This window comes from Tauraco erythrolophus, chromosome 13, assembly GCF_009769465.1.
Source record: "Tauraco erythrolophus isolate bTauEry1 chromosome 13, bTauEry1.pri, whole genome shotgun sequence".
Lineage (NCBI taxonomy): Eukaryota > Metazoa > Chordata > Aves > Musophagiformes > Musophagidae > Tauraco > Tauraco erythrolophus.
This window is the reverse complement of record NC_141477.1, coordinates 15,433,717-15,722,074: the sequence shown is the minus strand read 5'-3', so window position 1 is coordinate 15,722,074 and position 288,358 is coordinate 15,433,717. Positions and strand designations below refer to the sequence as shown.

At 45.0% G+C, this 288,358-nt stretch overlaps 5 protein-coding genes and 1 long non-coding RNA gene across 13 annotated transcripts; 1 reads left to right on the top strand and 5 right to left on the bottom strand.

Moving 5' to 3' along the window:
- Positions 1-17,455: 17,455 nt before the first annotated feature.
- Positions 17,456-23,894, bottom strand: HMGB3 (high mobility group box 3). Its single transcript, XM_086619537.1, has 5 exons — positions 23,746-23,894; positions 20,796-20,952; positions 20,143-20,282; positions 19,419-19,593; positions 17,456-18,844 (listed from the first exon to the last, which is right to left on the bottom strand). The coding sequence occupies exons 1-5, from the start codon at positions 23,892-23,894 to the stop codon at positions 18,701-18,703; spliced, it is 765 nt and encodes a 254-aa protein (XP_086475663.1). The 3' UTR covers positions 17,456-18,700.
- A 33,411-nt stretch (positions 23,895-57,305) lies between these two features.
- Positions 57,306-60,949, bottom strand: LOC147527924 (uncharacterized). The gene is made up of 3 exons (XR_015222506.1): positions 60,697-60,949; positions 59,192-59,283; positions 57,306-58,397 (listed from the first exon to the last, which is right to left on the bottom strand). It is a non-coding gene; the product is annotated as an uncharacterized LOC147527924 (long non-coding RNA).
- A 2,431-nt stretch (positions 60,950-63,380) lies between these two features.
- Positions 63,381-97,036, top strand: CD99L2 (CD99 molecule like 2). The gene is made up of 11 exons (XM_086619784.1): positions 63,381-63,438; positions 82,042-82,107; positions 83,720-83,758; positions 85,200-85,295; positions 85,680-85,760; positions 87,259-87,351; positions 88,848-88,910; positions 89,988-90,023; positions 90,154-90,273; positions 92,708-92,773; positions 93,207-97,036. The coding sequence occupies exons 1-11, from the start codon at positions 63,381-63,383 to the stop codon at positions 93,269-93,271; spliced, it is 783 nt and encodes a 260-aa protein (XP_086475910.1). The 3' UTR covers positions 93,272-97,036.
- Positions 97,037-99,615: 2,579 nt separating this feature from the next.
- MTMR1 (myotubularin related protein 1) lies at positions 99,616-138,925 on the bottom strand. Of its 6 annotated transcripts, none has more exons than XM_086619529.1 (17): positions 138,798-138,925; positions 135,892-135,997; positions 133,176-133,199; positions 130,922-130,975; positions 129,481-129,556; positions 128,500-128,594; positions 128,179-128,286; positions 127,672-127,773; positions 126,877-126,960; positions 126,081-126,230; positions 125,155-125,343; positions 124,484-124,669; positions 121,368-121,574; positions 120,456-120,548; positions 115,391-115,504; positions 113,813-113,989; positions 99,616-100,836 (listed from the first exon to the last, which is right to left on the bottom strand). In XM_086619529.1, exons 1-17 carry the CDS (start codon positions 138,923-138,925, stop codon positions 100,672-100,674), a joined length of 2,058 nt encoding a protein of 685 aa, XP_086475655.1. In that variant the 3' UTR covers positions 99,616-100,671. The 6 variants fall into 6 exon arrangements, with proteins under 6 accessions (XP_086475655.1, XP_086475654.1, XP_086475657.1 ...); XM_086619528.1 differs by having other exon boundaries at positions 130,925-130,975; XM_086619531.1 differs by lacking the exon at positions 130,922-130,975.
- A 388-nt stretch (positions 138,926-139,313) lies between these two features.
- MTM1 (myotubularin 1) lies at positions 139,314-188,256 on the bottom strand. Of its 3 annotated transcripts, none has more exons than XM_086619534.1 (16): positions 188,139-188,256; positions 187,398-187,530; positions 177,324-177,395; positions 176,282-176,354; positions 174,675-174,769; positions 173,514-173,624; positions 172,513-172,614; positions 160,452-160,535; positions 159,032-159,181; positions 156,973-157,161; positions 153,106-153,291; positions 149,642-149,848; positions 146,200-146,292; positions 145,242-145,355; positions 144,731-144,907; positions 139,314-142,340 (listed from the first exon to the last, which is right to left on the bottom strand). In XM_086619534.1, the coding sequence occupies exons 3-16, from the start codon at positions 177,384-177,386 to the stop codon at positions 142,173-142,175; spliced, it is 1,812 nt and encodes a 603-aa protein (XP_086475660.1). In that variant the 5' UTR covers positions 177,387-177,395; positions 187,398-187,530; positions 188,139-188,256; the 3' UTR covers positions 139,314-142,172. The 3 variants fall into 3 exon arrangements, with proteins under 3 accessions (XP_086475660.1, XP_086475661.1, XP_086475662.1); XM_086619535.1 differs by having other exon boundaries at positions 139,314-142,337; XM_086619536.1 differs by lacking the exon at positions 160,452-160,535.
- Positions 188,257-204,701: 16,445 nt separating this feature from the next.
- MAMLD1 (mastermind like domain containing 1) lies at positions 204,702-287,730 on the bottom strand. Its single transcript, XM_086619807.1, has 5 exons — positions 287,677-287,730; positions 236,498-238,201; positions 207,584-207,730; positions 206,016-206,097; positions 204,702-205,723 (listed from the first exon to the last, which is right to left on the bottom strand). The coding sequence occupies exons 1-5, from the start codon at positions 287,728-287,730 to the stop codon at positions 204,702-204,704; spliced, it is 3,009 nt and encodes a 1,002-aa protein (XP_086475933.1).
- Between the last annotated feature and the right edge of the window lie 628 nt (positions 287,731-288,358).

Genomic DNA, 288,358 nt, shown 5'->3' with positions numbered 1-288,358 from the left:
GCAGCAGGGGTTACCAGAGGGGCTGCAGCCAGTTGACTCCAAAGCCACATTTTTTTCCCCCAATGCAGAGATTCCCTTTTCTCAGGCCATCCCTTTTGTACTGTTCTGGTTTCAGCTGGGACAGAGTTAGTTTCTCTTTTAAGCATCTAGAAGAGCTCTGTGGTTTGGATTTAGTCTGGGACTTGTTATGAGAAGAATGTCAACAGTGCATTGATGTTTATAGTTGGTGCTGAGACATCAAGGACTTTTCAGCTTCCCGTGTTTCGCCAGCGTGCAGGAACGCAACAGGCTCGGGGGGGAGCATGGCCGGGACAAAGGGCCCCCAACTCCCTTGTGACTTGAGCTTAGATTTAGGATTGAGGAATAAATTGGTCCATGGAGTAGTCCATATCATGCAACATCATGGCTGGTATATGGGTGAGGGTTGACCATATACATGTTGACCATGACAGAGGAAGAAACTCTCTGTCTCTTCCAAGGGCCCTCTTGGAGTGATCTCTCTGTCTCTCCCACTCTCTTTCAGGCCTCTCACTTGTCTGGGATTGTGGTGTTGGGACTCACCTGTTCTGGGATCACTTGCCAGGACAGGCGTTGGTCACTGAGTGATGAGCAATTACACTGTGCATCACTTGCTTGTATATACTTTTTTTCATATAATATTATTATTTTATCATTATTACTTTTAATTTTATATGAATATTATTATTATTAAATTGTTCTTATCCCAACCCATGAGTCTCCCTCAATTCTCTTCCCTATTCCCCAGGGGTGGGGGAGGCTGAGTGAGCAGCTGTGTGCCATTTAGTTGCCAGCTGGGCTAAACCACAACAGGTAGGTGTGAGCATTGTGCATCCCACAGCTGGAAACTCGGCACCCCTTGGAGAAAGGGAAATGATTCCCTCCTCTCGCCGTACACCTACCAAAAGCCCCGATTTCCGCAGATGCTCCGGTGCACCTGCAAAGCCCTGCGGGATTTCTAAGTGACCAGGTGTACAGGCTGAGGTTGCACACCAAACCTTTACCCAGCCCATGGCACCACTGCTCACGCTGCCCACAGCAACTGCCCTTACCTGGGGAAATCCAGGGTGGCTAAATTTCAGCTGAGCATCATAAACAGACCCATGTCCTGATGGGTTTCTGCTCCAGAGAAAAAGATGAGGAAGTGTGTTTGCCTTTTAACCAACAGTCTCACGGTGGCTCCTGCAGACCTTGCTTGCTCCTCCCGGGCCAGGATCACAGCCCCCCTGCCCCCTACAGCCTCCCTTTGCTCCATCCTTTGGGGAAGGAGGTAGCAACGTCTCTTCTGCCTGTACGTTGGCCCTGGTTTGGGGCTGGTTCAGCGCAGGAGTAGCTTTCTTGCCTGGAGCTGGCAGTGAACAAGCTGAGTGCCCGTCTTACAGCGCTCGCTTTGCTCTGCCCTCTAATACGTTGCTGCTCATGAACTTCCACTGGTTTACAACCCACTCCCCATTGCCTGGTCTGATCTTCAGCTGTCTCCAGACCTTCAGCCCGTCACTGTAAGGTCCACACCAACGCCTGATGTACATGTGGAGCGTCACTCATGCTTGCTTCCCATCCTGTCCATCTCTTCCATAGCTCCATCCAGAAAGCTCCTACTCGTCATCAGCTCTGCACACTCATGCCCGTCAGCGTTTTCACAGGCTTCGCAGGAGGATATTGATTCCTGCTCACAGAGCAGTTCTGTCTGAAGAAACACCATTGCGTTTGCCTGGGTGGGCTTCGAAAGCTGGCCCCTCTCTGCCATGCAGATCCCTTCTTGGCCTTTCCACTTCTGCTTCCACACAGATGCCCTGGGAGTGGGGTTTGCTCACCCGCCTCACCCCAGCCCCCTCACTTTCCTTCTAGACCCTGCAGGCAGAGCTGCCCATGATTTATTTCCTTGTGCTTAGTACTGCTAAGTCAGAGGCATCTGAAATCTGCAGCTGGCAACTTCAGGCTGCTTTCCAGCTCCTCCATCCCCACCTGCCAGCAGACGTTTTCAGTTTGGGTTCTCAGATCTCCGTTACAGCCTAGTCTCAAAACAGCAAATCCGCCAGCCCTCCAACTGTGCATGTTCAACTCCACAGCCTCAAAGCTGCTACAAACGAGCTGTGAGTTCCTCCCACTTCTCACGAGAAACGGGCATCCCTCCGGCGCGTCTTTCTTTGGCGGAGAGCGATACCCTTCAGAGCTCTGTAGCACAGTTTGGTGCCTGGTTTTCCCCTCCTACCCCATTGTAGGCTGGTAAGCAAAGGCAGCTCCTCAGAGCTGGCAATGTTAAAACTCTTCTTTATCAGTAACTCCACTTACCTCTGCGACAAGGAGAAAATCGTGCTTGAATTTCTGCTGCTTTTTCCTGGAGAATTTAAGCAACACTGAACTGTAGGTGCATCCGTCCTGCTGCCGCCTTCCCTCAGCTCCTGGGAGGGGTCTGCCCTTCCCACAGGGATTTGCAGGCCCAGGTTTTATTCAATTATGGAGAAGAAGTAGGACCTGTGGTCCAGAACTCCTATGAAATTTCACTTAAAGTTGCACTAATAATTTGAGAGAAGAGCGATGGGAAGAGAAAAGAAGGATTTGCATGTCTGGAGTTCATCCCACTCTCCTAAAATCTGACTGAAGAAAGCAAATTTGGAGATAGTAAGTCAGTTACGAAGTCAAACAGGGTTGTATACATTTAAAAAAAACCAAACAACAACATAGACAGAATGAACCCCCCAGTCAGGGTTTGCCCCTGCTCCTGGCCGGGGGCTGAGGGCTCTCCCCAGGTGGAAGGGGCTTGAGGCTGGCCCACGGCACATGCAGAAGAGCCCAAAGGAGGAGGCAAGGCTTGCTGTAGGAAAGCTGGACTCGAATCTTAAGGAGCAATACAGAGAGCTTGAAATTAAATATAAATTCAACAATGGAAAAAGCTGCCAGAGATATTTAGGGTTTGTATATATATGGTGCATATATATACACACACACACACACAAATATATAAAGACCAACCAGTCCTATCTGTATGCAATGTGAGCAAGATGTTGCTATAGTAATCTTAATTTTACATTCCTTACATTGGGAAGATGACTGTAAGTTGTTTGGCACCCAGACTGTCTTTTCGTTATAGCATGTGCTGCATTTAACCCAGTGGGACTCTGTTCTCTGCCTCTTAGAGCTATGGAAATAGAAACAACTACTAACAATAATATCATCATCACTACACAGCAGCCTTGGATTCAGTTTCCTTTAAAAAAAGAGTAGAAAAACAGAGAGGCAGACAGAAAAAGAAACTGCCGGTGCATATTAGTGTTGAGTTTAGGCTTGAACATGGACATGTGTCCCCGAGGATGGGCAGGGACCCAGGGAGCAGAGGTGGGAGCTGGCAGGGGAGTGGGACAGAGCAGGGTGTCCTGGGTGGGAGTGGGTGAGCTGGGGGCAGGAGGGGTGGCACCTGCTTTGGATTCCATGTGACACCAGCTGTAAATCAGAAGTGACTCTGCCAAAGCCACCAAAGGCACCAGGGTACCAAAGCAGATGGGCAGCAAAGTGAGGCTTCCGCGCCGCAGTGGGAGGCTTCTCCAAAACCTGACAGTGTGGGACGGGGGCTTCCTGCCCACACTGAGGGTCTCTGCCTGCAAGATGGGGAACTAAAGCTAAAATTCAAACACTTCTTTCAAAACAGCCCCCCTCTCCCTGGCTGTGCTGCTTTTGGATGCTCATCCACCCAGCGCTCTCACACAAGACATCTTGAAGAATCTGGAGCTCTCCATCCCCTCGGCAGAACCTGAATGGCTTCATGGTGGTGGTGAAAATCCCCAGCAGAAAGCACCCAGGAGCTGCACCTAACACCAAAATAGGAACATCCTTCTTCCATCTCCCTCAAAGAGCAAACGCAAGTGGTGCATGAAGGCCACCCCGCGCATCCTCTGCTCCACACCCCCTACCAGGGTCACCCCTTCGAGAGGGGCTGGGGGCTGCACAAGGGGCTACCAGCCTCCAAAAGCCAGAGACCTGAGCCATCCCAAGGAAAAGGAGAGGCAGCACTTTGCCTCCCTGGGTTTGATGGAGCTTTGGGTGGCGACAGACCCAGGGAAGGTCCGAGGTTGGGGACCGAGGCAGCTCGGGGACGCGTCCCACGCGCTGCAGAGGCGAGCGCTGCTTTCCAACATCCTCACCCGACATCGGCTCCTGGGCACGTTTGTCTCCTCCAGATTGATGGTGTTTACAACTCCAGGCGCCTTCTCAGTCATCTATGATGTCTGGCCGCGAGCGGGTCTCTTTGGGACGGTGAGTGACAAGTATTGTTACGGTGCCAAGGAGATGGGGCTCTCAACTGCCCGTGGCAGGCAGATCGCTGTGAAATCATGATTTATCTGGAGTTAAATGAAGTTATGTCTCTCTTCCCTGCCTGCCCTGGCAGGGGCTGCACACAGGTGTGCTGTATTTCTTCCTCTAAAGAGGAGAACATGGGGCCCTTTGCCAAGAGCTAGAGATCAGAAGGTGGCCAAAGGTAAACTCCAGGACAAAGCTCATCCGAGCGTGTTTGAGGGAGGGAGCTGACAAGTGACAAACAGCCGGAGCTGAGTTCGCTCGATTTCGGCTTACGCCATTGCTTGTGGAATCATGGGAAGGGAAAACAGGTGAATTATTGTCACCTCCAGACTTAAACAAATGGAGGCTTCAAATAAAATTGCATTGCTTAGACATTCAGAGGGGGAAATATTTACCTCGCGTGCAGAAATAAATGTTGTAGTTTATGACTCATATAAAGCCTTTTATGCTGAAAATCCCCCTCTGGATGACGACAGGGATATTTCTCATCGTGGTCTTGATCCATCCAATTTATTTGCAGAGCAAAAGGATCAGTCAGGGCATTATTCTCCAGGAGATGTGGCAACAGGAAAAATTCTTCTAGTGGGGGCTGGATGCCCACCTGCACCTCCCCATCCCAGCTTGTACAGGTCCCTTCTCCCAACCGGGCAGCTCCCATCACCCCTGGCAGAAGAGGCTCCAGGTAGCTCTTTGCACGGAGGGTCCTGGAGTCCACAGAGTGCCCAGCTGCAATAATGGGGTTGCTCTGCCGCACGGCTGCTCCCCGAGACCAGGGGATGGAGCAGGGCTGCAGCACCTGAGGCTCCTCCAAAATCCCCTGTTCACAGGCAAAAGCTGCCTTTGAGGGGGACACGGAGCTGGGTTCAGGGTGCATGAGGAGCAGAGCAGGTAGAGCCCAGGGACGGGCAGGGTGGGGTGCTCTCTCTTTCTGCAGTCCTGAGTGCCCCATCTCGCCAGGACATGGGATCTCAAACACTGGCACACAATCCTGCCTCGAGCCCGTCACCGAGACGTGCATGCACACCGATACGTGCGTTAATGAACGAGCAGAAGATGGGTGACCCTGGCCCTTGCGGTGCAGTGCACCCCTGGGAGGCAGCCAGCAGCTGATCCTGGGAGCAGCAAAGGCAGGAAAAACTCATTTGTGTCCAAGGGGGTTGGGTCTCAGGGCTATGGGCAGCGAGTCCAGGCAGCTCAGCCGTGGACAACGAGCCTGCCCGATCCCTCTGTCTTTGGGGAAAGACGTTGCTATTGCCGGAGCCTCACGCCTTCTGGAAAAGCACCATTCCCTCTATTGCTGCTGATTTATTTGGGAAGAAGCTTCATTTTTCACTGATCGTATTAGAAGCACAAGAATGGATTGCAGCATGGAGTAACCTTGATAGCGGAGAAATTCAGTGTATGCAAATGCAAGCCTTAAATGGCTCTTTCTGTGAGAGATTGCCTGGAGGGGGGACATCTTTGTGATACAGCACCAGCGACTAGGCTGGTATTTAAACACAGGGACGTCACCACAAGCCACAACACACGGTCCACTGACACCTACAAACAGCAGCTTTCCCCTGCGAGCACAACTTGCACCTCTGCTCTGCAAATCTGCTCATTTGGCTGCACAGTGATGACCGCTACACCAGCACACGTGCACCAAAAGATGCCAGGCTGCTAAAAGAAAACCCCTAAGCCACCTGCAGCACCCACAAGCACCCAGACCCACCCATACCGTTCCCTCACACCCAAACTGCAGCCTGAGGAAGGGCCAGGAGGGAGCACCGAGGGCCTGGGGCTGTTTCATTCTCTCCCACCTCCTCCAGCCCTTCAGAGCTCGGGTGTTAGAGGGGGGCAAGCACAGGGATGAAGAGGGATGAGGTGGAAATCATGTTTTCCCTGGATTGATGCTGCCCATTGCTTGGGTCACCTGGTGCCAGGCTGTGGCGAGCATCCCTTGGGGTACCCAGGCTGGACCCACCACCCAACCAGGGCGGGGATGGAGAGGGATGCACAGGGATGCTGTGCAGTGCGTGGCAGCTGCCTGAAGATGGCAAGCCAACACTGCACTTCATAATACATGCAAATAACCCCGCTGGAGGAAGAAGGGGGCTCCCTACAAATAAGAGGGCTATATTTTCTTTGCAGCCCATGTAATGCCAGAGCAGAATTTAAATTGAGGCGTTTATCAAAGAGGTCGAGCCTTTTTTCTTTCCTCCTCTTTGTTAAACACCGCCCCGTCTCGCAGAATTCCAAGCGATGCTCATGGTATTGCACCAGTCCTCAAGCCCAAACGCCAAGTCTGAGGAAGAAATTGCAATGCATCCTTTGGCACCAGGGAGCCATAGAGCTGGTGTGTGCATGCAATAATTTATCCTAAGCCTTCTAGTGGCATTTTATGTCTTTTTGCTGTAGTGCTATTACAGCTTTGATTACTCCATTTTTATGTTTGTCAGCACAGCATATGGGCAAGATAATTTGTATTCAAAGTATTAAACTGGTAATGTAAATTATTAAAGACCCAATTCATAAAAGCATTACACACCATATGCAGATTACTTCCTCTAAACTCTCCCCTCCTCCTCCTCATTTCGCAGGCCCAGCTCCACGCAGGTTGAGCGGGACCAGGACCACTGCCAGCTCCCACCCCATGGGCACCAGGTTCGTCCGAGCGGACATCAGGTGAGGACTCAGCACCTCACTCTTCCTGCTGGCCCCAGAACAACTCATTCATCCCCAGGTACCTGTCACCCACCAGCTCAGCCTGTTTTGGCACCTCTGAAAATACGATAGGGAAGAAACCGCTTTCCCCTTTTTATCCCTGACCCCCGTTTGCTGCACAGCACCCTCCAACGTACGTACATCTCCGAGCGCGGCTGTTGCAGCGAGGCGTTGGAGGGAGCACGGGAGGAGGAGGTGAGGACAACCGCCGTGGTGGGCCTGTCTCGGGCTCCGCGCACGCAGGATGATGGCAGCTTGCCACTGGTTTCGCGGTGGGGGCCACTGTGCCTGTGGGCAAGGACCCACCCTCGTGGGCAACGGGTCACGTCTCCCCGTACTCAGCCTCAACGGGAGCCCAGCAGCCACTCTGAAGGGCTGGGGGCAGCGAAACCTGCTGACCCTGCAGGGAAATTGGGCTTTTCAGCCATAACCCCTGCAATAACGGGCAACTCATTCCGGTGGCTGTTTACCAGACCATACACAGAACCATCGTGTTGAGCAGATGCTGTCTTCTGTTTTCCTCATTACCAAGATTTACTGTCTTATAAGCTTATTATTGACCGAGGCTTTAGGCTTTCTGCAGGGCCGAGGCCGAGGGGCACACAAGCTCCCAGAGGCTCCTGTTTGCAGGAGCAGCTCCTGCCAAAGCCAGCGGGACCGACCTGCTGCTCGGGGCTGCCTCCCCCAAACCCGGACCCCTCTGCCTTGCAGCAAAGGCTTTGGCAGCCCAGAAGGGTAGTGGGGAGCTGCAGCATGCCCTGTCCCTGCCATGGGGTCTCCCAAAGCTCCCAGGTCCCCAGCGCAGCCCTTTGGGCTCTCCTCCCACCCCGGCACGGGGAAGTTCCAATGCATCGCGCTGCCAGCGCTTCTGAAAAATAACATTAAAATGGAGCAAGAATCGGGGTTGAAATGCTTAACTGAACTTAGTCTGCGTAAAATCAGGCAAGTCTCCTAACCTGGAGTCCCCTCACAGCACACAAAGGCTTTTCTGGCCCCACTTTTCAGGAGAAAAGCACTTCTCCTCCCATTCTGGGGGGAAAAAGGAGGATTTTGTACCCGGCTTCCAGAAATTTGGTGTCCAGGGGCCCACAGGTGACCCCAGGGGAGTTGTACCACTTCTCCAGACCTCCTTCTCTCCAGTCCAGAACTGCTGCTAACACGGACCAAGGCGCAGGCTCTCTGGCATGCTGGCACCGAGCGAAGGAGCCAGTTTATCTGTGCGTCCATGCACCGCCCAGCACTCGCGGATCGCTCAGCAGCAGCTCCCTAAGCTCACATGGAGAAAACCTAAGGACGTCATGTTTCAACCCCAGCAGGACACAAAGGCATTCAAAAAGTGAAAACGCTGCCAGTACCCACTCTGCTCCTCCATCAGGTCTCCCCGCCGCCAAAAAAAAGGCAGTTTTGGCAAAAATAGATGATAAAACAAGGTATCTCAACAGAAGCTGCCAGCCATCGATGCCGTGGAGAGGCCCACGGTCCAGGTTAGCGTGTGCGCAGCTAACAAGAACATCCCCCACAAAACGCAAAGAACGGAAAGTTGGTGCTTTCCTTCTCTCCCTAAATTTTGCACGTCTTCAACACGGGCACGTTTCACTGAGTCAGCACTTTCAGCGGACGCTGCTGCATGGCTGCATCGAGCTCACTCCTCACTCCCGCTTCTAAATCCCTGGGACATCGCGTCCGGCAGCGACTGGCACATGTCCTCCTACCATGCTTTATTAACGCCCTACCCGGGTCCCTGCTGCCCTGGTACATGCCTCTCTTCTGCAGCCTTGATTATTTTTTTAATTAAAAATCCCCTTGTTTTCTCATCCTAAGCATGACCCAAAGCACCGCCAAACTCTTGCATCTGCTTCAGGGCAACACATTTGTGCCTGGAGGTCTCCTCTTTACCTTCTCCTAAATCACTTCACTTTGGCTTTGCCAGAGATGGAGCAGGGTGGGAATTACACTTCCCACCTGAACAAGGCACCTATCCTAAACCTCTCGGTGGTGCCTCGCTCAACACCATGATTCCCACCTGGGTGTGCTGCGGTCCCGGCAGCGGTGGGTATTTGGTGGGAGCACTGCAGGGCTCCAGCTGTGCACAGCCAGGTTTTGGCACGTTACAGCCGTGGCCAAAATTGAAGCTGCCAAGACAGGTTGTCCAGAAAGGGGATGGAAACACGAGCAAAGCAAAGAGCTGGAGATGGAGGAGGAGAAATGGAGCACACGCCAAGAGGCTGGTAAAGAAATGACTTTTGGGGGAGAAAAAACAAAAGCAAAACAAACCGCTATTTAGCTATTTCTGTTCACAACATATTTGGAATTCCTTCTCCAATGTTGTGATTTCAAAACGGCAAACGCATTTTTTCAACTCATATTTCATCAAAAGAGAAAAAAAAAACGCTCACACATCTGTCCCCGCTCCACCCACAGCTGTGTGCCCCGAGCAACGTCCTCATGCCCACAGCAGGACAGGGCGAGGGGCTGGGGGGGGACAGAGAGACGGGGCAGCTGGAGCCAACCCTGGACAGACAGTGCTGCCCACGGCAGATGCTGGCAGCGGCAGAAGCAGCCCTGCGCTGTCATGACGGGCTCGACTTTGGGACAACTGGGCTCAGAAGCCCCGAGTTTGGTTTCTCTCCTTCTCTCCCACGCGTTTGTTTTTCTGTTGGGCTCTGCAGAGCTGTACCTGCCCAAAAACACAGGGAGCACCATGCGAGGGAGGGCCCGAGCATCCGCCCACTGCGTAATGCCAGCGGTGGGTGACGTTGCTCCCCGAAACCTCAGAGCAGCAGCAGGCAGCCGCCGTGTCTGCAAACAGAGCCCGAAAACCCCGGCGCGTCCCTCCCATCTGAGGGTGACCTTCTCCTGGTCATTGGGTTTGAGTTGAACACACCCAGCTCTGCTGGGGAGGGCAGAGTGCTCTGTAAATAACAACAGAAGTCCATATTTCGGAATATATCCGCAGCGAGCGACCGCGATCCCAGCATGCTGCTCCTCTTGGGCGCGTGTAACCCGTATAACGAAGATGGAGCCCACCCCAGCAGACGAGCTCAACAGCAGGCTTCCAGATGTCCAACCCGCTCGCCCATCTCAGACTCCTAATCCCCTACTTTGTCTGAGCTCTAGCTGATTTCTGATGCGTTCAGATTATCCAGCAAGCGTAACTGCTGGTGAACATCTGAATATTTGTGTGTGTGTCCCCCTCCATCTCACATTTCACCTGGGAAGAGAAGCACTTCACACAGTCCTGGCCCTTCTTCATCAAGCTAATTAGTGTAACACAGAAACAGTGAATAGGACCAGGCAAAGCTCAATGGCCTGTAAAATCCCCAATATTTTGAGACAGGCTGAGGCCAAATATGACTGGTTTTTTTTAAAAAAAAAACACACACACACAAAAAAAAAAGGAAAAGCCAAGGGCGAGTAACTGGAGCGCTGGCCTTTCCAGCTGCATTAAACCCAGCGAAGTCATCTGACATAGAAGCCAGTTCATGTATCCTAAAGGAAAGTTTACAGAGCGGCTGTAATTCCTTCTATAACATCGGAGGACCAAAGTTTGCGAGGAACAAAAGGAAATGATTAACAGGGGAAATATGCATGGTACAAAAAAGACTTTTTAGTCCAAAAAGGGATGTCCATATTTAGAAACACTTGATTCCTGTTGTCAGGGCCCTGCTTTTTCCTGAATGCGTTTCTCCCCCGTGAAAGAACAGAAGTCACAAAGGGAGTTTGTGCGCAGCCATGTCACATGCGTGCAGGGCACTGCTGATTTTCCTCCAGGATTAAGGGAAAACACAAAAATTCCAGAACAAGCAAATAAATAAAAACCATCATGTCCGTATTTAGGAGACTGCTTCTAGCAAACCAGCAGTTCCTCCAGCAGGATCCCCGCTCCCGCCATGGGCACCAAAAGCCCTTGATGGGGTGGGCTGTCCCCACGGGACCCTCCCCACAGGGCTGCCCGAGTACCCACAGCCGCGGGGCCAGAGGCAATCCCGCTCCGGCTCACTGGGGTTTGCAGCTCTGTTCCGGGAGAGGGTCACCTGGCAGCTCTGCCAGCGGCTCGGCACGGCCTGGGAGAGGGGGAACGGGGAACAGACCCTACCAGAGCACCTCCGAAGGGAAGGAACCGCATGTTTAGCGGGATGAGAGTATATATGAAGGCACTTCCTGTCCACACGTTAACTAATAACACCTTGGCTCACCCCACGGCAGCCTGTTGCTGTTCCCTGCCGTGGGAAGGGCAGCCAGCCCAACAAGCACAGAATGAAACCCAGCACGGCCACGGTACAGCCTAACGTATTTCATCGGCCATAATCATTTCCACGAGCGGCCCGAGCACCAGCAAACCTTTTCAAGACCACCCGTTCCCTTTCATCCACACCAGCTGCTGAACCTTATCTCACAGGGACGGCTGTGAAATACAGCACCATATGGTCCCCGACACAGAGAGAGACCCTGCGAGCCGGGCTGCCACGCCGCACGCCGTCTGCCCGAGATCCGGAGACTCCCATCCCTCAGCCACTGCCTCCTGCTCCCATTTGCCACCTCCATCATGAACTCTCGGCTCCACATGCCCTGGCTGGTCCGGCACGCTCCCGGCCAGCGGCGAGCGGCTCACGCACCGCGACAGCTTCCACCCTCGCCTCAACGCTGCCCCAAGCACAAAATGTCAGGGGAGCAGCACCCATGGGTGCTCTGAGCCGGCACAGGGCAACAGCCCGCACCAAAGATCTTCCCTAAAGCATCTCACCAGCAGGAAGATGAAGGCCAGCCTGCTTCCAAAATTTGGGAGGTAAGTTACATCACCTCAAAGAAGCTATCAGGTCCCCTTTGCTGACTGGGGCGTCCCCTCCAGGACACAAAACAGGTGAAGAAATCGGTCTTTACAAAGCTGAGAGACCTGGGAAACAGGACCTGGAAATAAGTGTTGTGGTGGCATTTATTTGGAGGGTTTGGGAGGGACAGAGAGAAAAGAGGTTTGGAGGCTTCTTTTCATTTCACAGCCTGAACTGCTGTTGGAGAGTTGGCTTTTTTAAGATGTCACTTTCCAGCAAACAACAAGCTTCAAGGGTGGTCTTCCCTGGGTCTGCAGGAGTATTTCTTGGTGCTCCCCATGTCAATGGCAAAGGCGAAGGGCTGAGCCCGTAAGGGGGGCACCTTCGCCTCCTCCCCAGGCAAAGTGCTAAGAGGGGAACAGGAGAAAACAACCAAGGCCAAGTCCTCCAATGTTCAAAACCATCGAAGCCCTTCGCAAGTCGCCCTCAAGGTTCAAAATGCCAGGTCTGGTCTAGCAGATTTTTTTGCTGGACAACTCTCTCTGGTGGGGAATCGTCAACGAATGAAACAGGAGCAAGAGATCTTTGATTAGACAGTTTAATGCTATTTGGTCACATTTTATTTCACTTCCAGACAAGCCCTTGGAAGTAAGAGTTCCCTTTAAGATGTTTACGGACACCTGGATCTTTGAGCTGGGTCTGAAAAACCTCCCAGCAGCTTGAAAAAATTACGTTACTATAGAAAGCAACAAAATAAAGCTATGGCAGACCCAGCACGAGCTTCCTTTTGCTCTCCCTGCTACGAGGGAGCGACCTTCCCCAGGAGCTGCAGGCAGCGATACCTTGAACATCTGCAGAAGCCAAGCACAGGGAAGGTGCCCAGCCTGAGCTCTGAAGCTAAGGGAGCAAAACTTGACCAATGTATTTTTGAAGAAAACCGGAGCCCAGAGTGCCCCTGCTCCCACCTTTCTTGAGCATCTTTTGCAAGACCGTGAATTACTGCTGGTGCATCCCAGGTAACACACAGAAAAAGAGCGATCGCAAAGTAATTAGCAGCGGGCAAGAGGCATTTGTCTCGAGCAATCCCTCAAACCACGTCACCCTTCTACACGTATTAATTTTCTAAACTAACATAAAGCAGTTAAACTTCACAAAGAAGCAGTTAAAAAACACTTACAAGTAAAAATCTTTTACAACAACAAAGCCAGGCTGTGTTTGATTAACATTTTTTTTAAAAGAGCCTTTTTCTGACTTGAAATACCTGAGGGAGCTTTACAAGGGGAGGGGATGGAGGAAATAAAGCAACTCTCTCGGTTGCAGCAACCCCCCTGCCTCTCTCCTTCCCAGGCCGGGCCACAGCGGCGTGCACGGCCGTGCGACGCGCGTGGAGCAGCAGCTCCTGCCCTCGGGTGTCTCAGTGGGGAATGTCCAGCCAGAAGCAAGACGAGGTGATGAGCACATGGGCTGAGTGCTCTGAGCTTCAGGGGCTCAAAAGCCAACAGCAAACCCCATGGAATGGCCCAGTCCCACAGTGGGGCTCAGCCCCCAGCGGGGATTTCCCTGGCTGCTGGATTCAGCCGGGGACATGAATTCACCCGTGTTGGGGGACGTGGTTACAGGACAGGCATCCCCTTACCACAGTTAACGCACTTCCATCTCTCAACATCAACAAGACAAGGATTTGCTTTCATATATCTCAGCCTCCAAAGACCTCAGCCCCCCCCAGCCCCAGGACTGCTGCTCCACACGGAGTCCAGGGTGCCCGGTCCCGGGCAGGTAACTTGCCATCTCTGCCCTGGCTTAGCAGATTAACTCTGGTTTAATTACTCCATAGGTATTTCTGTAAGGCCATGACACATCCAGTAACAAGAGAAGGAGGTACTCACCACCCAGGAGATGTGGCCATCAGTTCTAGCAGGGCTGTGGCTGCTTCCTCCTGCCTGATTTAGGGATCCAGGTGCCGGAGGGGGCTCAGGGAAGAGCTCTTAGCAGCAGACAACTCCAGTCAAGATCATTAGCACAGGCAAGGAGCCACCCCTCATCCACATCCCACTTTAGCATGTAGGTATGAGACCTATCAGAAGGACGAGATGTTTGCAGAGCGCTTTGAACACAGGTTGCCAAGCATTGCCCAAGCAGGGACGGGCACACACCACGCTCCCAGCCTGCTGGAAAGCGATGAAGACACCTCACAGGGCATGTAAAACCCCGTCAGACACACTGGTTATTCGGTTCCTTCTCCACTGCAAGCTGAAACACGCTTAGAGAAGAACCGTTTGGTAACAGGGTCTCCAACCCACTGTTTTGAAGCGCAGCTGCGATTTGCAATTCAGTTTATTGCATTAAAATCCAGCACAGCTCTAGCAGAAAGAAATAAATATGTCACTTGTCACAGCTCCCCTGATATCTTGAGGAGAGCTTGGGCTCACACTCATGGAGGGGTGCGTGGGGCTTGCCAGAAAGCGAACGGCAGAGCAAACCTGGGGCCATAAACGCACCGTCCTGCTCTCAGCCCTGCCAAGCCAGCGGGCAGGTCCCATCCTGGCCCCTTCTCCTGCTCCAAGCCCTGCTTCCCGAAACCCTCCACAGGAGAGGGCTTACTTGGAGTGGGGGTTTCTCCACCCACGGAACAACAGCCTGAGCAAGCAGAGGGAAAATATAAACTTGAGCCAGTATTGTGCTAGAGGCTGGAAGCAAAAAGCAGTTCACCTGCCGCCGCCTGAGCCAGAGCCAAGAGAAGCCCTCGCACCTCCCCGCTGCTCCTGCTAGGTTTATCAGGAGTGAATAAAACTCCATAAAAATCAGTCGTTCAAAGGGAGTGGGAGAGAGGTGTTTTGACTCTGCCTGTATCCCCAGCATGATCCCCAAAGCAAGCTCTCACCTTCCTATGGACCTCCGTTAGAGCTGCAGCCGTTCACTGCTAATTGATTCAATATGCATTTGGACTAGGATTTTTAATTAATTTTATTACAGAAAAATTAATGCACTGCCTCCCCACAGATGCATTAGGACACCAACACAAGCAGTCGGAAATCATCCTGCAGCGCAGTTTTCGTCGTGACTGCTTGGGGGAAGCTAACCCCACAGCAGCAGTGGGGCTTTCCCAAGGCAGTCTCGCCCCTGGAGCCCCCCCATCCTAGTCTAAGGGCTCACTTTCTGCTCACACCAAATATTTACTAAGTTTCAATTGAATTTAGAAATGAATAGGCTACAGAGCAGCAGGAGAGCATTGCTCCTCTGCCTCCCTGGGTCCCGCTGATAGAGCACGGGCAGGCTCTGACCTGCATGGAGCAGCTCAGCAGCCCTGTTCATCTCATCAGCCCCTAGCTGGTTTGATTTCAGAGGGACGGGATGCATTTTGGTAGCAACTGCGTTCTCAAGACTAAGTATAGTCCCCAGCGTGAATCAAACAGTACCAACCATGGGAAAGGACCTGCACGATGTAGGTCAGCAGATGTTTTCTCTCAAGCAGAAGTTCTCACATCTCTACCACTGGTTTAGGCACCCCGAGGGACCGCACCACCCAGCCAAGCCATCCTCTGCCTCCCTGGAGCAGCAAGCAGGCTTCAACAGCTGCACCGATGGCACCATCGCTTCTTAACGGAGCCCCTCATCCTCACAGTCCACCCCAGCAGGCACAGAGGGATGCAACACATCACATTTTGGGAATGAAAGCAGTCCCACAGCCAGGTATCAGATTCACGCAAAGGAGAGTCTCTCTTCATCCCTTTCCTCCCAGATCTATTTTATCATTACCCTTCTCTACATATAACAGAGTTAATGAGATGTATTTACCCTGCTTAGCTCAGGACTAAAGTTGAACTAGAAGTTTTAGCTGTACAGCTGCCCAAAGCAGAAGCATCTGCTCTGAAAGCAGAGAGAGAGCATTTGGAGGGTGTTCTATGGAAGGAGAAAAAAAAAAAAAACAAAACAAAAAACTGGGTGAAATTAAGCCGTTCCAAGTATTTGAGATGGCATCTCAACACACAAAAAACAGTGGTGGGGAAGGAAATAATGTTATTTAAGTACATTCACACCATGGTATTTATCAATGTCAAGAGCATCGGGGGAAGAAACATCATCACTACATCTGCAATATCCAAATTTGAGTCCCCGGAGCCCTGCACTAGCATTGTATCGAACAGCATCCCCCAGACACGCCATATTTCAGGAATTTGCAGAGCAGGAATAGGTAGTGCACCGTATGGTCCAAGACCTTAATCAAGCCCTGCAACTCGATAGATTTCCAATATAACGAAGACAAAGAGGTGTCAGCTCCAGTTCTTATTTGCTAATACTATCAACAGGGGCTCAGCTCACTAGCAGTTAATTCAAAGCCAAGCTCGATTTGCACAGCAGTGATCTACACTAATTCCCATATGTGGCTAAGGGGAGATTTTGCCAACTAGACAATAGAAACAGTATTACAGCTCCTGAACTGATGCCATCACTTTTCTCTTCTGCTCCACCACTTCCCTATGAAACTTCCACGTGCTGGAATCTCCAGTCGTCTTCTCCCTCGCCTCAGAGGATGTGCGGGAAGGGCAGCAAATACAAAGGTACCTATTTCTTTTCCAGATGCACCTTTATTGAGGCTTTTAAGATGCAACTTCCCACAAAACAGGAGCCAGTTTCACACTCGGGGGTTCTTGTGCATTAAAGATACTAAGAATTGCTGTAATTTAACAATTATAGAAGTATTTCTACATGATCCAACTGTAACTTAGCCTTAAAAAAAAGTTGCCACATGTTGCTACATTTCATTAAAGTTCATTAGCTTGCTTCATCCCGTATCAAGTTTTGTTCAGTTTTGCTTTCAGGTTCTAGTCCATCACCTTGACACTAGATCAGGCTTTTCTGCCAAGGTACTATGGCTGTTGAGAAGTCACAGGAAGCCAGACGTGCTGCCCAGTTCAGCAACGAAGCAGTTTTATCCACATTACAAGCAGTTATGAGCTGCAAGCCTGGCTCTCGTTAATCTGCAGTTTGGGTCAATGGAAGCAGCAGCAGCCCATACTCACAGCTTACACTAATGAGTTACCCTGTCCTCTGAAGTCAGCTGCAGCCCGCATCTTTGACCTGCTATTAATGCAAGGATCCTCACACCCCCCGTCTCCTCCTCGCTGCCAAGCAAACAGCAACTGCTCACTACAGCCAGCACGAGGAAGGAACCCAAGGGTAGGGAGGGGGCTGCTGTAGTTTTCCCAGTTCGTGCAGTTTCTGCGCTAAGGAAAAAGGAGGTTAGAGTCATCAGCTAGAGAGCAGGTATTACCTCTCCCTTCCAAGGGCTGCAAAACATCCCCAGCTTGGATTTGGAAAGACAGCAAGACTGTGACGCAGTCAGGCAACCACCAAAAGGGGAAGAGAGACCTGCGTGGCTCCCCCAACCCACCTGCCAGCACCCAATTCATAGGAAAACTTGTGTCATTAGAGGAAGGAGACGGACTAAGTACCTGCGCCACGCTCCTGCTTCAGCAGGAAGTTAGACTAGGCGCCTGGCTCCTGCCATGAATAAAGATGCTAGAAAAAACCACAAGTCTGAAACAGTTTAACACAGGACAAAAAGGCACATTTTAATATGTACAGCAATGCATTTGGGCTATAAATTTACCCAACACAACTGAAAAAAAAATGCAAACTATGCTTTTATACTTATTCCATGGTGTCAGCCTCATTCCTAGCCACCTACCTTTCTCTGCATCTCTGAATGCTGCTATATACACACACAAACAAACAATTACGTCATGAATGTTCATTTAGGCTCCCAAGTTCAAGTAATAAAGTTCAAACTTGCATAGCATCTTATGCCACTCAGCCATAAACAGTTACGATTGCATATTAGCTGGAGCAGCCATCTCTTTCAATTCAGCCAGTTTTGGCTGGCCACCATTTATTTTTTTATTATTTTTTTTAATTATTATTTATTTTAAATCCTTGAGTCAGAATGTTTCCTAAGTCACCAGCCCTGAGGGATGCCACAGACTTCAAAATGAACCTCTTGCTGTTGTTAAGATCCTTTTAAACCAGAAATGTAGAGTGTTGTCAAGAACAGTTTTAAAAATGTAATACTGTTTATTTTGCTTCAAAAACATTTCAGCATTCTAAACATACAAAAAAAACAGAACGTTGCAAATTCGTTTAAGTACAGAGTGTTTTTGAACTTCAGTTGCTGCACTGGCTCTTCACTTAGTTGACGATGAAGAGATGTCTACAGTTTCAGTTTAAAAACTACCGCACTTAACTAAAAAAATCCATACACTTCTCATGCCAGCTGAACCCCCTTCCACAACTAAGAATGGCAGCAGAATGCTATTTCACTATATACAGAAAGACAACTTTAAGCTAAATGGACGCCCACTGTAGTGTAAATAGATCTACCCTCACAGTGCATGCTTTGGGCCATGGCACCCCGGGGAACGTACAGCCTTTCCAAGTAATCACTGCTCCTCTAAGGCATCATAACTCTAAGCATGTACCACAAGAATCTGTCTAGTTTTTACAAACTATAGATATGTACAGTTTATAACCCAGGATTTTCTAGCCAATAACCATATAGTAACACCACCTTACAAATTAAAAAAATGCTTGAAACATTTTTAAATGCTTTGTTACACCAACAGCAAAGTGCACAGAGTTAGGAGAACACTAGAGCGCCTTTTCATTTTAAAAATGTTTGGAAATATGTACAACTTTGATACAGTTTCAGGGTGCTCACTACACCCATGGCCACTTCATGTAAACCAGTTACAATTTCTAGAGCACTTTTAGAAACTACAACGCGATCGGAATCCAAATTCTTTTTTTAATTAAGCCTAATAAGGGCAAGAGACACCATCTCGAATAAGAGGTGCTTCATTTATGGTGTTTCCCCTACTCTATGGTATTCACATGGAGACAAGTATTGTACAGTTTTATTCATCATCATCATCTTCATCCTCCTCTTCTTCATCCTCCTCCTCCTCTTCGTCTTCTTCCTCTACCTTTTTCCGAGCAGCTTTGGTTGCTGCTCCCTTTGCGCCATCAAACTTTCCTTTAGACTTGTAGTCTGCAACATCCTGCAAAGTCAAGGGGATGTCTTAATTTGCTCTACGTGGCAAACATACAGCATTTGTACAGCACCGGGCGTTCACGTAAAGGGACCGGCTTTCCACAGCCGCATCCACGGAAAGGGGAGACGGACAACATCATCGCACACAGGAATGCAGACACCTAAACTACCTGACTGCCTCCGGATGACAGAAACCTCGAATGGTTGGCTATTTCTCGAACCTCAAACCTTTATGGTTATTTCTTTGAGGAGGAGAAGAGAACCCAGCCTCTCTTAGTAAAAGCTTCCTGCTAATGGGACAAAGCTCCTGTACCACCACCACAAACCCTTCACCGGAGCAACACAAGCAGCTGCTGCTGCACATCACTGGGCGAAGCTCTCCCTCCTCGCTGGAATCTGCCTGCTGCTCTCTGACCTACTCCGTCCCAACGGACACAAAGTTCGGCTACGTAGCTCAATGAGAACAGGTCTGCATGCTGGAGATGCTCACTATGCTGGGGCCACCTTAGCTGAGTCTACGTTCCAGAAACATGTCAACACAAGAGCCGGAACGAATAGGCACAAGTGAAAACTAGCCTTACCTTCTCGTACTTCTCCTTCAGTTTAGCTGCCTTATTATTATAAGGCTGCTTTTCACCATCACTGAGGTTGTTCCACATTTCGCCCAGCTTCTTTGCTACGTCCCCAATGGATATGCCAGGGTTTGTGGACTTGATCTTGGGGCGGAACTCTGAACAGAAGAGGAAGAAGCCAGACCTTGGGGAGAAGCATCAGAGGACAGTCAGCACCACAGCAGCAAGCACAGGGAGCATCCCCTTCCTCCATCCCTCACCCACAATCATGCATGCGAGAACTCACATGCTGAGTAGAAAACACTTTTTTAAAAAACGTAAAGAAAAAAGAAAACACAAAAACTGAAAAGTACCCAACAAAACACAAACCCAAACATGTTTTGATTTTACTGAGGCCCATACCTGCAGCCTTCACCCAATGCTGTTTTTAATCAAGCATTGTCTATCCCCCCACCCAATTTCATCTTAGATACGCAAGTCCCACTGTGACCCGGTCATTTCCATGTCTTCCATCACCACGAGGTTTAAGGGTACCAAGCACTGACAGTTCCTGTTCAAGATTACAAGCTGCTTACAAGATTTACAAGCCAGTATCAGTAAGCTATGAATATACCAATGCTGCTACACCAACAGGATGCCCCATCTACTTCCTTTATGGAAACCTATCAGCTGTGCTACAGGGCATGAAAATAAAACTAAATACTTGTGCATCGAATGCCTCACAGATACTTACGGTGGTCGTTTTGGGGCATTGGGGTCCTTCTTCTTCTTGCCACCCTTAGCTGGTCCATAGTCCTTCATTTCTCTATCATATCGTACCTTGTCAGCCTTTGCCATTTCATCAAATTTAGCCTTCTCCTTGCTTGACATGGTCTAAAAAACCAAAAAACAAGACACCGAACCTGTGATTACACAACTGTTCAATAGCTGGCAAACTTTAAGTAAACAAGCCAACACACACCAACTCGATAGGGGAGTTTCAGAATTTGTTTGTTTTCTAACTGGACCACCTTGGGGACGAAGGTCCTGTACCAGGGACCGCAGCCACAGCTGGCATACTCAGCCAGAGGGAAGCAATGGGAAGGGGACAAACACAGCCAGAGTCTTCCTTGAGGACACAGGCCTGGAGGGAGGTGGAGTGCTCAAGGGCACTGCTTAGGAACAGGAAAAGAGTTCGTGCTGTGGTGGAAGCACCTAAACGGGCAGATACACCAGGCTGGAGCCTTCACGACCATTACAGAAGTCAGCAGCACCAGATAAATGGCCAGGACACTTTGCCAAGGACGGCACACAGACCACCAGCTCCCTTCACGTTCAGGCACACGTACATCATCCTAGCAGGCAGCATACGAAGTTATCCCTTCAGGAAGTCACAAATTAAGGTACCTTCCACCTCTCCGAGCACTTCTTGGAAAACTCTGCAAAGTTGACTGGAACCTCTGGGTTCTTTTTCTTGTGTTCCTCACGGCACGTCTGCACAAAGAAGGCATAGGCAGACATCTTGCCCTTGGGCTTCTTCGGATCACCTTTAGCCATCTTGACTCTGTGGGGAAGAGGGAAAATGGGGAAAAAAAAAATGTGAATGTATATATGGATGAATGCATATACGTGTGTGTATACATGTATATATAAATATATGCACGCCACATATTTATATATACATATATATACACACACCACTATCCCCTGAAGTCATGTCCCATCAGTAACACATTCCTTTCTTCCCCCCAACACCTCTTACCATCCCCAACAGAGAGACTTAAATTATTCCTCCTTGACACTCGGGTTGCAGACTTGAGCCAAACGAAACCGGTCACTGGATTTAAGTTTACATCATGTCCAAAGACTGGAGACAGGCTATTAAATACACACACTCCTTCCCATTAAGAGTAATATATGAACTAATATAAAAATACTTGTTTTAGTTGGCTACCACACTGGGGCTTGAGTGGCACGCACAGTGCCAGGCTATGACTTATCCCTTTAGTAGCTGGAGTTGGCATGTTAGCAGCTGCTGTCCAGATAGAAAGGCAGGACAGATTACTCCCCCTTGTAAAAGTGCAATAACCTTTCAGATATAAGAAAGTGTGCAAATAAAGGCTAGTTTTAAACACAACAGGACCCACGGAGCTCTGTGAGGTGAGCAGCTTGCTCTTGCTCCACCAAGTGACACGTTCGGAGGCGTAGTGGTCAGCGCACAGATGCGATTAGCAAGTCACTGAGAGGACGATGCTAACTTTTGGGCAGCATTTCTTTCCCCTTCTTACGTTTTATTTTTTTTTTTAACCTCGGGAAAAAACCACCAAACCCGCAGCAACATTTTCTATTTACAGCTTCTCAAGCGTCTGAAAATTTAATTTTTATTGGCGCGACGTTAATATTTAATTGCGCCTATTAACCCCCTCCCAAGTACAGCAAAAGTGGCTTTAAGCCGCCCTCTCCCGCCCCGGCCGCTCCCGGGGCTCGGCGGGATTCCCGCTCCCGCCCCGAAAGCCCTCCGCAGGGGAGAGGAAAACCCGCGGAAATTGGGGATAAAGCGGCGAGGCAGGAGCGCGGAGCGCGGCCGCCGCCTGCTCCCAAAGTTGGGGGCGAGCGGCCCGCCGCGGCCGGCCCGGCCTCCGCTCCGCTCCCCTCCCGCCATCTTCTCCCCCCCAAGGTCACCGCGGCGGCCGGGCTCCGCGGCGCGGGGCGCGGGCACCTGCGGCGGGGCCGGGGCCGGCGGGCGGAGGGGGCAGCGGCGGCTCCGCCAGACGCCAATAATTCATCTTCCATTTTGTGAAATGCCTCCTGATGAAAGAAAGTGCCCCTGAAATGCGGCGGGGCGGCGGGCAGGGGCCGCCGGGGGGCCGGGCGGCGGCCGGGGGCGCCGGCCCGGCCCCGGGCGGCCGGTGCGAGCGGCAGCGGGAGCAGGCGGCGGCGGCCGCGCTCCGCGCCCAGGGCCGGCCCCGCTCGCTAAGATGGCTTCTCCCAGCGCCGCCGCCGCGCCGCCGAACAAAGCCGCGCTCCCCCTCCGCCGCGCTCGGCCCCCCGCGCCCGCCGCCCCCGGCCGCCGGCCCCGCCAAAACGCCGCCCCCGCCGTGAAGGGGCTCCCCGCTCGGCCCCCCGCCGGGCGGCGGGGGCGGCGGGGCCGGGGCGCGGGCGGGAGGCGGCCCCCCCCCCCCCCCCCCCCCTCCCGGCCCCTGCCTAGCGCAGCGCTCTCTAACAAAGGCTCCCGTGCAGCCATTATCGCCGCCGCTACGCTCCTCCGCGCCGCCAGAAAAAAGAGTGCGGAGAGCCCCGGGGCGGCCCCCCGGCGCCCGGCTGAGGGCGCGGGGCGGTGGGGAGAGAGGAGCCGGGGCGAAAGCGAAAGGTTTGAGCCCCCTGCGGGGCGCCGGGAAGGAGATTTCCCCCGCCGCGACCCCCCTCCCCATCCCTATGCCGCTTACACGTCTTTCTTCCCTTCGCCGGGGCTCTCCAGCGCCAGCCATATTAATGCCCACAGCACGGGCGGCGCGGCGCGGGGAAGAGGCGATGCGGGGCTCCGCCGCGGGCGCAGCCCCGCCAAAGACACCTTCCCGGGCGGGGGAAGAGCGGCGGAGGCAGAGGCGAAGGGATCGGGGGAGTTGGGAGGCGGCGGCGGCGAGAAAAAAACTGCTTCGCCGGGACAGACGGGCGCAGCGCGCAGGGTTTATCCCTGTCAGATGCTAAAGCGACAGCCATATTAATGCAGAATAAACAGCGGGCACGGCATTGCGCACGGCCAACAACTTTCCCACCGCCGCCAACACCACCGGGGGAAGGGGGCAAATAAAAGCCGAGGGCGCCGCGCGTTTTGCCGTGCGACATTAGGAGGCGGCAGAGAAAAATCCCTGCCCATGCGGGGGAGAAGAGGAGTTAGTCCCGGTGTAGTTGCCGCACCAGCCATATTACTCTCGGCGGCACGGGAGCCCGGCGGGGAGAAGCCGGGCTGCACCGGGGACAGGTTGCCCCACCGCGCCGGGAGAAACTCCCGGCGGGGCAGGGGAAGAGGACAGGGGGCAAACGCTGCGCCTCGCCCGCTGCCCGCCGCCCCGCCAGCTGTGCGCAGCATCTGCCCCGGAACCGCCGATCCCCTTGCGAAGGGGGAAGAAAGTTTTGGGTGATTTTTCCGTTTTTTTTTTTTTTTTTTAATTAAAAAAAAAAAAAAAAACAACTCGGAGAAAGGAAGGAACGGAAAACAAAAAAAAATAATAATTAAAAAAAAAAAAGCCCAGGGCAGGCAGAGCAGAGGGACGAAGGCGCGGGGGCAGGGCGGGGCGGCGGCGGGGCGGGCAGGGGGCAGCCGCCCCCCGAAAAGTTGCGGCGGGGCTGCACGTACCTGTATTGTTCGCGGTAGTGTGGACAGGAGCTGGAGCGCAGGGCACGACGCGGGGCTCGGCGCGACTCAGCCTCGCGTTGGCTGCCTACGAGAGCGGCCTGATTGGCTGCGGGGCTCTGCCGTTTAAAACAACCTCCTCGCCCGCTCATTGGCGCGGCGCCTCATGAATATTAAGCGCGGCCGCGCGGCGGTTGGCCGGCGTGGGTGAGGTCATTCATTCAAAACGAGCGCCCGCCGGGAAAAGGGGAGCTCGGCGGCGCCCGCCGCGGGGGGAAAAAGTTGGCGCGGGGCGGGGGGGCCTGTGCCGCTGCGCGCCCCGCGGAGCCTCCGGCCCGGGAAGGAGCGAGCGAACGCTCCGGTTGCCAGCCGGGAAGCCGTCTGCGCCACGTGGTTGCGGCTGGTTGGGGGAAGCCGGTTGCCCCGTTCACCGGCGGGACGGAGCGGGGCTGTGCGCGGAGTCGCTGTGCGGTGCGCAGCCTTCCCCCCGCGCCCCGCTGCCCAGCGGAGAGCGGAGCCGCGGTGATGGGCCCCGCGCGGTCCGGCAGCAAAGGTGCCCGCCTTGGTGCCCTGTGGATGAGATCCGCGGCGAGAGCGGGGGCGCGAGCGGAGACCGGAGCCAAGGGGCAGCTGGGGCAGCGTCCCGGGGGAGAGGGTGGGGGCCGGCGGCCCACAATTGCCCTTTATTGCTGATTTCTGCCCTAAGGGCCCGGTTCCGATTTCAACGGCACTGTTCGCAGAGCTGGTTACTACTGTGCATAACAGGGAGGGAACCGAGCCCAAAATAAACTCTGCTGACAGTCGCAACACGATGGATGGGAGTGGAACTACAGAGAGCAAGAAACTGCGTGTTTGTTGGGGGGATGAGAGAGTTTTACCCACTCATTCATCAAATAAAATACCAAAACAATCAACTTGAATTACTCTTTCTAGCTTACTTCCACAATATGTTTGGGATTTACTTTCTAGGACTCAGTCGTTATTGTAGAGGCTGGTTGTATACAAGGAAACCTGTAAACATGCTCTGGCTGAAACCAGCCCAGCGTGGCTCTGGGACCAAAGGCTGCTCCAGCTCTCTTGAAAGAGCTCCTTGCCATAGGGTAGCTGGTATTAGTGGCTGACCACAATTGTTGGTTGGCTCAGAAAAAAGAGCTGTTATTTTAAGGCTGGAGTGGTAAGACTCAGAAACCACCATGTACTGTTATGGGCTGGGTGTAACTGCCACTCTTTTAAGATTGCCAGAAGAAACAGTTACGCTCTTTAAGGAACAGATAGTGAAAAGAAGCCTCCACCCTGGGCTGAGGTGATGACAGGCAGCGGGGTTTACCAGATACTGCATTGTGAAAGCAGTTACGGCTGTAGCAACGTACGGTCACAGGTTGCCTTTGCTGGAAGGGATCAAAACAAAACGACCGATGAGACACAGAGGAGTGCCAACCTCCTGCTGACAAATCCACTGGGAAGCGTGCAGAATTTCACCCAGGACTTTCACCCAAAGTCCTGCCTGGATTTCTCCGTTAGGGTGCACCTTCTCAGCTGGTCTAGCGAGTGCCCAAATCCAATTATCATCCATATGCAGAACCGCTGAGGCTTATAGAGACCTTACACCCGTGTCCTTGGGCTTTCCAAGGCATATATGGTAAACCCAGTCTTTTTAGCCTCTCGCCCTATTTCTGCCTTCTAAAACCAAAAGCATAAAACAAGGGATTCATTCATAAACATTAATGAGGTTACCTGAGGGACTGTATTCTGTAGCATCATCATAAAATTAAAGACAAGCAATACTACTGCTGGATAATCTCTTTGTAGCTGACAAACATCCCTCTCACCTATTTTTAGGGATACTTTAAAGTGTTCCAAACTAGTTGAATAATTAAGGCTTTTTTTTTCTTGGCTCTGGAGTCACACATTTTTTTGATCTGAAGCACTTTTTTCCTTGAACCACAATCCCATCCTACAGAACACACCAGGCTGGGAGCATTACAAAGGCAAGGGGTGGCAGCCGCGATGGACAGGCTGGCTTAGTACAGGCACCTGGCATCAAATGCACTCCATCCCTCCCATTTCTCATAGGCCAAGGGAAACATTCCCCAAGACGCTTGTTCTAGGAAGGCCAGGGAAGTTTTGACAGCTGGTCAAGGGGCAAAGGAGATATTTTGGTAGCTGAGAGACAGCTGGGTTGAAGTTTTTGTCCTAGCACTCCCAGCATGGTTTTGAAAGCAGCGGAGGGATGAGTAGCAAACGGGTGACCATAACCCCCACAGGAAAGCTTCTACTCACCCCTAGAACTGCCACTGCTGAAAGAGATTCTCCTGCAGTGCCCTCTGCCCTGCACGTTGTGCCTGGCCCCGCATCTGAGCGCTGTCCTGCTGTGCACCAAGAAAACAGCCTAGAAAGTTGGCTGAGCAAATCGAACCTTTTGCTGCAACCTCTTCCAGGCCGTGCAATCCCACTTCCTCCTGCACCCCAGCTCTGGCCTTCACCTGACCCCTCTGGGAGCGAGGCAGCTCCCTAACCCAACAAAAAATAAACAAACAAAGCCCAAAATTCAACCTCCTTTTTTGTTGGGTTAGTCTTCTGCTGGATTAGCAGACTGAACCAGCATGCCAAGGAGTCAGGTGAGTCCTAGAGCCGAGGCAAAGGAGGGTGCAAAGGGGTACAGCCAGGAGCAGGGACACGCTCCTAAGAAGTGTGGGTTTGGCAAATTTTAGGGGCTTTGTTTGTTTGTTTTTAATATTGAGTTTAGTGTTTATTTATGCTATAAGAGGCATGAGAAGAAAACCAAAACTAAAAGAAATTTCAGGATGCCTGGCTCTTGGCACGGAAGGCAGCGAGATTTGCAATGATGCTAGGAGAGCTCAATGCATAGTCTTGTACCTTCCATTCCTAAAGTTCTGACCTGACCCAACCGTGATTGCCACAGGTTGGATTTATTTTCCAAACACATGCTATGTTTTTAGGCAACCGTCAGCAGCCATACCTTGCATCCCACAGTAAGACCCAGGCCAAGCAATATCCTGAATATAAGGACCAAGGCATAGAATTTGGTTCAAAGTCCCATAGCAAGCAGAGAGCTTCCAATACTCGCAATAACTTGTTGCTGAGAAGGCTGACCACAAAGTCCTGTCCCAGCTGGAGTCGCCAAACACTGAAGGCTTCTGGTTCATGTAGGTCATGTTGTTGCTCTCCAGGAAACAACAGAGACACAAACAGCTGAGGTGATGTCATTACCTGCCAAGATAGAGTGACATCTCTTCAGCTAGAGATGATTAAAACAGGGAGGCTACTGTGAAAAAATCTGGAGTCCCCAAGGAGTCCTCCAACAAATCAACAGATTACATAAACAGACTTTAAATTCAGGAAAGCCATCCACAGTTACAGATGAAATGCTTTCTTCTGCTCCCTAGAATTGCCTGAGGTCTAGAGTCAGTTCACCTATTTTTCAGCCAGCAGCCAGATCTCATCTGAATGCTAGCCACCGCTTGGTGGGGTTGGCCTTCTCACAGCTCTGTCCTGCCCTAGTTGTGTCAGACAGCTGGCAAAATAAGGCCCACCATGTATTTAAGCTGTTCGGAAATCAGAAGTGCTGAAAAGGACCAGAGCGATAACTGATCTTTGTTGAACACTGTACGATGGGTGTAGTGAGGAAACTGCATCCTCACCACTGCTGAGAAGCTCCACAGCTCATCCAGCCATTGTCACAACGTACCTCAACCATCTCCTTCCCATCATTGAGACCACAAATGCCTCAGAGCGATCCCGGCAGACAAAAACTGCGTGTAAAAGATTAGTCCTCAAGACCTTCAACGAGCTTCCCAGTCTGAATCCAGATTGTCTTGATGTAGAAAGTTAGCCTGACGTTAACTTGGACTTAACCTCTCTCTAGTTTCACTGGGCATTTGCTCAGCACTTGGAATGGTTTCAGCCAAACAGTTGATTTGAATTGGTGTCATGTCCTTACTGGGTTTGTCCAACGCTGGTCAGAGCACATTGCGCTTGTTGTGTTGGCTATCTTGACCATGGGTCACATTATCTACTAATAGCTACAAAGAGGCTGGTATGAATTCACACGTTGACATTTCAAAGCATCTCAGTGAATTAGAAACACACCAGTCACAGAAAAATGACTAGGGCTCTTGATGCGACGATTTCCTCAAAATGAGCTACTGTGTCTGAAAAGCTTCCCAAACATATTTATTCCAGAAGGAATAAAACAGTTACCTGGTTCCCATTTCGGAAGAGCAGCTCAAATGCACAGCATGTTGCCAAAGCAGTTTCCTTATTGAGGAGCATCTTGGGCTCAGATTCAGCAGCACCGCTGGGAATAGCCACCAAAGTTCTTCTGTCTGCAGCATAGATCCTTGGAGTTGTGCTATGTCACCCCATCAGCCTTTGTTTTCCAGTGCTGATACGAGTTTCCACCTTTCTATCTGCCAGCTGATACAGGTATCAGAGAGCTGAGAAAGTCTGCGGGGGCAAATAACTGCAATGAGGTATTGGATGCTATCCACCATTCCACCAGCCCCAGCCCTTCCCTGAGGCTGGCACCACACTGGGCTCAGATGGTTCGCAGGCAGCTGAACTCCAGCTCAGCAGCTCTGCGAAACGGTCCTGGTGTAGACACGACAATCCCCTCACATTGTCACATGTTCCTTACAACGGCACGGCAAACCATCCTGCCGTTGGCAAAGCCACTTGTTCCATCGTGGTGGGTACCGTGCAGTCGAAGCAGGATAATTACAACTCCTGCCTGGATCGCACCTCTTCACAACCCTTACCCACTGGCACAATTCTCTAGTGAAGACTCGACCCGAATGAAAAGGCTGATATAAATACATCCGTAGGGTTCTGCCAGCAATTAGGAATAAGGGCGGAGGGAAATCCCTGCTAGGAATCTAACAAAGCCAGGAAACCTTTTTAAGCAGAACCAGCCTATCAGAGTGACAGAGTTGACATTTAAGGTTGGATGGACAATAGCGACATGAGAAGTGCTAAATGACCTGTTCATCTCAACAGCATATTCATTAGGCTGGTTAGGGGGCTGCTTCAAAAGCCTCGGGTTTAGACCTAGCTTCTCCCATCCTGACCTTCTGTGTTAACATGCAATAGAGACGAAGAGGCTCAATTAACCCTTCTCTAACTGGTACAATCAAAAGCTGTTTGCAGAGGTTTGATTTACAAGTGCAAGAGCTTTTTTTTTTAAAAAAAAAAAAAAAAAAAAATCCAGAGTTTGACTTCAGTAAAGACAAGGACGAATCCCTCCATACAAAGCCCTCCTGCTCTTACAACACGTGGGATTTGGGATTTCCACACATGGATTTTCTGGTGCCCACAGCCTAAGGCTGAATTCCAAGTGCTGTAACTACAGTAAAATATTTGTAATCGCTCACTGGGACCTCAGCCAATAGAGAATATTTCCTCTTTAACCTATTAAACAAAAAGAGTTATCTTAAATACATGCTGAAAGTAGAAAATAAAATTAGCAATGGTGTTTTAAGGAGCTTGCCAGCGTGCAAGTTCAGAGAGACAGAGGTTAATCTGATCCCAATTCAACTATGGGAAACTTAATGTTCCGACAATTAAAATATTAGTCCAGATGAACAGGTGATCCCCCCACCCAAATCCCCTAATGGGGTGGGCCCGTTATCCTCTGTAGCCATATCCCATTAAGCTGACACCTCGGCAGGCGCAGGGTACACTCCCAGTTGCATACACAAAATTAATTATTGTCAAATGCGCTTCACCGGGACTGAGGTGAGAAATACAAGTTAAAATAATTGACAGTCATATTAGGCAGCAGTTCAAAACCTCCTTGCAGAGTAACCACAGGCAAGATAAACAGAAACTCACGGTTACCTTCACAGGTGGGCGTCCCCCCACTTCTCGTCCCGTTGTCCCTACTCCTCGGGGCTTTTTCTTCTTTTTTCTCCCTTCTCCCCCTCCTGTCTTTGCTTCCCTTCACGCCTCAGCCCTGGCTCTCCCCCAGCACACTGCCAAGCTGCCCGGGGGGGGTAGGCGGACCCTTTGGCCCTGCACACCTGCTCCAAGAGCTTTGCCACCGCAGTACGGCACCTCCTACGCTACCCGGCTCCTGGAAATCGCATGCCCCCTCCGTACTGCCTCTGTGTATTCCCGGCTCATCTCTGCTGCCTCATCTAACACGTCCCTCCTGCCACAACACACTTTCTTCAGGCATCTCTTTCCGTGCTCAGCTACCACAGGACCATCTGCTTCCACGTGGCTTCTTTTTAAAGAGGCGCTATCCCAAACCTCGTGAACCCCAAGCGACCTGACGTATGAGCAACCAGCGGAATTCAGCTTCAGGAGGGCGTTTCTGCTTCCATTTGGCAGGCAAAGCAGCACACTCAAAAAGATTAAAGGCACTTAAAAATAAATAAATTTTAAAAAAGACATTTATCTACCTGCCCCACCAAGCCAAGTACTACAAGTAAGAAGACAGGACAACTGGAAACAGTCTCTGCAAGTTTCCCATAGCCTTCAGAGGAGATGGAATCTAGATGTAATTTTAAAGGAGAAGTTTGTGAGTGTTTTCCTTGCACTTTAATTGGCAAGTAATCAAGACCACATTCAATGCAACACAAGTTCTTGCAATCACGCTGTGACAGCGGACCAAGAAACTCTATTAGGAATCCAATGCAATTACAACCCAACAGCAGTCCAGCAAAGGACTAGACATAAAGGGAGTCATGACCCCACATTAGAAAGAAGCTGGTGATGATAGGGCTGAGGTGTAGTTCAGACACCACTGAAGTGACACTAACGGAAGCAATCAGAAGGGCTGGCACTGGGACAAGAAAGCTGCCAGTGGATACTTAATTCACAGTCCTGAAATGTTGCTGTAGTCAGAGTTGCTTTCAGATCATCAAATATCTGTTTCCAAAACCATGAATACCCCCCGCACTTGGCAGTATCTAAACACAAGCGTGTGACCTTTTCTCTTTGGCCATCCTGCCGCTGTCCACATTTCAGAACAGAACTAGGGCAGCACAGGGCATATAGACAAGATGATACATTAAAACCACACAGGTTCGAATGAATGAAAGAGGAGAACGTTCTGCCAGAAGCACAGTCTCGGTGCTACACTATCTCACAACACGTTTCTGAACGAAGCTTTGGGTCTGGCCATGGTCTGTAACTTTTAAAGACTGGCTGCCTGTCTCCAGATGTCCATGTCACTGCTGAGATGGGGAGTGACACAGAGAGACGAGAGAGATGGAACAAGTTTTCTCCGCAGGAACTGTGAACCGAGCGCTCAAGTCTCTTCCCTGCCTGGTCAGGCTGCGGGGGTGATCAGATGCTGGGTGCATTGGGCAGACCAGTGTTCCTGCTGGCATCTTAAGAAGGTTGAAGGTCTGGGTGTAAGAAAACAAGGAGAACATTGAGTGATTCCAGCCCAGTGGGAAAACAAGCTGCTAGCACAACTGGGCTTAAAGAAGGCTTAAAAATCTGTCAGAAAAGACAGAAATAACATAGGTCCTGCAAAGGCAGAGACTCAAGCAGGTTTTGTTGACCTGTGACCTGCACTACACTGCTGGGACATAAGATCTGCAAAAGCGATTGTAAAGCTAGGAAATTAATACATTGCCCATGTGTACGTAGCCTCCCAAAAAAACAAGGGAAAACATGCAATTTGAAATTACAAGTATTTACAGTTTAGGAGAACATTTAACTGGTTGTAAAAAACCTCACCAAGGTGACACTGTACAAGATGATTCGTGGATCATCTTCAGAGAGTTAGATGGACCTTCAATTAAAAAGGGAATGAGAAACTGGCTCAGGAAAGCCCTTGAAGTCCCTTAAGCTTCTCCCCCTCCCCCTCCCATGACCTCTCCATCCCCTATATGTTTTTTCTTCTCATAAATCTGTTCAGAAAATATCATCTCCTTTTTGGTACCAGTTTGGGGCTATCGCTTCACCATAGCAACAGACAGCAAACAGCAGCTCCGGCGACTGGAAGTTGTTGGCTGGCTCAGGTAAGGCCTCCTGCAGCAGCAGGCTCGAGTGACTCTCTGCTTTGGAAAAAATGATCAGTTGTATCATTCTAGATTTAATTCCACTAAAAGAGAATATACACAATTAACTAAATGCCACCAATTAAACTATCAAGAAGGCAGGAATATTTTCAGTCCCTGCACTTCATGTGCAGCTACACTGTAATCAAGGTATGACAGCAGCTCCTGTAGACACACTGAGCTGCTTTTAAAGTGACTACCTCAAGTTCTGGAGACAGACATGGACCACAAACCCCACCGGGGCAGCTAGGTCCATCCCAGACCCTTCCGCTGCACACATCTCTGTGCTGGCACAGGCCAAACTGCCAGCAGTGCCCAAGTTACCAGGGCCTGGAGGCAAGATTTTGTGAAAGACCAAAAGTCCAGGTCACTCCCAAGCAATGCCCAGCGGTGAGGATGGATCTGAGCTAAGACACCAGAGCATGAACTGTAGCAGATGAGGCTCGATCCTGCGGTAGACCATGGAGGTACCGTGTTCAGCAGGACAGCAGGGAGACAGAGAAGTCAAGAGGACGATGAAGCAACGAGGGAGAGGAAGGTGACTGCTGCAATGCATGGTTGGGACTTACACGGGTATCTTTACGTTACTGAAAAGCAGAGGAGAGTCGTAGACTGCGATAAGGTACCTAACTCAGGTTGCCATCACCAAGTCCTTACATCTGTTCTTGATGACATGAAAGGAACAATTTATTTTGGGGGAAATTTAATAATAAAGGGTGTAGAATTCTACCTAGTGCTCCTGAATTATTCTTCTTGCTTTACATTTGTTGGACATCTGCTTTGTTAACATATTTAATCTCTGTTTTGCATAGGAGTGTAGGAACATTACAACGAGTGTATAGCAAATATATTTACAGTGAGTTTTTTTAAAAATTGTATAAATTATGTGTGCACATATTATTTATAGAAGAATTGCTTTACAGTTAAAGGAACGTGAACTTCCTCCCCAAAATATGCAACTATTTCAATTTTCTTTTAGGTTTCTTAACTCATTTCAGGTTTAAAATACATTGTCTATTGAGATCGGAGTGTGTATTGTATACCTATCATCAAAGATTCCACTGAAGTTGATTAATATTTTTTTTTAATTACGACTTCTTGTATCAAGACAAAAGCGTTTGATAAAATTCTTCCAAAACGTCTCAGCTTTGTGCTTTTCCCCAACTGAAAGTAGACACCTTTCAAAGAGAAACAGCTTCAATCACAAAAGAGAGACAAACATACTGAAAAGATTAAAACAAAACAAAAATCAAAAACCTGCCAAACTTCCTCCCTTATATCATCAGAGACAGCACGTTTTCAGGACAGCAGCAGCAGCCCAGCGTATCTGGCATTTAAAACTATCCAAATAGCTTAGATCCTGCACAGACCTTGCTCTTCTTTCATTTATGAGCTAGTGTCCAAATCCTGACCTCCAGTTACAAAACCCCACTGAATTCACTGAAATTTAATTGATGAAATTCAGGATGGACTTCAACTTTGTGTTGCTTAAGTATAATTCCCCCATAGTAGATTGGTTGGTGGGAGACATTTTTTTCCCACCACTGCATAAACTGGTGAGATAAAAACTTAGTAACTAAAAATGTTTTTCAGAATCCTGTTTTCCTGGGGGGGAAAAAAAAGTATAATTATATAGAAATGTCAAAATTACTTGGTCTTACCGTGAGCGTGGTAACTGTGGTCTCTGGGTCGTCTTGTGCTCTGTCTGTCCTTCCATCAGCTCATTCGTTTCCCATGTGGCTGCTTGTATATATACAATTGTGCCTGGTTATCAGATGCTGAACATGATTGTTATGTGCTCAGATTTATTTCCAGCATGAAAATTATTTGAAAACAGGTGGAACAAGGGGGAGAAACCCAGCCATCAGTTGAGGAACTCACACAGTAGAGTGCTCAAGAGCTTCCTTTCAGATTTGCCTTTCCTGCCAAGAAAAGGCATTGTTAGAGCGACAGCCAAGAGGCGTGTGTTACAACAGGAAAATCATACGGGATGCAAAATTAAAATCTCAATCACAGGTGGAAAATCAAGGCAGCAGAGGAGCCTGTATACAGCATTGCTCTTTTCTGCCTGCCCGCTCGAAAAAGTTGCAAATGTCTCGTCCGTAGTGAGACAATGCTGCCAGATGGCCTGTGCCTAAAGCAGGGCAGGTAAGCACCATCCCAGCACCACATCATTTCCCAGCACGGTTGGGCTCTGGGTAGAGCAGGAGAGCAGGGACTCTCCCCTGTTGGTGCTCCGAGCCCTGCTTGGGCTCCACCAGCCTGAGTCCCTGCTCCTGCTGGGTCTGCAGCTCTGGACCAGCTACAGCTGACCGCTTGTCTCCCAGCTCCTCCGCACCGCTCAGAAGGAGCCGGGACGGGATCTGCGGCAAGGGCAGCGAGCAGGAGAGACCACCCTGTCTACCGGGGCAGCAGCCGATGGAGTTTCCAGCCCCAAGCTCACAGAAGACCTCCTCTGCCAGCACAGCCGGACCTACGGCAGGTCCTTACTGGTCGATCCCATCAAAGGAAAAGCGTGACTTTCCGATGGTCCATGCCAGTGTGGCCACACTGGCAGCATGACTTGTGATGGTTTCAACGGAGAAGCATGGGGGTTAACACCTTCGCTTGGCTGAGGATTCGAATTGCGCCCGATGACAATGTAAGACCAACTTGTCGAGCCAGTGCAGATCCAGAGAGAAATCAGGTGGGATTTCTCCATGCGCAGGCCACTGTATTTCTGAATGGCAGATTACGCTCCTCAGCGTCCTCCACTCCCAGCTACTCAGCATTTCTCCCCTGTTACAGTAATTCTGGCCGACAACGCTCACTGCTGCTTACCCTCTTTGGATAATCACACCCTTACAGTACCTCTCACAGCCTAATGTTTTACAACGAAATCCGAGAAGGTCTGAATAATCCTAATAGCGGTTCGGCAGCAGCACTTGCACGATTATTATATAAAAGATAAGTGTGCCCCTACCAGCTCTCCATTTAAATTTATAGTGATTGGTTCCATACAGTAACACAGTAAACGAAAAAATCCCCCAGACTTCATTTAAGAGGTTTATAGTAAATAAAAAAAACGCCGAGGATTGTGTGGTGGCCCCCAGTCCGTCAGCTCTCCATGCCGGAAGGGGATTCAGGCTCCCTTTCCCAGGCACGCATAAAATGCCGGGTGATATACAGCTCTGCTCCACGAGCAGCACGACTGCAATGAAAGCCAGAGGAACTCAGGCTGCTGGTCCTAAGGAAACCTTCTCTGCAAATCCAGGCTGGAAAGGCTGAGGCAGAGATCACTCGTGCTCTCCGGCATCCTCTTTCCAGTGTCTTTTCAGGGTTTGGTGAGGTGCCGTTTCCCAGGTACAAGGCAGCACAGAGTTGAATCCCTGATTAATTCAGTAGACAGAGCCCTTCTGTATTGAATAAAGGTTGGCAACTCCCTCAGATGTGGTAAGTATCGTCTGAATTATTTTTTTCACAAGGAGCACAGACCTGGAGAAGGTTTTTAAATGATCTCCAGAGACCAGAGGCTGCTCTGTTGTTCTGAATTTATACTGCAGGGAAGACAGGTCTTCACTCGTGAGATTTTCATTTCAGTAGCTGCACAAGTAACTAGAAAATACACCTTGGGTTTGATCCTGACTCTCACTGAAGTCAAGAGCCAAGGTCCTGTGCAAGTTGATGGGAAGAAAGGTGTGATTTTGCTACGCAAAGCCAAATGTCTGGGGGATGCTCAGCACTACCATCGTTCCTGGGTGGAAACACCAAGGTACCTGCTCCTCCGTGCTCCTCCCAGCTGAAGCCAGCCTGACAACCCCTCACCACGAGACTCCACATCACTGTCTCAGGAGGAAGAACGGCCAGTAGAAGCCACCCTATCTCGAATTCATCACATACATGGAAGGCTTTGGAAGTACTGATCAGTGAGAAGCGCCCATGACTGCTCACCCCAGACCAACTCCGGGAAGGCTCCTGAAGCTGAGTCGATCCGCACAGGCACCAGAAAGGTCCACATCACCATTGCTCTCCCTACATCACCTTTACATTGCCTGCATCTCCTTTACGCTGCCCAGACCTTCCTCCCTTGCTGTGAGCCTGCAATCTCTGCTTCTGGAGAGGAAGGAAGGGCAGATCCTTCAGTTTTTCACACCTTCATCAAGTTGTCTCTCCAATGGCTCTCAACAGATCCTTGCAGTGATACGGTGTCTTGACCAAGGACACTTCCCAACAGACTCCATCACCTGGACTGGCTGCGGCTGCTGGACAAGATGTCTCAGAAACTGTCCCCACACGCAGCCTGGCCACCAGAACCCACTCAGCACAGCCCCCAGCCCACATTGGAGCTCAGGAGCACGAGAGCAGATGGTAGGATCAGCTAAAGGGAACTTGCTCATTGTCATCAAGGAAGACGATTCTCTCCCCTGAGACATCTTGTGCTGTCGCAGAGTGCACGCGGGCCAATAAGGACTGGCTCAGTGACAAGAAGCTGGAGACGAGTTGAGGAGTCCATAAGTACCAGATGGGAGAGAGAACCAGCATGTCTGACCCCAGGGAGCTCAGTTTTTCTACTAGTTTAGCAACTGCAGTAGTTCCCAAACCCCTTGGTTTTGTCTGAGGCTGCTCCTGACCAGGGCAGGTTGGGGTTGATGCTGGCCTCTCCTGCCTCCCTTCACCACAGCTCTGAGACGGTGCAACAAAGAGGACTAAGAGCCTTCATCCACCCTGGGACCACTCTCTCCAGAGCAGCAGGGTTACCGGAGCACCCTCCAGGCTCTGCCGCAGCCCTCCCACGATGGCTGGCACAACGAGCGCACACCACTCGATGCCATTGCGTTGATGCGAGAGGAATCATCCCAGCCAAGAGTATGCACCCTAACAAGGAGGGAAGAGTCTCCCGTTTTCCCTTCACATTCCTCCTCCTTAAAATAAAGAAATGAACACGTTGCTGGCTGAACCTTGACCCTGCACAGCCCACACCACTCACAGGTCCCTGCTGCTCCTTTCCCCTCGCACACCCATGCAGGGGATATTGCCTGTCCCCTAATTTGTTGGGATTTCGCGGCGAGAAACGAACGCCAACATTCCCGTGGAAGGGATGAGAGTCACCAGCCGGGCAACACCCAGTGACAGGTTGCAGCCCCGGAGTATCCAGCTGTGGCTGGTGTCACCCTCACAATCGCTTGGTTAATATGTTTCGAGACTCGCCCCGTACTTGGAAAACTTCTCCCCTCCCTGGAAGGAGGCACAGAGCAGTTTGTGCCCCTCAAGGCACATGGGGGTCCGCGGTGAATGCGGGAAGGGGTCTGCAAAACTGCGCTTGTAAATCCCTCCTGGGAGAAGTCACAGTCCCCCCTCCCCCGCTTACAGGATCCCTGGCGTCAGGGGCTTTACACTGGTGTAGGACACGCTCCCAGTGTGCCTTGCACATCTGCTGAACTAAGGTAAAACCAGACACTGCAGAGCCGTGATTTATGTCGCCAGGGCAAGGCGCTGCTGGAGACGTCCCTCCCCGCTGCAGGAGAAGGGAACACGCACTCGCTTCGCGTTCTCTCCTCACGCGTCCTGCCTTTGCGAGCGATGCACGGTTGCAGAGGCGGTTGCCGCTCCTCCTCCTCCTTTTGCAGAGTCCAGAAGCCCCGAGGTGTGGGGGTACTGTGCCGCCCTGCAAAGGCACCGGGCAGAAGAAGGGCCCAGGCATCCTGTGCTACAGCCCCTGCCCCGTGGTACCCCTGGACCTCATGCTTCGGAGCAGCACAGGCAGCTTTACCCTTCACAGGTGCTAACTTGAGGAGTTTCACCAGCCAGGTAGGTTGGCTGCAGGAAGAATTAACTCAGCGGAAGAAAGCGGAGGAATAAAAGGCTTTCCCTTCTCCATTTGTCAGGCAACAGGTCACACATGCTTGCAGACAGATCCCAAAGCCTGTCTCTACTCTTGCCTCTCCTTTCCCTGACGCTTTCCTGACACATCTTCTTGTGCACTTTGCTCAGCTTTCGAAGTAACACTCCTCCCTGCTTGTTCTCCTTCCCACTCCTTGTCACTGGAGTCCTGCTGCTGTCATCACGCTCCCATCAGACTTCTCCTTTCGACTGCGCGTTTCCACGCTGTCTCTCCCAACTGTCACATATGCTTCTGGTTCAAACATCTGTTCCTCCCCCTCCCAGGGAAGTTACTCCAAAACATGCTGCTTTCTGTCTGAACGGCAGGAAGGATAGATCTGGTCGTACACGTGGCACTACGCAACCATCCATGTTGCCGAGGGAAAGGCTCCTCTGTTGTGACTTGGTCGCATCAATTCCCGAGGCTACAGGCTCAGTCCCTCCTTGTCCTGCCAGGATGAGGAGCAAGAAGCCTGTTTCTGGCATCCTACAGCCCGGACCCCACAGAGAAGGAAGGTCTGCACCATCATTGTCTGTAACAGGGTAAACGGGTGTCTCTGCAAGAACGGTTCGACTCAGCGGTGGTTCAGGGAGGCCACGCGTTGCACAGTGCCAGCAAGGGACTCGCCGTTTACAGGAGCAACGGGACTACCCAGTGCCTAATAGCTGGTGTTGCCCGATGGTCTCAAAGGGCTTGTGCCGTTGCATGGTGAGACTGGGGCCATCGCTGACTGTAGATGTAGGGGTTAACCCAGGCAGCATGCCCAGCAAGATGTCCTGCGTGGTCTGCAAGCATCTCAGGGCTCAGAGGTGGAGCATATTTCCAGGTCCCCGCTGCCTGCATGCCCAGCTCTGCTAGCAGCCCTTGTCCTGCCCGGCCCCACCGATGCCATAGGGAGGCAGGGAAGCAATCATGGGGGGAAGAATAACAGGTCTCTGGCCTCCTCTTTGCTCTGAGCTGTGCACTGGCTGGAGGCAAGGCCCTTGTGCAGGAGCAGCGTGTCTCAGCAGCATTACTTTGTCTTTATGCTTGGACAGACTGAAACCCAAAATCTAGTTCTGCGTAAAACCGCAGGCTAGAAAACAACATTCCAGCCCTTGGGTCCTTCCATCTTTCTCCGAATCATTTGGTGTCACTGAGCAGAGACAGCGACTGGAGCTGTGGAGGGTTGCTGGTCACGCTTCACCTAGTGACCTTGTGCTTCCAGGCAGAGGGAGGACCTCAAGCCCACACTATGCATCCACCATCACACCAGCAATGGCTCCCTCCACACTGTGGCTCAGCCATCCCCACCAGCTCAGTATCAGTTGCCAGGACATTCCCGTTCACCAGGCACACGCACACAGCCACGCAGGCTGCTCCGTATCCCCGGCAAGCCTGGGAACAACAGTGCCGCTGGTCGCGAACCGCTTGAGTTAGCGCAGGGGAAGCGGTGGGTTCCTCTATTAGTGCAGTCACTGCGTCCCTCCTTTCCGAGAGAAAATTGGTCTTTCATGGGCTTCAGGCAAATCCCCAAACCAGGTGCCAGAACCTTGAGAAGAAGGTTCAGAGGGTTTTTGTTACTGGTGGTAAGTTCTGCCCGTAGCTGCAACCTCAGTGAAGAGACTGAAATGTAGTTTCTATTCTATTCCCTTTTCGGCTGCTTCTAAGTTTCTCAAACAGATTCCTACTCAGGGTGAAATGTTCAGTGCTTGGTCTCAGCTCAGAGATGATTTCTTTTATTTCCCCCTGCAGGAACTGTGAGCAAAATACTAAATGCAGTAGATGGGGAGTTTGGGGAGTGCGAGCAATCAGATATTTCCCCCTTGTTCCCTCTGATACCATATGTTCCAATTGGAAATTTTACACTTGCATACTGGTAAGTCGTAAACGGTGGAGATGATAGACTTCAAATGCTCTCATTGAGAGGCAGAAAACAAACCCAGATTTAACAAAATAATTGGTTCAATACTGTTAAGATGAGTTTAAAGAATTCTGATAATGCTTTTCCCTTCCCTGGTGTCCCAGGAGAGACAAGTACACAAGTTTTATTTTAATCTGTGTGCTATAATTTTAAGGATAGCTGACACAAGGTGGTCTTTGTTAAGATGTGTCTATTTGCTTTGAAATCCAAAGAAGTTCAGTGCTTACAGGCTGCCAGAAATCACAGACCTATTATTCAAGGAACTTTTGAGCTCTGCTGTCAAAACCATCAGAAGTCTGTAAGCTGCACAGCTCCCATTCAATGCATTTTCCTGCTCATTTGGAAACTCCAAGGTTGGATCGCTTGGAGCTTTATTCCCCTCAACCCCAAACTCACTCACCACTAAAGGCAGAGAAAACCCCAGTGTTCTTGTGAGAGCATGTTTGGAAACCCAGCCTTCCAGAAGCACCAGCACCCTAATCATCCTCACCCACAAGATCAACTGGGTCACCTTACATGTCACACGCTTGGACTTCTTTACTTCAAAGTCAGGCCTGCAAACCCCATGCAAGTCTTGGATAACCTATTCGTACTTTATGTGTTGGTACAAATACAGAGGTTATAAGACAAAGTCAATCTACTTTAAGCACAGGTACTTCCCAATCACAAGTCTTCAATCATTAAATTCACGTAGGCATGAAGATGGTTACATACATTATCTTTTCCAGGGATAAGTTTACCAAGGGGATGTAGGGAGGCGATATCCCTCCGTCCCTTCTCCCCTTACCACTGCATGGCATGGATGTCCTTTTATGTGTGGCTGGGGAGTCGCTGAACAGCTGCCCAGCCCATCTTGCTTCCCCCACTCCATCCGTGGTCCTGTTTACAGCCAAGAGAGCCACTACTGACAGCTCGCATGCGTTTAACAACTTGGGCAGCAGATCACTACCAAAACAGACGAGCGCATCGTGACACGAGAGAACAGCATACAAAATCACCCTGTTCAGGCAAGGAAGTCTCATGACCTGAAACTCACCAAACACAAGGGCTGGCAGACCATCGAGGCAGCAGACGATGGCTCTCTCCCACTCCCGCTGTCCAAAGTGACCCAGCAGCCACCTGGAACTCAGCAAGAGATGAAACCTCTTTGGCAAGCAGCTCCCAGCCTGCTCTCCGCCTCCGCGGCACCTGGCACCAACGAGTTTCACATCTAGAGCTCCTGAGGACTTTGATCTCTCAGATAGTTACGTACCTTAATGATTCATGATTGTTACTCAAGTCCCACCTGCAAGCAAGGAAGCCTCCACACTGGCCTGCGAATGCTACAGGACAGCTGTGGGCTCGCTTCCCCCACCTCCTGGGAGCTGCTTCCTTACACCAGCCTCACAGGATGGAGACTCCAGAGAGTACTATGGAATTAATCTTGATTTATGCCAGTGGGGGGAAGAGAATAATCGAGTCCTGTGTCCTCACCTTCTGAGCTGCTGCTCTGATCTTCTTCATACTTTGAAGTGCTTTATTCCGGTCAGGTCGGTAGAATTACTTTGCTTCTGTATCCTTAAGCTCCGGTCATTCTTTGCTGTAATTCCTTGCAGCGGCTTCTGGAAAGGTGTTTTTCTCCTTCCACTCCCCACAATAAATGAGTTTGTCACTTGAAATATACTGCCAATGTGTTACATGTCCCACAGTGTTTGTGGTTATATCAGAAGTGTTTGTTTATAGCACCATAATTCAGCAATATCTTGATTACAGGAGAGAGGGTGTTGTAACTCACTGTGGCTAGAGAGAATATTATTTTTCTTTTCCTTTAATATAAAATGTTGATTTTCAGTCAATACACTGGGAGAAAAAAGTGTGGTAGTTTCCCTAGTAACCAGCTGCCTTGTAAACCATAAGATGTCAGGAGCACAAGGTGTTAATTGTTCCAAGTGCTGCTTGTGGTCAGGGAGACAAGCTAGGATGGGAGCGATCATGAGAAACATCTGGGAAGATGAAGTCAGCTGGTCCCTGCTTGGAGAAAGCTTAGACAAGAGCAAGGAAAGACAAGGCGAGGAGAAGTAATGCCGTTACTGGAGGAGGAGAATGAACTGAATCGTGGCCACATGTCAAAGCATCCCTGAGCGAAGCCTCCAAGAGCACAACACGCTTCTGGGAGCCTGACAGGTTTTACCAGACACACTCAGATTTTGGCACATCCACCACCAGATACAGCAGCTTTTCCTGCCACTGCTCTTTCTCTCCTCCTGACCAGACCTGTGTCCCTTTCCCCTCTGCTCCATGTCCCTGAGGTCTCAGTGTGCTGCGCTCCAAGACCCTCCTTCCCAGGTGCTTTTCAGCACGAATTAAGGAGGCCTGTCCTTCAGAAGTGCCACCACCTCTCCGCAGAGCCTTTTCTCCACCGGAGCAGGCCAGGACAGACCACCCTCCCTGTCACCCACGTACCTGTGCTCCAACACAGCTTCACCGCCGTGCTGAGCCGCTCTTGCTTTCGGGCTCTTGCATGGCACGGCGCAGCACGCAACATCTTCTTGGCTGCTCCTGCCGCATGCTCGTCCCAGCCGCGCTGTCTGCAGAGAAACGGGGACCAGTTGATGGCCTGGTGGGACGGCTGAACTCCACAAAGCATCTGTATTTCTGTCCCAGCCTCCTATGAGATAGAGCCCCTCAACGCCAACACGCTGCGTGCCGGGGCTAGGAAAGCAGCAGCAGAAGGTCTCTTTCTGTGAGAGGTCTCTAAGGGAGAAAGACTGCGTGAGGGCTCCTCTCCCATGTCTCTCCTCTCTGCGAGATGAACACAAGCTGGTGAGGCAGCAGCCTCATGTCTGCAACATCTGCCACCTCTCCCTTCCTCCCCACTCCCAGCCCCTGCAGACTGGAGAGCAAACACCAACACTGCTAGATCTGGAAGAAAGTTTTCTACTGCAGCCCCTTTTCAGCCATTTACCTGCTCTGGATGTCCACTGAACCGGCCAGTATCTGCATTCCCTTAGGAAATAAAGGCAAGGAGCACAGAAAAAGCAGCATATTTATAAGCTAAGCTCCTCCCAGGGGCAGGGTTATGGTAATTAGGGAGCCTCTGTCCCAGCGTGGTGCCTGGATTAGGTGTACAGGGTAGTGACACATGGAGAGGAGGGCTCATGTTCAGCACCTGCTGCCCTTCCTGGCATATGTGGCTGGAGGGTTTTGTGCCACACGTTAGCCACAGGCACTCAGGAGCAGAGGAGCAAGGCCAAGCTCCTGCTTTGAGCTGAAGAAGAAAAGGATGGGACACCAGGGATGGTGTCCCCTTGATCTCCAGTTTCCAGGAATATTTTCCTGATGTCTCATGAACTTCTGGGGAGAGCTTTTTCCCCCTGTTGTTTTTTTTTTACTAACTTCTGGTGTTCATACTTGGTAATAAAGCCATATATAACAGTAAGCCACACCACAAAGCCCTGTATGCAGTCTAACAACCCTTCGTCACGATGTTGATGAAGACTACATCTTGCTACACGACCTTCACATCAAATTAGAGGTTTATTTTCTTTCTCTTGCTCCCCCTGGCACAGTTGCCTGTGTTAACGCAGCTGCCTCCGTCTCAGCACAGACCTCTGCCTCTGACTGGCACTGCGATTTCTGCCGTACCTCCTTTACACTCAGAAGACACAGTTTCAGTGAATAAAGCCAAGAAATCATGACTTTTTCCAAGTGGAGAGCGCCTGGGCAGCACTTCACATAGCAGAGCTGCATTTAAATGGGAGTCTGTGGGCAAGACCGAAAAATAGAGATGAATGGGTTTGGTTGGGTAATGAGATAATAAAATTAAAGGCTCTGGAGTTTAGCCCAGGAATATAACCCAGTATATGTGACTGGACAGCCCACTCCCTCTCCTTCTGTTAGCAGCACCATCCTAACCTAGCAAGGTTCTTCACATAGAGTTCAAAGATGGAAACGCGTTTGGGCAGAAGAGCCCACATAGTAGCACAGGAACGGAGGCGCAGGATCAGCCATGAAGATGATCATCCGAGGGCTAGAGCACCTCTCCTATGAAGACAGGCTGAGAGAGTTGGGGTTGTTCAGCCTTAAAAAGAGAAGGCTCTGGGGAGACCTTCTAGAAGCCTTCCAGTACCTAAAGGGGCCTACAAGAAAGTGAGAGAGGGGCTTTTAACAAGGGCGTGTAGCGATAGGACAAGGGGCAATGGCTTTAAACTGAAAGAGGGGAGATTTAGATTAGATCTAAGGAAGAAATTTTTCACTCTGAGGGTGATGAAACACTGGAACAGGTTGCCCAGAGAAGCTGTAGATGCCCCATCCCTGGAGGTGTTCAAGGGATGGATGGAGGCTTTGAGCAACCTGGTCTAGTGGAAGGTGTCCCTGCCCATGGCAGGGGGGTTGGAACTAGATGACCCTTAAGGTCTCTTCCAACCCAAACCATTCCATGATTCTGTGTGTTTGGACGCAGCTAGAGTTAACTCTCATACATACCTCATTGTGCCAGTCAGTACTAATGTTGCTATGCAGAGGGTGGTGTCTAAGGGCGTAAAGGGCAGCACAGCCAATCTGAAAGGAAAACCGTGGTTGGTTTTGCTTTCCAGAGCAACTGCTTTCCTACATTCAGCTTTCAGATTGCTGCAGGACTGAAAAGCAAAGCAGAGGCAAGTTCTCATCGACTTGGGAAATCCTTCAAAAATGAAGCAAACCTGTTTTGAAAGGCAGACTTTGTCAGCTGCCCTATTTTTGGGATTGACTCCTACAGGTCCTTCCTTCAATGATAGCAGTTTTGCCTGAGCAATGACTAGGGACTGCAGGATTTAGGCTTTTAATAAAGCAATTGTGTAATTAAAAATAAATGGGTCTCTAGTGTCACTATTTAAAAAAAAAAAGAAAACTTAGATCAAATAAGGCATTCCTTTCTTTTTGGTTTAGCCTGCTTGGATCATGCAGAGCTTTAATGACGCAGTCACAAATGTTGTATTTAAAAGGCCTCTTAGTTGCTGAGAGGAGCCCCAGGAGAGGACTATTAACTGGCCAAATTAGGCTATTTATTTTTGTGAGTTTTGCAAGTTTGAGAAAGAGAGGCACATTTTCACTTAGGAGAGTGATATTTCAAATAGGTCACAGGAAACTCTGGCAGGCTGGGAGCAAAGCGGAGCGTCAGGAGGAAAACATTAACCAGAGACATTTTGCAAGTGCAAGTCGACATTTGCGTTCCTAATGGCTTCTGAAGTCCACTCAAAAATCTTTCAGTGGATGTAAAATAGGGGCAAGACGTCACAGCTGTGCAGGAACCCTAGCCTAATCCTGAAAGCCTTTAAAAGGGCAGAGCTGTGGCTGCGAGTGCTGCTGAGAGAGGACTGGGTGCTGTCAGCACAGCCAACAAGCTCAGCAGTAAGTGTTTGAAGGAGATGGACTCTGCCTGTTGGACAGGAGATGGCTGGTGCTTGCACAGACAGCCCATCAGTCTTGAAATTTCATTGCACCTTCCCTTCCTCCAGCTTGGATTTTGATTCTTCAGACAATCAATGAACTTCATTTTCCTCTCACACAGAATCATAGGATGGTTTGGGTTGGAAGGGACCTCTTAAGGGTCATTTGGTTCCAATCCCCCTGCCATGGGCAGGGACATCTTCCACTAGATCAGGTTGCTCAAAGCCTCTTCCAACCTGGCCTTGAACACCTCCAGGGATGAGGCATCCACAACTTCTCTGGGCAACCTGGTCCAGTGCCTCACCACCCTCAGAGGGAAGAATTTCTTCTTTAGATCTAATCTAAATCTCCCCTCTTTCAGTTTAAAGCCATTGCCCCTTGTCCTATCACTACACACTCTTGGTAAAAAGTCCCTCTCCAGGTTTCTTGTAGCCCCTTTAGGTACTGGAAGGCTTCTAGAAGGTCTCCCCGGAGCCTTCTCTTCTCCAGGCTGAACAACCTCAACTCTCTCAGTCTATCTTGATAGGAGAGGTGCTCCAGCTCTTGGATCATCTTCGTGGCCATCCTCTGGACCCACTCCAGCAGCTCCATGTCCTTTTTCTTATGTTAGGAACCCCAGAGTTGAATGCAGTACTCCAAGTGAGGTCTCCCAAGAGCAGAGTAGAGGGGCAGAATCACCTTCCTTGACCTGCCGGCCACACTTCTTTGGATGCAGCCCAGCATACAGTCGGCTTTCTGGGCTGGAAGTGCACATTGCTGGGTTGTGTTGAGCTCTTGAACATAATCACAGCCTGGAGCAAATCAGGAGCAACTTCAGTAAATCCCGCAAAGCAAGCTGCATGCACACCTTAAGAATCAGGCCCAATACTTTTTACACACAGGAGGCTGGTTAGAAAAGGTCCTTCCACACCACCTCATTGGGCATGGCACATGCTGGCCAACAGCACACCACGTCCTCTTCTTCACATTCACAAATAGAATCAATTAACTTAAAGCTTACTCAGGAATGATTCACATGAAGATACTTTGAAGGACTGGGTCATCTCCCGTTGACTTCAGCAGCTCAGGATGAAGCTGCTCAGTAGCTAAAGAAGTCTCTGGGGCAGCCTCGGGCTGTCTGGAGTCCCTCAAGCTGCCACCACACAAGCTACAGGAGCACCTACACATGATGGGAAGGCTTTGCAGGATCAGGAGCAAGACGAGAAAATAAATGATAAAATAAGATAATAAAAAGCAGTGTTCCTAGAAAGTGATGTGTAATGGGTTCCTCTTGATGGTTTGTAAATCCACCAGTCATAAACCAAAACCAAAGTTAAAGAAAAAGTAACCACACACCTATTAGATCAATCTTCCTCTTCCTCAAGTTTTTTCCTATATAAACTAGTTAATTGAGGACTCAGAGGACTGATGTGTATGAGACTGTGACTGTCAGCCTTTTTACGGCACAGACGAACCAGTGTTTTACTGGATCGGAATGAGGGAGCTGGCCCTGAAGCGAAGGGAGCTGAAAGAGAAATACAGAGCATGCAACTTCACCAAAAACCTTGTTGGTTGATACCCAAAACGTCAAATGGACCTGATCCTCAGCTTTATTCTTCCCGTAATTGTTGTGCTCTGCCCTACTAATGTAAAACAACCCATCCCACCCCATGCAAATCCCAGCCAAAACCAGGAGGGATTTCTGGCATGGCAAGGCCATGGGTTGGACTGTGAACATTGCTGTGTGCTCAGCAGGAGAAAACCAGGGGTAGACAGAGTCTCTCCAGCCATGCCACAGCAGAAACCTCTAATCCAACCTGTGTCCCTGTTGTCCATGACAGGGCAGGCGTTAAAGCACACACTGTTTTGCAGAAGCAGGGAGAGAATTTATAGGGACCTGGAAAGGACAAACAGGTTGCTTGTCCACTTGGCGTGAAAGGAGCTATAAATATCATGATACTTGTCTCCAGGAACCCAGGACAACCTCTGCCCTGACTCACAACCACTGTCCCTTTGGACTTTACTGAGACTATTCAGGTGGCCCAATTGTCTGTTATTCTCATTAAAAATACCCTAGCAAAAGCAGCCCTTTCTCCTTTCCAAGGAGACACAAAGGCTGGTTCTCTGTCTCAAACAAACCTACTGAAGCTCCAGTTTCACTCATCGCCCAGTGGTATAGTGCTGTTCCCCAGCTGGACCTCATGTCTCCTCCAGTGTGGTAATGCTTCCAAATCTACTCTGCCTGTTAGCTTAGTCCAGCAATATGTATTTAGCAGATAAAACTTTAATGCTGCTCCTGTAGAAATAGTTTGCAATATATTAACGAGGCCATAATATTATTCACCAGCATTTCTCATGTGCCCTCAAAGGTTTGTTATAAAAAAAGCAGCAGATACCAAAGGTCACAAAGAAAATTGAGTCCTTATGAGAAGTTAACCATCAGATAAAGAAAAAGGATGAAGATGATCTGGGGGTACCATAAACCACTCTTTCCTCCAGGACCTTGCATCTCACAACATGCTATGTATAATATGTGCAAAGTTACCACTTAAAACAACCAAATATGGGTCCAAGTTTGTCAAAACACAAAGAAATAATTCATCCTTTTCCCTTGGGTGGCCACAAAACAAATCGTGCCATAGTGCAGTCCTGGGACAAATCATAGAATCGTGGAATGGTTTGGGTTGGAAAGGACCTTAAAGATCACCTAGTTCCAACTCCCCCTGCCATGGGCAAGGACACCTTCCCCTAGATAAGGTTGCTCAAAGCCTCATCCAACCTGGCCTTGAACAATTCCAGGGATGGGGCAGCCACAGCTTCTCTGGGCAACCTATGCCAGTGTCTCACCACCCTCAGAGGGAAGAATTTCTTCCTTAGATCTAATCTGAATCTCCCCTCTTTCAGTTTAAAGCCATTGCCCCTTGTCCTATCACTACATGCCCTTGTAAAAAGTCCCTCTCCAGATTTCTTGTAGCCCCTTTAGGTACTGGAAGGCTGCTAGAAGGTATCCCTGGAGCCTTCTCTTCTCCAGGCTGAATAACCCCAAGTGTTTCTTGATCACTGTGCCTGCAGAAACAACCCACTGCCCGCCTGGCCAAGGCGCGGCTTTCAGGAAGACCTCCAGGAATTTGCTTTCCCTAAACCACCAGCTCCCTACCAAGGCACTGAAGCACCTCATCCCACCACTCCACTCCCAGGCACAGCCATGGGCCGCAGCCTGTGGTCAACACCTGTCACAAATGGCACCTCCCAGCCCCACCACCATGCCGGGGGGCAAGTGGGGAAGCCCTGCCAGCAGCCGAGTTACCTTTCCCAGGGAAGGGCCACAACATTCCTCATGGCGGTGTGGGGCTGGCAGTGCCCACCGCAGAAACCTCTCCTTGGCCTGTTTTCTTTTTGTCTCTGTTTCCCCATTCAGGAAAAAGCTTCTGTCACAACAGCTGCTGATTCATTTTCTGACTTGGTGCCGAGCGTGCCAGACATAACATTCATTTGCTGCCAAAGTGGTAAAAACAATGACTTACCAGCTTATTTTTCTTCAGTTGATTATGTTGGGGGGGGGGCAGGGGGAAGCAGCTTTAATTAAAATTAGATAAGGAGGAGAATAAATCCACTGAGATGCGAAGAGCAATGCTCTGCAAGGCAGGAAAGGAGAGAGCATCTGAGGTGGTGCAGGAATACCCATCACCCAACAAAGGAACACAAAAGGGTCCACGGTCAGTGGTGAGGGACTCCGTGGTTGCTTGCTGCCCTTCACCAACTTCTCCTTCTGTCTACACTTTCCACCTTTCAGGTGTCAACAGCTTCCCAGAACAGTAACTCTCAGATCTGACATGATGCCTTCCAGACTGAGAGGAGAGAAACTGCTCAAAGATGTTTCTGATGAGGGCAGACAAGTATATTGGTCTTTGATCCTTCCCATCTTTCTTTCCTGACTTCTCCCTGGGATGAAGGAGTCCCACCATCCACATTTATTTGCTTCTTAAAACATTGACTAACGATTTGCCCAGTAGACAGAATCCACATCCAACCCATGTTTTGGAGGTGCTGAGGACAGCAGTGATTGGACTGAGATTTTGGCTTGCCTGTTATGCATTAGAGAGAAAAGAGTCAAGTCTGGACTTGATGAGCAAAGTCTGGCCTGTTAGACTTTCCAATATTTTTCTCAGTATTTGACAGGGTGCTTTGGGCACTTGGGAATTAAGCTGATCCATATTCCCTGACTTCAGTCATATACCATAGGTTGTACTTGGAAGTAGCTCACCAGGTCACTTTCAGGGCAAACATCTAAATGAAGCTTAGATGCCAAGAAAACAATGGCACATGTAGACCGATCAGAGTATTGTCCTACTGATGTTTAGCAACAAATTAATTTCCCAACAGACTGGCCCAGCTGCAACCAACACAGAAGAAACAGCACCCTGGCCCAGTTCTGCTGGCCAAAATGGACAGAGAACCTTATTAACTCACATATTGAATTTCTCTAATTTTTCTGTTATGAGTTAGTGTAGAACATAGTACAGTGAAGTGCTGATCCCCATCTGAAGGCTTTCACTCCTCTGTTTTTGGATAACAGCCAAACCAAGCTGCTATCCTCCTCCAAGGGATTAATTCCCATGGGTTTGTTTCAGTTCTTATATGGAAAGAAATGGGAGTCAATCAGGACAAGGAGATGCAGAAGAGTCACAGTAACCAGCACCAGGGTGAGGACCAGCTATGGAAGAACCATCCAAAGCCATTATCCCAATACTACCATTATCATCAAGTCCGATGATAAAGAAGAGGCCAAGTTGTTCAGAACACCAGAGGCTACAAGAGAGATTTTGAAGGCAGCAGAAGAACAGTCATTCCAGAGGTCTCTGGATAACTCTGTAGTGAGATGACATGATTCAAACCATGGACTCACCAAGGACTGCTTATCTATCGCCCAGTAACCACTCCAAACATATGAGGAGAAAAAGCCTTGCCTTTATACTTAGGAAACTCTTGCGTTCTTTGCTTTAAATCGTTGTTTGCTCTCTTTACTTGAGGGGAACACGAAGAATGGCTATTTGGGAATGCAAAGTCCAAGATCAAGAAGCCATTTGTGTTCACCAGAGAAAATGAAATAGACTCTAGAGAACCTCTCAAACAGGAATGAAGGATTTTCAAGAATACCAAATGAGGCACCTAGTTATCTCCAACAAGCCACCAAAAAAGTTGTCCACCTTCGTGGAATATTTTTGAAAATCCACCTCATTATGTCAACTTCTATTCAGAACCTGAAGGGAATATTCTCACCACCATCCTCTAACAGAACGGGGAAGAGGGGATTTAAGATATCCCTTATGTTCTCCACTCTTCCCTCTGCTACACAATGAAACTGCTTTTTGCTTGACTTGATCTACCTGCGTCATTTCATGAAGGCTTGTACACCTGTCCCTTGGATGACATTGCTAAATTACTTTGCTAAAGAAAAATACAAGTATTTAAGAAAATCTCCAACTCAACCAACCACGTTATGAGAAGACCCATCAAGAAAGATTTCTCCCTCTCACTACCTTTTGCTGATTCAGATCCTACCGAATGCAATGCTGCACTCCAGAGAAATGCTCATGCTGTGGATCAACACATCTGACTGTCCAGAGACACCCTGCTCTTCTTGGCTCCAGTTGGACCTGTAGTTTCTCAGCACCTTCGCGAATTAAGCCTAGAAACCAACACATTAAATTGTATTGCTGCATGAGGACCTTCATTTCCAGGCTTTTATCTGCAGGAATGATATTGCCATTCCATACACTAGACCTGTTTTTGTAATACTATGGTTCATCAGAAGTTTTTATGCTAATACCGAATCAGAAATAATACACATGTGATTCATAATAATCTGACTGAATGGCTGCACTGAACGTATTGTAAGAAATTCTGGTTAGCAAAGAAACTCATTAAAGAAATAGTGACTACTATTATCCCACTGCATATTTGTTCTACTGGAAAGTTTCCTTGAGTAGTTTCTTTAATTAGCAATTTGATATTTTGAAATAGTGTGATCTCCGCCGCACACAATTTGTAGAGCAGACTTGGCTGGCGATACAGAGGAAAACAAGCAATCTTTTCAGGGTTTGCATCTCTAGGGCATATCTTGTCATTTTCTAGCTATTCAGCTGCTGTATATATGTGTATAACACGGTGACACTGTTCTTGTGGGATTTTGATTCTTAAAAGTTACGTAGATAAAGCGCTTTTTTATTGGAACAGAATGTATTGTCTTTTTTTTTTTTTTTTCTGAGAAAATCCACTTAAAAATATTTGCATAACTTTGGGCTATTCCAATAGAAGCTGTTGACCCCAGCTGTGTTCTAGTGAATGAATCATTTATGTAGGAGCTCATTGCACAGAACGTATGGTATTTTATCTCTGCTGGTTTTCTGCCAAATACAGTCTGTAACAATTTTTCCCCTTTGCCACATTTGCTGCTTGATATCCTTTAAAATACACCGGCTCCGAGTGTGAGAAAGCAAAACAGCTTCTGGGCCCCCAGATTCTCTGGCTGAGAGCTCTTTGTACGGATACTCCTGTGCTGGCACCGAGGCACCTTTGCTTTTGGAGAACACTGATTCCGGATCCAGGACCTCCTTGCGCTGAACTTTGAATTAACGTCGATTTAAACTTCACTGACATCTGCGGGGAACTGCAAAAGGCCAGGAGCAGCACAGAAACAGGGATCCTCTTTGTATGCAAAAATAGGAGCTGCCCCGAAGCAGAGGGACAATCTTCTACCACCTCGAACATCCCAAGCTCTGCACCTGCAGGGAAAGCCTGGAGGAAGGGGAGATGTTTCTGCCATGGCTCTACTTTGCTACGACTATCCTCCAGGTATCACTCAAGCGGCATTTTGGCTTCCACCCGCGAGGGCAGCGAACAAGATTATTTCATGACGTGACTGAGGCACCACATGGCCAAAGCCACCGTTACACTGGGTTTGATTTGAGACGGGAAGCGAGAGGTCAAACGCTCTCAGCACTGATCTCCCGGGAGAGAAGAGATAAGGTGGAGTGCTAAGATTTCCACGCTCCCACGTGAGTAGATAAGATCTGAATGAGCAGCCTCATCCACAGGCTGCTTCCCTAAGCGTTTTTTATAGTTTATGCTGGAAACTCTCATACCTCTCTGCGCTGAATCACATAATTACGGTTTCCACAAGAAATTCAGAGCGGGATCTCCTCCCACAAAATTCCTTCTCACCTGCACTCCTTTCATCACCGAAAATGACTGTTTGTCAGTGCTACCTCTACGGCTGAGAGTTCACACACAGCTCAATTTAGCAGCTGAGGGAGGCGAGAATATTCCCCCCACATGCAAGCTTCTAAAATGCTCGCCCACGATTGTGTGTGGCATGTGTATGGCATCTCCACAAGCCACCATCCATTCAGGACACACTTCCAGCCTTGATGTGTTCTCCCTGCTAAGCAAGGAACTGCTTTTACAACCAACAACCTCCTTCATCAGGAGGTTACCTTCCAGTTTCCCAGGAAAGCCTTGCTCAGATGGAGATATCACAGGCGGGATACAGCCCCAATAATCTCTGCCATCCCAGATTCCTCATGCCTGAGTTGTTCTCCATCATAGGAGGCTCCGTCTTCATTACGCCCTTCCTCCCACGTGCAACAGAAATGTAACAGCCCAGCTGAACCTGACCCTGGGTACACACCAAACACAGACAAGACACTGCTCTGAATGGCACCAGTTCGTTTGTCTTTTAGAAGCAGATTATTTTTGATGGGAAATGCTTGCTCCTATCCCCTCAAATCAGCATGCCAGGGTTTATATCCAGCTCCGCAAGAAGGGTCTTCCTGGGAGAGTCCCCCAAGAACTTACATTGACACATGTGCCAATGTTGGAGGCAGAGCTGAAAGCACCACTGTAATTACAGTTGACTATTGTATAACTCTGGGTTTAGTTGCTCATAACTTCATGTATAATTAATTGTTTGGGCTGAAAATTTCTCCAGCTGGGTTTGGCCTCAGGCTAAACTTTTTCATTTCAGCTGAAATGGCTCAAGTCTTTCCCAAGAACATGTTTAAGGAAAAAGACTCTCTTTTGCTCCTGTTAAAAGGTTCTTTTTGTCATTTACTGAAATGCTCTCACATTTCCGTGCTTCTAAAAGCAGTAACTTGAAACACTGGCAAACTCGACTGCTGTGAAATACATGTCTTTTCATATTCTCAGGGGGAAAAAAGATCATAATTTGGCTGTTTCAGCCTCAGACTTTATACATATATATATATATTTATATATGTATTTGCTATTTACACATGTGCAGCAGAGATCCAGCAGCTACTTTGCCTGCCCCCGTGCTGAGCAAGCTCGGTGCCCCACCATGCCAGATGCACGGGTGAGACAACACATGTGGCACGCAACCATGACCAAGCATGCTTCTGCAGCTGCAGGGCTTGGTAGGACTTTCACTGCAAACGTGCCCTTCGGTTTCAGGACTTCTGTGGTACCAGGCCAGAAGAGAGCTGGAAGACAGTTTCGGCTGAGCGAGGATACGGACGCTATGTACAGACTCTACGTCTCAGTGAACACCAGGGAAATCGCTACTAAAAAGAGCCTGTGACCAGCCTACCTCCAGAGCAAGGTCTGACCCCTAAACAATGAAGATGACCCCTGGATGCACACAGAGAAGCAAAGACAAGGCAAAATATTCAAGAGTTGTTCAGTAAACAGCTGCTCTCTACTCTGGTTACCCAAAGAGATGGAGGGGGAGAAAACAAGTACGGGACCACTCATTAAAAAGAGCACAGCACAACTCAACGGGCCTGAACGCGATCTGCGTGAACAGCCTTAACCCAACGTCTCCTTCTTCTGGAATATCTGAACTCGAAACCTTACGACGGACTACAAACATTGTACCCGCTTTCAGAGTGGGCACGTACCCAGTGACTTCTGGCCACGCAGAAAACAGTAGAAAGCACATCTCACTACAGAAAACAAACCCCAGAAACACAGGAAGGAAAGTCTAGAAAAATCTGAACAAAAAATGCAAACTACTTCATTAAAACCTGTAACAACCCAATAGAGTCCAGAGATGTCATTAAGAAAAAAGAAAATCCAGCATTCGACTGCCGATGAGTTAACTGGAAAGGAAAACGGGCCCGTTCCACAGCAGAAATTAAAACAGAGACGGCTCTTACTACTCTGTGAACATGAGTCAGTACAAGTGAAAATGGTGCACAGATGGGCCAGCACAGAAGCAACAGAAGTGCCGTGATATTTACAAGGAGGGGGGGAAATCTTCCCTTACAAGTGTAAATATACCAGCGAAATCATCCGCTCGCGGTACAAACCAGGGCTTTGATGTAGCAAACACTCCCACGAGGGACAGCGCTGGCTCTGCTGGGAGGAGTAGGGATGGCAGACGTCGCATCTGGAAGACAGTAGGTTCTCAGCACCGAGCCTTCCTACGGAGGCACAACACGTGCAAACACGCCAGAAGACATGGACCATTTTACAGTCTTTACACAATCAGCAGCGAGGGCCCAAGCACCGTCTCAGGCCATGGAGACACGCTAAGAAGGGAAGAGCCACGGTGAGCATTGGCTCTAACACCTGGCCACAGCAGCCTGAGAGCCCCAACAGCCTGGGCTCCAGATGCACGTGGCCTCAGCTCGAGGCAGACCACAGGCACCAGCAATGCAACTGCTTAAAGATACGTGAATCAAAGCTGGTGTTGTTCCACACAGAGCCAAGCAGGTGGCATTTTGAGGTCCCTCGGCCCCTCCCAAAGAAGCGGTAACACATGGGGTCTCTTTTTTCAGCCTCTCTCCTGGCCTGCATCCAAAGAAGCATGGCAAGCAGGTCAAAGGAGGTGATTCTGCCCCTCTCCTCTGCTCTCAGGAGACCTCACCTAGAGTACTGCATTCAGCTCTGAGGTCCCCAACACAAGAAGGACATGGAGCTGCTGGAGCGAGTCCAGAGGAGGACCACAAAGATGATCCAAGGACTGGAGCACCTCTCTGATGAAGACAGGCTGAGAGAGTTGGAGTTGTTCAGCCTGAAGAAGAGAAGGCTCCGAGGTGATCTTATCGCAGCCTTCCAGTACCTAAAGGGGCCTGCAAAAAGCTGGAGAGGGACTTTTTACAAGGTAGTGATAGGACAAGGGGCAATGGCTTTAGACTGAAAGAGGGCAGATTTAGATTAGATATAAGGAAGAAATTTTTCACTCAGAGGGTGGTGAGGTGCTGGCACAGGTTGCCTAGACATGTTGTGGATGTCTTATCCCTGGAGGTGTTCAAGGCCAGGTTGGATGAGGCTTTAAGCAATCTGGTCAAGTGGAAGATGTCCCTGTCCATGGCAGGGGGGTTGGAACTAGATGATCTTTAAGGTCCCTTCCAATCCAAAGCATTCCATGATTCCATGATTCTCTCCCAGGTCGCTCTATCAGTGGAAGCTGCTCAGTTCACAGCCTGGTCACAGGGCTGAGCTCCCTGGGCAAATCACGATTCTCCCCACCCGTCTTCCCCTCACCTGTAGAACAGCAGTAACAATATTTACACTTCTACAGTTGGCCCAGATGGGGGAATGAAAACTTAATTATCATCAGCGCTATTGGCCGAGGAACAGCTCACGGCCTGACCGTGACAGGAACGGCAACCGAGTCCAAAGAGCAGGCTGAGCTGCAGGAGATAGCACAAACCTCACCCCAGCGGTAAATAGGTCTGACAGCTATGAATGAAAAAAAAACAGCTTCCCCATCACTTAGGAACTTGCTCACAGTGAATTATCACAGAATTTCGTAACGAGTTTTCAAGCAGGTCAACCAAAATCCTTCCTGTTCAGCTGCTCCGACCGCTGACTCTGCAGTGGCAGACACGCTTGTGTTCTACAGGAAAACCAGTTTTAAACAATAAAACCAACTTTCAGAACCTCTCACCTCCCCCGGGTCCCTCTAAAAACTTTTGTGGGTTCACACTACATTGTCTCACTCTGGAAGACTTTTTATTTTTCCTGGTGTTGTGTGAAAGACCGGAGCACAGCAGGAGAAATTAATTAACTGAGCGGACAGCAATTCTGCCATCAAATGAACAAAATGAAAGAGTAACAGAGACTTACACTTATAGTCACCCCTAAGAGTTTCACATGACAACAGCAGGGAAAACACAGTCCAGACTGTTGTTTTAATGTTGATAATATTCCAAAATCTGCAGTGCTTACTAATTTCTCAGTGGAAATCAAACCTTTGACATCAGCAGGAATTCTGTCTGGGCATGGAAGTTGGTTGTTACATTACAGTCTAGCAGTAAGAGTCTATTTTGATGGTAAGATCTTTAGCACAAAGATGTCCAGAGCACCTGGACCAACAAGCAGAGGACAAAACTTCAGTCAAATTGAGTTATACCTGAGTACTTCCATGCACACACACGTTCTTTCTGCCAACGCCCGGGCTAGAGGAGAGTCTATTCTGTCTTCTCCATGGACAGGGTTTATACTTTGCAATCACCTGCCAGCAGCCAGACAAATTCCTCTTTGCATCTGAGCGGGCAAGTTACAGCTGCGCACATCCCGCTCGGCTGCAGACCGCGACTGGACATAACGAGGCTGTTAAATTCCCCCCAGATCAGGAAGATGTTAAAGAATATAGGAGGAGAGGAAGGGAAGTGTTACGATCACGGCAACAGTAAGAGGGAAAGGAAAAGAGTTAAAATGAAGGCAGGAAAAATAATTCAAAGCATAAAACGAAATCACTTCAGGCATATGTCAAAACAGTGTCAGATCTTTTTCCGTTCATTAAGTCAGCAGTTAAACACCCACCAGCTCCACTTTTTGCTAGCCCTGGAGTTTTCCTACACCTGGAGATCCTCTCCATGGCAGCAGCAGTAGAAACAACCGAGTTTGTAGGCAAATAACCTCATTGATGTGCACATTGGGTGAACTCTTCCATGCTGACTCCTACTACTGTGAGTCCCATGAGGAGAGGTCAGGTCACACACTCTGTATGGTGGAGAGCAGCCCAAGGGCTGGGACTAGAGCACAACAAAAAATATGGAAGAAGGACCTGAATTTCATAGATTTTGTCTCATAAAAATAGGGCAAAATTGTCCTATTGTGTGTCCTATTGTGTGACAAAACGTCACACGTAATAGCACTTTATATATATTCCCGGGTTTGATAAAAAGAAAATTACCCCCATAATACTAAGTTAAAACTATCAAATTCCTATCTATCCAGCTAACATGGTAGAGGTTACCAGCTTGTAGCGAGCCTGAACAGTCCCAACCAGGGAACAACTGTGCGCTGGTCTGAGAAGAACTCATCCGTCTCCGACGCTTCAGGTTTTTAACTCTCTCTCCTATTCACAGGTGAGTCATGGAGAAAGTACCAGACACACAAGCACTTTTCAATAGGGTTTTGAACCTGTTACAAAATTTAATATAAAATCAGTTCCCGATTACAAAATTGTATGGCACGGGTAAAATAAAAAAAAAATAACCCACAAAACTTAAGAACAATCCTAAACTCCTTGGATTTTATAAGTGGTTTCCTTTTTTGTATATAACTTCTGTTAACTCAATGGAACTTTTCCTTTACAGGTAGAACGATGAGTAAACAAGCAAACTCTTATTTACAGAAGAGGGCTAATGTCATACAAGACAGAGTGCGTATCAGATTGAGACCACGGTAATTTCCTAGGACTGTATTTAGATTAAAGAGTCTGGGTTTTTTAGTGGTTTTGGCCTCAAAATCCTTCCTAAGGGACATGTACAACTTAGCTGTGCTTAAAAGTCTCCTTTAGGTTCAGGAGCCAAAAAGATAACAGTCATCTCTTATCAGCAAGGGCCAGCATCCAGGATTTGGCAACAAACCTGCTTTCGTCCCAAGTAGTATCAGCCCTGAGTCATAGCTGCTCTTCACCCACCATATAACCCAGCCACAGAGATCACGCCTGCCCAGTGCGAGGGAAAAAACCCCAAGCAGACATCCCGATTGCCTGACACTATCTGTTCCCCACTCAAATTCTCAAATTTCCACATTTCTCAGCCTGAATAAGGCTGCTTTATGCACTATTTTATTGCTGCAGGTAATACTGCACACTCTCAGCAACAGGAACAAAGATTTTGGTGAAAGCAAGTTTGTTTGTTTGAGGGTTTGTGGGTTTTTTTTCCCTTAAAAAAAAAAATACATTTTCCCCATTTGTAACTATGAACATTCCTCGCCAGTCCTCGGGCAGCCAAAGTACACACGAGGTCTTTCCGAAAAGCTAAATTCTGTGCAACAAAGTTATTAACTTCTGGGAAAGGCAGGAAAGTTCTTTTACAGCTGTTCGTTGATCCACTGAACGTCACCTTATGCTCTGTAGCCCCTTTTGGATTCTGCAGACTTCTGGAGTAGGCTGAGAAAAAAATAAAAACCTTGGCCAGAGCAGTTACACTGTTTCTTGAGGCATGTTTTCTTTGGGTTCAGGCCTCAGATTCTCAGCCAGCAATTTCTGTCCCTGGTGGCAAATGAAAAAAAAAAAAAAAAGGAAAAAAAAAGAAAACACCAGGTTTTTCTGCTTTTCAGGAATCTAGAGAACAAACACGAGTTTCTAATGTGTTTGCAAAAGATGTGAATTGACCCCAATGCTTCAGCGTCCTTCCATTTCAGATCACAGTTATTCTGAGAATACAAAGTCCAGAATGTCCCGAACGTCTCTGCCCACAAGTCCTGCCAGCAGAACTGCAGCGTGGCGGCATGGCACCGGGAAGCTGGAGAGGAGGCAGCCTGGGTGCACCAGCTCCCGTTCAGCACTGGGAACCTCCAGGCACCCTGCAAGGCACATCCCTGTGCACGCTCCGGTCACGCTTCTATGGAAGGGGAGAGCCTGGTCCACTTGATGCCCAAGTCGCCATCAGTGACATTGAGCGTGTCCACACAACAGTTTTAACGACTCTCTGAAACCTTTTACGTAGGCACCATGGCTTGTGTCAGTTACTCCAGTTTCAAACAGGTGCATGCAAACCTTGTTTTGAGCAATTGGCTATCGTCCCAGAGTAGACAAGGTCAGAATTAATTTTCTCTATTGAATTTATGATTCGACATTTTTATTCTAAAACTGTACACTGATGCTAGGGGACGGGCAGGTGCCTTGAATCAGTACATAAACCATACCCAAGCAATCCTGTTTCTTCTTGTTCCTGTGCTCTCTAGCACGAGCACGCTGTTCCTCACGCCCGACCTGCTGCTCAGCTTTCTTCCCTCTTTCCCTTTCGAACGGCACAGACGGCTGATGAAGAGCCAGCCACTCACCTTGACCCAGACTCCAAGCTCCATCAGACTTTCTCAGCAGGAACAGTCAGGCTTGAAATGAGAGGTAATGCTTGGCAGGTGCTCCCAGGAGACTGGCCAAAAATAAATGCACTCTCCAGTTAATTTCCAGCCAAGTACTACGAACATTTCTCCTTTAAGAGTGCAGCTAAAGCATTTGATTCATGCGAGGTGAGGAGGTTCTGTATTTGTTTGCAGTAACGCTGGCAGACCCAGCACACAACAGGGAATTCAGACCCATTTTAAGCACCTCCGTAAGGTGCCCGGACTCCCTATACAGACAAGGGATCTTTTAGGGCATGATTCAGAGCAATGTAATTAGGAACCTGCCTCTCACCTTTGATTATAGCAGGAGTCTAGACATCTAATTTAGGCAGAGAAATGACATGCTTAAAATTAGCTTGTACAAATATCCCCCAATGCATCAGTTCTGCAAGGAACCAGACTGGAGGCTCCCGGGGATGGTGGTTACAGTGAGTAGTACTCGGCACTTGGCAGGTGGTGAGAAGTGGAGTAAGTCTGTTTACGGGGAGCTCTACTCAGCCGTGACTTCCACCAGGGGAGCCACTGCAGAACCGAGCCCCAAAGACCCCCAAGCAGCTTCCCTCAGCTCAGCTGCTGAAGTTGAAGGAGGAAAATCTGTTGGATCCTAGCTCTGGCAGAGGACCAAAGCCACGGCGACCTGCCAGCCCATTGCCCGGGGAAACCTAGTCGTTCCTTCTTGACGGTGATGCAGCGGTGACAGAAGAGACTGGGAATATCCTGGAGTCCTTTAACCACAGGGCTGCTGAGGTGGTGCAGGCTAAGGGCTGTTTGTAGCGTTACGATCTCATAGTAATATTTGCTTTTTTTTTCCTTCTTTTTAAAGGAACCACTTGGATCACAACTTTAACCAAGACCTTAGAAAACAAGGCGTTTAGATAATTTGACCCGATGTGTTCCAGCTTCACAAGGGAATTTAAAAGACCTCCAAATTAGTCAATCTTTTACTTAAAAAAGAATTGTTGTATTTGGAAACAGGGCCATAAACCAACAATACCTCAGGCAGGAGATGGACACAAGTGGAAATGTAATTCAGCCTCTGAAACCACTCATTTTAAATTGTGTATTTTCATTTTCCATCACAGACAACTGTGCGGCAAGGCTACGCATTGCTACATGACAGCTCATTCAGCTTTTAAAACAGCAGCACTTCGGTAGCAGCCAAATTGATGCTTTTTATGTGTCCATCACTTATCAAGGGTAATTGATTAGTGCCCGCGAGGGGCTCTGAAATCTAACGGATTACGCGTTCCGAGCCTGCTAAATTATTTGAATAGATTCAGGAAGAAAAAGATTCTAAATCAGATTTTTGTCTGACCCAGCATTACCTTTCCTGATCAGCATTTCCCCTTCCCTTTAAACATATTTTTGCTCGGATAGACAAAAGCACGCCAAGCCCAGGGAGCAGATTTTTCAAAGGCAGCAAGAAGAGTTAAGCATGATACCTGTTAAAACATAACCGGGAAGCAAGTATATTTCCCCAGTGCCAGTTTCTCCGACGGCTGTTTATCCCGCTATTTAAAGCTCCCAGCTTTGATCTAGCTCAAGAGAAGAAAAGGAGAAGGTCGTAGTCCCCTCGAACTGGGAGGAAAGCGATCCAACGGGAAGACAGCACCGCACTCCAGGACAGCACAACGTGTGCGAGGCTCCAGCCTCGGCACCGCCGCATCCTCCGCGGAGCGACCGGCCGCGTTGGAGCCTTTGGCCGCCCGCCCCAAACACACCGGGAATAGCCGGGGCTCCCGGGCACGGGTCAGGCGGTGCTGAGTCACTTGCTGGCCGGTCCCCAGGATCTCCAGCTGCCTCGGGCTCGGCCTCCCTTCAAGGCACAGCTTGTGCCCGCCGCACACAGCCCCAGCTCTGCCCCGGGACCGGACCCTCGGATGGCGGCGGCGGGGAAGGGAGGGGGTTAGCCGGGTTAGTGGGTCCACCATGAATTCCCGGTTCGTACCACCCCGTTTTCCTTCCAGCTTCGGAGCACAGCACCGCTGCTGCCTTCCTGCCAATGAAACGCTACATTCGGACGTTTCTTTGTAATTACGAATCAACTCAGAGGCGCCGGTGTGCACCGCGGGCTCGCCCCGAACGGAAAACAATGTGCTGTCACGGGTTGCATCAGCTGCGGCGGGGCTCTCGCATGCCTTCGGGCTCGCTAAAGCTGATCTGACTCTCATATAATAGCCTTTTTACTCGCCTCCTCCCCCAACAATTACCAGAGGCTCGGAAAGCCATTGACATGCAAATAGCTGATGGGGAGGTTATTGGGGAAGCAGACCGGGAAGGTACAAACGTTCTCCACCGAGTTTTCTTTAGTTTGACTTCAACGGGACTGTAATCCTGGATTTCTCTTTATAGAAATAGGAAAAGAGGCGATATCGTGAATGCGCGGACGGCCTTGTATGGCAGCTCAACTGCATCGCCCCCAGTTTAGCTTTCGTGGGAACCGGACCCCCGTTACTCCTCTCAGTCGCTGCAGCAGCAGCGAGAACTGCACAGAGAAGCATCCGCCGCTCCCACGGCACGATCCGAGCGCGCTGAACTGCGCGGCTTTACCGAAACCCGCCCTGGTGCAGGTTTTAGGGACCTTCCCCCCAACCCACTCCCCGCCCCGAGGGGTCTGTGGAAGACAAGGCACCGGGAGCTCTGGAGCCTGCGATCTTCTGGGTGGCCATAGCTGAAAATCAGCAGCAGAGCATCCCTCCACCTGCTACCCCACCGCATCCTTCAACCCGGGCGCTCCGAGAGAGGGCTGTAGCTCCTCCACGGTGTGGTTGCTCACTCTGTGTTCAAGTGACGCTCCCACCGGGGACAAAAGCACCGTGCGGACCCCAGGCAGGCCCGACACTCGGCTGGAGCAGCCGGGGCACAGCAGTATGTCCCAACTACTGTAAGATGGCGTGGGACTAGGACAACCCAGACACTTCAGGCTTTCAGTCCCCGCTAAGGCTTTCGGAGTTTCCTCTAAATATAGGCTGCATCCTCACCCCCTAGTGAAACAATCCGTAAGTATCAGCAAAGAATATATTTACTGTATTATCAGCCATTCCCTCCTCCCATTTAAAAGAGATGTAGAGAAGAGGGTCCAGCACCTGGGGCACATGAACTACAGGGGGCAGCTTGTTTGCTTTGGCAAGGAGGCGGTTGAGGGCAGATCTAATGACAGTTACTTAAGGGCTGATATTAAAATGACTCTTCTTGGCAGCGGCAGGCAACACAACAGGGGATGGTGGCCAAAGAAGTGGTTTGGGAGGGTCGGACTGGACCCAGGAGAACCTCCTTCACTGGACAGCGGGGCAGCGCTGCCGTAGGTTACTCAGAGAGGTGGGAGGCGCCTCCATCCCTGGAGGTTTTCAACTACCCACCAGACAAAGCCATGGCTGATGTGACCTGCTGTCCCTGGGTCCCGCTCCGAGGGGGTGTTTGGGCTTAGAGACCTCCAGAGGTCGCTTCCAGCCAACATTTCTGTGGCTCCATAAACTCCACGTTAAAACTTGGCATTCAAGGGTGAAATGGCAGCATCTCCATCCCCCGCGCTTCTGCGGAGCCCCTTCCTGGGAGCGGGGCAGAGCACCTACGCCCGGCACCATCGCCCCATTCCGGCACCACTGCTGTCCTCCAACCGGCACACGCGGCTCCCGCAGCCCCCGGGGGTCCTGCCCCGCCGCCCCCCCACCCCCCCATCCCCCCATCCGCCGCTACAGCGCATCACGTCCAGGCAGCAGCAACCCAAAAACCCCCGCACAGGTTTCCTGCCCATCTCCGCATCGCTATTTGCGGGGCGGATTCTCCTCATTCCGGTGAGCAACTCCAGGGCACACCGTATTATCAGCCGTTCCCTCCGGGGCCGAGCCGGCACGGGCGCGTTTTGGCCGCGATGGGTAGAGGCGGGCAGGGCACGGAGCCGCCCAGCGCGGCAGCCTCCAGTGCCGGGGCTCCCGGCGGGTAGGGACCCTGCCGGGGCTCCGCCGCCTGCCGGACGCGCCCCCTCCCCACCGGGGGGGCCGGGCGCGAGCGCAGCCCGACGGGAGCGGGGGCGGGGGACGGCGGCGCCGTGCACCCGCCCCGTCGCGCCCCGCCCCGCCGGAGCCTGGCGGCCGAGCCCGCGGCAGACGCGCAGCCCCGCCGCGACATGGCCGGCCGCCGCCTCCTGGGGCTCCTGCTCGCCTTCGCCGCGCTGCTGGGCGCAGGTAGGGCGGCCCGGCCGCTGGCTCCGCGGGGCCGCAGCGGGAGGGGGCGGCCCGGGGGTGGGGGGGGGGTGTCCCGGGGGGCGCGGCGCGGTTTGCGCATGATCGCGGCGCCGGGCCTGGCGCAGGCACGGCGGAAGCCCCCGTCCCTGTCCGGCCGGGGTCACCCCGCAGATGCACCCCCGACGGGAAATCCCGCCGATGTCGCAGCCCCCCCGCTGTAGGAGCTCTCCGGGTTGGATGCATCCCTCGGTAGCATACAGGTGTCCCCGGGGCGGGGGGGGGGCTCACGGGGCCGAGGAGATGCGCCCCCGAGGAAGGTCCCTAGCAGGGTCCCCAGGAGGATGCACCGCCCGAGGGATCGCCCCTGGGGGAGAGCTGCACCCCGCGGGGCCCCACCCTGCGCAGAGCACCCCGACACTGCAGCGGATGGCGGGACGCCAGCCTGTGCGCCAGGGCCCGGCGCGCCCAAAGCCATTCCCCGGTCACCCCCCGGGCCCCGCACCCCGGCTCTTACCGTGCCCCGGTAGCGCATGTCCCTTCTGCCCGCGCCCGGCGGCTGGGATTGCTCCTGCACAGGTGTCTGACGGATACGATGGCTCTAAACCCGTCATTAGATGACGGTACTGGTGATCGGAGCATCTCCGAATGCAGCGTGTGCCTCTCGGTGGGGAAGTGTCACACCGATGTTTGAACAAAAGGTGCGATGCTGCAGGTATAAAGCTCTGTAGCAGCTCTGTGTCTCGGATAATCCAAACCAGGGGGAGTCACGGACTCGTCACGAAAGGAGTTTGGTTTTGTCTCTCTGCTTACTGAGCTGTTGGATTAGCAGATTCTCTGTATGACCCAAATTTCTCGGGCTGCTGGTTGTATTCTCACTCTTTTTTTTTCAGTCCCACTGCTGTTTCTGCAGATCAGAATAGTCTAACCCAGAAATCGGTCCCACGTGGACAGCAACTAGAAAGACGGGAAAAAACACAATTTTTTTGCGGGGGGAGGGAGGGAATTAAAATCAATTCAAAGCTTACCACAACTCTTTGTGTGTTTCCTTTTTAAAAAAAAAAGCTGTTTGTTTGAATAGAAAAAAAGACCTCTTAAGGTTTGTGCCGAGAAAACAAACAGCACTTGTGTGGCCTTGGGAAAGTTTTTCTGAAAAAAATCTGCTGTTAGCTAGGAGGCACCCATCAAACGCAGACTGGGTAGAGGATATGAGCATCAAAAGGAGGAGTGAACTGAGCCACGAGCAGCTTTTGCTGTTGGAAGGGATTAGGTTTACCAAGAGTCAGCCTGGAATTAGTCTCCGTTTGCGTTTGGTTTGTGTTAGGTACTTACCTGCTCCTGCACCTGGAAGGGTAGTGGCGTGGTACAGAGTTGCTTATGCTCAACCAGTTTAGCGGCTACATTTTTAATTGGTGGATATAAGTTTGGCAGACTGAGCTAAGAGACTGTGCATAAAGTCCAGATTTTGGATTAAGATTGAAAAAAAATCAAAATTTGATTAGTCAGCAGTAAAGCTATTTGTATTCTGTGTTGTTTGCAACGTGGGCAAAGAAAAATGCAGTTCTGTTGCATTTTGGAGCGCTGGGCTGCAGGGTCCAGCTCTTAAATATCCCTGGCTGTGTTTGTATCAAAACGAATTTCACTGAAACGTTCATAAATCATTCCTGCCAGCACGAGGCTTCACAGGTAATTGAACAACATTAAGTTCAGCTCCTGTCTGAGCTGCTTTAAAATGCCTTTCCCTGGAAATAACTATATAAGGGTAAGTGGGCTCTGTGCTTGCCGCCTCTTCTGCACAGAGCCCTGCCGACACCGAGCGGGTAGGTAAGGTGGTGGTGCCCAGCTTCAGCCCTTCCACGTGGCCTCTGGTTCCTCCCCCGGTATTTCGTTAGTGGCTCTCCCGACCTACGGGTGAGTGCCTGCTCCTCCTTCTCTCTCTCTCCCCCAAACGTTTTGGAGCAGGTTTGCAACTCCCTGATGGTTTCAGGTACCAGGGTAAAAAAACATCAGGTGGTGGTGAGGAAGTGGGTTTGTAGGCAGGGCTTTCTGCCCCAGCTCCTCGGTACAGCGGCAACAGAAAACAAATTTCTTCATTACCTCTATTGGCTGGCTTTTTTTTGGCTTTTTGTACTGAAACAGTCTTTCCAGCACTGCCAAGAGTGGTTTGCAGACAGTCCAGTCTTTTGCAAGCTCGAAGGTTTACAGATTATCAAGAACCAAGGAGAGCAAACTAGGCAACAAAATTGGTGCTTAGCATGGCTCCTGCAGGATCCACCGCTGGCACAAAAGTAACGTGCATCTTGTCTGTGGCTGTCCAGCGAAGCAGGAACAAACCCCCACTTTTTAATTACAAAAATATGGTAGGTTTTGGATTTCTCCATGATTAAATTCCGCTGTTTCCTTTCATACGTGACTGTGCGCTTCAGTGCCCGGTGAGCCATTGGACACAGCCATGCCGCATCCGTCGGAGCTGCCGTGCTCCCTCTGCCCTCGCCACCGTCTGGCTGTGGGCACGATGCTGGATGTAGGAATTGCTCGTAGGGCACAGTGCCGTTTTCTAGTGCTGCTGAACTCCAGTGTATTCCCACAGTGCAGCGCAAGGCAGAAGCATTACAGTATTTTGAGGCAGTGGAGGAAACCAAATGCTCTGCAAAGCCTTTCCTCTGCAGCCAGAGGCGAACGTTCCCTGTGCTAGCGCGTTGCATGGTGTTTTAAATGCACAGATCTGTGGGTTGGAGTCATCCAAGGTTAGCCACGTGTTTGTGCAAAATGATAAACAGTCAAACAAGGAACTTTCCAGTCGTTTTTTTCCCCTCTCCCGTTCTCACTCCGTGGTAAGCCAGGACAGAAATGCACTGATGTGTTTTCATGGAAAGATGGCAAATTTGACCCACGAGATCAGTGTTCTTGCAGGGAGTGCAAGGTTACCCCTTACAGGCCAGGCAGAAGGGCCATGTCCAGATTCCACGCTTTATGTTGTGTAAGAAAAGCTCGAAGAAAAAAAACTTCATGGTTCCAAACCGGCGATAAGAATAGTTGGGCATGTCCTCCGAAGTTGCAGTATCAGCAGTGACGGGCGACAAGTTGTGTTGTCATCCTGTGTCTTAATAGACAGCATCTCACAGATCACCTCTCCTCTCAAGTGTGACTACGGTATCCCACCAGCAATTACAATAATTACTTAAATGTGAAAGTAGTATTAGACAGTATAATTAGCTATTTATAACTGTTGCACAGATGGCTGCAGTCACTGCAGGCAGCTCCTCTGCACAGGCTCCACACAACGGTGCCCAACCGAGAGCGCAGGGAAAGCAGAAAGGAGCCGACTCTTTTCCAGATGTTTTTTCAGGTGTCTGGGCTTTGCTTTGCCGCGGGCAGCAGTGGACGCAGCTGGCAGAAAAGGGGGTGCCGGTGCCAGGTGACCCTCTGGCTCTGCACCCGTCGCTTGCCGGGGTCACTCGCCACGGTTGTGCTGGGAGAGTCACAGGGAAAAATTATTTGGAGTGGAAACAGAAGCCTTGGTTTGGCATCGCTGTCGAAACTGAAGGAGATAGCAATGTTGTGTAAAGCGTTTACCTGTGCTAAAAATCTTTGTTATAGTACGTTATTATGTTATTAAATTATGATTACTAGGTATCATCAGCGAGTCAAACTAATGCATTTGAAGAATAATTTTTGCTTTGATAGTGTCTTTAGTGCATATGACAAAGCAGGAGAAGCTGAATTGTTTTTCTTACAAATTATCTCAGGTCTTTGAACAAATATACGTTGATTAAATGTGCCATACCCAGATATTTAAGTACAGGGCTTTGGAAATAATTAATTTCCATACTTCTGCCTGTATTTTGGAACTTTTTGTTCTACCAGCCTAGTGATATATATGCTTGGAAATGGCCATTTAACTCTTGGTTTTTTTTCCCCCCTCTACAAAGATGTGATTTTTTTCCTTACATCTGTTGCAACCATTTCAGCTCTTAAAGCACATAAAACAGAAGAGTCTATTGATCTCTAGTGTTGACTAGAATAAACTTTTAGGACTGCTCAGTTTAAAACCAAATTTGTTTCTCCTTGGAAAAATACCTCCTGGAGGTTTAAGGCATTGACTTTACAATTAACTAGAGGAAAAACTGGAGTTTTATTAGACAGTGCTTCTGAAGCCACTCTAATAACAAAACATATGTTTAATAAACTACATAGCAAAGAGAAAACCTTTGTAATCTGACTGATACATTTCACAACTGGTGGAAGAACTTGAATAGAGGAAAATGGGAGAAGATGAACGTGGCATATCAAAACGCAGAACATGACAGGACTTTTTTTTTGAAAAGGAAACTTTAAAGTTGGGGATCCAGACGCTGGAGTCACTAGCTGTGATTTGGGGCACGAGCACCAGAATGTGTTTGCTGAGCAAATGATGGGTTTGAGAAGAAAACAGAGAGCCCCAGTGCAAGCCCATTAGCCATCGCAAGGCGAGAGGCGAACGCTTTCGGTACGCTCGCAGGGATTTCAGTGGAGCCGTGGAGGGTCAGGTTTGGTTTAGATCTTCTGAAAGCTCAGCCTATGGGTGCAACGTGGATAAAGTTAATGCCAATCCATATTTACGAAACTGTCTCGTAGTCACTCCAAAAGCCTTTTTCATTGCTTTCCAAACTTGTCTGGGGAACACAGAAAACTATTGAACTATTGCTGTAGGAGTACCGGGGCCACAGGAAAAAAGCTGATGCTGAGCGCAAACTCCTCTTCCCTGAGATACCCAACCGTCCTGCCTTCAGGGAAGGAGCGGGCCAGGTCCCCTGTAGGGATTCAGTGCTGGCACGGCATGTACATGTAGAATAGCCAAAGAAAGTAAAACCAGAGGCATTGGCAAGATTTTGGAGGCTCGGACAGGGTGGAGGGATGCTGCAAACGGCATCATTCCACAGTTGGAAGGCTCTGCAGGCGAGGGGCGGCATGGCCGGCACCAAGTTGTCTCCAGCAAACAAGGTGTTGGGAAAAGAGAATAGCTCAGCATTTTGCATGCCCTTTGAAATGCTCTTTTTGCCCACACACAAAAAAATCTGGGTAGAAAGAACTCATCAAAGTTGGAAGAATCTTACAAAGATCGCACTTCAGAAGGACGTGCTCCTGGTTGGGTGTTTTGGGGTGACAGCAGCACAGGTCTGGGAGGGTGGCAGGCAACAGCTAAACAAGCAGAAGAGGTTTCCAGCCGCAGCCCTGGGTGACAAAGGAGGTGCTTGTGCTGTAGAAGGACATTAGATGTGTGATAAGACCTTGAACAGCACATTAGTCTGTGACCGTAAAGCATTATCTGCTGACAAATGTGCTTTTAGGCATAGGAGCTTAGGGAAAAGTCTCTATCTCTACGTCAGATCTCTATATGACCTCATGGGATGAAAGCAAGTAGCTTGGTGGAGCATACGTCTCCGTGATGTCCAGACGCCTCCATTCAGATGTCCCTGCTGCTGCAGGACTTGGGTTGTCTTTCAGACAACACGATCTGAGTGAAGCTAATGCCAGACTCCGTCTACGTCATTTGGAGTAAAAAATCCCTGGGTCCCATCCTGCCATCCGGTACATAGCGTTCCTTTCAGCGAGTTGCAGAATTTCCACTACAGAGCCCGAGCGTACCCCAGGGCACACTCTCGTGCCACAAAGAGGTAGAAAGACCAAGAATTGGTGAAACTTCCCCGTTACCCAGCACGTTTTCTCACCCTGGAAGTTCTTTTGGCCAGAGGAATCCTCATGAAACCTGAACCCAATGCGATGCTGGGCTGAAGAGGCTGCAGCCCCCCAAAGCTGAACCATCCAAGGTGATGCTTCCAGCTGGTGCAAGCCTGCCTTGGGCATCCCCCTGGCTCCCAGGCAAAGCCCTGCTTTCTGACCCAGAAAGGGGCTGGTTTCTCAGCCGGGTGCTTCAGCTGGGGTGGGCATTCAGCCTGGCCCTGCTCACCGGGCACCAGCTACTGCTGCTGGTGACAGACTGTCTCACACACTGTCAGAGACACTGAGCGGGTGCCATGCAGTTTGTCTGTAATTATCTGCCAGGAAACCAGAATTTGTTATTTCCAAAAATCCATAGGGCAGCACTGAGCTTTGAGCCCACGTGTGTTTTTACAAAAGCACACAGATCCCAGTACCTGTCTTTGGCCTCACGCAGAAAATAGAGCATTTTTCAGTGAGGTTATAGCATATGTTTGGAAAAAAGGTATAAAGGTGTATTGGAAAAAAAGGTATTAAGGTGTATTCCTACTTTCTCTTTTGCAATGATGATTTTAACTGATTTAGATACTTTTGCAGAGGAAATCTCAGAGTCGTAACACTGGAATTAGAATAGAATAACAGTTTACAAGCCACTGGTTTTGTAAACATTGGTGCTCTTTCCTCCCCAAGTAGGGTCAGAGAAAGCAAAAGAGCAGTTGGTGGATTTTTGAACTGGATTTTGAACTGGACCTTTGAACTCAGTGAGCTCCTACTTTTATGTTTAAATTATTTCATGCCACATCAATAGCAAACAGTGCTCTGGTTATAAGGCACCTGTTCCCCTGGTTATGGGAGGCAAGAACCAGGTAACTGCACACCTCCTTCATCAGAGAAGTGTTTTATCTCAGGATTAAACAGCTGTCTTTCATGACTTAAAAAATGAGATTTTAAATTACAGTCATTAAATATATTTTTTTAAAAGAACCCATGAAATCCTGTAACAAAAGCTTTTAAAATTTGTCCTAATAAGTTGTCATTGACTTAACAGAAACACTTTTTCCCTTCCTTGGCAGAAGTATTTCAGCAGACCTTCCCCCCTGCATCATGGGACGCTGCCATTCCCTCCTAGCAGCACATTTGGGAGGTGATGGGAACATGGCAGGTGCTCCCCAGGCGGGTGGGTGCAGCGGGCTCTGGGTGCAGCGGGCCCTACTACCCCAGTTGCAGACGCAGCCCACGGGAAGCAGCAGGGAGGGGATGCACACCCTGAACTCCACTTCCCAGGGAACTTCTCCAAACTCCTGTACAAAAGCAAAGAGCCAAACCCACCTTATTGAAGACGAGCCAGTGCAAAAGGCCGAGGGATGTAGCACAACTTCCCACTGAAGGCTTGGCCAGCAGCTTCCCTTACCCAGGCGAGCCAAGAGGGGTGGTCTTGTGGCTGCTGGGCTGGGAGGGGGTGGCCAGGCTCAGCTGGCCATGGCCATTGGTTAAAAACCACCACCTGTTCCTGCACCACCTGCTCAAAATTACCTCCAGCAGATCTCCACTGCTGCTTCCTACTGGGGGGAGAGTGCAGCCCCTCTACCCTGGTGTCTCTCCATGCTGGAAGCCCCTTCCTGTGGCAGGACGGTGCGGTCCCTTCGTGGCGCTGCCTGGGTGTGCCACGCTCCAGGGAGCGGGAGAGGCTGAATCCTAAACAACTCCTCACCCCAATCCCAACACCCGATGTTTGCAAGGAGAGGCAAGGAAAGGCAAGGAGCCTTCGGGCAGAGGAGGGGGCTGTAACCCCCCGTGCTCTCCCAGGGCCTCACTCCGGCAGCAATGCCCAGGTCTTCATTTCCACTACCACTCCGCTTCCGATTTTACATAGCGCAGTACGACCAGAGCAGCGCATCCCAAGCGATGAACCAGCATTTTTACTGTGTAATTCCCTATTTACCTAATTTTAACCACAGCATCTTCTCTTGATCTGTATCTGATAAGAGCAATCTCTTTCCATCGGGAAGCAGGTGATAAGCGTTTAATCTCCTGCTTCGGTTTTCTTTGGGCTCCTGCATCACTGGCTTTGCCATCAGTTGTTCAATGCTTTCATGCCACACTTTGTTGTCTGGTTGATAAACGGGCGTCTTTAGCCCCAGGCAAATTCAGAGTCATTACTGAACTGTAAGCAGAAATCAAGCGGCTAATGTGAACGTACCTCGTAATGTTTCTGGAGGGACAGCATGCAGGAAAACATGAAAGCACCCCAATTTTCAGTCCTTCACCCACAGTCATAGGAGCAAAAGGAACTTGTTGTGTTTTCTGACTTTCACTAGGGATCACGAACCGAGTGAGTCGGGGTCCGTGTTTCCCCTTGGTGAGGCTCCCAAAGCGGTTTCAGCTCAGGTCCTGCCTCATGCTTCCAGCCTGCCTTTCCCTGGCAGGGCTGGCTCTCGGCATCACCACACCGGGCTGTGGCTGTCTGCCCTCCGCTGCCAGGAAAGCAGGCTGGCAGCTGCTCAGGAGCGGAGTCACAGCACCCCACATCTCCCCTTCCCTTGCTGTAGCAGCAACATGGTTGTCCAGCGGAACACCTGCACACTGCGTCTGGAGTCATTGATGACACTGTTGGGTCTTCCATGAGCTGAGAAAGTCACCTTTAACCTTTCCCTAACCTATGCAGTGGGGTCAGGGCTCATTCCCCACTGCCGCTTGCAAAGGGCATGGGGCCCGGGAATAAAAAAAACCGACGCCATGCACATCCTTTCCCCTTTTAGATGTATTAAATTGTTGTTCCTTAAAAAACAAGCCAACCAACCAAAGAGCAAAAGAGTGAAAAGAAGAAGCAACTCCCTTTCCCATCAGATGCACCTTTGAATTATTGAGGGTTACCTGGGGCATTTTTCCAGGGCCAGAGAGGGTCAGAGATTTGCTGCTCAGCAGCAGAGGTCCTGGGAGGGGCTGAGCTCCCCCTGCCCTCAGCAGCCCTCAGCCACAATGTCCCTGTACCTAACCCATGCATGGAAGGCTGGACATCATCCCATCCTGATCATGAGTCCAGCTGGGCTCAGGGACTCCCCAGAAAGGGAGGAACCTTAAATACTTGTGCTCAAAACCTTCCAGCCTTTTGCTCCTGCTGCAGTTGATCTGGGACTAATTGAAAGCAGGTTTTGACAATGCCACGGCAGAGACCTCTTCGACACAGGCCTCAAAGAGCGATGATCTTATTAAAGTCGCTTAGAAAATGTCACCTGCTCTACGCGCAGATGTCAGAGCGCTGTGGAAACCTGGAAAGCTTTGAGTGCTGATACTGAAGAAAACCATTTTGATAGGCGTCGTGTATTGCCAGCACAGGGCTACCTTTTTTCTGACCGTGCTGAGGTGGAAGAAGACCTGGTGAAATGTTTGTTGCACATGGGGTCAGAGGGAGGATGGTGCTACGGAGATGGGGCAGACCCGCTTAGTGGCTGCTGGTCCAAGGCATCCCTTGGGAAACCCCGATGTGACACCTTTGGTGGCTTCAGCAGCACTGTCATAGAATCATAGAATCATAGAATGGTTAGGGCTGGAAGGGACCTTCAAAGGTCATCTAGTCCAACCCCCCTGCAAGGAACAGGGATATCTCCAACTAGATCAGGTTGCTCAGGGCCTTGTCCAACCTGGCCTTGAACGTCTCCAGGGATGGAGCATCCACCACCTCTCTGGGCAACCTGTTCCAGTGTTCTACCACTCTCATAGTAAAAAATTTTTTCCTAATATCCAACCTGAACCTACCTCCCTCTATTTTAAAACCATTACCCCTTGTCCTATCATAACTGGCCCTCCTGAACAGCCTCTCCCCATCTTTCCTGTAGGCCCCCTTGAGGTACTGGAAGACCGCTATAAGGTCACCCCGGAGCCTCCTCTTCTCCAGGCTGAACAGCCCCAACTCTTTCAGCCTGTCCTCATAGGAAAGGTGCTCCAGCCCTCTTATCATCTTCGTGGCCCTCCTCTGGACCCTCTCCAACTGGTCCATGTCCTTCTTATGTTGGGGACTCCAGAACTGGACGCAGTACTCCAAGTGAGGTCTCACGAGGGCAGAGTAGAGGGGGAGAATCACCTCCCTCGACCTGCTGGCCACGCTCCTCTTGATGCAGCCCAGGACGCGGTTGGCCTTCTGGGCCGCAAGAGCACATTGCCGGCTCATATTGAGCTTCTCGTCCACCAGTACTCCCAAGTCCTTCTCCTCAGGGCTGCTCTCGATCCAATCACCACCCAGTCTGTGTTTATGCCTGGGATTGCCACGACCCAGATGTAGGACCTTGCATTTGGCCTGGTTAAACTTCATGAGGTTGGTACGGGCCCACCTCTCCAGCCTGTCAAGGTCCCTCTGGATGGCATCCCTCCCTTCCAGCGTGTCGACGGCACCACACAGCTTGGTGTCATCGGCGAACTTGCTGAGGGTGCACTCCATGCCACTGTCCACGTCACCGACAAAGATGTTGAAGAGGGCCAGGCCCAACACGGACCCCTGAGGGACGCCACTCGTGACCGGTCTCCACTTGGACATCGAGCCGTTGACCACTACTCTCTGAGTGCGGCCATTGAGCCAATTCCTTATCCACCGAGTGGTCCATCCATCAAACCCATGACTCTCTAATTTAGAGAGAAGAATGTCGTGCGGGACAGTGTCAAAAGCTTTGCACAAGTCCAGGTAGATGACATCCATTGGTCGACCCTTGTCCACCGATGCTGTCACCCCATCGTAAAAGGCCACCAAGTTGGTCAGGCACAATCTGCCTTTGGTGAAGCCATGTTGGCTGTCACCCACCACCTCCTTGCTCTCCATGTGCCTTAGCATGGTTCCCAGGAGAATCTGCTCCATGACCTTGCCAGGCACAGAGGTGAGGCTGACCGGTCTGTAGTTGCCCGGGTCCTCCTTGTTCCCCTTTTTAAAAATGGGGGTTATGTTCCCTCTCTTCCAGTCATCGGGGACCTCGCCAGACCGCCACGACTGTCCTTGACGGAGCTTTGCTTTTCGCTCCGAGCTGTTGAAGGTTGCTGCGGCACCTGGAGCTCATCTATCCGAGCGGGGTGGGAATAGCGTTAGAGGACACGCAGGGGCCCTTTGCTGTGCGGTACAGACTGGGGCTGCGTCTGGTGCCCTGCCAGCCTGCGGGGATGGAGCGGTGCCCCAGGCACCAGGGCTCCTCCGTGGCCTCGCCTCTCTGACACCGACACCTGTCACATTGCAAGGCAGCGGCTGATGGAAGGTGGTGTGTGACATGGCCCCTTGCTCTGCCCCCCAGCCCTCCTGCAGCCTCTGAGCTGGCAGCCCCACGCAGTTTCGGAAGGCAAAATCAATGGGCAGCAACCAAGCCGTCCCGCTCATAGCCTTTCTCATCTCATTTTTTTAGTAAAACATGGAAATACAGTAATCACCACTAGTTTGAGTTGGTGAGACTGAGAGCAGGTGAAAGAGAAATGTTGGGGAGAAGGAGAAAGTTGGGATGAGTTTAGCATTAAGAAACGCCTCTGGATTTGAGGGTGCCTTCTGCCCCTTTGGGAGTTGGCTTGGGGGGTCGTGGAGGCTGGTGGCTTTGATGATGAAGGCTGGGTGGGTTTGGCGATGGAGGCTGGGTGGGTTTGGTGGTGGAGGCTGGTGGGTTTGGCAGTGATGGAGGCTGGGTGCGTTTGGCCATGGAGGCTGGGTGTGTTTGGCTATGGAGGCTGGGTGGGTTTGGCGATGGAGGCTGGTGAGCTTGGTGGTGGAGGCAGGGTGGTGGCGGAGGCTGGTAGGTTTGGTGATGGAGCTGCCATTGCTCCAAGAAGGACAGCACTGGGGGTAGGGCAGCCTGGAGACAAAGCTCATCCTCCTGCAGACAGGTCTGGAGCAGGAGCTCTTCTCATATGCCAGAATTCAGGAGGAAGAGGCCAGCACCTGTCCTTAGCCCTCAGATTTCGAGGTTTCTGTAGAGCCTCCATGCAGGCGCACCTGGTAAATACCGCAGGCTTTCGGCGAGCCGGTTCCCAGATGTGGCTGTTGGGAGAGAGGAGATGAGGTTCCTTCCCTCTGGGGTTTTAAATCTTGTTGTGGAGGAGTGAGAGGGCTGCACGAGATGGCAGCAGATGAGAAACTCTTCCCTGATGTGTTTTTCATCTGGTCTCTGCAAAGTGACCTGCTGGCAGCTCCCGGTGCGGCTGCGGCGGCAGAGGCTGCTCCCCAGGGCTGTGGGACACCACAGGGTGTGTGGAGCAGTGCTGCTTCTTCGGGTGCTGTGGGAGCAACCTGGAGGTCTGTCCTTCCATCCGAGGTGGGGACAAGATACGTTTGGACCTTCAGACAGCCCTCGTCATGGCGGAGGGCAGATGGGCACTGCCATCCCTCGAGTGTTCAGCCCCTGGTGGGGCAGCTCCGGCGAGGACTTGCCTTCTGCTGCTCACCCGGACAGTGGCCTTTGCAGCCCAGCCTCACATCCTGCTGCTGATGGCATCTGCTGAGGAGGAGCCTGGAGCCCACTAGCCGCAGGCTGGTTTTGCTGGTCACATTTTCCCTGCCACCTCCACCGCTCTTACTGAGTGCCAAGTGTATGGGCTGCTGCCGCCAAATAATTGACATTATTCCTAGTAAGCCTTGAAATCAAATTGCACCAGACATCTGCTTCTCGGCCGGTGCACAAAAACACGGAATTGTCCCGTGGATTAGAAACCCACACCGGGTGCGTTGCCCTGAGCTGCAGACGGCGCTGCTCGCGCCCCGTCCATGCCTGCCCAGCCCGGCTCACCCTGCTGCACGGGTGGCCCAAGGAGGGGGCAGAACTGGGGATGTCATGGACCTGACATTCCTGGCAGGGACCTGGCAGTGGCAGCAGAGCTGGGGGCAGTGGGGGTGACGGAGCCTGCGCGGGTCACGGTGTCAGCGTGCTGACTTCAGCGGAGGCTTTTAGGCGTTTCCGTTAATAGGTTTCAAACATATCCACCATTAGTCCCTCCACAAAGAGAAAGTCTTCATTATGCAAATTCTCATCTTGAAGCTTTATTCATGTGCTTCCTGGCAGGCTTTCCTTTAATCTCAAGAGCAAGATTGCTTGAAATTACCATATACCCTTGTTAATTGCATAAAAAAAAAAAAATTCAGCAGAGGTTGTTTTTGCCATAATCAAGAACGGTTTTGATTAGTACTTGTGAAAATCAAAATGTTTTGCTGGGAATGGGAAAGAAGGACAGCAGCATTGCCTCGTCCCCCACAAGGAGCCGGGAGGCTGCATCCCACCGCTCTCGCCTGGCTGTGCCGCGGACTAGGGTGATGTACCCCCATGTCAGCCGTTGGTCCTGCTGCCGCGGCAGGTGCAGGGGCTGATTTTCTCCCCCAGGTTGCTCCCCGGCAGAGCCGCGGTTCCCCTCGCCCGGGGGCTGCTGGCAGGACCGGTTGTGCAGGGCTGTGTCCCTGGGCAGTCTGTCTTCCCTCGCACCGGCTGAGGAGCCAGAGGAAGTTGAGATTCTGCTTTTCAAGGCAGAGATAACTTCAAGAGGAGGTCTTGGTTCAGGGGACAGCCTGGCCGTGTCTCTGGAGAGAAGTGCAGCTGCTCCAAGGCTGTCCTTACCTGCCAGTGCTGCTCCCACAGAGCGTCCGTAACACCCAGCTCCAAGGAGCTCTGCTCTTCCTACGCATCCAGGACTGTGCTTTAGTCTTAGTAGTCAGCAAGAACTCAAGATTTACTGGCACCTGGGCACTTGCAAGTAAATTTGCCATGTGCTTGGCAGGCGGCTGGGGCCAGTGCCCAGGCCCCAGGTGGTGGAGAGCACAGAATCATAGAATGGTTTGGATTGGAAGAGATCTTACAGATCATCTAGTTCCAACCTCCCTGCCATGGGCAGGGACACTCTCCACTATACCAGGTTGCCCAAAGCCGCATCCAACCTGGCCTTGAACACTTCCAGGGATCGGACATCCACAGCTCCTCTGGGCAATCTGTGCCAGTGCCTCACCACCCTCAATGTAAAGAATTTCTTCCTTGTATCTAATCTAAATCTCCCCTCTTTTATTTTAAAGCCATTGCCCCTTGTCCTATCACTACATGTCCTTGGAATAAGTCCCTCTCCAGCTTTCTTGTAGCCCCTTTAGGTACTGGAAGGCCGCTGGAAGTTCTCCCCAGAGCCTTCTCTTCTCCAGGCTGAACAAGCCCAACTCTCTCAGCCTGTTTTTGTAGGAGAGGTGCTCCAGCCCTTGGATCATCTTTGTGGCCCTCCTCTGGACCCACTCCAACAGCTCCATGTCCTTCTTCTGTTGGAAACCCGAGAGCTGAATGCAGCACTGCAGGTGGGGTCTCATGAGAGCAGCGCAGAGGGGAAGAATCCCCTCCCTGGACCTGCTGGCCATGCTTCTTTGGATGCAGCCCAGGATACGGTTGGCTTTCTGGGCTGCAAGCACACATTGCTGGGTTGTGTTGAGCAGCAAGCCTGAAGCTCTGGTCTGTGCTGACCAGGATCACTGTTTTGGCCAGCGGCATAGTGCCGTCATCTGCTCCAGGAGAGGTCCATTGGAATCCCCAGTGTTACCAGGGACACCCCAGCTGCTGCAGAGCAGAGCTGCACCCGTGGAGGAGCAGCCGTTCGCTCCCTGCAGACCTTTGGGGCTGCGTCTTTGCTGAGACAGCAGGAAACGCCGCTGCAAGGGTGCAGTCCAGCAGCCCTGCACCCAAAACCCCTGCGTCCCCAGCACTCTGCCCGGAGGTGCTGGTCCAGCCGTGGGTGCCCGCACAGGGAACCACCTCTGTGTGCCGACGCCATCCCTCAGAGCCAAAAAGACGAGGTTGGTCGCTGGGGAGACCCCGATGCTTTCGATTACCTTGGCATGCGCTTTCCTCCTGCTCTCCCACCCGCCACCCCAAGGTAGACGTATAGAAGTCGGGCAGTTTGAGTTACTTTCCGCTGCCCTTGTACCTCCTTTGCATTCTCCCATAATCTCCCGGTCTGTCAATCTCGTACCGTCGCGGGCTCTCAATTCCCAGGGAAGCCAAACACGTATATGTTGCACAAAGAGATCTGTGGGCTGGCACTAAAAATGGAACACACCTCGCTCCGAGTGCTGCAGACGGCCTGGCGATGTGCTGGGTGTGAATTACGATACTGTAATTCAAGCTTTGTCAAACAGTGGGGCTTAATTAGAATATATATATAATTGTAAAAACTAAAAAGCTGACGAGTACAATTGCACGTCTGAGCTGCCTGCTACAGAAAATAATGAGGAGAGAATACATTAAGGCACAAAACCCTTCTACCTTCAAAGAGCAGCTAGCTCTGATTAAAAATACCCCCGGCAAGGCGAGGGGACGCGGCAAGAGGCGGGGGAGCCTTCGGCACCGGCTCGGCCATTAACTCTCACCTCTGTTTTACAGCCTCCGCCTGGCACAGCTGCAGCCTTGGGGTGCCCCCCAGCTCCCTGCTCTGGCCTTGGGGGGTTTGGATCAGGTACCATGAGGTGTCACAGCTTGGTTTCTTTTGATTGTTGTATTAAAGAAAAATGTGGAAAAAACATCTCGTTTGCCCGTTTTCCCCCCTACCGTAGATGTACAGTCCTGCAGGCGCTCTCGTGCCCTTGGCCAGCTGCACGCAGGGCTTGAACCACCTCCCAGTTGTCATTGGGGATGTGCCTTTGCTCCCAGCAGCCGGAGACAAGAGTTCTGCAAGGACCCAGTGCAAGGATGGGGAAAAAAACAACCCAGAGTAGCCTGGTTGTCAACCCCGCTGAAGATCCCATATCGCTCCCCAGCACTGAGCAGCCAGCGGAGGATGATTTTGCCCATCAGTGGTTTTATATTCCTGTGCCAGGTTGCAGCCAGCGTGGGCACGTTGTACAGGGGGGGTGAAACGTAAGGGCAGGCACGACCCTGACTGCTGAGCATCCATTATGGACAAGCACCTCTGCAGCTCCGAGCAGGCTGCTTGTCAGCTCTAGCGTGAAGGAACGTGCCCCAGCTCCTCCTGGGGAGTACAAACCCTTAACATAGTCGGTGCTGCATGTGGGTTCCCGTCAGAGGATGGGCTTTGGGACCACTGGAGACCCACTCCTCCAGTGATTGTGGAGTGCGACCGGAGCCCCGGGAGCAAAGGGATTTGCATGAGGCAGCGCAGGGAGCAGCAGTGCTGCCTCCCAAAAAACTGCATTTGGAAGGTAAATGCGCGTAGCGGGTGCTGGTTGGGTTTTAGGTATCTGGCTGTGAAGTGCCGGGTTTGTTACCGCTTAATAACTGAATAAAAGAATAAGGAGGCGAACGTTCAGCTCTTATCCACCGGAGCGAGCGGGCAGGTTTGCGTGCCTTTGACGGCGGCGTGCGGTTATTGATCCATAAAAGGTGTAATATGCCTCCGTAACACCCTTTGCATGAAATAAAGATGTTGTCAGCTTCAATTAACTGGCAATCTACTGTTAATCCTTGCCAATGCCTGGGGGATTCCTGGCGTTAAATTGCGCCCTGGAAAAGGATCCCGCTTTGCTGTGGGCAGCGGTGGGGAAGCCCTGGGAAATGGGCTGTGCCAAGCACTGCAGCTCCTTGGGAAGGTTTTCCCTGGGTGATTCAGCACGTCAACGGTTTTCCCAACCTTCCCAGGGGCTGTGTGCAGGGATTCCCCCGGGATGCAGCTGCAGCCCAGGACACGGTAGTGGTTGCTGTTTTACATCAGCCCTGGGAGGATCTAGGGCCCTGGGCACCTTCCATCCCCCTGGACCTACTCATGTGCCAGCTGGCGCTTCCAAGAGTGACTTCGGAGCCCGTCTTCCGGGGCACTCGCGTTCCTGGCGGGGCCACGGGCATCTCCGTGCAGCTCCACAACCCCCGTAGCCCTTCGGCAGAAGAAGGGGTGAGCTGCACCCCCGCAGCCACCCCCTCCCACCCCCTTTGTTTTTGGGAGGACGTGCCAAGGGCAAGGCTGGGTGTGCAGCAAATTGGCACCCTTAGAATTTACTTAATCACAGAGAGGAGAGGGAAGGGAGGGCTCCTGGCATACCAACGCGACTCTTGGTGCCACCACCGTACCCCTCCTGCCAGCTCGCCCTGCCCGTCAGAGGCAGGAGGAAGTGAATGAAACACAGGGACAGCGTGTTCCCCCCAGCCAGATGTGTAATGCTTCTCGTCCCGCCAGAGACATGCTGTGGTTTTCCCCTTCCACCTTTTTTTAACTACAGTTTAAAATAGGACAATGAGAACGACGGGGACCCACCAGTTCCTGAAAATCCAGTAAAGGCTGGGGAGAAAACCACACTGGGTAAGCGTGCTGGCATGAAATTGCCAGAATAGCAAGCCTGGGACAGTCAGCCACAGCAGTAATGAGCTTGTGGGGTCTCAGCAGGGCCATGCTGGTGGTTCGGCAGCACCCTATGCAAGCGCTGGAGCTGGGCAGGTGTTTTTTTCGGTGCTGTGGACTGTCTTGCCTGTTCTTTATTTTGCTCCTCTGACAGACCACTTGATAACTGCAGCATCATCCGGGCTGCTGGGGTGGGAGAGCATCGCCTGTCTCGTGGTGCCAGTATTTCGCCAGCAGTAAGGCCCAGGAGGCGAATGTTTTGGGGTTGGGGAGCCTGGAGTGAGGGGCTCGTCCCCACACGTTTCACACCATGGTCCCTGGGCTCCACCTGCAATGGGGCATCACCCGGTCCTCCGGGCTCACAGCGGAAGCGGTGGCATTGTTCGCCTTGATGCGGAACGCGGCCCTGGGCTGGGACGTGTGTTACTTGCACCCCGCCAGCAGTAGCCTGATGCCAAGCGCTTTGCCAAGGGAAGAGAAGCCCCCAGCAACTTTCCAGCCGTAGGCCCTGCATTTAACTCACCCTCAGGTTTACCGAGCGTACATTTAAATAGACGGCCAACGAAACGAGATGTGACGTGTGAGCAAGTGAAACCGGAGCTGGAGGTGTTGCAGTACTTAGCGACTGCTCTCGGTAGAAGTTTTTCACCGAAACGTTGATATGTGCGTTCTGATGGACTGGTGCCTGCTCGTTGTTATTGTCCTTGTCAGTAAAGCTTTAAATTTATTCATGGAGCACGCTGGAGCTCCGGTGGCAATAGCTAAATCCATTTAGCAGTAGGAATAAGAGGAAAGCCATTTTAATGTTCTCTTGCAGTGCTGCAGTACTTAGCAAACCCAAAGGATATTAATTACTCAGCATGCTCTGAGATGTAAAAGCGTGAATTTATCAAGACAAATACATTCGGAACTAGGGTAAGTCAACAGTAATTAACGCGGCGCGAAAAAAAGATGGAGGAAGGAAGGATTAGCTGGTCCTATCGCAGGAGAACGCGGTGTCGCGCCGAGTTGTCCGCGGGATATTACAGAGTGACCGGAGTTGTGGTGAGGCATCTCCAATAAAAAAATCTGCTGATGCCTCTCAGGTGTATCCCTGGAATGAGGGTTGGTCCTGGTTTGCGTTACTGAGGCGGAACGATGCAGGCGGTCTCTGAAACGCTAAGTTGTGCTTGGCAGCCAGCAGCAGCGTTTTCATACGAAGCCTTTGATGTTGGAAGGCACTCGGGAAGAAGAGGTGCATAGGGCTTTTTTGCTTGTCCCCGAATTTGTCTACGCCATCCCAGTGTTTCCGTGGTGTTTGGCAAACGTGATCACGAGCACAGCCACTGGTGAGTGGCAGCGGGAGAGGTGGAGTGGTAGGCTCTCCTTGACAAATTTAAGCGTAGCGTGTGTTTTTATATCACATCCATTAGGGCAGACAAATGGAAAATCCAGAGATGACTGCTCTGCAATTTAACAGTCACAGTGTTTGGAGAAGGCTGATGTTTTCCTCATCACTGAGGATGGGTCAGATTCAGAAAAAAGCAGAAAGCCCTCTAAAAACTACAGCAATTTTGAGCAAACAAGTCCAGCCATGCCGTATTTACAGGCGGTTCACTTTGTGCAGAGTGAATACAACCAGTGCTGATTCTTTGTCTCCAGGTCATGGGGACGACCCAGGTGAATTCAACCTAGAAGATGCCCTGTATGACCTCAGCACCAAGCGACGTAAGTCACCTTCTTTTATTCTTTTAAAGAGGAGAAAACAAATAGATGTTAATAGGTGCAATTTGTTCTTTGGGACCTGGTGCCGGAGGCTATGGGCAAGCTCATCGTCTGCCCAGGGAGACGCAGTGTCCAGGTTTGCCAACAGGTGGGACTGGGGATGGTCCTGGAGAAGCCGGTTGCTGACCTGGTGCCCTTCGCTTTCTGATTCCCGTGAGCAAACCGCAGAGGCTTTGACACAGCAGCAGCACCAACCACATCTTCTTGGCTTCCTTGCCTGCGTTGGTAACACCTGCCATCAAACATGCCCCTGTTTGCCTGGCAGGTAACACATTAACTGCTCTCCTTCTCTGGCTGGTGAGGGCATCCCGCTGAGCCTGGCCGGGCCGCAGCAGCGCCGGGTCCTTCCCTGGTCTCGCTGAAACGCGGTGCTCGGGGAAAGCAAATGGCACGTTGGGTTGTTGCTTTGCTTTGCTTAGTTTCAAACACAACCTGCCAGTTAAAGAAAACTCAATTCTGAAGGGGGTGCATGCTGATATTTTATATTTGACTTTGGAATGTATAATTTTTGTGTAAGTTGGAGCACCGCAGCTGGCGGGAGGGGGCTTGCCTCCCTCCCAGGGGCACACCACACGCCTGCCCCCAGCGCCGAGGGCTGAGCCCAAGCCAGGTCTGCACCTGGACACGTCTCCATCTCCCCTTCACTGCCCGGGTGCGGAGGTGCCACGGCAGAGCTGCGAACGCCAGCTCCCAGGACCCCTCACTGCCCATCCATCCCCATGCGGTTCATGGTGACTGTCCCCAGACACAGCACCCGGCTGGGCAGTAGTGAGGAGTGATGCCAGCCCCTCTGATCACACCAAATACACCTCCAAGTATTTAAGTGAAAGCTATAAGAGGCTTTGAAACCGCCTACTTTATCATCAAACTGTACTGGCACGTGGGAAATGCAGCCCAGCAGAAGCACTCCGGTATTCAGAGGCGCAAATGGAAGTTAATGGGAATAGAGCAGCCACAACTCTTGCTCATCATTTATTCATATACTTGGTAACGCTAGCCACTATTCATAGCTAGTGGTTTATGGGGGTGAAAAAAATACATAATCGACCCCCCCTGAAGACTGGCTGCGGCTTGTTTAGCCCAGGAGCAGACGGTGGAGCTAAAATCTGAGCATTGAGGAGTCACTAAAATTCCTCCGGTTGATGGGAAACTTCCCATACGTTACACAGCCCTGGAAATGATCTGTTGTTTAACGAACCGACTGGGCAGGGGACAAGAAAACATTGGCAGCTTACTCTTGTTTTCCATGCTGGTCTGTACAGTCCTTGCTCTGTTTGCTGCCGTCTCCAGGAGTCTCAGTCTGGAGCGGTTTATTACGGGGCTCTGTTCTCCTCATGGCGGGATGCGCTCGGAGGCAGCGTTCAGCCCCGGAGCCAGCCGTGCCCTGCGGAGCGTTGCGGGTTTCATGGCTCTGGGCTCCGCGTTTACAAACGCAGACCAGCGATGGGCAGCTGGAAAGCTGGTGGTGAGATCGTGGCTGCTTATTCTCCAAACCAGAAGTGAGGCGTTTTCAGTGATGCCTGGGACTGACATTTTCCTCCCTGTTTTGCCACAGCCACTCCCAAGGGACCCAGAAAGCCGGCAGGTGGGACAGGTGAGACCTTCTTGGGCGCGTGTTGTTTAAGCACAGCACAGGGTTTGTGTCCCGCGGGGGTTTGAACCGCCCGAGCCCCCCACGGGTGCAGGGGTGCAGGGGGGTGCCTCTGCTTTCGCAGAGCCTTCGGGACACCCTCGCGTGCCCGTGGGAAAGCTGGTGCCGGCGTGCGTACGTGCGCTCCTCCCCTATGGCCGGAGTAAACGCAATATTGATGTTCCTGTCCGTGCTGAAGGCAAGTGACATCGGAGCATTTATGGCCGAGGCTGAATTCCATGCACTTTGCAGTATCCTAATGAAATAGACACAAATCCCCGCTCGGCTACACAAGGGCTTTTGTTTGTGGCTAGCGTGGCACCTGCTAGCATTCCTTCCAGGAGGGAGCCCAGAGGATATTTTCCTTCCTTTTTTTACACCAAGATATCTCAGCCTCCATGGAAAGACTCAGCCTGGAGACATTTCCCCATCTAGTCTCTCTGACTGTCTGTGCCCACCAGATGTGCTGACTGGTCAGCTCCACAGCATCTGCCGTGGTTGAGGACGCTCCGTTAAATTCACCCGAGTTCCATTGCCGTCAGCTCCTCTGGCTGCGTTCTGGCCAAACATACCTGCTTAAATATAGCGCAGTCACAAGAGCCGGGGGTTGCTCAACCCTGCGAGAGGAGCCCAAAATAAACTGCGGCAGGGCAGCGCTCGGAAGGGAACCGCTCGCTCTTGCTTGAGGATCTTGGCACAAATTTTAATCAAATCCAACTGTCCAGCTCCTTGGCCACCGTGGTCTTTGCTAGCGACGAGAAAAGCTGAGCGCCAGCAGCACGTGCAGGGCTTCGGCGTTTGGATCGCGGCCTGAACGAGAGGCTGTTTGATCCAATAAACAACCCTCGGGAAACAGATACATGCCGAGGCTGAGGCTTCATCCCGGCGAGTTTCTTCTTCCCTGGAGAGTGCTTTCTGGATGAGTGATGGCACCAAGGGGCTCCTGCGGCAGGTTCCTCCATCCCGACCCGTCTCCTGTGTGTACCCAGCTCAGCCCAGGGTTGCTCACGGGTGGCTGCGCAGGGAGCAGAGTGGGTCCCAGCCACCGCCTCCATCCCCACAGCACCTTGCCCTCTGCACCATCTCTCGGGAGATGCCGCAGGACACCAGCAGGTCTCCCCCAAAACTCACTGTTTTAGGGTCACTCGGCTTAGGGGTGGGCAGCAGCCGCAGCTCGAATGGGGAGAGTTGAACGATGGCCAGGGTAGTCTGAAGGCTCTGCCATACGGTTGTGACTGAACAGCGGAGTGGCTGGACGCCCCGTTCATGTGGCGCAGGCACCGGTGACCTCTGGCCACGGTTGCGACCACGCTTGCATCGGCCCCCGCAGGGAATGTGTGCCAAAAGCCTCGCGCCATCCCCGCAAACGACGAGGGGTTTAACGATCCCTTCTCTCCTGCAACAGGTTTTGATTTGGCTGATTACTTTGACACCCCTCTGGAGACTACCACCAAGCCAGCCAAGCCGACTCCGAAGCCCTTCCCCAGGCCGGGGAAGCCAGGTACCGCGGAGCTCCCGCACTGGGACAGGGTGTACCTGTGCTCATCTTCAGGGCTCTGCATGGGGTAAAATGCTCCCCATGATACCCAGGAGCCATTCCAGTAGCCGAGGCTGGGATCTGGCATTGACAGATGAGCTCCAGCAAGTTTTGGTGGCCACCAACGGGTGACTTTAAAAGGTGACCACGTCGTCCCGCTCTGCTGTCATTGACTAAGCAGCACATCCTTAAGTATCTTTCTCCCGTGAGCGGGAGTCCCGCCAGCAGCATGTTTGGGGGGGTTCTCCTGGCAGCCCTACTTGTCCCTTTCCCCTCCTGGTGCTCGTCCGAATGCACATTTGAGAGGGTAACGTCATTTTGGGCTCTTTGTTTTTTTCCTCCGTTCAGACAATGGCTTTTGGGATGTCATCCGAACCACCACGACCAAGCAGCCAAAAACTACGAGGGGCCCCCCCAAGCATAACCCAGGTGAGGGTAAGCTTCTCAACCCCCGGGGCTTCACCCCAGCTCCACTGCTGCCACAGGCAGAGGCTTCGGGACGGGATGCGATGGCAGCGCTGCCCCTCGCCTGTGAATTTCCAGCCTCTAGTTTGTTTGTTCACATGAGACATCTAGGAAAAAAACCCCAAAAATAGAAAACTACGCAATGGACAGGGTATCTTGGCATCACCCAGCACTTCCCTGGGGGTCTCGGTGGCTCCTGGACCATTTTGCCTTCCTCTGCCTGTTTGAAGGCTGCGGGCTTGCTGTCCTCCCTGGTGCAGCACGGCATGGCATGGCACGGCGTGGCACGGACACTCTGGGACTTCCAGGCACGGGGCAGCCTATCGGCCGGGCCCTTTGCTGCCTGTTCGGATAGAGTTTTGGCAAAAAGCAGTCTGACGCTTAAAAAAAATAATAAAACCAATCAATTTTGGATGGGAATAAAGGAAGGTGCGAGCTGGCAGGAGGACTGGGGAGCTCATGTTGACCCTGTGCCGTGGTTTCAGCTACTGTTTAGCAGACGGAACCGGCAGGGCTCGGGCAGAGCTGGGCTGCTTGGGGCACCGTCTGCGTTTGCGGAGGACAATAACACCAAAGAACAGGACGTTTCTCACCGCAGTGGCACGAGGGCACGAAACGAGATGGGTTTGGGAGATCCACCACGGCGCTGCATAGCAAAACCAGGAGAGCCTGTGTGAGCACAAGTACAGGCTGGGTGGGGAACGGGCTGAGAGCAGCCCTGAGGAGAAGGACTTGGGGTGTTGGTTGATAAGAAGCTCAACATAAGCTGGCAACGTGCAGCCCAGAAAGCCAGCTGTATCCTGGGCTGCATCCAAAGCAGTGTGGCCAGCAGGTCCAGGGAGGTGATTCTGCCCCTCTACTCTGCTCTCGTGAGACCCCACCTGGAATACTGCCCCACCTGGAGCACCTCTCCTATGAAGACAGGCTCAGAGAGTTTGGGTTGTTCAGACTGGAGAAGAGAAGGCTCTGGGGAGACCTTTGAGCAGCCTTCCAGTACCTAAAGGGGCCTACAAGAAAGCTGGAGAGGGACTTTTTACAAGGGTATATTGCGATAGGACAAGAGGCAATGGCTTTAAACTGAAAGAGGGGAGATTGAGGTTAGATATTAGGGAGAAGTTCTTCACTCTGAGGGTGGTGAAACACAACCACGTTGCCCAGAGGAGCTGTGGCTGCCCCATCCCTGGAAGTGTTCAAGGCCGGGTTGGATGAAGCTTTGAGCAACCTGATCTAGTGGAAGGTGTCCCTGCCTGTGGCAGGGCGGTTGGAATTAGATGATCTTTAAGGTCCCTTCCAACCTAAACCATTCCAAGATCAATTCTTTGATTCTGTGCTTGTGCCAGAGGCTTCATCTCTTTCACCAGCACTTCTTCCTGGAAAAACTGAGCATTTCCTTCATTCATTAATTAATTGCAGAGTTTTCCAGCCTGTGGCCAGCACTACTAACCCCTATATTGTTTTCTAGCAAAGAATCCTCTGGATTTTGACTTGGCTGATGCCCTTGATGATAAGAACGATGGGAAAGATGCTGGGGGGCCGGACATAAGACCAGGTGAAGGTACGTTGACTTTCCCTTCTCTGTCCTTCTTGCCACCAGCCGGACGCCGTCCCCGCCAAGCGACAGGGTGAGGAGAAACAGAGGCACTGTCCTGCCCGAGGCTCCTGCCCTGCCCGTGCAGAGGAGAGGGGATGTCTCTGCCAGGGTCTCTCCTGACCCACTAAATAGCAGTGATTGTGTTAAATTCCCCCTTGTCCCCGTACCTGGCAGCTGTTTAACCAAGGGCACGTGCTGTTGGGATGTGCGGTCATTGCCAAGACATAAATCTAGAGCAGCCTTAGCTCCTGCCATAACACACGCTATGAGCTGGGAGGGTTGGGTGGGTTGTTTTTTTTTTTCCATCTCTAAAACACTTTGGTGAATGAATCATTTGTCTACGAGGATTGTTCCCTGGAGCACTTGAGCTAGAAAGCAGACTTTGCATGGCTAGTTTATTGATGTCGAGATGGCTGTATACCCTGCTTGCACATGTAATTAACAGTCAGATATTTTATTAGATTGTATTAACCAGGTGACTTGTCTGCGCTTTGATACTCTGGGCTTGTTGAGGTTGAGGTGTTGAACTGCTGGAACGTGACACCGGTCACAAACCGGCACACGTGTTGCCCCGGCGTTGCTGCACCCTGGGCTGCCTGGGACCTCTCCTGGTTCTGGCATAGTCAGAGTTGGTTTTTTTTTTTTTTTTCCTTTTTACCATCATTACTAAGCCCATAAATCTGGGTTTTTTTTTGTGGTAAGCTGGTGAATAAGGCAGTCTCTTCCAGGTTGTTGAGGCAAAGGTAGCCCTTCCCACAGCGCGGCATTGGAGAAGGAGCCTTTTGCTGCCTCGTCCTTGGGTCTCTGCACCCATCACCCACTTTGCTGCGCCCCGAGGCTCCTTCTGAGACCAGAGCTGAGGGGTTCAACAGCTCCGCTCATTCAGCTGCTGGTTGCCAGACCACGTTTTTCTGCACCCATCCTGCATGAGTTAAACATTCCCACTACAACCATGTCCAAGATAGCTTTTTCACCCGTGCCAAGATGTGCTGGTGCTTGGTTCATCCACTGGAGCTGCTCTGTCCCTGCAGGGAGGACAGTCGGCTCCCAGCCTGTGGGACCCCAGGCCAGGCTGGCACTGCCAGGGGCTCACCGGAGACAGGACACGGGCACACCGGTCCCAGCAGCGCAGCCACTGCACACACAAACCACTTCCTCCTCCTCCTCCTCCTCCACCAGCTGAGGCTGAGCAGCCAAAGCATTTCATGAACTCATAAATACAGTGGTTGCTTCAGTTAAAAAAAAGGCAATACAGTAGTATTTAAACTTTGGTTCAGGGGTATTTCTTTCAAGCTAGACTTGAAGTCAGTTATTACCACTTTTATGAGCTTTAAATAATTTGGGGTGGATTTGGCTTTACGCAGTCGAGCGGTGACTCCCCCGCCACAGAGCACACGCCAAGCCCTTGGCCACATCTCCCTTTGGGTGCCAACCACCATTTATTCCTGTTATTTTTAAAGTGTTTTCAGACGACGACCTGGCCAGCATCGTGGACGGCGGCTACAGCCCAGACAAGAAGAAAGGTAAGCGGTCACCTACGTACGCTCGTTTGCTTTAGCCGTTCCAGCTGGGGCAAAAATCACTGCTTCAGCCAAACTCCTACAAACCACCTTGCCTTCGACGGGGGCACGCATGTGGGGAAAGGGGGTCTCAGCTGCGAGGCCAGGGGAATGCCTAGTTTTTGGCTTCTATGGTCACACATCGTGCCAGTGGTTGGAGGTGCCTGTTTCTGATGCCGTGGAGGCTCTGTGGCTCCAGCTGCCATGAGGACAGACAAGACCCACGTCTACCCATCCGCCTCGAAAGCAGATGCTGCCCCGTGCCGTGAGAAGGCACGAGCCTTCATTTGCCTTCCACCACACTACCACTGACGGTTGGAACAAGGACAACAACCAGCAATGATCGGATAAGCCTACGCCTTTGCGAGGATCCACAGCATTAAATATTAAAAGCAGTCGAGGAAAAAGATATGAACGCCACGAGCCCAATCAACATTTAATGAGTCCCTGTGCCAAGGACAAACCGCATCAGAGACGTTAATACAGCGTTGACCTGCTTCCATAAATTCAGGGAGTAAGTGGCTGGTTAAGGGCTGCAGCTTCCAGCAGGAGCAGCTTCTCCTCCCACCCCAGTTTCTCTGGGGAAGGTGATTTTAAAATAGATTTCAAGCCAAGCACACATTCCCTGACGTTACAGACCTCAGCCACTCACCTTCCTGCGACGGCACAAGAACCCCGCGTGACCCTCTGACCACGTTTCGTTATCCGCTCTTTGCGCCGAGGGGTGGGGGCGAGGATCGCTGCCGTGCAGGTGGAGGTGTCTCCCACGAAGGCTGCTCCCAAGCATGCACCGGGGGGACAGGAGCAGCTTTGGACCCCTCTGAGCAGTGGCAATGAGCCACCCCAGGCAGCAGGGTGGAGGTGTGGGGCAGCAGAGATGCTGCACCCCACTGGGGCATACGCTTACCCCCAGCCCAGGGGTGCTCCTGGGGCCATACCGCTGCCACCCCACTGCATGCCTGTTCCCTCCCAGGCTGCCCAGCATGGTGGCAGGGAGAGCAGAAGGATACGGGGTGGCTGACAGGCTCGTGTCTCTTGCAGGTGCCAGTGGCAGCACCGACAGCGACAACAGTGGAGGTAAGTACCGCCGTGGCTGTGGAGGCAGTGGCGGGTGGCGGGATGGGGCAGGAGGGGTGGTAGGATGGGGCAGGAGGGGTGGTGCACATGCCCCCATCGCAGAGCACCCTGCTCTCTCTGCACCCTGCAGGCAGCGTGGCGGAGACGGGGACCATCGCTGGCGTTGCCAGCGCCCTGGCCATGGCGCTAATTGGGGCCGTCTCCAGCTACATCTCTTACCAGCAAAAGAAGTTCTGCTTCAGCATCCAACGTAAGTCGTGTCTCCCACCTCGCTCTGAACACTTGCATGGACCAAGCACCCACCTATTTGTGCCCTGAACCCCTTTGCCATTTTCCAGTCTGGAGACAGGAGGGAGGTATTGGGCATCTGTTGGTGCGGAACTGGCAGATCAAAGCCCCAACCATGGGTCATTGAGCTCCCCCTCTCCATCAGGCATCACACAGGCAGGACCCCACCGGCAGCGATAGCCCTGGGACCCGCTGCCACCCCCAAGGCTGCCCACAGCCCCTCACATGCACCTACAGACTGTCACAGCCAGAGACCAAACCACCAACACCAAACAGCACAAACATGGAAAAAAAACGCAACCCCACCCCAAAACAAGCCAAAAAAACCCCAAAAAACCTTAGCAGGAGGTGAAAACTCACCAGGCAGCAGCAGAGATGGAAGCACAATGAGGATCTGCAGCTATGGGTGCTGACGCCCATCTCAGCCCACCCCACCCCACCCTCCTGCAGGTGTGCAGCAATTGCTGCAATTAAGTGCAAATTAAGCAGCACAGCTTCCTGTTCCCAGAAAGCACCTTTTTCCACCAGCTGCCCCAAAAAGCTGCTCGGTGTGAGGATTGTGGAAGGTGTCCCCCCACAGCCTCACCCCAGCCCATTACGGGGCAGTTGCAAACAGCTGGAAAGAGGCTTTTTTTAAAAAAAAAATTAATCAAATGAAATCTGAGTCTCTTTTGAGTCTCTTTTGCTCTTAGGGGAAAGTGTTTGGGCTTGGAAATTTCTGCTGGAATCGTGCTATTTTCCCTGTCGTGCCTGAAACAAACAGGAGCGTTTTGGTAAATTAGATCAGCAGGAAAAGTCAAATGAATGTGATGGAATGAAACACCCGTATATATTCCCCCCACTTAAATGATATTTTGGCAAGAATAAATAATTAAAAAAAAATAAAAAAAGAGTAAAGGCTTTGATGAGGGGGAAGCTGAGAGACACAAAGCCCCAGAAAGGCGGCAGGAAATTAAAGTTAATTATAAAGGAGGATTAATTTAAGCCATCAGACATGGCATGCTGGGCTAATGTCAGGCCTTAGATGCATTGCAATGCACAACAGAAATCTAGGAGCCGTCAGCCACTGCAAAAGTGCCTTTTTATTGAAAAACATAAATTGCAGCTGGTGTTATCCCAGCAAAACACATATCTTGGGAGAGGCAGCGGTGGTATGTAACGACCGCTGGCGAGCGGCACGGAGGAAGGGGCTCGGCGCTTTGCCTTGCCCAGTCCTCCTGCCGCGACGAGGCTGCGGCTCCGTCTCTGGTTTCTGAGTCTCTTTTCACGAGCGGTGCCACCCCTGTCTGCTTGGGCACCCTCCAGCTGCCCCTTCGCAGCCACCCGCCAGCCCACCCTGCCCCTCTGCCCAGGCTGCGCTTGCAGACATTGCAGACTTCTTCGCGTGTAAATAAGGGACTTACTCGGGATGTGACCCCCCTCTGGGATCACCAGCACAGCCCTGCTCTGAACTGCTCCTCGCAGCTCTCGTAACGCAATGAGAACGATCCCATCTGGCTACGCTCCGACGTGGCCCCACTGCACAGCAGCCCCGTCCGGAAGACGTACCTGCTCTGTGCACTTCTCCCAGCTCTGTAGCACAGCAGTTAGCTCTGGACTCCCCAATACAAGAAGGACATGGAGCTGCTGAAGCGAGTCCAGAGAAGGGCCACAAAGATCATCCGAGGGCTGGAGCACCTCTGCTATGAAGACAGGCTGAGAGAATTGGAGTTGCTCAGCCTGGAGAAGAGAAGGCTCTGGGAAGACCTTCTAGCAGTATTCCAGTACCTAAAGGGGCTACAAGAAAGCTGGAGAGGGACTTTTTACAAGGGTGTGTAGTGATAGGACAAGGGGCAATGGCTTTAAACTGATAGAGGGGAGATTCCGATTAGATACAGGGAAGAAATTCTTCCCTGTGAGGGTGGTGAGGCACTGGAACAGGTTGCTCAGAAAAGTTGTGGATGCTCCATCCCTGGAATTGTTCAAGGCCAGCTTGGATGAGGCTTTGAGCAACCTGGTGTAGTGGAAGGTGTCCTTGCCCATGGCAGGGGGATTGCAACTAGATGATCTTTGAGGTCCCTTCCAACCCAAACCATTCTGTGATTCCATGATTCTATGATTAGCCGTGCTGCTTCACCTGATAAAGATGAAGCAAGAGACTCAGAAAAAAGGGGTTGCTGCTAGAAGCTGCACCTTCTAGGCCAGCCTCTGTGGTCACTTTAAAACCCGTCAACACTGTCTCAGCACTGTTACGGTTTACTGGTGTTTCTGAGCTGCTGTTAATGCAGAGGAGGTTGCAAAAAGGCATCTTGGCTTTTACAGCAGATGGGCCCATTACCAGAGTTTTTTAAGGCATCAAGACAAACCATTTTTACTTTCTGCCCTCCCACCTCACTGTCTTTATTGTTGCTTCTCAGAGGGGCTTAACGCGGAATACGTGAAAGGAGAAAACATGGAAGCTGTCGTAAGCGAGGAACCCCAAGGTGAGAACCTTTTATTCCTTACCCCGTCTGCGGCTGGCCACAAAGGCTGCTTCACTGAAGGACCTTTAAAGTCCCTCGTGCTGTACTGAGCTGCCACGTCTTTTTGATGAAGACATCACTTAGGTGATGCTACAGGTTTTTGTGAAACACCCACCACAGTGTTTTTCCCCCTTTAGTGCACACAACAGAAAGCCATGGTAAGAGACACCAAGGAGCTCGTGCTGCAGACGGTGACATTTATTATTTAGCTTTTATGTTTTTAGCCATCCAGAGTGTCTTACACAAGAAAAGCTTGATCCTTCTTTCAGTGACGGATAACCAAGGCTTCTGCAAAGCCTTTTCCAATGTCACATACAACTGGGCACCCGTTGCTTGCGCTCCGGTTCCATCATGTGCTTTTGTACTCACGATTTATTTTTTTCTTTCTCCCTAGTTAAATATTCAGTCCTGGAAACACAGTCAGCAGAACCACCAAAACAAGAGAGTGCGAAGATGTAAAACACGACCCGGGGCTAGAAAAGAATCAGTCAGCAGCAAACGGAGATCTTACACGCTTGTAATTTAGCTTTTTATTTAATTTGACTCCAAAGCTATTTAATATATACTTAGGCTTGAGCTGGCTTCTTATTGCTCTAGGCTTTAGGGTTAGAGTGGTAGTATGTGTTCGTTTTTTGTAAAGAGGTATATGTTTACATTGAAGTAATATTGTAGGTTTGATGTCTCGTATGCAAACCAACAGAAGGTGCTTCACTAGCGGTCAATTTTCAGTTTTAAGGGACAAGATCTTTTTCAAGGAGCAGAAGAGCTTACAGGCGTGCGAGGACAGTGAAGTGCCTGTAAATAGTGATCCAAAGTGAACCATTCAAAGCCCTTTGTAAATCACCTCCGGCCAACTTCTGCTGTGAGCCACGGCCCATCGCCTCCAACGGCAGTGATGAGAGCCGCACGTTTCCCGAGGGTAGGTTGCGGTCCTTAGTGTAGCTACACCTAAAAATGAAGTGCCTATGGGTAGGTCCTCGGTGGGGCCTCAGGCTGAGGTGGGTGACCCCCTGCTCCAAAGCCAGGAGTTGAGGTTGCTTCACCACCACACCGCACTGGGCTTCGACCACATAAAAGGACCCGATTTTCACACCAAGTCATAAATACAGGTAACAGCAGTGTGTGGGGTGGTCATAAATACAGGTAACAGCAGTGTGTAGGGTGTTCACTTCGAGCAAACACCCTTTGAACACTCGGCTGTGCTAGAGATGAGAACAGAGCCGACGCTGCCAAGCAATAGTGTGTGTGACAGGAGATACCTACGTTGTCACCGAAATGAAAACTCTGTGCGTTCGGGTGCTTTCAAGGACAGGTTCAGATCTCATTCACACTTCAACAAATTACAGATTTAACCTGAAAGGAAAGAAACCAAGTATGTATCCGTTAAGACCTGTAACACTGACTACTGCAAGAGAAGTCAAGCTTAGCAGGTCCCCCCACCTTCTCCTTTTGTCATTAACGCCACTATCGAGAGCGCTCCCTGGCACCCGAGGCAGAAAAGGGATATAAAGCTTCGTCCTTTGTGCCACCAACTAACCTTCACCAAAGCCAGAATCTCCCGAGAGGATGGGTCCTCCGGCACTGTCCTGCCTGGGGTTCCTGCAGCTTTCCGGGAAGTATCGGGCCGCGAGCGGAGCTCGGCAGCGCACTGAGCTGCTGCCACGACAGCGCCCGGATCCCACGCAACCCTCTTCAACATTGTGCTACCGATAGCAACACCTGACCTTCGTTATCTTGCGAGAACTTTGTTCGTATTTCTAATCCCTCCCCAACCCTTTTCTATCACTGCGAAAATGTGGATGCTGCCACTTGGCGATACCTTTATCCAAAGCCATGATTGCTTAAAAAGCACGCTGTGGAGTGAAGGGGAATTCACTTTACGTGGTGTAAGAGGTACTCACTGTACATAAACCTGAAATGTGTGCGGTCTGTACTGTTTTGCAAATCCCACATTTTGTGAATGTGTATGAAAAAAAAAAAAAGCCTTTCAGTTTGATGTGAAAATTCACAGCTTTCAGGTGGACGCGACTTCCAGAAGGCCTTGCTGGGAGGTGGATCAGCCCAGGAGCAGTGCTGCCTAACAGCTCCATTTGAACAGAAATTGCCTAGTAACGTGGTTAAGTATTTTGCAATAGCTGCACAATTCTTTATGCTCTTTTTAACACTTGCATTTTTAAAGCCTTACACTAGCTCTAGCAGAACAGCTACAGTGTTTTGTGAGGGAGATGAGTTCTAGGGATATATGGTGCCTCACGTGGATTCAGAATACTTACGCTACAACAACGCTGCTACAAACTACTGCTGCTTTATGAATGTGTTTGGATTAGAAAACAAAATATTTAATTGTTGGCTGCTTGGAGACTGGAAGCAGAGGAAATAGATGGGATGCACTCTGTGTTTGCTTCGAGAAGGATTTTCGTGGAGGAGTCGTGGTCTGCAGGATTCAGATCATCACATGCAGCTGCTCAGATGCCAACGGAGCCACGCAGCTGCCTTTGTGTATCTCCATTCCTGAGCACCGTTGCCTGTTTTTCCTTCTCAGTCAAACAAATTTGAAAGCTGTAGCATGAAAAATCTTTTTAGGAAGTTATTGTAGATGAAGTGTTCCAGCATGGCATTGACGAACACTAGGAGCCGTTTTCCCAGCTTAGATGAAGTGACCGTAATTCCATTTCTCCTTTTGCCAATGACCGTGCTTTCTGTAGACGCACATCATCGGTTTTATCGTGCCATCCCTGTTTGTCCAGTGGACAGTGCACTGGAGTGTCTGGCGTTGCTTAAGGAATATAGCCCCTACCCCTCCTGAGGGAAACTCTTAATGCTAGAACATAAGAGAAACACGTGTCTAATTCACAAATACTGCAGTTTTAAAAAAAAATAAATAAAAAGGCAAAAATAAAAAGCTGTTTCACTGAAAAAAAACACCTGGGTTTAAAAACTTAGAACTTGCTTCTTTCCCCAAGGCCTTTTCTGTGACTGGTGAACACTTACACCTTAGTGTAATTTCTAGGTACATGGAAAACCATAAATGCCCAGTGAAAGGGAGCACTGTTTCAAAAATTTACAGGAACAGAATTCAAGATCTCTAGGATTTCAAATAGGAAGATATTGACAAATACCGCAGTAAAGAAATTAAACTTGGTCTTCTCTTCAGAACTGGACAAAAGTCAAAGTCTTAATGTGCTAAATGTCTGTAAAGGCTCAAATTGCTTTTTTATTGCAGTCCGTCTCCTTCTCCATCTGAACTCTCAGACCAGTCTCTAAGAAAAGGGAGTTTATACGTCATATATATTTTAGGCATTATAGCAACTGAGAGGTTTCCTGTGTGTTTTCCTAGTAGTGCTCCAAGTTCTGAAACAGCTGACCCAGCACTGACCTCTCTAACTCCCTTCATTTAATTGGTATCTGTTCTCTTTAGATCTGGATATGGGATTTTTTAAAAATCCTACACTTAGGTTCTGTATACATGGTATGAATTTTCTCACGCTTCATAAAAAAAGGCCATGAACTGGTGGAAGACTCAGCTGCCCTGAGAGTTTATGTGCTACCTGTGCTGTGAGCCCTTTTTCTTGAAACACTTCACTTCTTCAGCTTAACTAAAGCTATTTTTAATAAAATAATTCAGAAAAGGTTTTTCTCAATTACAGAGAAAACCGAGAAAGGAAAGAATTTAACTAGCTCTTTTCCTGTTGTTTATCCTGTCAGTTACTTGCATTTTCCTTTGGCAATACCGTAGTAGTTTCTTCACTTCAGATTCTTCAGTTGAGAATACTATGACATGAATTTTGGGTATTTTGGCACTACGAATTCAGTCATTTTCATGCAACCCCACTAAGGAACCCTTACAAGTGCTATATTGTCATTCGTAACTATTCATTTGTTGTGATAAAAATGGAATTGGTCCATAATACCATTTCAAATTCTGATAAAGTAAGATGAGTCGACAGGCTAAGGCTTTAAAAATTTGCTTCTGCAACAAAAGAGGTTCAGGAACAAATGAAGTTCAGAAGCAATGGTATGGTGAAATCAGAGAATCCTTTCGAGTGAAGTCCTTACTTAAAGCGAGGCGTATTGTTTGTTGATCCCAAAGCGATCACTACCAAATGAAGGTTGAATGTTATGCTATGAAAAGATTCATTTTGCTAATGTGCATGTAAGGATCATGGGGTTAAAAAAATCAGAATTTGACTACCATTGGAAAACACTGAATAAAACAAGTTGACTAGTAAGGTTTTAGACTTGATTTTTTGTGGGTTTTTTCATGTTGGAGGTAAACTGCAAAAGGTGGGCTATATCCTTATTGTACATAACCTCTTCTATAACTACACTAAAGGCTTTACTTAAAAAAAAACCACACAAAAAAATGGACTTTGTGAGAAAACAAGTATCATTATGAAAACTTTAATGGTAAAAATGAAGTATTTGCGCGCACACGCCTGCACACGCACACTCTCCTCGGGTCACCCAGCCACTAGACTCCAGGTAGTGCCGTGTCCCGGGCTGCACTCAGCAGGGCTGGTTTTTCGTCCTTTTCGCTGCCCTGGGTTTCCTGCAGTTTTCTTTGGAATTTCACATCCCATAGATGAATCTCCCGTGTAGTGCAAGCTAAGCTTTTGACCTTTGCACAATGATCCCACAGTCAAAAAAGGTGGTTTATATTTCAAACTAGCTAATTCTGACTCAAACTTCTTGTAGAAATAAAATTCTTCTTCCCCACTGCACAAAATCTGGCACTAAGGAGATCTCTAATGTGATACCCACCTAGTTCAGCAGATGTGATCTCTCAGCAAATGGCCGTTCCTTTTGGCTTTTTAACATAAATGTTTCACGTGGGGAATACTCTAAATTGCCCATTTTACTTTGTCCTCTGCAGTGGGGCTCCATGAGTGGGAGTTGTTGATCCCTTATTTCCAGCTTTTGGAGGACCAGATATTCTCAGTGTTACTACAAACAGTATGTGAATTAGTACAGCTTTTCTCAGAAAATAAGAGAAAAATCAAACAGTTCATTTTTAAAGCTTTAACTCCTTGAGAGGAAGGCTGCCTATGCAAGGAACAAAACCAGGCAGATAGGAGTGTTTACCAGCTTTAAAAGCCTTCTTCCATTTTGATGAAACAACAAAAAAGTTACTTTTATCTACAAAGGAGGAAAAAGTGTAATTCAGCTCTGAAACAGGACTAAAATGGCGAAGTGTCCGATGCTGATGATTCACTTACTTCGCAATCAAACAATGTTTCAGTTTGTTACCAAGGCTTCAGCCCATTCTGGGACAATAGGAAAATCCTACAGGTCAAATCTAACCACTTGCTGTCTTTGCACGTTCTCTTTATACTCAGCAGAGTCAAAAATCGAAAACCAAAGCAAAAGAATATCCAGCTTTTGAATCAGAAGTTAATAGCTCTGTCCAAGGTGCATCAGACAGGGCACAGGGTTCTGCTTTTTCCTGAACCAGTTCAATTCTGCCTTATTAAAAAATAAAAAATAATGACACAATTAGTTGTTAAATCGATAGGGAAAAAATGTGATTATCAGGGATCAGATCGAGTACAAAAAGAGTCATCTCTTCAATATAAAACTATGCTTTAAGTAGCATATAGGAGCTGTATAATACCTTTGAAAATTTCCATGCTAAGTACATACAAAAACATCCATTGTGCTTACACAGATTAGAGCAGGATCCCTCCCCCAGTGCTCTCCCTTCAGATCAGAGAAGACTCATTGAGCTATGTTGAAACTTGTGGATAAACAGCCAGTCAGTTGAAATCACTGGTATTCTTCCATGCAAAACCCAAATTCTCAGATCTTAGCTCTAGGAATCTAAGCTTCAAAAATCTCAGAATGCTCGAGCTAATCCAGTCATCGCTTTTACAATAATTGTAGAGAAAATGTTGTGATTATTAGCAGCAATAAAGAGGAAAACTTCAAAAGATTTTCTTTAGCACTGCATTTTAGAGATAATGTGCTTTAATATACAGTTAAAACGTCAAGGAAATCCGAAGTACGGAAGAGTTTAATTCAATACCAGCTCAACATATTTTGGTAATGTAAAATTTACTGCTGGCATACTGTTCAGCAGAACCATTTTTACAGGAAAACATCTTTCATCTATTTATAAAAAGCCTGAGGTTGCTTAAGAGATGCAACATCGCAAGCCTTCCTAAACTTTGCTCTTGTAGGTATCTATTATAAAAAGCATTCACTGTAATAAAAAGGACATGTTGAAATACCCTGCACTGCACAGAAAACTTGTAAGACTGGAAACAGCGCATTAGCCTTTCCAGTTGAAGTTGCAAAAGTGCTCAGCAGCTCACCTTACCCATTAACTATGTGCTACGTACACAAATGCAGAGAAACAGGAAAGTGCCATCGCACTCTGAGAACAAACACGCAGTGATAAACGAATTCTCGCAGACAGAAAAACCACCAGCAGCACAGAAAGTCCACTGGCTCTTAAGAACGCTGGCTGAATTCCCACCAGCACGAGTCAAAAAGCAGAGCTGCAGTATTGAAGTATATACTAAGGAGAAGAACCAGATTCTCATGAAACACAGCACGGAAAACAATCCAGGGAAAATTTTCAGCATCCATCATTTCTGGGCCTTCCAAGGCCACTGAATAATTTTTTAAAAGGTTGGACGTTATAGTAATCAAATCTCTCTGATACAAATATTTTCGGGGGGAGATGAAAGAAAGTTGAGAAAGAATACTTTATATGAAAACACCATTAAATTATTCACTTTACAGAAAAAAAAAATTCTAGTAGCAATTTAAAAAACAAAAAGCCAAGAGGCTTTATTTAAAGTAAACCAATTAAGATCATATTATTCAAAAACTTTGTCAAACAAAGTCATTACAAGTTAAAGTCTTCAAAAGAGTTTGGACAGGCAGGATCCATCTTCTGAACTTACAGCTTAAATCCACGGGAATATGCATATGTTTAACATCACATACACATGTAAATAAATGGACACAGCTTTGCATTTTGTGTGTAGACTTTAAAACAAAACACGCTTAGCAAAATGTGGAGCTATACAGACTATACAATTTACACAGCTGGGTGTCATTCCAACCCCAAATATTACCATTTGCTACAAAACAAACTTTTGCTTTGTACAAGACTTGGACATGAGTAAGTTTACCCCTCACTCAGGAGGCTGAAACTGAACAATAAGCTAAACAGTCAAAAGACTTTATTTCAACTTGTACAAAAGGCATTAAAAACCCTAAAATACATGCTTTACCAAATATATTACATCGTACAAGTCAGTGTGGTACACTTGATAAATCCAGCTTAACTTCATCCACTTTTAATGGCATAGTCAAAATGTAAAACTGACTACACTGGAAAACATTTATTTAAAAATAAATTTCCAAGTGCATTACTTACCTAAAAAAAATAAATTGCTCTAGCTGACAAAAAATACATATTACTGAGTGAAATAAGGAGTTCCCATTCAGCAAAACGTTCCATGTTCTGTGTAAGCATCATGTGGCATTTAATCGCATTCTCTCAGCCAGGCATGGTACCCTCGGCAGTGAGAGAGGCATTTCTCTGTCTGCTTGCCAGATGGATTCCTTTTTAGGATGGTTAAATTGTTAGTTGCTCAAAACAAAGTTTAATTTCACAATTGGTGATTTAGCTAGAGATGTCAAAACACATGTGGGAACTGCCAACAAGAAAATACATCACATCTATTGAAGCTCTTTTTGGCCTCATCACGATAATATCAGACACAGAGTAAGGCATGTAGATCACAGCAATTACAAGTCACTCACAGTTCTTTTGTGATGGGAAAAGCGTTTCACCCTCCTCTCTGTATTACCTGACACAAATTTTTTCGCATGGCTTTTGTTACACATCACACAGAGGTGTGCACCGGCGTGGCGGAATGGGAAGGAGATGAACCTCTATCGGAGGAGGAAGAAATGGATCGTGTAGCAGCTTCCCGCTGCAAATCTTCAACCTTCTTCTGAAGCTCCGTCCGGATAGCGAGGAGCTCTTTAAGATTTTGATGGATTGGAACCTGCCGGGTGAAGAAAGAAAAGGCTTACTTTGACTCTCAGAGTGAGTTCTCTTTCAAGCAACACAGCCACTGTTTCCTTCAATGAATCCAACACCTATCAATTTCAATATATCAATATTTAGGCAAAGTGTTTCTTTTGTCGTTTGAAATGAAACATTCCACAACTGTTTCTTTGTTGGCAGGAAACCTATTCAAAAGACTGTTCGCGAATGGTCTTGATGGGATACCAAACATATTCCAATAAATGTATCCCTGTCCCTTATCAATACCACTTCCAGTAGAACTTAAAATGGTTTTCCTGGGAACTATTTCCCCTGCCTGTTGAGACAGAACTTATTTTGTAAAGAGAGTAGAGTTCACAAAGTTGGCTCCGTATGGAGCGTCTTGTTACTCTTCTAACCAGGCATCATTCCAAGAGTCTGACCCCTTCCAGCCTGTCAGGGAGAAAAGTGCAGCAGCCAAGTGAATTGTGCTTGTGGTGGACCTCCCAGAGTCCCACTCTGATAAACCTTTCGTAGAAGTGGATCAGGTTTCTGCCTCTACTTCTGACAGCGCCCGAAAACCACCAGGGATGCACCTCCCTGCATCAGACTTCTGGGCATTTTTCATGCTCACCTGGAACTCTGAACTATATCATGGCCAAAGGAAGATGCAAGCCATGCTGGTTTTTGCAGCTGGATCTATCTCAAATAAGCACAGAGAGACCTCCCCTTCTTCCAAATGCCACAGAAAGGCCAAAAAAGTTCGACTGTAAATTGCTTTTAATTTATTTTATCCTATATAAACTCTAATTGTTTACTGCTTTTGGAAAGAGCAAGGTGGGAAAATAATTTAATTGGGCTTGTGAGACAATCATGGAGAAATGCAGCAAAGGAAAACCTACGGATTGCTAGATGTTGTAAGTGATTTATACCTTGGGCTTCTGGAATGCCAGGCTCCAGAGGACTGCATTCACCCACGATTGCTTCCTACTGCTGAAAAGTGATTACGGGGCTGGGATGAACACCTGAGCATGAAATTCTCACACGGTGCTATATAAAGCAGATATCAAAAACCAGAAAGGGCTTCTCTTCTTGCCATCAACACACAACTCAGTCACAATTTATGTTTTTGTGAATTCAGGCTTTTTAAAGAAAGTTCATCACAAATCCATGCATTTGATTTTGACATTTTCAAAATCTAACACTCGTGCTTCTGAAACAGGAAAACACCATTTCATTTCTAACGTTAGTTCTAACTCAAAAGAATAAAATACCATCAAACAGTCTGGTTTAGGTCAACATCTTTTTGGCCATATGTTTTTTTCTTGTTTGTTGCTTAGCCCATGAACAGAAACTTCAGTGTATTCATAAAGTGCTGCTCCCAGTACCCTGGGAGGCATCAATTCATCCAGCATGCCATCTACAGCAATTTTAAAAGCATAACTTTTTAAGTCTTCAGCAGAAAAATCGCTGCACACCACCAAGCTCCCAATGACCCTGGAGTGCTGCCTTCATTATGCAATGAATTCCTTCTCTTCTTGCAATCTTCTCCTGCATTCACCACACAGACTCTTAGCAAGCGAGGCCACAAGTCTACAACAGCCTCCTTCACTACTCAAACACAAAGCACGCCCTCCAGAAAGCCAGTCTCATTTTTCTGAGGTAGTCTACAGAAAACGTATATGCCTAAAAACATGGCAAAACTGAGTAGTGTGGTGATGAAGTTCGTCCAAGGTGCTGTAATACACACTACAAAAAATTCAAATGTCACTGAAGAGCAAGACTTTCTGGAATTAGGGCTCCCCTTTTATTTTTTTTTTTTCTTTCTTCAAGCAAAAGATCCCTTCCTTATACACTCCCACTTCGGATTTCTTCTTTATGAAGACATTTTCCTGAAACACTCAGATCTGTAACGGAGTGATTTACCACTGGTATCATTAGTCACGCAAGCCCTGGGTCACGGGAGATCTGTACACCTGATTGCTGCGCAGCTTAATCATGATTCAGCACAACAGGCCAGTTTCTCTCAGACACCTTTCACACAGGCATTAGCTGGTGTGTTCCACTGCACAACGCTCAAACACGCATAAAAAACAGTTTCATACAACTGGCTTTTGGGGAACCCACTACAAATCCTTCCAAGATACACTAAACAAAACCTGCTGCAGAACTTGGCACAAGGTGTTAAGCGCTCCAAGGAGGAAAAGCGTGGCTGCACATCTCAACCCTTCTTCTGCACTCCTGCAGAACCTAATTCATCACGACACATGCTCAAACTTTGACACGAGTGCTGTTCTCCCCGCACGTCCATCTCAAAGAAAAGGATTGTCTTTAAATAAATTAGCTAAATAACAACAATGACATTCAAAAAGTCTGTGTATATTCAAGTCACCCAAAAAACTATTCAACGTTAAGGTTGCAAAACTACGCCCTGAAAAAATTAGGAGGTGTCAGAATGAATATTACTTCTCCAAACTCAATTCAGCCTTCCTGTACATCTGTATAAAACTGTTGGTTAAATAAACATTAAAATACTAGCTTCCCCCTTGTCTTCCTCATTTATTCAGTGCACAGTTTGATGCTACTCAATTAGTGAACAGTTATTCAATATTTAGTTTTCTTTGCAGTGTCTGACCCCATCCTTTATTTATTCTTCTGAACTTAAAATGCTTAAGCTTCCTTTTCTGTACTTTCATCTCATGTCAAGAAACAAATTTATTTCTGCAGCACCCTAATGAAGTATGGGAGTACCACTTTCACAGACACGGATTTGAAGCAAGCCCTCCTAATTTTGCATACCTTGGATCTCAAACTGGTTTAACAGAGAACTTAGGAATTCTGCAATTCGGCCTTGTGGGAATCAAGCAGGACACCCCGTAAATAAAGAGCACACACACACGGTGACCGTTCTGTTCCAGGTATCTCCCTTACAACAGAGGAATCCTGTGGCAAAGGCAGGGAGAAATTTCATTTCTCCAGAGCAGCATCTTGCTCCCTCACCCATGGGACAATTTTTCTTTGTCTGCAGCCGTGCCCCCTCCAGCCTACTTTCCCAGACTGTATTCCATAGGTTGAATAGAAAGCAAAGACCTCCAACACTTGGAGCATTACTCACTCCTAGTTCCTATTCCCAGTTCACCACGACTCTCTCATAGACTCTGTATCACATCCATCTCTCAGTCCTTTTACTCTCATTTATTCTCAGTCCTTGAGAATTCACTGAAATTGTTCCAGCCTCAGACCTCCAAATTGGATGAATTTCTTCCAGGATATGAGCAGGCACATTTCTGAAACATAATCTCTCTTAATAAAATCTCACGTTTGCCCTAGAGATGGAATATTTACAGAAAAACAGCCCCTCGCCTCAACAAAAGAAGTCTACAATACCAATATTTTCATATGGGAAAACACTTTTCTTAGTCACGTTCTCATGAGCAACTGAGCCTTCTTGGATGGAGTTTTACAAAACAATTCAGTCAGACACACATACTTGGTGACTCAATACAAACCATTAGAGTCTGGCAAAGCTGTAAGCAAGGCAGGGTAGGGTCTTATAATGGGAAAAAAAAAAAAAGATTCACCTTTAAAACGTTAGCCAGCTTTTAATAAGTGCATGTTAGATGTAAACACTGCAAGACAGTTCTACGTAAGTATCACCATGGCATATTATACGGCACTGTAAACACAAATGGTTTTCTAAAGTCAGGTCTTTCCCAAGAAAAGATTCTCATTGCTTGTCATTTAGCACAGCATCACGTAGATGTACATTGATGTAAAACAATAAAATTCCAAAACCAGATTTCGCACACTAAACTTCCAATACATACTTTAATTTCATGAACTACTGTGTCAAATTCAGTCCAGAGAAACCTTTAGCACTTTCAGAGTATTTCCAAGCGGCTGACAATAACTGATTTATTACTGATAAAGGTCAATGTTAGAACTACATACTCATGGGGTAAGAAAAAGGTGGTACGGGGAGCTGAAAGATATAAAGAGTATTACAGTTCTTATACAGAGACCTGAAAATCAGCATGGCATGAGGAGCTGTGTTTTCCCAGATGTCTTAAATTCTTCTACTGTAACCTCCCTTTTTTAGGAAAAGCAGCAAATTTAAATGTAAAAAAATGAAAAGATGGCTATGGTGCTAGAGGGAAAAAGGGGGAGAATGCCCAAATCAAAGCCTCAATCTCAAGTCATGGGTATTTTTTTTAATGAAACTGTTAAGAGAACCAAACAGAACTGGAATTGTGCAGCTTCCTACTATCTTGGAAGGAGGAGAAAGAGTAAGAGGACGAAGCATCTTCAAATGAATTCTGTCACAAAACTCACCAAAATAATGACAGAAAAAGAAGTTTCTTTCATTTCTACTTTTCCTAAAGACTTGTTGCTGCCAGTGTTTCCTCATACCATCCTGTGCAAATTCTTACAGTTAACTCTGTTTTTGTCACTTCACACCACCATATTTCAGTGTGTGACTCCTCTCTCAGATAAAGCCTTCTCCCGAAAGGAATGGGTCCAACAACCTTCACAATAACACCTGTAACAGCTTGCTGTGACCGAGGTTCTCTTTTACTGTGCCACTGTTTAGAATAAAAGCAAGTGGAAGAGTGACAGATTCTGTAAGGAACAAGAAGTTTGGAAGAACGTTTATTAAAAGATCTTGTTACCACCTTAACCCCAGAAGTGTATCCTCGCACAGCACAAGTAGTGTCTCCATGGTAAGCTTTTATTACAGTCTTGTTAAGAAATCATACAATTGATTTGACTAAGATGAATTCGTTGGGAGTCTGACAGCAGATACTCTCCCATCCCTCCTCTCAAATTAGGAGTGGAAGCTCAAAAGATGACTCTGGACCCACCACCCAGTCGCATTCAAGTTAATTTTGCTGTTCTACTTCTCTGTATGGATACCAGATTTTCCGAAGAGTGAGCATCCTTTCCTTTGTAACACCAGTTTCCCAGTGTGTTGCCGCAGCAATGCTGCTAGGCAACACCCAGCCACTACAGCCAGGTCCCCATCATTTCTGGACAGAAAAGCAAAGACCTACTTCTGCTGCACAAGAGGAGCCTACACAAATGAAACCTAATCCAGCAGCGCATCCATGATTTTATTAGGCTGGAAAATTGGCTGGGCCATTGCTCATTAGGTCTCCAGGATGTTTTTCACATGTTATTACCTCAATGTGCTGAAAAACAATACATTTCATTTCTGTTACTTAACAAAATATTCCAGTAAAAAGTAAAGTAGAAACATAAAGGCGAATGTACTGCATTTTAAAAGATTTTTGTGGGTTAACCTCATCAAAAAGTTCTGTCATTTGACTATTTGTAAGAAATAAAATTAGATTTCTCTAATCACATAAAATTCACTAAAAACAGATTAGAAGTTGATCAGTCCAAAACAAAATTGCCATTTACATCTAATACAACTACCAATACAACCCAAGCAGAGACAAAAGTAAGCAGTTTGCCAGCAGCACTAGGTAGAGGGGAAAAGGGCCCAGATCCTTTGGAAGCGTGACCTTGCTCCAGGTGTTAACCAAAAAGCTGGCCCTGTAAAAGCTGGAGAAGAATTTACCTGCAACACTTCAAGACGACTGTTCAGTGTTGCGGTTTTCTTTTTTTCTAATTGCTACTGTAGTATTGACTCAGGAACTAAGTAGAATAAGACTGGTTGCACGTTGCTCCCCTCCCTAACTCTTTTTCCAAACTTTTTCCAGCCACTTACCCAAACCCTGTGTCCCTAGTCCTTTTACCTGTCCTGAGCAATACTCTTAGCACTAAATATAAGCTTTACAGACTTATGCCAGTTGTCCATGACTGTAGCATATTTTTGCTTGGTTTTAAGCTCTCATCAGGTTTTGTAGTCCCTTCTCATTCAAATACCTATTTTTAGTCTATTACCTGTCTCTCATACCTTAAGGAACTAATTTTTTGTAAATAAATTAAAAAAAAAAAATCAACTCATCAGAAAGATTTTCTTTAGCCAAGTTCTTCGGTTTCTCCAGCTTTTTAACAATTCGTATTTTTGTCCATTTCAATGCTCAAAAGTTTCCAGTCTAATTTTTCTGCATCAAGCCAGGACTAAACTTAGGACCTGATTCCCTCTTCCTCATACAACCTGTTCACCTGTATCTACCTGCTACTCTTGTACTTCTTCCCTGGTACTTGCTTCTTCTCCTTTCCCTTCCTTATCTGTGATATTGCCAGTTGTCCAGTCTCTTTCTTCTCTCTGGTACGAGCAGACTCTTTCCCCGGCAAGACTTGACACAGGTCTCCCACTGCTAGTGATACCTGCAGTATTTGAAACCCTGCCCCCAACCGGTAAAAACCAGCAAAATGCTGCAAAATAGAGCGAGTCGAGTAACGTTCTTCACTCAGAAAGAACCAACTGTAGGTTCCCGCAAATTAACCAGTTAAAATGGGTGGGGGTTTTATCTTCCTGACTAGCTGGCTTTGCTGCCTATTTCCTTCAAAAGTAGATACTTTTCCTACACTTCCAAAGATAAGGTGTCTGAAGAGGGCAATGAAGCTGGTGAAGGGTCCAGAGCACGAGTCTTATGAGGAGCAGCTGAGGGAACTGGGGTTGTTAAACCTGGAGAAAAGGAGGCTGAGGGGAGACCTCATCACTCTCTACAACTACTTGAAGGGAGGTTGTAGTGAGGTGGGTATCAGTCTCTTCTCCCAAGTAACAAGAGATAGGACAAGAGGAAAAAGCCTCAAGTTGCACCCGAAGAGGTTTAGATTGGATACTAGGAAAAATTTCTTCCCTGAAAGGGTTGTCAAGCATTGGAACAGGCTGCCCAGGGAAGTGGTGGAGTCACCATCCCTGGAGATATTGAAAAGACGGGTAGATGCGGTGCTTAGGGACATGGTTTAGTGGTGGACTTGGCAGTGTTAGGTTAACAGTTGGACTCTATGATCTTCAAGGTCTCTTCCAATCTAAATGATTCTATGATTCTGTGGTACCCACTGACTATAATGAGCTGAAAAATACATAGAACACTGCTAAAGAAACATTCTTTATTGCTTAAATACCATTGATATGAAACAATTTTTTAAGCTGAATTTTCCACATGTACGTTGAAAGCAGAACTTGATGTACTGTAACTCTCAGAATATGCCACTTCTCAGTTATAAGAAATTACTCCTGCTGGGCAAGGACTTGAGGAAAGATAAAGTTGGGGTTTTTTTTAATTATACTCACACAGAAACTACAATTATGCTATACAAGATACATATGACAACCCATAAAAACCATCTAGACATAAGACAGCTTCATTTCCTAAAAAATTCAAATCTTCCTCTTCACAGAATTACTATAGTTCACTTTCAGTATTGATTTTCAGGTTTTCATTCCCAAGTAATCCTTCAGGATTCTGGAGTGCTTTTGGATAGCAAAATTTGTCAACACAAGGAGAGGTATAAAAGAAATTATAATAGCTACTCACTTATAGTACCGCCAAGTCTTAATTGGATGGATATCTACCGTGTGTTACTGTACTAGCTCAAGGACAGTCATTCACATGAAAATTGTTCAACAGTGAATGCATTTTGTCTTGCTCAGCGACTATACTTTATCTATTTTAGCAACAGGGAAGAAAGGCTGCAGAGGAAAATGGTTATTTTAAATTCATTGCTTGACTTAAGACTGTTGGTTTTTCAAAAACCTACTCTGTGCATTGGAAAGACAACAGTATCTTTCACTTGAGCTTTTTGTTCCTCTTCAAGAGGAGCTGGAACTCTGACAGACATGCTTTTAAAACCTAGTTAACAGAATATTCATAGAAAAAGGCAATCTCAAATGATGAAAACAGTAGTTTTCAATAATAATCAATACTTCCACACTTATTGTAGAGGTATGCTCCTGGGAAACCAAGAAAAAAACCCTGGTCTTCTGGAAAAGCAATGACTAGCAAAGAGAAATTATGAATCCTACCATGTGGGAACTGGAACGCAGATTTTTTGCAAACAACTGCATATATTTCCAGACTCAGGAAACTCTACACGCTATGAGCTGATGCCATTGCTTGTTAAAACCTACAGCCCATTTAGATTTAGACATCTGACAGATCAGAGTGATGCTTTGAGTGCTTGCTCTTCAAAATGTATTAGAAACTCCGAAAAACGAAGATTATTTGTACAGTACTAGTTTCTCCCTTCCTGTGCCTGTTCTGATGCTGTGCTTATTACAGGATACCAATCTTGTTTTTTCTTAAATAATTACAGATTCTTTCAGCACACAGAATAAGCGGTTAGTCTTTATTTTATTCCATATGAACTGAACGCTGATGTTTTATCTGCAGGTTTAAGTCATCTGCAGTAAATCAGACCCTGGAAATCTTGACTTAGACACCCAGATACAGAGAAACCATCAGGTACGGTCAGAAACTTGCCTTGTCTCACAAGAAACTCTGTAGTAAACGCAGAGATGAAATCTCCTTGGCTAGGGCAACACTCAGAACCTAACCCACAAACCAATTCCTTCTGCTGACATCTCCTGCCTCGTTCGTTCATGCAAAAAGATGGACTCAAGACCATGGATCGCAGACCAGCAGTGCTAAGCATTTCCTGAGCCATATGTCAGCTTCGTCCTGCCACAAAACGGTTTTAAATCATATGTATGAACTTTGAAAATATTGTAACCAATGTCAACATGCTCACAGAGGAAAATGCCAGGCAATTTGACTGAAGGCAGGTATAAATAACATAAACATCTCACGGACTAGACAGCAAGTCCTATCCTGTTATGTGCAGGATAAAGCATCTCAGTAATTATGTTTACCAGTTTATTCTCAACAATTTCTCCAGTGATGCTTAGCATCTTATTTGTTCTTTTAAATATGCAATATTTTGTGTTTATTGACAGTGAAATTCAGCTGACATTTAATCACTCAACTGCTCAACACATCAAATACTTCTACAATTCTACACTCAGCATTAAAAAAAAGCAGCATTGTAACCTATGTATACACTTTCCAGATCATTTCTATATATACTGAACAAAGTTATTTATTCCTACCTTTTCCTTTTCTTTTTTTAAGGCAGCTGTTAACCTATGAACAGACTTTCCCTGGCTTTTCATGGAAGCTCCGAAGACTGCATTTAGCAGATGATCCCATTCCAGTAGCTGAACTGAATTTCTATGTTATAGATGGTGCTAGTCTTATATTCTGGATGAAAGTCCACACGCACAAAGAGAAGAAGGAATTTGAAAAAATAAGGATTCTTATGATATTATCTCCAGCACAGTGCCCAAATTTTCAGAACAGAGCTTGAAAAAAATTAGCAGGCACAGAAAAAAAAATAAACAAAAAAAAATTAAAACAAAACAAGTTTAAGCCCTGTACTCCAAGGGTTAAAATGGCATTTTGCAGAAGGTATAAAAACAACCAAACATATCCTAATGGACTAGGTAAATTTTGTGACTAAAATATATTCTTTTCCTTGCCTCTCACATAGGAAGAGACAGCTTGAATTGAAAGGACCAGAACTTTTACTCATGCTTTACTCACGCTCTGCAGAGACGAGTGATAAGACTACGCTCAAAAATACTGTCCCTGCAGAAATCATACTCAGCACAATCATTGGTTGTGTTCTCCTCACCTTCCAGAATTGCCCAAGCAGATAACTAACGGACACCTGGCAGCCAGAACTCCTCAAACCAGCATAAAGAAGAGGTCTGAGTGACTACACAGGAAAGGAAAGAGAAATATAGGATATCAACTGAAACCATTCAAAAGCATCATACTATCTTATCTGTTCCAGGCTAGCAGGATCACCTGTAAGTCCAGTAGCAGGTATGCACAGAGCACACACTCCTATATGAGAGAATGAAAGAGCTTATCTTCCACATGTCACGCATAAATACACATTTCTCCAACCCAAGGAAAGGGCAAATCTGAAAAAAAACCTCTTCTCAGTCAATGAACTCAAATAAGATAGGACTAAAATCTATCTAATTTTCTTGGGACAAGAAGTCAATAATGATGTAACACCTCCAAACTGAAACCAAGGAACATTTTATTTCACTTAAGAATTAGAATGACCTTGCTGAAGCACAGTTTAGCAAAAAAGAAATGTACAAGATATGTCCATGTTACCCTAAAATTTTCCACATTGTTCACTTCTCAAACACTTGAGCTTTGAACCCTTTGGAAGGAGACTGTGTGTCACCTAATTGCACAGCACCTATTGCAATACAGCTGTAATCCTAAAACGTGGCTCTAGATAGAAATAAACAACATCAGATCCATCAATTCAGCCTTCCACAAAACTCAGCTGGAACTGAAGATGTATCATCATAAGCAATCTTTTCTTTACAGAACATCAGAATAACTCTGAACTCCATATGTCCTAGTGCAATGATGAATATGATCAGACTTACTGTACTGTCAGAGGTCTGATGAGACACAGATATTTGAAGACAGAGTACAACAAAGCCAAAATAAATGCTTATATTCAGTTAGCATTCAGAAATTTTCAAATTCAAAGAATTAAAGGTGATGTATGCTCATTTCCAATAGAAAAGTCAATGAAGTGCAATGATTAACCTCTCTCAGTCCATATCAGAATTCAAGCCTCATTCACTAATAAAGCTGAAATCAGAAAACCTAAAATATTGCCTCAAACCAAAAATTGCCGTTTTGCTCTTGTGAGTTTCCTCTCCCATAATATAAAGATGGTTGATAACGGGTATCAAACATCCATTCTGATTATATTAAAGGATTATTCTTTATCTTCCCTTAAATTCATGTAATTAGGCATTTCTCCTTTTTCGTGAGCTCCTAAAAACAATAAACATTTTCTAGTTTCCTAAAGAAGTTTTTGCAGCTGATAAAACAGTACGTGATGTGACTTGAATTACTATTCATCAGAGTGCTCTTCATTAACATTAAATATTTAACTGTCCCTTATTCCAGTTGAAAAACAAAAGAACCACATTAAAAGTTATTCAACAAAACCAGCTTTTTTCAGTAGGCAGAGATGCCCATTCTTTTAATAAATCCACTGATTGTTTAAGAAATCTTCTCACTGAGGTTAAGTGAAGACCTGCTGGGCGTGGCAATGGTGATGGTCTTTTTTGCTGGGTCTGAGTTACTGAATCAGCTAACAGGGTGTGAAACCAGACTACGCAAAAACAAAAGAAAGCAAACTCAGAATATTGAGATTACAAAGACTGTTATTTACTTGTTTGCATGAGTTTGTGCTTTCATAATTAGACTGGAGAACACAATTCTGCAACAAAACCCTGTAACTTCTGCATCAAATTTATCGAAGTAGACACGAAACAGTTCTGAATATATGTCACAAATATCACTAAATTCAGGCCAGAGACAAGAGGAAAGGCATGCGATTATTTTCACAACACAAAGCTCACGTGGTAGCTCTAAAAAGTCAAAACAGTTGTGTTAGCTCTTCCAGAAAGAAGGTGGTGGTAAAGTTAAGGCGGTTACCAGGCTTATCAAATTTTGCTACCTTCAGCCTGCTGGTTTGAGAGACGTGATCTCAAAGAGCAGTGAAGATCAGTGACTCACAGACGCTAGGGTACTGGAGTTCTCTCCAACAGAAGCGGGCAGAGCGCTCTCCAGCAGAGAGGCACTGAGCACAGCGTGCCACTAAGTAAACCACAGTTCTGATTTTTTTCTCATTACACCATCTCTTCCCCTCTCCAATCTCTTTTGGACTGGGATTCACTTTCACACGTGTTTACAAAGCCTGCTCGCTTTCAGGGCCTACAGATCTCAATTAAATACAAGTAACAAACTGACGCTGCTGCAGGTCGATTATACTAAAACGTGCATAAACCACACAAGCGATTTTCAGCAAATGGGCTAAGGGAAAGATGATATTTTGCTAAAAAGCAGTTGACAATTTTACTTTAAAAGCATGAAGATTAAAATACACCACCTTTCAAGTTTTAACACATGCTAACACCTAACAGGTACCTAACAGTCATAGGACTACATCAACAAAAATAGAACAAGTCAGGGAAAGAAATCAGCTCAGAGGAAACATGTCAGTGAGAAAGCAAGCAATCCAGACTTTTCCAGGACCTGAAAAGATATTTCTCAGATGCCTGGACTTCTACCAGTGTACTGTCCTTGAAACTCACCTTGGAACACCATCTTTTACAACAGCCTCTGACTTGTGGGTGTCTAATAAATTTGGAACTCACGTCTCATTCTAAGTGCTAGAAGATGAAAGCACCTTTCGAACAGTCACTTAACACAGGTAATTTATCATAATATGCTCGGGGGTACCTTGGAATGTTACCTTAATAAAGAGATGGTGTAGCACCCTCAGATATATTATGGTTGTGACATAAACTGAGCGTTCTTTCTTCAGACTTCTAAGTACGAGAGCATATGGAGTATCTCTCTGATGTGATTTAGAGATTTATCTGAATAGCAGACATTACTTACAAGAACAAATACTGGATGAATCAAGGAGCACGTATAGGGAGTGTTTAATTTTTAGCGTACCAGCTTGAAACCATAAAGGTCAATTGAAAACAAGCATCTATGTGATGCTAAGTTTAGAGAGCCTACAAAATGACTCAGTACGTAGTCCAATTCTTTCAGAAACTGCTGCTGTATTTTGTATCATTGTTGATAAAGGGCAAAACATGACTAAAAACAAAGGTACACTAAACCCTACAAGGTGGTTAAGGCAATAAAAGTATTAAAAAGTGTTACAAAGTATTATGGAAGTGTTACAAAACTAATCTTCTGACAACCAAGACTGTTAATCCGTTACCTTTCACAAGCCAATAAACTCCCTGTTCTACAGGTGCCTTTAGTGAAAACATCCTTCTACCAAGTTTAAACACATCCTGCACCTTCTTCAGCAAAATCACCTTCTTCCCTATCAACTGAAGTACGTACAACGTATGAGCACTTGAAACTAAATGCTGCATCTGACACTATGAAAAAGAACAATTTTTTTAAATCTCTATGCTCTTCACTAAAAAGTCACGTGAAAACTCATACCTGAGGCCGCATCCTTGGGTTCCATCTGACATAGTAGTTCACCCATAGTTCCAAATGGTTCAGACTGGCAACAGGATACAGGACATGGTTTTCATAGTTTACGTAGAAAGGATTCGTGAACTCATCTAACTGGCTGTTTATATAGGACCACAGCGATATAGTTCTTGTGCTTATCTCCTGATTGAAAAAAAAAAAATTATATGATGGCAAAACCTTAAAATATGAGGTTAATATCTACATATCAGTAATTCTGTCTATGAAATTTACCTAATCTACTAGAAAATCGCAAGCAATCTGCGAACATTTCCAATGGCTCATCACTAAACAGCCTTAAAACTTTAGGAAAACACTTGAACACTTATTCTGGTCCAAGGCTGAGAAAGGAGATTCAGGCGTATTATTTGCAGAGACACTAAGGTCTAGTTGAGCAAAAGAAAGCTGTACTGCTCGTAATTTACAGCAATATTTACAGCTACTTAAACATATGGTTACACACTGACCAACTTTAAAAAAAAAAAATAGCTTTGACAAGAAAATCAGTGAAGAGAGATACAGTTTGGAAGATCCAAAACAGCATCTATGAAAAATAATTATTCAATTCTCCCACTTGCTCTATTTGCTCCTATCAATTGATATTCTGCTTTAAAATGCCTATTTTGTCTTTATTTGCACTTCTGAAAGTTGTATTATTCTAAATGTAATCAGCATAATCATGGTTAGCTCAAAGACTGGAAATCTGAACTTATATCAGATTCATCTTGCAATTTTACACTCCTTCAGTGTTGTAAAACATATGTTTCTACTACCGCTGCGTCTTAAATTGCATTTCTTTATTGAGAATTGCATCTGACTATTCATTTATGAAAGCAAGCTGTCTGGAAACCCTGCATTTGCTGAGAACATTTATTCAGCTCCATCTTGTGGTATTTACACGCAACTTTTTCCCTACAGAAGCAGTAGGGAGAAACCAAAAAAAAAATAGCAAAGCTAAATATGACAAGGAATTGCTACTTGCTTTAAAAAATACGGAGTATTAAAAACAACAAAGCCAAAAGTAAGCAAAAGTGTACTTGAAATACTAAAAAACTTTTCCTTTTTCTTTTCCAAACTCAAAGTATTTAATTGAGTCCTAACTTCCTTAATTTAGATATTCTAAATTTCCTTATTCATCAAACAAGTTCCATCTAATTATGTCCTAAAGCGACCTGTAAAGTCATCCAATAGGAGTTCCTTTAGAAACAGTGAAAGAAATGCTAATATAATTTGCTAATGATTATTTAAAATTGTATATGTTGGCCAGAAACATCTTAAAGAGAACTTTCTAAAACCCTCAAACCCCTGAACAGATAATAACTAAAGAAAATAAGTGCCATCTCATTTAATAGCAGGACATCCAGTATATATTTCTCATACCATGAAATTTCATGTCCACATTTTTAAGGCTATGTGACGGATGTATCCAAAAACACAGCTCAGATGGCGTGCTCACGCTGGGGCTTCTCTCTCAAATCACTTATATTCTAAGCATCTTCATACAAAATCGACAAATTCAGAAAGCGTATTACACTAATTATTTACCTCTTTTAATCTTTCTTTTTCACAGTTGCATAAGAAAGTCCCAAAGAGACAACTGTAAAGGTGATCCAGAATGGTGATCAAAAATAACTCGTTGAATTCAAAGGCCGCAGGAAACTGAAATAAAAAATTGGTAAAATTACTTGAAACTTGATTATAAGCAGTGTAGAAAGGAAGAAACCCAGACATAAGAAATAACCAAAAGATCCAGATAAGACTGTTTTTCTTATTTAGTGATTATTTTCAGGAAAATTCAGCAATTTCAGTAACAATACATTTCACCCACATACTTCTTTGTAAGCACTCGTCTGAGACGAGCCTTACATTCGTTATGCAACTACACGAGAATACAAACATAGAAGCAGCAGCTACTGTGAAACTGGTGACACAAAGCAACCCGTTTTAAGGACCTCTCACAGTATTCTGTTCTAATCCACCCCAAACTGCCTTCAACATATGCTTTATTTCTCTTGTTACAGGACAAAAAATCATCTTGGGGTGGGGAGGGAAGATGATGATGACGACATTTAAGAATTTTATTTCCTATTCCAAGATGCAATGAATTGGATAATAAAGACTACTGCATGTACCACGTGCTTAACACATATCTAAAACGTTTCTTTTCACTATTTCACCCCGAGTTTACACCAACTATGTAAAATAAGCCTTTAATCCCTCTTCTTTTACATTGAAAAGTAAACCCTGTACATCTGAAATGAAAGAACTGTCATACCACTGAGCACCACCACATATTTTATTCACACACAGAGGTTACCTGACACATTCTAGGAAAAAGAGTCAGAAATTTGAAAACATTCGAAATGTTTAAGAAATATCTTAACCTGTAGTGTTCTAAAAATCCTAAAGGAAGCCATTAATGCAAACTGCATGGGCTGCTACCTATTCAGATGGAAAAGGTCCTCTTCAATCAAATTTTACGATAGGACTACATATGGCAACTGCTCGATGTGTCAAAATAACTTTGCGTTCAGTATGACAAGGGTCTCAAACACAGATACAGAATGATAAGCATTTAGAGAAAAGAAAATTTAGAAGACTAAAGTAATATTTAAGAAGTAGCATTTCTCTCATTACCATGAAAGAGAACGTTAGACTAATTTTCAAGACAAATGAAACAAATCTTGTTCATTCCCACTGAAGGAGTAAATCTTTACAGAAGTATAAAACGCAACGTTACAGATTCCTAAGGAAGAATTTCCTGTTATATGGAGAAATCTCAAGTCAGTATTCAAGATCTGAAGAAAGCAGCGGACTGGTTTCTGTTATGTGCCACTGAAGAATACTGAACACCTTGGCATGAGTGACTCAACAGCTACTTTAAATAAGAAAAAAAAGACGACAAGTGTAGCTAGGAGGAATAATGCAGCAACTGGGACTGCGGATGAACTAGCCTGATCCTGAAATTCCCCTTCAGTGTCATCTGTGATTTATGAAGGGCAAATGTTTATTCATGTTGAAAGTAAAAAGTTGAAAAACACACAATGGGTGTGCTCATATTAAACTCGGAAAGATCTAAGTGTTAAGCAATGTTCTTTTAAAAGAAGATTCATTTAAGTTAAACATTGCAAAAACATTCTCTTTCCAAGACTTCTCAATTTAAGATACACCAACTTTCAATGGAAAATTCTGAGTAAGGAAATGATCAATATCATGGCTCACAAAATGAATGGGAGCCTTCCTTCTGACTCTGCTCTGGATTATGCACTGCTCAACAGCACGGCGTGCTCACGCTGGGGCTTCTCTCTCAAATCACTGGTTTGTTTTCAGTTACCTAGTTGTTTGTTTCCATAAAACATAGAGCAACTTCAGATTATCAAATTCTCTTTTTCAGTCATGTTTAAATATTACCACTTACGGCTCTTCCTTCTCTCTAGAAAATCATGCCAGAACTCAATCACAATACAATGATGTTAACAACATGGCTATAATTTTTAAAAAGTATGAACAGAACATGGTAAGCAGGTGTGCTGGACCAAGTCAGGAGAAAATTCAGTGGGGCTCAGCCCTCAATCTCCTGTGTCCAGCCCAAAGCAGCAATCAGACACAGAAAGCAAAAATAATTTGCAAAGGATCGAAGGGATATTTGGAAATAACTTCGAAGACAAAGCCTCTCTAAAGGGACTCTCTTTAACTGAAAGCACTTAATGAGCCTTGTCACATCAGGGCTCTGCGTTGTGACGGGCCCGTACTAATCAGACGGATGCCGACACGGCCGCTATTCCAATCCAGTGAAGCATATTCAAAATTCCATACATCAGTGGCTGCACTCCAACTGATTTATTAATAAGTGATAGCACTTTATTGAAACTCTGTCTTTGGATACAAGAGTTGTACTGTTGGAGCTGATGTATCAGGACTGTAAAGCTTCTATTACTGTTGCTGAAAAATCACTGACCTAAAAATGCTTTCCTCTGTAGTTCCAAGCCCATTAGTGTCTGTTTGAAGATTCAGGTGGAAAAATTCCCCAAATGAAAATTTACTTCTTGTCAAATCCACTAATTGTGAAAGAACACACGGGTCATTAAATTCTGCCACTTGATGCTGCTGGAGTTGTTGGGGGTTTTTGTAAAGGAGGTATTTAAGAGAAGAATTTTCTTGTTTAAAAGTCTGATGATGCCAAGTGGCAACTGATTCAGAGACATGCAAAATAAACATGGTTTTTAATCAATGAACTCGTTCTGTACTACAGAACATTTAAAGTTGAATCACTTTGCAGAATAGTTCTTATGACTGTGGAATTGGACTGAATCAGGTTAACCAAACACTAGATACACCAGAGTACACTGCTGAAACCAGTGAAAAATGCATCTCTGGCAACAGATGACATCCAGTAACAAACAGGATGTAGCTTACTACCAACTCTAACCATACCTTCCTCCTATCTGGGTACTGTGCATGACAGACAGAAAGGTACTACTTGAGCTGCAACGCTACATGCAAATTTTAGTTTTGTTTCATTTTTCACAGGGCATCAGTATTTCATCAGCTCACATGCGGCCTTTCCAGTTTGACATCTGCTATCCAAAATCACCAGAATTTACTAACAGAGAAGGGAAATCAATTCACCATGTGCTTTTTATTAAAATCTGATATCAATGTGCTTCTCTCAAGTTCTCCATTAGTGTATTTGTATGTCATGAAGATCATAAAAAAAAAAAGGGAAAATATAAGGCTGCCAAGGATTAAGTTTCACTGTCTAAAGCCACCCGGAAATTTGTGTCTTAGTGGGAAGTTAGAGATTCTCTCACTGTATGAAGTTGACTGTTTTAAGAATGTAATTCTCGGAATCCAAAAGAGAAAATTTGCTTGCTTTGAGCCCATGCCCAAACCTGAGCCCTTACACCCTCCCACAGTCATTAACACTTATCTGAGCTTCGGAAAACTTCACATATATTTACCATGGATTCTAAAGCACGAAACTAGCACTTTTTTATAAGCAAGTGATCTACAAAGGGATAAAACAGAATTCTGGTTTTCATAGGTCCATGTCAAGGTAATCACAATCTTCACATCTATTCTCTAGGTGTTGAAGTTAACTAAAAAATAAAACAAAGGGGGCAAGAACTCTCCAAGAATAAAGTTTTCAATTTATTTCCTGCTGTAACATTAATGATTTTTCAATGCCACTGCTGTTCATGAATTTCAGAACAGTTTCTGGATCCAGGTTTTGAACAGATGTGGTACTGGTAAAATGTTTCACAGATTCCCCCTCACCCCTGTCACTTTTTTTTTTTTTTTTTTTTAACTAGAGGGAACCAAACCGCTTATAGCAAGAAATAGGAGGCAGCAAGGGAGATCACAAAAATAGAAGAGGCTGCTCTCAATTAAGGATCTCCCTAGAGGACTTTTGTTCCTACCAGGTGTTTAGAACTGCTTCTCTTTGCTATCGTTATTAAGTTTCCTCTGAGAGCGGGGCAGAATTTTTCATTTATTTTCTCCAGCCATACTAAACAGCACATTAGTGCTGAACTATAGATACACAGAAAGAGAAAGGGACTCTGGACAAGGGCCAAGTATTACAGCAGGGAATTTTCATAAAGCACCAAAGACGACTGTTTTCAACACAAGTTTTGGAAACTATGATTTAAGTTTTTAAGAACCATATTCAGGACAAGAAGACTAAGGTAAGAGATCTGGGAGTGCTGGCATCATATGGAACCAGACTGTTACCCTCCTCTCTTCAAAACAGATCCCATACTATACAGACTTCAGTATGATAGCTTTTACCATAAGAGCACAGACCTATGTTATGCTTCGAAGGGGGAAAAAAAAAAAAAAGAGAGAGGAAAAAAAATAGGAAAAAAAGAGTAAACCACTTCTAATTTACTTGGAAATAAAGCCTTCATGTTGACGACAGCAATATAAAAGCTCAGAAAATCCTTAAGTTTATGCTCATGGAGGAACAAATAAGGAAAATTAAGGCTAAAGTTGTTCTATAATTTAACACATTCAGAAAAAAAATTGAGAATTTTAATATTTTGATATCTTAAATATCACTAATTTCAAAGATCTCTCCTGACCCAGAGGTAAAAGCAGTGTTGAAAGTAAGAAAACTTATCTGAGAATAGGCTTGTATGTCAGAAATGCTGTCCTGTATGCATCGCAATGCCAACATTAACTTACATTTCATATTTGAGAAATACATAGAAGAATCCTCTCCCGCCCTCAGTTCACAATTAGCCTGGATTTTTGCTGTTTCTTAAGGACAATATAAATCCATACAAACATTTACACCACCAGGGAATTTGCCACAAAAATCATTTATCTCATCAATAACTCTCGTTTATACAATCAGAGAATCCTTTGAAAGCCTATTTTAAACAAAAAGGATTCCTGGTATTTTGGTTTCAAGTCAATACTTCTACTCTAGCTCCTTGTACCTCACTTTGAGCAAAAAAGTTTCCCTAAGCATGCACAGTGCAGCCATAGCACGACCAACTTCAGGAAAACATGCTACTGTTCTGCAAAGGAATGTGTCCTCCTATATGAATTACGTTTCCAAGACAGAGACTGAGTCCTCGTAGGAATATACTCTTAAGCACCTTACCTGCTTTGTCATTTGCCATACACAGTCGATGAACTGAAGGAAAATGGGAGATCTGTCTGCATCAGCATGATCATCATCTCCATGTCCTACGCGCTGAAAGTCAAAATACACTTTCCATTTCAGTCTGGTGTATTTACCGTACCATCTCCATACTTTAAAGCCGAGTAACTCTTAAATATGTTCCAGTGGTGAACAAGACAAGCAAATCTTCCATCATGCTAACTTGTATTTTTCAACTAGTAAAAATGCATGCCAGTATTCACTTATGGACATGCCTTTGCTGTTGAGCAGAGCTGCAAAGACACTCGGTCAACAAAGCTGTGCCAGTCATTCCTCCATCTTTCACTGCACGGCCATTTGTTTCTACCAGTGAGTCAAACTGGAAGGTATTTACTAAGACTGTACTGAAGCAATGATTATTCCATATTCACCTGCCATAATTACATGTCATTTCTCCTAAACCATCTGAGAGTCAGAGCCCACAAAATGTCATAATAATGTATGTCCTAATTCCCCACTAGCCTATGTGTTAAATAAACACTTCAACCTTAAATCAGAGTAATGGTTCCAGTGATTTTACCCTCTAGACATGTTAATTGTTTTCCTTGTTTCTCCATTCATAAGATTGTTAAAGATGAGGCAATATGTTACAATCCCTCTTCCTCATGAAAAGCCATGTGATTTGTTTTTTTAACCATTATGTTCAAACCACTTAATTCTTATTTACTTTATGTTATACCTCACACATAGACTTCTTGTTAAAAATGAACAGATCAATTCTCTGACACACTCACATCATTAAAAGAAGGCCACCAGAGATAACTAAAATGCAGCAGAGTACTGTGAGAAGACATGCTATTTCAAAGAAAATCCTTGAAGGTGACAATCTGCACACTAAATCTTTCAGCTTACCATTGCAAATCGGTGTCCAAAACTTATCCATTCCTTCTCTATAAGAACTTCAAACCCCTTGATAGTTCTGTAATAGCTGTCCAGCATGAGCATAGCTAGTGCAGTAAGCTGTGCAGTTCGATCCCAACCATCGCTGCAATGTACCACCACAGACGTTTTACCCGACTCAATTTTATCTGCAATTCTTACTGCTCCTGCCAGCAGCATCTGAAATAAACAAAAATAAATAAACAAGTGTAGTAAACACTAACCAAAACTCTACCAAAAAAAAATAGTTATAATTTTATACTCTTAAGGTTAATACATTTTAAAATTTCAGATCTCACATAATGATCAGGAAGACATTGCTTTAAAATAGAGATTTCCAAATGGTGGTATGTATACTCCTAGAGGTACAAAAACTGTATGCACTCTGTTGTCCTGGAGAGTTCTTACCAGCTCCCCATTATTAGTGGCATAACAAAAGATCCTGTTCTCTAAATTGAATCTGAAATTCTGTATCACGATGAAAAGACATAAATACTGTAACCTATTCCAAAGGCTGAAGGTTCAATGTTCTCAAAGTTCTTTTTCTCAGTATTCAATCACTCCTCCTCAGCTTTCAGTTCTCAACTACTAAGTTTAGAGAAAGGGCCAAACTATCCAGCTAATCTAAATCAAAACACCATCCAAACAAAATCAGAAACCTCTAGCTGGGAGCCTGTGCTGATTTGTTGGTGCATGAAGCATACATTGTATTCAACCCACGAGCAGACCATTAACAGTGTGGATTGAGAAGCATGCTGGAGAGCGAAGGGCAAAGATTTCAGAGGGCTGAGATCATCTGTGTGGACTTGTTATTCTTCTCCCCCACAAAAAAAAACCCTCTCTGGTTCTCTTATGCCACTCTGTAGTCTTTTAAGAATTTGAATAATCTCTCTCCTGTGAAGATTTGTCTCTCTAACACGACCTATCATGGCACTGAAAAATACGTTAAAAGAAAACAACCACTAGAACAGGACCACAGGAGAAAGTCCTATTTCTGCATTCCAACACTAGAAAATGAAATCTTGCAAAATATTTGCATTTTTCCCTTCCCAGGCATGTAAAAACATCTTCTGGGAAGCAGGAAAGCCAGCATTCACTGGAGAAGCTGTGCACAAGACCAGTCTTCAAAGCCATCTCAAGAACCATGCTTTAGAGATAATTTTCATTGATTGTATCTTTCATTGATCGTATCTTTTATGGTAAAACTGAAGGATGCCAGGATGGAAATATCAGGAAATAATAAGAAAGCTTCTATCGCAGAACAGAGCTTGTGCTCTGAACTAGTTTATTGCCAATTACTCCAGTTACAAAGCTCTACTGCACTAAAAAAAGTGCAAATATTAGAACAATTTGGTCTTCAATAAAAGCAGAAAACTAATCTATACAACGTACAGGCATGCAATAACTTAGCAACCACCACAGTATTTCAGTTAGAGCTCCTAATGAATAACTGGCTTTGGATTCAGTTAGAAAATGAAAATTGTTTTAGAAAATGAGAACTGGTTTAAAAAACAAAAATTGCTTTAAAAATAATAGATAGCACAAATTCTACCCTGAAAGACAGAAAACACTCCGGAGGGCATGAGGAAACCTCCTCGGTGTGCAAAAAGCACCAAGTGGCTCCACTCCCCTTGTTACTCCTGTCTACACACACAGAGAACGTCGCTGGTGCCTCCCCAGACACTCCTGGACCATCTCCAACGCGCTGTGGGTGCGCACTGCCAGGGAGGTGAATTCCCAGCAACGCACCGCGTTAAACTGTGACACAATCACACTGGTTTGAGCCCGGAAAACAGCAGATGCGTTAGAGTAAAGCTGTGGATTTGTTAATTGCTATTACAAGCCAAATCAAATAGGCAAGGCAGGCAAGCAGTTCTTGGATAAAAGCACAGGGAGATACTATCAACACTGTTAACACAGTGACAGCAGCTTTTAACAAATCCAGCTGCAGTTTGTGCTGTCAATAACATAACGTTAGGGACAGATTTATGAAAAATGTTACATGTGTGTCTTTAAAATAATTTAAATTAAATTTCAAACTGCTATGCTATTGTCACCCGTGCAACAGCTGTACGAAGGTCCACTTCTGACATCACCTAAGCCCAGGAACCCCACTGAAGTCACTGTCAACGAAAGGTGACCACGGGCCCAGACAACTCCACTTTTAAAAACAGAGTATTGTATTTAAGGCCAGGCTGATGAGAAAAGGTTTCCAGATCACTGAATCCCCAAAGCTGTTTGAAATAGTCCAACTTCAAGAGAACAAGAAAATTACACTGTTCCCAAAAGATCATTAAATCGGTTTAATTCTTAATTTAAGTGTTTGCTCCCTCTACTGGTTCTCCTGCAGCAGTTAGCAAGCACTAGTTAATAGAAGAGTAAAACTAATGAACAATCTTAAACATGTTTTGCATGAGGGACATTTGAGCCAGTTGCTACTAAAGCAAATTCCATTCCACCCATATTCATCATAAACAGGGGAGTGAAAGCAGTAATGAAATAATCTCTTCTAAAGGCATTTCAGAGGTTAGTGAAACAGACTGTAAAACTGAGTATGGCAGTGATTTATATTAATATTATGTTAAATAATAGAGCAGATTATAACCCAGTAGAGCACTGACTATAAACAGCTGATGAAAACGTAGGTGCCTGGCACAGGAGCACTAGCATTGCATTGAAGGAGGAAAGGATGAGAAAGACTGCAGAATTTACTAGTCAAGACCTATTGGCAGTTGCTCAAATATAATCTCAAGTTCCCAGGGCATTCTTCCAAAAAGCAGGGATAACCCTGGACTGCTCACAAATATTCCGTCTCAAGAAAATAAAACATTGTCCAACACTAAATACGATACTGTGCTATCAAGAATTAACTCATTACCTACCAATACATAAAACTGGAAATACAAAGTAGTTACGGAATGTTTAAAACGCTATGTTCTAAGTGACCATTTAAAAATGAAGCTTTTTTACAAGATTATCCTGATCAAAGCAACGTGCTTGAATCTAGACATTATTTTAGCAACATTTTCAGAAATGCAAGTTGAAATAATGGTTTAAAAAAATGATTTTTCACATCACAAGTATTTTACCCTTATATATTCCAGCCAATGTGTGGAGTCCACATTTGATAACCACCGAGTCTCATCGATAGTAGGATAAACTATTTCTTTAAGTTTACGCAGGGATTCTCTCATTACATGTATATTATGAATTTCCAGAAAGACCAGCTCTGCATTTGGGTAGGCACTTTCACTTTCATATCCTCCACCTTTTGCCTGTCATTCAAAAGGTAAAAAAAAAAGAAAAGAGCATGTACAGGACTTCTATACAATGTTGAGAGAGTTATTTTGGTCAGGTTTCAGGATATTCTAAGAGAAAGGATTATTTTAGCACTAACAACATTTTTTGGCTTTTGTTTTTCTAGGAAGCACTAGGGTATTTTTTTCAGGTGAAAGAAATTGTAATTTTAATAGGCTACATTTGATAATACATCCATATAACTTCCCCTTTTTACTACTGAAACCTTTGGTCTTCTTTGGGCTTTACTGCATCATTTCTCAACTATGTCTTCATGCTGCCTTCAATTCCTGCCAGCCTTTCCAAAACACCACAGGCACCCTTACCTTCCTTCCCATTCCCTCTTTAGACACCCTTTTTTATCTCTTTTCAACGTCAAGTTCTCCTCACCCTCATCTCTTACTCAATCTTCAGCCTTGCAATAAAGACAGAACTACTACTGCTAGTTATGACGCCACCCTACCTTGTTTGTATCTGCAACACTATTCTGTCTGGCATCAAAGATGATAAGTTTATGTGACTGAGCATTGGCATCCATTATTGTCTGCAAATATTTTTCATCTTCTTTGCAACGTTTATCATTTGGGCCTACCGATGGCTGACTGCATCGTGTTATTGTTGCTTGGCTCTCAGGATGAATCCAGGATAACACCTGGAATAAAAGGAAATTATTTTCGTTTACTATACCACTGTAAAAGCAGCAGGCCAGAGTGCAATGAGACAATCACACTGCCTACATGGTGTTATTTCCTGGCAAATCAACAAATGCAAATTTAAGGACAAGTTGATGCAAAGCCATATTGACTGCTCATCTCAAATCCGAGCTCAAAATACAAAGTGATTCTAAACATCTTCGCTTTTATTTCTAATAAAAACTAAGCCTGCTACTGCATCTTACGAACTAAGGAAAAAAAAAAAAGAAACAACGGTGGAAGAAAAACTTCCATGTAGAAGCCTACGGACCTGCACACTACCTTGCTGAGCAGATCTATACCATGAAAACTGTCACCATCTAACATATTTGAAGTGGTTCTTCTGCTACCTGCAAAACTTGTCTATTCTCAAGAAAACCGCTATGACTGCAACACATTCCACACCAAATCAGAACATACTATATGAATTAGAATCAGACACCATTGCGGCTTAGAAGTATTAACTCAAACCAAAAATTCATTACGTAGCAAAATAATCAAACAATTAGATTCACATTTGAGCTGCTCTCTTCAGTTCTAATCCGATCAAGTCTAATTCTTCTTTCTTTGCCTCCTCCTTTCAGGGAAAAAGCTGGCCCACTGTTATTTAAAAAAAAAGGCTAAAAGAGCTCTGATAATGTCTTATAAGCTACAAATTTGCAGAGAGCTTATAACTCCTCGTAAAAGTTGCACTTACTGGAACTCTGCCTTTTGCTCTAAACGCTGCCACTTTTGAGAGGTCATCATCCTTTACACTGGTTGGCACAACAAGAATAGCAGGATACGTATCACAAAGTTCATAGGTGCTGTTAATTTTGGATATTTTCCAACTCTCATTGGGCAAGCCCTGTATGAAAGCAAAACATTTTTGTATTTTTCAGGTTAGGCCTTTGCTTATCTGAGTTTGGGGCGATGAAAATTTTTATACGCTATGTACTTTTTAAAAAAAAGTGTGCCCACATTTTGATTTTCAATAAGCTATAAGCTTTAGGTCTTCATATTGAACCATAAACCAAAACACTGAAAGTCTTTGCTACTTATTATCTTTAAAACTGATATGCAAAATAATCATTTGAATAGGCTGCACACTCAGGTAAAAAATGATCGTACAGTGAAATAAAAATACTTTTGCAACTAGGAAACTGTAGATTTACAACAACAAACTATGGTTACTGTTCTGTTTAATGCTGCTTATTCAAAATCAAATTTTTATAAAGCCAACATTTTCTAGAAACAGCACTTGGAAAATGTGGGTTTAAGAATGCACGTTAAGATAGACCAATTTGCTCAAGTACTCAGCACCTGTTGTGTCCATCGACTTTAGCAGGCACTCAACACTCTCAAAGTCAGGTCACTTGCATTTTATTATCTAAATATGAGATCTAGACAGTCTCTGTATGTAGCTAGAGCTGAAAATTTCTTTAATATCTTTTTCTTGTTTAAATTGCTCTGGGAGAGATGGAGAAAAAAATAATACACCAAAATTAACTTACCTGCCTCTTATATTCTGCCATTGGATCATACACTTTCCAGCCATTAACAGCAAACTTTTCTTTATAGCTGAATGCAAAGAGAGGCTAGAGACAAAAAAGCAAAGGCATAAATTACTGTCTGATGGGTTGCATGCACAATAAGCTCCAAAACAGTGAACCTTCTAACATTTCAAATGTAACGCTTCTAAAACTTTAACAGCAGACATAAAACCTTCAGTCAAGACTGGACAACACTGTGCTAGAAAGAAAATGAAAGACAGTTTCCTCTTTCAAGTACATGCTATGTAATTAACAAAATCAAGATATGAAACAGTCAGAGAGAGTTCAAGTTACTTGCCTGTGATCATACAACACATCAATGGCAAAGCCGGGATGAGGAAACTGGTCTTTTGTGTCCCAACCAGTTCCTCACCCATACAAGCAAATGAAATAGCGTTCTACAGCTGACAGTAAGACTCATTGTACCTATTTGTTGGTTTAGACAGAACTTCTAGACTGAATTATCTACTGCAGAAAATAAGAGTCAATACATAAATATTTGTAATCAGTAACATTTGGCAAATCTGGATCTCAAGGGTTATGTACAAAGTAAGTAACTTCACCAATGGCAGGACACAGCATAATATGTTACAAATTAATGCAAAAAGGAAACGGGGTCAGAGTAGCTTGTCTGCTCTGTAACAGATTTTACAAAGCAACATTTCGGTGTCTGTTATACAGCCCTTTTATTTCCCCACCCACCCCTTCCAAAAAGCGGAGAGCCAACAACGGCGCTCTCTGCACCTCGAGACTTACCAGCCCGTTAGAAACAGGAAATGCGCGTGTTACGAGGTTTTCAAAAATCTCCAATCTGTTCTGCTCTTCCTGTTTATAGGCCAGCCGCAAATTTCTCATATCCTGTCAAAAATAAGTTACGCTATTTTACTCCATGATAAATTAAAAAAAAAAAAAGCAGTTGTAAGAAATTCAGTTGAAGGAAGGCATGTGCGTAGCACTGAGTCACTGACATCATCTAACCCACATTAGAACGGAGTTCTGTAAGCGTTTACATCAAATGTCTAGCATCATCATTAGAGTTGCTAGATATCACAAAAATAGCCAGAATTCACTCTTGAGACAAAAGGCAGAAGTGTTTAAGACTGCAAGTATCATAAGAGGAATTGAAATGTATTATCTAAATGAAGCAGGGTTGAAATACAGGGAACTGATAGACAGAAAAACAGCACATGTGCACGCAGATTCCTCTTACAGAAAAATGAAATGAAAGTACTTTAATATGAATAAATCTCTACCATGCCATACCTTGCAAACTATTTCTATACCACAGGAGTTGTCTCCGTGGCTCTGTACTCCAATTTTTTCAACTCTACTTATGACTCCAAGGGGAACATCAACAACAAAAGGCGGATCCTGAAATTTGTATATAAAACAAATTAATTTTGTTACATTAGGAGGAACACAAACTAATGTTATTGTATGTTTCATTACAGTCAATTGTAATTGCTGTTGAACAGACTGCTGTGGAACATCACACTTCACTTGCAGCCTATCTGTCAGGTTCTGAAATTCACTGCAGCAACATTCCTACCTGAAACAATACGCAGACAGATCGCCAGGTCTTACCCTTTCCACGCTTTTGATATACATTCTGAAGTCCGTCACTGTTAGCGTACCACTGACTGCTCCCATAAATGGACAGATATACATAACATCTTTAGCTGGAAAACAGACCAATTAAAGCTTTGTTTCATTATCACAGACGTTTGTTCCACAAAAATCTACTTCCATTTAAAAACAGCAAGATTTTCACAGTTCCATAAATTCTGATGCTCGAAAGCCTGCTGTTCAGACCCTGTCAGGGCGGAGGGAGCTGTCTTTATCTCAACAACGGAAACAATCACATTCCTCAGGCCCACTGCTGCTCAGCAACTACTGAGCAGCTGGGGCTGGGCTCAGCGGGCATGGCTGCCGTGAGGGCAGGCAGGTGAGGATGCACCCTCCGGTGTTCCTGGCTGCAGGCAGCTCTGCCCCCTGCCCTGGGTGTAAAGCACCCACGCTCACCCCAGACAGGGAGCATCCAAACGGGCAACCACGGATGTGTACGCAACCGACCTCCACGAAATGGAGTTATACACCTCTGTCTTCATTTTCACTCTTATTGGCAAGAGCTGGTATTCTTTTCTAGCCAAGGACTGTACTGCTAATGCAGAGCTTGCTGTCACAGGCCTGAGTGAAATAAATCTCATTAAGAACTGCAAACTAAATTTTCCTTAACTCCATCTTCTTTGCTATCACAGTTTTGAAGCTTTTGAATCTACGAGGTATCCTTGGCATCCCCAAGCAGAAACACAACTCATACACCTATCTGGAACAAACTAAACCTTGAAAAAAAATTATTTGTCTATATGGAGTAAGTCATCCTCTGGAACTGGTTTCTCCTTCCTACATGTGGATTTAAAAGACAAAGAAAAGAAATCCACATCAAATCAGCTAATCTAAAGCGGCCTTAAAACAACAAAAATCAAAAGGAAATAATATTCTGTTTTTAAATAAACTAACTAGTGATTTAACAGTATTCAGTGTAGTACTCAATATTATGCTTACCAATAACTTTGATTGATTCTCCAGGAAAAAGTGGAGCCTCTTCCATCTGTGCTAGTTTGTTTCCATCCCGCAGTGCCTGGCAGAAATCCAAAACCATGAGTAAATCTCACTTTCCATCTGTACTACATCGATACATTTTGATGCAAAATGCTTTTACTACCAGATTACTGGAACACAAGAAGTGTATCTTTTTTTACAAGGCACAACTGCATTAAACAGTACCGTGGTGTAAAAAAAACCCCACAAACACGGTATTATAAATATTACACAGGCATACATGTTAGTAACATATTAGTAGTAAAGCATTTAAGCAACAATTAGTTTCACACACTAGCTACACATAGCATACAAAAATATGAACAGTAAGATCAGTCCAAATTTGTAATTAATAACTTGTTAGTCTTTTGCTAAATGCAGGTATGATTTGGGGTATTTTATCTACTTGAGAACATTTTACAGCTCATATTATCTTTCTTCTATTCTTACTGTTGTTTATTTAATATTTGAGTATTTTCATATGAGAGAATTATACGGCAGAAGCTTTACTTATTTAACATTTTAACTTTGAATTTTTGATAGCAAGAAGTCAGAGGTACCCCACAATGCTCTATTTCAATCAACACCCTGCTGAGGGTGCCACAGGGTATGGAAGAGGTCCATTACAGGAATTTTGGATCCAGAAGGTCAGATTAAGAATGAAGTAATAATGAAATATAGAAGAACAATTAGCAATTTTAAAATAAGGGCTAGTTCCACAAATTTTCATTTAGGTAAATGGCTTCATTCCTGAATGACACAAGATTGATCCTCTGAGTCCTTTGTAGGCGGCTAAGATTTACAACGTACTAAAGATTTTAATTAAGAATAAAAGGGTTTGCCAGACTTTTAAGGACCATGTGAGAAAGTGATCTCTCTCAGGTCAACACGATGAGATATTAAGGTTTTGATTTTTTACATCCTGAAGTGACAATAAATATAATGGGCGATGTTACAGTAAACAAATAACTCTTCCCCTGTATTACAGCTCTGATCCACATACAAATAATTGGTAGGATCTTTCTGCCTCCAAACAAACTTCCCCAAGCCCTCACTAATAAATAATTTCTAAGGATATTTAAATCGATCTCTGGCTTTAGATTTTCTTGGAAACTAACAGAACTCTATATTCAGCACCCAATCACAAAAGATGGGATATGTAGAGAATTAGACAATACTTACAGCCTCAGAAGGATGGATGCCAGACAGGGGCTTACGTGCACTATTACATTTTAGACTACATGACATTACATGAAAACCCTTTCTAGCACTTCATCAGTTAACACACTAAGTGCTTTCTACAGATTCTCTTGCATGAGAAACACAAGATTTGTAGGTACTGTACAAGTACTAACATACAGTACCTTGCTACACAGTTAAGGAATGAAAGATGAGTAAAACTTGCCACCTGATCAGGTTCTGCTTCAGAATGATAGCCATTGTGTCCATCCTGCATCTCCTGCATTGCATGAGGCAGCAGTAGGGCAAGAGAGAAGCAATGGGAAAAAACATGCAGACAACAGGTGAAAGGACAGAATCTTTTCTTTCTTGTTTCCCTTTTTTTTTTTTCTTTCCTTAAAAAGACAGCATACATTTTAACTCCAGTTTAGCTGTTCAAATTTTTTCACTCCTGGCACAAACTATTTTCCACAGAAAGAAATCCAAGCTATTAGCACTATCCTTTTAATGTTATTTGGCACAACACAAAATGAAAAATTTAATCCCTTTTTCACAAAAGAGTCAGTGCTGGTAGATAAGAACATAAAAGTACGTACTGTCTTTTTAAGACAAATAACCTCACAGTGAAGAAAATGAATTCAAAGTATGCCACATGCTTATCAATAGAAGAAATTGAGTACAGCTTGCAATGGTAGCGTTAGGGGAAAACTCATGCAATCTTTCAAGGAAAAAATAGGTTGACATCAAATAGAAGTATCTAGACAATTTAAAAAGTGCTTTACTGTGGAAAACGTTTTAATTGAACATTCAGTTTTATGGTTTCACGTATTTTTCCAGCAACTTCTGTGTTGTTGCTGGAAACCTAGTCAGTAACTTTACAGAACCTGAAATTACTCCTCATAGCAAAATATGCAAACAATCCATATTTTATGTTAATTTGCATCATATTGGCAGCAAATTCTGCATATTAATTAAATCTCTCTAATAAACATAAGGTCCCTATGCACTCCAGAGAGAAGCACAAATGTCATAGGGTTGTACAAAGTAATTGTTTTAATACATTCAGCCAAACTGTTCTTCCACCTTCTTTCTTTATTACCTGGAGACAAGTTGTGTTCATGACAGTCTATTGTTCCCAGTTCACAGGCAAGGAACTTCTCACGTGACAGACTGTAACACCAGCCTCAGTCTAAATCTACAAATGTTTGATACAGTCAATTTTTCTTTTTATAGTATTCCTACAAAACCTTCAAAAAAGGAAAACTTAGAAGAAGGACTTCAGAAATCTTCAGATAATTTGAACTCAGAGTTTAAAAAGCTATAATTAATGAAAAAAACTTTTCAAATTATAAAAGAATTCCTAACATTTATGTATTGGTGGAATTCTGTTAAATAGAAATTACTTAAATTTCAGACTATAAAAACGTTGTTTCTGAAATTAAAGCAAACTATATATTGCAATCTCTGGAAGAAACCAGAAGGACAACCAGCAAATACACCAAAAGATTCTAAACAAACAAAAGAGAGAGAGAAGCACAGCAGATCATTCAAAGATCAAAGCCTTTAAAAAAAGCTATGAAAAACTGACCGATAATAATCAATTTTTGTTATTCAACCCAGACCAATTATTCCAAGAGCTATCTATTTAAAAAAAAAATAAAATAATCAATTTGTGGATTTGTATGAGTGGACTAAACACATCATTTTCAAATATGTCAACAACGGATGAGAAAAAGAAATCATTCAGACTTCATCTCTTGGTTTGAGACTGAACAAGAGGTCTTTGTTTGAATGAAACTGTTAGACAGATTTCATGAACAATGTCAGAACACTATCCAGATCATTTCCCACTCCATAAATGTTACTAAGAGAGAGGGACAAGTAAACAAGGCATGCCCTTTTTATATCTCCAATGAACAATGGGCAAGATCCAGTCTCAAAATTATCATTAAAAAGATGCAGGTCATTGCACCAGCGTCTGACTTCAAACCTAACTTCCAATCCTACTGCAGGGTGGGAACAATTAAGGTAAAACACGTACAAAGGCAAGCGTGAACTGGTACCTTATTCACATGGGATGGACAGGGACGTAACGCTTGTACCACTAACATTCTTTAGCACAGGTAACACATTAGAGCTGCCAATACAGGACTCTGCAGTTCGAAGCATGTAAGCCTCAGTTGCAAGCATCCATTTTGTCAAAATTAATGTAATAAAACCGAAGTTAGTACTGCACATTCATAACAATTTAAAAATACTGTTGTCTCACACGACGACTTTTATTGCTCACCAAAACATTGTAATGTATACAAAGCATTTCTATGGCAAAGAAGCTGTTGCACTGCATAGCAAAATGGTCTGACTGGTTCGTAAAAAACATTAATGAAGTAAAGAAGAACGCTTGACACACCAAGATCTCACACGGCACAAAAGACAAACAGGCAGGAGGCTGTTTTACTGCTAGCCAAAGGTAATCTTACCCGTACAACAGGCCTCCTGTATACCTGTTAGTTAAAATATAAAATGTTATCCAACAAAACAGAGATTTGATCTGTCAAAGATACTATATCTTACTTCTTCAGATTTTCAGAAGAGCTCTACTTCCAAACATTTTAATTACAGTCAGGTTTTGAAAGAACAAAACAAAACTATGCACATCTAGTAGCTCTCATTTGCAGAATTGTTTTGGTCTAAAAACAATCTAGCCACTTCATTTTAGTGATGTAACAAATGCCAAGCTCTTTTGAAACATTCATTCCTAATCACTCTTTTATCCAGCTACAATGTGCTATTGTGAAAAGAGAAGAAAGAGCCTGGTAATCCTCCTAGGTGGAAGACAATAAGCCTGCAATAACAGCCATGAAGCATAACCACCACATCTTTTAGATTCAAATGGCAAAACAAGGACAGCAACTACTCTTCCCAACTTATTTCTGAGGTGCACATCTTTAGCTACTATAATCTAAGCAGTTTCCATTTACATGAACCCCTCATTCAGGAACACTGTTCAGGTAGAGAGTATGTCAGAGAAGACACACACAGCAGAGTTCAAACTCAGAGTGAGATCATGTTGCTGTAGGGCTTAGCAAGCAAGAGCTCGCTCAGCGCTCTCCAATTCTGACCATTTCATTTGCAGCCCCTTTGCTTCCCTTTGATTCCCCCCTCCCCTAAATTACATTCTAGTACGGAAAGTTACACAGAGTAACATGAGTGACACCATTAGATATGAGAATTGATATATTTACTTGTTTTTGCAAACATATTGATTGGAACATTAAAAAAAAAAGGATGAAAGAAAGAATAAAGCAGTGAGTTCCTGGTAAACCCAGCAGAAAGCAACAGTCTGACCAGTTCCAGAGGCAAACACACACACCTGGCCCTACCTGAAGTTTCTGAGTTGTTGTAAGACAGTCTCTAAATGCAGCAACTCAATGTAACCAAAGGTAATGAAGACCCAGAAAATGGATCGGTGTGCATCAAAAGAGAAAGATGTCTCAAAGGAAAACTGAGACATAAATGGGCATTATCTTTTTCCATGTGAATTCCATACTAATAATGAATAAACCCAGCCTGTTAGTGGTACCAACTAAGCAACTAATTCATCACAGCACTAAACTTCTGCAGAAGCTAAGTGCAAAGGAAATCCTCTCTTAAAGCACAGACATCACTTCACAAGCTACTGGTCCTGGATGTAACTAAAGATATGCTAGGATAAAAAATTCCATGATGTTATACACAAATATGGCATTTCAAATCACAGCAGTGCAATGATTCCAAATACAATTTATACAAAAAAAAATCTGAATACCACAGGCTTAAATTTTTTTCTTTCATTTCTAAGAAACAGAGAATGAAGTGGAATTTTAATTAGGCCTTAAAAGACTTATTCCTGTTAAATAATATCCAAGACGAGTTTGGTATAGAGAAGGAGGTTGTTTAGAATTAAAAAGCACTCTCTATTCCAGAGGAACCTGTTCTAACTCAGAGATAAACTGAACACCAAGCTGACACACTTGGATTTACTAAAATGAAGTCCTTGATCTACAGGGCAAACACAACTTCGACAGCTGTAACGCGAGGTCTCCCACAATGTTTTATCAAAGATGTTAGCCTTGACCTAAGTAAGCATTTGCAATTCAGCTGCCACAGCATGGAAGAGCTACACTGTTTTATGAGTACAAGCTGCTGACTGTGTCGTTAGTGTGAAACTCTGTGAGGTGAATTTTTAAGTAGACTATAATCAAAAACATTTTGTGGTTTCATCTTCAGGCTTGGGCTGAAGATCTGAGCTGCTGTCACAGAATCTAAAATATGCTGTTTCTGGACAACAAATTTATAGAGCATATATTAGAAAATAATTTAAAATCTAGTTAAAACCAAAAAAGATAAAATCTTCATTTGGACATTTTGCATGAAGACCATGAAATGGTTTCAAACCTAGGAAGGAACGGACCTAGATAGCAGCAGTCTGGGTTTCTTAAAGGGACGTGAAACACAGGTGACTTTTGTCAACTTGTAAGAGAAGGAAATCTGCGTATGCTCCACTCTTGACACGTCAGTTGGCTGGTCACACATGGGAAACGGCAAACGAGCATGAAAGAACACGGCTAAAAAAGCGTAATGGAACCTATCAGGTAAACCACACTGTGCAATCACTACCTTAGTGGCAAAAATCTTGCTGGGAGGGAATCAAAAATGTTTTTTTTTTTTTATTTGATGTTAAATTCTCTGTCTTTGGCGAAATCTCATGAAAAAAAGATAGTCATTTACATTCTTTGCATGGTAACAGAGACGTGCATTCATTTTTTGTGAAATCTGGAGAGCTCAATTCTGTACTCCAAATGACGCACACTAGAAACAATTTCAATCCCTAACTATTAATCTACTTTTTAAATTTTTAATGGAGTAATCAAAAGAAAAGACACCCACTTTTGGCATTTTATTCAAAACATTGACTTTTCATTTTCCTTTCACCTCTCTCTCTTGTTCTGTAGATTTCAATGCCACTATTCTAAGTATGGAGGAAAACACAAAGTAGATTCAAAAGACTCCTACGGGTAATGAGACGTTCCCAGTTCTGAAACATTCAGTGATCACTTAAGTACTTACCACCTGATAATCAAGGTAGCAAGGACTTTCCTGATTATTATTACTCTTTTATCTTCAACAAATCAATGCATTCCTCAAGTCACTTACCCTGTAGTCCCTGGACACACCTTCTGATGGGACAGATCCTGAAATCTGACTAGAAATGGTTGCAGCTATCAGCTGTTTACACCATTCCACATGGGATCCAGTCGGGCTACAAAAACAGAGTATTTCAAATTATTTAGCAGCAATTCAAAATGTATGTTGAGAATAGCATAGCAACCGAGCACATTCAGAAAATAAGACCATAAATGATCACTAACACCATAAAAATGAGCTTGCTTCGTGGGCAGAATGCAACTGTTTCACTGATCGAATTAGGGAAATAATTTTACTAGATCTTATCAGAGATGTAAAGCTGTCGGTAGGTTTAGATCAAGTTTAGGGTGCTAGGAACTTACAAAAATGCTCATTTCCCTATCCAGTGTAATTTTTTTCATCATTCACACATTTTTTCTTAAAGTCATCCATGGAATGAAGTTGGTCAAGTAACAGGAAACTCCTTACACTTTCCTTATTACTATTCCTGATTATTCAGTAAGCCCTTAAAATTGAATTACTTTATGTCAGTATTAAAAAATTTGAACTATGCTAGTGTTGTATTCTATACTAATATTAAATGTAGAAAATACATGTTTTCTACACTGTAACTTCTATTTAGCCGTATTTTTTTTCCTATTCATAATATCATCTCTGAATAATCTTCAGGACAGGCCTTCCCACACCACAGCAAGGAATTCTGCAGCGTAGGATGTTTATAAAAACCCTAAAGACAAAGTATTTGAACTGCAGAATTGCAGTAAATCCCAGACGATGCGTTTTGAGAACAGTTGCCTGAACTAGTGCTGCTTACAAATAACGTGGTATTGAGCGAGAAGCAATTACACAGTTTGCTGCCAGCCACTTCGAAGTGCTCCAAAACATGCCAGTGTCTGAGGAGAAACTGGGAATGCCAGAGAGAACTGTTCCCTGTGTGCCACAGAAGCCTCAGCTGACGCTTCAAGTTAACTGCCATTTCTTCAAATAGCTTAGTTGGGCTCTTCTACAGATTTAATGCTTATTCGGAAGTCAAACACAGAAAGAAAAATTTAATTCATTTTTAGAATTCATTCACAAACTAGCTTTGGATTCTGTGAGCATCCCATGACATTGAAGTGAATAATTACACACGGTACCCAGCACCCACCAGGTGCACCACAACTTGGAGTTAAGAGGTGGGATAATGGTGTCAGATGACCAATTACTACTTAACTAGAGGTTTTTTCTTGCATTAACTCTGCTAGGATAGGCAGATATAAGGTGAAGATGCACACAACAACTTCACACCTGAAATGAAAGCTCTTTCAGAACTTTTCTGCTAAACTTTAGTAGCTTTCACCCCACCTGCAAAGTTCTACACAGTACTAGATAATGAAACATTGTTATGCAACTGAATCGCATCTATGATATTCCTGCTTGAACAACGAAGATAACTCTCAGCTTAGCGCTGAACTCGAGTCCAGATTCACTTCAAGACATAATTCACTTCACTTTTGCAAAAAAGCGCACGAGCTAAACCCTACAGTAACCCTCTTCTGATCTCATTTATTTCTCCTTCTCTCACATCTCTTCATTTCAAGTGCATCTCTTCAGGGTTTGCCTAAGTTTGATTCCAAATAAGCATTTACTTGTTAATTAACAAAAGAATTTATTTTTCTATGGCTTATCTTCACTGGGAATCACTACATCAACAAAGCTAATGCCAGCAGAAAAACGAAAGTGAAAGGCAGGTCCATCTCCTGAGATCAGCGTCTCAGGATGTCTCAGTGTACCACAGGATGATGATCACACCGGTGTGACTTATCACCATCTGTCAAGCGGGACACACACCAGTGCACGTCTTTTCGTTCTGTCTCATCTGAGGTTATGCACATTAGCGTAGCCTGGTACAACCACACTGGCAAATGACAAACGGACATTGCAACTTTTCCAAGGTAGGACAAGATCAGGAGAAAAAAGCAGGACGAAAATTAAGATAAGAAAGTGCGTTAATAAGGAATACAAAGATGTAAGTTTTGGTGATAGAAAATGGACATTTGATTTCCACTTTCACTAGAACGATTTGAAACTCCAGGCTTCTCCTAACAGAAAAGAGAGAGAATACGGAGACTGGAACCTGGCACTGATTTTTAAATACTGTCTTTTTTCTTTATTTGTCATCTGGGTGAAATTTCCCTTAGTTTCTACTCCTTGTTCAAGGATTTTAAAGCTCAGCTCCGAAGCCTGCCTCCAGCTGGAGAATTCTAACGGAAGGAATCGCTCTGCCAGCGGCTGCCGAACGAGACACGGTAACAGCGGGCGCCCCCGGCCCCGGCGGAACCCGCGGACCGCGGCCAGCCCCGTTCTGCCGCCGGGACACACACACCGACTGACACACCGACCCATCGCGGGGGGGTCACAGCGCCGGTTTGGGACAGTCACACCTCTGCGGGTAAAAAAAAAAAAAACAAACACAAAAACTCGGGAATAAAGACTTAAAACCTGAGAAAGGTCCCACTTGAGTTTGCGAAGGTGAGAAGCTCCGCGCTGCCCAAAAAACCCCGGGCCGAACTGCTGCGGGCAGCCTCAGCCTCCGCGAAAACGGAGACGGGAATGACGAAAACCACACAACCGCACACAGGAAACTTTGACGACAGCCAGATCCGTCCCGAGGGAAATCTGCCGTTATCCTGCGCGGCTGCACCAAAACACCCCAGATTTAAGGTACGGGGGCTGGCGGCGCTCCGCGCCGCGCACCGCTTCCGCCTCTGTGCCGCTGTCGGGCCGGCGGCGGCGGGGCCGCCCCAGGGCCGGGGGTCCGCGCTTCGCGGGCTGAGGGGCGCCGGCCGCCGCCCGGCCCCGCGGGGAGGGCAGGCCGCGGTGCAGCGAGCGCGGGAAGCGGCGCCCCCTCTCCCCCCGCCCCCCGCTCCGCTCACCTGTCCAGCGTCTCCGTGCTGGCCTGCCGCGACCCCGCCCCGGCTGCAGCGGCACCCCCCGCCCGCCCGGCTCGCCGGCTCACGCCGCCGCCCTCCACCGCCGGCCCGGCGGCCGCCGCCCGCTCCATGTTTCCGGCCGCCGGCGGGATTCGCTGCGCCGCCAGGATGGCGGAGTCCCGCCCCTGCGCGGCGGCGGCGGCGGCCCCCCGGCCCGGCCCGGCCCGGCCCTGCCGCCTCAGCCCGGCCCGCGCGGGCCCCGGCGGCGGCCCAGAGCTGTCACCTGGCGGCGGCGCCGCTTACCCACAGGCCCCCGCGCCGCCGCGAGGGCGGGCAGCGGCCCCGCGCGGCGGGGGAAGGCGCGGCCGCCGCCGACCGCCTCCGCGGGGCCCGGCCCGCGGCGGGGGGAGCCGGTACCGGCGGCCTCAGGGCGCCATGAAAACGTCTGTCAGAGGCAACGGGTTTGAAACGGATTTTATTTTTCCTCCCTTCACAGACAGACGCGACCGATGGTGTCACGCTCCCCCCCCGCCCCACAGGCAAACACCCGGCTCCGGAGCAAATCCTGCGGCATCCAGCGAGGGCGGCCGGAACGTTACTGGGAGCAGCAAGGAGGAGGCGAGGAGAGTCCCGGTCGGAAATAAAAACCTGTTCTCTCAAGCATAACACAAAACGGTCACGGGGAGACAAAAACACACAGAAGGAGGTAGGGAGCACGCAGATGATGGCTGGGGCACACCCACACCGGTGAGGCGGCGTTCAACAAATAAACTTTCTAAATCAGCAGCTGAGGCCCAGCACAAAAAACACGTTATCTTCGCAGGTCCATGAAAGTAAGAGTACAGAAAGGAAAAAACAAAAACCATTCCGAGATGGACATTTCATACTGGGCACTTAGAGCTGCTGGTGTTGACAGCCCAGCCCTGCTTTTTTACGCCTCCTGGAAAGGGCACCCAATGCCGGAACGCTCTCCCCGCTTAAACGCAGCTCGCGTCTAAGGAGAACGGAGACAAGTTTTCTGTCAACACTGATCAGCTCGCATGCCTGTCTTCACCATAGCTTTGAAGTAGTATTTTCCAGAAAGTACTGGATTAAAAACACCTCTACATTTGCCTAATTTGCCACGTAAAAACAGAATTAAAACAAGTATCTCATCTGCTGACTGGAAAAAACTTCAAGCCCGCACAAAGCTATGTTAGAGAGCTTCAGAGACCAAAATTCGACTGAACCAGTAATATGAAGAATGGTACATATGTAATGAAGTAAGTGCAAAAAGATCCTTTCCATTATATTATACTTTCCCAAATGCAACAGGTTATTCACGTAGTGTTTACACAGTAAAAACAATCAGATTTTTTTAACTTCTCCAAACTGCTGAGATGTCACCAATACGTTCAACTCAAATACAGAAACTTTAAATATTCTAATAAAAATGGCTTTTTTTTTTATATAAACCACAAGTAAGTAGAAGGCAAATATACCAGAGTATGCATAGCTTTCAAAATGTGAAATATATCAGGAACAATTGAGTATCCTTCTTCATTTATCTGATGTAATACATCTTTTTTACCTTAACAAGTCAAGATTTTGGGACAATGTTGTTATTTTGGAAACACATACTGAAGAACATTGATGGGAGAATGAAATTTAGAGGACAAATAAGTCACATAAAATCATGTGTATTTAGAACACACATGCCGTATGCTCTGAGCTTCCCTGAAAAAAAATAGTGCAATTCAGTGTATATACTGAATTAAACCAGGAGGCGGTATACTTTTATTCCTTTGAAAAAATACTGTTCTAGAAATATTCAGATGTCCTCTAAACTTTGACTTATTTTATGGAACTATAGCTTTAAATTTAGTTTTCATATGCAAAATATTTACACTTTATTATAAACTTGCAGAATTTCTAATAAACTATATTATATATACTTACACAAAACTTTATATATAATCCTATTATATCTTGCAGATCAAAACTCACCACATGTACAATAATTTACAATGACAGAAGCCTCAAGCATCAAAAATATCTCCTTTAAAATAACAATATTAGATAGAGTCCTCTACAGATTCTGAATTGCAGTATTTCCTGGATTGCCTGCATTATCATTAAACTTTCGAGAATATGCAAAATTTTAATTAAATATCAAGTAGCAAGGTTTGTGCTGTCATAAGAAATGCTTGCAACTATTTAAAAAATACCTGAAAGGAACAAATTAAAGGTTTACAAGAAGCCTCTGAAATGAAGGCTTGGAACCAGAATTCACTGGAAGGTTCAATGTAAGAGCACACACTATATGCAGATCTTGTATACTGGAGTCCCTTAAATTCTTAAGAATAAATTCACTGAGCAGAAGTTAAATTAAACAGTAAGATATAAATGTACAAGTTTTCAACCATATTTATAACTGAAAATTTTTGCCTACTTTGGTATAAAAGCTCCTCTAAACAGGCACATTTACCTTTAGAAGACAAACAAAAGCTTTAATACTGTGGCTATTGCTGGATATTTAAGCAATGTCTCTCTGTGGGTCTGTTTTTAATTATATAAACCTTCTTTAGAACCATTTTATTCTACATTAATTCAATCAATATTGCCAACAGTGATAATTTGTAATATACTTTAGTGCTGAACAGTTAGCCAAAACAGGACTTCTCAGAATCCAGTACAATTGTCATTTGTTTAAAAAAAACCAATATAAATCAATTCACAATAAAAAAAATACATTTTTCTTTTATTTTGATGTCTACTGAGCTTTTTGAACTTTTTAATTAGAAGCATATCAGTGAAATTGCTTCCATAGTTTTAGAATTTTCCATTTTTATTGATTTTGAAAAAGGAAAATTTAGAATTCTCAGGTAACCAGAAAATTTCAACATTTCTCTCTGAAATCTTACAGTAGAATTTATTTTCATCTCATGAACTCCACAAACGTATTCCTAACAGGAATACACACAGACCTAATTTTACACAATGTGAATATTCCTATTGCCATTAATGTGTTTATTCATGACGTGTAAGGCTGAGCATAAATTTCCTTACAGGAACATGACCTACATTGTAATAAATTAAAGCATTCTTATGAAAACAATAAATCATTTCAATTTCAATTGTACCAGACTTTCCAAAATAACTCTTAAAGCCCTCCATAACTAGAAGTTGATTAATAATGTTCCCAGTCCACAAGTTCGGAAAGGCACGTAATTGAAGAGTTGGTTTTGTTTGTTTCGAAGTCATCCTCAAATGAAGACAGTCTAAAATAATTTGTGTTAGGACAGTCTAATGTAAGGCATTAAAATACTCCTCTTTATGCTATAGATCTATGTTAAGCACCGCTTGCTATTACAGTATAGAACGAAGCCAACACTTTCTTCAAAAATGTGTTTGCACTTGGGACATCATTTGTGAGGGAGATGCTGATGAGGCTGATGAATTGGATATCTTAGAATTATTTGTGATCTGTAGTTCTTCAAGTCTCCTTATATAATCGTCACGTAACGCAAGGAGCTCCATGTAACGCTGCTCCACTGGATTTGGCTGCTAGAAAGAGATCTGTATTAGTCTTATCACTTCAGTCCAACTCCTCCTACACAGTCAGGATGCTGTAGTATTTGTGTTTTCCTGGCACTACTCAACATCTGTAGTTTCCAATACATGTAACAAGTTGCAGCTGAACAGAAAAACTTATTCCTACAATGCAAGAGCCCTCTCCGTTCCACTTGTTCTCATCCAAAGAAAATCTTTACACAAAACAATTCTTCCTACCTCAATAAAATCAGCCAGCATTTCCAGGAGCATACAGATTTTATTTTCTTATTATCTAACATTGTGTGGAAGATAGGTGTGAATGCCTTGTCCAAAGCTTTCCTCCTCTTGACTTATTGAAAGGTTTAGATTCCAGAGATCAGATGTCTCTTCATCTTCCCTAGAAACAGTGTTTACCCAGACTGACTATTTTAGGTACACTGACCAGATTCACATGAAATCCATGTCTCTGAGATTAAATGATGAAATTTACTTTGGTTTTTAATAGTAAATTTTGTAAATAAACAAGTGAAATAAATGAAAAACTTTATTAGTGAATTCTGTAAGTAAACTTGAGTACGTTTAAAATCAACTGCCCTAGTTTTCAGGAGACAACTTACAGAAAGAGCATCCTAACTGTTTCCATTTTAAGCTTAGCTTCCTTCTTCAGACAAAGAAACAAATGGAAGAGAAGTATCACAAATGTCCAAGGCAGACACAGAGCCTAGAGTTACCTTCAGCTGTGTATCCCTGTCAAGAAGGTGCTGCTGTTTCACAGCTAACTGCCTGTAATTAAAAGCTATTAGCAGCACAGTTCCAGGAGCTCATATAAACACCTCACCAGTTCAAGAACAGGGGAACCAGCACTCGCAGGTGCACCATTCGCCAGGCACCCCAGATGAGGACAGCGAGGAATGGTGAAGCAACTATGGATCTATGACTGAATGCAGTTAATAAGATGATTAGAGATGGAGGGTTAATGATGTTGCTAGTGACAGACCAGACTCTTCATTAGACCGAAGTCTGATGCAGAAAATGCTTTAAGTAATGGCACTAAGAAAGGTCATTGGAAAACTAGTTCAGGCCACATGTCCACTATTCAACTGCTTAAGTCAAGATGAAGTGCATATTTTGTGTGCAGCAAAAAAATTTGTTGCATTTCGTGTATAAAAATGGTGAAAATGAGGGACCAGTAGCAGCAGCATAGAAGATTATCCCATGGGTTTGCATTTCTAATACGAAATTCCTGCCAAAAACCTTTCCTGAATAATGGCAAAGCGCATTTTTAAGTAGATTTACAGCTAATTTGCATGCCCTATAATCCTTCACTTTCTAAAATAAATCTTTGGATTCACTTTTTGCAAAATGCCCTCATCTTTCATAGTAAACAACAAAAGCTTTAAAAAGAACTTCAAATTAAAACGGGCAACATACTTGTAAGAAAATATAGCAAACTGTCTGGCTTTCTTGCAGCCTCTAAAGTGTTATAAATAATACAGGAGACACGCTGTGGAAAAGGAATTGCATTGCTTGAAAACTCCTGATTCATTCCAGGGGCTGGATTGTGAAGACTGCCTCTGTCAAAGGAATCGCTCCTCTGTCTTCTCCTACTCAAAACTCCACAACTTGTTAAGAAGGACAAATGAGTCTCTGTATAGTAGCTTTACGTGCCACATTGCTGAGATTTCTAGCAAGACTGTAACAAACTGAGTGTCCATATATTAAACATTAAAAGCACAGAAGTGAACTATGTGTAATGTGATAAAAGCTTTTCTGGGTCTCCAATCTGATTCACTTGTATAATTTTCAATAACAGGTTTCATCCAACAGATAGACAGTGTAAACAATGTTGGGTCATCAAATTATATACAAAAAATATCTTACCATAAGCCATCAATACAGAAAGCGGTTTTGAAAGAGAAAGGACCGCGCAGGTCATCTTAATTTGTAAAAGACTTCACACACACTCTCAGAAAAAGGAGAAAGACTAAGCAAATGCAACTAAGCGTGTTTGTGATGCTAATGCTTTAACTCCTCAGGGATCACTAAACCCTACTTCTAAGCTTTGTCATTCACCCTTTAGTAGCACAAATGCCCTTAAAAAACGCTCCCCCAAGCCCTGTCCCCAAGCAGAGGGGCTAGAAGGAGCTTGAGATTGACTCGATACTAAGCAGTGAAATAAGTTCAGTGTTCTGACAAGAGCTAAGTTAAAAAGAGGAAAAAAAAAAAGAAAAGAGAGAACTGAAATAACTGATTAATCATTTTCACCTTTTTTCTCTTATCTTTACAAACATAATACTGTAAAGCTGAACAGATTACAGGTACTATTCCACAAGACAGTTACGCCACAAACTCCTGTTTCCAAAGCCTAAAAGCATTTTGTACATTATAGAGAATTGACTTACTTGTTGCCGAATTCTTGGGTTCCACCTGATGTAGTAATTGACCCAGAGCTCTAAGTGACGCATACTGGCTACTGGATAGAGTGCTCGATTTAGCTCTTTAGTATAAAAAGGATTGGTGTATTTCGATTTTTCACTGTTTATCAAAGACCATAACGATAATGTTTTCTCAGCCACTTTCTAAAATGAAATTGAAACAAGAACAGTAAATATTTGCACAAAATCAGGAAATCCATCACAGAAGCTGTGCTTACATTCTAAAATTAACACACTTCTGATACAGTAACATCAGAAATATTCCAAAACCAGTGCTTGACAAGTATTTTAGTGACTGCACAGTTTTTAAGCTACTAAAACAAGGAATTTACCATGCAACTATTCTACAACAGGAATAAAGTCAATTCAAAGCCACTGTCATACAAGGAATATAACCAAATACAACACAACCAAAACTTTTTGGAATCATCCACAGTCGACACAGCAATACAATTGAACGATCAGTGGTTTGACTAACCTCTTTTTCTCGAAGAGACTCGCTGTTATACAAGAAAGTACCAAACCGGCAGCTGTACAAGTGATCCAGGATTGTAATCAAGAACTGCTCGTTGAATTCAAAGGCCGTTGGAAACTAACAACAGAAAAGACGATTCGTTCTTTACATCATAAAAGCAGGGAGAGATGCACATGCCCTGGTTAAGAGGCTAAAGGTGGCATTTAGAAACCTGAATACATCTACAAATAATTTTTAAGGTAACACTTTTATATACATTCCATAGCAGAGTAAGCGTTCAGATGACAAGAGGTGTTTAACTTTCTCACACTAGTTACTGAAATCTTCTCAAACTGTTCTGACTGCCTTTAATTTCTAAAAAGAAGAATAAAATAGAGTGGTTATGGTTACATTTTTACTAGGATTTTTATCTATCTTACAGGGTAACATATCCATAGTGCAGCACCATACAGGAAAATAAGGGTTTAGCCCCTAATCCTTGGCCCTAAACACTAAGTTTGCTGCTTTGCTTCATTACTTATTGAAAAGACAACATTTAAAATCACAGCACTCAACAGCTCCCGAACTTCCTTTTCAAGCTTTGACAAAACAACATTTGTCCCTGTAGTTCAAGGGACAGCTTCACTAGCACAGTGAAACAAGGCACCCTACTAAAACAGTGGGATGAAATTCCTGTAAAAGCATTCTGCTGGGTCGCACCTCTCAGTATGTTTCTGAGAAGCCCATATCCAAGACACCAGCCTTGCATGCACAGTCAATGCCACGTTAAGCAACGTAACTACAGCTTGTATACAACTTTTAGAAATAGAGTAGAGAGATGGCATGGTTTAAAAGCAAATACACTCTTTTTGACTGCAGAGGGGTATGCTGTCCTCTTCAAATACTTTTCTAAAAAATTAAGATTTAGTTTTTTAATTCAGTAATTTCTTAATGTTACCTTCTGAAGAATGATATAACGTACCTGTTTAGACATCTGCCACACGCAGTCAATAAACTGGAGAAAGATGGGCGATCTGTCTGCATCAGCATGATTTTTATCACCATGGCCTATTCTCTGAAATGAAGCAATACAGCCTCCTGTTAACCAAAACAGTCTATTTTATGGCCAATAGACATTGCTTCTTATTTTGCAGTAGAATATTAATGCTTCTGTAATAGAACAACCTGTTCTTATGATTTCAAAATTAGTTATTGCACCAAGGAGGAGAGATTCAGATATACAGAAATGCTGCAAAAGTGTTCCAAAGATGTCTGAGAAAAATTCCGAAGTGATAACTAGTCCTGTTACAAAACCTGCTTGTTATTGGACAAGCAGAACTGTTAAAGCAACCATTACTTTGCAAATAATCAACATGTATCTTGAACTATATTTATGTAATAAGTTTGTCAAAAGCCAAGTTATATACTTTGTCTTCTTTTGTCATTTAAGCCACTGGAGAACCTAGATCATCAAAATATCCACACAGATTCTCCTCTTCCTCCTCCACACTTAAACCTGAAGATTCATCCTGAGGTAGAGAGTGAACATAAGCAAGTTCAAAGAAACATTCACGTTCTTGACAGAAAATTAAAGCACTTTTTAAAAAATTTGAGTGAGTCACTTATTCTGAGGAATCCAAAGTAACAATCAAAGGAATTCTCCCCACAGACAATAAATAGGTTTCATAAAAGCTGTTTCCTTTCTTTTCATATTCGATAGTTGAGAACAGATAAGAGATTCAGGGAAAAGAGATTCTATTAACTTCCTAATTCTGCTTGAATAGACTTGCCTGGAGGAGACAAAAGAAGAGCATGTGTGTTGAACTAAGATGTTGTGCCTCTGCCTGTAAGATAGCAGGCTTCATGTCTTAAGGACATGGAAAATGATAAAATCAGTACACTACTCTGTATAACGATCTGCAAGATAGTTTAAACTAATAGAATTGCATGGCAGGACATAGAAGAAGATGAGGGATTGTTGCTGAACTCAGTCAACAGTAGCAAATGACTAGAAAAGCACTACAGGGAAGACAAACAAATTGGGCTCCTTGCTCTCCAGTTTTCATGGTTTAAAATACATGGAACCAGTTAACAGTTATACATGTGTTCAGTAAGGAGTGAAAGTCCTTCCATTTTTGCTCTGGTTAGCAGTTTTAGGATGTCTGTGTATCTTCCATCAATAATTATGTCTATGTCTCATATTTCCTATATTAGAATGACATTGCACATAGTGCACTATCCAGATGATAAAATAACTTGCTAATACGTATACTATACGTAGTATAGTAGTAATTTATATCAGCTTGCTAATACTATACATAGAAGAGTTGGGGTAGGAAAGTACTTTTCAACAGGGAAACTTATTTTGTGCTTCGTTAGATAGAAAACAGAGAACTACTCACTAGCCTACTGCTTAGTTATTTGTCGTTAAAGCATCCCAACTGCAACCCTGGGAACATGAAAACATGAAGCTTGCTCTACCCCAGACAATGTAAGAAACACCCTACTCTTCTCCAACTCCCCACTTGACGGAATGCATAACAAGGATAGTTTCAGAGATTGGGTTCAGGAAACGCTAACTGCACTGATGTGCCTAGTCCTCACTATTAAAATTTGCCGTTTTATCAAATAATTACCAAACTAAAACAGAGTGATCAAAACATTTTCTGCTTGCATTATCAGTTTTCATTCTACAGAACACTCCAGAAAAGGACCATCTTCACTATAAGCTAAACAACCCATCAAATCAAAATATATAGTACTCAGAAAACAGCAGATGGCTAGAGGACAGTGGCTTCAACCATTTCCAGAGATTATTACCTGAGTGAGCAAGCTGGGAAAATGAAACAGTAGTTTAAGCAAGAGCAAGCTATTTAAATCACCCTTACTGCTGCTACATTGCCAGAGATGAATCAGTGGACTGAGCTAGTCATCTGGAAGGGGTGTAAAAGCCCTACCTCACTAATAAGAGAAAAACATTATCTGTTGAGAGAGAACAAGCTCCTTTGATTACTCAAACTAAAATGAATGTTTTAATAAAAAGAATCATAGATTATTCACATGTATTGGTGAAGGACGCACAGATCTCTAAGGTTTGTGCTAAATCATAGCATATGTGCTAGGCTACAAGTCTGCAGGGACACAATCTAATTTTATCTGCATCGTGACTATAACATTTTTTTTAAAAATACAAAATAAAATACAATGAGAATAAAAAGGCAAGCCAGTGTTTTCTCGTGGCTGTACCAAGACAGAATACTTCAAAGGTTTATGTAACACATCTCTACTAGAAGTCTACAGGTAAGTACACAAAAAACTGGACTACTATCATTCACAAGAATCAAAATGTAAATCTGAGCCTCAAAGCACCCGTAGAATGTCAGATCAAAGACTGCTGCAGCCTACAAGCACACTCAAACGGTGAAGTGATTCATGCTGAGTAGCTACACAAGGATCTCCAGATGACTGAGACACACTTGCAAATCTAAAATGGGCATAAAACACACAGAGGTACATTTTTCCAGATTGCCTACGTTACTAATTTTAGCAATATTAATAGATAGTAATATCTTTATAATATTCCACTAGGGACAAATTGTCTGTGCAAACAACTACTGAAGGTGTGGACGCTTCTTACTGTGAATATCAAGGTTCAGCATCCACAAGTAACACTTGTAAAGCTCCCAACTTATGTTCTGTATTTACATATACCAGCACACTCCCCCTGGCAACCTACTCTGCTTCTCCAGGTTCCTCGTATAGATTTCCTGGTTAGATGGTTAGCTGCCAAATTGAAAAGGAGTTCCACTATGACTCTGAAAAGTTTCCTAACACAAACACCCTTGACTTTGCGTTATAACTAAGGACTTGCTATAAACAATTTCTACTTAACCTTCTAAGCATCTAGAAGACGACTGAACAGACTTAGACCATGCATTACCAGTGACACCCTAGAGAGCTATTATGACAAGTTTAGAACATTTGGGAAGGAGTGTTCAAATATCACTTAAAAGACATTGGCCAGATTCATTCATCTGCCTCTCATGACATTCAAAATAGTTCAAAGTGAGGGTGAGGGAGAAGCCTTATATCCCAACCTTATTTGATCTCCTTCTGAAAAAGTTTGGGAGGACATAATTTTTCTGCCTTCTCATTTTCTTTGCTCAATAACCACAGTAACCCTAGCAGTTCTGTGCTTTTAAAAGAGTATAAAGGACAAAATATGAGTTCTCAGAGAAAGAATAGGGAAAAAATATTAATGGAAAAAGTCCAAAATCAAAAGCTCTGCTCATATTTAGCTGAAAATGTTTTAAATAAGAATTCCAAAATAAAATAAAGAATTATCAAACCTTGACACAATGAGTAGTTTAACACTGAAAGCTTTTAATGTTGCATGGTCCCTGAAATTATCTTCTAATTCTTACCGATGCAAATTTATGTCCAAAGCTTATCCACTCTTTTTGCACCAGAACTTCAAAGCCTTCGATTGTTCTGTAGTAGCTGTCGAGCATCAACATGGCCAGCGACGTCAGCTGTGCCGTCCGGTCCCAGCCGTCACTGCAGTGAACCACCACGGAGCTCCTGCCCGAGGACACCTTGTCTGCCACCTGAATAGCTCCAGTCAAGACAAGCTGGCAAAGAGGAACAGACACCAAAGACACAGGAGAGCAGTGTTATTCTAACGAAAATAAATTGATTTATTTGTATCTACACAGAATCTAAATTGATGCTGTTTCCATTACAAGACCAAAAGAGCATGGTGCAGTTAATTGGAAAAGAATTTTCTAGTAGATCAAGTAAATTTCTTGAATAAAAATAGAGAAACAGATTGGTTCCCTAATCCCTTAGTAAGATCTAATTCATCTCACAGCAAATTCTTAAAAAATGGGACAGAAAACAGTAACCTTGATAAACCAAAGAACATAAGCTTCTTTTTTAAAGAAAGGGAGGATTTACCATAGGAAATACTCTCTAAAAATTCTGTACATTATTTGGCTCTTTTCTTTGAATCAAATTACTGAAATATCTCAGTTGCTGGAAAAAGAAACTTGTGCTATGCTTATTTTCCAAATATTAACTTAAAATGATCTTTTTTTTACGTTGGATTCATTACATAATACTCTAAACTTTGAGATCCTAAGGGCAGCTAAGAGGGGGAAGCTCAGCAAGCTTGAAACCCTCGATTTCAGAAGAGCTGACTTTTGCCGCTTCAGGAACCTCCTTGGTAGTGTGCCATGGGATAAAGCCCTGGAAGGACTGGGAGCCCAAGATTGCTGGTTGACTTTCAAGGATCATCTCCTCCAAGTTCAAAGGCATTGCATCCCTAAAAGGAAGAAATCGGGCAAAAACACCAGGAGACCTATATGGATAAACAAAGAACTCCTGGCTAAAATCAAATATAAAAGGGCATTACACAAAGCATGGAAGCAGGGACTGGTAACCTGGGATGAGTACAAGGAAGTTGCTCGTGTACTCAGAGACCAGGTTAGAAAAGCTAAGGCCCTGACAGAGTCAAATCTGGCCAGCGATATTAGAATTAACAGAAAAGGATTTTATAGGTATGTGACAGAAAAAAGAAAAACGAGAGAGAATGTGGGGCCCCTCCGGAAAGATACGGGTGACCTGGTTGCTGAGGACATGGAGAAGGCTGAAATTTTCAACAACTTTTTTGCCTCAGTCTTCACCGGCAACCCCTCGAACCACACCACCCAAATCACAGAGGATGCTGGCTGGGTCTGGGAGAGTGAAGAACCACCCAGGGTAGGAGTAGATCAGGTCCGGGAACACCTAGAGAACCTGAAGGGGCACAAGTCCATGGGACCTGATGAGATACATTCTCGGGTCCTGAAGGAACTGGCGGCTGAAGTTGCTAGGCCACTAGCCATCATATTTGAGAGGTCCTGGCAGTCTGGTGAGGTTCCTACAGATTGGAAAAGGGCAAATGTAACCCCCATCTTTAAAAAAGGGACCAAGGACAACCAGGGAAACTACAGACCAGTCAGCCTTACCTCTGTGCCAGGTAAAATCATGGAACAGATTCTCCTGGTAGCTGTACTAAGGCACATAAAAAAATAACCAAGTGGTTGGTGACAGCCAACATGGCTTCACTAGGGGCAAGTCATGCCTGACTAATTTAGTGGCCTTCTATGACAAAGCTACAGCACTGGTTGACGTGGGTAAAGCAACGGATGTCATTTTCCTGGACTTGTGCAAGGCGTTTGACACTGTCCCACATGACATCCTTGTCTCTAAAATGGAGAGACACGGATTTGACAGATGGACCACTCAGTGGATAAAGAACTGGTTGGATGGTTGCACTCAAAGAGTTGTGGTCAATGGTGCGATGTCTACATGGAGACCAGTGTCAAGCGGTGTCCCTCAGGGGTCTGTTCTGGGTCCAGTGCTGTTCAAGATCTTTGTCAGCGACATGGATGACGGCATTGAGTACACCCTCAGTAAGTTTGCCGATGACACCAAGTTGAGTGGTGCCGTGGACTCACTTGAGGGAAGAGATGCCATTCAGGGGGACCTTGATAGGCTTGAGAATTGGGCCAGTGCAAACTGCATGAGCTTCAACAAGTCAAAATGCAAGGTCCTTCACCTGGGTTGGGCCAATCCTAGGCATAAATACAAACTGGGCACAGAGTGGGTTGAAAGTAGCCCTGAAGAGAAGGATTTGGGGGTGTTTATAGATGAGAAGCTCAACATGAGCAGGCAGTGTGCTCATGCGGCCCAGAGGGCCAACCGCATCCTGGGAGGTATCAAGAGAAGCGTGGGCAGCAGGTCAAGAGAGGTGATTCTCCCCCTCTACTCTGCTCTTGTGAGACCCCACCTTGAATACTGCATCCAGTTCTGGTGTCCCCACCATAAGAGAGACATAGATTTGTTGGAGCATGTTCAGAGGAGGGCCACAAAGATGATCCAGGGGCTGGACCACCTCTGCTACGCGGACAGGTTGCGGGAGCTGGGATTGTTCCGCCTTGAAAAGAGAAGACTTCGGGGGGACCTAATAGCTGCCTTCCAATACCTGAAGGGAACTTACAGGAAAGCTGGGGAAGGACTTTTTACAAGAGTGTCCACTGATAGGACAAAGGGAAATGGGTTTAAGTTGAAGGAGAACAGATTTAGATTAGATCTTAGGAAGAAATTCTTCAGTACGAGGGTGGTAAGACTTTGGAATAGAATGCCCAGAGGAGTTGTGGATGCCCCCTCCCTGGAGGCGTTCGAGGTGTTGGACAGAGCCTTGAGTAGGCTGGTCTAGTTGAGAGGCGTCCCTGCCCATGACAGGGAGGTTGGATTAGATGATCTCTGAGGTCCCTTCCAGCCTATGCCATTCTATGATTCTATGATTCTGTGAAACAGTTTTGCACAGCCATACTTGAGGCAACAGGCTCAACAGTTCACTAGTAAGAACACTGGTGATTTACCAGTTTAAGTTTTTTATTTGTGCTACAATATGCAAATTACAAAATTTACACAATTTATTTACAAAACAATAATTCACAGAATAAAATCAGACACAAATTGACAACGAAAGTAATTATTAATCCTTCACAATGACAGTTATCTTTAGTCCTGTATTGCTAGAAACCAAAATAAATCAGTTCTCAGACATGTAAAGACAACCAGACTAATAATACATTCCTCTGCTAAAGACTGACATTTAATTTGAGGTAGACAACAAATGTTGAATTTCACCTACTGCTGCTTAGTAACGATCTCTCATGATATACTCTAAGACCAGCTGGCAAAAAACAGCTCTCAGTGATGCTGTTTTTGTAATCCAAGTAAGTCCTGATATGGAACACATCGAACATCTCCAAGTCTACCAAAGCAAGCCTGATACTACAGATTTGAACAAGCATCATTTCAAACAGCAAAAATTTACCTTTATATGTTCTAACCAATGGGTTGACTCCAGACTCGACAACCAGTGTGATTCTTCCACATTAGGATAAACAATGTCCTTCAACTTCTTCAAAGATTCCCGCATGACATGAATATTATGAATGTCCAAGAAGAAAAGTTCTGCATTGGGATATGCATCTTCACCCTCGTATCCTCCCCCAGTTGCCTACGTAAGAGATCTGAAATTAACTTCACAGTCATACTGTTGTAGCAGCTTTTCAACAGTGAGAAGGGACTAAATTTTATTTATACTTTATTTTGTAGTTGTGCAATATATAATTTCAGCTACTCATTTAAAATATCAGTCTCAGATACAAGCTTTGGAGGAGCAAACTCTGGAGAAGAATACCTGGAGGCCTCTCTTTGTCCAAAAGGACAAAGCATAGCACATTGCCAGAAAGACACTAAAGTTGCTCCAGCTAGCCCAGTTCCTTTCAAAACCTCAAGAGAGTAACCTTAAAAGCAAAAATTAATTGTTTTAGATTAATACTAAAAGGTTGTTTGTACTGTTGGGCCTGGAGACTTTCAAATAGGATTGAACCAGCCAGGTAAGGGACAGTGGGCCAGCACCACATCGCTCAGGACTGACCGCTTTGACAATAAAAAGACATTTGTACCTTCCCCATTGCTTTTGAGCTTCATGATGGAAACAGCTTTTCCTTGACTAACTGACATTACGATGACAATATTTTTTCTTCATTTATGTTCATTTTCCTACCAAGGATTAAACAAACTCATGATTCTGAATACAAAAGAAATCAACTTACTTCCTAGACAGATTATAAAGGTTAAATTAAAATGTAAAGTACATCACATAAATCAGCAATTACTCATAACATACTAGATCACCACTTCCAGGGAATAAAATTGCTCGTTTCTTTGTTTCTGTGCAAATTAGAAAGAAATTCAGTCACAAAGATTTGTCTGTTTCTTTACACCACTAATTCAAAAGAGAATAGTAAATCTCAGGTTTACCAGGGCAAATTTGCTAACAAAAAAACCCAAAAATATCTTTCCGGTGTTTAAACTGCATAGTTATTTACTACTAAAATTGAACAGATATTTAAATAGATAAAAATAACAAAATGTTTGGCTAAGTAAAATTAAATTTATGAGTTCAGTTAAAAATAAGCTATGTTTCACTTAAGAATTAAATTCAAGAAAATTCAAGAATCTTAGATTCTGCCTCTAAAAAGTAAATTAGTAATAACATTAAAGTCCACTTTAAAGTAACTTTTCTAACATTAAATTTTATTGCTGAAGATTAAACACATTTAGATTGTTAAGAAATTAAAGAGCCACATAAGTAGAAAATCTGTTCTACTGTTGCTCTCTCAAAACATTTAATTACCACCACAGCAGAGGATGTGCCTGGTCACAAAAGGAAGTGGAAAAACCACACATATTTTAGGACACGATACCATTGATCGGGTTTTCTGAAGATAGCTGCAAAACGACAGCATTTTCCGCACTGCAGACAGCAAAAACATGCCGTGCCATGAATTGTCATAAATAAATTTTGACTTTATAAGCCACTGCAGTCACCAACCACACATCAGAAAACAACCTGAAGTATGGTACAGCCTTTACTCATTAGTACCACCAACACTTCTGTACAGCAGCACAGTATCTCTCTATCCTATGCTCTCTATCTCCTTCCTCAGATGCTGGGGTATTCTCAGAGCTGCCAGGCTCTGCACTAAAAGTAGTGATGATTGTATTTTTCTCTTTCCTTCAAGTACTACGAAGTCCTGGGGAGGAATGACTGTAATTTTAGCATCAAGGCTGCTGCAGCTCCCACTGACTGTGTGGTCTTGACCTATGCACAAAGAACACAGGAATGCATGAGCAGCATAGCCCAAGATTTTGCTTATACTAATGTTCACAGCTGTTCAAGAAAGTTTTCAGTGCTGATCAACACTGGCTTGCACTCTGTATGTCATTGCCCCTCAGACTCAGAAATGCACCCTACTGCTTTTACTGCTATGATTGAATATTTTACATTTAGACATAGCAGGAGTTAATTAAAACACATGGGTGAAATAAACAGATCATTTTAGGAAGTTGAAAACTGTGCTTCATACTTCAGTATGTGTGTATCAAATTTGGCCATAATACATCTTTGAAACAAATGGGGCAAATATTTGAGTTTGTCCAAGAAATGGGAAAAAATTTAAGTTAACATAAGAATTGACATTCCTTCCACCAGGCAAACAGAAGGATTATACGTTTTGTTCACCCATAAAAATTCAGAGGATAATGCAATTTGTAGAGTAAAATGCAAGCAATTGAGACAGTCCCTCAAAATATTAACCACCAAATTAAAATCCAGCCGAAAAGCCTCTAGGATAGGGTCTCTGAAAGAATGTATGTTATACACAAAAAAAAAGCACCTTATTTCTTGCTTAACAAATTATATTGTCTATGACGGAGAAGAGGGCTGTAAAGGTACAGATGCGTGCATTTAAGTTACACAGAGCAAAACACTAACATTATTGTCCCTCTCAAATTCTGAAGCAGCTTAACATTTGTTACATACAAACCTCCTAGAGGCAGACAAGTTTTACCATTTCATATTCCTTTCAGCAAAAGCATTGCAGGATTCATTCCACTACATTAGTGTTTGTTTTGTGCCAAAAACTATTCAGAAGCTAGTTTCCTAGCTCTCCTTCTCTCCCAGATAAGCACACTCATCATTTCACTAAGATCTTAAACCCTCTTGAGCTCATATATCTCATGCTCTTTGCTGTGCAGACACACAACTTCACTAGTAAGTACTGAAGAGCACGTCCACTTCATTTGTGCTTGAAGTTCAGCCAGTAAGGGACTGCCCTAGATATGGAGGGAGTGAAGTTGGTACTTTCTCATATGAAGAAAGCATTAAAGTTGTGTCCTTCACCTCCTCTTCTAACTCTGCTTTTCATATAAAGACAGAGCACATCCATGTCTGTTGCTTTCTACGCCAAACACAACACTGACACACTGTGCCTGGCGTTATCTGAATATGCCTGAACAATGTGGTCCTCACCAGAGCTGAGGAGAGGCAGAGGGGGACACCTTTTCTTCTTGACAGGTTGGACTAGATGGTCTTTGGAGGTCCCTTCCAACCTGGGCTGTTCTATGATTCTGATCCCATTCAGGCTTTGATGGCAGACTAGCAAAGAAATGGTGACTTTGTCAGATGGAAACACTACTTCTGTTACTGCAGTTACCAACTATGGGCACCTAGGGAAGGACAGGTATCTAGGTACTCAAACTCATACCCATACTGCTGTTTAGAGTGCAAACCTCCAAATTAACTTATTCATCACTTTCTCTTTATTTACTGGATGCCTGGACAGGTCTGAAGTGGTTCACGCAATGGTTAGGAAAGAAACAAACCAAGGATGCCTATCGGGGGGCTTGGTTTTATGTACACAGTCATCCCAGGATAGGATTTTCCCAGAGGACACGGAGCAGAGCTGTGGCTTGCACAGAGGTGCCATGTCATTCCAACAGAGGCCACGCTCTACAGCTCAGCCTACATCTGCCTTACAGTGCAGAGTGTAGTCATACCTGATTTCAGTCGCATGCTAAGATCTGTGCTTGACTGGTAATGGGAGTAAAGCGTGTTGGAAATCCACATATGGCCCTGAAACCCTGCTTATGAACTCATTTAGGCACTTGTGTCCTTTCCTGGCCATGAGCCTCAGCATTTGATCATGTAAATATATACTTGATTATGTAAATTTATCTACATTAAGATTACTACTGTTCCTATCTTATCTACATTAAGATTACTACAGAAAACTTCAAAGTAAGCCTCCTTCCCCTCCTTCCCAAATAAGAGTATTAAGCATCTGTTTACCTTGTTTGCGACTGCATTGACGTTGGGCCTGGCATCATAGATGGTCAGTTTTGAGATTTGCCCATTAGCCTCCCTGATGATATCGAGATATCGTTCATCATCTTTATTCCGCTTGCCACTCATTCCAACAAGGGGTTGACTGCAGCGCATAATAACAGCTTGAGTCTCTGGATGAATCCATGACAGAACCTAGTCACATGTCAAAAACACATTAGAAGAAATAGATTTTTATTTTAAAAATAATAACTAAATTTTAAAGTCACATTCTTTAAAGTAGATAATATGAAAATTAACACTTTTTATTTTATTTCTTCAAAAGATAATCCCTAGACTTCTCAACTGCTTCCAGTTTAGTCTCATAAAATTTAATAATAATAATCAGCCTTAAAAGAGTTCATTTTTTTACATATTTTTAGCTCTTATTGAAATTACATTTATCTATATAATCCAGTGTATTTTAATATTGTCCTACAAGTTTTCGGTTGCACACATAATTGTGAAAAGCAAACTGGAAACAAACATAACAATGCCCACAATTCAGAAGAATGAACTCATTGTAGGAACAGTAACTAAGACGCTCCAATTCTACAAGAACAACTTCTCCCTTTTTTTGGGTAAGGAAGGAAAGTTGAACCTTCCTGCAATATCCTGAATATTTCCCTTTCTCTTTCAAGTAAGTTTTGTTCCTCAGCCCTCTTTACAAAGAGGAGCCACTGGAGCAGTGGGCATGCTGCCTTTGTTGTTCTTCTGAGCTGAAGGGGACTTATCACAAACAAGAGATAGTGAGCTGCCCACGGAACAGGTTGGACTGCAAGAGATTAAAGACAAGCACCCCAAGAAGCAGGCAAAAACTCCAGCTTCATTGTTGAAGAATATTAGGAAACAGTATTCTCTCCCAGTCTGAAGTTGTGGGTTACAGCATGAAAGAACATCGGAGTTAAAAAAAAAAAAAGACAAAAAATCTTCAGGGAGTATTCACTCCTACAATTCAACCCTTAGCTGTATATTTAGAAATGAGCCCTGCCAGTCTGTGTGCAGGTGAGTACGACTGGCTATTCCCTGACATAAACAAAATTACTATTACCAAGGAAATGACTCTCACTGTATAGGCAACAAAAGCCCTGTCATTAATTTTGAGATAACACAGAAGATACAGCTAGTTTATAAGAACTATATGAATGCACTATACATTTAACATATATATTTTATACACATTATATATTATACATATACATATGTGTGCATATTTAATAAATTTATAATTATAGGCCTAGCCTGTCAGTAAATATAATATTTAATAAATATTTATGATGTTGAATTTCACATCTGTTTGAAATTAACTGAGATTCAAGGCGGCTTTCTGACACTGGCTAAGAATCTAGCACCTCTTCAGAGTTTGCCAAATTGAAATATTAGTTAAAACAGATTGTACTGTGATAGAAATTAGTATTTTTCTACAGTGCTGTAAAGAGCTGATACATAAAAATTCTCTTATCTTAGAGAATTTTAGATACAGAAATATATCCAAAAAGCCAAATGGGTTTATCTTAAATTCCACAGCCCAATTTAAAGGGCTAAAAAGCCCTAGAATTCACTACAGAGACTATGCATGAGGCCTTGTTTTAGGACTGACCATTGGAACTATGTTTAAATGCCATGCGGTTTGCTTACAGGAAGGTAACATTTGCTATCGCTTTTTCTGTGCATCCAATAATAGTCAACAAACTAGTACAGATGGCAGTCTAAGGCTCATACTTCATTAAGAATAGGCAATCTGCAATGCTGGCAGTTGTTACGAGAAAAGCCAAGTTAAAACCAAAGTTGGAATGGGTGATTGTTGTGGGGGAAAAACGGAAATGTGGTTTGGCCAAGACACTAGTTTCAAGCAGTAAAAACCACCAGCCAATGAAAACTATTTTGCTGCAGCCATTTCCAAAAAAAACTTCCTCTGTGTCATGTTTAGCTAAAAAGTTGTTTGCATGCATACTTCAAACTAGTTACACTACAAGGTAACATTCATCACATACTCTGGTTCCTCTTCAAATCGTATAATACTCACCGGAATTCTATTTCGGGACCTAAAGGCAGCAACTTTCTTGAGGTCGTCGTCTGTTGCGTTGTACGGCACTACTAAGAGCGATGGGTACGTGTCACACAGGCCATAGTGTTCGTTAATAAAAGTTACTCGCCACCGCTCATTAGGCAGCCCCTAAAACGTAACACAAAGTTTTTCCATGTATTTTTGGCTGTACGAATAATAATTCTGCTCTTGAATTTTACATGACATTACGGCCACATGGTGGCAACAACCCACCGATCTAACCTAGCTACAGGACTGTTTCGAAACAATAGAAGAAAAAAGACTACAAGACCACACAAACCAGCTCATCGCTGATGGATTCACAGCCTTAAACCACTGCACAGCTCTCATATGCTCTTACACACGCAATTCCATTCTTACAACAAGTTTCAAAGCAATGATTAAAACTAATACATGTATTTCTTTAACTGCGGGACTGAGGAAGGAAAATTGCCTTCCCTCCTCCCTCAAAGCTCTGCCTTCCCATTTTGCCTGAAAAAAAAAAAAATCTCTTTTGCTGAAAAGAGATTATGGTTGTGAGAAGACAGCGGGGAGGAAGTCTCATCTCAACCTTTCTTCCCTGTAGCCTGATACTACCTTCAGGTTAAAAATAAGACTCAGGGTAGCTTTCTTACTGAGAAACAACAACTTTTAGTTGCAGTCTGCTCTGTAAGGCATTTCACAAACAGCAGCCAGGAAACTGAGACTGATAAACTCTCCACACGTGTACACACACAGTGGGGTTTGTGTGGGTGTTGGTATTTTACCTCTTCTGGGTCTTGGGCCTCTAAACCTTGAATCAAAAACCGACGGAGGGAAACAAAAAATTCAAGGAAGTCCTTATTGTTTACTTTTTTTTTAAATGTCACATTTAAAGAAAAAATAAATTATCTAAAAGGTATTTTAAATTTAAATATGTAATCCTCTTTCATTGAGATTTTTCCAAAACCACCTGAAGAACAAAGCAGAATACTGACAGACTTCTGTATAGCTTTTGTAAAGCAGCACTGTTTCTAAAATAAGCTGCTTTTTTTTTTTTTTCTCCTTCACTTCAGGAAGAAGTAGACCAAATCAAAGACCAAATCAAATACATATTTAGGACGCTGTAGTTACATATTTGGCACATTCGCCCCACCTCCTGCTCTCTTAACAGTGACACATTGTAAGAAGTGTCAATAACTTCCCTCAAAGAGGAAAGACTGTCTTCCTGTGACATTCTATTTTTTTTTAAGGTTCCAATGTTTTATTTCTTTACTTTTTTTTCAAGTTGTATTTCCATCTTCTCCCATTCTCAGCTACCCCCACATAGAAGCTGACAAGAGAAACGCACAAACAATATTCCCTCTACATAAGCTGACAGATATGAAAGCACAGGGCAATTGCAACCTTAGTAACTCACTTGTCTCCTGTATTCGGACATTGGGTTGTACACCATCCATCCATTTTCAGAAAACTTTTCTTCATTTGCAAATGCAAAAAAAAGCTGTAGGATGTACAAGAAGCTTATTACACCAAACTCACTGAAAGTGGTGAATATGAGGACTCATCATCAGTTATACCCTAATGCCCGCCACAAAACAGGACTGATTTTTCCATGCCAACCCCCTTCTCTCCATTTAAATTTGATATTTATAAGACTGTAAAGCAAAGAGCAAGAAGTCATAAACAATACATATCTGCTAATGAAACAATAAAAATGTGACAATAGTTAAGAAGTGACAAAATAATTAAAATTCAAAGCTTCAACTGCTGAATTTTTCTCCTGTTAGAAGGTTGAAATGTTTTTAAATAGTTTATATTGGTTTAGTTCCTGTATTTCATATCCTCACCAAATAAATTACTACTGTCTTCTCACGCAAATTTCACCAATAGGTACAGCTGCAATTACCACATAAAATATTAGATGCTAAATTGAAAGCGTAAAAAGCTTTTAATTGATATTCATTGCCATTAGGAAGCAGCCTTCTTTCTGCATCCCCTCCTCAACTGATCTTTACTAATAGAAATCAGGTTTACTGTAAAACTCCATGAAAATTAACAACTTGCCATTAAAAATATAACAAAATGTGTTGTTAGCAGGTTACACTACCTACTTTTCTATTGCTTAGTTGCACGCTCTCAAGACACATTTATTTAACAGCATCATCACCCAGGATTCTGACAGCTTTCGCCTACCTTTTACCTTGTCCCTCCTCTTTTCAACCAATTTCAAGTGGGCTGCATTACCTAACTAACCCCTTTTTTCCTTGGTTTGTTTTTACAGTTTATGATGAAAGCAAAACTAATGTTTCTTATAAGAATCTCCTTCATTGAGAAAATTGACTTTGGTGTCTTACGAATTCTTCAGACGCCAACTGGAGCATGAAACTAAGTTGTTTCAAAAAAAAAAAAAAAAAAGAAAACGCAGAAGAGTATGTGTTGTCCTCAGCTAACTGGGCAATAGTAGCCAGAGCAGAAAGCATTCAAGAGGCCATCACAGCTCACTTGTAACAAAAAAGCTGAAAGTCTCTGAGCTATTCAAAGACAGTAAAAGAAGAAACTGAACAACCTAAATCTACATCATTTTCACAGGCCTAGGCCTGAACTAAGCAGAAATGCAGAAAACCTGGCAAGCAAGAAAAAACCTCATGGTTCTAAGGTGGCAGGATTATGTCTGCAGAAGTGTCGTGGTTTTTTTTGGACTGAGGGTCGAGACAAGAACCGAAAGGGAGCACCCACCAACCATGGTCTCGGGCAAAACATGACTCAGGCTTTCTTAATAAAACAAAACAATTTATTAACAGTTACTAAACAAAAGACAAAAGGGAACGAAACCGGTTACTTGAGAGGAGAAAGAGAAAACAAGGCCCGATCTTAAAACAACACCTCCCCACCCCCTATTTTCCTTTCGTTCCTGGCTCTGTCTTCCCCCCAGCGGCGCAGGGAGACAGGGAATGGGGGAGTACAGGTCAGTTCATCCATGTTGTTCACTGCCGCTCCTTTCTTAAAGGAGGAGGAGTCTTTACACCATTTTTCCCTTGCTTCGGTGGATCCCCTACTCACAAAGAAAAAGTCCCCAAACTTTTCCAAAGTAAGTCCTGCCCGCAGGATTGCAATCCTCCCCATGGATCGCACCAGTTCGGGCTTTACCAGTCTCGGCCTCTTAGGGAGCTGCTGCCACTCGCGTCGGCGTGGGTCGTCCCACGGTCTCCAGATGCCTCCACGACCTCGTCGTGCATTCCATGCCCCATTATCAACAGTACCTGGTCGCGCATCCCCTGCTCCACGACCTCTCCTGGGCTCAGGCATCTCCTTCCCGACGTGGGTTTCTCCACGGGCCACGAGTGGGTCGCTGCTCCGCCGAGTACACCCTGGCTGCAGGGGGGCCGCCTGCCATCTCACACCGATTTGCAAGGGAAAGCCTCAGCTCCAGTACACCTCCTCCTGCTCCATCTTTGCTGACCCGGTCGTTGTGGTTGTCTTCTCTTAGATCTTAATCCTCTCTGGGGAAGCTCGGCCCGGTGGGCACCCCGGGAGTGGGGCGCTTACCGAGTCCCCCATGCGGCTCCCCCGGCGCCATCTTGAGCACATGGCGCCGGCCCGGGCCCGAGCAGCCGCCCGGCCGGGAGCCGGGAGCGAGGGCAGCGCCCTCCTGCTCTCTCCTCGCTCCTGAGCAAAAAGCCCCTTTCCCGCCCCTTTGTCCCAACTTAAATAGGGCAATTCGCAGAGGCGCCGCCTTGGCTCAACCCCCCCCGGGGGGGGATGGGACTCAGATCTGGTGGCACAGGGAGCAAATCCCCTCCCCTGCCACCAGAACACCCCCCACACATCAAACTATCACAAGAAGTAAGGCAATGCTTCACGAGCGCACCTAGGCTGAGATGGAGCTTTCTTTAGGTATTATGAAGGCAGACTCCAACGGCTCAAGACACTTCTGTTCAGCTTAATATGTTACAACTGTTTAAACAGTAAACAGCTCCGATCAAAATACAAAACCGAATCCCTCCAAAATGAGGAGTTTTTTTCCCTCACGTACTTCAAATGAACAATATTCTAAAAAGACATTACTACTCACACAAGATACTTTATCCCACTAGTTTTAAAAACTGGAATTTTAAATTAAATCAGTATTTTAGAGCAAGTACATTCGTTGGCAGGTTTGCAGAAGTAAACAATGCATTCCCAAGTTGTTTTCTGAATGTCTTCACCATTTTTAAAGGGGTAGGCCTTCAGTGTAAGTAAACATCACAGATTCTTTTGACTAAGTAAATTGCTATCAAGCAGGATAGAGGGAGAGATGAAGAAAGGAAAACGTGGAGGAAAGAGGTGAACATTAGTGTATCAGAAAAAACACATTCCATTAGAAGTAGATGCAAGTATCAGCAGTTAAGCAGAAAAACTGGAAAAGGTTGGGTGTTTTAATTGCAAACTAGGAATACAGCAAAACAGGAATATCACTAGCTAAAGCAGTAGATGCAACTGACTTGCTGAACTATTAATAAATAGCTACACACAAGAACCATCCCCTCCTCCCCAAAGGAATTTGCTACATCCCGAAGAGCAACTATGCTAAGAATTCACTAAAGAACTAGAGACAAAGGAGAATCTTGTTAACAGAAGGAAACAGAAACACTGGAATCCTAACAGATCACTTAAAAGATGTCTCAAAGGCAGGAATATGTTATTTATTTAAGTTGCTACTTACTGCAAGTTTCCTGGTAATAACTTTAAAATTACCTAGCTTAAGACCTGATAAGTAAAACACACAAGTTTATTACAGTGCACTGTGATAGCTGTTACACAGAAGATTTTACTGATAAAGAAGGTGCTGCTCCAAACTAGAAGTTAACAAATGGCAGCTATGCTGCTCATGTCACCCACAAAATGATTCACTAGAAATGAGATGGAAAAGCGTATTTTGTTTTCGCCTTTTAAAAAACAGAGGTGAAATTTACTACACATGAGGAAGGGATGGACAGAATCCTTTCTGAAAGAACAATGTCCTACTATGTACAGTATGTTTCATTTAAAACACTTAGATACAACAGCTTTACCACATCTGCTACAACAGGTTTCAATTACACAACCCACAACTATTAAAGTTGACAATTAAGCTTTATCAGTTCTGTTGACATTCCAGGTAGTGCAAATTCTTCCTATATTGCTCAAGAGAAAAAATAAATCAATAGTAGCACGGGTCAACCAGCAAAAACTTGGTTGAACAGATTTATTTTTTTTTTTAACGACAAAATACTACAATGAATGTGAAGGCGTACGGAGCAAAGTTTGAACTTGGATTTTTATACGAGCAGCTCAGAGAAAACTCGAGTTATACTCCAACAAGAAAAGCATTTAAGAGTAAACAGCATCTAAAAACTTGAAGACTAAAAGTTATTTTTCTTCTACAAGAGTTGATTAAATTTTAACAAAAATTTATATACACATTTATATGTGCACACTGTGAACAGACTGTACAGTCAATCTGGTTACCACTGAAAGTCTTACTGTACAAAAGAGATTAAAGATCTGAATCCTGTCCCCACCACCCCCAACAGCCTTTCACTTAAAACTTGAAATTTCAAGGCCTGAAATATTTTGTGAGGATAGCCTGAACTTCAGTCCAGGCTAAATGCAGCAGTCTGAAATCCAGCAACATCCCAACCCTACCTTAGGCCCGTCTCTCACACCAAAATATACAAAGCAATATATAAAGCAGTTTCAAAGAGTAAAAATGCTTCCTTTTCTACTCTGACGATCGTAACATGGTTCCATTCAACAATATACAGTTTAAAGTCATTTCCCAACTTAAGATTTTTGTACATTCATGTCCACTCAAGCAGCTCATTAGATGAAAGTAAAATGTTATCCCTCTGTGTATTCCAACATGACACAGCAGAAAAGTCAGAGTAGGAGAATGTGCATTTAAAATTCTGCATACATTTATACTCCTTTCATATAGATCTATTTAATTTCAAACTACAGTTTAACTTCAGTGTAACAAGCAACCCACATTCATAACCATTTTAATATTAAGAATCATATACTTAAGCAAACATAAGATTTATGCTTGCAAACAATTATACTTTCTTACTTGTATCAACACAAGGCACATTTAGCACACATTTGTACATTACATTTACTTATTAGAAACAAAATGCGATCATGAGTAATGTGACGTAATTTCTATTGAATAACATTTTTTCTTGAATTGGATTATTCTGATGCACCAAATTGACAAACCCCATTACAGTGAACAAAATGTACTAAACACATATTTAGATTCCAGACGGGTTTGTTATAGCTCAGGTAAGTTTCACATCTGCACTAACAACTCGCATATTTCCACTTTTGTTGTGAAAAAAACAAGTTTACAGATTAAAATGCAGGATGTTTGTACCTATGTCTTGGTTAAGTTAACATTGCTGAAACTTTCACATCACAGCACACATAATCCAAATGCAATTCTACAGTGTAGCAGTAGAATTGTGTGCCAATGGGACACAAAGAAATTATGGGAAGAAGAAATTACACCATTTATGACATATCCTGCATAGGTTCTCGTATCACTTGACGTTAAGATTTGAGAGATGCTATTTAAGTAAAAATACATGGCTTAAGTTTTTGTGGATACAAGTTCCTTTATATTAGTGCCTCACACACACGCACCTCACTTCAGGATGAAAACAGGGAATTCACTTCACTGCCCATAGGCATTTGGTATGGACCAGCTGGGAGTATATTTATATCCTTCAGAGTGCAGAGGAAGGGCAGCGATGCAAACTACATGCTACAGGAACTGCCTGACTCCACAAAGCAGGAAAGCCATGCCAAGCTCTCAGTGTGTCATTATGCACGCAGGCAAGCCTTTCCAATACCATAGTACAATAAAATATTGGCCAGTCCTGCTCCATGCCTTCACACGTCCTCCCTTCCCTCCACATCTGTGGTAGGTTCCTGCTAAACCCTCCTCTCCAAACAATACCTTAAGCACTCGGAGCCTCCACCCTAACCTCCACTCACTTCTTGCTTCCCTCCACACACAAAATTCCATTCCGTTCTCTCATCGTTAATCCTGCCTCTCCCACAAAAAGTACTTCTCCACAGCTCCTATTGCACCCAGCCTATTATCCATGGAATTAAATTGATCGCAGTTTCATTAGATGTGTCTAAATTCGACAAAAATGGTTGAAAATTCAAAAACATAAAACCTACACATAAGAGACATTCAGGTTCAGAACAATATTGCAATAAAATAAAAGTGTGTTTTGGTGGGTTTTTTTGATCATGAACAGGTTTTTTAAAATCACAAACATATAATCAGAAAGTATAACTGTGGTTTGCACAGGTATACTCGAGACAACTCCAGATGAGTTTGGTTGGATACTAAGTACAAGCAACAGCACAGGCTTCAGGCAGCCTACCTGCTTAATAAACCAGTGTGCCAGGCAGCACGCCCGAGGTGGCCTCCCTCCTCTCAGCACCGAGAGCAGCCAGCCAAAAGCCACTTGAACAAGGCGTAGATCTACTTTACGTTACACTGATCACTGGTTTTATCTCACATCTTGGGTTCAGAGCAGGACAGTCTGCAAACACTTCCAATGTACCGAACATACCTGTTCTAAGTTTGATGGAGATTAGTGCTACATGTCTGATGGAAGCTCATCAATTCCTATTAGCCTATCAACTAGCTAAAAATCAGTTTCAAGTTCTTTTCAGATACCATGGGAAACAAAGAAGAAATCAAGGAAAGCATTAAAGAGGTAAGAAATAATTTTAAAAAAAGTATAGTAAATCATCACTCAGAAAATTTATGAGGTTCAAAGCTTGTGACTTATCAATACCTGTAGTTGGCAAAACCAAGTAAGACTTAAAATATATCAGTTAAGATTTTTGCAAGAGCAAATTAAAGCCTCTTTGCATAGAATCGAAGTAGGGATTTCATTGCAGATCCACAGACTAAAAGACAACTACTGCTTCACTTGACACAGAAGGCTCCTACTTCACTTTAAAAAAGGCTTTCAAATCTTGTAACAGTTTTGGTAAACTACTTCTTATGCTTCAGTGTGCAAATTATTTTTACTTCCTCGCAGGTGCTAACCCGCAATTTTAACACACAGTCTCTTTTTCAGTCCTACAGACTGATTCTCTTCAACATTCAATTTATCATTATCATTTTGCACACAAAAATAATATGCAATGCACTGGTTGCTCACCACACCACGTAGTTCTGCGAGATGAAGGAGAGAGCAGCTGCAATCTGACAATACAGTTTGGCAAGCAGTCTATTTACAAATAGTTATATATTTACTCTGTGGAATCACAGTACATAAACACGTTCTATCTGAGCATACAACATTTATACAATGTATTAAATATCGGACCAATCTTTACACATTACAAAAGAAGAGAGTGGCACAACTAGAACAAGGTGTTACACACATGTAAAGAAAGTAAATTTTTCTATTTCTAACTTAACAGTTTATGCTTTTCATATATTATAAATCACTAAGCTTTTACTCGGTGATAAGGCTGTCAGCTTCTCAGCGTGTTTAAAAATAAAGATATGCTTATCCTTGCCTTTAATATGCCATTACTACAACTCAGTCAATTATGTCTTGCCTGTTCACCTAAAAACTTAAGATCAGACATTGTAATATTTACACAATTAACTTCTGATATATGGTAACCTCACACCATTATTGCACTGAGACTGACATAAATCATTCAGAATGAAACTCAAGCAGAGATGGTTTTTGCAAAATCAAGTGCTCCATCAGATAGGCACCGATGCCAAACCTCACTGCCATCTAAAATCATCTTGGTAGATCCAACAGCAACACTGGCATGATCTGACTCTTAGACATTTTAAATTACCAGGATAACCAGCTAAATCAGGAGTGGGAGAGGTCAAAAATCAAACAGCATGACGACCAGTGTCTCTCAAACCTGGCACCCCACAGAGCTATCACGGTCAGAAATAAATACGTGTCATGCAGGTATTATGGTGGCGAATAATCTTATAAAAATGATGATGTGTCGTTTCAAGATAGGATCAGGAAGTGAAGCAGCTGCTATGCAGAAACTAAACTACAGAGACTAAATATAGTTCATCTTTTGTAGGGTACTACAAATATTGAATTTTGAAGGGGTTTGGGTTTTTGGATTTATTTTTTTTTTAAAAAGCCACATTTTAAAAAACACTTTCAGCAATTATTTTCTTTTAATTAGCACAAGTTTGCAAATGCAACAGAGGATTATGGATAGTAGCTGTCTGTTCCTTATCAACTAAGCTGTCAGTCAGATAAGCTATCAGATTTTACATTACATTATTGATTCAAGGAGATCTGAACCAAACCTATGCTCAAATTTGAGAGACAAGAATTAGCTTCTGGAAGTAAGCACATGGGACAATGCTGAGACACTGACCAACAGTTGCTAACAGACCTGTGATTTATTACAGGCTCGCAAATACTGCTGTTGGGATGGTGATGGAGGAAAAATAAGTACACTCCACTCAGAAATAATGTTTTGGGCTGTATTTACCACCCATTTGTCTGAGAATGGTATAGCATGAAGAAAATGGAAGCAAGACATCTCTGAAAGTTCTTATTTAGCATCAGCTCTAAGGATATGGTTCCACTATAGATAAAGATCTTTATCAGTCAGATAAAGATCTGACAAAAAAAACCCCACAAGAATACAGATAAAAATCAGGACAGCAAAGGTTTAGACCTTTATTGTCCTGATGATGCCTTCTTTGCATTGCAAAGCTGCACAAGAATCAGAGCCAGCTGGAGAATGAGTTGAATATCAAAGGATGAGTTCCACAAGGTGGTCTGAACAAAATTACCAGTTTAACACCGCTAAAAATAGGACACCTCTCTCTTTTCTCCTGCCTGTTCCCTGTTCCACTCACATGCCCTCTCTTGGACTGGTTGTGGTGAAGAGTGATTTCAAGCCAGGTCTCCTCAAACTATGGACAGTAGGATCGTGTGCACCCTCAGCAAGTTTGCCAATGACATCAAGCTGTGTGGTGCAGTTGACACACTAGAGGATGGATCTAGACTGGATGCCATCCAGAGGGACCTTGACAGATTGAGAGATGGGCCTGTGAGAACCTCATGAAGTTCAACAAGGCCAAGTGCAAGGTCCTGCACGTGGCTTAGGGCAATCCCAAGCACAAGTACAGGCTGGGCAGAGAATGGATGGAGAGCAGCCCCGAGGAGAAGGACTTGGGAGTGCTAGTGGATGAGAAGCTCAACATGAGCCAGCAATGTGCAGGCAGCCCAGAAAGCCAACTGTGTCCTAGGCTGCATCCAAAGAAGCGTGGCCAGCAGGTCCAGGGAGGGGATTCTGTCCCTCTACTCTGCTCTTGGGAGACCCGACCTGCAGTACTACGTTCAGCTCCAAGGCCCCCAACATAAGAAGGACATGGAGCTGTTGGACGGGGTCCAGAGGAGGGCAATGAAGATGATCCAAGGCCTGAAGCACCTTGCCTGTGAAGACAGGCTGAGAGAGTTGGGGCTGTTCAGCCTGGAGAAGAGAAGGCTCCGGGAAGACCTTTTAGCAGCCTTTCAGTACCTAAAGGGCCTACAAGAAAGCTGGACAGGGACTTTTTGCAAGGGCATGTAGTGATAGGACAAGGGGCAATGGCTTTAAACTGATAGAGGGGAGATTTAGATCAGATCTAAGGAAGAAATTTTTTACAATGAGGATGGTGAGGCGCTGGAACAGGTTGCCCAGAGAAGTTGTGGCTGCTCCATCCCTGGAAGTGTTCAAGGCCGTGGATGGGGCTTTGAGCAACCTGGTGTAGTGGAGGGTGTCCCTGCCCATGGCAGGGGGGTTGGAACTAGATGATCTGTAAGATCCCTTCCAACCCAAACTATTCTATGATTCTATGATTAAAATCAGAAAATAGACTATTTTGTGCTGGATAAGTGAGCTACATTGGCTTACTTGGTGATTTCACAACTGTCAGTTAGTAAAAGAGGAATAACCAACCACACAGCTGGAAGGCAGGGAGTAGGAGACCAGAGAAAAGCAAGACCTCAGCATTTGAGTAGCAGAGAGCTGCCATCCATCTTCACAGCTGTCACAAGAAGCCACAGCACATTCTTTACAAAAGATCTCCCTGATCAAGCTGACTGCATGGTCAAAGTGTTAGCATACATTCAAAAGAGAAGGCAGGCATGCACAGCCTAGACATATTGTCATATTCAGACAGTGAAACCTCGTTCTAAAACAGTCAGTGAAAGAGGCAGTCCCATTGTTCCTCTTCGTTCACATCCACCCAGAGATGCCCCAACCCCATCCCCACACTGGGCTAACAAGATTGAGGAAATGACTCAGAGTAAAGCTTTTATTTTTTTTTTCCACCCTGCTTGGCTTTAGCCCTTTTCAGTTCCCTATGTGGTTCACCATGCAGCCTCAAACTGATGCAGGGAAAATCACAGCAGGAATGAGCAATTGGGCAGAAACTCCCACCTTTAGCAGGATCAACTTAAACTGTTTGCTGAAACACAGTGAAAGCTCACCAAACATCCCACATACTTGCTTACCCCATTTTAAAGTTAAGGGCTCATCCACATTGTGACATGAGAAAATAAGGACAGGTGCAACTTCATGATGTAACATAGGCTCACTTTATTTCTAATGGTTATACCATGCTCCAGACATAGCTGAGAGATAAAAAGTATGGCCATTCTCCATATTGTTACTACCTTCCCAAGTCTGGTGCTTTACTGAATCTGAAGGCAAAGCTACCTCCAGCTTGGCCAAGCTTTTTGTTATTGAGTATAATTTTTATTGGCAAGTTACATTCAAAATAGGCCAGGCCATGTAATACAGGATGCAAAAAATAAAGCAGGAAGTGTACTACTCCATGCATTACTCACTAGCATCACCAGACAGGAATACCGGATCTTTCTGGATGTCAAAACCTAATACAAGTCCACACCTCATCATTATGTTATTCCAAGCCCTGTAGTTGGATCAGACACCATAAAAAAAAAAAAAAAGAAATCCAACAAGGGACTCTACTAAGTCAGTTACAACTTAATTTGTCCACATTCACATCCATACAAATCCACAGAGGTCCTCAATGTAGGGGAAAAAAAAAAATTCTTCACAATGAGAATAATTAAATATTGGATGAGATTTCCCAGAGATATGATGGAATGCACCTCGCACAAACTATTCAAGACTAAGTTTGACTGTGCCCCAGATAACCTAAAGCCCTACTTGCAACAGAAGCCTGGACCAGATGATGTCCAGAAGCCCCTTTTGACCTAAACTTCTCTGTAATTTGGTATTTCTACATATAGCTGTCTCTCTTTTCCATCATCCTTTCAAAATCCCACCTGAAGTCCGCATACCCTGTTATTCTTTTTATCATTCTCTATCCTGAGATGCATAAACTGCCAGCAGTCGAGTTAGAGACACATTCACTTCTTCTACAACAGTTCTTTGTGAGTACAACTCCTCACGCTTACCTAAATATAAAAATCTGTTTCATTTGTTAAGGACCTATTTGTCAATACTACAAAATATTCTAAGCAAAAGCATTTATTTTTCCTTATGCTTTCATTACACAGACTGTTAGTGTACAGAAAGCAAATTTTCTGTAAAAAAGTTTTAATGAATTAAATGTTTATAGTGTATAGCACATAGACATGTATTTTCAGAGAAGGAAATAAGATTCTTGCTGCAGCCTCACATACTCACAAAGTCTCTGAATAAAGTTCTTAAAAATTCATAGCAGAACCTTCCAACATTTTGTCAAGAGAGCTCTCATACAATTATCCTAAATGAAAGCACCTCAATAAGATGTATACCGAATTTTACAAAAGACAAAATAAAGCATAAACTAAAGAGATGTCGAAATGATCCACCAAGCACAGGACACAGATTTCAGCAAAGAAAAAGAAGATAATGATTAGTTAACATTATTGTTTCTCAATTCCTTCCATAAGATGTTTTTTTTACCTAAAATAGATCTCTCTAAATTCATTACTGTATTAGCTGCCTGTTATATTTTTCATCATTTTCATCAATAAAACAAGTGTTCTCTTACCACGTCTCCTCTTCCTGAAGTAAAACGCTTGGTGATTCGTACTTATCATTGCCTTGGGAGACTGCCCAACAGTTTAACATTTTCAAGAAATTGAGTAAGGCATACGCTACTATTTTTCCTAATTAGGAAGGATAACTCACAGTTTTCTAAGCAATGAAATTGGTATGGATCAGAGGTGCCCAAGAGTTCACCCGAGGTATAACTTACAGCAACCGTAACTTTACAAATACACAGACATAAGTGTTTTAAATGTACAAATAAAAACAGTAATTCTCTTTAGTTTATGCTGGCATCACATCCTGTGGTTATTCTTTTTAAGCAGCCATGAAGTCCATTAGTTGGTCAGTTAAAGTTAATTGGCAAGAATTCTGCATTAAGATGACTCAATAGTATAAATGATGTAACTTACCAAGTTATGCGACTGGGGAAAAGCATATTTTGTGAGGACTTCAAATATATCTCTTCTACTGTGCCCTTCTTGTTTTAACGCAAACCGTAAATTTCTCATGTCCTGAAACAAAGGCGTTATCTTTTAAGAGAACCAAACCAGTAAGATACTTTTATCTGCTGTACAAGTGCTATTGTTACACTGTAAACATGATTCAGAATCTGCTTGCAACACACCTCAAACCATTGTGAATGTTCAGTTTTACTTCTTACCCCATAAAACAAAAGAGAGCATAAGAATTCTGCAAATAAAGCAGTACCACGTTCTGTGTGGTGTAAACACTGCTTTGGCATAAAGCCATCAAAATGACTGTATCTGATTCACTGAAAAGTCTCGTGGGCTATTGAATGTTTGCAGGATGGGAGCTACTCCATGTTTTCAAAATGAAAATTTGCCAATAATCTGTCTAGACTACATTGTCCCTAGCTGCTTTCTCATCACTAACGTCAAAAATAAGCAATTTGTGCATTAACTCCATTAACGAGTCAAATAAAGGATGCTGAATTATCACTGGGAACTCCCCTATGACCATATTTTCTCCTGGCAACATAGGTTTTTTGTAAGACTAAGGAAACAGAGACGGCTGTTACATAAGCTTTTCACTGCCTTTACAGCTTACAAAACCCCTGTTTGAGTTGTCCTTCAAAGATTTTAGCAGTATAAAAAAATTACTTATAGAATAAATAAAATAATGAAGCAATGCAGGAGTAATGCCCTAAAACAAGACTACCGTGCAAAACCTCTTGTCAATTAGTGATTTGGAAAGGAAGATCGATCCCTCTCCTCGCATGCAGAGGACAGTTGAATAGCCATTTATACAACAGGTATTTCTGTCCAGTTCCAAAAACCTCTTTTAAATTCAGCTGTGAGGAAGATGTGTTTTTTCATTCCTGTAAATAGGTAAACAGTGAGAAAAGGAACCACTAGATTTCATTTCCTATTGAATTATTGGAAAGTCTTACTTTACAGGTTATATCTAATCCATAAGAGTTCTCTCCTCTGCTTGAAGCTCCTCCCATTTTTTCAATCCTTGAAATTACACCCAGTGGAACATTCAATACCACAACTGGATCCTGCAAGGAAAGTTTGAGTAAGGAAAGGATTAACCTGAAAAGAATACTCAAGCAAAACGTTCTTAAGCGTTCCAGAATAGAAAGCAGACACGAAATACATACAGGAAGCAAAAGTGGGTTTGCATTTGATTGAGCCTTGCCTTCCCTCCCAATATGTCATTAAGCCTGTACAGTCACTCTGCAGCCTTGAACATCACCTGATTTAACACGCAACAAAAATACTTCACGCCTAATGCAGTATGCAGGGAAAGAAAGGTGGCAGCACCATAAGAGATGCCTGCTGCTACATACTTCTGATTGCCTCTGCTTGCTAAGGCTGCTTATTGATACACAGAATAAAGTAAAACTAAGTGAAAAGAGATTATTAGTAAGAGTTAGATGCAACCATAAACACCTCAATTCAATAGTCCTAAAACCTTATTTAAAAAAACCCAAACAAAGCATGTTATGAAACAGATAGCAAGCATACTTTTTTCCTCTTTCATGTTGCTGCTTAACGAACACACTACTACTCCCCACACCCATATGAGGTTCTATTGATCAAAGTAATTTTTTTTTTCAATAGCAAGGACAATCAAAATCTTGGTTCACTGATAGCCATTTTAAGAACCACTGCACATCATTAGTTACTGCCCTTGATCCATTACAGAGTAAGCGTAAAGGGAACAGCTATCAAAAAAGCTCCAACAGACAAAAGACAAAGGTATCGGTTCAGTGTAAATGATTAAATTGTAATTTTACCAGGTTAAAAAAAAAATAAAAAATCACGCTTTGACAACACATTTAACTTTAAAGAACTTCCATTTTTATACAGGTTTCTCAGCGGCACAAAGGCAATTACTATTTAGTCATTACACAATTAAGATCTGGTTATTACAAACCTTACAGAACATTTCAAGTACAAAGCCTCCCATGCAATTCCACAAGCATACGTGTGCCAAAACTAAAACAAATGAACTGGCTACAAAATAAATCAAAGGCAGTGGGGGTGAAAGGAAGGGGGTTTAAAGCTAACTCACCCCATGGAAGTAATTGTGGCATGTTACTCACATTTTCCACACTTCTCAGGTACAGCCTGTAGTTGGTGATGTACACTCTTCCTTTGACGGGGCCATTAAATGGACACATATAAATAACATCCTTGTCTGTAAGAAATGTACCATTTCTTAATGCTTGTGAAAAGAAAGAAATCAGAGCTAAGGACAGCATCAGTTAAGTAGCAGCAAAATAAAGAGAGCTGCACTCATAAGAGCCACTCTCAGAGATGAAAGAATTTAAAAAGTAATAAATCTGAATGTTGTCTTGACTTCTTAAGAAAATGTGAAAGTTTCGTACACTAAACTTGCCCAAATTAAATCAGCAGATTTCAGTAGCTTTCCCTAGTTACATTCATGTTCTTCTCTTTCCCAGCACTACACGGGAGAGGGCAGGACATAGAACAAAAAGTAGATTTAAGTCCTCTCTGTGCTTACTGAACCAGTTTATTCACTATCCCAGAACAAATGCATTCTTCTCTTGATACTATTACATTTTTCAGTGCTCTGTAACCAATTCTGCATTGAAGTACACAGTTAAAGCTGTAAAGTGTTTAGGGAACTCACCATCCTGAAGAGAAACATTATATTTCAGTTTGAGACAATCAAATACAGCAGTGTTTCAGCAAGGACAGTAACAAAACAAGTACTAGCACATACTACTCAAAAAAGTAAGATTTAACTGAAACAATGCCATTAAAGCCTTCAGTGAAGCACTACAAACCACCTATTTCTCCCTGTCCACTCATTTCTTTAGCCCAATATCTGCCTTCCACAACAGGCACCCTCCTTCCAGCGTGCTGCCCCAAAGCACAGACAACTTTCATAAGGATCGTATCAAACATTCATCTTAGTCCCACACCCTCTCCCCTCACGCCCTCCCCACAACTTTCTCAATTAAAAATGGAACTAATTTCCTTTGAATCACCACTTTGGTTTCACCTCAGCCAATCTTGTTTACAAACCCACCTAACAAATCCTCGGGCGAGGTGGAAGGAGAAGCTTCACAAATAAAAGACAGACCAGTTTCAATTGCATTCTGATACCTCAACACCAACTTCCATGAGTGGAAGGCTCCATTCCAACAAGAGCCTCTACCAATTAAGAAACACAATAAGGTACGCAATACCTTCAACATCACTGTATGTATAGGCGAACAAATGAATAGTGGCTGCATGCATGCCACGTTGTGTCAAGGAAGCATGGGATTGTACTTAGGGTAGTCACACTTTGGGCTAAGGTTTTGAGCTACTGTACAAGATATGAATACTGCCACATAGTGCATGGCATGTCGAATTCTCTTGACTTGGAAAGCTTGGAGGGGTTCTCCTCACTAGACACAAGCCACTTAGTCTGCAGATACAATCTTGACTTGCAATTTCTTTTTATCAGAGGATCTACCATGTGTGGAAACCAAGATTTTAAAGACTTAAAAAGTTCTTTGTGGTAAGTGATAAAAACTCCCTATCACAGTTCTTTAAAAAAAAAAAAAAATACATTTTAGCAAGACTTACCCTGGCCCCCAGCCCAAACTAGTCCGAATTATGAAACAATCCAGTGAGATACATGTATATGCCAGACTCCTAAACATATATTGCATTAGGCACCTATATATCTTCTTACCTGTAAATCTAGTCTCTCCTGGCAGACGAGGTATTTCTTCATTTTGTTCCCAGTTAGTTCCGTCTTTCAGAGTCTAAAGAAAGAGAAGCACAACACACATCATATTTTATTTATAATTCCTTCAAGTTCCAGATTAAAAAAAAAAAACTTACAGGAAATTTCTGCATGGGAAAGAAGAGGTTTTTCCACAGTAGAAATTGACACCAAAACAGGAACACACAACACCATCCTAAACTGCAACTATTAAGCATTTAAAGGTTGAACAGATCTGAAACATAAGCTTTTTTCAGTCTTTCTTCTAAAAGAATAGCTAACTATATTTGCACTAAATTGGAATTAAATTTCTATACCATAAGTTCTCTGAAAATTTTGTGCATTTAATTTTCCAAGTACGCTGGGCTTGAAAGAACAAATCAACTGAAATCACTTAAGCAACGTACTCACAACTATTACACACAATCCACTGATTTGTGACTCTTCCCACGTTCAGTAGGTTTTAAGAACGATTAACAGAAAATAATCTTTGTTTTTGAAGAAACGTTTAAAAAGCTAAAGAAAACCTCAGTTTCTCTTTCCTTGCACACAGGTTACATTTTCTCCAGTCATACAGCATCAAAAAGCAGAGGGGAATGCCATCTAGATCACTTTAATGTATTTCCCACTACAGATGAACGCTTTAGAACTGGGCCAACCACACATAACTAAGTGTAACTCAGCAATTGCAGCACAGAGTCTTTCTACAGCATCAAAACTTTTCAAGAATGTCACAGAATATTTCAAGGTAGAAAGCAAGGATGAGAGTAAGTATATTAGAATTTATTTTAAAGAAGGTTTTATAACTTGCGATACAGAGAATATGTCACTCATCCACTCTGAAAAATATTTAAATCAAGCTAGTTGATTGCTTTAGAATTTTAGCAATAAAAATAAGTATATACACTACAGGAAAAAGTCATTCAAATACTCATTTTTCTACCCAAAGGTGGAAGATAATGATCTCTGGGACCTCTGATATAAAAAACATGAAAAAAGTTACACTCACCCTTTTACTTGAGGAACTCTCCAAGGAGTTGGAATTATATTTAGGTGTTGATGATGAGGCCATACTGGGTATCTGATGAGAAAGCACAAATTGGAGACTTAAACTTCCTCTTGCACTACATACTATTTACAGGAGAGATTTAGACTTTGGAGGTCCACAGGTAGACATCAAGTGCTGCCAGAATGTTTTGCAAGTTACTATTAATTTAAAAAAATTACACAATGCCTTGTAATTGAAGGTCACTATTTAAAAGCACCCAAATCTAACACGAAATTCATTACTAGCTCTGGGATTGATTCTTATTATAAGGTATATTCTGACTCAAGCTGTATTTTGGAATTCAGTTGTTTGAATACTATCATTAGTTCAGTCAACAGACATTAGTGTGCGTGTTTCAAGTGACAGGATACACATACTATGAAACACAACCTACTTGGAGCATTTGTATTAAGACTCTTCATCTAGAAAAACAGGAACAAACTATAAAATTATTGCACAGATCTTGAAATCACAAGCATGTCAATACACTCAAGTGCTTCAAGAAGTTTTTTTTAAAAAAAAAAAAAAAAACAAAAACAGGAGAGAAAGAAAAAGCAGGAATTCCACAGCACTTCTGCACTTAAAAACAATCCTCCATTTCCTAAACTGAAACTTTAGTCAGCACACCAGGAGGGGGAGTATCCAGCCTTCTGGTCCAAATAGCCTTGATATGTTTAAAGGACAGATTTTTTTTTTTTTTTTTTAATGGTATTGATTGAAGACAGAATCACATGATACAGGATTCATCATCTTAATCATTTCCTGATATTGCACAGGGGATCTCTAGAACAAACTCTGGGAAAACGATCCTATTTGAAGTTACTCCCAACAGTTAACTTTGTACCAGATTACACTTCCCTTTCACTAGTCACACGCCCTTCATCAAGCCAATTTCACATCCTACACCAACCTTGAACAGTTTTTGTTTGTTTCGGGGAGAAAATTATTACAGACCATACAATCTTTGCTTCTATTCCATAAATGAAACATTGTCACCTTAAATCAGCACTTTCTCAACCCTCTCAACACTGAGAAGAGTTTGCAGATTCCTCTGCACCATGACAAATCAGCCCATGGTCCTGTGTAACAGTGTGCTCACAGTGACGCTGCAACAGTCCTACACGGGCGACAGCTTAAGCTGCAGGATCCAAAATGCTCTGAAGTTACTATAACAAAACAGGAATGTGTCCGTGCAGGAAGAAGGCAGAAAACCACCACCTGATGTTCTACAGGTTTGTTACCTGCTTACTGTGCCCAAGCTTTCCGTAAAGAAAACATAGGAAAACTGACACTGTGTTTAATATCATAATATTCAGTGACACAGCTTATCAGTAGAAAAATTACATCCTTCTGGAGAAAAAAAAAGGAAACTAAATTAAGTTGAAAAAATAAAAATAAAAATATGCTTTTGAATGCTGCAGAGCCTGTGTGACCCTGTCACCTGGACGTATCCCTTTCTGGATCTCCGGCAGTCTCAGCTTTCTTCAACTAGAGGGGTCCTGGGCTAATTTTGGTGCAACACCAACAGTTTAAATGAAAAGCTATTAGCAATCAACATTAAATTGTCATTCTTTCAAACTACCCTTCACAGAAAAACTATTGCAACACCGGACATTAATGTTTTGACTACATAATTTAGAAGATTAAGAGAAGATATTTCCAGTTTTTCCTTCTTTGCAATATCTTGCATACTATAAAACTTTAGGTAGATTTAACTTTTTCTATATTGCTATGCTAACTTGTGAGCATCCAGTATTTGTTCGGATGACTTTCCTTAATTTATAGAAGCTTAAGTTTTCTAATAACCAGGTAATTACAAAGGTAAAAGGTATATTTACTCAGAAGCTTTTTAAAAATGTTTTCCATAGGAAGTGGGTTTTGTTCATATTTTAAGTGAGAAATACCAGGTGAGACAGAGAGACAAAGGCACGGCAGCCCGTTTTTCTATGTCAGCACACAAAGTGGTTTTAACTAGAGCTCACATAAATTTAAATCAAGGCTGCCCCAACCATGACAGACAAGTGAGCACAAACCAGCCCCAGAAAAGTGACTTTTAAAAGACGTGGCACCCTGAACAGGTCTGCACTGCTACATGGAAATGCCGACTGCAGCAGGCACACAGGCACACCCAAGCTGTTGATGTTCCAACCGCAGCGACGCCACCAGCACAGCCACCCAAAGACGAGCCTCAGCAGAGGGCACACGAGCCCACCCGGGATCCTGGGCACTCACCTCGGCACCAACCACCCCTGTCACTGCTCCTGCTGCCTGAGCTCGTCAGAATAAAGGCTGGATTCAAGGTTCCTTATGCCTTTCAGTACTACCTCCAATCGCAGAGTACTTCTGCTGCTCACGCAGGGAAGAGTATGAAGTGTTTTACAAGTCTTCTGTTTCCTGCTTTGCTTTCTACCTTGTTTCCTCCTTCACTGCACATTCACTAAGTTTTGGCTGAACGTTAGCATTACATACGGTGAGTTATGATTCTGAAATAATCACCGGACTCCAGAACACTGACTGTAACTTTTTCAAACCTCAGTGTAAATTAAATGGAAAAAGCAGAAATTCTGTCGGATCCTCAGAAAAATTTTTCTTTGTAGAAGCTGACAGCAGCGTGGGGCAGAGCTCACATCCCCTCCACGCTGCCACTTCAAACAAACAAGATGTCTGAGCAGACCTTGTGTGCCTGTTTCTGTGTACACAAATTTGTTTTGTGTAAAACTCCCCCAACTTTCCATCAGAGTGATTTCTTTACACATACTTTGCAGTGAGAAGAAATTCACTCACTGACTTCCATTTCCATAGCATATTTCATTATAGAATTACAACCAACTACTCTGTTTCATTTCCAACACTTCAATGATGCAAATTAGACTTATTCAGAGCTAATTAAGTTGAATAAATATGGATTGAAGGTAAGGTGTTATCTGTCAGATTTTTTTATTTAAAGTCTATCATACATTTTCACTAAAATTAATGCAAGTTATTTCATTAGTATGTAAGCAGAAAAATTTATTTAATGCTACCGAAATTACACTTTGAAATCCAATCTCACTTGAAAAACCCAAATACTAACAAGCACATTTATAACCACCCACGTTTCCTTGATTTCTGTAAGTAAACTATGGTCAAGTAATTAAACTTGACAGTATAGAACATCCATTAAGCAGCATTTAGAACAATGTCCACTTTTGGACCTCAGTACAAGACAGGCATTGATAAACTGCAGCAAGTTCAGCAGAGGGTCACCAAGAGGACCAGGACCTGGAGCACATGCCCTACAGCGTGAGGTTGAGGGAGCTGGGAATCATTCAACCTGAAGAAGAGACAGCTTCAGCGCGACATCACAGCTGCCCACCAGGCCCTTTGAGGTGGTTACACTGAGAAGACAGAGCCAGTGTCCTCGAAACGGTGAGTGATGGGAGGACAAGGCACAACAGAAACCAAAACAAACCAGCTTACAGCTCGATTTAAGGAAAAAACACCTCTACTTTTGTACCTTAAGGACAGCCAGACAGTGAAAACAGGGCCCAGGGAGGCTGCAGTCTCCATCCCGAGAGGTTTTTAAGACCCAACTGAATAAAGCTTTCAGCAGCTTTGTCTGATCCTGCTTTGAGCAAGGGGTTGAACTAGATACCTCCTGAAGTCCCTTCCAACCTGAATTACTCTATGCTTCTGTGACCTTCAGGCAACAGACAAGATTAAGTTCTCATTTAAAAGTACCCATCGAACAAGGACACACCCTTAAAGAAGTGGATTCCTCTATATCAAAAGAGCAAACAAGCTTTCAAAAACATTTAAAATGAACATGAAATATTTCCTTTTATAATATTATTTCTTTTTCTGACGAATTGTAGAAGCAGCTTCTGGCAACCTCCCAAAGCAATATTGCCACGAACAATTCAAAAAAACACTCCATCATAGTCTTAAAATAGCTACAACTTTCCCATTATCATGGAGCAGCAGTAGTCCTTCCACACAGGGAAAAACCTTGCAAGTAGTTTTCCACTGCAAACATGCTTTCGTCCCCTGTATCACTCAAATGTACTTCTATACTTGCACAAAAACTGAAAACCATACAAACCTCATGCTTGTCAGCAGCTGAACAGAAGTACAATTACTCTGCAAGTTTAAAACAAATCAGACAACTTTGTTTATGATATTGTGCAGTTACAACAGCTGAACATTCTTCCCTGAATCTAGAATAGCAAGGAGACAAAGCAATTTTACTGGATTTAACTTGAACTAATAAACAAAGCTTTGTTAAAGTTACCAGAACTTAATATAGTAACACTACCAAGAAACATAGGCTCCAATGATCTCACAATAACAATTAAACTACTTGGGATCTGTATTTTCATTAAAGATTATATTTATACTTGTGCTTCCTAGGATTCATGGGAACGGAGGCACAACAACATTTGAAAGGGCAGGCACCAAAGGCCAGATTTTACGAAGTCAGTTCAAGGATACTCTCTTCTTTTTATGAATAAATGTCAACAGACACAATCATATGCCCACACAGAAAATCTAAAAAAAGTTTAAAACATGTAAATAAGCTTTTGAGGATTAATAAAACTGAAATGACCAGCTAGTCTTTCCTTAAGGTTCTTTCCCACCAACAGGTTAGAGGATGTCTGCAGTTCAGCTTGGAAAGGCCAAGACTCTTGTAAGCCATGTTTAGATTGACAACCACCTGATGAATCTAGTTCTCATTAGTTATGATCCAGAAAGAAATTAAAGCTCGTTTGACATTTTGCTGGTCCTTTTAAGGTTTCACATTCACACCAGAATCACACCAAATAATTTGTAACTATTGTATCACTGAGCCATGCTTGTGTCAACCTAAAGTCTTTACATATCTAAAGAACTGGTTTGTGCCCAAACACAACATAATCTGCATCTGTCAAAGAATTACCGTCACAAACACCTGAGATCAAGTAAACTTTATCAAATAAATTCTGAGCACCACTTTACAGATATTTAATACTTTTAACCCTCCATCACTGGATTAAAAGTTTAGGAAAAAAACTTTCAAATTTGTACCTGTATCAATCATTGGGAGCAACAGCAATTTTGACAACACAATGTAAAATGACGTTTTTAACTCTGTAGAGTCTATAATGTTCAATATGTTAATCTGGAAAAATTGAGGAAATTAAACTGCTAAATCACCATACACAGAAGACATTTACAGAATATACTAAGAGGTAAACAAGATGAAAAGACACTAGTGACACCCATTATTATAGTTGAAACAGTTGTTTTGTGTGCACGTGTACATATATACATAGAATATAAGAGCAACTAGGTAAGCATGAGAATTATTTGCTTTTACCAGAATCAAATTGATCAATACGGTGAAAATGAACAACAAAAAGTTCAACTGAACATTTTCTAGCACCATTCTGATTTCTGTCACACATCAATAACCATGTCACAAGATAACACCAAAGTTCTCAATCCTGCTCCAGACAATGATTTGTGCAAGAACAAAAAAAGTCTGTGCATCTCCAAGGCCTCTCCTAAAAATATAGTTACAAAATTTACTATGCCACTTCATTTGCTGCCATAGTGATTCAGAAAACAATTAGAGCATTCCTAAAAACAGTTACAACTGGACAATTATAATGACACTTGAAAGCAATCAGGGCACTGTGTTAATCATTTAAGATCTGCAAGGCATCTGCCAGCCTAGATAAAAAAGAAACTATTTTCATAGTTAGACCTGATACCAAATAAGGAATTATTTCAAAGAGAAGAAAAATATTATAACAGTAAACAAATTTTCACTGCTTTTGAGAGGTAAGTGCAGTAGTGTGGGTATATGGAAGAAGATACTTGCACCCTCATTTAAACAGAAGATGCAAAAAACAAAAAAAGCAGATTTATAATGACAAGGTATGCTGGTATTACACAAAGACTGCAGAGTTTTATTTGGTACAGTAACAACCTACAGAGCTAATATGAATATAATGCCTTGTGCTTCCCATAATAAAATTAAAAGTCTAAAATACAGTTAAAGTCCTGAAAACAAAACCACATCTCTGTCAGCACTACAACTGCGCAGAACAGATAGCACATAATACATCAGTTTTCAGAAATAACGTATAGAATAGAGCAGAACTGTAGGAATTTCTAAGACAGCAGCAAAATTAAGCTGAGACAACCATGACGGAAGAAGGGGGAAAAAAAAAAAAAAAAAAGTATTTTGTTTTAAGTTTTAAGAAAAAAGGAACACAAATCCTTTAAAAAAAAATAAGAAAAGCAATAGCCCTGAAGGGTCATGCCAACAACAGTGTCTAAGTTATCATATCAGAGCGTCACCAAAATAAGCACCAGCATCCTTAATACAAGTAAACATGCATTTAATACACCAAATTCAAGTGCAGTCATTCAACTCATTCACATTTAATAACATTTCAGAATTAGACATGAAGATATACAGGGACAGGAAACAAGTCACAAGAAAGATCCACAGCAATGAAGGCAGTTTTGCAGACATCAGCTGTCCCTAATCAAATGGCACCAATCAACCAAAAAGAAACAGAGTGAGACCCAAGTGTCACAACCAACTAATCAAGTCCACAGAAACAAACACATCTTTCATTTAACCAGTGGTATTTCAGCACAAAGGAACTATACTCAATAACAGAAACAAAAACAAGGTAGCAGAAGCCTCCAAAGTTTAACAAAGCAATAAAAAATAAATAACATAACGCAGAAATTTCCAGTTTCAAATAAAGTTAAAAAAAAAAATCCACACCATCCACACTACACAAATACTTGCTTATATTTATTTCCAAATAAAAAGCCCCATGAAAAACTTCCTACAACAGTGAAAGATAGCAATGAAGGGAGTTTTTAGAAGTAAAACTATTTTTTTAAACAACGATGTCACTCATGCTCTCTGACCTGATACATTTAGACTACTTAACTAAAACCCAGATTTTAACATTTAGAAGTCATACAGCACTGACACCAAAAACATGTCTAGAGCATTGCCAATTCAGACATCATCATAGTTACACATCTTTAACTGTGTCAGTAGCAATTAACCTGTCACTTGTTATGCACTGGATGGCAAAGAGAAGGAACGGAAAACTGACTTACCTGTGAGATGCAAGTGTCATTTAAACAGGAAAAGGTTCTATTGAACCACTTAAGAGAGCATAAGCACCTCCTACCATCAGAGGTGAAGGGCGAATCATACCTACGATGTATACCAGCAGACCTCCTTTGCCTATCAAGCCATAAGCTTCTAACTGCACTTATCTCAGAGTGGATCTTTGGAGTCAACATGGATTGCCAGATCACAGAAACTCCTATTTCTTCTTTACCATCACAGTTACAGTCTGTAAAATCCTTCCAAGTGTACCCTCTTGGTAATGGAGTCTGCAGCCCTTACCTTACCTTTCCTTGAGTAGATCCTCAAGATTCCACTAATCTGAGACTAAATTTTGCCACTGATGGGTCTTCTCCCTTAATGTCTAAACAATATTCCCCATTCACATGTACTTACTAAATCTACATTTTCCAGGGAAACCATAAAAGCTTTCAAGACTCTTTGAAAGCCTTCTCAATCTAAGCCATAACTAGAACACAAAAAGCATGCCAGCAGCACAAGTGTCAATGAAATACTGTGCATGTAGAATGCATACTAGTGTTTGCCCTTCTGCACCAAAGTTCCCAAGTCAGTTAATCAAATTCATCAGTAACGCACCATAAAAAATTTCTGTATCCTACAAAGAAAGTATCACTTAGAAAAAAAACACCTTGCAATCTGGAGGTACCTGTTTGCTAAACGTCAATTCTCCACCAGGCTTCCAGCCTTCAGGAAAAACGCACTCCAAAATCCCACATGTTGCCAATTCTCGGCTAGACTGAGAACGGCAGCTGCACAACTCCACACCGACTGCTGAATTTGCAAAGAATCAGAAACGCTCCCTCTCCCAGAAAAAGCATTCTCTCCTTCCCTAATGTGCCCCATATCTGAAAGGGTAAGTCATTGCCGCCACAGGGCTCCCTACAAGCAACTGCAAACAAATAAAAGTTCACAACAGTCCAGTGACTGCCAATTCAGCAAACAAGTCAGCAGTGCACCAGCTGCCTGCCCGCTCCATTCTACCGGCTCGCTATACCAGGTCGTTTTGAAGATGTGAGAAGGAAGACTCTGAACTAACAAAAAACAATACCCAGACAATGAAGTTCTACAAATGGCAACAAGTATCAACAGCCTGGCAGAAAGTCTGGCAGACTTTCTCAGTGCAACCAGATCCTACACACTTCTATGTGTGTGTTTCTTTCAAAAAAAAAAAAAAATCTTGTAGCTTGCAAATGAAAGTCAGGTATTGAATAAATGATAGCTGGAGGGAGTTAAAAAAAAAAATCTTCAGTTTTGTCTTGACTGATATTTCTACTGTCTTTATTTGAAGGTTTTCTTTACTGCCTTAACTTATCATGGAATTTGACTCCCACCATATTTTCAAAGTAAATCACAACTTCCAACAAGACCTAACACAAAAGTTTATAACAGTAGTTTTTCTAATGATCAATCCAATTGCTTCCTCCTTTCAAATTATATTGAAAATATGGCCCCGGGGTGATATCCTTGGCTTTTATCCTGGCTAGTTTTCTTGTAAGAGAATTACAAGCTCTCTCCCAAAGCCAGATGATACAGCAGGACATGTGCTATCATGGACACTAAGTAACTTACCTGCTGATGGACTCTGATACGTTGATTTTTTTTTTATGCTTTACATCACAGTAACAAGGAAAAGCAGCACCTACTTCAGTGGTAATAAATATGATTATTTGCTAAGATCTGTTTTCCAGCAATTGTCAGAGGTCTACTCCTTGTAATTTATGCTAACAATTACTTCTGTCCACTTGCACGCGTTTATTGTTTCTCCTGTATTTGTTCTATGCATAACACCTTTCTCTTGCCATGATTATCTTTTTTCATGACTTTTTCTTAATATTTACCATGGTAACTGAGTTCTAAAGTGGAGGTTCAGTCATGTGAGTGGATCAAAGAAAGTAGTTTTCCCTCTATGCATATAGCCCTGTACAGCAAGCAGCTGTTAAATCTAGCTAGATTAGGTGGCGTGACAGAAGTAGGTTTTTTTAGGAACCATTTGTCACATTACCTCTAGAATCAGCACTACATCTGTAGGAAACCTATGCCTGAAGGCTGATCTGTGGCTTTCTAAACCCACCCAGCCTATTTTCTCTACTCTGCATCCCCTGCAGGGAACGTATACCTCCCACACTGTCAAAAGCTGGTGCGGTTGACAGGAAAGCCTATGGGATAGCAAACGCAGCTTCAAAGTTTTCTATTAAGAAAGCCTTCAGTTGCTCTCTGCTCATTCTTCTCGAAAGACATCCCCTCAGGCCACTGTAGCTCTATTGCTAAAGATTTAACCGATGATTCCACAAGAGAAATGGAAATTGTAGTTGTTATACAATGATACACTGTATTAAAAAAAATGACACTGTAAAGTTAAAATGACATCTTCTACTCAGGCTTTCCTCCAACAACACATACAACCAATACATCCGACTCATCCTCTTTCATCTGCTGTGTGCAATTCCGTCTTCCACTACATGAATTGCTTCCCTGAATACACATAATAACATGGAGAAAGTACCATTCTGAGTTTGTCTCTGTCTAAAAAGAAGCGGGCTAAGGACTATGATGAAGTCATCCACAAACCATTCTCTGCTCCAGTCCCTAAGAAGGGGGAGATTGGGACTATCCTGCCCAAGTCACTCATGAAGCAGCACCCCACTTCTGGGTGTGCGCTTTCAAGTAACTTTGCTGGGCACAGAAGTTTGGTACTTCTGTATTCCACACCTGCCTGTGTATGTTAAGCATTAATGGGCCCAGTCACATCACACAGTCTGGCATACAGCCTTTCCAGTCATTACATGGAACAGCCCACCAAAGAGGCTGCGCACCAATTACTTCGATTTGGTTAAGAAACACACACCCCATCTTACACAAAAGCGTAACTCGGTCTACTTGAAAACACTTACTTTTGTTTTTTCTTGCTCAGAAACCTCCAGGTTTAATAAGTCATTTCAGTTGCAGAAAACAGACACCCACGTCAGCCTGAGATGAGAGGACAACAGCACATCCATTCCTCGACTTCTGTGCTGTAGCTGGCCCCTGACAGGAATGGAACAGGTAGGAAGACATTGTTAGCACAGCCAGAATACTTCAATTGTCATCACTTTCTAAAAAACTTCAGAGAGGAAGCTAAACCTCAGAATAGTTGCTACTAAAAACATTCTCGAGAAACAAAACTAGTTCTTTTTATGTTTTATCTTGTGTCAGAAGATTTGGCATCAAGTAGGTGGAATTGAGAAGAACTTTCTCTTCCAAAATGTTAAGATATGGTTTTGAAATATTTCTAATGTGTAAATCTTATGCAGACTTTAATCACGCTTATGTTCCCCATACATATTTGGGCACCTTACTGCACACAGTCAAGCATTTCCTCTCTCATCCCTTTCCAAGAATGCTGCCATTTGTTTCTTTTCCCAAATACATTCAGGAATGACTTTCATATGAAAGCTGCTATGTAACTTGGTGAAGTCAGAAGGAATAGACCATGAAACAAAACAACTTTTACATGATTCAAGTTCTTGGAAAAATTAGTATGTTATCTCCTTTAAAAGAAGACGCACAATATTAAAGAGCTACAGCTACTTCTCATTAAATTAGTATTGTATTCCAAATTATCTACTGTTAGTTTACACTGTAACTCTACATACCAGGCATACATTAACAGTAGAGCTTGCTCAGCCTCAATGATGCTACAAGGCCATCTCTTCAGCAAGTACTTCTTTTGGAAGTATCCTTCTGACCAAGTACAGAATGATTAAACAGTGCAGAAAGGGAAAACGTTGCATTTTATTGAAAATACCTCTGTATCTCATCACTTGTGACATCTGCCACACAATGAAGCTACATACAGCCCCAAAAGCTTTGTTTGTTAAGGCTCGTTGCACTTACCAGCTTTGTTAATAACTGTACAGTCTAACTTTTCTACCCATCTAAACTACACATTAGCATTAAAAAGGAAACTACAGCAGGAGAGAGGTTCTGGTTTTGCACAGTGCTAATCATGTACCATGAGATATAGTCTTCCCAATATGGTTAATGATAAACAAATATATGACTACCAGCAAGCAGTGAGCACAATACTGCCCCAAAACAGGTATTATGCAGTAAAGTCAAGGTACTTTTTAAACACATATAGTTTTGATTAGTACCTGTCATGACAAGTCAGGCTACAGTCCAACTGCAAAACACTTAACACCTACACAATTTTAAAACTGAATTTGCCCATGTTACTTCCTACAGTATCAAGAAAAATGGGGCTGTCCGTGAAAAGAAAAAAAGCTAATGCCCTTCTTATGGTCTTAATTACACATACATCTGAAAAAAACAAACCAACCAACAAACACCAATCACACGAAGCAGGAATTATGCTTTTTGACTGACCACCACAGCACAAAGATCAGCAAGCAGAGACAGTCTATCGAGAGTCATTTCTTGTTCTAAATCAACTAAAAACGTTTGCTCCGAAATGGAAGGTTTCAGCTTTTCAGCCGTGGACACTGCAAGAAGTCACATGCTTCAAAACAAAATTCAAGCCAGTAAGAAATTAATACTAAAGCGGCTTAAAAGTCTGAAAGCGAATAAAAAGCACTCAGGATATTTTCGTATCACGGAAGATCATTTCTTTTTGCAAGACATGCACAAACTGCAGTTCAAAGGTGGCTCTGCTAAGCCGTGCCGCCGGGCCATGCGCTGCAGCAACACGTCGCTTCCAGACTGATTCAGCACGTCGGGGCGTGAGGCAGGAGCAGCCGGAGCCCAACACCAACACTCAACCCCCGCCGCCGAGCCCCGCCGGCCGCTCCGCCTGTGGCGGCCACCGTGACCCCCGGCGGGCGGGCAGGCGCCGCGGCCCGCCGGGGTCGCGGGGCTCCCAGAGCGCTCGGGGCGCCAAGGGGCGCCCTCACGAAGCCTCCAGCAGCCCCCGACCGGCGAAGAGGCGGAGGGCGGCGGGCGCGGGGCGTGCCGCGCCCTGAGGGAGAGGGGCCGGGCCGCAGGGAAGGCCCGAGCCGGCGGCAGCCACACCGGCGGGCGGACGGGGACGGGAGGAAAGGACCCCCGGCGCACGGAGGGGCAGGGCAGGGCACCGCCCCGCCGCCCGGCCCGCGCCCACCGACACTCACCGCCACACGCCGCCGTCGCGGGCCCGAGCGCGGCGCCGCCCGCTCCCCGCCCCGCGCGGGCCCACCGCGCCCGCTCACGTGACGCTGCCCCGGTGCCTGCCGGGAGGTGCAGTCCGCGCGGCCGCGGGCCCTGCTGGGAGCTGTAGTCCGGGGGGGCGGTGGCGGGAAACAGCCGCCTGGGGCTGTGAGGGGCGGCGGGCGGCGCGGGGTGTCGTTACTCTCAGGTGTCTGCCTTACTATCAATTCCAAAAACTTCAGAAAATCAAAACAGAAAAAAATACAAGGGAATTGGGCTGGTGCCTCTTACGATGTAAAAGTTGTTTCTGGAGTAAAAAATATTTTTCTGCAATAAGCGTGGAACTGTGTGTTTCACATGAACAAGCAGCAGAAGCAAGCGGCGAGCAAAAGGGGGTGAAATATGAGTTCAGCTCCTCACGCAGGCGATCTCGGCTGTGGTCTGCGGGTTACCATACGCCTTTGCTTCCGACATCATCCTTTCAGCAAAGACTAGCGAGAAAATTTATCGATGCAGTTTTGAAATCTTACTTTGATTGATCCCAGTGTGGTATTTCCAGCTGTAAATCACAAATCAATGTATTGGTTTATATATACACATTTATACATATAGGTATACATTTATTGGTCTACATACATCTGTGTATACACACATCCTATTTGATGATTCATTCAAGGTTTGATTTAGATCACATTTTAAAGCTTTTCTCTGACAACATGAAAACTAGAAAGATTTTTTTTTTTCCTTACTCAGTTCTGACACTTCATGGTTCAGATCACTCAAAGCGCTCTCCACAAACGCCCTCACAAATTTTTTTCCATCAATTTTGTTCTAGATCTTTTCCAACCTGGCTTATGCCCCTTGCGTTTCTTTGAAAAGATAAAGTCTCAAACGGCCTCTCGCTCATATGACCTTTAATGATCACAACTATTATTCCACCCTAATCTGTCAAGTGAAATACTCCCCACCCTTGTTTGGTGTCTGTCTTCTCCCTTTTTTTCCTCCTACATTTCTAATCCACCTACTTGCACATTTTTGAGCGGCTTTTCCTTACATGCCTTCCAGCTCCTGGTAGATACTAACCAGGCCTTTCCCCTTGGATCACTCCTCTAGTCCCTCTACCTTTTATCCCCACATAATGTGTACTACAACCACAGCTCAAACAACAATTTCCACTCAGATTTTTCACAGCTATGCCTCTTCACGGCAGATCTTCATGCTTTCCTAACTAATCTCTTGGCTTGTGTCTCTTACTACCTTCTTTTCACTGCTCAGTGGGACTTCACCTTTTGCTGCACAGAGAGACAAACACCCCAAGAGTCCCACACCTGCATGGTCAGATGCCGGAAGATGATGTGAACTGGAAAAAATGTGCTCTGAGTCACCTGAGTGATGATGCACCTGACGGCCATTTGGATCTGCGAGAGCATATGTTATTAAAGTTTTTTGTATGAGTGGGGTCCTGGGATGTTTAGGCTGTCTCTGTGTTTCTCAGCCTGGTCCTCATCCTTTGGTGTTGCAGCATATGGTGCCTGGGTCGTAATCAGCCCAGACAGCACACAAATACTCCAGCCTCCAATCCCTCGACCATCTGGATAAAAACTGGTTAACTGACAACCCTAATGTCATTTTAAGCTCAGTATAGTTAAAATAGTGTCGAGTCTTCTCCCACAAGTACTCTCTACTTTATCTATTACACTATTATCTGCCTGTATGTAATCATCTTTGACTCAGACCTTTCCCTAGCCCTTTATGTGCCGACTATGTCTAAATCTGTCCACATAGCTAAAACTCTCATCTTCTCAAATCTCAATTACTGCAGCATCCTTTCCTTTGGCCTTGGAAAATATAACCTTGTCTTGCTCATACTTATTGAGAACGCTGCTGCAAAGGCCATTTCTCTTAGTCTGTCATTTTCACCATGTTTTTGCTCTCTTTTCATCCCTGTGCGGGCTCAGCCTACTCTATCATGTCGATCCTTACCTACGTGTCTTTACTTTCAAAGGCCTCCATAGCCTGTCTTCACCTCACTTGCCATTTCCATTCACTGCTGAGGTCTAACTACAGCTCACAATGACAGTTTTCACAGCCTGGAAGTAATAGATCTAAACAGCTTCTTTTCTGCTTTCTTTTGGCTGCCTTCTGTTTCCAAGGATCCTATAAACAGCCCGAAAGTTACTGATAATTTTTCCTCAAAACTCTCCTGAAAACTTTTCTTTCCTGTCTACAATGTCTACAACGCAGCGTCATATTTCTTTATGCTGCCTCTCCTGCCTGTATTCCTCAGTTCTCCCATTTCATACTCTGTAAAATTCTCAGGGCAGGACTATCCTTTGTGTTGATTCTCATCCATAACAGGGTCTTGTAGCACTATAGTAATGCAAATAATAAATACTCATATGGAACTGATCTTTGAGAAGAGGAGACTGAGGGGGGAACCTCATTAATGTTTATAAATATGTAAAGGGTGACTGTCATGAGGATGGAGCCAGGCTCTTCTCAGTGGCATCCAATGATAGGACAAGGGGAAATGGATATAAGCTGGAACATAGGAAGTTCTGCTTAAACATGAGGAAGAACTTCTTCCCAATAAGGGTAACAGAACACTGGAACAGGCTGCCCGGGGAGGTTGTGGAGTCTCTTTCTCTGGAGATGTTGAAAACCTGCCTGGACGCATTCTTGTGTGATCTGATCTAGGTGGTCCTGCTCCGGCAGGGGGATTGGACTAGATAATCCTTTGAGGTCGCTTCCAATCTCTAACATTCTGTGATTCTGTGATTATGAGATTGATGACAACAAAGTGCAATTTGGGAGCATAACCACACCTGATAATAATATTAACATGTTTCCCTACTATTCTGGAGAGTAGAGGGGCAAAACTAAGCAGAGGTGGGCAGTCTGCATCTTTAAATCAAGCTCATAGGTCAAGTTGAAGATGATTTATATCCCTCTACTTCACAACAATTTTCGCTTGGTTATAGTTGCTGTTGTGACAGACAAAACGGAAAAGACAATGTAGTGTTAAACATAGCATACGTACATAGGTACGTCTGTATGTTCCTGTGTGTACATTCTTTTTTCCTTTTATGAGTTAGGTATTAGAAAAGATACGGTATATCAGGGATTCTTTTGCTTTTCTAGCACTGTGCCACTTGCACCCTTTGTTTCCCGTTGTCATTTGTTTGCTAACTTGATGTTTATTTTTGTCTCTGCTAAATAAAGGCTGCCAGATTTAATTCTTTTAAGCTGTACTTTAAGACCTCTTTAACCTATTTCTATCTAGCTTTTCCCTCAATTAGCCTAATCATTTCCTTATCAAGTAGCACGTTACCAAATAAAACATCTATAGCACCCTAAAAAAACATCTGCCCCTTGCTGCTTGACTCACAATAGCAATAAGGTGAGTTATATAAGAGGCTCGTTATATTTCTGGATCCTGCGGCTCCCAAGGGCTGGAAATAGCAACTGTATTTTGGGAATCTTTTTCAGAGACACTGACTGAATCTACATACTTGTTATTGTGAAATCAGGCAGATGCTAACTTTCAGATACTCAGGTTTTGCATGCACAGAAGTGCTGCCACCAAAACCAGGTACAGAGCAACTGAAGCATACATGTAAGTATGCTTTTATATGTATAAATATAGATACATACTTTTTTTTATATATATATATACACACATGTCTGCTGTGACTAGGAGATAGATACCTCCTATTATACACTGATTCCTCATCTTTGAAAACAGAGAAAATAAATATCAGGTACTTGCTGATTCTATATTTAGGTAGAAAAAGCCTCATTATTTTCTCCATGCAAATACTAGAAGCAGTCAGTATGTTTTATTTGAGAAATAGCTTCATTTCACAGGAAGGCAAACTCATTCTCACATGTATCATACCTAATTGGCATAGCAAGTAAAAGGTTTTGAGAGAATTGGAGTGAACTTGGATGAAAAAAACCCAAACAAATGGAAGTTAGTAATATCCCCTAAATTACCAGAACTGTTAGTGGAATTAATTTTAGTACTGTCAGAACAATGCCTCGAGTTAGAAGAAACAGAAGAAAATCCTGTTAAATTAAATAGCACACGAAGGACTAAGCTTCCAGTGCACGTAAATGTAAATTGCAATAGAAAGTGACCTGCTGAACGTGTAAATAGAGCCTGTAAAACAGAAGGACCTTTCGGACTAATACCTGTTAAGTGCTTTGCTCTGTGCGCTGAAGTTCTCTCAAAGGCTGAGGTTTCATTCAAATCCCTCAAGAGCTCTAGCGACATGAGGCAGCTGAGACTACAGCAGTGAAGGAGTTAAAGTTAAAATACTTTGTAAAAGCATAGCACATTATCTGTCATCAAACAGTTTTATCAGCATAAAAAAAACACGTAAGATGGACTCCTCCAACACCCTCCTTCTACTGTCAAAGTCCACACATGTACAACTTCAACTACGGTAGCATCTCGATCACTTAAAATTCGGCACCTAAGAGTTATTTTAAGCACTTTTAAAATATGTCAATGAGCACAACAGAGATGGGTGACAGAGGCGAGTTAATACGTGCTCTGTTCAGAAACACGCTTTGGTTTACAGAGCAAGAGTCGCAGCAGCTGATAGGACAGGAAGGAAACGTTGCCACCAGCATTTACTACTCACAGTGGAATGTTTGTGCGTTTTGAAAACACAGCACAGCCCCTCCCAGCTGTCATCCCTCAACGAAGCGGAGTTAGCTTTCGAATTCGGACAAGCTCCAGGAAGCAGACTGCAGTTGCTGAACACCAAAGAATCCCGAGGTCACAGGACCAGCCAGGGAGCCTGCAGAAGGATCAGCACTGGGAAAGTCTTTCCTCCTTCCTTTTTAGAAACATACGTATGTTTAAATCAGAACATATTTTTGCTTGATTTCCATGACAGTATGTGGTGTCACATTGTCAACAGAAGTGGCTGCTTACGCAGGGTAGGCAATCAATCAGTTTACAAGCTGTTCCAGGCACCACTACCACCAGAGCTTTACTGGTTTCTCTCTCTAAAGCCCTGTTGATCCATTAATTCAGAAGAAACTCTGCACTCTCAGGTACTGGTGATAAACTTCAGGCTGGATCCACGCCGTGTCAGCAGAGGCTGCCAGTGCAGAGCTAGAGGAATCAAGAATATGGTTTCTCTTGGATTCTCTAAAACTCATCTTTATTGATTTTGGTTTAATTCAAATTTCTCCTATGCTTTGTAGGGAAAATGGATCTAATCTTGTCATTCTAAGGTATTATTCTTTATAATAAAAAAGAAAATCCACCACCATAGTCAGTTTTCCTAAATATGTCATGGTGGAGAGAAGAGAAACTGGATTTCAGATCCAGTTTTCTTTCTCATTGTTAGAGAATATTTCCGTTTATCAGCAAGATAAAAAAAAACAACTGGCTTTCATGGTGTTAGCAGGAATCTCCATTGCTGCAGCCAATGAAGGTTCTTCTCTTAACTCCTGTGGGACCAAGGAGCATTCCTATGGGAGTGAAAGAGCCATGCTGCTATGGATCAACTAGCCTGGCTCATCTTTGCACTCTGGAGAGTAGGAGAAGATCATTTTATTACGAAGCAGAATTTCTTTACTTGATCTAATGAGTGGAGCAAAACCCCTTTCAGCTCTGCAAAATCACTGAGACAAGTGGGGTCTTCAGAAGCCCTGAGTGTCACATCAGATGCTGACACAGGTTTCTTCAGACAGTTAGCAAAGCTTCAAGCAGCCACCTGAAAAAAATAACAGCTTTTATTGGAGCTAATGCAGTCATTTCTTCCATGAAGCTTCTTGTGAATAATTCTTGCTGGAAAAATTGTACATGATTTCTTTTCATTTATATTTTAATGCAATTTATTATACAACAGCGACCTCCATTCAGGGTTCAGAAGATCAGAGTACTTACAGTAATCTTCACAGCACTTTGTATCTCCAGCTACAGCTTACATTCACAGCATGAAAAGAATAAGAAGTTAATGTACCAAATCAGAAAGTCTCTGTGTGGCAGGGTTAATCTCAGTGTTGAGTTATTATTTATTAGTAGTATTATGGTAGTGTCTAGAGACCAGGGCCTCATTGTGTTGGGCATTGCATAAAATACACAAAGAATATATTTGCTCTCTAGAATAGCTCGCAGTTTAAGTTTGAGGATGGTTTGAGGATGTGGACAAGAGGTACTGCAGCTATCGTTACTGCCACAGCCAGAGTCGAAACTCCTTTCATGCTTATTGTGGATGCTGACACCAGGAATAAAATTACCTACTGACAGACAATTAAAATGGAAACATCATTCTGGGATCAGACCTCAAGGTGCAAGATGAAAAGACCCTCCCTGTCTGATTTCACGCCAGGCCAAGCACGGTTGCAGATGGTGTCTTGCTCCACTCTTGGGTACATTAGCCATCCATAAGAAGCTCAAGAGGTGTCAGGCGTTTGAGTTTCTAAACCAGCCGACCATGGAGATGTCTGCAAAATGAAACAGTGGGTAAAATGGTGAAGCAGTTACATATCCCTGTGCATTAGAGAGTGCTGGAAAAGCATGCGCCTGTGATGGTAGAGCTGCACATGGCTTAGCGTGTCAGCTTTTGGCATAGCAGCTGGAAATGTGAGCATGTTTTCTGGCTTACACACTGGTAGCCATTCCAGGATGCAATCACCTTTTTTTTTTGCTACCTCTAGTAAATAACGTTTGGCTCCTCTCTGTTGAATGCTGTGTTCATGTCACAACTCACTTCTAGCCAGTTTCCTCTGAGGATGACTCTGATACAATAATTTCTGTGTGTTTCTGGGCACCCTCCCACTAGGTGATTTTGAACTGTTGGTTAATTGTACCAAGTTCGAAATACATGAGGGGTCTCAAGATAATTAAGTTTCATAGAGTAGACAGCCAGGGAGAAGAGGGTCACTTTCCAAATATGCACCAGTTCACCTTTTAGAGCCTTGGATTCCCATCAACCATTCTTGGCAGCCAGACATGGCAGTCCACAGGCTACCGTCATGTGTGCGAAGGACTACATGTGGAAAATAAAAGAAATGTATAGGTGTGTGAGGAGATGCAAAAAAAAAAAAAACCACCAAAAAACTCCACTGCAAAACCTAAAAAAGCACACCTCAGTTAAAAAGTCAGAACAGCTACAAATGCCAGATCTGTAAGAAATCACTTCCATTGTTCGGGCAAAAACTGGTCAAGCAACACGTTAACGCAGAATTGCGCATCCAAGAGCAGACAGATATCCTCCTGGAGCACTCATGAAGCTGAACAGCATCAACTCGATCTCTGGCTGCAAATAATTACAAAAGCGCAATTGCCCCCACAAATTGTGAGACACCAACAAAACACTAATTTTCCTTGTAGATTCGGAGCGTGGCCTGAAGTGCATTGGTGTAAAAACTCATTTCCCTTTTCAACAAGAGATTGGGTTCTTAGTCACTCAAGCAGCAACACTCAGCCTGTTGCAGCCAAGTATTTGCAAGTATTTTGTTTAAATTTTTCTTTGAATACTCAGTTACCTGCCACAGGCAGTGGGAACTGCCGCTTTTGGCCCGAGGAGGCCAGCTGTGGGCTCATCTGCTTTTCCTGGACTGTGCTGTGCGGGGAGCGGGTGCTGCAGGACACTGCTACGGTACCAGGAGGCTCTTTGATCTGGCTGACACAGTAAAGCAAAGACACGGAACTAATAATAATACTTGGCACTTTTACAGTCCGAGCTGCTAAAAGCACTTCATCGGTGTTAACCAATCACCCCTCCCACTGTCTCTGTGGAAGAGGGACTATCTCGATTTTATGGGTAGGTAAACTGAGGTGCAGAGCTTGGCTGGGACACCAGCAGCCTCTGGTATGCAGCGATGAGCACACCACTGAGCTAGGAAGCCTCCCCAAATGAAGGAAAGGGCTCTGCAGAACAGCAACGGAGTATCCCACGGGAAGTGGGCTCTGCAAATCCACCCAACCACACTCCCAGGTCTACACTAACAAAGAGACACGTTACATTTCTGCGTGTTCTGGCCCGAGGGCAGGCTCCGAGGGAGGTGACCGTGCCACAGGATCTGGGGAAAGGTCCTCCCTGTGCAGAGGGGTCACTTGAGGCTGCAATAAGTTCCCAGCCATGAAATCTCTCTCCAGTACATTTCTGTGCCCTCTCTCCCTCCATCCTTCATTTCAGGTTCACTCCAGGTGATGCTACATTCACAGCGGTCCCCAGAGCAGCAACAGCCCCCCAGCCCGTGTCGGAGGAGCTGTGCTGCACTGCGGCTAAAGCCAGGCCGCTCTCCGCCTGAACGCGTGTCCGTCATCTCCGCTGTCAACGGGCACCTGCTGCTTCCTCTGGCAATGAATCGGAACCCAGATCTGTCCCTTTTCTCCTGCTTGATCCCCACAGGTCCTCTTGCTCCTGCTAGCTGTCTGGGTACCTGCTGCATTAGTATTAGCAGTATACTACTACATTATTTCAACTATGAGTCATAAGCCAAAAACTTGAGCAGAGTAAAGATCCACAGGTTTGAAGCAGAAGTAGGACTCCACCTGCTCTTCAAGATGCACAAGTGACACTTTCAAAGAGTTTGTTGGCAGGAATATTGGTCAAGAAGAGTGAACCACTCATGTTTTCACCATGAGCCCAAGTCCTCTTGGCCGGGCGAGGTGTGCCACATCCCAGAGCTGTGAACAAGGCACTGAGTAAAGCGAAGAGCTTGCACAGAAAGTCGGTGAAATCCATGGCTCATCCTCTGCTGACTACCTGCCGGGCTGCATGCTCTCCCTGGTCGGGATGAGACAACTGGCTCTTGAGGTTGGAAAATTAAGACACCAAGGAGCCTGACTCATGGTCCGTACAGAAACAACCAGCTTATCCTCCCAGAGCTGTAAAACAAAGTCCAAACTGGTGCCCAGCAATCAATGGTAATACAACCCACTGGCCGCGAGACGTGGCTGCCAGTCCTGCTTAACTACACTTGATGTATCCTACTGGTGTCTGCCTGCCTCATTAGGCACTTCAATATCTTTGGGATTCGAGTCCTGAGCCTTTTGTGCCTCACGGTCCCCCGCTGCTAATGGACATCATCAACTACCTTGAAAGGTCACGGGAAAATACATGTATTTATTAAAGATGGTGAGGCTCAAACAGGGGGTTAATGGGAACCGCTTAGGCAAATAGTGTGGCCAGCTAATATGTGAAAGAGAATAACAATTTATGGGCTGAGAAGAGGAAAGGAACGCAGGTCCTGGTCTGCCAGGTAATTCTGTTTCCCCGGCTGCCATACAGAGCTGGCAGGGCTGACAAGGAGCAGTCTGTAAACTTGAAACAAAGCATGTTTCTGCAGCTGGATGGAGTCAAGCACAGCTCTATGTTAGCAAAGAAAAAAACAGATTTCACAACTTTATAGCTTCGGGTCCGTTTCCCCTCCGGGAGTGAAAATAGGTCGGTCTCACCACCTCCTGCCACTGCCCCAGGTCCTGTCTGTCCCAGCCATTCATCAAACACAGCACAGCTCCAGGATGTGAAACTGAGCAGGGTCAGCACTCGGGTCCTTTTGCTCCTTGAAAAGGGATTAAGACAACATCAGAACAATTAAAATGTCATTTTTCGATACAAATCTGACTTTGAGCTTAAAATGGCGTTTCTTTTTTCCTCTCCAACCAAATTGTTTGAATCTCAGACATTAAATTGCAGCATCGTAAAGCTCAGTAAGGACAAACCCAACATGATGCACAAAACCCGGGAGCTTCTCACCGGTTTCTGGCTCTGACACACGTGAGACCAGCAGCGGGGTTCAGCCACGTGGCAAAGGAGCCTTTGGGCTGTGGGGACAAATCATTGCTGTAGCTCCGGGTTGTTCCAGTTAACACATAGCTGTGATGCAACCCAGACCACTGCCATGCCAACCTCGAGAAAAAGAAAAGAAATCCAACTGACTCTACTCCCTGAGCTCATGAAAGCAAAGAAATGGGGCTCCGTGTCCCCACGACGTTCAAGCTCCTGCGTCGTTGGCTACAGAGAGGGCACAGAGCCCAACTCGGACAGCCCGACACTGGCACGCGCAGCCCAGCGCAGACAGCGCGAGCCCTTGTTAGGCAAACGGCTGCCTCGGGCAGAACGGGGATGGAAGCCAAGTCCCAGACCTGCCACGTAACGGGAAATGGATTAAGACATGTATAAAACAGCGTATTTGTTCTGCGCAGCGCTACAAAACCGTCGAGCGAGCGGGGAGGGAGCAAAGAAAATGGCTGAGATTTAACTACAGCTCTACTGATTTCAGCCAGGCTGCTTTAATAAGGCGCCTTTCCCCGGTTTTATGCAGGATTGTACACAGGAGGCCTCTTGACCAGCCGGAGTCGTAAGTTCTCAGTAACTCCTGCAGCTGCCAACCCGCACTTGTGTTTTAGCTTGCCCAAGAGAGACCCTTGTTGGTATTTAAAACACCTCGCTCTCTTCCAGACTCTTTATTTCATTTTATTTTTAAATTTGCTATATATACTGCAGGGAATAGAAGGTGAAACAGGCATTCATTTGGCATTAAGCACCAGAACCTGAGCTCAGCCTGAATAGATGGCCGGGCAGATGTGCCAGGGCCAAGTGTCCCCCCCGGGAGCGTTTGCCACCTGCCCTTCGGTGCAGACACGCAGCAGAAGAAGAGGCAGAGCCGGCGCAGCTACTGGCTGCTCGCCCTCACGCCTTCCCTCGTCCTTGCCTGCCCCACGACCAGGTGCCAGCGTGGAGCGGGTGCTCTCCTGGGGTCACCCTGCACATCTGTGGTGCCTCCTGCACCACGCAGGGCCATCGGGGCAGGACCACGAGGCAAGTGCCGGCCTCTCGCCAGGTGCTCGCTCCTGCTGCCAGACTGGTGTAAATCAGGGGTTACCCCGCTGCAGGCAGTGGAATAGTGCCTGATTTACAACATCCTACACAAGAGGAGAACTTGACCTTACACTTCAACATCAGTGCAGCTTCCTTTGTTGAAAGCTCCTTAAGACAGACATGTAATCAATCCTGGAGAGCCACCGCGCAACAGAGCTCGGGTTCTGCATAAGTCAGGGCCAGGCTTCCCCGGGAAATTGCCTGATGCAGGCTCCCAAGACATCTATTCCTAGGCGCTCCCTGCGTGCTTTCTGATAGGAATGAGTGTGTTTTTCTGTTTTGCCTTTGTCAAAAATGGGCTGCTTGAGATTGATACATTCCACAAAAGAATTTTTCCGTAATAAGCCCGACTTACCTATGGTACTAACCTTTCAGACAGACAGGCTTTTAGTGAGCTCAGGTCTTTGGAAATTCTGGCCTTTATAGGCATTTGATGTTATTTTAGAGTTCAAGAGGAAAAAGCTTACTGCCTTGCCTCTGTTTTCATGGCCATAATTATGAGGGCAGTCAGGTGACGTAACTTGTTTGGGAAATAAATGATAGCTTTCAACAGCGAGTGCTGTCAGACACTTCGCTCCTTGTAACTATTTTAGCAATCCAAATTCATTTTGCGCTTCCACAGCACCAGATGCTGCTCTTATTTATGCTTGTGTAAGTCAGTCCCATGCTACATCACTGCCTTCAGGAGACCTATTCCCTGTTTACGCTGCCTGCGAGGCAGCAGAATTCGGTGTAAGCCTTCATACGCCTTGTGGTGAGATCTGCTCGTCCAGTAAACGCAACGGGAGAACCGTGCAGGCGTATTTAGTCTTACTCCCTCACTGGTTTTAACTATTCACATTACTGATCCGGATCATGAAAGCAAAGGCAGGATCAGACTTTGGGCATTTTCACACTTCATAAAGAGAGAAGAAAAGGTGAAGGCAAAGTACAGACAAAGGTGTTTTTTGCAGAACAAGACAAGCAATTTACTACGATAGAGACATTACCTGTCACAGCCTGACACCAGCAGAACTGCAGTGCCAGTGCTCCAGCTGCTAAAACGTTGCCCCGCGGTCATCACACCTTCACCCTGCACATCCCTGAGCTGTGTGCTCCAGCCTGAGCTGCCTGCTGAGCTCGGAGGGAAGCAGCAGCCCAGCTCCTGGGCTGCAACCAAGCAGAGCACTGCCCACGGCAGTTATGTGCCAAGACCTCAAAAGACATGTTTAAGAATCAGCAGTGACTAGCACCATCAGAGACAGCAAGATTATAATAATACCTAGTCCTCTTCTTCTTCTTCTTCTTCTTCTTTTTCTTCTACAGTCCTGACTCTTCACAGCACCTCTGTGGCATGAAAGGATCATCATTCTCTCTTGAGACATAAGGAACTGGGATAGGGAGGTGTGAAAAGCCCTACCAGCTCAAAAGCTAGACAAAAAAAGAGAGTGAAAACAAGTGGGTAAACAACTCAGGTACGAGATAAACTGTTTTCCATAAATTCTGTGGGAAACAGTTGGCTTTTGAAGACATTCTGCCCCTCCCAGTGTTTGTAACCCCAATCCTGCAGAACTGAAAAGCTGAAAGGTGCATTGACACAAACAAAACGAAGATTGAAGAAGGCGGTTTTGTTATTTTTATTAACACCCTAAAGAAGAGCGCGTGGGCAGTGGCCTTCTCTGCCATCTGCGACTGCAGCACTGCTGACCTGGAGCAGGCCAGGCGCTGCTGGCTCCCAGACCTGTGGTCAGACCCGTCGCTCCATAAAGCAGCGAAGGTCCAGCCGCAGCCAGTGCTGCTCCCTGGCAGGACACCGCTCACGACAGAAAAGCTGCTGAAACGGTGCCAATTTTCAGAGTCAAACAAACTCACCTTTGTCCTCGCTACAGACGGACTCACGGGTGTTTCTCCCCCTCTCCGCTGGCTGGAGGCGAGTCGGCATTTCTGTCTCATTCAGCCGCTTGCCGAGTTTTACAGCCTGTTTTGGGCAATTGTTTGGCGGGGCTGATTTCCTTCGCTGGAAAAACTGGCTGCTTTCCTCCTCGGCCGAGTTTCATGCAAGTATGTGCCATTTTCGAGATCAAGCCAGTTGGGGGCCATTCCCCTCGGAGCCTCTTGCACCGCGAGGACCCACCTTTGCTGTCACGAAGCCACATGGATCTCAGATGAGGCTCGGGGTGGTTTTCCTGGGAGAGGTCTCCTGCTCACCTGAGCTCCGGCAGCAGAGCTTGTACTCAACTGCTTCAAACCCTGACTGTCCCCTCTCGTTTTGCAGTCAGGAGATGATTTCTGCCGTCCGGCTCTGGAGAAAAGGCCTCTAGAAGGACCCACTTCAGGATGGGGATGACCTTGCCAAACCCCTCCCTCCAGCATAGACCAATTTGAGGGAGAAACCCCCCAGGAGATTTCCTCAGGCTTACTGTGCCCACAGTGTGCCCAGGACAACGGGCAGCACCAACACGTCTTCTCCACCAGCCCGAGGAAGCTGGGCCAGCGTCTGGCTCTGTTTAAACGAGGCAATTTTAGCTACAGATTCTGTTTGCACATTTATTTAAGATTGCTACAATTTTCCTGTTTCTTCCTACCCCTCCTCCCAGCCTCGGCTCCCCCGGGGCAGGCACCAGCTCTCCCGTCAGAGGATTTCTGTGCCAGAGGAGTGACGTGCCGTACCCGCCATCGCCCTCGTAGGCGTTGCGGAACGAGGAAGGTGGGATTGAGCCGCGGCCCCCAGCCCTCCTCACGGCTTTGTTTTCTGATGGGCCAACCGAAACGGGCATTCAGAAACAAGAACTGTCACTTAAATAAACACGGTGCTACGTAGGTGAAAAACCAACAGAGATTAATTTCACGTTCACCTATAATTACACTGGGAAAGGAGAGCAGACCTAAGAAATCTCATCTTAAAATAAAATTAAAGCCTGCTTCAGCCCTGTGTCTAGCCTATTTCTTCTACTAACAGCACACATGCATTTGTACATGTTATTATATTGACATTGTAGCATCCTGGACAAATCAAATTAATTCAAATATCTGGAGGTACGAAACGTTGCAGCTGAGAAATGAGCACATAAAGTATATGCAATTTTCCCCTGGCAGTTTATTATGGTATGAAGAAAAAAACATTCTGTGCTTGAAGCTGACGTTATATTACAAATGTATTGCGAAGTATGACGTGACTATTAAAATATGATTACACAAAGTATGAACATTTTAAGAAGTTTACAGTACAGTGAATCTTTTATAAACAGACTCTTAAATATACATAGGACAATAGTAGCTGACAGAAAAACATCAAAAATTAACTATTAATGTTTATAGACTTTTCCCCTGAAAAAAGTCTCACATTAAAACAGAAATTATGAAAAGCCTTAAAACCAGGAACAAATCACCTGTACACTACAAATATACATGGCAGAGGTGCGCAAACCAGAGCTGCCGTCTCGCGGCAGGGCGCAGTCGCCGGGAGGTTTGGCAGGGGCTGCCCAGCGCCTCCTCTCTGGCGTGACCCGCCGCTGGCAGTGCGGGGCATCGCCTGCCCGCTACACCCAGCGCCGCTGGGCACATCACCAGCACACTGCACGACAACGGGCGGCGCGTCGTTGGTGCCACATCCACCTACCGGAGTGTATCAAGTCAAGAACGTGCCCGGGATCTTGCAGAGGGATCTCTGTGGGTCCCGGATGGGACCTACATACCAGAACCAGTTTGCGACGCTGAGCCACGAGGGAATCAGCAGCGCCTTTTACGGAGTTTATTTTTTTTTAATGCAACTTTTCAATCTTTCTTCTTGATACGGGGAGAACAGATGCCACGTTTGATTTCTGCTTAGTCTGGTTGCAATGACACCCCTAGTTCATGTGTTAAGTTATGTCAAAAACATAAGTATTTTATGCTGTAATACACAGTATTACTGAAACTAACAATATTATTTGCATATTTATAACAAGGTATAATGAAATCCCTATAATAAAACCAAAAGTTATGCTATAGATTTATTTACAAACAGTCCAGCAAAGAAGTATAAATACTTCTACATTTAAGGTTTAGGAAAACATAATTTACAAAATATTCAAATATATACAGTCATCTGAAAAACTGCCAATATTAAACTTTGATGCAGGCAAAGAATTGGCTGAGTCTATGTGTTCCGTATTGAAAGAGGCGGCGGCTTTCACGGCTCGTCTGCTACGTTCGAAAGCCATACGTATGTTATTTACAACGAGGCTGCTTCTCTCCGAGCTAAACGTGTCCGGAGCTTTGAGCGTGCTGTCCCAAAATGTCGTCTATCATTGTCAGATTGTTCAACCACTCTTCGTCGTTGCTGCTGCTGCTGTTCTTCATGAGGGAGTCGAGGAAGTCGGTGTCGCTGCAGTTCGCGGGCATGACGGGAGCGCCGTGCTGGGACACAAAGTCATACTGCGGCAGCTCGGCAGTGGCGCTCATCCTGGCGAAGGCGTCGGGCGGCTGGCCCGTGGAAGGGTAGCTCGGTGGGCCGAGGCCCGAGGCAGGATTGAGCTGGTTAAAACTGGACACTCCTTGCTGCATTGATTTCATAACATTCATAGCTGGCAACGGTCCTCTGGTTAAACTGTGTCTCAAGTTCTGATTACTCATTGAGCTCAAGCCCTGGCCAGACTGCCCCATGCTCAGTTTTTGCATCTGTCGGACCTGGACACCAGGAGCGATCTGATTAGGTGGCGCCACGGGCTGCTGGGAGAACTGCTGGCCTGGTGCGCTCGCTCTCACGCTCTGTTTGGAGAAGAGAGCATTACCGGAGAACTGCTGCACGCTGGTATCCATTTGGCTTTGATTCGGCATTCTTGGCACAGCGGTCGGCGTCCACATCTGGGCAGATGAGTTGGGGTAGACGTTAGGGATTCTTGGCACACTCGGCTGCCTCAAGTGTTGCTGAGCTGCAGAGTGATTTGCTAAGGATCCGGAACTGAAGCCTGCCATCGGCATTCCCGGCCGCACAGCGGAGTGGCTGTGGACTGTTTGGCACCCCGAGTTCACGGCCAGCGAGTTCTGGCTGGGCCGCAGCGGGATGTTAAAGTCAGAATTAGGCGGAAAAATCCCCTGCTGCTTGCCAGGGTTGTGTGGAATCATCACCATCGTCCCGCTGCTCTGGCTGGCGGTGGCTGGGGCCATGCCGGAGCCCAGGGTGCTCTGGAGCATGGCTGGGTTAGATGGCAGCATGCGGTGGTTGGGTGGAGGAGCCGGCATCACCTGGCTGCAGTCGGCGGGAATGGGCTGCTGCACGGCTGCGTACAAAGAGACACGTTAGCCGGTGAGCGCGCGTTCACCCTGGAAACATGGCAGAGCCTTAAAAGGCTGCTGCTCCATCTTTCTCCTTCATCGTGAGGGCCTCTCCTCCGTATTCTTTGTAATAGAGTTATTACTGGAGCGATACGGAAATGGGTGAAACTCACCATATCTGATAAAATGCGAAATGCTTTTATTTCAGGGGAGAGAATCATTAAGCATCCTGTATTTAATCGGACCCCAGACCCTGGCTCCTCGAGGCTTTTTGTAGCACACCATTTCCCTCCTTACCTTGAAACTGATTGATCTGCTGAGCCGCAAACAAACTCCTCTGCTCAGACGTTACTCCCAGCATGTTTTGTCTCTGCTTTTCCTGGAAAACAAGGGGCACAACAGTCAAGTTGCAGTCTCTTGACAAACAAGAGTAGCAGCAGACACTTAAAGCATAGCCACTGTCATCATTAACCGCCTCTCCCGTACACACACACCTCTGACGAGAGTCAGCCCAGACAGTTCATTTCAGACCCGATCTTAATTGCTCCCAATGCCCCTTCTTGCAAAGAAGTCCTGACAACAGCTCAGCGTCGGGAAGCACAGCCTTCAGCAGATGCTGTGCAGGCGGCCCAAGGTCCAAGGGGACCTGGATGAACATGGAGACCCTCATGCTCACCAGCTTACGAGTGAAGTGCGTAACAGTCGGAGGCTGCGGGAATCCTAGTGTCTCCCCAGTGCCTCTCGTGCTGTTTGGATGCGTTCTCTGAAGTGCCAGATCCAGGTACAAAAGGTGCCCGGAAGTCTGTTAGTGAGCAGAACCTGTGGCAGCGTGGCAGGGACACACTGATGAACAGGGGACTGCTGGTGGCCATCACCCTGCCTGAAGGATGGCTCTGCTCGTGTGTGCCATCACCTTTTGTGCTGGTTGCCACTCCTAAGCAGCACGCAGCAGTGAGCCACAGGAGGCCAGGGATCCTCAGCAGGAGCTCCCTGAGCAAAGCATTGCTGGCTTTCTCCAAGTGACCTGATTTGTATTTCCCACCATTTAACCCCAGAACCTGCCACCACACTCGCATCCCTGCTGTGGACAGCTGCTGTGACCTGGGGAACTCTCTGTGGATGGTGGGAGCTGGCTGAACTCCTGCTCTCTTAGAGCAGCACAGATAAGCTTGAAGCCAACTGATGACAAGGAGGCAGAGTTGGTCTTGAAAGGGAGTTTGATCAACGAGCAGGACAGTGCTTGGCTGAGGGTTTTACTTCTCATGTCATTTCTCATTCAAACAAATGAGCCTCCTTGACCCAAATACAGCAGCATGCTCAGAAAGTCAGGCACATGTTCAATGCTGCCTCACCCAACTCGTCTGTGGGATTCCCTCATCCCTGCTTCTTCACACAGCATGTTACAAACCTCGTACAGGGACTTGTGTTGCTAGAGAGACCAGCAAAGTCTAGGACAAACTGGACTCTAACATCTGCTCTGGTAAATCCCCAGGGGACCAGAGAGAAAGGCAAGCACAGAGAGCAACTCTCCTGGGGCTGACTCACTCTCCAAGCCTCCCTTCTCTGCATTTTCCCTTCCCACTCTGCGGCTGACCAAGCGTGACGGCAACGATAGGGAGGTGACTGAATCCTTCCCTTGCATACGAGTGGGCAGATCTGCACTGGGACTTGCTGAGCAGCACTTGGCCCTGGCCTCTCTTGGGCACGACATCCTGGCCTCACCACAGCCCTAGTCTGACTCAACCCAGCAATTCCAGGGTCACTCCTTAGCGTTTGCTGACTGGTGATTTCCCCATTCCAGTTAGTCCTGTCCTTCCCAGCGAGGTGGACAGCACAGGGACCCACAGAGGCACTCGGCATCGCACCTGCATCAGCTGTCGTTTCATTATTTGCTGCTTCAGTAAATGGTTCCTCATCGTGTACCCATTCACGGTAGCTGGTGCCGGCACAGAGCCTCCGCCTGGGATGGAGCCTGGCTCCTGAAGTCTGGCAACAATTCCAGCATTTTGATCCTGCCAAGAAAGATGAAAAAAGAAAATTAATCTCATCAGGGAGATAACAACAGAAGCCCTTATCCTCTCTGCTGCTGCCCTCTCTCCAGTCTTTGGCTGTCCCAAGGCCAAAACACCTTATAGATTCACGCGGACCTGCGTGTCATGGTGAGGACAGTGAGGGGCCGGGGACTGCTCTGATTTTTGAGGATCAGCACAAGAAGTGAGAGAAAAAAAAAAGGTTAATCCAAAATTCTTTGTGACTAGCCCAAGGCTATGGGACTGATTCACTCCCATTGCTGGAGTCACATGGCGCCTGGCTGGCAGAAGGGATGTGAGTAAAGCGTCACATTTCCCACCAGTTCCCCAACTGTTACACTGAAAGACATAAGGAAAGAAAAGTTGCATCAGGGCAGGATTTGGCAATTGGATATAAAGGAGAAGCCTACAGTAAAAGAAAACAGCAAACTAAAGGCAGTAGAGGGGAAAAGGTGTCATCAGATCAGGGACCTGGAAAGATGGGGAAGACGTGGGCCTGGGCTTGCAGTGGTTCTTGTGGATTCCATGATCGGATAAACAAGGAGAGCTCATTTTGAAAGGAGAGGAGAATATGTGAAAACAGAGGGTCAAGTCATGGCCAGGCACAAACCAGTAATGCAGTGGGCCTGATTCCTGGCTGGTGCAAACTGGCCTTACTGTAAGTCCTCAGTGAAAGAACTGAGTTGACTTTCCCCAGCTGAGGACTTGCCTCCAAATTAGGAGCACTGTAAGGAGAAGAGAAAAAAAAAAATTCCTAAGACACAACCCGAAAGGGGAAAAGAATTTAAAAAATACTGACATCTAAACATCTTAGGAGCTGGCAGGTAGTCAGGGAAATAAAAAAGAAAAATGAGAGATGAAGTCAAGGTCTCACTGAAGACAAGATTCTGTAAGTGCCATACCCAGGAAGAGCAGTACCAGCGTATCTCCCTTTCTCCACTTTCACATCCAGCTTCTACATTATTTATGATGTTTTGTTATTATTGGCAGGGACAAGTATGTGTATTATATCCAGCATCCTTAGCCGGGCCATGCTTCCTTTGTTTTCAGAATGGAAGCCCACATCCTTTGTTTGAGAATCAATGTTATCAGGAGATAAGCAAGAAGAAAATGGTTGTTGCCTTCTGACATCTGACAATTAAAGGCATGCTCAGATGGAGAAAACAGGATACGAGCCATGTTTCGGAGTGGCCAGAAGAAAGCCTTGGAAGGCATTTGTCACCAGGCAAGCTTCTCAGGCCTGAGGCGCCTTTCCACAGCAGCTTCACCATGAGGAATCACCCAACTCCTTCCAAGATATTCTTTGTGAGAGTGATTACCAAGAAGGTCACTGAAATTACTCATTTTTATGGTGCCTCCTTTTGTTGCAGCACTTTGGTCTATTATGCAAAAGCACAATTGATGAAATGTAAATGCCTGCTGGATAATTTACTAAAAGACACAAACCTGCAGCTCATCACTGCTCTCATTATCATTCCTATTCATGGGCAGTCTCATAAGACTAGACTTTATTACTGGTGCTTTGCTTACCATTCTGCTGGACATCTCTCCTCCTCCCCCTTCCCTCCTACTCATTTTACTCCCTCTCTCCCACAGAAAAAAAAAGAGGGAGGGGAGGAAAAAAGTAAATATGATTTACTACAGATGTAAATATGAAAGTTCATGTAAAGCTGGCACTCTGCTTTCATGTCAGACAGGATTCTGCAGCCATAGTTAAGCTTTGAATAATGCAGATTGCCTCTAGGGGAATATTTGAAAGTGCAGGGATTCAGTTTGTGTACTCTGCACATGAAAGACACTGAAATGTTCATACCACCAAAATCCCTGCCATCTATCCAATTTCCTCCAAACTTGTCTCGTTGCGTGCAGAGGGTCTGTGCTTACTGAAGCAAAAGAGTTTAGTGCAAGGACAATCATTCTGATGTCTCGCTCAGGGCTATCGCATTAACAAGTCATAACATTAAAGTCTCTTTTCCTAATCATGTCCACCTCATTCTAATTTCTCCTAAGCATCATCAAGAAAATAATGTTGATTTTTCCATATTATTAATGGTAAAGAAGTGTAAATCACATTACTAATTGCAGCTCTTATGCTGTGGCAGTACAACAGCTTAATTATATGGGACTTTCTGCAGGCACCCTATAGCAATAATGACAATCAGCAAAGTTCATTTGCAAATACACAGAATGGGTTGCTGAGTTTTTCAGAGCAAAGTTGTATAACACTTAATTAGCCAGTAAAGAAACGATCTATAGATATAAATTTTGCTTTTGGGGATAATAGGACAAAATAGCATAGACGGAAAGACAAGGAATGCATTCAAAATCTTGCATTCTACAGTTCACATTTAGGTTAAGCCAAAAAAAAAAAAAGAAAAGGAGCAAGTTCTCTCTTTTCACCACTAGTGGGAACTACTGTATTCCCTTACAATAAAAAATAGCCACCTAAACGTCAGGACTAAGAATAGCTCTGGTGTAGTCTAAAGGACACTGTACCAAAGGTTAATGAACTTTAAACATTTTTCCTTTTCATCACTCCCCAAGAAAAATCACTTTCCTTCCCATAGTAAGGCCAAGACAAACAAGCTATAATCTTAACTGGTCTATAGTTTGGACTATCTGTTGGACTATCTGGTTTTAAAAATCCAGGAAGGCAGCAAAGAGAGAAGGATTCTAGTGTCAAAGTCGAGAACGATGGACGTGGGTGTTCACACCCAAGGGGCTGTGCGGCTGAGCCAGCTGTAACCTATGCTGGAGGGTACAGATGGCTACAGGGGATTCTTATTCTTCAACTTTAAAAAAAAACCATGCTTGCATGTAGCTATCCGGGTTTTTTTTTTTTTCCATTTTTCCCTTCAAAAACTCCTATTAAAACATCAAATGGGCAGTATCGCTAACCGAACGGCGCGGCACGCGGAGCCGGAATTGGAGAGCATGTGTTTGAGAGCGTGGTTCTGTTGCCAGGCGAACTGCGCACGGCAGGGCCGGAGCTCCGGCAGCACTCCCTGCGCTTTCCACTGCGGCAATTTCTGTTCCAAAAGGCACTGGGAGCTGGCTTCACAGGTTGGATGTAGTATCTCATGCATCAGTTTCCAGAGCAAGGAGGAAAGAGTCAGGTTGCGGGTTTGCAGGAAAGCATAGTCGGTGTCAGTATCCAGCCACTGACTGGGACTGTAAAAGCCGTTGCAGAGCCCAGTGAAACCAGTCCCTCCCAGCCTGGGCACACTGGCGAGCTGTCTGGGCTGGGCACATGCCTCTGCAGATTCCTGCATCCAGTTGTGGGTCTGGTCCAACAAAACACTCGGGCACACACGTGATGCAAAGTGTGTGAACCGTCCCACTGAAACCTACCGTGTAGGATTTATGAATCTACATCCTTCTAAAAAATCCACTGAGGAGCACGACCTGCCCAGCCCCAGCGTCGGATCACGCACAAGATGCACCACGGCAGTAAGTAAGTGCGGAGATGAATCGTCCCATGTGAATGCGGCTGATAAACTCCGGTCCTCAGCACTTAGTTATATATCCAGTAATCACATTGTGGCTCCGCTTAAGCAAGAAGGAAGAAATTTATGGCCCCTAATTCCTCTGAATCCTCATTAACAAACAGTCCAAAAAGAATTTAAAAGCGAGACTTTCTGAGGATCTGAGCTAGAGCTTTAATCGCTCTTTGGCATGTATGTAAAAACCCCTCTAATCTTTAATAAAGAGCATTTGTTGTTTTTTTAGGACTGTGTGAAAACACTAAACTCATTTATCATTATTAAACTTTCCCATCTGCTCTTACGGTGCAACTCCAAAGAATGTAACAAAGAAACGTACATGTTAAATCGTATTGACTTAAGCCCAGAGCTATTGGAGATGTACAATTTATTTCAGTGAGGGCACGAAGGGGACTGCAGGCTGCTAGACAGAGTAATTTGTCCGATGCTGAAAAGACAGTTATCGGCACCAAAATGGCTCTTGGAAAGGCACATTCGCTTTATAAGAAATAAGCTGCCAGGTGAGACCACTCAGGATTATGCCAGGGACCCAGACAATAAAACTAAGCCATGAATTTCAATAGTTAACAGATGGACTAATTAGAGACTGAATTCTTTGTGGTTCTAACAGATAACCGGGTCACAGCAAGGTTACTGAGAGAGACGGGCAGCTTTGCAAATTTCGGTAGATATTTGCAGAGTTGGGGAAGAACTGCACTTCCTAACCGAAAGCATTAGCCGCAGTGGAAGAAGAGAAGCAGCCCTAATTAAAAATGCATACAGTCCCTGCATTGAAAAAGTTCAGTCCGTTTCAAAAGACGCTGCTGACCTGAGAAATATTCCCTCCGCTTTCAATGGGGTATCCAGCTGAATCCAGGAACGACAGAGCTTAAAACAGGAAGGTGGTTGAGATGAGCCCCAGCACCCCAGAATAAAAGGAAAGGACCAAGGGAAATGGGTCGCTCAGGGTAAATGTTTGCTGTAAACGCAAGGAAGGGACAAACTGCTTTTTCCACCAGTTTTTTTCGTAACCAAAGACAACTCAGCTTGAAGCTTTTACCAAGACATCACAGAGTTAAAAAAAAAAAAAAAGGCAAACAAAACAGAGAGGAAAACCATGGCTACAAGACTTGACAGGAGCCTGTGCTACTGATCCACTCCGAGGCCTCGGCTGCTTGGCAGAGGACTTTAGGTGGATCCATATTCACAGCAGGGACAGCTATTCTCTAGGGGAGGGGGGAAGTTTCATTAACCGAGTTTTGTTCTGTATTTTGAGAACATCTGTTACGTATGGGGAGTTCTGTACTCTGCTGAGGAAATGCAAATAGTAGTTTCAGATTCATGCCTCCACGCTTCCCTGTGCTCCCACCGCCCGCTGGCACGTCATCTCCTGCCTAGTAAGTGCAACTGCATCTCCTTGGTGGGGCTTCCACACCTGGGCAGCACCCCACTCTGAAGTCCAGGACTATGACTCCCAGGCACAACCACTCTACAAATACCACAAACTAAGCAAATACACTCACAGTATTGAAGTTGCCTCATCCGTAGAATTTCATGGTTGCAAGAGTTTCATGTTTAGGTCTACAGAGAAGCCACACATAGACTCCTGGTGTCTAGTAACCTTGTGCAGCCCCGTAGAAAACCTTGATGGCACCTTTACGAAGGAGGATCACTGCCTCCACAGCAGTTAATCCAAATAGGTGGTAAGATGGTGAATGTGGCCAATGCATGCAAATGAAGCAAACAAAAGCCAGGATCATGGTTTCGCAGAATGATCGTGTCAGCCCACTCAAGAGTTTGATATCTGTGAGATGCCATGAGCATATAACCATAGAATCAAATGATTTGGGTTGGAAGGGACCTTAAAGATCATCTGGTTCCAACCCCCCTGCCATGGGCAGGGACACCTTCCACTAGATTACTGGCTTGATGCAGAAGTCAGGGGTTATGTATGCTCCTTGCCTTCAACAAAACTCTCCGTTTGCTCTTTGGAATTCTTCTGTCCTTTTTCTCTTCTCTATTCTGCTCACAATTCAGAGATGCTCTTCAAGATAAAACAGCCTTTCAGTTCAGAAACGCTCCAAAGCTTTTTGTTTGTTTCCTTGTTTGTTTTAACACAATGTACGAACATTGATAAAACAAACTGTGCAGCTCAGTAGATCTTTTTTTTACCCATCTTTCACTCATTTACTTGATATATAAGCATGTGAAATACTACCAGACTCAAGTTTCTAAGCTTATCTTGGGGGCTGTCAGTCAGGAAAAGGCTTTGTTTGAAGACTGTAAGTGATCCATGGGTATATGGTTTGTTTTTAAAAAAAGTTCTTTCAAGTTTTCTTTCTTTTCATAGGGCACAAGCTTCCTTCAAAGGTAGTCCTCCTCCTTTGCTAGGAGCAATGACAAGATCCCCACACCTGCCTAGCCATTGTATCAGGATCTCCTCCCTTCAAGCAAAGCAGATGAAACACTAATTTCCCTATAGCTGCTCTTATCCTGCATGCTGTTCAAAACAAACCAAAACCTCATCAAGGTATCCAAAGTGCTTTTAAAAATGCATCCAGAATTTTAATAAGATGGAAACTGAGTCCACTTTCCCCTTTAAAAAAAAACTAATTGAATTAGTTAAAGCTCTTGTACAAAGACTCCACCAGTATTTCAGAGCTGGTTTTACCCATCAAAACGTGCCGATGAAGAGCAGCAGCAATCAGACCAACAGAAAGACTGAAAATCCAGAGTGAATTATTGTAACAGTAATTTTTCTCTTAGATGAAAATGCATCCTTTAGCAGGCAAGCTGAAATCAAGCTGTGATGCTGTTACCAGCACCGTGTTGTTAGAAAAAACATGGGAAACAGCTTTGGGAGCAGTCAAGAGCCTGAGGCACAACACGGATGGGAGAGCTGGTGTATCACAGACACACACAATCTCCAGGGACTGCAGAGGTTTGTAAGGAGGCACGATCAAGACTCCGGCAACAGCAGCTCCCCTGCAAACAGATCCTTTGTCCTCAACAAACTGTTGGGCCATGGGTGAAGGCAGCCCAGAGGAGAGCTTTGCTCCACCATCCCAAGTGGAAGGCAAACCTTTCAGCGGGCCTTCCAGACTCCTGATGGCAACAGGACCTTGGTACCCGCAGCATTAACACCCTTCTCTTCCACCTGAGAGCAACGCTCTAGGGCTGGACTCATCCACCAGTCTTTGTACCACCATGCTTTAATATAAACTGTAACGGTTATTGTTTTTATGTGTATACACCTGAAGATGCAGAGATGGGTGTTTGGTACCTGTCTATATAACATATAGTCAATATCCAAAATTGAATTCTCCACAAAGAACAAAATATTTATATTTGGCTTGTACAGCTATCATGATTCTCCAACCCTTGACACCACGCTCTTGTTCCCATGGAGGGCAGCTCGCCTATAAATCCAATGAGATAATCTGAAACTGTATTTATCTCACCCAATTTCAGCGGGTAGTCCTTCTGCCTGTCTCTGCAAGGTTGCGCTAGCTGTGATGACAAACTACAACATCTCGTATCTGTAAAGTGGCTTGACTCAAGTAATCCTTGCGTTATGTCAAGGCATGCTCTCAGAGGTGTCGATGAGATTCAAAGGGAGCCGGGTCAGCTCAGCACCCGGCAGAAGCTGCTACAGAGAAACGCGACGACTGGCTGGCTAATTTATGTATTAGGGAGGGCAGAAAAGATCTGATCAAAAAAAAGTGAAGAATTCACTCTAACATAGTGAAAGTCGAGAAATCTTGAGCAGATGGGAGAAATCTGTTCTCTACCTGCCCGTTTCTGAAAAGCTCTGCAAACTGCAGCGTGGTGGTCTGGATCAGAGATTTGTGAATCCCTTGATTTCTCTAAGTTAATGTTTCCATGAATTTCTTTTTCGTTTTCATGCAAGGGTTCAATCTGCAGAGGCAGATGCCCAAGTCTTGATAACTTTCAATAGCAGTTGGCTATTGGCCTAACCGCTTCTGAGAAGCCCTTTGCATGAAAACCTGCCCACATGCAAAACCCAACAGTATATCCTCCTGATGGCTCATGTAAGCGCACAAACAAAAGCACGCTCTGGCACAAAGTATCACATCACTTTTTCAGTATTAAACCTCTCGCAAGCTTACTCCTTCCTGACAGATGGAACTACTCCAACACCTTAAATGGCTGTATCAGATCATCCACCCAATCAGCAGGTGCCAAAAATCGCCACCACAACTTACAAAGCAAAATCCAGTCATAAATAATATGATAAAATAATGGATAGATATAGGCTGTGACTAGGAAGTCCTCATGTTCAAATTTTTAAAACCAAGATATTGAAATGTTCAAAAAGAAAAAAATATTAGGGTGACCTTGAATATGGGGAAGAAGGAGCGATTCCATTATTTGTTTAAATGGAAATGATTATTAAAATACCCGAAGCTGAACTGCTGTAACCAAGTCAACTCAATCTCCCCTTAAAAATTCCTTTTCTCCCCTTACATTCAGATTGTATTTACAAACTGTAGATGTCTCATTTTTTTCTTGTGTCATTTCATTATTACAGAGTTGAGATCACTAGCCATCTGCAGCTTCATTTCATCAAGCTCTGATTTGTCCTTGGAGCAAGGTCATCCGGGACAAGAACATAAAATGCTGCTTTCCTCAACTGACAGTTCTTTATGCCTTCCTGTAAATATTCCCCACTAATTTTAAATAATTTTACCACTTCATACTCCCCCTCACACACACTGAAAAGGTTGATATACACGCATATTAATAAGGATCTTGTCATTTAACCACTGCATGACATATTAGAAGCAATTAATGGTGTTTATTTGCTGATAACATAGGCATTTCGAACTCCAGCTCAAGAATCCTTGGTAGCTTCATGTGACTTGTAGGATATTAGCTATGGGTCAGAAGTTGGGACCCCCCCATTCAGCATTAGCATACGCTTGGAGCGACTCTGTTTTCCATCATGCAGAAAAAAAATGCAGGCAATGCACAAAAATTACCAGCTGCTATATACCCTATGGTGGGTGAGTGATAATAAAACATCACTAGATGTATGTGGGTTCATTCATTGAAATCAATAGACCGGTAAGGAAAAAACAAAGAAAATGGAACACGGAATTTCTACCCGGATCAGATTTGACTTGCCATAAATTCTGGAGCATCTTCTCCAAAGCACAGACAGCTGCTCTGGATTATGGCAAAACCAAATGAAACCAACTGGAAAAAAAAAAAAAAAGCAGGGTAAATTAATTTGAGAGTCTTTATTAGCACAATCATAAAGCAACAGGGAATAACTGAGTGATTGAGAATAATCAGCACTAGCTCTGGGATCCCTCCCCTGGTCTCCGGCTGCAGATGCTGGCAACAGTAGGCTGAAGGTCCTGGCTCTAATCTCCAAGTCAAGGTGTGTATCTTTTGGCACAGTATTTTGGAATATTCACTCCTGGGCTGATGTACTGGACTCTGAGATGGGCTCTGCAGTACACAGCCGTCTCGCTCACAAATAACCCTGTGAGAGTTGTCACCTGTGGGCTTTTAATAGCCCTGATAGTCCTAGACACGAAGACGTGCACATCGGAGAGGTGTGTTTGCAAACACACCTGGATATACGCTGTGCAGTCAGGCACAGGAGTGACTTCCCTTTGGACACAGGGTGGAGGGTTGGCTCATGATGCTGTGAGTGTGCAATTTGTCAGAAAGAGACGTAGAAAATGGGACTGTTAATGGTGAACTCCCAAGCCACCCCTAAAGGAGACGATCTTGAAAGGTGAGTTTTTCTTGACCGAGTCACAGGATGAAAGCCAGCCGTATGGACTCTGGCTCACATGACCAGGTTCAGCTTCCAGTTCCATCACGTATAGTTTCTCCAGGTGACTATGGACAAGTCGCTTCATTTCCGTCTGTTTCCCCAAAAAGCAATTCAAGTTTCTCACGGAATAGGAGGATGAGGGTCAATCCCTGGGGCAGCATGGGGATTACGTCTTCAGCCTCCTGAAATGATGCCTCTCTCATGCCCTCAGGATATGACCCCAATGACATGCAGCAGAACTGCACTCCACGCCGCTCACCGGCGAGAGGTAGAAGGGCTTTTTCTGGTTCACACCGCATACAAGATTTTGTCATGTCCTCCTCTTTGCGTCTCTTCTCTGGGTCCGGCCACAGCTGGTTGCATCTCAGAACAGCACTAAACTACACCAACCCGTAATGCTCCCCTAGGGCCTCTAACCTGGCTGCACGGACCAGTGGAGCGCAGCATGTCCCGGCCACATGCCTCGTCATCTCATGACTCACCCCTTACGTGCCAGCGTAAGAAGGTGCTGAAACAACTACGGACATCGCGGCACCTGGAGAATCCCTCGGTGGTGAGGGGGCTGTGTGCTAGAAGTCAGCCCTGTGTTTTGACCAGTACGAAAAGAAGAGGCTAACTGAAGTCATTATGGGTGAGATTCTCGGGATTTTCCTGCAAGTCCTGCTTGATATTTTATTGTGAGAGCTTCTACTGCGGTGAGAACAGTCCTGCTTCGCTCCACGTTCTGTCCTGCATCCCTGGCTTCTGCCACCTTCCATCCCCATCATATGCCCCCTTCTCTGTCATTTTCACGGCAGGAGATACTTTTCATTCAAAACTTATCCATGACGAAAAAAACATCCGAGTGCCTCCAAATACCATCTTCTTGAGTCAGCCTGCATTTCCCTGAAATTCTGTGCTTCTGTCACTTGAGATATTAGGAGCCTGGGAAACATGTGCCTTTGAACATTTGGCCAGCCACACTTTTCGCTGTAAGGAAAGAGGGAAGCACAGAAAAAAAGCAAGGAGGCTGGAGCTAGTCCACATTCCCTGCAAGGCAGAGATGTCGCAGAGCGTTTCTTCCATGGAGACGCTGCATGTCAACAGTTAACTTCCCTTTGTTCCCCTCCAAATGATTAAGGTTCGAAGCTTGCCTGGTGACATCACCAGAGTTTAAACATGCTGGATATGGTCCAGGGAGCCAAAGTTATTGCTGACCCCATGGTTACTGATCCGCTCCGCAAGTAGCTGATGTCTGCTCTCACTTTATGAATTATTTAATGGGTTAAAGATTGGTCAGATCTTCTTTATGCAACGTGCAGCTATACAGTGGGCAGGAGGACATAAACATGCATTAACAAGGTTAAAGTCATATACTGTAACTACACTGTCTGTTTTCAGCTTGCAGCTTTATTGACTTAATCACGCCGGCACCGCAGCCAACAAATCATTAAATCCATTCCATTCTTTTGCTGGCTACCAACCACAAAAACAGAGGCAGGCAAACACGGAGCAAATCTCGGAGGGGGTGGGGAGCGGCGGCGGGGTGCGGGGCAGAGGGAGAACAGTGGGATCACTATGGAGCGCGGCGCTGGCCTGTCACTGCCAGCACAAAGACGCCAAATCTGTCTTTACAGACTAAGTGGTTTCATGGTTTAAAGTGACATACTCATTTGTTCCTGTTTTGCAATGATTATAGAAAAGAAGGAGCGGGGGGGGGGGGGGGCGAGCAATAAAAAGCAAACTGAGCGTCTTCATACCGTAACAGTGTGCGTGTGTGAGTGCGCGCGTGTGTGCGTGTGTGTGTGCATCTTCGCAGAGCCCAGATCCCATCTGCAAACAGATCCCAGGGCCAGGGCAGAGATCTGGGCGCTCGCTGCACCCCGGGGGTCTCAGGCTCCACATGGCACTCCCTGCTAATCTGCAGTGAAACACAGGCATCATTAAGAGTTCAGCGTAAAAGAAAAAAGACACAGAGAATTAAATCAGTCCTATTGCCCTCCAGGAGCAACTCTGACCACAGCGAGCAATGAGAGAAGTCCCCGTTTTCGGATTGAAGTAACCACTTTCAGACCAAAATAACCACTTTCAGACCAAGGCTTCGATTTTTGACCTGGCACTTACTGTAACTTTTCATAATCATGTCCAGGCCCCCCCCAGCAGCACCCCGATTGTCAGCGGTGCAGAGAACACAGGTGCCCACTGCAGTCAGCAGATTGCCAAACTACTGGGTTAGGTGGTTAGTTCAGGACATCCAAGTTTGAAAACGGAGCTGTCAGTTTATCGGTTTTGAACCTGTAAGATCTTTATTTGTCACTGCTGCGGTCCCCATTCGTTTCTCGATGGAAATCATATTCTCCATCACCATAAAACACAAGTACCTTGCTCTGTGCTAGGGAAGCATCACGTCAGGACGCAGCTCCTCTGTGTTACAAGCAGGCTACGGAGGAAAAATTCAGCATGAACTCTTGGAAACCTTCAGACATCAGCGTGTTTTGCTTCTTTTAGACACGCTAGACACAGCCTGTTTGCAAGCTTTCCTCCACTGAGAGAACATGAAATAAGCTCCCCCTTTCTGGGGAAGTCTGAGCTGCACCAGAAGAGATTCCTGGCCCATTTCTATCCATTATGAAAAGAAGGAGCGGCCAACAAGCTCCCTTGTTTTCACCTTCTGGGTACAGGCTGCTTAGAGCTCCCTGTAGGAATAACCCAGATTTTGGCAGTGCAGAGGCTTGGCAGATAACGTTTGCACCTTGTCCTGAGATACTCCACTGCAGAACTTTTTGAACACTGTCATTATTTGGTTTTATAGTTGTTTTCTTTAGACCCAAACAAGCCTTCTTACAGTTTGAGTTCCAACCTTGCCTTCTTTTGTTTACTAGTCTCCAGATCTCTATCACCCAGAGACGTCTCCTGGCTCCATATATTGCAAATAAACATATCATTACTCGGTGCAGGAGTCAGCCAGAATTCCTCTCGGAAAGAGCCGCCAGAGAAGAGCCTGTCCCCCAGCCGCTCGCCTGCGGTGCTGTGGTGGTGGAACACCATCAAAGGTACTTCTTTCCAGCCACCGCACTGGAAAAACACAGAAACAAAAATGTCTTCTGAGGCAGAAGTCAGCTATTTAAGGTACCTATACGACTTTCAACTTCACAGACTTCTATATATTGGATCACCACAGCTGCTGCTGCTTCCAAAGATGGAGAATAAAGATACCTCCAGCAGACAAGGGCCAAGCCGAAGCATGTTGTCCAGGCTTCCCTCACCGCAGACCATCCATCACATCTCGGAGGTGCACATTAGGGTGAGGCAAAATTATTCTCTAAAGATCTTTTCCTCCACTGGCCACAGGAGGAGCCTAAATGATGGGATCAGGAAGATGAATCCCAACCTGTCACAGAGGAAGGCTGACAATGGAGAGCACTAAATCCCCATCTCACAAGTCCCAAACCAGTGCTTAACCACGCAATTATTTTGCCTTTCGTCCTGGGGTTCAGCAGCCCAAGTTCCACGGCTTGTGCTCAGCAGAGCAAGCTCCGCTTCACCCCACTAACGCTGCCTGTCGCCCCGAATCCCAGCCCCGCAGCGCTCCCACCTCTCCATCTGCGTGCGCTCGCTGGCCCAAGCCGGCAAAGCGAGGGCTCGTGTGATGGACACATCAGCCTGGAGAGCATCTTATCATTGACCTGTGCTTATCGAGAGAACACGGAAACGCAGAGGAGGCTCCACCGCTGCAGTCATTAGCCGACAGGCTGCTTCAAAGGGCAGTGACAGTTGCGGTGATGTTTTAGGATCGACACACCCAGCCAGGAGTAATGCACCGGTTGGGCTATTTATAATCCCTGCTTCTAGAGTCTTAAAATAGCACTGCTTTTATTTTCACATTTTGAGGCAACTCCATTCGCAGGGTCCACATCACAGTCAGTCTTGGAAACGAGGGACGGCAGTGCTCCGTGCCTCCCCACTGAAAGCAGAGGTGGATTCCCCTCTCCCCATGGCCCGTCTCCTTGGCCGATGTGATTAGAGTCCCCAGGCCTATTTCCACGTACTTTTACATATAGGCTGGCTCTTCCAAATGCACAAGGCAAGGGACACGCAGCATCTGCTAGCAAACACCCAAATGCAGCGGAGTGGCTGAGGTGTTTCACAGTCTGCGGTACATGGCCACACGTGTGCTGCTCCTGTCAACAGACACCGCAAGGTCTCTGAAAAAGTTAATGGGTCCTACAATAAAGCAATCCTGATTGTTTGTGTTTTTCTTAAAAAACAAAGGTCAATATACAGAAGTAGTCAAACAAACCAAGGCCGCACGTCCAAAAGGAGAGCTCTCTACGGCCTCAGCACAGGCGTAGCTATTTGTTCTCTGCTCCCTTGTGCCACACTGTACCTTGGTTGGCATTTCTTAATGACTGGAGCATCCATGTGCTCTTTGTAAAACAATTATAAAATATTCAGGGCAGGCGAAAAAATTCCTTGCACAGCCAAGGCTCCGGCAGACTGCGTTAGGTGTCAAATGGTAAATCGTTAGGCGTTTTGTTTTAATTGCAGAGTTATTTATACCCTGGAACTTGTTATTAACATAGGAAAAAACCAGAACCTATTGTTACCCATAATTAAAGGGACTATTATGGGACTGCAAAAGCATGGATGGCCCCAGTCAGACCACCCCTCCTTTGGCAGCAACTGGCATAGGGAGGAACATTAAATAGAGGCCCCGTCTTAAGACACTTCAACCAAGAGATTCAGAGGGGTCGGTCCCAACATGTGAAACCCAACTTCTGCGCTAAGTCTCACCGCCCAGCACCTGTCCTCCTGCCTCTGGCCACAGGACCCGGCATAAAGCAGGGCTGCTTTAGGGAGAGGGTACCACAGGGGTGCAATCCCACCCTCCCTTCCCTATCAGCAAATCCTTTCCGACCAAGGGGCACACGGATAAGACACATCCTGGATTTGGCCTGGAGTTGCGTAACCATCCTTGTTAAAATTCAGGATTAACAGGTTATATTTTCATTTGCGAGATTGTTATCTGCCCCGAGAAAGGTTTCCGATTTCACCAGCACTAATCAGGACACCACAATGGATTTCCGGCCCCAGCAATGAGGCTCGAGAGCTTTTGTATCTTGTGGAGCCGGTTGTAATTCAAATCAAACTGGTGGAGCTATTGTAGGCTGCATGTTGAACAGATCAGAAAAAGCTAAAAAGTCACTTACATGCTACTGCACCTTATTTCTAAACCCATTTCTTACAGACGCAAATCCCTCTGACTACCAGAGCATCTGGTACCTGCTCTGCCTTCCCAGGAACAGCCCCCTCCATCTCTCCAGCAGCTCTGAGCAAAGATCCCCATCACAGTTTTGCGTCTCAAAAAAAAATGTCAAAAACCCGCACTGGTGCCCACCTCAAGGTCCGATTTATGCTGTTAAGGATATTGTAAAAAATAAGCAGCAAATATGACCCATACAAAGAGATCCGGGTGCCCACGACAGCCCGTGCCCCCAAACGATGCCCCACGTGGGACTGTCAGCTCCCCGGGCACTTCGCGTTTTAACGCGACCACCCAGACACGACACCCCGGCAGAGGAGAGGCAGCCCAGAAAGAAAGTCAAGTCCAAAACTCTCGATGCCGTAATTGTAACTAGGAGGCCAAACAGACTCCTGAGAAGGGGCTGTCTTTGTGGAAAGAGAGGGGAAGGCTCATGGACGACTGGCTTTACCAGATGAGTAGCTTAGACCTGGGTTATCGCCGCCGTGTTCACCCCCTGCCTCTGCCTCCAAGGACTGTGTGAGTCAGTGGAACTGCAGGGAAAATATACACTAAATTCTACAAGTGCAGGAATTAAAGAGACATCTATGAAGCTTGCCTCTGGCGCTTGATACCAGCTGCAAAACTGGGTTAGCTTGACATTGCTGCTGGAGGTGAAGGGACCGGGCAGGCTGGCTGAGCAGCAGACGAGCAGAGCCCCTCTCTGCAAAGCAGGTGAGCCGAACGCTGGCTGCCGTCTCATCGCTAACGCGCGGAAATGTGTTCTTAAATTTTTAATTCCGGGAGTGGAGTGAGAGCAATTACGAAAATAAATTCTGTTTCCTGCACAAACATGAGGTTCCGACAGTTTGGGATTATGAGAATCATGCAAATCTGCAAGTCCGGCCTGAGCCGGTTTCTGAGGGCTGGAGACCCCCACAAGTTCTCCAAGGTTCAGAAAATCTTTTCCTTTAACAGTCAGGTCAACAACATTTCGGTGTCGGTGAGATCCCCACCACATCAACCCCAACCGGCGTTCCCGCTGCCAGGCACCCGCCTGGGAGACCTTGGTGGATGGCACCGCAGCTCCAGAGAGGAAATCTCACGTCTCCTAAATCCCACTGGGAGCGCCACATCGCAGGGGGCTTGTTCGAAGGCTCTCCCAGTTTGTCCGCTTGGACGAGACGTCAGGAGCTGCCGGCGATGCCACCCGGCTGCCTCTGCCGCGTGGATGCCACCGCACGGATGCCCGTGTCTGCCCGTCCCGTCCCGCTGCCCCCTGCCACGAGCCACCTTCGCAAACCAGCGTACAAAGCAAACCAGGAAAAACCCGACAAACGACTCTTTTTTTCCTTAATACTTCCCTTTCTCTCCCCCTCTGCTGCTGGACTTGAGGGAAGGGTACAAAGGCTGATAAAAACGAGGCCAGAAAGCTCCGACACCCCTCCCCGCGTTGGCGAGGCCCCGCGGGGCTGGAGCTGCGGCTGCCGCCGGGGTCAGCCGGGAGGAGGGAGAGGAGGGCAGGGGAGGGAGAAGGGGAAAAAATGAACAGCTGCAAAGCAATTAAGCCGGCCGCTCTGCCTTACTGTCCAAAGCAGGAGGCAATCTAATTCAGCCTGGTGCCTCTCTTCCTTCAGCCGTCTGGTGCCTGCCCGGGATTCAGGAAAGGGGCTGTCTGACTGCCCACTTTGTCTGCCGAGCCAAAGGGGCCCTTCCCAGCCACAGTTTCCAAAGGAAAGAGATCTTGGCTGGCGAAGTCTCTTCTTTTTTCTGAGAAAAACATGCGCCGAATGGAGCGGCGGCAGCTTTATAACCCTCTCCTGCCCTTCCTCAGCAAACAACCAAAGTGGAGTCGGAGCAAGAGGCTGACCTCGGCGGCTCCTCCGCTCAGCACTTGTCTCCCAGCACAATGAATCAATTAGCATCCGATCATTACTGCGGTAACTGGATCTTTCACAAGCAAGATTTTATATAGAGATAGAATAGGATGTTTTCTGCTCATTTCCTTCCTGCCATTCCAATCACGAACTACTGTTAAAAATACAATGCATTTAAAGCCTGTAATATTTGCAAGCGTGTGTTCCAGCTCCCCAGCTGAACGGCTGGCCTTTTGTTTTCTGCGCAGTATAGGTATGGAGGAACAGCGATGAAGGGGAGCCGATAGTGCAACTGGGTTAGAAACTCACACGGGGCATATGCTGAAGGTCATCTCGTTTTCATGCTCCTAATATCAGGGATTACTTTAATTCCTTATTCTGGCCAACTGTTTCAGTTTATAAGCTACGGCGCAGGACTCCTTCCAGCACGTCTAAGGTGGTACTTGGTCTGATATTTCTTCAGAAACTGGCAAAAATGTTTTATTTGGAAAATGTTTGTGCAGCAGTGAAAGCCTTTCAGTACCCAGTCAGAAGGAGAAAATAGGCTCTGTTAGGAAAACAGGGGACAATTCAGCTTTACTTTCGATTAAGTTTGAGAGTAATCTAGACAGCAGGTAGGTACCCTCCCTCTAGTTTAAACAAGTCAGAAACAGGCAAAAATGTACATTTTAAATGCAGCTAGACAGCACTTCATCTTATGAAAAGCTTCAATACTGTTATCATAAGCAGAAAAAATAAGAAATCACAGAGAGCACAAGATTTTAGCTCACTATACTGACAAATGCTTCAGAAAGTATGAAATTAGAGGAAACCTCTGTAAGCTAAAGCACAGCAGTTTTATATATTGTGTCAACCCAGAATGGAGCAGCATGCCCAAGTCAGGAGTCCCTTTCTAATCTTATTCCACATTGGGTCCCTGATGAAGGTCAGACTTCTTTTCAAAATTAAAATTTATAGACATATAGATATTTGCCACCTATGTAGGAAAAAGCTCAGACTCTGGACTAGGCATGAAATAGATTTGACCATTTTCCTCCCTCACTGCCAATATTTTTTCTTAATCAAAAAAGTTCTTATTAAATGGTCAGGTTTTATTTTTTTTTAATTAAAAAAGTAAAATATAATATAAAAAAATGTGGAGGATTTTAGACAAACTTCTAAACTATGGGAAAACACCACTATGTGTCGCAAAACTTTTTTCAGTCAAAGATTTACTCACATTTCAGGACCATCACAGTCTATGGTGATGTTATCAGCATTTCTCTGTTGTTGCTGACCTTAAGCACTCTTAAACCATTAAATACATAATATTTTCTCATAATAGAACGCCATTCACATTTCAGTAACAATAATTCACTTTAACGAGATAAGAACTTACACATCAAATTACTCTATCTCTGTTTGAGAAATATTAGCACACTTTGGGGAACTGTAGAATCACAAATAATGACATCAAGAGTCCAACACTGTTCCTGGAGAACTTGTAACTCCTGGTTTCATCAATAGGAATTTGAGATGCATAAGGATTGCAAAATCAGATGTTAATCTGCAGAGAACAGCACAGGTATGGGCAGTCTGCATTTTTGCCTTAAGCAAACAAGAACCAACAAGACTATTAATGAGAGAAAACAGCACCAGTTTCTAACTGCACGTATAAACAGGCACTAAAAACAACTGTATTCCTTAAGTGAGTCATTACGTCGTAAAGAAAACTTTTACAAGAAACTTCACGCTGTTTACAAATTTCCCGTTTACATATTTTTTTTAATTCTCCTCTTCCTACTCATAACACGCGCACCAACCTCAGCGAAGAGAGCTGCGAGAGGCGGAAACCTGATGCTCAAATTAAAAAACACAGAATCATCAATATTGACTCTGGCACCTTCACTTAACTGGTTCTCCACTTTTTTCCTGCGGTCGAACAGCTAATGCACTCTAAACACAGACCTTCTTATCAAGCTAAGAGATTACTCAGCTTTCTCCTGGCACAGGGAGATTCGGCTCTTTGGATCCCGGCGGCTGCTCTCCGGCACTGGGTCTGGGCTGTGGGAACGGCCGCGCTGCCATCAGCGCTCCCCCAGCGCGGCGCTGGGCACAGCGCTATCGCCGAGCCAAGGACGAAAAATACAGCGGGAATAGCTTAATTCCAGCTCTAAATGAGCTCAGCGGGGAATCCGAACAGTCAAGGCAATTGCCAGAATCTGCACTTTTCAACCTCGTTCTGCTTCTTTGATCAGACTGAATTTTGAGCTACAGCGATTAATGGACTAATAGAGGAAGTCACAGGGTATCTCTTGGGAGAAGGGGGAGAGGAGAAAAAAGTATCTCATCCTTGTTATGCAGCTATTCTGCTAAATGCCACGTTTCCGTGTAGAAAACTAAAACGCCGCTGCAGAAAGCGTGCTGACCGAGCTGGAAAGGAGGAGAAGGGGGTTGTACGAAACAAAAAAATAACGCTCGTGCGATCATTCATTCATTGCTAAACGCGCCCTTCGGAGCAATGGCAAGGGAAAACAGGCTATCCAGATACAAGTGCCATGTAAACTACCCTTCAATCCAGTACAATAACAGTTTATACTTAATAATGCCACAGAGTAAAGGAAATATTAAACACATTTATTATGTAAAGAGAAGCCTCCAAAAGCCCTGAGTATTTAAGTACTGAGAGAAATGGATTTGTTTATGACTGGGATACGTACTACTGGTATCCCAGGATAGTATGTCCTCATCTTTCTGGAAAGGGGAGAAACACATTAACATTAGCAGCCTGCAATCATCAAAGAAAAAGAGAGGGGAAAAGTCTTTGTTAGGAATTTTTTTTTCTTCTTCTTCATTTGCTGTTGTTATTGCTGTGCCCAAGAGGAGGGGGCAGCTTTTCTTCCTGCAAGGGGCAAATCTTGCTTCTGCAATGCATAAGTGTGCAAAACAAACCCCAGAGGGCTGCAATCACTGGACCGATTAAAACATAAACTTATTCAAAGTTTGACACATTTACAAAACGCTGGTACTAACCTCCAGAAAATAAAAACAGAAAAGCCAAAAATAATTCAAATGTAAACTTGAGCCAAGGTGACAACAGTGCATCAGAGCTTCCAACTCTCTCTTTTTCTGTCGTAGCACTAATATGCTGTTGCCAATGATCGCTGTGCCCTTTGCCACATCCTTTTCCTCCACCTTTGGTCTTTCTTGAGCATACAAAGACACACATGTGTGATTCACCCTGCTCGCAGAAATAATCCTGTAGTCATCCTGGAATGACCTCCCACTGTGTAAATTTAGGTGTGTGTGTTTGAATCTCTACCAGATCAAGCTGTTAATGTAATGTCTTAGACCGGGATATCCTACTATTTTGTCTGCATTACAGGGCTTGCCCTCCTCGTGGGTCTCTCACCAGTTCTGTAACGGGGAAAAACAGCTCGGCCTGTCCATAACCCGCGTTCACATCTCGATCTGTCTGACACCCATCTAAGGTACGGTGTTTTTCATTACTCCAGTGAGAAGTGTGAAATAATTTTGCTGGTCATATAGAGAATATTATTTATGCAAAAGTAATGTATTTCCTAGCACCTTCTTTTAACATTTCCATGTGCAAAGGGTTAAATTGTAATACAGGACTACTTTTTGTTAACAGCGGAGTTTTTAAGAATTACATGCTGATAATGATAGTATTCGCATTTATATATGCTATAAAAATTTCAACTTAAAAACTTACATGTAATAGGGCAATTAGCCTTCAAAGCCCTAAGAAGAGCTGCTACATTCTGATTGTGGATTTCTATCAATTATTGGTGCTGGCTGCTTGAAATAGTCCAAAGTGCTCAAGACAGAAATATTACACAGCCAACGCGGCAGACTGATATGCTTCCTAAATGGACAGAGTTTTTGGAAGACAGCTCATAATAGTGTTTGGCTTTCAAACCTTCACGTTAACAGCTTTGATGGGACTGCTTCTAATTTGTATTTAAGACCCATTACCTCTTCCTCTAAGCAATCTTTGTGAAACATCATTTGTTCTAGGGGGATATTTGCCATCCAGCGCAGCTCTGTAATGGCCGTTAATTCACACCATTTTGCTTGCTCCTGTATTAATCAGCAAACTGTGAATCATCCCAGTGTTTCCAGACTTGCAGATGTACGAGAGAACCACTGAGGCCAGTTCAGTTTCTCTCCTCATTCAGACACCAAGACAATATCAGTTCCTGTTTACAGCCACGGCTTTGTTTTCCCCCACCCACACACTGAAATTTCTCCAAAATGCCCAGAGAAAAAGAAAAAAAAAAAAAAAAAAAAGAGAGAGACTGAGTTCATTTTACCAGGAAAGTTATTTCTAGGTATTGCATCTGAAACAAAACATGTTTGTCCTTTTTATTTTGTGCGCAGCGTCTACTGCAGCGAGGCAGAAATGACAGCGGAGCGGAGCAGAAGGACAAAGTGGGCTGCTCCAGCCACGCCGACCCGCCGGCCGGCGCCAGGCACCTGGTTTAACAGCATCTGAGGGACTCGCTTATTTATTTGTTTGCTTTTCATTCTAATCATGAAATTAGACTTCGGTCCTGTAAGTGTTTCTGCCCTGCGGAACGCAGATGTAATTTTAGACTACTACAAGACAATGCGAGGTAGAAAGCAGCCCAAAAATCAAGGGAACAAACCACACTCTCACAGTATCGCTGCAAAAAGTATTCAAGTTAATCATTAATTTAGGCATCAAATTTGAGGTAGTAAGAAGGGTATGGTTTTAGGGAAGTGAGCGCATTTTCTGAAAGCCAGGCTGCTTTTAGTTCAAAATAAGCTCCCCAAACCGCCGTTTACTAAGAAGGATACAAAAAATACGAACAACGAACAAACCTATCTTCCACAAATGTGGGAAAAAATGGAATTAAGATGTTCTGATGTTAATGGGAATTTACAGCACAGATGAGATGAGCTGGGTGTACAACAGGGTCATGGAAACCATTTCCTCATTGCTACTCATCAGCACGCTGTGCCACGAACGCAGCTTTTCAATACAAGAATTACAGGTGCACTGACTTGTAAGTGAGGATGCAAGTAGTTTGTCTTACCCATCACTAACCACTATTCAGGTTGTTATTTTTAAGAATGATACACAGAAGGAAGTTACAGCATTCGTTATGAAGCCAAACAGTGAGAAGGTCACTGAGTCTTTCCCTAGATTCCTAGGATGTTTATAACTTCATTGCATCTAAGGGCACAGTTGAGAAAAAAAAAAATGTTCAAAACCTTTTGCTCAACTGCTTATAAATTAAAGATTTCTGCATATGGATGTTTTTTGTTTATTGGGGTTTTTTTTTGTGGAAATAAAGAAAGCAAAAATGGATGGCTTGAAAAAAAAAGAAAGCAAGAAAATCTGCATTTGGGGCCTGATTCGGCTGAGGTTTTGCCCAGGAAAACTTGCAACTACTGCTACCAGGCTGCCTAGAAAACCCAAGAGAAACTGCCCACCTAGGCTGGCAGGATCAGAGTGGTTTTGGTACAAATGAGTGTCAGAATACGCTTTCACATCAAATGATACCACCGCTTTCCCCACACCTTTGAGAGAAGTTCTCTCCTGCCTCGTGCTGCAGAGCAGAAGGAAACAACTGTCTGTTGCTTAAAGCTCAAAACCACAAAAGCGAAGGTTTTTTTTTTTAGAATTAATGCAGAACCTCTGTGCGATGGCACATTCTCCTCCGCTCCCCCACGGCTGTACAGCCCTGCCACGAGTGGGGTTGGGGGGAGACAGCACTGCCATACAGCCTGTGTCTGGGGACCAGCAAACCTGCTAAAAGCAGCCTGTTGGGCTGAAATTCAGTGCCTTATCCTAAATTTCTCCAGGATAAGTCACATTTCCATTCACATGTTCACAGTACATAAGCACTACTTCCTCTTGCCTTTCTCCAACAAAACCCTGGACACTACCGCGTCAGCCCGCACATGCATCGCTTCATCATCCTGCAGGTAACGAAAAGAAAGACTTTCTTCAACGCCTCCCAGCACTCCTCGCTGGTCTTTATAGGACCTCCCAAGTCTCTTTTTCCTTTCCAAGTGGATTTTAATTTGTCCAGTTTGAGATTCCCATAGAGTTGTCTGTGTCCTAAGTGCTAAATTGCTGGCAGAACATCTTCCATTTTATTAAACGGGTCATAACTAAGGGAAAGAGCTGGCTGGATCGAGGAAAGTGCTGCAGCTTTGAGGTAGCGTCCACATTAATTTCAGATCCAAAAGGAGGGCAATGGTGAGGCTGAGGGGAGGATGCTCAGAAGGATTCGGTCTGTTTACAAGCTTCTCCTCTGCAGATTGCTTCCCCTAATGATGTGCTAGGTAGTGTCCAAAAGTGCTTTCAGCACAACTCATAACTAAACTAGAAGGAATGATGAGTGCAGTAGGCGGAGCTGCTAGAAACATCAATGCCTGCGAACATCTTAGAATACAAGCCAAGGAACTGGGGAGGTTAAGACATGGCTACAAGGGCTCCACCACAACGGCGGAATGCTTTGAAATACCTGCCATCTAACAGAAGACGACAACACGCACGATTTAAAAATGACTGCAAAAGAGCAATGGGCTAAGACGGCCAGATGTGAACTAAGTTTTTTAATCTTGATTACTGCACCTCTGAAAATGTTGTGTTACTGTTGGCATGTTGAGGCCAAACACCCCGCTTCTTTCCAGAAGTTTACTCCTATACTTTCCAAAACTTATCTTACATTATTTATTCGCAGGAGAGGGAGGGGAAGGGAGAAGATGGCAGTCTTGATAGTTTCAGTCAAGATCCTTCCAGGCTCTCTTGAAAGAAGGGAGGGGAGAATCTCCAAGTTCGAACAAAAAATATCAACTCAGTTGCAAGTGCATGGATAGATACAAATTCAGAAATGACCATTCGAGATGTTTTTACATCTATGGAGGGGTCAAACTCCAGGCTCAGCCTTATTGCTCTCTGTAATCCAGATTCATCACCAGTTTCCTTTATTCGCCTATTCAAAGGCACTTGATTAGCTGAAGGGCTTGTTGCTTTGCCTTCAAAAGCTCTCCACTCCCTCAAAGGCTTTGCTTCGGTATTGTGCTACCACTGCCCTTTGAAATCAAATCTGTTTTTCTTCTCCACAGTATTAGTAAAAGAAAAAAAAGTAATATTTTAAAAACTTTTTCCAGAGAAAAAAGAAAAGAAAAGAAAAGAAAAGAAAAGAAAAGAAAAGAAAAGAAAAGAAAAGAAAAGAAAAGAAAAGAAAAGAAAAGAAAAGAAAAGAAAAGAAAAGAAAAGAAAAGAAAAGAAAAGAAAAGAAAAGAAAAGAAAAGAAAAGAAAAGAAAAGAAAAGAAAAGAAAGGAAAGGAAAAGAAAGGAAAAGAAAAGGAAAGAAAAGGAAAGAAAAGGAAAGAAAAGGAAAGGAAAGAAAAGGAAAGAAAAGGAAAGAAAGAAAAGAGACAGGACCAGCAGAACTTCATTTAAAGTGGCTTTTAAAGATAAGTTTGATACTTAAAGAAAAAGCTGGGGGGATTGAAACTGCAGATGAAATCTGGCCAGTCCTTTTGGTCTCATTAATGATACATGATACTGTAGTTGTTTTATGTGTTAGGAACACTCCTTGTGACATCTTGGAAATCCCAAATAAAACATGATTTTTCCCTGTACTTACAGGAGGACTGTATGTACTCGGATGCTGGGGGCTGCATTCTCTGCTTTTCCAAACTCTTAATCAATCTGCATCAGAGCTTATAAACATAAAGTGCTGCTGAATGAGAACAGTCTCACCTAACAGCCACGGTGCGCTGACTTTTCACGGGCAGAAATAACTTCACATAACATAGGACACTCAGGAATCAGTCCGTGGTATTAACATTTCTTTTTATATTAATAAAAGCTGTATTTTGTATTCTATTCTATTTATTTAACCTTTGACATCTAAGCTCTGGGTCAGTTTGCTCTTTATAACAGTGCATTTCTTCTTCAGTTTTGTTTCTATATTTAGAGAACTCATGCTCAGAAACAAGATTTTTTGTTGATTTTTTTTTCCCCCTAGCATATTTAATCTAGCTCAGGGGTTTTGGTGTTTCTCTGCAACCTATAATTTACTCTGCCAACTCAGATACTGTATTGCTGCGTTTACCACAGTTAAAGAAACACTGTCAAGTCCTTCTCAAAGTTTTTTTTAGTCTTCAGCATGTTCTTCACTATCTCATATTCAGTCCACATGTTGTAAAATAACCATTTTTACTGCAGATAATATTATTTTTCTCTCTGTCTCTTCTCCTATCATTTCTCCTCTACCATCATTTTTGGCAAAGGAGCTGAAACAATCATACCCTTCGCTGACAATCCAGTATACAACTATCTGGATGTCAGCAGGAATGTGGAGAGCTCTAAGAATAGCACATTTGGTTCCTACAGCTCCAGCAGAGCTCAGAAACGCACAGGGTGTCCCACCCAAACAATGGCTATTTATTAGCTACATCTCCCCAACAAAACAACCTTTTAAGTCGTGTTTTGGTTTTCGACGTTTTACACACAGAGCGGTGGGCAACACTGCCCTCCTCCCCAAGACTCTCAAATTTTAACTCGGATGAAGTCGGGCTTGGAAAAGTAATGGCCACCCAAAGGGTTTCTTTTATTCCAGCCTTCTTAAGCTGCAAAGATCACCAGGTCGTTTTCCTGCCTTCAGGGGAACCCTCCTTTCCGTTCACAAAGACCTGTGTCTGTTCTTGTATTGGCAGGAGTAAAGGAAAACCTCTTCTGGAAGCCATGGTGTTGTATCAGCGTTGCTGAAGGCAGAACTGATCCAGAATAGGAGATTTGCAAGTACAAACTGTATTTAGACATGAAAATCAGGGAGATGCCCAACTGTTCAACCTGCCTGGGCAAATGCAGCTTTTCATATACCCAGAAACAGCCAATAAAGTCAAGTGGCTTAAGCCCAGAAAACAGCGTGATAGTTTTGGAGACTATCTTTGACTCTCTGGCATTTACTACCCTTCTTTATATTGTGGATTTATGAGTCCAGACCTTTGAGTATCATTTTGCTCATCAAGTGTCAATCGTACACGGGGAAAATGAAAACCTGCACATACCCACAAGAGCAACGTTAGCACCACCGGGCTTTGCAACGTCGCACAAAGCGAACTGTCAGTGCCTAAATCAATATCCGTCAATGCTCGACAATAAAGACACAGTGCTTCAGATGGGAAAAGATTACCCCTTATCAGATTTACCAGTTGTCCAGGCAATACAGGATCTGGGATGCAGACTGATTAAGCTGAAGAGATATATCACGAAGTATAAAAACGGCAGAGCTGTGAGGTGCCGCTGGGAATCCAGCCTTTGGAATGCGGAGTCTTTGCTTTAATACAAATTAAAACAACAGCAAAAACCTCCTCTCTTCCCTATGTTACTCTGCCTGCTACAAGGATCAAATTTCATGGTTTATTGTTCTCCCTCCAACTGGCCACCATCCACATTCTTCTTCTGTACAAAGCTGCACCTCTTGCTCAAAAGACCATGCCTTCTTTTTATAAATTTTAGTCACATTTACAAACACACACACACAGTGAGGGGATGACTTTTAAACACTAAACAACATTCCAGGGAATGCTGTTATTTTTCTTTGAGCGAATTTCTGTGAATGAGGCTAAAAAAGGCAATTTTCCCCCAGAAGGTTACTAATTTTTGAAGATGCAGAAGTTGTCTCCCCTGTCTTCTGAATCTTTAACACTTTTCCTTTTAATGAAACAACTGCTCTGTGCTTGAAAAGTCCTGCTCATCACCTTCCTCAGGAGAGAATTGGCACAGAGATTCCGCAAAACTCAAATTCAGCTCCGGGTACACTGCTGGAAATCAAACCCACAGTCACCGGAGCTACTTCACTATACTGGAGTAAAACTGGTACACAGCAGGTCGGGCCCAAAATTTCAGTATCAATGTCTCAATATAAATAAGAAACCTACTGCAGACAAATAACAGATCTACATGCTAGATTCAAAGAAACATAGCAAGTATCCCAGAATTTTAAAGTTTCCTACCTAGAATATTTTTTCCATGTCATTTTTCTTTTAATTCAGCACTCAGGATCCGTTTTCTTCTATGAGATTTGCAGCAAAGTTATCAAAACCTAACAAAACGTTCCACTCCTGAACATCTACCATCTTTCTTCGGCAGCTCAACGGACTGTAAAACTGAAGCACTGTCATCTGGTGTGTAATTATTGTAATAAGTCCTACTTGTAAAATGAGGGAGGCACCATAAGGTTACCTAACTAGTCTGAAAATGTAAAATGCTCATCACCTGTAATCATTGTCTTAACTGTCCTTGATCTTTACTGATAGCCACAAAATTACAACAACTGTCTCTCTGACAGTGAGAATCAGCTAAAATCGCAGCACAGGCAGAGTACCAGGAAAGTTGCTGGAAAAAGGGCTATTTTGGCCAATTAAAGAGACTCACTGCAGGAATTTTTCTCCTCCCTAATCAATGATGTAGGGGGTTCAGAGGTATAAGACAAAAATGCAAAGCAGGGAAAATTAGGGCACAGGAAACCTCAGGAATCCAACAGGGATGTGGCAATTCCACACCCCCAGCAGGGGAGACAGAAAAAAAAGATATGCTCAAAGGTTATGGACATACAATCAAAAGCGATCGTGTTACTGCAGTTAACAATTTACCAGCCATCATCCGAGATGCAGTAAAACACCATGAATGTATTCTTCACCCACACTGCCTCCAGAGTAAAACATCTCATGGGCAGTAATTCATGAAGCTGCAGCAGCTTACTCACTTTCAGTGGTACGTCCATCCACACTCCCAGCTCTCAAGTCAGCAAGACCCTCTACTTTTTGTTTAATTTGGGTCCCACTGAACACAAACAGCGTCCTTACGTGCTTAAAGCAACATAATTGCTTCAAGTCTTTGTTGCAGTAGGGGCCTTATATTGATAACCCTTTAAAGTGATATAGTTTTTATATATATATATTATATATAAAGTTATAAAGTTTATATACACCCTATCGTTACGTGTTATATATCTGGATAAGCGAATTCAGCACGTCACCAGTCCTTCCCAGCTGTCTGCTTTAAGCTGCTGTATGAAAGCACGGGAGTACTGAGAGCGCACAACTTGCAAAAGAGTGAGTTGAGTCCAAAGAGGCACCGTTGAAATGCACCTCATTGGTTTACCACTAAGAAGCTGACATTTAGTAACTATCCTCTCCTTTCCCATCCCTATCATAGGACAAGGATACACCAAGTCACCTACACTGAAGAAGTTCACCTCTGTAAGAACCAGTCACGTAGCAGGGAAGAAAAGCAGAGCAGCCCAGGCTCTGGAGTGTATTCCCCAGCTAAGCCCCATACTCTCGAGTGGATCCTAGCAAAACTTCAGAGATCGACCTCTGGTTTGCTGCGTGAGAAGTCAATCCTTCACCAGCAGCCGATGGAGTGTGCGCACAGCTAAGAAGCTTGAAGGGTTCTGCTTCCAAAGTGTTGGTTCAGCCTGACAAGGTACTTGGCTTTGGTAGTGAGACTCAATCTGTTTCCTACTATTCTTCCTAACAAAAAGGTAGCTATTTATTCCTCACACTGAGTCCCCAAGCCCTTCCTTGCTCTGAAGGCCTGTTCACAGTAAATCTCTCTTATCTAGGGTAGTAGGGGATAGTGCTACACACCTCTCCTTGAGTCACAGGAAGAAGGCTGCTGGAGAGAAATCAGGGCTGTGTCTCACTCCTGCCAGCTGCATTTTTGCATTTTCCAGCTCGGTTGGTATTGCAGATCAACAAAGGGTGGGGAATGGCCCTCATCCAGAGCAGGGCATTGCTTCTGGCAAATGCCAGTAACAGGTATTTCAAGTCTGCCTCTTTGCTATTCGGGAGCTGTACCGGTTGACCTGCTGTCCATGAAGGAGTCATTAACTTCACTTCTCACCCCACCTGATCTTTTCTAGCCTCAGAAGCACAACTCAGAGATGAATTTGTTGAAGGACACTAAGAAAACAAAAGTATATTCCCACTAAAATGATGAGGGGAAACATGTTACAGGAACATCTCTACAGCTTGTGACATAAGCAAAGTAAGAATACCACCTATACCTGCAAAAATTATTTATTTTAGTGGTATGAAAAGCGTTTAGCCTAACAGCATAAAGTTCTCTACTGGGCTAGAAGAGACAGCACATGGTGAAATCACAGTACGTTTCAACTGAAGAAATAAAGTTACTTCTGATAACATCAGGATGTTGTTACTGCCTTGTCCTTGTGTACACTGTGCACACCCCAGAAGTTGAGCGACGTCGCATTTGAATCACAAAGAAAAGCAAAACCAAGACAATAAACGACTCAGTATTTTCACATAAGCCCTGTAAGACAGAAGAGACGTTCTCACCTGTCTGCTTTGAGATGGCAATGCGGCAGGCTGCATGTGTCTCTGCATCCGATGTGGCTGCATCAGCTGTCGGAACTGCTGCTGGAGAAACTGGCTGTTGTTTGCCTGCTGGGACTGCTGCGTGGCTGGAGGCGGCTGCTGCTGCTGCTGCTGGAGATAGTGAATGAGGGACTGCTGTCCTTGTCCTGCTGTCAGAGGTGACATCTTTTGAGTAGCTGACTCTGAGGCAAAGTGAGACAGCGGTTTGGTGTTATTGAAAGAAAACTGGTCTTGGCTAACAGGGCTCTCATTCACCAGAGCCGGCTGTAAGCTACCGGATGGCTGTTGCATAATTATGTTCATATTTTTGGACTGGTTTGTAGTCATTGATTTAAAAAGCGAGCTCTGCATACTTGTGGGGTTGCTGGTGGGAGTGATGTTAGAGATTAATGTACCTTGAGGACTGAAGGGCTGCTGATGCAGAGCTGGGCTCGACAGCTTTTCCGGCCGGTACGGTGGAGAAGGTCCAGTGTTTGTGGAGGCCATGTTGGCAACCAAGTTGTTCTGTGGACTTTTAATGTTGTTGGCTGGTAAGCTGGCTGCCGTCAGGGCGGGCAGCATGGAGCTCTGTGGGCTGAAGGGCTGCTGGTTCAGAGCCGGACTGGAGAGCTTCTCAGACCCATATGGGGGAGAGGGGCCATTGGATGGGGTGCTGCTGGAGGTCATGCTCGAAAGCAGCGTGTTTTGAGGACTCTGAATGTTGTTTCCTGGTAAATTGTTAGCAGGCATGCCAGACACCATAACGTTTTGAGGACTGAATGGTTGATGGTGTGGAGATGATCCTGCTCTGTAAGGCGGAGAGAGACCAGGAGGAGACATAGTTGGCCAGCTGGGAGCCTGTACTTGTTGCTTAGTCGTAGACACCTGCTTGCTGGCTGCCAGCTGCTTTAGCTGCTGAGCGTGCCAGTTGGAGCCAGGTATGCTGGGTAAGGGTACTGGCAGCATAGGGGGTGGCTGGTTCTTGCTCTGAGCTGCTGTAGAGATGGGCGACGCAGCAGGCTTGTTTGAAGGAGGAACTTGGAAGTTAGCTCCAGCAGATGATGGTCTCATCTGAGGAGATCCTCCACTGGTTGGATTGCAGCCCGGAGAAAAATCCTTGTTAGCAACATGGTTCTCCAAGTGGGAATTCTGTGGGGAGGACTTTGGAGTGGTACTTATGCTTGGCTGAGAATGACTCAGCCCAAGCGGCTCTTCAGTTTTGCTGCACAAAATCTTCTCCAGATCCAGGTCATTGGGAGAAGGATCAGGCATTTTCGTCAGCTCTTCCAACAGATCTTGCAGCTCTTGGTCCACAGACTGTAAGCTGTTTCCTTTCTCATCGTAGTGGACAATGCTATTGTTTTGCCCTCCTATTGACCCCTTCTGATTTATTTCCGCGTTGGGTGGCACTGAAAAGGGGGAACCAATGCCACCGCCATTCATGTGATTGTTTTCAAGGAGCACCGAATGACCTGCGACTCCCAGGGAAGAAGCGCTGTGACTGGCGGGGAACGGAGAACTTTGCATTTCTGGACACGCCACACTGGGATTAGCACCTTGGCCCATGGCAAGGTTTACGTCATCGAGACAAAGTCTCTTACTGTCATTTGGGAAAATGACATCAGGCACACCACTGGAGGCAGGAGAGCTATCGTCTTCCAGTTTTCTTTTAATGGATCCCTGTAACTGGGAAAATAAAAAAGGAAGAAGAAAGGCTCCGTTATTGACCTTATTCTAACCTGCTCTGAAGCTCTATACTGTAACACTGGCTTGGAGATAAAGAAAATTAAATCATACAATTAAAAAACCAATCATGTGAGATAAATTCAATCAGGATTTAAGTGGGTGCGACTTCACTGAAATCAAAAGAGTTATAGTCAGACAACGGCTAAATCTCACATGTTGGCCTTAAAACAGATGTTAAAGCTATAAAATACTGTCATGTGAACTGTAATAGAAGTTTTTTAAATAGTTTCTGGTACCATTTCAATTAAGACATTATACTCCCTGAATAACAAACATGCCAACATTTTTATGGTAACATTTTTTAGGTCTAAACAATGGCAGATCTGAATGGAACCCTGGACTGAATTTAGTGACCTTGTGCCAGTGACTTGGATTAAATTCAGACCTGAGACAACTAATTTGTTTTACATTCTTTATAGGCAGAACATCTGAAATAACTGGCATACTTTCTAAACAAACCAAAACAAAACAAATTCTCAGTTATCTATCTAAACAGACTTTCAAGCTTCCTAATCACAGATGTTTTAGATTTCAGAAATCAGTAAATAACAGCTAAACCTCTTAATTTTTGTTTATTCTTCTAAGTCTAAGGCAGTACGGGCTTTGTTCTTTTGAAGGATTGCAACTCATTTATAAAAATGGAAGTGTTTTTCAAATACAATTATATTAATATCTTGATCTACAAGAAATGATGGAGTTGTAAATCCACAAATCTGAGGGGAAAAAATCCTGCCTTATACATATAAAGAAAGTGAAACCGAAAACAACGCTTCTAATACTAATCCAGCATGATATGGCAATCTCTTCCAAATATTATCATCTGTGACTTTCAATTTTAACAAGCGTGACCTGTATGTCATAGGATTAATCAGACATTAACATTGCTGTTTCAAATTAAGGGAAATAAGCATTATGTCCTTGTTTATCAATAGAGGGAGGGAGCATTTAGAAAACTATCTAATCAGCAATGGGAAAACCATAGAAAGCCACGGTTCCTCTAAGCCAGCTCATAGTAAAGCATCTCCCAGCCCTGGCCTCCAATCACAAGTGCTGCCAGTCATCTAGTACCATGAGAAATACTCACATCTAACAACAGCTCATATGCCCAGAAAAGCCCCACCACCTAACCCCAGTGTAACCAGATCCACCCTAGCGCTGTGGTGGCTATGACTAACCTCTAAATTTTACACTAATTATTAAGCGCATCACGGTTTTGCCTCAGAGTTGCTATGCAATGGCCAGCAACTTTGGTGCTCTCGGACAACAGCGTCATGGGATGACCATCGTTAGGTGGGCACAAGGTGGGCACACCTTGTGTGGCTCCTTCTGCAACGTGCACATGAAGGGCACTGTGCAAACAGCCAATGTCCACCTCTAAAATTCAGCCTACGTTCAGGCAATCGACCACAAACGTGCCTTGTTCTGACCTGGCAACGTGGGAGAGCTGCCCGGTGGCTCACTCAGCTGGACTCACACGAGTGCTCTCTCATCACTTCCTTCTAACTTAGTGGGCAGGGAAAAGATTGCAGATTTGTGCCTACAGTTGCTATAAGTGCAGTTTCGGGTTAGTTTCGGATGTTGCCGTGCTAGTATACAGCTTACACAGACATTTGGAGGGGAGTGAGAAGATACAAGTTAGTAGTATATGACTATCACGAAAAAGCAGGTCTGCATACTACCGAGAGCTGCTGCTCAGGTTTTAGGAGCCGTTCACCTACTCTCCACCAACAGACACAGCAGTTTTGAATGGCGTTGTGGCACAGAGGCCCTTTTACATGGATATTTTGCCCCTACCCCTTACTAGAGCAACCAGCGCGTCTCTCCTGTGACCTCCCGTTGCATTGCTTTAATAGGGGTTGCACACAAAAACCACTGGCAAGTGAGAACCAACGCTGAACGGGGAGGTTTGCTTCCAGCGCGCCGTTCACTGGTTCCCCGACAGCCCTCTTCGGTCAGCAGCGTGGCGCGTGGTTTGAACGGCTGCGCGGCGCAAGACTGTCTTCACATCACAGCCAGAGACCGCCGAAGCATCGACGATTTGATTGTTCTCTCTGGGCTGATGAGGCCAAAATTTGCTTAGCTTTAGGAAATGGAATGAGGCCTAAGTCTTCTCCCAAGTGTTGGTATAATGATGGATGAAATTGTTTTCCTTCATTTTCTTTGCTAAAACGAAGCCAGAGTTGCATGTTTCAACAGATGTTGCCCTGTGTAAGCTGAAACATGTTGGTAGAATGTAACTATGTATATTTAAACCCAGACATGTATAGGGAATCTTTACAGGGGCTTCACACATCCAAAATAAACAGAGTGTGTTCCCAAGTTGCACCCTGGGAACCTTCCGGCAGGAAGTGGTGGGGGATCTCCCATACTTGGCCAGCTGACATACTGGCAGGCATGTCCTTGCCAGTGCTTCCTTTGCCATAGGACATTCCTATGCTCTGAGTTACTGGGGAAAAATTTGGGCTTTCTGAACTCTTGGAAAAATAGGTTTTTAACTGTTGCACTGGGGAGTAAACGCGATGGGAAAACAAAACTCCGTTTCCCCAAGACTATTACTAGATATAAACAGATAAAATAAGGTCATAGCTTTCAGATGGCACGGGCATTCCAAAACTGAGACAGGATTTTTAAATAGGATCCTGTTGCTTAGCCCTCATGAGAAGCCTGGCTGTAAGAGAGGCAGTGAAATTAGCTGGGTGTCGTTCTCTTGAAAAACAAGACTCCTGTTTCCCAGGCGAATACTTGCACAAGAACCATAAAATCCAGAAGACCAGTTTTCCCCAGTGCAGGCAGGTATAACCCCACACAATTTAGCAGCATTGCTTTTGCTGAAGATAGATTTGACTACTGCTCCAAATTTGAGAGAGAAAGATACTGTCCTTAAAGCATCTAAACAAATCATAGAGCAATTTTGATTAGAAGGGACACCTGGGTATCATCAGCCCTCTGCTTCGAGCACATCACAAATGAAAAAAACAGACGACAGTATTTCTCCAGGCACTTAAGTATGAAGTATCAGCTACATACAGAAATCCCTTCTTGGGCTGGACGGGCTAGCTGAGAGGTTTGCTTCAGTCTTTGCACTGGAACCCGCGTGGTTGTCACTCCCGTACAGCACGCTCAGTGCCAGTGCTGTCTGTAAGGACACGGCATTTTTCCCCCCAGCTCCCAGCGACTGCTGCTCCACGAACATGCCACTGCAGACCAGGGCAGGGGACAGTAATGCAGTTTTATATTATGAGGATGCTGATGGGCTCAGACATGCTAACAACAATGGTGGCAGGAGATCATCACCAAGGCACTACAACTCATAGGACCACGAGCTCCTGACCTACCTAGGTCAAGAATTTGCTTGCTGCAGGTCATTCATCCAGAACTCTCAGATGTCTCAAGACCATCTCTTTCAGTCCTCTTATTTATTCTTTTCTAGACTCTTCCCTTACTAAAAACATTTTACTGCCCATGTCCTTTGTCTGGCCTTGGATTTCCCAGTAAGGAGCTGATTTATTCCAACTCTTTCTCCCCTTCTTCGAGAGGCCTTATGCTATTTGACAAAATCAACAGAAACGAGAAGAGCACCAAAATATGTTCTTCCCCTTTCTCTGCTGATTAGTACATTGGGCAGCTCTGTTTCAAACTGAATATCTGAGAAGTGAATGGAAATATTTTAGAAACACTAACATACACACACGCACTTAAGCTGGCTGGAGGCTGTCTCTGGCTAAGTATGGGAAAGCTTCATTCACATTAATTCATTGAGCAACCTGATCTAGGGGAAGGTGTCCCTGCTTATGGCAGGGGGGTTGGAACTAGATGGTCTTTAAGGTCCCTTCCAACCCAAACAATTCTATGACTCTATATGTGTAAGCAAGGACAAAGCAGACAAGCAACAAAGGGGCTCTTGTGACCTTGTCAAAATTCATTAAAATGCATTAACATGCACAGGCTAACTTCTGTTTGGGAATACCTGGGAAACAAAGGCAGGCCTTCTGATTCGGGGAATATCCAATTATGAATTCTCCATTATCTCAGGTTTGCTTTTAGAAGTGAGAGTGCCAGGATCCCAGCACTACTATCCTCTCACACCCAACAGGCTGTCTTTCTGGGAAGGACCCGAGTTACAAACGAGTAGCACTGCTAGCTCGCCACGGCAGTATAACGAGAATAAATAATAACTGTTTACCCTGCTCCATCCAAGGAAGCTATACAGCTGTGGTTACTTACAGCTAATTTGTTACACGCTACCTCTTCGCGCAGAACTGATTCCCTACGCATCGGCAGAGCGCTCCGCAACCTCCTCTTGTGCAAGGACGAAGAGGTGGACTCGGAGAGTGAAACCAGTCCTTGGCTGCACCCTCTCCTCTCTAGACTGAGCCCTCTGAAGTTGCCCATTTGGGTGACTTTTGGCGTCAGGCACTTCCCAAACTCAGGAGGTGGTGCTGGCCTCGAGTAACTTACTATTTCTCAACGACGGGAGAAAGAAAGGCTGGAAGTGGCAAAAACTGAAGCAGAGAGATCAAATTGTTAATAAATATACAATGTTGGATTTTAATAACCAACTGAACGGGCACCTCTGGACTGGCTCCCTGTCTCGCTGTCACTCAGCCTTCCTCCCTTCTTTAATACATCCGCCGTCCTCAGTTGCCACTCCATCTCGGCAGGTGAGCCGGGCTGCCCTGTGGCCCTGCTGCCAGCCCCTGTTAATCCTCCAGCCATCACTCGCTCCTTCGCCCGCACGGTATCTGGGAGCAAAGAGCCGCCACGGCTGGCTCTGGAGAGCCTCGTTTCTATAGCCTCGCAACGACCCCCTTCCGCCATAAATACGCCAAATTTAACCAGATATTCCTCATTAGGTCAACGTAATGAAGCAACAAGAGAGAGGAAAAACGTTAGCTGAGGTATTTCTGTGCCTCTTCCTGGCTCCTGCAGCCTGTCAGAGATTCAAGCCTTGATTTACAGCAACTGCAGGGTGCTGATTATTGATCAGCAACCACCCCACCCCATCGCTGCCATCGAGAGATCCAACCTACAGCAGTGATTCCCACACCTACGCGGCTTCTTCAAGTGAGAGCCGAGCCCGACAGGACGCTGACGTTTTGAACCAACGTCTGCAGAGTCCACACGCGTTCTCCTTCGGTGGCCAACACACCTCCCCCTGCCTCCAGCACACACCATCATTGCTGGAGACTCTTGATTTAATAGCATGAAATCTATGGATCCATGACTGGGATATCCAGAACGAGAGTCGGATATCCTTCTTTCAGTGGGAATCTCAAGACCCTTGTAACTCTTGGGAAATCCCAGGTGTTGGTTTTCCTGTTTGTTTGACTGAAGAAAAGACAGAAATGATGGTAAAAGGAGATGGGGCAGGCAAGGAAAATTTCAGTCTCACCACAGCTACTGGGATTTGCTAGTGTTGTGGCAGCTTTGCACAAAGCCTTTCAGAGCAAGACACCAGTGCCTCAGAGACCTGGGGAATCCAGGTCACCAACAGGCTGCTAAGATGTGGCGTATCTGAATTATTTTGACAGAGAGAGCATGTTTAATTTTTAGTGGAAGAGCTGAGCAATGCAGCAGCCCGGTATTAGAAGTTGTCTTTTTTTCCAGTATTTTTTCAAGGTATATTGCAAACGTTTTTTTCCCCCTGCAAAGTACAAAACCTGAGTCTAAGGTTTGCTCAACTGAGCTGACCAGATAATCTATCACACTCTGTCTCTTTCAAAGACTAGACACTGCCAAAACTGGGAGTATGTATTTGCCAGAGGCAAACTGTTTGCAGCATTCAGCGATCAAGACTTCAGTCTCTGTGGCTTCAACAAGCTTCAGCGAGAGCTATCTGCCCATCAACCCAAAATGTTTCTATCTGTTCTGACAAAAACAGTCATGTAATGAGAAAATGAAACTGGCAATTTTCCATATAAAACAAGAAAACTTCACATTTTTTCTTTTTCCTGTGCCTTCAATACGCGATTCAGAAAGGTTTGTGCTCTATATTGCTCATTTGTCCACACTCTAGATAGACTTTAGTGTCCTACTAATCTTTGAGGATGGTTCATGAAAAAGAGGTGAGAATTTGACTGTGTGTTTGAAGGCCGGAAAGTGGATCAGATGGAATATTACCTTTTAAGTGGCAGCAGTTACTTGCAGCCCTGCTTGAACTATCAGATGTGCTGGTTTTGGTAGCCGTCTGGCTTGCACATGAGCAACAAAACCCAAATGCTCACGGGCAAAGATCCCATCTACCTGCAGCAGAACCTGGCACTGCACCAAGTGCACTTAGCACATCTGCAGCAGAACCTGGCACTGTGTCAAGTGCATTTAGCACATCTGCAGCTGAACCTGGCACTGCGCCAAGTGCACTTAGCACATCTGCAGCTTTCCATTTGCACATGGTGGCTGCAGTTTGGTAACAGAAACTCACATTATATATCTGAACCCAAGAAATAATGCCTCCCGCTGACCAATGAGTAGCCAAAGCAGCCCATGACTATAAGGAACATAAACTCTGCTTTATCAAAGTCACATCTCAGGCTACAAGGAGAACTCAAGGATGCTCAAGCAATTAAAACTACCATTCACTTTCTCCATACTAAGATTAAACATAAGCTAAACTCACATTCTTCCTACTGCTTTAGGCTGTTTGACCCTTCTGATTTCAAGCGATTTCAGCATGGATGGACGTAAAGTTGTCATTTCACATTGTCAGGAAAGAGATCACGTTGCGATTCCAAGCTACTGGAGATGTGTTTCACTATGCTTAAAACCAGCAACACCCCAACTCCTCAGCTAAGTAGTACCAGAGTAACGTCTGCGTTGGGGTCTGTTGGGTATTTGTAGGCTGGAAAGGTGACAGATCCGTTTGTAATAAGGTGCGGTAGTGGAGAAAGGATTATGAACAGGGAAAATTCACAGGGTGGACTTCCTTCTATTCATCACGCTCATGGAAATAGGCAACTGGAAGGAAGAGGAACCGGGGATGTAAGCAGTCGTTTTAACCATGAAAGGACATTGGTTGTTAGCTAGCTGGTATGCATTATGTGGATTATTTTTACCTGGAACTACAGCTTCTCCCAATTTATAACTTACATTGGCAATATGAAATCCGCCATCTTTAAAATAAGCACAGTAACACAGATTGGAAGTTGCTACTTAGGCTATGCACATGCAAAACGTCTCCTGAACACCGCTGCTACATTTGTAGAATTTGATGTCCCACCAGTACAACAAACATCAGTTGACTTGACAGGAGCGAGCCGTAATCCTTTGCCCCAGTACTGTCACCACTCGTTGTGATCTTCTCTAGTTACTCCCTCAGTTAATCAGGAACCTCAAGCTGTGTTAAAAGAGAAAGAAGAAAACCAGGTATGTGCTTCCCCTTAGTAAAGGTGGCAACAGTCCCTGCTGTAAGTGCAAAAATATAGGAACTAACAAGGCAGTTGCTCCCGTGCCTGGATGCATCACCTGGATCTGGGCTGATGGACACATTCCCTGTAAATCAACAGTGCCCATGACAAGAGGTTTTTCTTCCTTGCAGTGTCACTCCACAGCTCCGATCAATTCTCCTTCCCTGTTACACTGCTGCAGTTCAACAGGTCTCCCGTTTGACTGTTGAATAGATGTGAACTTCTAAATGGTGACGGCCGACCTGCACTTCCTCTCGTCTACATAGCCGTCCTCCCCAAGTCACCGTGCAACATAGGAAGTAATCCTGGCTGCAAATGCTCAGAACTGCTCCGTTTAGCTGGTGAGCACAAAAATCCAAACCATCACGGCTATAGAAAACCGGAAAGACGTGATCTTACAATAAGCGTAAACCACAGAAACTCACAGTAACAGGAAATTCAACCTGGACTACCAAGACCCTAAGGTATTAGTTTTTTTTTCTAAATCTTAACCAAAAATTAAAGGGAAGGAAATACCACAAATGTGATTTTCTCATTCCGATTTGTCCAAATGCAGTTATGCTCATAATGACAGAAATATATGTGGTCTATCTCCTGCTTTAAACGGGAACATCTTATAGGCTACACAGCAGCAAGTCTGTGAACAAGGTTTTTCTGATTACTCTTGTGTAAGATTACAGGTAACATTGCTAATGTCCATGTGAAGCTATCAGTGTAGGATCAGTTCCAAGCAGAAAAAAACCCACATCCAAGAATATACCTGTTTTGCCATCCCACACAAGCCCCCCGCATGCAAGAGACCAAGTAACATTCACAGTAAAGAAAAAAAAACGAAGAAAAAAAACCCAAACCAGTAGCTTTGCTACTTCTCAGGTCAGACAGAATTACCAGTCTCATTTAGAAGGCACCAACAGAGACCTGCCCTATGAAAACAAATGTTCAGAGCCTTCCCATCTTGTTTTTCTGTAGCAATTCATCTGCTTTCAGTATTAACGGCAGTGTTAAAATGGACATTTTTCCAAAAGAAAAATTGCTGTTGACAAATGGATCTGGAGGGACAGGACTACTGCTTGCTCCTGTGTTGTACTGCTAGCAGGAGATCTCTGTACAGATGCCTCTTAATTAGTCATCTGAAGACCTGCAGCAATCACGTCACACATATTGTTTGGCTGTAACTTCCACGTTCCATGTAATGACAAGTGTGATTAACTAGACAGCTGAAGACAGAACAAGTTCTCTGCCTCTCAGTTTTTAAGCCATGGTACAAGAGCATTTCTTTCATATCTGGCTGTAAATCAAGATCAATCTTAGACTCAACGCCTTTCCATCAGTATTACCTCATCTTACCTCAGTTTTAATATCAGCAGTATTGTTTTATATCTTTTTTTATAGTCCATTAATTTCAAAGTCCTATGGAACACTTTGCAGTAATTTTGTAGACTACATTAATTTCTCATGGCAATAGCTAGGATGGAGAACTGCAGATCCTCTCCACTGAGCAAAAAGTGATGTTTTTGCTACTTGGGTCTACTGGGATTTGAAAGAAACTTTTCTCTCTTCTTTTTTGGGCCCTAACACTGGCACAGTTATGCAATGACCACAGGAGCTAAGGATAAGAAACTGGCTGTATACGTTCCTAAATTATGAGGCAGGCTTACCATTTACTACATAACCAGATAAAAGCCAGTCTGACACGTCTTTTCTGCTGCATATTGCATTATGTTTTAAAATCCCGGCAGATTTACTCGTGGGGTTTTATCAAACTCCAGGTTCCATTTTGTCAAAAGGTACAGCTGGGGAATTAACAGCCTGGAGGCAAAGCCTTCAATTAGGTCAAACCTGGGGCTAAAAAGCTCTCAAATTCTCGGAATAATAAGAAACAATAGGATTTCAGTCTGGAAAAAAAAAAAATGCGGCTTTGTTTCAACAGCTGAAGTGCTCAAACTTACACCCCTGAAGAATAGCAGCTCCGACCTCACCGGTGTAGCTGCACCTGAATGTTAACGCTGCGTGGGCTTCCGTCTGACTTACTTTCCGTATCGGAAAGCAATGTGTTACTGCATCCAGAGCTCTTCTCTAGGCTTGGCAGGGGACAAAACGTTTAAAAGAGCGGTTTGAAGTTTCTCCTAAGTGGGATCAGAAACTGGGGCACCACTCAGAGAAGGATGGAACAAACGGGCAAGGAAAGGAAACGTCCTGGACGGCTCCTCTCCTGCCCATTCAGCCAGGGCCTTTGTTAGCCTCCTGGGTGTTCCTCTGCCTTTCAAAAAATGAAACAATAACCAGGATATCGAGTAATACAGAACCATAAACCCAAGCCTCACATAGAGTAAAAACACCGTGAATATGGTGAGTCTCTCACCAAACCTGGGTGCAGAGAGAAGTCTTTATACAGTCAGAAGCAGAAATCTGTAAAGCAGAAGAGTCTGGTATTGAATACTTCATTTGTTTCTGACTACTTCATTTTATCCTACCATTTTCATCTTTACCTATACAGCAACTCCACTCTTCTCAGCGTGCGTTAACTGGAATAGGAACACGGTTCATTGGCAACATGTTATTTGTAGGCTTCCTTCCTCATGGACCAGTGAGATGACCGGAGCAGCACGCAGCTCTGGCTCCTATAGCACATGCTCTTTAAACAGTATCTGTTACCTACCAGGGATTTTAAAGGGGTTCTGCAAAACAGTGGTACTAAAAACCCCAAACCAAACAGAGACCATCGCCCCACCCCCGAAGTCCTCATCCTCTATAAAGCCGTTGAAATCCTGGCCTCAATGAAATAAATATTTTGGGACACTGACTTCAGCAGGGACAGGATTTCACTCTTTGCTGTTTCATTATTATTAACTAAAGGAGTGAATTAAAAATACACAAGATTTGGAAAAATTCTCTCCAGCAGAAAATGCAACACTCATGTTACTCAGTTTCTACCCAGAGAACCTCTCAACTTGTTATAGATACCAGTTCCCCTCTGTCCTAGAAGCAATGTTAATCACACGTTCATCACTGCAAATCGACAACATAAATGCTGATTCGTGCAAACAATGTTAGAGAAAACGGTGTTCTTGGTGCAGAAGTGAATTACACAGCCTTTCAAGCTTTCTACCCTCCTCAGTTTTATGTAAACTCTAATTTCTAAGCCTTTGTTCCGCTTTTAAAGGTCACACAGTTGAAAGCTATGAAGCATAACATGTGTTCCCACTGATATTAAAATACTGTTTACTAAATCATGCATATAAATGTAAAGAAGAAACTGTTTGCAACCTACTGCGTTAATAAGAGATGACTTATCAGACAACACGGTTCCAAGTATCAACATGTGGAATGTAAAAACCTGATCTTAATCACACAGTGCGATTTTTTTTGTTGTTTCTTGAAGTAAAGTCTCCACACTGCCATGCAATCACACTAACTTCTGATGACACCGTATTTGACTGATTAAACTCTTAATCTTGCCAATGCTTAACTTCAGGAATACAAGCGGTCTTTTTAGATTCGAGCATATGATTGCACATTTGCAAGATCAGGATTTCATTTGCATATTCAAATTGCAAAATCGCGTCTTCCCTTTGTCTGTGTAAGACCAACTATAGCGCTCCAAATGCTAAACAACCACCGTAGAGCTGGACAGTATTTTTAGCATCTCTATGGTGCGCTTCTATCTTTAGCTGCTGTGTTCACAAACAATCCCACAGGACGCTGCATAGCTCACATAGCTCGGGCTCTTCACCGCATTCGATTTTTCTCCCAAAACATGGTGAAAGTGGACTACGCAACAGGCCAGTTCGGGATCTGCCAAAGTTTCCTTAGATGCAGTGTCTTGAGCAGAGCAGAGCTATATCAAAGTACCAAAACACTAAACCTTTGCAGCATTCTGCTCTGGATTGGGGATGGATGCCGTGACTTCCTCCAGGGAAAACACAGCTCCACGCTCCGAGTTTGCACTGCACAGATAAATCAAGGAGGACAGCAAAGGATTTCTGTGTGCTGTCTCCTAGCAGGATGTGCCCATGGGTTCATGGCAAATTTCTGGTCAAAGCTTAACCCTGTGAGAGAAGTTAATAATTGAACTTGCCAAATCATCATGATTTCTAAATCCAACCGCGTCTTGTTTTTACAAAGAGGCATCTTAAACCAGTGAGCCATTTTATTAGACTCATGCTCATGTAACAAAAACATGTGTTAGCTCTTGAGTGCCAAGTATCATCCTGGAGGGTTACCAATCCCTGTTACAGATTTTGTAGCCAGACTGCAGTTATCTGTCATAACAGAGGAGGTAGTTTTGAATACACAGAACGAAGCACGCTGCTCGGTTCGGGAATACTTTACGTGGTCCTGGTCTCTTTGGAAAACTCTAGAAAGGAGACAGAAGGTAAACAAGAGTTCGAACCTTACTGCTGACTGTAGTGGGACTATCCCACTGTAGCCTGCAGGATGGCCGGGGCATGGCCATGTTTGACATTGGAACACGGCTTGTTCCTTCATTCCCTAGAGGAACTTCTGGAAACGGCTGCAGCCACCACCAGCTCCAACATGCAACCATAGCAGCTGGGTCAAGTCTGAGTGCATAGGAAATGCTTTTAGAGTCATCTGCGTGTGGCGTTTCAATACTACAGGTTTACCACAAAGAGAGAAAAAGCTCAGCATGGGAATGGCAGTATTAATCAGATGATTGACCTTTGAAGCTTCAAATCTGAAATGCTTTCCACACCGAGCTGGAGCTGCATATGGAGACAATAGCCCCTGATATCTTGATTTACAGAGGAAGCACTGATGGAATCCCATATATCCTGTTAATGGTGAAGGGAAGGGAATTATGTAAAGGAACTATTTTTTTCATTAAGTGCCTTAGCTGAGGTTTGCAGGTGAGCCTAGACACTTGGCTTCGATTTAATTTCAAGGGGACCAGATAACCCGAAAACCCTTAGAAACACATAGACCTTGTGAGTACTTCACAAATGGGCTCCTCATTTCCCCATTTGCACTGATCTTCTCTCCCATTACTACATCCTATCAAACACTCTGTTGTTAAAATTCTTGAAATGATGACAGGACTTTCCAAACAAACTGTGTTCATTAGCTTCCTCTACCCTACCACAGGTATGGCCGTATGTCTGGGAGGTGTGAGAACTGGGGGAAAGCAGCATCAGGGCCAGGAGGGCGTTCCTTGGCTCTGCGGCAGGACCAGAGCAGGGCTGAGATGCACAGGAGGCAGTGGCACGTCCTGTGCGCTGGGTCTGCAATACACATCTGCAGTTTCTTCTTTTTTTTTTTTTGGTCAGAGTTATTTTTCCTTTTAAGCATAGCATTTGTTCAATCAAGAATATCAGTTATTCATTCACATTATGTAACATGAGCATCAGGAAAAAAAAACCCAAACCCACAGGTACTTTGTTTTTTCTGAACCTTTTCTTGCAGGACTTAATTTTTAAATGAGTAGAGGTTTCCCCTCCACCCAGGACATGAGGTTGACATTAGGGTACGGTTCTCATCCTATGAAGGGCTCCTCGATTGAAAACCATGGGTTGCAAGATTTGGCCTTTACTAAGAAACAATTATATTACAGGAAAACTCACTGCATACTTTCAAACATCAAAAGTAAGTTACCCTTCCATTTTCTAATACAGACACGATGTCTGGAGTTGAGCAAACACATTCTTGAAAGGTCAAAACATTTAAACTGTATGTACCTAGTTTAGGATGAAAAAAACCCTGTTGTTGCCTTTTAGTTATGACATTTCAGTTTACCCACAAGAATTACACTACTTCCCCTAAAAGTTTTCAGGCCTAAGAACACATTTTTCTCCCAGTGTTGGAAAGTGAAGGTAAAACTCTTTTTTTGTACTAACTTATTACGGCTGTCACCAAATCCAATGATTTTTCAAGATTGGAGCCAATCCGTCCCCAAGGGCTTCAGTCACCAGCAGATGCACATTTAGGGATGTTCTGTCCACCTTTCAGGAGAAGGGGCTGGAGGAACCCAACTTGCCTGGACAGCAGCCGATGAAGAGTCGGCTGCCCAGGCGATTCACCCATGGCCATTTGCACCAAATTTAGCAAGCCTGAAAGAACTATGAAATCTCCTAAAATACAGAGCTGGAGGGTGGGCAGTTCTTCATTTTTTCTGAAAGAATGAGAGGAACTTCCTCTTTCAGTTACAGTTACATGGTCTGGTGAGGATACAACTGCTGTAACGATCAGGAAACGGACTGTCATGTCGATGGCACTACAGAGCGTTACTGGGGAGCTGCAAGGACCTTGCAAACCAGGGACAAAAGTTTGGATTTCCTGGAGGCGCTCCAATCTGTCACTGAACACAGCGTTGTGTCCACCTTCAAGTTTCAAGGTGTTAAGGGAATTGGAGGACCACCAGTTTAACCCCGGCCCAAAGAGGTGAGGTTCACTTCATTTCAACAGAGCTGCCTGCGGTCACTTCATCGCTTTAGACCGTGTTTCTTCCCTGGAGCTCAGATATCTTGAAGCCAAGACTGTGCTGAGCTCTGGGACTAATTAGCGCAGTGAGCACGGTGTTAATGTGACCCACCGCACCGGGCCACGCCGCCTCGGCAGGACATCACACGCACCGTGCCCCGGTAGTCTCAGCAATCTCAAGCTGAATTGCGCCGAGAGAAAAGTCCCCTTAGCTCATTTGGTGCTGGAGAACAGGAATGTCTTAGGCATGGTAAGATGACTGTCCTCTAGATTCTGAAATGCCAACTCCCCAGGTGGAAGTCGCTGAACTCCAGCTGAGAAGCACTGACTGACTGCAAACGTGACGGAGATTGAAACGGGTTAGCCACCAAAAAGTGGTGGAGGGTAAATGTTTTATGTCATATTGGCAGAGAGGCTGTCAGGTACTTCTTCAAACGGAAGAACTTGAGCACATCCAAGCACTTATCGCGGCTGCAACCTCTCGCCTCCATCCTGACCGCTAGGCAAAGCTCCTGCCACCTTCACTTTGGTCCCTGACAGTATTCCCAGCGTGCATTGTGAGCATCGACATGCATTTCACGAGTCTCCCATTCCCAAGTTCCTAATGGAGAGCCAACTTCCCTTCTCAACCCAATTTTCAGTAGTGTCCCTCCTAGTACCCAGCAGTGCTGTGGGTACCACGCCATGGCACGGTGCATACCCAGCCCAGGGCACCTCATCCCACCGCTGTGGTTGCTTTGGAGGAAGAGAGCTCCAGTTCTTCAAAACAAACCTATTTCCTATTGAAGTTGCTTGTGGGGACTGCAAAGAAACTGTACCTGGTTTCCTGTGTTTCAGTCACTAGATTTGCCAGATATGATATAGGAAATGGGCAGGAAATGTCAACTTTAAATATCAGCAGTTCTTCCCCTTCCCTCCATGCCACGTCTGAGCAGCACACCCAGACCTGACCTTGCACTTTTCAGTGCAGCCTTTCTTACACAAACGTTTGAGTCAGATCTGGAGCCAAAAATCAAATAAAAAGCCAAACACATTGCCCAATTATTATTATTCAACCTAATTTTTACTCCTTCTGATAAAAAGAACTCATATTCCTGGAGCTCTGTACAGACGCGAGAGGTGCTGATGCACAAAAAAGCTGTACTACGATTAAGCACATGAGTTAGGAGGTTTCAGCTGTTATATTTCTCCTTCTCCCTTTTACAGTCATCTCAATTTTCCTTCCATTAAAAAATCCAATGCAGAAAACCAACGAAGACCTAGTCCATTCACCTTGCTTCTTTGTGCAATCATTTGGACAATGGATGTAAAATAGTATTTTTCTAGCGTGGTAGCATTTAATATTCACTTTATCCAGGTGTAAATGACAACATAAGGAGTAAGGAAGTGGCATCAGATATAGCATGTATTTCTGTACTAAAACTACCCCTCTTTTCCTCTTAAACACCTTAAACTGAAATAGAATTTTCCTCTTTTGTTTCCCTATTAATTATACTTGAACAGGAAAAGATAAATGTCAAGTGTATCTTTAAAGGAAAAATGCACCACAATTTATAAGTCCTCCAACAACAAAAAAACCCACTCCTGCTTCTTGGATTAGTCCTTTCTTTTCACAATAGTTGCCTTAACTTTTTGTAGTTTTCTATTTACTGTCAAGAAAACATGTCTTTATATATATCATATATAATATGATAAATTATGTATTACATATCATTATATATTATATTATATCATATATAATATATCATTGGAGAATCTACAGGTCCTCATTGATCATCCAGGATTTTCCAGCTCATGCCATTTGTACTGCTGATCCATTTTGAAAAATCAAGTCTGTATTATATTTGGTCACAATCAAATACGCATTAACTCACAATACTGAACCCAACTGGAAGTACTTTGTGTCAGTACACAACAAGACACCAAAAATAACACATGGGAGAAATGGGGTGACATCAGGGTTGACTTTTGATGTAAGGAAGTTTCTTCTCCAGCAGCACACGGCGTGTTCCCTTACACGGCGTTTCTCAATTTTTGCAAGAAATATCTGTTCTGTTAACAAGACAGACACTAAATCAGAAGTGACAATATGAGTAACTCCCTGAAAATAAACTTTGCTTATTTACGATGCGGCGTTTCTAATGTGGGACACGAAACCGGCGTCTCTGGCAGCTCTTGCACCACGACGCTGAGAACCACCAGCAACTTGGGACTGCTCGTTTAATTCTATCTAACTGGAGCTGCAATGGGATTCCTAGACAGCTTTCGCATTGCCACGGTCTGGATCTTTCATTGCTACATATTAGTTTTGGGTTTCTGAAAGAGGTTGAACTTTTATTTCCCCCCCCCCCCAAAATGTGTTGAAGCTCATGGATTGAATGGGAAGGAAGGAGAACTAACCTCAAGTACATCTCCTTTAATTGCTAATGGTTTGTGCTTAACTCTAAGGGTACTCCAAGAACAAAGAGGAATTTTTGTCACCCCTTAAAAACGTCTTTATGTTTATCTCCATATGAGAAAGTGGCAGCAGCCATCACCAGCACATAATACATTCCTGGCTTCTGAAGCACACGGCTGTCAAACAACTATATACTTTTAATAGGAACCTGGTCCATTAACGAGCTGAACCATCAAATAGCCACGTGAGAATAGCAAACCACCTTGGGAAGAGCTGCTGTCTTTCCATGCCAAACAAAAAGCTATTTACTGTAAAAGAAATAATGCAACCTCTAATGATGCTTTGCCTCTTTCTCCAACACATTCGCACACAACTTTCCCCTGGTTCCTGATACAGATTTAAGGGAGCAAAACGTGCCTTTTTCTGTGTCACTTGTTCCTGGGTGCTCCTTTGTGCACATGTTCTCCCAGGCCCCATTTTGCCCCATTTCAGTGCCAACTGCAGATCTCATTGGGTCTGGGCTCTCCACTGCCTCACGCATCAAACATGTTTCTGTTTGGGTATCTCAGTGCTCAGCAGTAACATTTTTTAAAATAAAAGTGAACTCAGCCTTTTCCTCTCTGAAAACTGTCCTTGTGATATTCTATACGCAGAATTATCTATTTTCTGTTTTATGTCTGCACCTGGGCTCCCGAAACAACTGGAAACTTTTCAGCTGATTTCCACGGGCGTTCCTCTGCGTATCTGCTCACAGGTAGCGCTATCGAGAACGAAACGATCGCCACATCTTTCACGATACCAGCACTTATTCTCACCTTCCACATACCTGTGCATACAAGGAGCTTTTCTTGTTTCTGCACTCACTGTATTTGCCTTGTTTCAAACCCCACGTGCGATACAAAGAACCGCACTATGTGGAAGAGAAGGTACATGTCGAACACGAACATTTCGAGTTCCAAAGCTTTAGACAACAATTGAGATAAACCCAGCACCAACTGCAGCACAAGCTGTGCTGTGCCATTCAAAGGGGGCCCTGAAGGTGCGATTTGCATTTAATGTTTTTGCCGTTAGCTCAAGCTTTAGGTGAAACGAGAAAAAAACCCACCTCATTAGACAGGTGGTCTGTGGTGACCACCTGAAGGTCAAGTCTGTGGCACTCCTACTCAGTGCGGGAAGAACCACGCTCACTTGACAGGCGAGGTGATGCTGCATCCTCTGATAAAGATTTACTTTCTGTAATTTTTATTGCTGAAAAGGAATCAATCCCCCACATTTTAAGTACGTTCATCAAGGAAATCCTAACGACAGTAAATCTGCGTGCGATGTCTTCCTCCAATCTTTTGCCTTCCACATACAGGACAGCTGCTTTCCAGCCAAAGCACTAGGCTCTAGAAATAGGCTGCTCTGATTTATAACCGAGGTGTTTAAAATCAGGCAATCTAATTATTGACTTGATAGTCCACAACATCTGCAGTCAGCAAAATTTAAAAAATGCAAAATATTGACAAGATCAGACAAATACCTAATGAGGGAGTTATTAAAATGCAAATTGCCTGCCTTCTGGTACTGTGGTGCTGCTCAGCACAGGACCCCAGAGCCTGTGTCCGGCCCCAGCTGTCCCCCAACTCCGTGCTGCTTATGGGGGAGAGAAACGGAGCTGGGGAAGATGAATGGGCAGAGTTATCACAGCCCAGTCAGAGGGGACCCCACAGCTTGGGAGCCCACAGAGAGAGCCAGTGGCTGCATGGGAATGGGAGGCATCGTGATGTACAAGGAACAGGCGGCCCTGCACACACTGGACCCCAGACCTTCACAGCATTTCAGAACGGACCTGGCCACAGGGGGAAGCCTCATAACAGCAGTTCAGGGCCACGTCTGTTTTGGGAGAACAGTCGTAAGTGGAAACTTTTTGCAAGTTTGTGAAACTTGATATCAAAATTCATGAAAGGCACTGCACTAAGATTTATTTAAAAAAAAAAAAAAGCCCAAAGAAAGGATGTGACAGAAATCCTCTCTATCCAACCTGCTCCAGGATGCTTGCACCAGGTTAAGAAGAAAAAGACCTGTGCCCTGATCTGGGTTGAGAATTCCTAGCTGGAAGGTGCAAGACGGTATCATCACAGGCTATATAATTCTCTCCTTCATCTCTGCCCCCAACTTTTTCCTTCTCATTTAAATAGCCTTATAATCCTGTAGACTGTCTAGTACATGCTTATTATTTCACTCTGCAGACACATTCTTGTAAGTCTGAGGGCTGCGTATGTGTCTGGCTGTCTATAATAGAACAAGTAAAATAATACCATTCCCAGCTGTGGGCTGGGTGATCTAAGCCCCCACCAGGAGAAAACTTCGATGGATATTGTAATTTTATGCAATGCATTTTGATCATGTTAATATCACTCTAACAACCTCTAAAAACTATGCCAATATAGACGGTGACACTCAATTAACAGCCAAATACTACCGGGGAGGTTAAATGCTAATTTTACGTTGGCATTTAGCCTAAGAACTTCATTATGCCATCTTCTATTTTAAACTGCAGCCATCCCCACCTTGTGCTGCGCTGCCATCCCTTCTTAGTCAGTATTACGTGAATCACGGTCATTCCTTGCAAGACAGACAGGGTCACAACCGTCAGTGCCAGATACCTGCCCAGAACCAGAGGAAAAGATGGTCCCTGTCCCCAGGAGTTTGCAGTAACTCTGAAGCTGAGCTTCCTCGACACTCGGAAGGGTGAACTGGTGCAGGGCATTCAAGGGATGGTTCAGATGTAGCTACTCCATGCTCCAGAAAATGCGTCAAGAGGAAAAGGATGCTGCAGTGATACAATCTCCACTGTGTATTGGCCCTTTTTGGTACCTGGTTAGGAGCATGTATGGGCAGCGCGGAGTCAGGCAGCCAAAAGGCTGCTGAGCCTCCTTGGCTGCTACGAAGCAGCACCGATACAAAGTCAGTTCTTTATCTCATCTTCCAGATAAATAAAATCTGAAATAGATGGAGCTTAACACATACAGATAATGGCAAAGGTACAGAAACAAATTGAAAAATACTCCAGCATACTTGAAGCTACAGCCAGGACTGCAGTAAAGCTGTATTAAATTTGCAGAGAAATTAGATGCCTCGTTAACTGTGGAGAGATGCACAACAGCCCAAATTTAAACTTCCTCCTTTCCCCAGCTCACAACAGTCATTACAAATCATGCAGCTGAATGAAAGCTGAGAAAGCACTCGGAGTTTGGCAATTTTGCTGCGGTGAGTCCAATAATAAACAAGGGAAGAGGGGTGGCAGCAGTGATAATCTTTATATCAAAAACACATTTTCTGCAAAGCAGCCTACTATTGTTCATATGTAAAATACATCATGCTGCTAGCAGGGAACAAACTGTCCTGCATTTTATAGATAGTAATTTTATTACAGATTCCCCTTGATTGTGACTCAGAAAACAAACGTTTCACGCATCCTTTCTTTTTAATAAACGCAGAAGATACACAACATGGCTGGATTATGTTACGCTGCTCTAGACTGTGGTTTAAAATGCAGCGTTGGAGGGATATTTCTGCTGTGCAGTATCACACATAAATTATTAACAAAAGTTAAGGAAAGAAAGCAGAGCAAAGCTTCATCTGTCCAACTAAAGTCGGCTCCTGAAACATGCTGAATATCTTCCCCCCGTTCCCCAGCCAAAGGGGCTGGAGGCAGCCAGGTACCCACGAGCCCTGGTCCCTACGGAACCTCCTCCTGCTCTTCCCATCTTTCTCCCTGAAGCAATTAAAAAAACCTCCAGGCTTCTTGGCAAGCCAATTTTTTTTCTCTTTTCTCACTCCCTCCGAAGCGACAAGAGCTAGGTGGGGTTTAGTTTTGTAAGTGCCAGGTCTTTTTCCTAAAGCTAAAAATGTTTGGATAGATGTGAGCAGCCTCGACCACGTGCAGGAAAATCTAGTCCGTTGCTTATCAGTCGATTTGGCTTCACACCAAGAGTAACACACTGCTCTAAAGGGCCAACGCAGTGTGAAAAAGGAGCTGTTCTACTAGAATACACTCCGTTAATTCTGCTTGAACTGACATTCTCCTAGGACAGCAGCTCGAAACGCATTTAGGCGGTTGTACTAAGCATGGCAGGGAACAGAGCAGCAGGCTGGCTTCTCTCTGATGTCACTAAACAAGAGGTAGACCAAATTAAAAAAAAATAATTATTAATCAAAATCTCTTGAAAATCAAACGTGGGAGAAACTCTCACAGCGTCATCTTTCACTGAAATAATATGTCGGGTTTTAAACAAAAACCCCCACCACCGTAGCAGGAAAAAAACGCACTGAAAAGTCAAAAATTCCATACTCGCTACACTTACTGTAATTGTGCTTTATAAGAAGAGCCCTCTAGTTATGTGAAATGACATTACCTCCCAGCCCCGGGCTCCCCGTGCTTCGCGCAGGAAGGAAGCAGACACACATCTCTTTAAGAGCTGTTTCCTCTCTGCTCTATTAATTTCGGAGATTAAGCAAGCCACTCCTTTGTGGCATAATGGAGCGAGATAGAGCCATTGTGTTTGCGGAGAGTCCTGCTCACTGTTTTTCTACCTTTGAGCTGGGAGGGAAAAGCCTTAGCACTTTATTCCCAGATGAAAAGTCAGAAAACTTCCAGCAGCCCTAAAGCCCCCCCTTCTTTTTAAATTACGAGTTCAGCACACAAGATGCCCACAGCTCCGTCCCGCTCCCCCATTGCCGACGAGGGTTTCAGTGTCTCACTGACACAGTTCAGGGTGGGAGAACAACTCGGTCGCATCAGATGAGGAATTCTCTTTTCAAGGGCCCTGAATCAACAGGACTTAGTTAATTGGGATTTTTTTGCCTAGACACACACATCCCACCTTCCTGTCCCTCTCCGCAGTGTTGAAGCTGACGCACTAAATTTATCTTCATTTTTTTTCTTTTCTAAAAAATTTATATATCCTTTTTGCTCTTTTGCCTTCACAGTACAAAATCCCTTCAGCTCGTACCAGATGCCTGGTGACCTTTAATAACAGATGCCATCGCCTCTCCATTTCAAAGACTATCAACACATCTGATGTTGGAGCCTGGGATTACACGGGCTACTGCAGTGACCACCAGCCGACTGGAGCCTCGGCTATTCCTAAAGTTTTTCTGGAGGAAGAAGAGAGAAGCAAGAGAAGATTCAGCCAATGTCAGAGCAAGTCAAGATCCTTACTCCAAGCCCAGGCTTTCAAATTTCCTTCTAAAGCTCATGCAGATGATTTATCCTCAACTTTGCAGTTTTCTTTCCAGACCGTTAAGCAAACGAGGTTGGAAACACAGGACCTTTTTGGAGTCAGCTGCCATAGGAAATACCACTTTGCGTGGGCACAGAAAGCTGCAGGATCCTCGAGACTAGTTCTCATTTTTTTACAGCATGTAAACACGGCTGTCACTAAACAGGAATTCCATCAGCAGCGAATGGGTTTCTTTAGGGAAAGGAGGAAAAAGACAGCACACGCTCAGAGCTTTTAAGCATCAGAAGCAGCAGGAGAAACAGCGATCTCCTGGCTGGAGCAGGAGCGCGTGAGCCAGAACGCTGTTCCTCCTGTACCTCCCCTTGCAACACAGAGTCAGGAACACAAAACCCATCCAGATAAAACAATCTGCCCATTCAGCAGCTTTCTTTTCATGAGTTGCTTTATCCTTGCAGGCTGCGCCTCCCCCTGCTCCCCCCTCCCCCCCTCCCCCCCCACCTTCCTAGTCGCCAACTGAAAACTTCAGAAGGAAAAGAAAAGGAGAAAAGAGTTGTTCAGACAAAGGTCTGGTTCTCGGCAAGAGGAGGGCACGCACACCAGAAAACACGGGCACGGTGTTTTGGGCACGGTGCTGGCAAGTTACTCTGCCAGTAGCTGTAGGAGCTTGTTCCCCAGGCTCTGCTTCAGGTTTTGGGACCCCACAATAATAAAACAGGAGGGAGCTGAAGCTCCTGCATCTCCAGCACCGGTGTCCTGGATGTGTTTTGGCCAACACTCCCAGCTGGGTATTTGCGATCTCCACACCTTCTCCCAGCAGCTATGTGGGGCAGGTTCCTGCCAATGCTTTCCCTGCCTGTTGCCAATGGAAATCTTAATCCATTCCAGAGATTGCAAAAGTGCTTTTTTTTAATGATTTTTTTTTAAACTATTAAACAGAGATACTTTTCTGATGCATGAATGCAAATCACCAGTTCATATTGCAAAGGTGACTCAACAGCATTTAGACGCCAACATGTAGTTACTTCTGGATGGAACAGGATGTGATTCAGCAGCTACAGACAAGCAGCAGTGTAGCCCTTGCGTCCTCTAGACTCCCTTCTTTCTTAATAAATTAAACTAAAATTCAGTTTAGTCATTTTTACTTTGGTCTTTCTTTTATTACAGTCACTACCGATCTAGCCTCTACACACCTCTCGCCCCTCTCCTCCAGTATTCAGAAGACCTATGAGGAACCATAGTATTGCCACACATCAGTAACACTAAATAAATTCTGGGCTCGGCATCGCATCAGTCTTAGCCTCTGAAAAGCTTTCCTCCCCATATCACCAAAATTTCACCCAAAGTGCAGCCCCCACCACAGCTGTCTTACACCAACAGCTGGAAGCAGCTCCTCTGTTGCTCTGTCCTGTTATGACCGTGTTGGAGCAGGGCACATCAGCCATCTCCAGTCTGTGGACCCTGCTCCATGGGCAGAGCTTGGAAGAATTCTAACATCTTCCACCCATGTACACGGGCTGCTGGGGAACGGCAGAGATAAGGTGATTGCAAAACACAGGTGAAACATTGATTTTTTTACTGTGTTCCCTGTGAGGTACAGAAGGTAATTGACTGCGCTTGGAAATATCAACCCATAAAGTCCAGCGAGCAGAAGCCCTGGCTGGCAGTGCTGATGCAGAGGGTGCACAAGGGTGTTGGCGGGGACATGTCCAGCACCTGGACGAGCTCCTTAGCATCTTTGAGGAGTTTTGAGTGTCTTCATGGAATTACATGGAAGCAGAAGTGTTTATATAGTGCTTTGAATCAAGGCTGCAGGGGTGTGGGGGAAGCAAACTACCTGAGTACTCTTGGAAGATCTAACAGGCAGAATTTATTAGTTTTAATATTAAAATATTAAAAAATCTACCCTGATCATAAATTCAGGGGCTTTGAGTCACTGGAGAAAGAGACATGGATTTTTTTTTAAAATGTAATTTTGGAGTTTAGAAGCCCAGAATAAGTGGCAATATTAAAATCATCAGTCAAAGCAACCCTGTCTCCAACATATGAACCTTTTCTCACATCTTCTACAAAGGCAAATCTTACTCTCATATTACCTTTACGCCAAACCCGACAAAGGAAACAAGCATGTTCTTTGCCAGCCGCTTCGCCAAGGGATTGCCAGAGATGTCTCTCCACAAAGTTATCCCTCAGTCTGGGTCCAGTTCCCTGTACTGAAGGGACTGTGCCCCACTTCCAGGGATTAAGTGAAATTTGGTGACAGGGAAGGTCTGGACCAAGACTTGCATTAGAGAAAATATCGTGCTTATTGGAAGGTGTTTTGGCTCCCAGCTCTGGGCCATCTGCTCACACCTCATCTGCACAACAAACCTGCATCGGATTAGTTAAAAGTGTGAATTTAAGCTGTGAATTTAGTATACTTTTTCTAAAGTAAAATAATGGCCTATTAGCTTTCATTTAAATTGGCTCGTAATGGAGGTAAATAAAATGAAAAGCAGTGGGTTTACTAGTCTGCCTAAACCACAGCTGATAACCAGTGTAACTACCTTGTTCAGACAAGACCCGAGTCCTGATTTAAATTCTGTCCTGAACATAAACAGTTTACCTTTCAGCTGTGTTAAATCAGCTCTGCCATGCAATAGTTACCTCCAAAGAGGGTAAAAGCAAAACACAATAGAAATAAACTGCATAAACAGTCCTCAATGATTTATAGGCCCTTTGAGAAAAAAAGGGGAAAAAAATATTTAAACGAAACAAAGCATAATCACTTCAAAATTTGGTAGTTCAGAAAAAAATCTCCAGCCTTTCTTTGCTCAAAGAAATATCCTTCTAATGCTTCGTGAGAAACAAAAGCAGGCTCAAGGAATTACAGTGATAAGCTAAAAACTGTTCAACTTCTAAACACAGATTGTAAAGTGAAGGGGAAAACTCCCAGGGAAAGCTGAGAATAAGGTTTCTTCATCTTACACTGAAAGGCTATAAATGTGCAAGCTCAATACCTCGCAACCCTTTTTGAGTAAATAAAGGTTTAAAATGTTCTTTCTTTAGCGTGACTGAATTCCTTTCCAATGTGACCTCAACATGCCATTCCTCTGTCTTTATCTGCCGACACAGCAGAGCTGTTGACCTTTCACCAATGACCTGCACAATCAATAAACAGCCGACAAACTATCTCAACAGAAACACTCCACGGACAAGTTTCTCCCTCGCTCTCTACGCCGTCAAGCTCTGCCGTTCCTGAACTTTTCCTCGGGCCCTCGGTTGTGCATCAGCGTGACTTAACAAACAACACGGGGCTCAGAAATACGTTTTCTTGGGCATTCCCTATCCAAACATATTAAACCTGTAAGTGGTTTTGCTGTTGTTTGCAGTCCCACGAACTGCTTTCATGTTACACGTAGGATCTACAAGATCTCTACCTCACGCTAAGTACTCCATATTGACTTCCAAGGAGAGAATCCAAACTCACATAACTCAAATACGCACAAACTGTTGGACAGTAAGATAATAACTTTAGAAAACAAAAGATCTTATTAAAGACTTGTCCAAACACCAATTGGCAGAGTCTCATCCTAAAGAACTCCATTAAACAAAAAAAAAATAGCACAGTCAATTACAGATGCCTGGAATAAGAAAAAAAATTAAGGCAGGTTAGAAAATACTAGGTTATGATGGAAGTCTTTCAGATGACTTCCAATGGTATGAATTCTGTTGTACTGTTACACTACATGAAAAAGGATCTAATGCAACATTTCCATTGATATGATTCAAGAAAGCATTGTACGCATTTTGACTCAAAGAGATTCGTATTTTAAAGGTGATACAAATCGAGGAACCAGAAGACCGCTGCGATGTGTTTTACTGGTGTACAGAAAAGAGAGCAATCATTCCCTGCAGTGCTTACCGCAAACATACCGAAGCATTGATGGAGATCTGAGAAGCCAAAAGAATGAAAACTATTAGAGATCAGCCATAAGCAGAAATGAAACTAATTAGTCCATAGAGCCTTTTTCAAACTGAGTGAACACACAGGTAAATCAGAGGTGCAAGTACTGAACAGGAACTTAAGATTATTAAAATTGAAAGAATAAAAATTTAAAGAGCTTATTCCCATGACATCTAAAATGCTTAACAGAGTTTCTCTCTATATATACACACATATATCTATATACATTTTTCCTAGTGTATGCGTATTTTTATATATATAAAATCTAAGGAACACTTGAAATGGGTCTTGAACAGTGAAACTATTAACTTGAATGTGTTAATAACAGTTTGCTGATGCAAGACAGCTGAAATTTCAAAACCCAGTAAGCCTGCTAAAATTTGTACGAAACACTACTTTCTCATATGCTGCATCTACTCCAGGAGACTGATTTATTGTTTCTCTGCCCACCATTTAAAAAAAAATTGGTAGCATGATTACAAGTGTGTTTTGAATTGTTCTGTTAAGTTCATCATGTAAATCAGTACTAAGTGGAGCATAACGTGACATTATTTTAAACAGATTTTTTTTTTTTTTTCAGTCTCTCTAACTTGAAAGTATGTTGCCCAGAGCAGTTGGGGCTGCCCAATCCCTGGAAGTGTTCAAGACCAGGTTGGATGAGGCTTTGAGCAACCCGGTGTAGTGGAAGGTCTTCCTGCCCAGGCAGGGGGGGTTGGAACTAGATGATCTTTAAGGTTCCTTTCAACCCAAACCATTCTATGATTCTATGTTCACTGTGCATTTTTAGGACCCACTAATGACAAAGATTTGCTCTTTAAAGGGCAGCGGCAGCAAAATTTTAGTAAAAGTGATCAAGAGATTAACCTGCTCGTTTCAGAAGTGAGAGCGTTTGCATTATTATCTGCACAGCAGAGAGCTGAAACACATGTAGCCACTCTGATTTATTAATTTATTCTTAATATAAGCAATGAAGCATGGTTCAAATCACAGTATTTAACAGATTGTATTGATGGATCAATACAACATTCCACTGAATTTAAACTTCAAGCAGACAACAGCTATCGAAGCCTTTGATTAAAAAACCTTTAGTCGTTCTCCTTTGCATCTAGATCTTACAGCCTGATGCTCCAAGGACAGTTTCATGGGCAGGAGCCCCTGTGTTTCACCAGCACTCAGGCTGCTCTCATCCATGGTCAGAGTGTCTGCAAGAGCCACCGAGGCTCTGTGCGAGCACCAGAGTCACCTGCACCAAGCCACGGGTATTTCTGAGGCATCTGCTAATAACTTGATGAAGTGAAAGAATACACACTGCAGATTTCTACACGTTACAGACGTTTCTCGGTGCGAGAGTGGGAGTCAAACCTCCTGTCTGGGATTGCTTAAATAAACTGGTGCAGATTTGCAGCCATGGGTGTCTGCAGCCCCGGGCCAGTAAACGCAGCTTCCAGAGAAGCCGGGCATCCCTCTTATCTGGTGTGTAAGTGCAGGACACAGACATCGAGGCAGGATACTGGGTCACGAAAGGAAGTGGGGCGACTCCACCGGACGAGGTAGAGACGCAACCAGGAGCCCTTGGCTACCAGCCATGGTCCTCACCTGACTCACGCTGTGACCGAAACCGCATTGTTCCCATTGTGCTGCACGGACACACTGCTCGGATGAGGAGGACGAGCTGTGGCTAATATCGGTGGAATAAAATGCAAGCCCACCTTCCCTTTTTTTTTCACCCAGAGCTTGCAGAAAGCCCTTGAGATCCCAGCAGTCTCCAGGTCAAAGCTATGTGAGAATATCTGCTCTATGTTGGGTTTTAGGGTTTGGTTGTGTGTTTTTTTTTTCCTTTTCTTTTCTTTTTTTTTTTTTTTCTTTTAATCTAGATAGAATTAATTGAAAGTGCTGCTTAAAATGAAAATAAGAATGCAAAACTGGAGAAGCACCGTGAGTATATTAATAAACAGGCTCCTAACTTCTTATCTTTGATGGTATTCAGTACTATTTTAAATATTCTCAAAAGAATCACAAACATACAGAAGGTCATATATAAAATCCCCGATGAAGCAATTTAATGCTAAATTAAAGCTGAAACTAGGTAAGCTCAACTCTTGGGATCTTGGGTATTTTCAAAGACTAGAATAGAATCAACACCACCCAAGAACACCACGTATTTTTCAGATTTTTAAATATTTATTTCCTAAATTAAATAGAGTAGGTTTAGCTGGTTCTTACAGCTTAGCAGGAAACAATTTAATTTCCAAGCCAATTGTATATTGACAGTTGGCAACAATGGTTTTACTTTATAAAAAGAGAATGGGAAAATAGTTGTGCGTTTCTGAAATGCTTCCAGAAAATTTCCTTTGAGAACACGTTCAGTGAAAAGTATACAAACAGGCATTAAACATGAATGTAATTTAATAAACATCCACTCAGCTATATGGTGTGATAAATAGGTAATAAGAATGTAATACAGGCATTTAGCTTTCAGCATCCAAAGGAGCTGGAAGCTAAAACAATAATACTTTCATTAGACTCTCCTGCCTGGCATCAAGAGCCAATTTCCACCTATTAACATGGATTTCTATTACCTGCCTTGTGAATACTGTTAACCCATTTATCAAGCAAGAAGCCGTACTTTTGTCACTTATTACAAGCAGAAGGGGAGCAGAAGGATTGCTAAACCATGTAACATTAGAGCATCAGATTAAATTATTTGACCTGGAAGATAAAAACATTCCACTTACATTTAAAATGGCAAAAAAACCCACCCCAGCCCTGCTCATATTACAGCTAGTAAGACCTCTTGCAGGATCCAATGTTTCCTTGCTGCGTCCAAAGAAAAAAAAAAATTTAAAAAAAAAAAAAATCACTGTCTGCAGACTAATTGTAAACTCGGTGCATGTGTAATTAAATATGCCTCATTGGTTCTCTTGATATGTCAATAGTGGGTAGGAGGAGGTTGATTTAAGTTAAACGACTCAAGTCTTACTGAACATTTGCCCCTTTCTGCGTCCTCTGAGCAAAGCATCATTTAACAGAACAACCCCGGCCAAATACGAGGAGCTTGGAATTAAGTGTTTCTAATTCAGATTACAGCGGTGCCCGAAACACGCCAGGCACTCTTCTAAAAATGCGGAGGGAGGTGCCAGGATGGATCCCTTTCTCTGCTCCTGATTTACACCGAGAGCAGACGTGCCCTCCGAGCATGGAGCCGCTCTCCCGCTCCCTTCCCCCCGCTGCCCGGGAGATGAATGCCGAGACTATGGTGCTATCGCAGAGATGACAGGCACACGTCTATTAATCACATGTTTGTTACTAAACACGCTAAATTCCCACTTTCCCACAGCGCAGAAGTCTCCTTGTCCTCACACCCGGTTTTCAGCTGCACCAAGCGGCTAATGGGTCCGAGCGTTTGCCTTTAGCCCTCCTCCGTCGTCTCGCTGCTCCACCACTCACCTTCCTGCCAGGGCATTAAGGCCACAAAATTCTCCTTGCTGTTCGCACTGGATGAGATTATAAAACACGTCTGCTCCCGTGCCTATGATTAAAGCCCCACGATAACCACCTCACTCACTTTCGCTGGAGTGACGACCTTTGTATTCCTCCCACTCCACACACCATGGCTACACGTGCAAAAAATACTTAAGACCTCAGTCCACGAGGCAGAGCTGGGATCTGGTAAAGCAGCAGAATGTGAGCAAAGTTTCTGAAGTTATAATACTTTGATTTTTCTGGTCTCCTTTCAGTGGAGTCATTAAAAATATGTGAATTCGACTGGGATGTCTCAGCTTTCCTTGCCTCATTCCCCACTGCTGTAACTCGGCAAATGTAGTTCACTTGACTTCCACATCTTAGCGTTGGTTTACCCTGCTCACCTGGTTATTCTTGATTCAATTTTGTCAACCCATTGAAGTCTCCCAACGTGTTTCTTTTGGGAAGACCTCCCTAGGACTTCCACCCCCGGCATGGCAGAGACCTTCCTGTCCCACACGCTCCAGTGGAGCCAAGCAACCTCCAAAACTCCTGCTGAGGAAAGAACATTTCTCTTTTCCTTCTCTGAAATCTCGCAGTGATCAGTAACTTAGCGAGTTACTCAGAAGTCCTGAAGCAATCAGGCTGCTTGTTATATTCCTCAATGAAATTATTACCACGAGTAATTCTCAGTGCAGTACCATGGGTCGGCCAACCTTACATCTTTTTTCAAAGACTGGAAGAAGTACTGCAGCTTTGTGAAACGGATTTTGAATTCCTCTCATCCTCTTGGGTAGTCATTTTATCTTGTATTTTACCTTTCTGCACACTGCAAGATCATCCATACCCATTTCTTTGTCAGTGGTCCTTTAATCCTTTCCTGTTCATGCTGCAGCTCAGCACAAGGACGGGTGTATTTCTATAGGCCATGTACTCAGGAGGCTCTATCAATATGCAGGCATGGTGCAAGGAAGAAACATATTTCTGCTAAAGAAGAATCAGAAGTTGGGGTCAGACGTTTTATATTTTAGCCAGATTTTGATAAGACGTATTAGGAATTCATAGGGCTTTTATCATTTTCAACAGCAAGAGGATTAGACCCTATGCTGACAGGAGCAAGAACATCAATTGTTAAAAGAAATATGCACCACACTGAAATACAGTAAAGCACCTGAAAGACATAACATACTGTCTGATAAAAACACTATAAGCACTTTCAAATTCAACCCAGTGATGACTTGTCGAGTCAGTGCTTCATTTGTCTGGCAGAGCCAAAATTACAATGACTCCTGTTCTAATGCTTGAAACTGCAACAGAAGCGCGAAGGGAAGCCAAGATTTAAACCACGGCCTCATGCAACAGCAGGGATTCAAACTATGGATCATATACTGATGCTTAGGACACAGGATAGAAAGAAAGAGCAAGAATCTTTATTTGGATTAAAAAGTTTTATCCAGCAAGCTTGCAATATTGATGAAAAGACTCAAGTTTTAATTAAAAAGAATAGTGGGCTAATGTTTGTGGGTTTTTTTTCCAAATTCAAGGAAAGGTAAAGATATTGACGCGCTAATAATAATCATCTCTGTTCTGCCTGAAGAAAGTCCCCAAAACCAAAAAGCATCTCAAATTCATCCTTCTTCCCCCTAAAATATTCAGAGCGCTGCAAATGTGTTATAAACTAAATGACTTTTTGTACTGAACTTCTAAAACCCTTGACTTTTAATAAGGTTGTGCATCATTTGATTTTAATTACAGATTTTTTTTTATCCCTTAAATTTGACTAAAAATGATGTGATTTACAAAGCAAACAAGCCAGTTAAACAAAGCTAATTAAATTCACTAGAGACAGCCTTGCTTTTCCCCTCAGTGAGTGTTTATTTCAGCTCCCAGTGCTCTGATAGCTCCTGACAGCTTGCTGGGACACAAGAAAGAAGTAGGTCAGGGTAAGCCAGAATCAGCAACAGAGGATCCCATTAGACAGGCTTGTAGGGTAATACGGAGATCGAGGAAGTGTGTGATGTAGTGACAGTGTTAGAGACACATAACAAACAGCCTGAGGACAGCCTCCAGCAGAACCGGTACATTTATCTTCTCTGTGTTATAATGACCCCCTCACACAGCTTACCCAGTTCGTGATTTCCCGTACAAGAGGTGCTGCACGAACCTAACGACAGAAACGCGCCGGTGGCTCGCTGGACGCGGCCGAGCCGGAGGCGGCACTCGCCGAGGCTCTGCTCCCACCGAGCCCGTGCCTGTCGGGCTGCGGAGCCCGCCAGCTCCCTGGGGCTGGCAGCTATTCACGTGGGCAGAATACAGCCCCCTCGCCCGCGCTGGGAACGCGGCGAGGAATCTCACTGCGTGCCGAGATCAAAGGAGACTAAGGCTGGTTTCTGCTAACCAGCCTCTCAAACGTTACACTGATGATTACGGTTGAGGTGCCTGCGCTGGATCTCAAAATATCAAGCACCCCATAGCAAGAAGAGCCGCCGTGGCAGCTAAGGAGCACAGCAAAACGGCGTCACGGGGCACAAAAGACACCTGCTTTGTACGGAGCTATTGTCTGGGGGCTCCCGATGAACCACCCCCCAGGTTCCTACGTGCCAATCGAACTGGCAGGAGGGCTTGGGTACATCTTCTTCCACAGCACCACCGCCTTTGGGAGCAGCTACTGGCAGACAAGGGAGGCTGAGACACCCTGGCTTCTGCTGGCTATTGCCGCTGGGATCCGTGCGTAACGAAGGAAAAGCAGTGGAACCAGGGAGGAGAACAAAACCAAAAAGACCAAAGTGATCAATGTAAAATATCAAATGCTTTACGTTTCTACCACTGCATTAGATTCTTAAATGAAAAGTGTATTTTTACTGGATATGTTTATATACCTGGACACTTGCTAATGCAACTCTTCCCTCACAAAGAAAAAGATAAGAGTATTTTATTTTATTTATTTTATTTTTTAAAGTGTTTTGGCAATATGAGCAGAAAACATAGTGTCATAAACTCTGCAGTGTAATATTAAGTCAGAGGCAAGTGGAGAAGCAGAGCTCTAGCTCCCTTGTTCTCCTGGCTGCTGCTCACACCATTCAAAGTCCAAAGTCTCTCCCGCCGTCTCCGGCAGCGCTGAACACACCCCGAACACTTCAATTACGGGAGTCGATTTCTCAGGCTTACACACACAGCCAGAGCGATTCTCCTCGACTCCAAACCGCGCCGCTTACATTAAAAAGAGTGCGCGAGAGTGCGCTATCTCAGAAAATAGGTACGTTTGACAGGAACAATTTAAACCGCCACGGGCATAAACAAACACAAATGGAGAATGTTGTTTTATTTTGTTCGGAGCTCAATGCATTCACTTTGCTTAGAGACGTCTCCAGCACCCACTTGACTTGAAGTGCCTGAGTGACTCGGTTTTCTGAAAACGATGGGAGTCTGTACTGCCAAAACAGCTCGCGTTATTGCAGGAGTTTGATTTTTGTCACCCCGACTTCATTTTTGTGTTTATTCAATAAGAGCATGTCACGTTCAGCATCTACCCCCTTCTTTGTTTCTAATCCCAATCTTTCCGCCACGCGATCCCTCTCCTCTGCTGGCAGTGCTTCCTGCTCTTCAGGGGGTCACACTCTACGGTCACTCGCACCCACCCATTTTACGACACAACCCATCCCTTTCCTGCAATTTTTACTCAAGCAGACAGTTCCACTGCGTTCACAGAGCTTTCGTTCGAGTGACGCCTGTTTGCTCCAACCCTGGGCACGTAGGTAAAATCCCTACCCGGTTAAACGTCCTAAAGAAAAACACACGTGTCCTCACGAAAATACGCATTAAGATAAAAGCATTAAAATAAAGGAAGACAATGAGAATGATCAGAGCAGCGCTGCCTGCAAGAAGGAAGGAAGCTTTTAACAGCACTAAAATATAAAATTGATTTGTACACATATTTGATAAAAATCAATACAATTAGCAAGTAACTGAATACTAGAAAGGGAAATTGATTGCTCGAGGGCCCAGAGGACTCAGGGCAATCAGTCCATTCTTCTAGCTCCTCCACTCTTAATAAAAATTTACTTTTTCATAATCCTGCCTGAACTCTTTGCCCATTAATAATGCCGCTAAATAGCTCTTCTTTTAGCACTATTATTGCAGACCTGCTTGAATTACATTTAGAGGGAGTTTCGAGTGGCATGTCCTGGCCATTTTGCTATCTGCAGCACAAACCTCCAAGCAATAGCATAAAAGAATACAGGCTAATGAACAGGAGCACAGGAACACTTGAGAAGAGCTTATAAAATTAAGTACCAAAGTTTAAATAAACGGATTACCATAGAATTGATTTGCTACATCAATTTGGTCAGCTTTTGCTGATACATCATTCCTTCCTCAAAGGAAAAGAGCCACCGTTTCGAAACAACTAATTAAACATTTTGAACCATGGCCTTACAAGGAGAGCAGGGCTGCACGGCTCTGCTCTCCTGTCTCCCTTCGCTCACCGAGTGATTCCTCACCACACCGTAAAAATCATTACTCCACATGAAACGGGTGACTGAATTTACAGTCAAATCTCGACCAAATGAAGTGGCTTCTGCAGCCACTATCTCTGAGCAGATTCCAGTTTCAAGAAGAGGCATCTTCTCACCCTTCGTTAAGGTGGGACCGGAGGAACTAAAACGCAACTTCTCTTCCCCGCGCAGAGGGAGGGAGGCTCCTGGCGCGGCCGCCCCCGGTGAGGATTTCCATTACAGTTGACCAGACGCACGATCTGACGAAGGGTGCGCACAACCCATACGCACCTACAAAGGAGGTTTCTCTTTCAAAAGTTCAGATCATAGAATCATAGAATGGTTAGGGCTGGAAGGGACCTTCAAAGGTCATCTAGTCCAACCCCCCTGCAAGGAACAGGGATATCTCCAACTAGATCAGGTTGCTCAGGGCCTTGTCCAACCTGGCCTTGAACGTCTCCAGGGATGGAGCATCCACCACCTCTCTGGGCAACCTGTTCCAGTGTTCTACCACTCTCATAGTAAAAAATTTTTTCCTAATATCCAACCTGAACCTACCTCCCTCTATTTTAAAACCATTACCCCTTGTCCTATCATAACTGGCCCTCCTGAACAGCCTCTCCCCATCTTTCCTGTAGGCCCCCTTGAGGTACTGGAAGACCGCTATAAGGTCACCCCGGAGCCTCCTCTTCTCCAGGCTGAACAGCCCCAACTCTTTCAGCCTGTCCTCATAGGAAAGGTGCTCCAGCCCTCTTATCATCTTCGTGGCCCTCCTCTGGACCCTCTCCAACTGGTCCATGTCCTTCTTATGTTGGGGACTCCAGAACTGGACGCAGTACTCCAAGTGAGGTCTCACGAGGGCAGAGTAGAGGGGGAGAATCACCTCCCTCGACCTGCTGGCCACGCTCCTCTTGATGCAGCCCAGGACGCGGTTGGCCTTCTGGGCCGCAAGAGCACATTGCCGGCTCATATTGAGCTTCTCGTCCACCAGTACTCCCAAGTCCTTCTCCTCAGGGCTGCTCTCGATCCAATCACCACCCAGTCTGTATTTATGCCTGGGATTGCCACGACCCAGATGTAGGACCTTGCATTTGGCCTGGTTAAACTTCATGAGGTTGGTACGGGCCCACCTCTCCAGCCTGTCAAGGTCCCTCTGGATGGCATTCAGAGATGCCTTCTCAGATAAGAACTTTCTCAGATGTTAAGCTTTGTCCACTGACTCATCTCCATAGGAAGCTCTTTAAAACGAAAACTACCTTTTTGGCTCTCCAGAACTTCTCTGCCAGCCTGGGCTTCAGGGTGACACAGCCCTTGCTGTTAACCAGGGCCCTGATTCAGCAATGTGCTTCAGCATGTATCTAAATTGAGCTCTACGAGCAGCCCTATCCAAGCCAAAGCTAAACAAATAATGTTTCCATATTAATGAGACCACTTGCATGCTTAAAATTCAAGAATATAATTTAAGCACTTCCTAGTGCATCTCCAAAGGAACATCTCAAGAAGTCATTCAGTTGAATAAAATCATATATGCACCTCAACATACTCACTCTAGCAGAAACTCTTTTACTCCAGAAATCTCAACATATACTTATGTATCCAACCGTCCAGCTGGACCAGTGACTAAACTCAGATGTTTTATCAGCCTACAATAGGATGCTTTTAAGGCTAAGCAGCAATCTGTGGTAATGCCTCCATCAGGGGGGCAAGAGGCTGCAGTGCCAAGGGAGGAGAACGGCGCACCACTCAGCAGGGCACCAAAGTGCCACACGTGCAGCTGCAACATCTGCTAAGTTGCCTCACTAAATTCCTTATGATGTTCTGACTCAAAAGTTTGTCCTGCTGCTTCTTCTTACAAAGAAGAAACATTAGTCTGGACACAGAAATAGAAATCAGAAATCACACGGTTCCAGCATTGGCCTTCTCTGTAACCAGGAGCAAACAACTTTAATCTCTTTGCTTCAGTTTCCCTGCCTTTATTAATAAAGCAGGGATGGTAAAACTTATTTCACCTAACTCATACATCTTTTGTGGAGATGAAATGCCTGTTCTGTGTGAAGTACCTGGAAGATGAAAGGCATCAAGTAAATATTAATCACAGTCACCACACCTACCAACAGGATCTCCAGTACGCTGATTTGGATCCGTGTTTGAAGAGCCTTTCTTTGTGCAACTCAGGAACTATGTTTTCCTGGCGTAGTAGAGCTGAATTAAAGCCAACCAAGAATTCCCATGTTAATCGGCATTCTAGCCTTTGGAAGATCCTAAGAAGGATGATGCTCCCATTTCAAAAGACAGCACAGTGCCACAGAATGCATTACATCAAACTGGCTGAAGTCCATTTACAGCATAGTCATGGAGGAAACTATAGGAGTTCATCCACCAATATTCGTCTTAGAGCACACACACTTGTAAATCAGCTCCTATTCAATAACGGAATGCCGAGTGACTCATTCTTTCTACATGTGAAAAAGCTCTCAGAGAAAACCAAAGAATCTTTTACTTTCTCGTCTGCCTAAACACTGAATTACATCTCCTGACTTCGGAGAAGCTGCAATGCTTCAGAGCCAGCTGTAAAAGAGAACATTACAGTCTTAGGTTGACAGAATCCAAGAACACCTTAAGACCCCAAAATTCTGTTGAAGAAGACTTGGGAAGACAGTTCATGAGCAGCTCAGCTGATCTTCTGAATCAGCTCCCCGGGCATAGCGAGGTGCACTGATCTCACGCAGATGTGCCCGCCAGGCTGGCCCGGAGAAGGCCAGCGATGCTGCTCCGGGCACTTTTTCTCTTCCATGTGGGTCAAGCACCAGAGGATTTACTTAACGTCTAAAGCAACTTCTGCAGCTCAAACTTAGCTCATGCAACCATAGCTGTCCTGCTGGCAGTAACCAGCAGGTCAGCCAGGTGAAAGTGGTCTTCACTGTCCCTGCCTGAACCAGTGAATTCACACAAGGAGGACAGCAGCATGGACATACCCTGACGTTTGTCCCAGCGTTAGCACCGGCTCAAAGCCAACCAGCACATCCCGCAGCTGCGTGCTGAACAGCGGCTGCGTGCTTCGCTCAGCTGTTCCATAGCTGGGCTGCCCGAGCACCGCGCTCGCCCAAAGGAATATCCTAACAAAATGAACGGAACCACCGCACAGCCGCGACCACAGGGCAATCCGCGGTGGGTGCGCAGCACTGGCACCACGCCTGCTCCCCGTCGCCGCTCAAAGCAATCGCCACAAAGGTATGGAGGCAGGAGTACCAGGGAAAAAACCAAGAGCCGCAAACTTCGAAAAGACAACGGAGGTAAAGAAAAGCAATGGCTGTAAGTCAGTGTTTGCACACAGGAAACACTGACTGAGTGGAAACAACAGGAGATGCTGGACCCGGCGGACCAGGCACATGAGGGATCCCAGCCCTCCCAAGGTGCGTCTGGACCTACCGTGCCTCCATCCTCCCGCCAGATACCTGCCCGGCTTCCTCAGCTCTCCCTCTGCCTCCTTGGCTTTGCCCTCCCTTCCCTTCGGTCCCAGCCCATCCCTGCTCTCTCTCCCCTACCATTGCCTCCTCGTACTTTGGACCTCTTCACCTCTACAGCCCGAGGTCCCTGGCTCTCCATCGGTGGCCCAGGCAGCACCAGCCCGTGCAGCTGGGCCAGCTGGCACGGCGGAGCAGCTCAGCTCACGCCCGCGGTGCTGGTCCACCTCCTCGCTGGGATCCAGCGGCATGCATAAACAAACAAATTACACTACAGACACAGAGCTATGCTCCAAAAGGAAATGACCGCTGGATGCTATTGCTCAATCTTTCCTCATAATGAACATGTATTTCTTGGAAATATACGCCACCTAACCCGCTCGGCATGGCAAACATGTACGGCGGGAGCGTAATTTAAGTTAATCAAGCCCTAAGCTCCACGCAAAGTGTAACAGTTCGCTTCGCTGCACTTGGGTCGCAGATGGCAAACCACTCATGGTGAAGTTTTCCACAACCCTCATACGAAGGCTATAGCTGTTTCTGTACCCAGTGTCAATGTCAACGAAGGGACGTTCCCTGGACTAGCTGAAGGCTGCAAAGCGGGCGACTGTTTTAAATCCTAAAATAATAGACATGGAGTTACCAATATAGACGCTCCAAAGAGAGGACTTGTGGGAAGCCAGAATTGGTCATTTGCCTGATAGTTCACCGTTGCTGCCATTGTTAGATATGATAAAATTAAAGCTACAGCCTGGTATAAGACTTCCAGTAAATAATCCATGCCTTATGTGCACAAGTACCAACATCCAAAATCAGTTCCATGCAGGTGATTAGTAGGGGTTTTCTTAACACAACAGCACATGACACTGTTGCTCCAGCCCACAACATTTCTACATGCGTTGCCCTCACAAATGACTCCAGACTGTCGGTAGCCTGGCACGTGGGCATCAGAAACCAGCCCGAGAGGCTAATCTGGATTTCAAACTGCCTCTGGGGACAGTCAAGCTCTGTATCTGGCCAGATTTTGGGGGGCTCAGGTGAGGGGAGAGAAGAGCTGTCATGGGGAAAAAAAGAATTTGCAGAAGATGTGTAGAGCCAGAACGATTTTAAAGAAAGGCCAATTCAGACTGCCCAAGTCGACTTTTTCCAGGTACATTAGAGGGACTGGGAAGCGAGGGGGTGAGCAATAAACAGTTTGGCCTGCGACATCCAAGATTTTCATCATTTATAACCAACAGAAGACACGCAGTTCTCCTGCAAAACACAGAGCGCATCCCTCAGCATCCAATTAATGGTGGCCTGTACAGTGAACATACTTACACTAATTGACTGGTCCAGCAGTCATGGCTGCCCCCAAGCACTTCTGGAAGTAGCATTTCTGCAGCAGCACCGCGCAGAAAACGCTTTGCATTTATTCACTTGTTTGCTTTGGATTGTTGCATTGGTTCCCCATTCCCAAGGCACTCAGATTTACTCTTTTGGCTTAACACTACAAAGTAATCAAACCACTCCGTTAGAGCTGACAGGCTGCAGGAGCCCTGAAGGGGAGGAGAGAGAGACATCAGAAGAAACATCTACATTTTCTCCGATATCCTTCACACTTGCCTTAAACTTCAGATTCGACTCATCTATACCTCTGGAATTTAAGAATATTGAATTTTAACTGACATGGGAACTTATCTGAAGATGCAGGACTTTCACTTGAAATTAAGGCTGATCTACCTTCTGGGATCTGGGACCGAGCTTCACTTCTCATAAAGACTGAAAAGCCCGAATGCTTCAAGTCAAACACAAGTGTTGCTGCAACCAAGAAAACATCCTTCCAACGCTATGTAAAGTTCAAACCAACCAATCCATAAATAAGAAGAGGAGATGAGATGGAGGATTCAAACATGCCTTTGTGTCCTTCCATCAAATGTGTAGAATAGGTAAGAACAGCAAGACAAAGGAGATGGCTCGAAGAGTCAAGATTAATATGGAAATTGAGAAAAAAGGCATGCCTTTGGGTGGATTTTGACTGTGTCTCTTCAGTACAATTTATTTTCTATGCCATGCAATATTAGAAAATGCTTAGTACACAACCCTTGATGTGGAAGACAGAGTTGTTTTTTTTAATTTAGACAAATTCCAATGTCCTTGTCTCATGTTACCTAATGTAAAATTATAAAGAAATTAGTGCTTGCATGGCCCTATGTATTTAAAAATAATTTGAATGACCCACTGCTTAAAGTATGGAAAAGGTCCTCTGTTATAAAAATCCAAACACATTCCATTTTAGACTGTACTCAAACTGACAGGGTAAAGCTTGAAGAAAAATCCCCCAACAGGTTTTTTTAATCGAGGAAAACAACAAAACAAAACTTCATGGAGCCTGTGATCAAATAATCTTACACAGTTTGGATTTAATACACCAACAATGTCAGGCATTTCAATGCAGTAGCATCAAAACTAGATATTTACTGCATGGTAGTGAGTAACCCTTTGAAAAGGGAGGAACAAAAATTCCTTTTTAATGAGTCACCAGTTGGCAGTCAGAGATCAAAACCTTTTGCCTGTATTTCTGACTGCAGGATTGTATATACTTGAGGGTTTTTTCAGTCTGTGTGACTTTATTTAAATCAACACAGTTAATTAAGAAAATAAGTAAGTTAAAGGAACAGGAACAGGAAAAGTGAAGTCCTTAAAAGTACCTGACCATCAGCATGATCTACCAGGTTACTGAAATACTGGATGAATTCAGAAAATTATTTCCAGATATAAATTTGGAATTGTGAAAATCCTAGTAAGATTTAAAGTAACTAGTCAAAGCAAAATGAAATTATACTCAGTATCCATTCTGATAACCACACGAAATGAGTGCTGCATAATTATTCTTAAACTGACGAAAACGTTTACATACTAAATGTTACATACTAATGTATGGGGAAAAAGCTTCTTATGTGTAAATGGAACCGTGTATGACAAATGTCTTTGTAAAATATTAATTTGTTTACCTTTGCCCAAAACTTAACCTATGAAGATCTGTGACTGAGAATGAAACATCAAAATACATGCCTGAGAGTAGATGTCATTTTTTCTTTAAATATTTTATTTCCCTCTATATCCAATTCTGAAGTTTCAACAAAAAGGAAGATACTATGATGTGATGTCAGGGGGGAAAAAAAATAAAAATAAATCCACCTGGAGTAGCATTCCAGCCAAACCAACGACTATCATTTACACTGAGAGGGTGTTAGAGTAAGATGTACCTGCCTTTATCTTGAATATCATTTCCAACTATGTGAAAAGTCCCTGAAAACCTCAGCTAGTAACAAGCACTTATGATTTACAAAACATTTAACTAGTGAACCTTCACACTAAGCATCCCTTAAGGTAAAGCACCACTATTCCTATTTTACAACGCAAAAGTAAGAATCTGGGAACTATTTACTCCAAAAATTGCCTCCATCTCTGGAGGCCTGTGGGGCTACAGATATTCAGATCCTCTGAAAAAAATCTGACAGTTTTAAAATTATCGGGCTTGGCTTCTACTTTAGGAAATCTCCAAATTGTTACACGAAAATTCAAATCCACAAAAATTAGAGCTTCCAACTCACTCCACACAAATACCGAATAGCCATCCCATGTAACTATTGAGCAGCAAAAGTGTCTCCATACCTTACTGTCAGGTCACTGAACCATCCCGTCCCTTACATCAGTTGATCTTAATTTACTTTCAATTTACTTGTAGATTGGAAGTTATCAGAGTAAATAATTACAGTAACTGGTTACAGTTTGGGAATTGAGAGAACTGAAGAAAGAATTCAGAGAAATAACCTGATCTGCTACTATAAAGAGAATCAATCATCCATCTCCTTCCATTAGTCTTTTTGGCAATCCTGTGTCACTATTGTCACAAGCCTGGATAACGATGCCACATTAATTCCCCTTTTGAGAAAGGGACTACAAGATTTGACTCCGTAACTGTGTCCTGTCTGACCTTGGGGAATCTTCGGGGAAAGTTTCCCATCAAATGCAGTTAGAGCTTTTACTGAAGGAGAATTACTGAGTTGGGCCCATGCTTTATGACTTCAATGCATGACACAAAAAAATATACAACCCATCTTCTGGCTCCACTAGAAATAAATCGTCAGCACATAACCAACGATTCTGCGGATCCAACCCTATGTGAGAAATCACATTTTCAAAGTCATCCCACCAAGCCTGCTCGGAGGTGATGGACACCAGGCAGAACGAAGGGACAGCTACTGCAAATTTCTCGTGTAACAACAACAGTTCTTTTAACTACATTTACCTAAACGGGAGATAGGCTGCATTTCCCAACCCAAACCTTCCCAAAGGAAAAAAAAAACCCACTTTGTTGTAAATATTACAGAACACAGAACTGGAAAAGGAGAAAGTCATCCTATGTTTCGTAACAGAAACAGCCTCGCTCCCTTCCTTCAAGACTACACACCACTCTCAACGCAACGTGAACCGCAGCACCGCTGATGTCAGTGTGAGCAGGCAGAAGAGGACATACGGCCTTTTGTACTGTTCCCAAGATGCTGCATGTTAAAAAAAAAATAATACAAAAAAAATATTCAAAAATCATTATCCAAACTGGAAGAAACCCAAGCCATTGCAAATGTTTCTTTATCCAATTTGGAAGACCTTTTTAGAAAAAACAACAAACGAGTCTTAGTCCTGTAATCCCAAACCCAAAGGGTGGATGGCTATGAAGCAGAAACCATGCATTATTTGGGGAAACTTTTGCTGCCATGCTCGTTTCACTGTTTCTTTGTAACTAGATACCATTTCTATTACTTTGGCTATGACTAACGAGTTAACAACACTATTTACACTAGTACTGTTGTATCATTAGAAACAACAAGATTATGTACTTTAATTCTAATGCCAGCACAATTATTTTAACACCAAGTGTGTCAGATCTGACTCTATACCCCCTAAATTAATTTCAGAGTAGTGGCTAAATAAAATGACATACTTCTTTGTGCTTTTGTTATAACACGCTCATGTGCAGCAAACTGTGAAGAAAATGTAGTAATTAGAGGTTAAATTAATCCCTGACAGACAGGCGGCTTAGTAAAGCTGGGCCCTCTTCAGAAAACATAGCGCCGAGCTTGCCAGTCTTTCAGAATTAGGCACAAAGAACAGGCGAGATTGGCAGGTCCCTCACCACTGCGATCCAACCAAAGGGTAACGCTGAGAAGTCGGAGTAAGTCTCGGCGCAGCCGATACTACCAGGAGGATCTTGTGACAAATGGGATTTGGAGCTCCGCGCGATTGTTGCGGCAGCCGCTCTAACTGCCTGATCAGGACCAACCGCTTGAAATTAAAGAGCCTTTTGCACAGCAGAACAGGCTCCTGACTGCCGCGTAATCAACCTCGAGACGTTCATAAAAGCGAACAATGGCATTAGATTGCGCAACATAACTAGAAAGTTACCTTGCTGCTTCTGACTTTAACTCAGGTAATGGATTTTATTGCCCACAACAGAGTAAACGCGCTGTGTTATTCTGAAAACAACAAATAGGTATGTCTCGGGTGGATGTAACTCCTGAACCCGCTCCCAGTTCTGAGGTGCTTAATTCTAAAGAAAAAGAAACTTCCACAGAAACGCGAAAGAAAAACAATGCAAGACAAAAGAGGTGGCCAGATCATGTTGATGATATCCAGTAAGTATTTCTTTTTTATGTGTGTCAACAGAAGTAAATGTTTTTTCCGCTCTCTCTAGCTGTGGCAAGACAAAAATAGCCGCTTTTTAAATCCATGCAAATAAAGTCTGTTATCAGAAGGGGAGAAACTGAAGGGTGCTTGCTCTGTGCTGTGCAAAAAGTACCAAGTGGACAAATCCTGGTGTGGTAATTGCAGACGCACCGCCACGTCCATCCCACTTGACTTACACCTTCCCTTACCTCCAAAGGCGGATGGTGCAAAAAACTGGCTTCCCCCTGGGCTAACGCTGATGCAGCTCAATAGATCGCCTGACACGGGGTGAAACAATAACGTAGTTAACACCCTCCCCTGCAGAGGTAATCTATATCATGTCTGCGACAGGCTGAGCCCCAGCTGTCCCTGCCTGAGCTGGGAAAACACAACAGGCAGCTGCGGTTGGATCACCAGGTAAATTCAAAAGAAAAAGAAAAGAAAAAGCAAAACGCCCGTATTACAATTCAAGTAAAAGCAAATCATGGGGCTCACGGAGATTGCAGATCAGTGTGGGAGTGCATTAACACCACCGGTACTTCTGTGCTACCCAGATCATCAATTATTAACAAATTAGGACATGCCTGATGGGGTACTTATATAACACTTCTTTATCAATAGAACTGCCAAGTCCCTCGCAGGGAAAAGCAGAGCAGATTTCAACAAGTCATAATATGATGTCTTCCTTTGGGCAGGATATGACGATGAATTCTGGCTTCCCCCTTCTTGGCCCGGCCACCCATTCCCAAAGAGCAATTTTGGTCAGTCCGGCGGTCCCTGCTGGAAGCCCGGGGCGCACCCCAGCCTCCCGTGAGCAGCAGCCCTTGAGTCAGGTCAGTGCTTATCAATGGCTCGTTGTAGCGATGAGGCAGCGCTCGAGTAAAGGGCCATATGATATCCCGCATCTCCCACGCCTCGGCCCCGCCAGCATTTCACTAGCCCCAAGGAAACAGCCACTGGCCATCCGCTGCCTGGCACAGCCGATGTCCCCCAGCCAGTCCAGCTGGCTGGGCTGCGTGGTAGGGAGGGGAGGAAGGAAACCCACAACTCTTTCCCCTGCTCTACCCTTTGGGCAGAACTGTTCCTCCATAGGACCAAAGGGCTCGCTAAAACTCAGCCTGCAGAGACCATCCCTCACCCTGCTGCATTTCCATTTCACTTCCTCCAATAGGCGAGAGTGAGCAGAGTGGGAGGCACGTAAGAACTCCCCTTCCCTACTCAAGGGTCTGATCCTTGAGCCCTTAATTCTAGGATCAATCCAAGTCTCACCTACTATCAAAAAGGACTGCTAGTCTGGGCCCTGGTCGAGAAAGACTGGTGAGCTGCCCTACTGCCTGGCCTAACAAACACGTTTCAGTTCATCCCAGACACACAGCAAAGTAAACAAAGAAATCAGTATTTTCCTCTTGAAGAAAAGTAATGACTGAGTAACATATTTTCTTCCATTTAAAAAACCAAAGTTATTATCAGTGAGGAGGTTCCCCAAGAGGAATAAAGACTCTTCATAGCTCATTTGCATTTGCTAGTTATCCCTCTGACTGCATCACTCTCTGGTAGCACAACTAGTGTCTTGGAAAATGATGGAGTGATATCCCAGGAACCACAAGCCCTGCTCATGCTGTCACCCTGAGATATACTTTCATTTTGCACAGAGCTAACAGGCCAGCCCACAGCAACTGCAATGAAAAATACCCAGCAGAAGAGAAGGACATAAAGTGAAACCTTTAACTGACAAAGACTTCAATTTTCTGTGCAAAGCGCTAGCAGTAATAACAGAGAACACGGGAAGGAGACTGTGATGCAACACAGACTGCTTTGCAAAGTTTCCCTTCAGCTGCTGGCAGCCCTGAAATGGGTTACAGAAAGTCAAAACTGTGTTATTGATCACTGCCTATTCTGCAGGGCTGTTTTTCTTTTAAATAGACCAGCATTGTTCTTTTTCTATTTTCACTTAAAACAATACTCCAGTATCTCCCAATATCCGGTCCAATCTGAAACAGCACTAAGGAGAGGAGCGCCCAACGCCTAAACAGTTTCTTCACATTATTTGTTAAGCAACTGCCCTTTTGAGTGGACCCTTTTTACGGGTTAAACAAAACAAAACAAAACTTACTACGTGAGTCCACAACAGTGTCGTGCACATTTGGCATCTTACAGCAACGCTCTAAAGTTCCCCTTCAAAATTACTGGCAAAGAAGGAAGTTCTGCATAATTTTAGCACTCAACATCTGAAAAAATTAGAACAGTCCCAACTGTTCTTTGAGATGTATAAAAGAACAGTTGAAAAACTTACAGTTGACTGGTGCTACCTAGGTTACCCGTCAATGGCATTGAAACTGGTATATTATTAAGAGAGGTGTATGATGGGAATTGGTTTATTGTGCTGATCCATAGTAACCAACTCCTGTTCGTCCATCATTTATCTCTCTCACCAGCGACATATGGGTTTGTCTATTCACACTCTCAGCATTCTCTCTGCTCCAACAAACAGTCAGCCTTTTCTGCTGGGATAAGGAGATTTTTTAGTTACATCCATTATGTGCGTATCAACATTTATGGCAGGAAGATAATTGCCAAAGAGCTCAGGGGGATAAAAGCTCCCTCTTTATAACACAACCCCCCTTAAAAAATCAATATTGATATAAAACAGTTCAATGCAAAGCCTTGGTGTGTCTTCTGCTTCCTTCAGTTCAAAATACTTTTTTTTTTTTTTTTTTTTACAGATAGCAAGTCCAACTGGAACATCAAGCAGAAAGCCTTCGTAATGAGTTACACCACTGCTCTTCCCATGGAGGGAAAAATAGCAGTGTACAATATTAATTGTTCCTTAAAGAAGTGAGTGGCGAATGTGTCAGATATAAAGAGGGTTGCTTGGAGAGGTGCCAGCATCATTTAAACTGATTTAGCTATCTTTATTTGGAGACCATACCAATTACTAATGAATTGTAACTTATAGTTACCTTTGCCTAAACGTTGAAAAACGCTGACGCTCAGAAACAGCCTGCACGAGGGAACAATGAAAACCTGGGGATCCTGCCTTCTTCCCTATGTAAGGAGCTCAGACAACCTTCTACTGCTCCATCCCCCAGTTTGGAAAAATCCATTTGTCACAGCTTCTGCAAGATCTACTTCACTTTCCCATGGCTACATACTCATAAAAGTTATTTTAAGGCGACTTTCATCAGCGTAGCAAGTAACATAGAACATTTATTGATTAAATGACTGGGAACCAGTGAGTTGCACTGTACTTAACCTACAGGACGACTGAGGGATTTTACTTACTGTTATCCTTGCCCTTGTGTTACCTTCTGCCTTCCTAACTTTTGTTTCTCTTATGAAGCCAGTTCCCAGGTTCATCCTTGTCCTACAGTTGCATCCAGGCGGGTTAGTGACCATTTAAGTCAGGGCAAGAGTGTCAGCCTGACACCTTGGATCATGAACTCATTGCAATACATTTCCTGTTCGTTGAGAAAGCATCTAGCACGATAGCTCCTTAATCCCATGTTAAATCTCTGAACTCTACCACGTTGTAACATTTGTCACAAGATCAGTAAAAAAATCAAAAACAACTGCACTGTATTTATAAAACACTTCTACCTGTGTAACAGCAAGCCATACAAAAGAACTTTAAGAAATATAACTGTCTCCTATAATTACTAATGCCCCCCAAAACCCTTTAACAACTACCTTAGCTTTAAAAAAAAATCCAAGAGACTTCACAAGTTCAAACTACTTAGTTACAAGGGACTAAAATTGAAGTCCTGTCAATATTTGCTTTTCTGATTCTGAAGCATTAGTTAAAAGGATTAAAAATAGAGATGAAAAACCTCAACCTAAAAAAAAACCCAACACCCTTCTGAAAATAAAAAGCTAAATTAAATACGAGCCGCTCAATTCTAAACATTAAACAGCTTTTCACTCACTTGAAAGGAGCTGTTAACGGCATGTTACCTGCCTTACAATATATACTATTTGTTTTTTATCCCTGAGCAACAGACTATTTCCTGGTTGAGTTTAAAAACTCAGTGACGTTCCAATTTCAGCCCACACATGTGTGTCACTGTCAACGTCAGTGGCAGGAAAACATTAGAAGTCACCCCTTGCTAATGCTTTCCTAACATGGAATTTCCTCCTATCTCGCTCCCTCAGCCCACCTCCTCCCCTCAGCTGAGAGCATCTTTCCCAAATTGCTTTTTTTTTCCCCCTTTCCAACCATATGGCAGGGGGAGAGAACTGAAAATGGTCAGTGCCAGAACGAGAGCGCTGCTGTTTTAGGTTCTAGCGTGTAACTTAACTCAAACTGCTCTCGCCTGCCTTTAACTTGGAGAGCGCGGCCGTGGCCAAGCAGCCCCCCCGAGGGAGGGAGCTTCTCCCACCTCTGCCTGTCCTCGTCTCCCGAGCACCGGGCACCCCCCCGCACTGTTAGTGCCTCCCACCCCCGCTGTTACCCTACTTGCAGTCAGCTTCTCTCACGGTACTAAACAAAAATACATCCCGGCGGGTACCCCGCTTTGGGGGCGGCGGGGAAAAGCCGCTGCCGCCGCAGAGGGGGGCGCAAGGACCCGCTTAGCCGGGGATGCCCGTGCGCCCGCCGCCGAGCCGGGGGGTGGCGAGCCCATCAGCTGCCCGGGGCGGGAGCTGGAGGGGGGGTGGGGGGCAGCAAACAGCTGCTGCGTCCGGCAGATTCAAGGCCGTTCCGGCTCCTTCTTTCCTGGAGGCACCATATGGTCCATCTCGCACATCAGCAGCTTTATTTCCCCATCAGCTCGGCCCAGAGGGGGAGCTCCAGGAGGGGGCAGCCCCCTCTGCCCCTCCCCCCCGGGGCACGGGCATTAGGCATTACCCGGGGATTACAGGGCTAAGCAGGGAAACACTCCCATTATATAACAGGGGGAGTATTTCGCCCCTCCCGGCGCTCCCACACCCCTCCCTCGCTGGGGCGGCCGCACGGCAGCGGGAGGCGACCGGAGCGGCGGCGGGGGGAGCTCGGCGCCTCCGCCCCCGGCTCGGGGAAGGGGCCAGACGCAGTTAATCTCCCCGCTGGCGGGTCGGGGGAGCGCAGCGGAGGGCGGGTACCGCGGGGTCTCCCCCCCCCCACGGTGCCGGAGGAGGAGGAGGCGACAGGCTCTTCGTGCGGCGCCCGAGCCAGGAGGCTCCGTACAAGCGGCCGGTACCCGGCAGGCTCATCTGCTTCCGACGGGAACAGGCGAGGCGATCACGCGTCCGCACACCGCACCGGGGAAACTGCCCAGCCGGTCGCGTCGGGCAGCGGCTCCGCGGCGCCTCCCGGCCCCCGCTCCCCGGCCCCGGGCTCCGCCGCCTCCCCCCCGCCGCCGCCCTGCCGGGAGCACCGCGGAAAACAAAAGCGGCCTTTTAATTTATTGGTCGGGGGGGGGGGGGGGGGGGAGGGGGGGGGGAGGGAGGGCGGTGTGAAAGGAAACCAAAGCCCGTTTTCTTCCAAGAAACGGCCGTTCTCCCCGGGATCCCTCCGAGTCACCCTGGTGACAAGCCCCCGCCAGCCGAACCCGAACAAAAGCCCCGATGCCCTCGGCCCCGCCACTCACCCGGGCCGAGCAACAGGCCGGGGAAGGCGGCGGAGGAGGGACGGGGAGGAGGGATCGCCTATTGACTGGGGGAGAGGGGCAGCCCCGCCGTAGAAGGAGACGTGGGAGCGAGTCAGCGAGCGCCTTGTTTACCCTGCAAGTGCTCTAAACCCCGATCTTAATCACAGGATGAGAAACCAAAACAGTTTAAATCGTGAGTCAGCATGCATTTTATTTCTGATACACGTACAGTCTCGGAGAGAGTGGCGGACACGCCGCGTTTGCACCATCTCCCTCACTTTTGGGCTATTCCCGGTTGGAGAGCCGCACGCGAACACGCCACCGCGCCGGAGCGGAGGCTGAGCGCCGGGCTCCACACTCTTTTCAGAAATAACCGAGGGCTCCTTCTGGGCTCGGCGGAGCCTTTTGTTCAAAATCCTGCCTATAGAACGTGCGCTTCAGACTCCCAAAATAACCAGGCACGCCGCTGCCAACACAAATACCAGGAGTTATTAAAAATAATAACACAGACCAGCACTAGCCCCTTTGCGTGACACCTTCCCGCAGGAGTCCCCTTGCGATGACGGGTTTATCCTTCCCTGCCTGTTCGATCTAAGTTTAAATGAAAATCCCCCGGCGCTGGGCTGAGCCAGCCCGGCCAAAAGGCTGTGTTTACACAGGGACACCACGAGCTTGCGGCGCTGGGCGCACCGGCAGTTCCCTAATCCCGCTCGCCCCCGGGGCCGCCGGCGTTTCACCCCGGCCGAGTCCGGCAGCATCCACCACCTCCTCCCCCCTCCCCGCAGCACACGAGCGATGACACGAAAACCCACGGAGCGGCCCCCGCCTCTGCCGGGCCGCCGACAGGGCTCGCCGCCGTGGCTGCCCCCGCCGGTCCCGGGCGCTGCCCGCCCGCCCGCGGCGATCCCGGGACGCGGCGCTCGGAGCCGGCCTCTCCGCCGCCGCGCACCGGCTGCCCCGCCGGAGACCGCACCGCCCCGGAGATCACCTTGTCCACCACCATTTTAAAGCCCACGGACCCCCCCTCACTTCTCTGCTGGGACTGACATCAGCTCCCAGCAGAAGGGAGGGCGAAATCTTCACCCCAAGTTGCTGGTTCCTTCTCTTCCGAAGCCCCGCGCAGCCCCTCCGCCGCGGACGAGCCGGGCACAGCCCGCACACGGTGGACGCTCTCCCGAACCGCGTCTGCAAACTTTACAACCGCGGCTGAGCTGCCGCCGCGCCGGCTCTGGGCGAGCAACTCTTCCCAGGGTGTTTAAGTCCTTTTAAATCAACTCCTACTTTACCAGTCCGTATCGATTTCGAATGCTACTTACTGGAATATGTGGCTCCATCCGTGGTGCTTCTACCCGCTGGGAAACCAGCAGCATCTTGGACTGGGGATCAACCGGCTTTTAGATCCACTTTGGGTGTATTTAGCAAAACCCAGCACCGCAGAGGACTCGCCGGCTGTTTTCTCCTTTTAGGTTCCAGACAAGTTCATCCTGGCGTTGCAGTTCGCTAATGATTCACTGTCTGTCTCAATCTGCTCACTACATTTCCATCAACCCACAGCTTCCTCACTTAGAAGGTGGAGTTTGTGGGGTTTAAGTTACTGATAGGCATATCTAAGTGCTGTGTCACTCAAAGAGGAGGAGACACACACACACACACTCTCACACTCACTCACACACACACACACGAACAGCTCCAGGCTTAAAGGGGAAGTAACGCTTTCTTCTCTTTAGAGACTGGAAAACTCACAGATCTAAGGATTTTATTTTTTTTTCTTTTCTTTTGTGCATGAAGGCGAAAATCATGCGGCCTATGGACGGTGTTTTAACACGCAAAAAGCCGCTTAGCATGTTTAGTGCCTTCTTTGTAGAGCTTCAAGTTCATTTCGCACAAAAGTAGGAGAGCTCAGAAATAGACTGGCAATTAATGGATTTTTTTTTTTTCCCAAATCAAAGTGTACGACTCACTGAAAAGATAGCCCGAGGAATGAGTGTAAAGATTTAT

Bases quoted from the DNA above. Each gene is read 5' to 3' on its own strand.
- HMGB3 (XM_086619537.1), bottom strand. From the start codon at position 23,894: ATGAGCGGGCGAGGAGGTTGTTTTAAACGGCAGAGCCCCGCAGCCAAT. The intron at 20,283-20,795 runs GTACCTTAATTT...TTGGTTTTTTAG, and splicing joins AGTGCTCGGAGAGGTGGAAG to ACCATGTCAAGCAAGGAGAA. The intron at 19,594-20,142 runs GTAAGTATCTGT...CTTCTCCCCAAG, and splicing joins AATGCCCCAAAACGACCACC to GTCTGGCTTCTTCCTCTTCT.
- CD99L2 (XM_086619784.1), top strand. From the start codon at position 63,381: ATGGCCGGCCGCCGCCTCCTGGGGCTCCTGCTCGCCTTCGCCGCGCTG. The intron at 82,108-83,719 runs GTAAGTCACCTT...GTTTTGCCACAG, and splicing joins TGACCTCAGCACCAAGCGAC to CCACTCCCAAGGGACCCAGA. The intron at 90,024-90,153 runs GTAAGTACCGCC...TGCACCCTGCAG, and splicing joins CGACAGCGACAACAGTGGAG to GCAGCGTGGCGGAGACGGGG.
- MTMR1 (XM_086619529.1), bottom strand. From the start codon at position 138,925: ATGGAGCGGGCGGCGGCCGCCGGGCCGGCGGTGGAGGGCGGCGGCGTG. The intron at 128,595-129,480 runs GTAAGCATAATA...TCTGTTTTCCAG, and splicing joins AGAATCAATCAAAGTTATTG to CTAAAGATGTTATGTATATC. The intron at 126,231-126,876 runs GTAAGTTAATTT...GCTTTCATACAG, and splicing joins TGGCAGAATATAAGAGGCAG to GGCTTGCCCAATGAGAGTTG.
- MTM1 (XM_086619534.1), bottom strand. From the start codon at position 177,386: ATGGCCTCATCATCAACACCTAAATATAATTCCAACTCCTTGGAGAGT. The intron at 159,182-160,451 runs GTGAGTTACTAA...GTTACGTTTTAG, and splicing joins TGTCCGAATACAGGAGACAA to GGGCTGCCTAATGAGCGGTG. The intron at 146,293-149,641 runs GTAAGAATTAGA...GCTTCATTTCAG, and splicing joins TTGGACATAAATTTGCATCG to AGAATAGGCCATGGTGATAA.
- MAMLD1 (XM_086619807.1), bottom strand. From the start codon at position 287,730: ATGCTGCTGGTTTCCCAGCGGGTAGAAGCACCACGGATGGAGCCACAT. The intron at 238,202-287,676 runs GTAAGTAGCATT...TTATTTTCCCAG, and splicing joins GGATGGAGCCACATATTCCA to TTACAGGGATCCATTAAAAG. The intron at 205,724-206,015 runs GTAAGGAGGGAA...CTTTGTACGCAG, and splicing joins GCAGATCAATCAGTTTCAAG to CCGTGCAGCAGCCCATTCCC.